Source organism: Eptesicus fuscus, chromosome 3 (assembly GCF_027574615.1).
Source record: "Eptesicus fuscus isolate TK198812 chromosome 3, DD_ASM_mEF_20220401, whole genome shotgun sequence".
NCBI lineage: Eukaryota > Metazoa > Chordata > Mammalia > Chiroptera > Vespertilionidae > Eptesicus > Eptesicus fuscus.
In genome coordinates this window covers 45,282,036-45,501,386 of record NC_072475.1, presented here as the reverse complement: position 1 = coordinate 45,501,386, position 219,351 = coordinate 45,282,036, and the positions used below count along the sequence as shown (strand labels likewise).

Sequence of the window (219,351 nt, the reverse complement as noted above, 5' to 3'; positions counted from 1 at the left end):
ACAGGATCTGTGCTATGACAACATTTACAAGAGCAGCCCTGTGCACACAGGTGTGAGCCATTGCATCAGCAGGGCGGAGCGGAAAAGAGGATTTTCAACTTCACTATAGAAGAGGAACACAATATCCACGGAAAAAGCAGCCTTTACTATAGGTGCCTCTCCTGCTAGCTTCCAATAAATTATTTTTCCTTTATAAAAGTCATACAGGTTTATTCTAGAAAAATTGGAAAATAAAGATAAAATAAGGCAAAAGTAAGACTCTTCCTAATACCCATATTCAAGATTATCACCATTAATATTATGATATATACACCTTGCCTGCCATTGTCTGTACATGTATGTGTGTATGCATGTATGTGTATATAATATATACACACATTCAACATACCACATACCACTCTGTGATCTATTTTTTAAATAACAATATATCATGAGTATTTTTCTAGGTCCTTAATAATATTCTATCTTGTAGGCTACCTAAGTTCTGTTATGTGATTCAGCATAACTTGTCTAGCCAGTCCTTTATTTGGGGGCATACATTATATTAATCTCTCACAATTACACTCTTGCTACCTATTTGCATAAAACTTACTGATGAAGCTCATGGACCTGCATTCCAGGCAGCAGAAACAATGCTTCCTGCAGCTGAAAAACACATCCCTTTACTCTCTGCAAAAGCTTTGTGTAGCTAGAAGAATCTGAGCAAGCTCTTCAAACAATATGACTATGGACAGCCCTTAGGTCCTGAAGTTTAGTGATGAAAAAAGGGTTTAATCTCCCATCTGGTACTGAAGATCATCTTCCAAGTGCTCGCCCTACCTTTGTATGAATGCTTGACTCCTTGATGTCCTCTATTTTAGCCTCAGCTTATTCATCTTAGCAATGGGTAATTATGAAGTGGTAACTATAGTGATTAAAGCAGGATCTCTGGAATCACTTGCCTGGGGGATTTTTTTTTTTTTTTGGAAGGGGGAGTTTTTTGTTGTGTTTTGTTTTGTTTTGTTTTGTTTGTAATTCCCTTATATCTTGCTAGGTAGATATGCTAATATATGTAATGTGTATTATTTCATTCTGGCAAACCATTTGTTGGTGTTTTAGGTGAATATACTTTAAGTCTGTATAGTAACAGCAACATAAAGTCCTTACTAGGTATCAATCATTGTCATGAGTGCATAATACATATTAATTTATCTTATTCCAGTAACCTCTATAGTTAGGTAATAATAAGAATTGCAGCTCCATTTTGCACATATGTAAGTTAAGCAGAGAGGTTAGATAACTTGCCAAAATTCCACAGCTAATAGTTAATGGAACTGGGATTTGAACCTACATGACTGTCTCCAAATCCCCAGCTTAATTACTGCACTGCCCACATGGAATCTTAAAAACATTCTCTGAATAAATGTCTTTCTACTTTCTCATCTGTTGAATATGGTCATTTTATACTATGAGAATTGAAATTCATATTTGTTCAGCAAATGGTTCACTAGGCCACACTGAGGCCACAGCCCCCAGGAAGAGGATGAGGTGTATTTGACCAGCCAGGCTCCCTGTTCCTACTACAGAGACCACCTCTGCTGCTGAACCTATGGAGCAACAGGTCCACAGATTCCTGATGTCCAGCGTAAATATTTTAGAGCTGAAAGAAAAATTCAATGTGAAATCTTACCAAAGAAAATATAGTGCATAAAGCCATCTCTACATACACCATTCTTACAAAGCCGTAATCATTTGATGTCAGGTGCCCTGGTTCAGAGGAAAGAGCAATGAACTGGAAGTCAGGAGACATCCTATATAATAGAAGGCTAATATGCAAATCAACCAAACAACGGAATGACCAGTCACTATGATGCACACTGACCACCAGGGGGGCAGATGTTCAATGCAGGAGCTGTCCCCTGGTGGTCAGTGTGCTCCCACAGGAGGAGCGCCACTCAGCCAGAAGCCGGACTCACTGCTGGTGAGCGCAGCAGCGATGGCGGGAGCCTCTCCCACCTATGTGGCAGTTGGATATCCTCCAAGGACTCCCAGACTGTGAGAGGGCACAGGCCAGGCTGAGGGACACCCCCCACTGCAAGTGCACAAATTTCGTGCACTGGGGCCTCTGGTAAATATATATTTCAGCATTGATACTGGCTGGCTCAATGACCTTCAGCAAGTCATTTCTCTTGGCCTCGGTTTGTCCATCAGTTCAATGAAAAATTAGAGTGGATGGTAACGCTGAGGTCCCCTCTGACTGTGGCCATATGTGGATTGAAGAACTTTATACTTAGAAACTGGAATCCTTGGAGAGCAGGAGGTAGGACGGAAGCCACTGGATGGAGGGCAGCTTCTAATGCAGCATTGTAGGCAGTGCCTGGAGTCAGGGTCTATCTCCTTGGGGGCTGCTACATAGTTAAAAAGTGGAGAAGTGTCACTTTACTAGCTTTATACTGGACACAGTAAGTTGGACAGATATTAAATCAGAACCACTGGCCTGGCTGATGTGTCTCAGTTGGTTGGGCATCATCACATGCACCAGGAGGTCTCCAATTCTATTCCTGGTCAGGACACATGCCCAGGTTTTGGGCTCAATCCCCAGTAGGGGGTGTGTAGGAGGCAGCCAATCAATGTTTCTTTCTCTTCCATATTTCTATCTCTCTCTCATCTCCCTTCCTCTCTCTGAAATCAATAAAACATATTTTTTTTAAAAAATCAGAGCCACTGAACGCTAACACTGGAAAGGATTTTAAGTTCATTAATTTTTTTAGTCTTCAAGTCAGTATTCTTGCCTCTGAAATAAAGCAAGAATACTGAGAAGTAAAGCCTAGAGAAGTAAAGTGACTTAATCAGCCTCAGAAGTATGATGGGAGAGTCTCAGGTTGCAGCATGGGCCATGGTGAGAATGGAAGCTGAGGACATTCCCAGAAAGTATGTGAAGCTGAGAGAAGCTTATCGAACTTGTCCTGAAGCCAAAGTGTATTACCCAGCACCAGGAACAAATTCTCTAGAAGTATTTTGCATCTGTTGCTACAATAAACATTATGATGAAAAACAAGAACACAGAAAGTAAGAATTGCCAGAGTTGTGTGTGTGCATGTGTGTGTGCAACCAGCTGATGCAATCCCCATTGGCACAAATTAAGCTTAAAGCCTGAGCTTGCTATGCAGAGGCCAATGTAAAGCATCCTTCTATATAGCAGAATGTTTTATCTAATAAAATAATATTTCTATCAAGACAAATAATCCTATGATATTGCAACTTGCTCTCTATCAAATGAACTCTGATGCCCTGAAATGTACACTTTTGAGATTGCCAGTTTAGATAGATATCAATGGCCTCACCTTGACCAATTTAAAGTGCATGCTGTGAATAGTTTAAATTCACAAAATGGTTTAAAACTAAATTCCAACTAGAAAATAGAGTGGTAAAAAAAAAAAAAAAAAAACTAAAGAAAGGAAACCATGTCTCTAATTTGTTGTTTGGCTCAATAAGAAATATTTTATAAAGCTTATTATTTTATTACTGTTTATCAAAATGCTATAAACATTTTAACATTGCCACTCTTGAAATAATGCACTAATGAAAAGTGATTCTCAATAGGTGCAATTCTAAAACCCTAAGGGACATTTGGGAAGGGAGAGGAGTATGTTTGGGGGCTGGGTCAATGACTAGAAGTTTCTACTGACACTCAGTGCCCAGAGAACCAAAAATATAAATGTGCCTAACAATTCCACAACAGAGGATTTTTCTTCTCAACATGTCCCACCCTTGCTGAGCCTGAGCAGCCAGCTCCTCCGTGATCGACTAGCTTAGGGGTCAAAGAGCCCAGGTAGTAGTTTCAACTTCCACTTTAATGGAACCATTGGTTTGTTCCCTGGTGGAAACATTCCTCCCTTGGGAACCAAGACCTCTAAACCAGCAGAGTCCAAAGTTGTGGGGATAGGAAGCAAAGAATAAAACAAAATACAAAAAAAAAAAATTACTAATGTATTTTAGAGGTAATTTTGAGAGAGTTTTTCTACCTCTTCATTCCTGGAGCTGGGAAAAGCAGCACCAAATCTTGGTTGCTAATTCAGAACATATGCTTATCCTAGAGAACATTAACATAACCCTGCAAAATGCCATCACCTAGATGGCTCTATACCACAGTCTTCCAAAGGCCATCCTATTCAATCAGGCCAGATGCTTCAGGATAATGGGGGATATGGTGAGACAAATGAGTTCCATGAGGATGAGCTCATTGCCAGATTTAATTTGCTTTAAAATTAGCTCCTGGCCTTAGCTGGTTTGACTCAGTGGATAGAGTGTCAGCCTATGGACTGAAGGGTCCCGGGTTCAATTCCAGTCAAGGGCACATGCCCGGGTTGCAGGCTCAATACCCAGTAGGGAATGTGTAGGAGGCAGATCAAGGATTCTCTCTCATCATTGATGTTTCTCTCTCTCTCTCCCTCTCCCTTCCTCTCTGAAATCAATAAAAATATATTAAAACTAGAGGCCTGGTGCACAAATTTGTGCACACGTGGAGTTCCTTGACCTGGCCAGTGATCGGGGCCCATTGAGGGGTCTGACTGGCCAGGGGGAGGGACTGCAGGAGGTTGGCCAGCTGCAGGAGTTTGGCTGTGGGATTGCACTGACCACCAGGGGGCAACTCCTGCATTAAGCATCTGCCCTCTGGTAGTCAGTGCGCATCGTTTGGTCATTTGGTCACTTAGGCTTATATATATATATATATATATATATATATATATATATATACATATATATATATATATATATATATATATAGAGAGAGAGAGAGAGAGAGAGAGAGAGAGAGAGAGAGAGAGAGAGAGAGAGAGAGAGAGAGAGAGAGAGAGAGATGAACTCCTGGTCCGAAGCAATGCTTCACAGAATATTACCATGGTAAATAGGGTATTTTCTAAGTCCACTGCTGAGTGTCCATCCAAATGTTGCTAGCAAAAATTAACACTAAACCCTTGATAGGGACTCAATTCAGTGGGTAGCAGAGCTTTGTTCTCACTGAAGTAGACAATTACTATGGATATAGGTTTGCCTTCCTCTTCACTATACTTCTGCCATTCATGGACTTTCAGAATGCCTTATTCACTATTATGGTATAGCTCCACTTGGGCCTCTCAACTTACCTGCTTAGGCTTCCTCACTGCATGGTGGTTGGTTTCAGAGTAACTTGCCAAGCGTAGCTCTTACCCTTTCTTAACCCACCTAGCCAATGGCTTTCTTTTCCCAGAATAGGACCTAGCATTCTACCTTTCTTTCTTCTTGCTGTTTCTTCCATTTGAAATGCATTGTTTCCATCTTCACAGTGCACCATTTTACCCAACCTGATATGCTCACTCCCCTATTCTGGGATGGGGTAGGGAGTTCCTATGTTCTCTGTAGCATCCCACATTTTCCATCCCATACTTATAAGAATTGTTAGCATTTAGTAAGCACTTACTATATGCCAAGCAGGCACCTTGTTAAAGGTTCACATTTTATCCTCACACCAACCCTATAAGGTAGATCTTGTTTTTCTGCCTTTCATTCGTAACTCAAATAAGCCTTGAAATGATTCAACAACTTGGCAGGTGGTAAAGGAGGGATCTGAACCTGGACAGTATGATGACAGTGCCCACTGTCTTAACCATTGTGCCAGGTAATGGCAGGATTATCTGTCTTCCCCCAAGAAAAGGTGAACTCTCAGAGGTGAGGTTCCTCCTCTGGCTTACTCACTGACACGTTGAGTACATCATCAAAGAAAGTTGGTGTTGAATGAATGAGGTACAATCCTGCCTACATTGAGAGAAGTCCCCCACTGTTCCTGATGAGAATGTTCCCTCTCTCTGCTTGGCCACTACAAACCCTTTCTGGTACCTCTAGTACACTTACCAAGTTATTTTGAGTATGAGTGACCTGTGATATGATAACAATTCTAATAGTTCACAAGCCTCTTAAGGGCAGGGCTGTGTTTGCCAGAACCGCAAGGGCTCAGTGCTCTTGTCTGGGAACCTAGGCTGATTTACAGGAGGAGAGAAGGGATCTCTGAGCCCAAGAAACAGGACTGAACTTCCTGCTTTCAGGAACCTCCACTCAGATAGGAAAACGACATCACATAATCTTGGTCCCCCTTAACCACAAAACAGAAGCAAAGAAACACATCTGAAAACTTACTCTCCACATGCTGAGTAATCTACCACTTAGAGATTGTCAAGGGCTTGATTATCTCACTCCCGCTCTGAGGTAAGAGGCAGCGATGTGTCCCTTGGGTAATAGTATCTGTAGACATTTTATAGATTACTAACTAAGTAACTCATCAAGTGGAGGGGGCATTTGCTAACACATTAGAGTCCATCACTGTTACTCCTGGGCTCTTCCTACTGACTGTCTCAGTGTCACACCTGCTGTGCACAGGTTCAGACACCCCAGTCCTATGAGAGATGAAGACTGGATTCTGGAGTCAGTCTGTCTGCATTCAAATCTTGGCTTCACCTCTTCCTAGCTGGGTGACAATGGGCTTGATGACCTAATCTTCCTAAGTCTCAAATTCCTATCTGTAAAGTGAACAAAATAAATGAGATAATATGTGTAGAGTACTTAGGATAGTATTTGGTACATAGTAAATGTTGAGTAAATCTAGTCATTATTATATCATCTCTGGGCTGGATCTTTGGGATTGGCAGATTCTAGATCAACTGCCAATCCCAAAGAAAGAACATTCTCTCTACCCTTGTTCACATTTCCAACTTTTTCTTGAATATCTCCTCCTATAGTCAACTCACTACTTCATAACCTGCCTGATTTTGACAAACACCGTCTTTTATCAAACTGTTTCAATGAGTTGAGTCATCTGTTTTCCTGTTTCATTCCCTGGGTTTGTCTTCTGGACCCATGTTAATTTTGTGTTATACCACCCGCACCCCTACCCCATTTTATAACACCCTTCAAATACTTAAAGGCAGCAGCTATTACAGTCTTTAGCGCTTTCCCATCCCTCATCTCAAGGCACAAGCCTCCAAAATGGCCTGTGACTAAACTTTAATTAAATACAGAATGTTGAAGTCGTGAGGTCTCCAGGGAACACCTGCACACCTGAAGCTCCCTACCATCTTTGAGGTATTAACACATGAAAACATCTCCAGGGTAAGATCCCTTGGACTTCTGTCCCACTCCATTCAATTCACTCTATACTTTATCCCAAGTCTTTAAAAGACATTTACTTTGGGAAATCAGGACTTCTTTTTTTTTTTAATATATTTTATTGATTTTTTTACAGAGAGGAAGAGAAAGGGATAGAGAGTTAGAAACATCGATGAGAGAGGACATCGATCAGCTGCCTCTTGCACACCCCCTACTGGGGATGTTCCTGCAACCAAGGTACATGCCCTTGACCAGAATCGAACCTGGGACCCTTGAGTCAGCAGGCCAACGCTCTATCCACTGAGCCAAACCGGTTTTGGCAGGACCTCTTTAATCTCAATGCTCTGGAGCTTGAAGACCTGAACAGACTTTAAAGTATTTCAAAATGTCTCCCACTTTCTATATTCTTGTTGCCCTGTCCCTCATCTCTACATATCAAAACTGGCCTTCATCTTATGACCAGTTCAAAGATACCTCCCAAGGAGCCTTCTTAGATTCTCTGCTGAGGATAACTCCCCTGCTTGATATTTTATTTATTCTTTTATTATTTGGGTCATTATCTCTTCATACTTTGTATGAAGGCCAAACCCACATCTGATTTCCCTCTATCTCATTCATCACTGTGGCTGCAGAATGGAGATGATTGTGTGGGTGAAGATAGAATACCCATATTGTGTACATCTCCTGATATCATGCCAGATCTCCACCCTGATTTCCTCCTGTCTGCAGATGCCTTCATTCCTTAGCTGGGAATACTAGGAGTGCTGATGGCTCACTGGGAATTGCCCTTCACAAGCAAATTGGAACAACTCTGATGGGCTATCTCTGTGAAGAACTCCTCACAGTATCAGCTGAGTCTTAGTTGAAACTACATTGCATGACAGTTTCTTGCCTGGCCGATTCTGCTATCTTCACCTCCCTGCAGGTGCAACCCTTGAGAGTGCTTTTCAGTAAATTCTGCATACAACTCTCCAGCTCAGAGCATGTTTCCAGGAAACTCACTCTAAAGGGCATTCTTAAACTACACAGGACATCACTGCTGCCACACACTTGGTGCATCTTGCCTTCCTTAACAATCTTCAACAAGTGAACATGGGACCAAGGGAATGGGATGTAAGACATAAAGTCAAAGGGAGGGAGCTGCAAGGAAGAGAAACTTCCCCAGGAGTCCCAGGGCCTGAGGGGATTTGGAACATTAGAACCTAACACACTCTCCATGACACGGAATAGAGAATGAGGGGAAGATTTAATTATGTCAACCATGTCATCCTTAGTAGGGACTATAAACTGAAAGGGACAAAGGGAAAATAGGGAAAGTAAGATGAAGAGGAAGGAAAAAAAGGGAGGGAGGGCAAGTAGAGGCGATGAAAGAGGATAGGAAGTGTGTGGGACAGTGAAAGACTCAGAGAGATAAAGGAGCCACAGAAAGGAAGAAACAGCTGGAGACAAAAGAAGGGAAGAAGATTCTTAACACATGATTTTAATTCCTATAGTGCCCTCTTTAAGTTTGTACTTCCTTTATACCTTTAGAGTAGTCCTATGCTTTTCTGTGGCTTGTTTTTATAGAATGCAGTTGGATTGGGTTTTTATTTTAACTTGGCTTGATTTGGTTTGGTTTGTGTGTTTTTTCTTATTTGCTCAAATTTGAAAGAAGATGCTCAATATTTTCCAGCAGACAGTGGCATGTGTTCCTCTCATTCAGATCACCCCGGAGCCTGGTGGTTGTCCTGTGGACACGTAGCAGGAATAGCTCACCCAGACTGGGAAGGAACCTTTCACTTCTCCCACTGCCCATTTGTGTGACTATGAAGAGGAGACAAGATTGGACCACCTTATGGTCGTTCATTACAGAGCCACAACAAAAAGAAGCAAAATCCAAAAAGGCATTGAAAAACAATTTATATTTTATTGGCATCTTTCAGAGAAGTGCTAGATGGGGAATTACATTATATAACACAAAACAAAGTGTCCTAAACTTAACTTTTCATCAATCCATTTCTCACCTCCCAAAGCAACTATCCCTCTAAAATCTTTTTTCTTTTTCTTTCTTCCAAACCACATAGAAACCCATTCCTTGCTGGCTCTCCTGAGTTCCTCAGTACCCCTGTCACACACACACACACACAGTTGTTGACTTACTAGTTCTCCGTTACTTCTGTGGGCACAACAGGCTTATGCTGGGAAGGAAGGGAAGGACAGAATTGTTTCAGAAACCTAAGCCCTTGAGTGCCCCTCCCCAGACTCCTTCTCTGCCTGGCTATTTTTATATCTTATGCCAGGAAGAAACTAACACAGACTCTTTCTCCCACCCAGGGAATTGCTGTGTCCAGTGGATATGGTGACTTAAAGAGGGGGGAGGGAGTTGACATAGCCTGGAGAGGGGACAGGAGGGAGGGGAATGTCAAATTTGCTTTCCAACATCCTCATGACTAGCTTTGTCATTCTGTTTCAAAGTGAAAGGTTTATTTTGAACCTCCCTACATCTCACTTAGTAGGACATTTCCCAGACGCTGGCAAATGGTCCACACCATCTTTATTTCCCCAGTGCTATGGTAATTGTGTCCTTGGTGTGTTTTTGCACATTTTGGTGGGAAGTAGGTCTGTAAGTTCCCCAAGCTACTGCAAATAGAACCTCTCTGGAGGAAAGAATCCTGAATTCAGGCCCAGGATTCAGCGATCAACTAAATAGAGATTACATCACCCGCAGGGAATGGGTTTCCAGTCAACCCTCAAGCCACCAGGGACCAAACCCAACAGACGCCTTTCCTAGGAGAGAATCCTGTGCAGAGTTAAAGTGGATGCTCCTCGGGCTTTGGCCAAGGGCAGCCCGACCTGTTTCTTTTCAGATGATGGCCACACTTGAAAAGTTTCTGTTTAGCCAATACCTTGGCTATTTGTAGAGTCAGCCTTTATTTTCTGTTTCTATTTTTTTTTTCTTTTTTAGAAATTTTGCCAGTGATTCATATAGTTTCATTCCGGAAGACCTGGATTTGAACATTAGGATGTAGTGGACATCTGGTATGACTCAGCCTTATCTTACAATTAGAAAGAGACATACTTACGTTGTAGGTACGTGGATGGGCTTCATTTAGTACCTAGGCTGGTACATATATATTAATTCATACATAACTGACTTCACACTGACAGCCGAATTAAATCTTAAACTAGCACTAACTGTAATGCATTAGGTGTTCACATTATGAAGTCTTGACGCTGTAGTCCACTCAGGTCCAACTCTACATGTGTTATGTTCCAGATGAATACGACAAGAGCCAAACAAATAATTAAGGGAAATTTATTCACTTGCTTTTCCTAGAGAAGAAAAAAGTTTCAAAGTCACAAGCTGCAGCAACATTTCTCATATTCCGGTTTCTCCCCTCTGCTTTCAACTCTGTGCCCTCTGGCTCCTCCCATTGGCTACCTCCATCTCTCCACCAGGTTGCCCACCTCCAGCCTCTGTGGCTTTGGTTTCCTCACTTCTCACCCTTCTACCTCGTCCCTAGGTCATTTTTTTCTGTTTTATTGTGTGAGGGATGGGGAAGTACCGGGGAGAGTCGGGGAAGGGTGACCTGGCATTATTGTGTTCACTTTGGCGGGCTGGAGTGAGAAGAAAGTATGTGGATAATTCCTGATTGATAAATTTTTACAACAGAATCTTATGCCTATAAATGATAAAGGTACAATCATAAATTTATTTTATTTGATGTCTCATAAAGCATTATCATAATAATAAAATAAATGTATTCCCAACTTTCTTGAAAAATAGTGTAAAGTAGCTTTCAAAGATATGTAAAATATAAAAATATGTGCTATCCTTTAAAACATCCAAAAAGATGTAATGAAATAATATAGCATTTCCATTCAATACAGCAATCTCATGTTTAAAAATATATTGCCCAAAATACACTGGCAACAATATAAATGGTATACACAAAAAGCTGTTCATTGCAATGCGATTTGCAGTAACCAAAGACTGAAAACAATCTAAATGCTGATCAGTAGGGTGCTAGAGGAATAAAATATGGAACATCCTCCCAGGGGAGAACTGTGTTGCTGAACAAAGGTATGGGGTCGTCTCTGTAAGCTGTTATAGAGTAATCACCAGTGTATACACCTAACTTAAAAAAAGAAAAAAAACAACTGAAGATCAGAAATGTATATACAGCTTGCTACCTTTTATCTAAGCATGGGAGATAAATATTTACATATATTTAAAATAAATGGAAGGATTTAAAAAAAAAAAAAAGAACATTTTTGCCTATTAGGAAAGGAGGAAACAGGATGGTTCAATCACGAAAAGAAAGACAGCTAGACATTCTGTGCCTCCTGATATAATGCCAGAGGCATGGTACAACACTAACCATGAAATACTCATGTCAAAAAATTAAGTCTGAATCAGACCAAGCCTCTAGAATAGATAATCCAGAGAAAATACATGGTATGGAGGAATGTCTCAAACAACACCACAGGATGCTATCAGCAAAGTCCAAAAAGTGGAAAATTCTATAAGAAATAGGAATTTTTGTCCTGATCGGCATGGCTCAGTGGTTAGAGTGTTGGCCTGTGCACTGAAGGGTTGAGGTTTTGATTCTGGTCAAGGGCACATACCTGGGTTTCATGTTCAATCCCCAACCCCAGTAGGGGCAAGTGTAGGAGGCAACCAATCGATGTGTCTCTCTGACATCAATGCGTCTCTCTTTTTCTCTCTCTCTTTCTCCCTCTCCTTCTCTCTCTCTTTCTTCCCTTCACTACCTCCTTTCCACGCCCTCTGAAAATCAATGGAAAAAAATATCTTCAGGTGAGGATTAAATAAATAAATAAATAAAAGAAACAGGATTTTGCCTCAAATAAATAAATAGCAAAGGAAAAATGAGGGAGAGGGGAACTATCTATCCTACCTAATAAAACAGTAATATGCAAATTGACTGCACCTTCACTACGCCTAAGCCCCACCCACCAGCCCCACCCACCAGCCAAGCCACGCCCACCATCCAATCAGAGCGAGTATGCAAATAAACCCGCCCAAGATGGCGGGTAATTTGCATACATAGGCGCCCAGAGCTGACCCCTGCCATCGGAGGAGGGGAGCTGGGTGTCCGCTCCGGCACCAGGCCAAAAGCCGGTGGTGGCGGCTTTTGGCCTGGTGCACGAGCGGATGCCCTGCCATTGGAGGTGGGGAGCTGGGTGTCCGCTAAGGCTCCAGGCCAAAAGCCGCCAGTGTGGCTTTTGGCCTGGTGCAAGAGCAGACCCCCTGCTATCGATTGCAGGGAGCTGGGGGTTTCTTCGGCCTGGTGCATGAGCAGACCCCCTGCAATCGATACCAAGGAGCTGGGCGTTGCTTCGGCCTGGTACACCAGCGGACCCCCTGCGATTGATCACCTGGGCAGGGAGCTGGGGGTCTTCTTTCAGCCTGGGCAGGAGCAGACCCCTTGCGATTGATTGTAGGGAGCTGGGGGTCTGCTCCTGTCCAAGAGGCTTTCAGTCTGGGCAGGCCTGGGCAGGCCTGGGCAGGGGCTGAGCCGGTGATCAGAAGGAGCTGGAGGTCCCCTTCCCAGGCCTAAAGCTTCAGCCAGAGGCTTTAGGCCTGGGCAGGGCCCAGCCCTCCATTGGTGTGAACTATAGAGGAAACATCTTTTCTGACTGCACATTGGCTAAGCTTCCTATATGCCACTGGTAATATTCTTAGTAACTTGGGTAATAAGAATCCAAAAAGGTGATCTAGGGTTTTTCCACCACACTTCTGGAGAAAAAAAACAAAGGTCTGCTGCTGGAGTGGCTAAGAAATATCATATCCTGCCCTAGCCGGTTTGACTCAGTGGATAGAGCCTCAGCCTGCAGACAGCAGGGTCTGGGTTTGATTCTGATCAAAGGTATGTACCTAGGTTGCAGGCTCCTCCCTGGCCGGGGCCCAGATCAGGGCTCATGCAGGAGGCAACCAATCAAAGTGTTTCTCTCTGTCTTTCCCTTTCTCTTCCACATTCTCTAAAAGTCATTGGAAACATACCCTCAGATGAGGATAAAAAACAAATAAAGAAATCCATATTCTATGAAAGACACATCTTGAAAATGCCTAAAGAAAGTTGTCATTTTTTCTTGGTGAAGGGACTGGAGTCCATGTTGATGAAAACACCTTGGTGGCTGCGGTGACTGACAGTGGCTGCAGCAGTGAGGTGATGGGGCTGGTACCTTCCCCTGACCAGCCCGGTTGCCTCCCACAAAGGGAGGCCAGACTGCGGCTTAGGTACGCTCCCTTTGGGACGCAGGCCTAAGCCGTCAGTAGGACATCCCCTGAGGGCTCCCAGTATGTGAGAGGGGGCAGGTTGGGCTGAGGGATCCCCGACCCCCAGTGCAAGAATTTTGTGCACTGGGCCCCTAGTATACATATAAGGCTAATATGCTAAGTGTCTGATCATCTGAGCAGTTGCTATGATGCACACTGACCACCAGGGGGGCAGACACTCAATGCAGGAGCAGCCGTGACACACCCTGGTCATTTACAGAGAAACAGCACCCTGGACCTGGCACCCACAAAGCAACACTCGGCTTCCCCCAAGTGGGACACAGGCCCTGCCACCACCCTGGAGCAACACCCCACCAAATCTCAGCCAATGCTGCCAAGACCCCAGGGCAGAAAAAGTGGCCCACAACCCAGCCCAGCCCAGAAACGGTCGCTGTGGGTGTGGGGGTAATGATGTCACATAGCAACGCCTGGCATCCTCTCCCTAGCAACTAGGCTTCTTGCAGTTTCTTCAGCCCAGGAACACAACTTGCTTTATAGCCAAGTGGAAACATTTTACACTTTAACCAAATGTCTGTGAAGTCTTTCTCCATGCCTCATCTCATTTGATCCTCACAGAAGTCCTGAAGTAGGTAGATAGGAGACTCAGTGGAATCCTATTTTCTTTTCACTGGCCAGAAAATGGATATTTAGAAAGCTTAGAAACTTGACCCGACTGAAAAGAAGTAAGAAATGGTGGACTTTGAAAATGACTTCAGGTTTTCTCACTGCACAGAATATAGTCAAACACTGTTGCAGTTAAATATTTCACAATGGTTTCCAGACTGAACCCTTTGTTCTCCCTGCATGATCTATAATAATAATCTGCTTCAAGTTGTTATTTACTGCTGTGTTGCTGACAATTACCTGAAAGAGAAGTTGGGGTGCTTCATTGGGCTGGAAAAAGTTTAACTATATCAAAAAGCATGTCTAATTAAGCAAGTTTACTCTATATATATAAAAAACTAAATTGATTCGCACATGCGTGATACATATAAAGCTCTTGCTGGCACCAATCGCATGTGTGTGTTTCCATCTGTCATTGTCAATCGTGAATTTGGTTGACACTTGTATTGTAGAGAAAGGGCGAATAGCAATATTAAAATATTTCTTTTAATTAATTTTCTTTCAATGTGCACAAATCTGTGCACCAGGCCACTAGTTATAAATTAAAAGAGAATTAAGATGTACAACCAAACGTGATGTATGCCCTTCTATGGATACTGATAAAATCAAATAGGCTATGAAAACATATTTGAGATAACATGTCTTTGATTTGATTATGGACTGAGTTAGATGAGTCTTGAGGAATTAAGAATTTTGTTAGGTGTGCTGAAACCAGTTTGGCTCAATGGATAGAGCGTCGGTCTGCGGACTGAAAGGTCCCAGGTTCGATTCCAGTCAAGGGCATGTACATTGGCTGTGGGCACATCCCTGGTAGGGGGTGTGCAGGAGGCAGCTGGCCGATGATTCTCTCTCATCGATGTTTCTATCTCTCTATCCCTCTCCCTTCCTCTCTGTAAAAAATCAATAAAATATTTTTTTAAAAGAATTTTGTTAGGTGTGATAATGTCATTGTGAATTTTTAAGTACTTGTCCAAAATTTTCAGAGATGCACACTGAAGTATATAAGGGTAAAAATAAAATGGCATGGTATTTAGGACTTGCTTCAAAATTCTCCAGCCATTAACAACAACATAAAAGGAATGAATGATACAAATATAGCAAAATCTTGATAATTTAAGTCTGGGGGATAGATATACTAGTATGGAGGCTTGTTGTATTATTCTCTTTACTTTTAAGTAGGTTTGAAAATTTTATGCAAAAAAATAATCAGTAAAAATAAGCAAAGGGTAAAAAAAAAAGAGTAGAACTCTAAATAATGAATCCAGGACTAAAGTTTGTTCACAAATGAATTTCACGTATTTCTATACAGGTGTTATAGGGCTGGCCACAAAACTGGCTCCATGTTTGTAGCCACCAAAGTGAAAAGGTAGATGGAAATATTGAGAAGGATCTTGGGGACTGTACAGCAAAAACAAACAAGACTTTCAGGTAGAGTACCCTTTCTGATGCTGAGTCCTAAGCAAAGCCTCTCCTATGGGTCTTCATTAGAGAGCCACTGAGTGGTGCCTCAAAAAGCATCGTCCTCAACAACACGTTCACAACAAACCCAGGAAGGCTTCCCTGGGGCTGTGACTGACCTCCTGGGCCCACACTTCACCATTTAGCTCTTTTTGTTCTTTGAGTCTGTGACCCTCAGAAATGCCCAGAGCTCAGCCAAGTGTTGTTGTTTTTGAATATATTTTTATTTATTTCAGAGAGAAAGGGAGAGGGAGAGAGATATGAAAACATTAATGATGAGAGAGAATCATTGATTGACTGCCTCCTGCATGCCCCCTACTGGGGATCGAGCCTGCAACCCTGGCATGCGCCTTGACCTGGAATTGAACCTGTGACTTCCTGGTTCATAGGTTGATGCTCAACCACTGAGCCACCTCAGCCATGCACATTTCCCTCCCTTTTATCTGAAGTGTTTTGGACTGGGATGGCTCTCTGTTCTTCGTCCGCTGGGGATCGAGCCCACAACCCAGGCATGTGCCCTTGACCAGAATCGAACCCAGGACCCTTCAGTTTGCAGGCCAACACTCTATCCACTGAGCCAAACCAGCTAGGGAAAGGACTGGATTATTAAGAGACCTCTTCAAGGACTCAAATGCTCTGTGCTCTCAATTTTACAATGGTTTCCAGACTGAACACTTTTTGAAACACGTTGAGCATGCTCTTTACCTAAATTACTTAGTCCAGCCATATTTGCTATTGTTAAAAATAAAATGAAGATTTTATCAGTCACTATGGAATTCAAATCAAGGTGGACAAATTTTTACATAACTCAGATGGTCTATTTGGAACAGTCTGATCTGAATAAGAGACTGGGTGGTATATATAAAAAAGAAGGTCCCTAAGTGACAAAGGGAAAGCATAATCATCTTTCAGGGTGGCTGAAACTGAAGTACAATGAACCGTCATGATGAATACTAATCTGGAGAAGTATGCCATGTATACAAACACTGCACAAAGAAAACAGTGATCTGGAAGCAAGGATATATTTACTTCAGGATGATTGATGACGTTTCCAAGAAATGCTAGAGAGGTAAGCCAGATCTAAACTCTTCACTTCCTAAACATGACCTCCAAGCCCACAGCATGTCTTTTATCATGCTCTTTCCTTCTCAGATCTTTCCTTAGGTGAAGAAACTGGCATCCTGACAGGTAAAGTGACTCCCAAGATCACAGAGCTACCACAAAGCAGAACTACTCTAAGCACAATGTTCTTTGCATGAAACCAAGACGGTTCAGCAAAGAGGGGACTTGAGGGAAAATGAAGAACAGGAAGATGAGAAATGTTGTACAACGTAGAAGAGGCTGAAGAGAGTTGAAGGGCATTCAGTATTTTGCCTAGTCTCAAGTTATTTTAAAGCCTCAGCAGCGCTTTCTTACAAGAGAAGGAAGAGGGTTGAAGAGAAGAGCAGCATAAGGCTACTCCAACTCCTTAAGTTAGCCCAGTAATGTTACCTACCTTGTCCACATTTTCCCATGTCAGTTCCTGGGTCCACCTGTCATTGGCATTGTGAACAACCTAATTTAGTTGTGGGCTTGTGATATATCTGCCTCCATCAAATCCACCCAGAGCTTTCTTATCCTTAATAGTAGGCTGAGGGCTATGGAGGGTGGAAAGGGGAGAAAGAGACCTAGGTAGACTCTATATCCCTATATGCTTTCCAAAGAGTACAGTCAGTCCCTTTCTGATGTCAGTCAGGCTTTCTAAGAACTCCTTCCCACTCCCTCCAAACCCTGGGAACCTCATCTTTCATGGTTCTCAGTCATGGCTCCTCTGCTATCGAGCATCTTGCTCAGCAAATTACAATCTGTATGTGTCCTATACCCAGTGATCTAAGTTCCATGATGTGTGAATTTCTTGTATAGCATTCAGTTAGCTATCTATTGATGCATAACACATTATCCTAAAAGTTCTTGGCTTAACAACAATAGATATCACTTCACACAGTTTATGTGAGATAATATAATTAGCAAAGAGCTCAGCTGACTCTTTCTGGCTCATTACCTCCCAAAGATTGCAATTAAGATATTGACCAGGGCTGCAGTCATCTGAAGGTTTGAGTGGGGTTGGAGGTTTCACTTCCAAGATGGCTTGTTCATGTTGCTGGCTCTTAGCAGGAAGCCTTAGTTTCTTGTCCAGAAGGCTACTGAGCATCCTTTTGACATGATGACTGGCTTCCCCCCAAAAAGAGTAATCCAAGTGAGAATGAGATAGAAGCCACAGTGTTTTTTATGGCCTAGGATCAGAAACCACACTGTCATTTCCACAATATTGTATTATTTGCATATGTCAGTGCTATTCATGTCCAAGGTCATTATGGAGGGCATGAATATCAGGAGGCAGGAATCATTGAGTGCCATCTCAGAGTCTGGAATATCCACCAAGAGGCCTCCCATCTCTGCCAGGTTGCTTCTAATAATGGGGGCACATTCCACAAGGCAACCTCCTCTACTCTTAGGACTGACAAAAACTCTCTTGCTTTGAATTGTTAATACTAACCCTGTCTTTTTAGTTTTTGTCTGGATGTGGAGGCTCATAAAAGAATTTTAATCCCTCTTTTTTTAGAAAAACAGTCCTTTAGATATTTGAAGACAGTAATTCTGTTCCTCTGAGTCATCCTAAACTACATTTCACTCGCATCCCTTAATTCCTTCAGCCGTGTGTGTGTGTGTGTGTGTGTGTGTGTGTGTGTGTAACTTTAGGACAAGATTGATTGTGTATCTTAAAATATTTCTTTAAAAAGAGGTGAGGGCTATTATCTCCTTCACCTACTGTCCCAGCCCTTGTCTCAAAGTCTACTCCTTTCCTTACCCAGGGCATCTGCCCCGTGGGTGATACCCAGGTGCCATCTCACCAGCTAACAAAGCCAGGCTTTTCTTGAAAACTTTACTTGGAATCTCTACATCTCTTCTTCCTGGTCTTAACTCAATCCTTCCCAACCAAGCTTCTATTTCATCACTCCCTATTAAGATCATTCTTGCCAAAGTCATCAATGATTTCCATCTTGGAAAAGTCATTGGTCAGTTCTCAAATCTCATCTTACTTGACCTCTTAATAGCATTTGGGGGGGCCGTTTATTACTTTTCTTTGTTAACTACTATTAAAAATTGGCTTCTGAAACACTAAACTCTCTTTGTTTCCCTTCCATCTCACAGGCCATACCTGCTCAGTCTCCTTGCTGGCCCCACCCCCTTTCCAGCTGTCTAAATGATGAGTGACCCAGTGTTCAGTCCTCAGCCTTCTTTTCTTCTACACCCACTCATATATAATCTCACTCAGTTCCATTTATTCCATGGTGACTCCCAAATGTATGCTTCTAGTTCTAATCTCTCTCTCCCAGACTTATGTAGCACCTGTTCACTGGACATGTTCACTCGGATGAGTAATAAACATCTCAAAGTTAATGTACCTTAATAGAATTTAAAAAATGTATCCCTCCCTCTGACTACTCTGACCTCCACCCCTCCACTACCAACTAAGCCCAAATCAGGAGTCATCCTGGACTCCCTATTTCCCTCATTCCACACATCCAATACATCAGCATGTCCTATGGACTTCATTTTCAAAATACACCCTGAATATGACCACTTCTCACAATCTCCACCATTTCATACACTATCCCATTTCTTGCTGGGGTTTTGTAGTAGTTTTCTATTTTACCACCCTGCCTCCACTACCCAACAGCCAGAGTGATCATTTCTAAATGTAAATTAGATCATGCCACTCTCCTGCTCAAACTCTCCAATGGATTTCCATCACTCTCAGAGTCAAATCCAAAATTCCTACCATACTTACAATGTCTTACCTATCCCTTCATTTCATCTCTTGCTACTCTCAGCCTCCCTCCTATGCTGTTATCATACTAAACTTCTTGCTGTTCTTTAAGCATACCAAAGGCTTTCCCACCTTAGCCCATTTACCCTTTCAGTTCCCTTTACCTACACTCTTCCCCTTCACTTTCACATGGCTTGCTCCTTTATTTCACTCACATTTCTGTATATCATCTTCTTTGAGTGGCTTTCCAGGGACCAACCCATTGCCCTCGGTTTCTTTACTATTAGTTTGTCTTCTTTTTAATACTTATCACTAACTACAACAACAATTATTTGCTTATTTGTCTACTGTATTTGTTTAGTTTTATATTCTAGTGCCCAGAACAATGTCTGGCACTCAAACGTCAGTTGGATAAAAGGATGGAATACGCATTGAAATAAATTTCCCGAGCTTACTTTCAGAGTGGGGCTTGGTATCTGAATTAATAATATTGTAAAAACTATGTTTTTTAAAAACAAAACATTCTTTTAGGTGCCTGAGCATCTCCCAACTGTATCTTGGCAATTCTATTTATGCCAAATTCCTTTCTGTTCTGATGACTCAAACCTCATCAGAGCTGATCTTGGAGCTATTAATTAAAGTCTCTCCCTCAGTTGAGTCCTTTACAACTGATAGGTGTGGTCTTCTCAGCCCCTACTCGTAATTTGAGAAAGCTGTTTTGGTGAAACTCTAGCTGGTTTTTGAAGCCTTTTGTTCGCTTGTAAAGAGTAAGAAAAATACATAAATCATGTTGCTATAGTTGTTGTAAAACACAAGGGGGCAGCAAATCCAACTCTTATTTTTTTTAAGTGAAACGGGTACCGTGCTCTGATCACTACAATTTGACGTTCAATAGATTGACTAATTTTCAGTATGTCCATACAATGAGAAGTAGGCAGCAATGGAAATGAATGAACTATAGCTACAAGCAGCAACATGGATTAATCTTACAAACAATGTTTAGTGAAAGAAGCAAGAAACAAAAGAATATTGGTATGATTCCATTCAGATACAGAGAAAACTAAGCTATATGGTTTAGGAGGCATACATAGGTGATCAAACATAAAGAAAAGCAAGGAAATAAAAGTCACAAAAGCGAGGTGTGTGAGGATTAAAGGGCTCATAGGGCGGCACACACTAAAAGCTACAGATCCTAGCAATAACCTATTTTTCATCTTGGCAGAAGTCACATAGGTTCCTAATTTATAACAATTTGCTAAAGTTTACATTAATGGTTTGTGCTCTTCTTTGTATACATGTTTCTATTTCACATTACAATGTTTTTTAAGGAAAAGAAAAGAGAAAGAAAGAGGTTAAGGAAGTGAGCAAGAAGAGAGAAGCACACAGAGACTGGTAGAGAGAAACAGAGATTAAGAAATACAGTAGCAAAGAGAATCTTGGAGTTAGAAAAGAAGAAAAGAGAGATACTAAGAGAGGGGATAAAAGGGAGAATATGGGGAAGAGATGGGAAGAAAGAGAAAAAAAACAGGAGAAGTCCATAAAGAAATTTTGAAAGGAAGATAGTGTGAGGGAGAATATATAAGTAGCAAAGGTCATTAAGGAAAGACGAAAATAAAGAGATCAAAGATGATAGGAGAAACAGACGGTGAAGAGGGTTGAAGACAGAAGAAGTCTAAATGATGAAGACACAGAGTTCCTGGGTGGGAGTATCAATCAGAAAATGCAGAAGGACAAGGGGTCAGGGCAGTCAACCCTGAGCCCTCAGGGTAGCTATGTTTTGCAGTGGGCCACAACTAGAATATGACAATGGCAAAGAAAGATGCCAAAGACCTTTGGTGTCAACAAAGAATTCTTTTTCTGCAGATCTATACAAGACAGACCGGGCTGAGAAAGTCAGGAGTGGGGCCCAAGCAGGGGTGATGATCCCCAACATACATCAAAGCATGAACACAAGACTTCACAACTCCCATCCCATTGGAGACTTTTTTTATGTAAACTCTACCAGTACTCTCTCTTTGCCTGACTACCTTCAGGTTTATAACTTTCCCTCCTCCTACCCACTCCCATCCCCGCATTCCTGGCTACTTGGCAGGAATCTTAGACATCAGGGAACATGCTGGACACACTGCTGATGCCCTGGAGATATCCACAGTGTCCATGAGGGGGAAAAGGTGGCACAGGCTAGGGCACGTTCCACCCCATTGCTCAGAGAAAGATGTTCACTCAAAATTATACCATGAGCCGGTAAATTAACCAGTTAAATGAGGGTTTTACTTATCCTCCTCAGCACCTTCTCACTACTCACTTTTCTCTGCAAACAAAGGTTTCTATGGCTTGGGAAAATTCCAGTATTATTAAGAGTTGATATCTAAATATTGTTATTTTTGCTTCTAATCAGAGTGAGATAAACTCTGCCTCTTCCTCCTGTCCAAGCTGTGCCCTTCCCACACAGAAACTTTATCTAAAAACACAACTCTGGTGACCTGAATCCAGATCTGATTTGTTGTGTAAGGCCTTTCTCCTCGAGGAATCCTATCTAATAAAGAGGGAATATGCAAATCGACCATCACACCATCACAAAGATGGTGGCGCCCACAGCAGAGGTGGGGTTTCTGTAACACAAGATGGCTATGCCCACAGCAGAGGTGGGGTTTCTGTAACACAAGATGGCTGCACCCACAGCGGAGGCTGAGTTCCTGTAATGAGCCTTAAGGAGCAATCAGCAGGGACCTGAGGCTGTGTGGCGCTGGGCCGGGGCAGGGGACCTGAGCCTGCGCCCCCCCTCCACCTGGTCTTGATGAGGAACCTCAAGGTAAACCACCCACCCCAGTGCTGGGCCAGGGAACCTCAGGCTGCTCCTTCCACCCTGGGCTGGGGGACCTCAGGCTGCAACCCCCACCCCGGGCTGGGGGACCTCAGGCCATGCCCCCTACCCCTGCACCAGGGGACCTGAGGCTGTGCCCCCCACCCAGTGCCAGGCTGGGGAACCTGAGGCTGCGCCCCTTGCCCAGTGGGGCTTAAAGGGGAAACTGAGGCTGTGCCCCTCACCAAGCAGGGTTTGACAGAGGCACTGAGGCTGCGCCCCCTACCCAGCAGGGCTTGATGGGGGACCTGAGGCCACATCCCCAACCCTGGCAGGGCTTGACGGGGGAGCTGAGGCTGCACCCCCCACCAGGCACCGGACCAGGGGACCTGAGGCTGTGCCCCCTGCCCAGCGGGGCTTGACAGGGGTGGGGCGGGCTGGGTCTGGGTCTCGCACAATTTTGAGGTGCCACAGGTGGGCGGGGACTTGACTCTGGGTGCAGACTCTGACAGGAGGAAGATTTTCATATACATTTTACTAATTTTCTTTCATCTCTTACACTTCTATTATAAAGGGCAAATAACAATATTAAAATATTTCCTCTAATTAATCCTCTTTTAATGTGCACGAATTTTGTGCACCGGGCCACTAGCCCTATATAATAAAGAAGTAATATGCAGGGGGTTAGGGGGAGAGATCAACCAAAGGACTTGTATGCATTCATATAAGCCTAACCAATGGACACAGACAACAGGGGGGTGAGGGCATGAGTGAAGGGGGGTTGAGGGGGTTAATGGGGGGATTAGGACACATATGTAATACCTTAATCAATAAAGAAATTTTTTAAAAAAGAGGTAATATGCAAATTGACCATCACACAAGATGGCCACCCCATGTGGTCACAAGATGGCCGGCAGGGGAGGGCAGTTGTGGACAATCAGGCAAGCAGGGGAGGGCAGTTGGGGGGCAACCAGGCCTGCAAGGGAGGGCAGTTGGGGGGGGGGGGGAAACCAGGCCTGCAGGGGAGGGTAGTTGGGGGCGATCGGGCCAGCAGGGTAGCAGTTAAGTGTTGATCAGGCTGGCAGAGGAGTCATTAGGGGGTGATTAGGCTGGCAGACAGAAGCGGTTAGGGGCAATCAGGCAGGCAGGCAGGCAGGCAGGCAAGCAGTTAGGAGCTAGCAGTCCCGGATTGTGAGAGGGATGTCTGACTGCTGGTTTAGGCCCGATCCTGTAGGATCGGGCCTAACCCAGCAGTCGGACATCCCCCGAGGGGTCCCAGATTGGAGAGGGTGCAGGCCGGGCTGAGGGACACCCCCTCCTCCAGTGCACGAATTTCGTGCACCGGGCCTCTAGTCTCTATATATAAAAGCTCAAACAACTGTTTCAACTGGACGGTGGCTATGACACACACTGACCACCAGGGGGCAGTCGCTCAGTGCAGGAGCTGCCCCCTGGTGGTCAGTGCACTCCCACAGCCAACCTCCCACAGTCGGCCAATCTCCCACAGTCCCTCCCCCCGCTGGCTGGCCAACCCTGATCAGCCCTCATTGCTGGCCAGGCCAAGGGACCCCACCCGTGCACGAATTCATGCACCAGGCCTCTAGTCTAATAATAATTCTAGTTAAAACTCAAACCTTGGCCCAAAACTTGCATACAAGTCCTTTGGTTGATCTCTCCCCCTAACCCCCTGCATATTACTTCTTTATTATATAGGACTAGTGGCCCGGTGCACAAAATTCGTACACATTAAAAGGGGATTAATTAGAGGAAATATTTTAATATTGTTATTTGCCCTTTATAATAGAAGTGTAAGAAGTCACATTGACCAAGAAGTGAGGGTGTAGGTGCTACCAGGGAGATAACCCATGTCCTCTCTCAGGCCATTAGGAGCTTTGTGAGGGGTGCAGCCAAAGGGGGATGTGCTTCCCTGAGCTGGGAGTGGAGCTTCTGTTGGAATCAGAACTATGAGAAGCTTAAACCAACTGCCACCCCATTGGGCCTATGGAGCTGGGGTTCTGCCAAGGTGTCCTTGCCACAATGCACTTTGGATTCCACACGCTTATCACCCCTTCCACCCAAACTTCATGAAAACACAGAAAAGTATATAATATGCAGTGATCATCTGCAACAGCCCTGGACAACAAGGAATAGTGTCATCAATAGACCAGAAATTTGGAATGTGTAGATGAAATGAGATTGAGAAACATCTTGACCAACCAGTCAGATGTAAAAAGAGGGCCTGAGAGAAGAGTAAGAGCCCTGCCATAACCTGAGAAATCTACCAAGTGGAGCAGGAGGGCTGAGGGTAAGGGCAGGCCCAGGGTCACTGTGGGTTCGGGCAAAGGAAAGACGGGATAGCAAAGAAGTTGTGATATGAAACAAAGTATTAACTGTAATAAGATACAAAACAATGTAAGGTAACAAAATAGTTCTTAAGAGATAAAGAGCACAATGCAAAAATATTAATAACCTGTATAAATTAATAATACTAGGTAAGCTTTATTTTTTAATATATTTTTATTGATTTCAGAGAAGAAGGAAGAGGGAAAGAAATAGAAACATCAATGATGAGAGAGAGAAGGACTGCTTGGCTGCCTCCTGCAAATACCCCACTGGGGATAGAGCCCACAACCCACACATGTGCCCTTGACCAAAATTGAACCTGGGACCCTTCAGTCCACAGACTGACACTCTGTCCACTGAACCAAACCAGCTAGGGTGTAGGTAAGCTTTATTGAGTCACTGTGTACAGATACTACAAGTATAATGCTTACTATGCATTATCTCATTTAATCCTAATACTGCCTATATAGTAGACCCCATCCACTTAAAGGATGAGGAAACCAAGGCTCAAAGAGAACTTGACCAGCCCCAGCCATTTCGATTCAGTGGTTAGACCGTCAGCCTGCAGACTGAAGGGTTGCGGGTTTGATTCCAGTCAAAGGGCACATACCTCAGTTGCATACTCCATCCCTGACCCATGCAGGAGGCAACCAAACAATGTGTCTCTCTCACATCGATGTTTCTCTCTGTCTCTCCCCCTCCTATTCTCTAAATAAAAATCAATTGAAAAATCCTTGGGTGAGGATTAACAAAGAGAAAGAAAGAGAGAGAACTTGACTGAAACCACACAGCACCAAAATGTTACCCAGGTTGGGACTCTGCAGCCCATGCTTTTAGTAACTGTGGAATGTTTTCTCTCATGTGATTCCAACAAAACTTAGAGTCCATGGGACAGGCAGAGAGTTAAGTGTTAGGAAATCTGTGCTTTAGAAACTCATAACACCATGTAACATTGTTCTCAGTTTTCCCACATGAAAGTGAAAACCTGGTGTAATTAGAGCTTATGGTGTTCCAGCTCAAACAATTGGTGAAGCTGACCCCCTGGAGATGCTTACAGGAGTGGCATTTCTGCTCTTTGGTTTGGTTTGGTTTTGTCTTTTTAAAGATTTATACTTGATGGATTGTGTTGAACGTGAAAGTCCTAACAGCTCCAGACCACAGGTAATTCGCCATTTGGTATTTTCCAATCTGGGCCTTTCAGGGCCAGGACTCAAGTACAATAGAAAATTGCCTTTAGAAAGGGTCACCCCTGATAAGGCTCCATCTTCTCCCATGGCACTTCCCTGGTGTCTCAAAGGGAAAATTCAAGGAAGTGATGCCTGCCCCTGCAAGCTGGGACCTCTCAACATTGCCCAAAGGGAGGAAGAGCCTCCAGGCCAGAAAAAAGGCCCAGCAGTACAAACCCACAGCCAGAAAGAGGGAGGGGCCAGCATCTTCTCCTGGACTAGGGCAACTGGGGCAGAAACAGGGCCATAGCTGGGAAGAGAGTAAGAAAAGAAAATGGAGACCAGAGGGTGGACAGCGAGGAAGAAAAAAAAAATGTAATAAATGTGATAAATGACAAAAGGATGGAGGGAGGAAGGGAGGAAGGGACAGAGAATGGATGGCAAAGAAAAGAGGAAAAAAAAAAGGGAATCTTTAGAAAGAGTGAAGCAGAGACTTGGGGATAGAAATAGAAGGAGAGTAATCTATAGATAAAAAGATAAAAGAGAGAAGCAAAGGGGCAGCGTCAAGAGAAAAGAACAACAGGAAAAACAGAGGATAGGAAGAACAAAAAGGAAAGGTATTGGGCAGAAAGATTAAAGAATAGAACAGCAGAGAGGGAGGAAAAACTAGGGGAAGTCAAGGTAGGAAGGTCAGAAAGGAGAAGAAAGAAGGAGACTAACAGAGAGACTGAGAGAGAGAAATAACAGGAAGGGGAGGGAGAATCCTGGATAGAATGGAATAAAGAAAGGAGAGAAAAAGGAAAGACAACATCAGAATGTCAGAAAGAACTGAAGGGAGACAGAGGAAGAGGTGGTAGTGAAATGAGAGAGGGAAATGAGAATGGGAGGCAAAAGGCCAAGAGAAACAACAAGCGCAGAGAGAAAGAATTTGAGAGGGCGGGAAAGTATAGATAACAGAGTGGTGCTAAGGAGAAGGAAGTAGAAAAGGGTAACATTAATAGAAAAAAGAGGAGAGCAAAAGAGAAAGGGTTGTGTCAGAAACAGGATACAGGAGCTTTGTCCACTAGTCTTCTAATTCTGATCACGTCTGGGTCTTAGTTTCCTTAAATGCAAAACAAAAATGCATACTAGTACTTCAGTGATTTTTGTGACAATTAAATACAATAACGTATGTAAAGAACTTGAAACACTGTAGTTCCCTAAAGATTTTTTTTTTAATTTTGCATATTTATAGGTCTGATGCCAACAATGAGTCTGATGTAGGGTAATCCATTGTCCTAAAAAGCAGCCAAAGGATTCTGTGGCACAGTAATCTCTTCAGGACCAGCAGTGGCAAGACTTTTCCTTCAAGTGTATTTGTATGGTTTCATTCCAGGTGTTTCCAGGAGGTAGGAAACATTGAAGTCCATTTTTGGGGGGAAGGCCTGGGGTGTATCAAGTTCATTTCTGATCGCAGGGAATTTTCAGGTGGCTCACAAATGAGATGGGAACTAAGGAGACAACAAAGACTGAGATAACATGAATGATGCAAGGGACCTGGGAAAATTATCCTTTATCTAGTTAGGCTATGAAGCAGGCTATGGCTAAAAGGGCTCATCTCTAGGCCCAATGTCAAGGAAAAGTCACCATACCAGATATTCAAAAGGAAATATTCAGTAAGATAAATATCCACCTTTGGAAATTCCTCATTGGCTACCTTTCCCCATCTACATCAACAAAAATCCCCAGCAAGTTCTCATGGCTGGAAGAGGAAAACTGCAATAGACTAAACCTCAGCAAGAGAAGAGTTTAGTTTGAGGATCTCTGGTTGGAAGATGGGCATAAGGTGTCCATGTCTTCCTTTTCTTGGAGATCAGCCTAAAGCAACCAGCAAAATCAGAAGCAGAAATGCAAATTCTTCCTTCAGAGAAACTAAGAGATTGATGAAACCTCTAGTCAAAAAACTAGAGGAAGCAGGAAGGGTTAGGGAGATTTTTTTTTTTCTGTTGGAGGAACTTTTTTTAATCTTAATTTTAGTGCAGGTCTGCTGATAATAAATTTTCTTGGTTTGTTTTTTTGTGGGGTTTTTTTTTTTTTTTTTTTTGGTCTGTCTCTTAAAGTTTATTTTTCCTTCATATCTGAAAGATATTTTTTCCTGGATATGGTATTCTGGATTAACATATTTTTTAAATATGTTTTTGTTGATTTCCGAGAGAGGAAGGGAGAGGGAGAGAGAGATAGAAATATCAATGATGAGAGAGAATCATGGATCAGCTGCCTCCTGCACACCCCTTACTGGGAATGGAGCTCACAACCGGGGAATGTGCCCTTACCCAAAATTGAACCATGACCTCAAAAGTATTTTTTTCAGTGTTGTAAAGATGACACTCCTTGCCCTGACCAGTTTGGCTCAGTGGGTAGAGCATCGGCCTGCGGACTGAAGGGTCCCAGGTTCGATTCCAGTCAAGGGCATGTACCTTGATTGAGGGCACATCCCCAGTAGGGGGTGTGCAGGAGGCAGCTGATTGATGTTTCTCTCTCATCGATGTTTCTAACTCTCTCTCTCTCTCTCTCCCTTCCTCTCTGTAAAAAAATCAATAAAACATATATTTTTTTAAAAAAAGATGACACTCCACTGTATTCTGGGTTGTGTAGTTTTTAAGTCTGCTGTAATTTTTAACTTTGTTTCTCTGTAATGTCTTTTTTTCTGTGGCTACCTTTAAGATTTTATCTTTGATTTTTCAGCAGTTAGAATATGATGTGTCAATGTGTGTTTTTGATATGTATCCTGCTTAGGAATCTATGACTTTTGGGTTGTTTAAAATTTTTTTTCAATTATAGCTGACATTTAATATTATTAGTTTCAGGAATACAGCATAGTGGTTAAACTTTTATATATCTTACAAAGCAATCAGTCAAGTACTCACCTGCCACCATACATAGTTATTACAATATTATTATGTTTTCTGTGCTGTTCTTTACATCCCCATGACTATTTTGTAACTGACAATCTGTGCTTCTTAATCCCTTCACCTTTCCACCCAGCCCTCAACCCCTTCCCATCTGGCAACCATCAATTTGTTCTCTGTATCTATCAGTGTGTTTCTGTTTGTTTGTTTATTTCACTTTTTTAAGATTCCATATATAAGTAAAATCATATAGTGTTTATCTTCCTCTGACTTATTTCACTTGCCATAATATCCTCTAGGTTCATCCATGTTGTATACAAGCTTTTTGGATCATGGTGTAGAGTATTTCATTATTTTTGGACTATTCAGCCATTCTTTCTTCAAATATTTCTTCTACTATTTCTCTCTTCTGAAATTTCAAATACACTTTTGTTATATTATTTAATATTATTTTACAACTTTTTAATTACTCTTTTTTGTTTTTTTTACACTTTTTCTCTTTGTATTTTACTTTGGGTAATGTCTGTTAACATGTCTTCTATTTCATTGACTCTTTTCTTAGCTGTATTGAGTATATTGATTAGCTGTTGAAGGCATTCTTCATCTATTACCATGTTTTCTATTTCTAGCATTTCCATTTGACATATATAATTTTTATCTCTGCCAAAATTTTGTATGTTTATTTATGTTATCCACTCTTTCCACTAGAACCATTACTATATATGATTAATATTAATGAAAATTATTTTAAATTCCCTCTCTTCTAGTTCCAACACTTAGGTTACTTCTGAGATTGCTTTTTATTTTGGCAGTGGGTTGGTTTTTCTTCCTTTTTTATGGTTCTCAATTTTTTTATTAAATGCCAGGCATCTTGTGTACAACAGTAGAAATTAAGATAAAGAGAATGGCCCTGGCCAAGTGGCTCAGTTGGTTGGAGATCATCCCATACACCAAAAGGTTGCAGTTTTGATTCCCAGTCAAGGCACATACCTAGGTTGCAGGTTCCATCCCCCAGTGGGAGAGCATATGGGAAGCAACTGACTGATGTTTCTCTCTCACATCAATGTTTCTCTCTCTCCCCCTTCCTCTCTCTCTCTCAAATCAATAAAGACATATTCTTGGATAAGAATTTTTAAAAAAGATAGAGAATGTATGCCTCAAAATAAGCATATTTCTTCTTCTTCTAGGTCAGTAATGTGGAGTAGTGAATTAGTCTAATCAGTAGTTACGCTGTGTCTGGGTTTTTGTTCCACCTCCAGTACACCACTACTTTCATTTTCCTCTAGTGTTACCTTGTGCTTAAGGTGTGGGCTGGAGGGATTTTCCCAATGTTCTCGTTCCACTGTCATCTTCTAGCCTGCCCTTGAACCTGCACCTCTCTCCATGCTTTTGCTCTTTCCCCTGCTTGTTGTTACCTGGTGCTTGCTGGCATGGTGTCTTAACTTTCAAAGCTTTTATTTTGCGAGCTAATTACACTAGGAACTAAAGTGAAGGAAGTTATGTCTTGGAACTTTACAAGCTTTTACACTTTTTACTTTGAAGGTTGATTATAAATGAGGGATGATGGTGGATAGGATTAGTACAATGCATCTGCCTTACATGATTGAACGGTAAAAGGACAACTGGTGATCTCATTATGCCTTAAAATACAACCATATAATTTAATGATTACACTTGTGTAATCACCACCAAGATTAAGTAATTGAAAATTGCCAGCATTACAGAAAATGTCTGCATGTTGCTTCCAAATTGTAGCCCTTCTCCTCCCCACAAGCGACCACAGGTCTGACCTGCATAGTCATTCCTTTTTTATACCAGTGTCTCTCTAAGTATGGTCTGGCATGAGCATCATCTGGAAACTTGTCAGAAATGCAAATTCTTGGGCCCTTCTCCAACCTAATACACTTTCACATTTTTCTGTGGGATGCATATTTATGTGATTAAACTACAAGGCAGTGATTCTCAAACTTTACCTCCTACCGACATGGCCCAGGTGACCTATTAAAAGAAAGATGCTGAGATCTACACTAGAATTTCTGATGACCTCCTGCTGTTGTCTGTTTTATTCACTGACTCTAAGTCTCTGGGTATACTTGACTGTGTGCTAGTCATTCTACTGGTATGTGAAATGTTATCTTACAGGAACAATTGTGAGACCTGGAATGAAACCACTTTGCTCCAAAGAGTATTTGCATTTGCTTCTGTCAGGTACCTGGGGGCACACCCAGTGTAGTGGTATTTCTCTCTTTTCCACGCCATTGCGGAAAAGGTTCTGGTCCGGTTGCTGAGTGGAGGAGCTGGGGACTAAGAAATTAAAGAAAGAAAGAGACCAAGAGGCAGAAATAGATTCATGAAGCTGGGAGCTGGGTGGGCCGCCATCCTCTCTGATGGAGAGGCAGCATGTCGCGCCCAAGCCACGCAGCACGTTTGTTTTAAAGGCCTAGATTTACATATCTAGTCCCACCCCTGCCTAAACCTGAGCTGCTATGATTGGGGAAGCATGTTCCCAGGGTGTGACTCGGCCTACGCCCTGAGTTCAGCTGACGATAATTAAGGAAATGCCCAGGTGCCTCCCAGGCGGCCCTCTACACCCAGTCTGTACCACCTGCTCAAAGTTTGACATTTCCTGGACAACCCCAGGGATCCTTGTATTTTTTTCATTCTCTTCAGATCATTCCAGTTCCTGTTCACCTTCACTCTGGTATCCTGGAACCCAGATTGTTGTAGTGTAAGATTTCCTCTCAGACTCCACAACTCTGCAGACCCAGGACTCTGTTTTCTGTTCCCTTCTGTGTCCTGAAAGGCCATGAAAATGGAGGTTCTAACTTTCTGAGATGAGCTAATGATATCGGGAAAAAGAGGGCTTCAGACCTTTTTACTTCTCTAGATTGACTCTACTTTTGGTCTGATCATCCCTTACTATTTTATCATCTCTTTGATGCTTTTAAGAGAGTTTTTAAAAATACTGTATTCAATATTTTAGTTGTTTTTAGCTATAGGACTGATATAAACAACCTGAGCCATCATTACCAGAAATGGGAAATCTTAAAAAATAAATTATTAATGCATAGAATTTCTTCAACATACTGTGGTTTTTCCCAAAACATTAAAAATCCATGGATGTCTATTATATCCTTGAAAAAAACTTCTGTTTGTACAGGAGGGTTTTGGTCAAAAAGCTCTCTTTGTGAAAAGATTCCTAGGGCTGCATATTTATGACCTTTAACCACTCCAGAGAGCTCTGCTATTTACTAGTGGGCTCCAGTGAATGCCTCCCACAACTTCAGAAAGCCTCACAGAAGGCAGGGATGTGCCCGGTACAGACTCTGTGGCACTTTCTATGAAATGTAAATTTTCCAAGACTTTAACCAGGGAACACCACATTTAGGAAGCATAGGTGGCTTGTGCTCGTATCCTTAGGAAGGTTTCTGTCTGGGATAGCATGTGGAATGCCCCAACTTTATTTACTGTCAAGTTCTAAACATTTGATGGATAATATTGTTATTGAAAAACTCAAGTTCAGCTGCTTACTGCTCCAAAACTAACACTTGAGAAACAGATGTTGGGTCGAAAGGAAAGGTTTCTTTGTTCAGGAAGCCAGCGGACTAATGGGAGGATAGCAGAGTAATGTCCAAAGACCACCTGTGAAGTTCCAGAGCAAGCAGAAGGGTTTTAAGGGTTTAAGGTAGAAATTGCAGGAGCTACACACTGGTCAGTGCTCAGCCAGCATGCAGTTCATTGTTTTGTTTTTCTTTTCTTAAATATATTTTTATTGATTTCAGAAAGGGAGAGGGAGAGAGATAGAAACATCAATGATGAGAGAGAATCATTGATTGGCTGCCTTCTGCACACCCCACACTGGGGATCAAGCCCGCAACCTAGGCATGTGCCCTGACTGGGAATTGAACCATGACCACGCTGGCTGCGCCAGTTCATAGTTTTCTTGATCATGAGAGTCACCAGGCTGCCAGCTTCCTGCTGTAATATTTGCTCACTATTGCCACCTTTGGGTTGGAAAAAAGACAATCCCTTTGTCACGATACACTGTATTGCTTGCATATCTAACATTGTTTGCAGTAGGACTATGCTGTCATAATTTAATTACTCTCAGCATCTCAATCTTAGACTTTTTTTTGCATCCAAATCCTTTTAAAAATAACAATTGTGCCTCTTTGCCTCAAGTTCAGGACTTGATATTTCTTATTAATAGAAGGTCTGAGATGGTGGAGTGGTGCCATCCAATTTGAAAGCAATTCAGTAGACAGCAAGTTGGCCATTTTTGACAATTAGGTTAAAAAAATTAATATCCAGAAATACTGGCTTTTAAAATAAGAGTAATCTGAATGTACCATTAGATGGTTTTTACAACATATAGCCTGTTTTAAATGTGTATTTTTATATTTTAAGTTTTTTGGAGATGAATTACTTTCTTTTTAGATTCCTATTTATTGTTGACCAGTTAGTCTAGCTTTGTATTATTTGTAATAGTGGAACATTGGAGGATTTAAGATCACAAATATAAAGGTTATTGCAACAACTTACAAAGTTCCAAGGTCGTCACATATTGCTTAGATGAATTGTGGTTACAAAATGGTATCTACAAATGTTTCACGTTATAGAAAGATAATTTCTGTGTGTACCTATATATTATCTGGAAGGCTGTTACATCAAGCTGTCATTTTTTCCTAGATAACTGGGATGATAGATTTTTTAGTGTTCTATTGCTTTTATTTAATCTTTCTGCAGTGAGCTATTAACTTTTTTATAAGAACAATTTTTTAAAAGATGAAAAAGTTCTTCTTGGTGGACATTTAACAAGAGAAGCAAGAGATTGTTTCTAAAAAATGAACAGCAGGCACTAAGGGACACTTGCTTTTGTCCCTGAGACACCAGCATAGCCAGAGGACTCAGACTGCTACGGCTCTGCTCCTGAGCTGCCTGTGGAGCCTGAATGACAAGCCCTGTCTGTGTTGCTGGGGTGCTTTCTTGCCTCCTTGTACTTCCTCATATTATCTAACCCCATCTCATGTCTCTCTGGTCCTTAAAAACTACTTTCACCCTGGCTGGCATGGCTCAGTGGTCAGAGCATTGGCCTGTGCACCAAAGGGTCATGGGTTTGATTCCTGTCAAGGGCACTTACCTGGGTTGCAGGTCCCATCATGGACCACACGGGGGAGACAACCAATCTATGTGTATCTCACATCCATCTTTCCCTTTCTCTCTCTCTCCCTCTTCCCCTCCCCCTTTCTTTCCGTTCTCTCTGAAAATCAATGAAAAAATATATATACTCAGGTGAGGATTAAAAAACAAAACAAACAGAAAAACCCCACTGTACTTTCATTTATTCAATAAACACTATCATCTGAATTATATGCGAAACCCCTGAGTAATAGCCGAGACTATACCAATGAACCAGACAGATCTTCATAGAATTACAATCTGTAGTGAGAGGGAGAGAGGCTAATCAGATCATACAGATGTATAGAATGGGACACAATGGGACAAGGACTAGGAAGGAGTAGGCTGCTGAGAGGTGGAGGTGGAGTTACTGGGCAAGTGGGGATATCCACATTACATTATGCATTCAATTTGCATTCAGAACTCAATTTAACTGAGAACTACACGAGGGGAAATAGTCAGGTATGTGATGATTGTGGTTGGGGGAGCAAGTAGTTAAGATAAAACAGCATGTGTGAAGGCCCTGAGCAGCAAAGAGCCTTGTAGAGTTAAGGACATGAAAGGGTGAAGGCAGAGAACAAAAAGCAGATAATGGCTCTAGATGAGCTTGCAGAGTTAGCAGAGGCTAAGTCACACAGGATTGTAAATTATGATAGGATTTTTGTCTTCTTTCCTAAGCAATGAAACTGTTGAAAGGTTTTGAGCTGAAAATGCCTTCATTAGGTTTGTTTGCATCCTGGTTGTTGTATGGGAAATGGATTATTATAGGAAGAGACAAGAATAGGATTGGAAAGAACAGGGATCAGTAGAGGGTCAGCCACAGTGTTAATCAATCATGTTGTTAATCTATCTAAATGAGACTGTATCCAGAAGCAAGTGTAGTTGTAACTTTGTCTAGTAGAGTGCTGGGGTTCTTGTTCCAGCATTAAGAAGGGTTCAGCAATCTGTAGAAAGGCTGTGTGTAACTTAAGTAAGAGTCCAGAGACGAAATATAATTTTGAAAGGCATTTGGGGGTCAGAGGAGCTTAGCTAAAAGGAGCTAAGATCTCCTTGTCTCAGGACCCCTTGCTTTTTATTAACACAAATTGTCCTAAGGCAAGGTGGAGATATACACTTCAAAGGGTAGGGTTTCCTACAGAAGCATTGTCAGAATGGGGAATTGCCTGCGGATATTCAGGTATTTGGCTAGTAGGAGGCAATAACATGTAGATTAAGATGCCCTGTGCTGTCTGGCAGTAAACAATAATCCTTTTCAGGTTTGGGGAAATGCCTTTAGCCATTCCCAACAGGTGATAACATATGTGACTCAGCCCTTGTTGAGCCCCCAAGTTCTATCAACCTTTCGATAAAACTCTTGCAATTATGACATGCTGGAAATGGCTTCCAGCAGTAGAGTTAGCAGTTTCTGCTTTTGAAATGGCCAGTCATCTTCACTCTTCTCTTTAGGAGTTCCCATAGATAAACTTTTGGACAGTAGTCACATCAGAGAGATATGAGGTACACCTTTTGCTCTTTCCCAAAGTATTGAAGCCATGGTTATGAAAAGACTTGAACAAATAATGAGAGCTTACTTACTATGTGCCAGGTACTGTAGTAGGCACTAGCAATTTACTCAGTGAATGAGTAAAAACAGAGTCCCTACCTTCATGGAACTTATTGGACTGGGAGCAAATATGAAATCTTGCAAATGTAATTACAAACTGTGAGATAAGCATGTTTACTTGTCAACCACTAAAAAAAAAAAAAAATCTTAAGGTAATAACTCTTCATGATCCAAGACCCAGGGCTACCTTGGGGGATTGTGCTTTTTGAGTGTTGCCCAAAGACATCTGGCCCAGCGTGTTAATGGGGACTGAAACTCTACTAGAATCCCCTTGCCAAACCACACCATTGTGCAAGACTACATCTGTGCAGAGGAAGAATATGTTTTTCTTTCTACCAATGTGTCAAATAGGTCAGCGCATCTCTTCCTCTGGTATTAGGAGGGAATTCCCTAGACTTCAAATAGAATGGGAGGCTCTACCTTATAGAAGTATCACTGCTCTGTGCACAGAAATGTATCTGAGGTGAATGTCAGAGGTATAAGCAAGTGTAATTGTATGTTTTTTTTTTTAAAAAAATGCTGCCTCTCAATAAATCTACCTGAAATCTGACCTCATCCATCGCATCAATGCTGTGTGGCACCCTAAAAAGCTGAAGTTGGTCACTCACCCTGCTTTTTTTTCTGTGAGGAGAGCTCTTTCTTGCTAGGAAGCACCCTCTTGGCACTGAGCAATGCCAGCTTATGAGATGGGAAGATGCAGGCAAAATGAAGCTGTCTTCCTTCTCTTCTTGTGCAGTTATGCTCAGGCTCTTTGTTCCACAGGGTTTCTTAAGTGGACTCCAGAGCTCTCTCGGAGCTGTTTGTGTTTGTGGCTAGCTGTCTAATTATTGACCTTTGTGTGGGTACAGAGGCAGGGTCTTCTATGTTGCATTTTGGTGATGTCACTCTAGTTGTCACTATTATTATTATTTTTGTAACTCTATCAAGTGACACCAGGATGGGGCACAGTGTATGTACACCAATATTTATCAGTTGGATGAACAAGTGATTGGGTGGATGGATAGATGGATGAAGAACACATTTAATATACTTTTTTAAAGTTTTCAAGAAGAGGATGCAAAGGCATAGCTGGCAGGATTAGTGGACATTAGATTCCAAGAGTATAAAATGAACTTCAGGGATGGCCTACAGAGTCTATCCTAAATAAAGGCTGCTTAGTTAGGCAAGAGCAGAAACTTCAACGTAAGGATCATTTTTAAAAGTGTTACCACTCTTGAGTTGTGGGCTGGCCGCGCTGGTATCCTTCCAGCTGGTAAACATGAAATACTGCTATGTGGCTTCTGATGGAATTTACCATGGTCTAATGAGAAATAACTCAGATGCGTGAAGCTGGAGGGGGAAAAGGCTGAGATTACGCACTGCTGGCCAAGTATAACAGACAGTGAGATCAGCATGGTCACCGCCCGCCAAACCACCAACTCCCTGCTCTTGGTAAGCACTGCCTGGGGCATTATAATCTTCTATGGGTGGATTGCTTTATTGTGAAAGAGGCTGCTCAGGGCTCCTCTGTGTTTTTACTTCCACCTAGAACTCTCCATTGAATACTTTATTACTAAGTGCTGCCCAGGGCCACACTTTCCCTGTGAGATATGTTCCAAGAAGGGGACGCTTCTTGTTTGGAAAAGAGGTTTTCATGTAGGAACACAGCAGGTATTTCCCTTTTGATCTCCTTCCATGGAGATTTGTGAAGGCTCAAGGCCTTTGTCTCAATCTGAGCTGCTGAGTGGAACAGACTCTCAGCCATTTTTGTGCCTGTGCCTATGACTGTTCCTTTTCCATTCACCTAATTGTGCCTTCAGACAGACCTTTGGCAAGTGGACTTTGGAGTGTGATGAACTTTATGTAGCTTTTTCTCACCTGCTCTAAGGTTCCCTCGATTTTTCTTTGGCAAGAGGTAAAGACAAACATCTGAAGAAGCACAGAGAGCACTTCGGGTGATGCCAGGACCTGAGCCTTCCAAGCTGGCACTGTTTGTTCAGCTGGGCCGGCCCACCTGTAGGCTGCCCTACAGCAGAGATGTCATTAGAGACAAGCACAGACTTCATCGCCACAAGAAAGATTTAGAGCCACTGTAATTTGGAAAGCACAGATCTCAGTTCCCAAACTCACTGAAATCTGTTTTTCTGTCATTTCTATTTTGAGCTTCCATTCTACTGGTATCCTGGCAGAAAAACAATCTCAGTCAATATGGCATTACATCTGAGTTCCGGGGAACATACAACACTAAGGAATTGGGTGCAGTGGTCGGGAGTAGTCTTTGGTGTTATCTGGCTACTCAGGTGTCCTTCATTCATGATCTTCATCAGGAAGGGAATCTCCTCAAGGCTGCCTCAGGTCTCATCTGCCTGGACTCTCATTCCTGTGAAGCCACATCCTCCAAGAAGGTCATTCCCAGAGCTTTGGCTGGGGAGCTGGACACAGGACCCCCTCTCTAGGCCCTTAGACAGCCACAACCCTTTCACTATCCTTTCCAGACCCAGGGGACTCTATTGTAGGTGGGGAGTTATAAGCTGGAGTACTTGCTAGGACTGCTGTAACAAAATACCACAAACTGGGTGGCTTCAACCCAGCAATTTATTTTCTTACAGTTCTGGAGGCTAGAAGTCTGAGATGGAGGTGTCATCAGGGTTGGTTCCTGCTGACGGCTCTGAGGGAGAATCTTCCATGCCCCTCTTCCCTAGTTTCTGGTGATTTGCTGGCAATCTTTGGCTTGTAGGAGAGGTATTGTCAAACCAGTCTTAAAAATTCCCTTTGAAAGGTCTATGTAATTCCAGCCCCTGTGTGGGTTGGAATGTGTGGGTTTTATCATTTATCATTGCCTTCTTGGTCTTTGAGATCAAATCTCTGATCTGATCTCTGCCTGTCTCCACATGGCGATCTTCCTACATGCATGTCTATCCCCAAATTTCCATAAGGACACCAGTCACATTGGATTAGGGGCTCACCCTACTCCAGTATGATGTCATTTTAACTAGTTACCTCTGCAATAATTCTACTTCCAAGTAAGTTCACATTCTGAGGCACAGGAGATTAGGACTTTAACGTATGAAATTAAAGGAACATATTCAACCCATAGGGAAAGGCATGGAATTCCTTCTCCCCTTATTCCTGCATCTCCTCGGGATCTTTATCCAAACATTTTGGCTATTCCCTTAGGACATCATTCCTTTAAAGGTTTTAGACTCTTGGAAACCAAGGTAAGTACCATCCTTTTATTTTGCTTTCTCCCAAGGTGCTGCACAAACAACAGCTTAGTCATGTGAATCCAAGCAAAAGCAAAAGCAAAAGAAAGACAAATCAATAAATCAGTCAGTATCTCACAGATGCTATCCTAACACATAAGTGACCATTTCTTTTCCTAGAGCACTGCAGAGGGGCTAGTGGGGGCAGATTTAGGGATTCAGGATTCCAGCCGTGTCCTCTTTGGAGATGAGAGGTGACAATCAGTTGTTCCCTTATCAAGTAAGAAGAGAGGGACAAACTTTAAAAAAAACAAAACATTTATTTAAAAATTTACATAAGCTTTGAATAATTCAAAATTAGCTTAGGCATTTTTCAGAAGATGCCTCAACTCCAAATCATGTCAACAGCTATTTGATTGGTGAAAGGATTAGAGGACCACATGATTACTGTGGGAGACTGAACCCCTTAGAGACAGGGGCGTTCCAATTTTTTAAACTATCTGTAATACATATTAAACATCTCACCAGATCAACAGTGTGTGCATTTTACAAGAGTTTCTATGTAGAGCACAGAATCACACTTAAATTAATTTGATCCCTTATATTAATAATAACTAAGAGCTAGCATCTACCCAGTGTAGTCTCAGTGTCCACACCAACATCTATCTCCTGAGGATGGAATGACACGTTCCTCTGCACTCAGTGTTCATGATTCAAAGGTTGTAATGCGTGAGTCAAATAAGAAAAGCAAGCCAAAAATTTATGGGCCCCGGGAGGCAGGCAAGACTAGTTCCACAGAAGTTAGCGGCCCAAGTGCTCCCTCCGCCCATTCTCAAGCAGAATCAGGCCTGGGCTGGGCTGCAGGCAGGAGTAGGAGCATGTTCTTCCCCCTCCACTGCCTCAGATAGTCTCATGGTTGTTCCAAACAGGGTAGTAGTTGTCTCCCGACAGGACAGTTAATTTTCTAAGGACAGGACCCCACCTCTGGCCTCCTTCAAAGCAGGGTGCTGTCCAGGTGTGAACACAGAGCAGGTCCTTAGTCAGGGAAGGAAGAAAACTCTCATGTACTGAGCACCTCTTAGGTGCCAGGAACAGAGTCAGGGCAGGCGTTTCATGTGACCCTCACAACAGCACTGTGAAATAGGTTCATCATGCCCATTTTACAGATATGGAAACAGAGGCTCAGACAGGAAAACTTGCCCAGGGTGGCATGGCTAGTAAATAGGAGACTGCCCCTGACCACTTGCTAGAGAGGCAGCAGGGGAGGCCATCTGCTCACCTTGTGAAAATCAGTTATGGTCTCTAAGGTTCTGACCTCAGAGAGCAACTTTAAGTTCTTGGGAACCATATCCCTACTCCCTGAGAGACCTTTCACAGAAAGCCCATGAAGGTCAAAGACATTGAGGTCAGGATACTTTTAAAGGAGAAAATGCTTAGAAGTATTCTGGAAGGGGGAGGGCCATTTTAAAGGGAAAAACAAGATGATAGATAGAGGGAAGTTTGGGGTGAGCATTAAAAAGGAAGAGGTGGATACAGTGTACAATACAAACCCAACTAGTAGGATAGGCTCAGGGCAGGCCAAGCTGAACCTAGAGAAATATGGGTTTTGGCAATGTTCTTGTATCGTCCATGGGGCTGCACTCGCTGCCTCCCACATGGATTGGGATTTTCCTCAAAAAATAATTTGAGCCTGAAAGTTCAGGCAGACCATAGAGAATAAATATGGGTAATAAAGGCAGAAAGGAAAACATAACTCAAATGACTCAGACAAAATCTGCTTGACATGTTTCCCTTCTTTCTCTAAAACCCATTCCTTGGCCCCCACTCTGTGAAGCCCTCTATGACCCACAGACACAGTGTGTGCTCCTCATCCTCAGGGTGCACAGACAGACAAACAGACAGACAGACAAACAGCAAGTCCACCTCTCTACAGGCCCCCAGGCCACTGAGCTCACTGCATCCTACTCGTCTGTCTTTCCCACTGAACTGTGAGCAACTTGAGGATGGAGACTATACATTCCTGTAGCTCCATCTCCATATGAAAAGAAATGTGGGTTCATCAAGACCCTTTGCACATAGGCACCCAGGCCGAGGGACCAGCCAAACAGCCTGAATGATAGGACACTGCCTCTCCCAAAGGCATGAACCTTGGGAGCAACTTCCTTCAGAGGAATCGAGCATGTTTCCTACACCCTGTAGCACTTACTTACCCCTCACCCCAACTCCCGTCCCCAGAGCCACCCTATAGACATAATCATAATTTGGGAGAATTTCTTTCAAACATGAAATCAATGTCTAAGTGCAGATTTCAAGCAACATGGAGTGCTGGTTTGTGAGAAAACCAGCCCAGTTTGGGCAGCCCTGGTAGAAAAGGTAGGTCTTACATTTACCCGTGTGGAAGGAGGGGAAGACTCTGTCTAGAAAGAGTGCTAGGTGTATGTGCCCATGTGTGGCAGGGGGCTTTGGGCTCACACACCTCTATGGCTATAGGGCAGGCTGGGCCTGGTTCCCTCGCCCTTGGTTTCCTGAAGCCCCAGGGCCCTTGCTGATGGAAGGCCTAGAGTGCAAGGAGCAGGCAGGAGCTGTTCGGGAAGATGGTCTTCCCAGGCCCAGGGTGGCCAAGAGATGGGCTATAAATGCCCAATGGAGAAGGGTGAGGGCACCCGGCCAGGGAGCCCATGCTCAGCAGTGAATGCTCCGGAAGCCAGGCAGTGTGGCTTTTCCAAGCAGGTAAATGTCCTCGTCCGCACCCTGGTTGAGGTACTTCACCATATTCTTCTCAAAGAGGAGCGGGTGGTAGGCGCCCATTGTGCAGGCACTGTCGAAGAACTTCTGGTAGTAGTGGCACACGTCGGTCTTGCGCTTGGATGGCAGGAACTCGTAAATATCCACCTGGTCACACAGCGTCATCATGATGATGATGCCTGCAGAGGGGAGCAAGAGGCTAAGTCCTGCCCGAAAACCCACCCTGCTCCTCGGAGCTCTGCCCAGTGAGTCCATAGCTCATGACCCCTAATTTGGGGAGACGTCTATCTGGATTTCCTAGTTATTCTTATGATTCCCATCATGAGTCCTTCTGGTAAGCCAATCTGGCAGGTTGTTCCTTGCGGGTCACTGAGCCTGATGCACGTTTGTATCCCTAGCATGCAGGCCAGAACGCAGTGCATGGCAGGTCCTCCCTAAACATTAGCAGATTGATGGACTCCATCCATCATCAATGCATTTATCTATGTAAATGAGCTATGTGAAGAGAGGACAGTACCATCACATGTACATAATACTTTCTAGTACTTTTATATCCCGAAGGAACCTCTTAGATGGTGCTATTTGGGAGAAGGTGTTTCTTATGGTACTTGCAGGAAACAGTGTGGAGTGGGAAGACTTTTCCTCCCTCAGCTGGGAAGAGGGAAATATGGAAGAGGAGCATGCCATGGTCTGTGTTGATGGGCTCTGCTCACTCAGGTAAGGATTAGAGCCGAGGAGGTGGGGCCACGTTGGTGCTCTCAGGGAGGCGGTGCAGAAACTGAGATGCAAACCCAACAAGAGGCAGGAGATTGCTGCTACCACCCACACCTGTCCCCACCTGGCTCAATCATCTCGTGCAGGACATGTCCTTCAGGTTCTTCATCTGCCTCAACATGGTTATCTACCTACCTCCTACCACCCAGATTATTATTGTTAGGATGCAATAAGATCATGACTCTAAGACCCCTTTTGTCAACATAAATATAGGGAAACTTTATGATGGAACAGTTCTCACTAACAGCAAAACTATAAACTGCTAGCAGCAACTTTGTTCCAAAAGAATCAGATATGGGGAAAGCCCTCTCTCTGCCCTCTGGCTGCCCGTGGTCCAATGGGGGAGAAAAGATACATCTGCAACTAAGGGATGTAGGCACAGCAGGAGTGCTAGAAATTATGGGATGGAGCACTTCCTATGAGAGAGGGCTCAAGTAAACCTCTCAGAGCACTGGTGTGGGGGCTGACAGGGGCCATAGCCATGAGGGATGACCAAGAGGGGAGGATTAGTGGTGGAGGGAACAGCATGGGCAAAGGCAGGGCAGTAGAGAAATATGTTCCCCATAATGCTTCCCCAACTATTCCTGCTCAAAGGGCTCCAGGATGAGCCCCAAATCCACCCATTCAAAGGTTGAAGAGAGATATGAAGATGTGAAACTGGAAGAGCCCTTGTCTATTTCTATAAGGAGTACCTCTGATATTAAAAACTTATTTGCTCATTTATTCAGGGAACATTTTCCACAGGGCTGTCCTGTGCCAGACTCACAAAGGATGAGTCAACCATAGTCCCCACCCTGAGGGAGTTTGCAATGTAACAGGGGAGGTCATAGTCCCCACCCTTGAGGGAGTTTGCAGTCTCATAGGGGAAGTAGAAAGGCAAATGACACAATGGTGAGTGGTTGGGGGGCTGTTGGTGGTAAGTAACCCACTCAGAGGCCCAGAGGAGGGAGCTTCCCTTCCCATGCACATACCAAGCCTAGAACCTTGTGGACATTGCCGATGGTCCAGCTAAACTAAAAGTGAAAGGGAGGGAAGGCAGATATTCCCTAAAGGCCAAGGGAACTGGAGAAAGTCCAAGAAGAAAGTCTATAGCCAGCATTCAGGGCCCCTCTGTACTCTGACCGCCACCCCCCCAACCCACTCCACATCAGCTCCCACAGCTCCGTTCATCGCTCCCAAACCCAGTCAAACTTCACTGCTCATTCTCTCAGGGCCACAATTAGCATGAACAATTTTTTAAATTTTAAATAAAGTATTATTGATTCTTCCTTTATCTTCAGATTTCACTATGGCTCAGCATATTATTATTCATCCTGTCTTTATTTAAAATTTTGATATTTCATTCATCATACAATTTTGCATTGTGATTTTTAAAAGATATTGTGTTAAGATACTACCTTGTTCCTGAATTTTTTGGCACATGTTTAAGTGGTATGGCTGATGTCAGCGTCTCGCTCTCCTCAACGGAGTCCCAGCCCTGTTCTCTCTGTGTTACCACCTCCCCTCTTGTCTCTGCTTCACTCCACATCCACCTGCCAAATCTGCCCCTCTCACAGGCCTGATGCAAAGCTACTCCTCCTCAAAGCTCTTGGACTGTCCACCTAGATAGTGTCCTCTCTCCTGTGGCACCAGGGTGGTCGCTCCCTCCTCGCACAAATTGAATGCTACCTCAGACACCTGACTGAACTCTCCCACTGAACATCCTAAAGAAAAAGGAAGTCTATCTTATTAATCTCTGTAACTTAGCTGGAAACTGGCATAGTGTACAAAGCCAGCAAAAACCCAGTAATTATTTGGTAAACAAATGAATGAACAAATGAATGAATGAATGAGACCCCAGGAGAAAGCTATTCTCCTCTATAAACAAACACAAGAGGTCTTTCCCAGACATAGACTCACCAAGCATCCCAGAGGACGGGGGGTTTGGCTGAATCTCCTCTGGGGAGATTTCTTGAATGATGTCCCACAGCTCCCAGGGCATCTGGGGTCTGAGGATGTAAAAGGGCTGATCAGGATGCAGTTTACGATAGCTCTTGTAGTTATCAAAGAATCTGTAGTCAGGATTCTTGTACCACTGAAAAAGAAGGAAATGATTTGTCTCAAGGGGAGAAGTATGCCAGTGCCACCAGTCATCCTCAACTGGGGACATGGGGAGGAGGGAGGAGAAAAGGAGCAAGGCAGAATACAGAGGCACGGCCCTCCATTAGAGAAAATTTCAGACTTCCCTCCATATCACAGCTCTCATTAGCAGGGGGAGCCAGCATGTAGCTTGTGCTCACAGGGGATTTTGAGCACGGTGACCCTGGAACAGCTTCAGATTTAAAGATCATAGAATCTGGGAATGATATCAGTGCTGCAAGGGGCCCCTGGCACCATCGAGTCCCACCCTCATTTTTATTTTTATGGGGGCAAAGATCAGTGCAAAACTGTGGAAACTGAGGCAGTGGGGGTGGGAAAGATCACCAGAGCTTGCCAACTATTGCTACGTCCAACTTGCAAATTCAGTGTCCCAAGAGCCGTGTTCTCTGTCCTTCCTAAAGCCATTCTCCTGTGGCCACTGCAGCCCACGCCAGAGAGAGGCCAACTGCCACGCATGACAGTGAGAGGGCCATTCTGGATAGGCCGAGTCCAGCAGGCCTGACACTCCCGTCTTCTTCCCTTGAATGAGCTGATGTTACAGATCTGGCCCTTTCCTTAGGAAATCAAGTCCTGAAAGAGGTGACTTTCCCTCTCCACATTCCAGTTTCCTCATCTGTAAATGGAAACAAACGACACTTCTGTCTACTTCCTCATGTTGTTATGAGAGTGAAATGAGGAGAATTCTGGAAATTGAAAGTGTGGGGCAAGGGTGGTGACACGATTTATAGGACTAATAGTAACCCATTATCTATTCCTGCTGATGTTCGTCAGGAGTAACCTCACCACACAGATAGCAAAAGAGCCACTGTTCCTCCTGCGACAAACCATCGTTAGGAGACCAATAGAAGGCAATGCGGACCAGAGCATGGGGAGCACTAGTGCAGGACAGAAATATGTCCGAACTGCTGTCCAAATAAAGTGGGGTGGCACAGCCAGTCCTCCCAGATGGCCCAGGTCAGCCAGGAGCTCGGGCAAAGCTATTGGCAAACAGGAGACTCAATCCCTGTTTCCAGGGGACACCCACTTACCTTGGGAATATCTGAATGGTAAACAGATGGGTCCCACACAATCAGGATTCCCTCGTTGTACAAACTGTCTTTGAGGAAGTTCTGTTCTGTGGTGATCAACTGCAGGAAGAAACAGACAAGCTGTCACCTGGACATGGACATGTAAATGTTCGATTTGTCCCACATCACAAGGACCACCTGAGACCTCCGAGCCCCACGAGGCTTCTAAGATTTCGTGCAGCACTTAACTTCAGTGAGAAGAAGGCAAAGATGCCAAACTATGTGGTCCTCAAAGGGCATTCTGTCATAATTAATCAACCATAGAGCAGAGAGGGTTGCACTCAGACTTGGAGATTACTGGGTGAGAGTATGGTGAAAAAGGCTTGTGGATAGTCCCTTGCAGTTATACCTCATAAGAGGGGCAAGGGGATGAGCTTTAAAGTCAGGATCTCATTTAATTAACATAGTCCCTAGAAATCCTTTTAATCACCTATAAAGTCCAGTATACAGTGTTTACAGATTGTGATGGAGATAGACTTAGCACCTCTCATGAGTCCCACACGGCCAATGATTTCTGCTGCGTTGGAACGGAGGGCTGTGTCTGTAGCTGAGCACCAAATGAAGTCATCAGTCTGTGTGTAGAGGCCATGGTATATACAAAAACATGCACCTCTAAACACGAGAATCTCACCATGCTAGTGAGATGCTCACACATAACCTGCTGGAGACCAGTCACAGCTCCTCTCCTCCCCCACGTTCCCGAGCTCCCAGACTGGCCTGCAAGCGATAGTTAAAGCCCACTGGGCAAAATGTGACTATCATAAGACTCCCCAACATCTGTGCTAGATCAATTTTACAAAATGCATTTAGTTCCTTAAAAAAATAATATGTATGCCCTTTGACTCAGTAATTTCACTTTTTTGGCATTTATCCTAAAATAATCTAAATTCAGGGAGAAAATTACGCACAAAAATGTTAATTAAATTACGTACCAACATAAGAAAAGTATGGTGGCAAGTGAAAGATAACAGAGTTGGATACAAAAAGACCTGAGCTCAATTCTTGGCTCTGGTGACCATGAGCAAGTGGGGTGATCTCCTTGGGCTTTCATACTCATCAGATGGAGTACAGGAGTAAATGAGAAAGACAGAAACGGGGCCCCAAAGGTTTACAGTGAAATAGTCAGGTCCCTCTTAAGAACTCCAAAACTGAGATACGAGATCAACTGTCAGACATAACCCTTAAAATGCAGGTGGAAGATGATGCTGCTCAGGTAGAAACTGAGAGGAACACATCACAGAAATCAAATCAAGAACTGACTGAAAATGAAAGCAAGAATCACAACAATAATCCCACCTGCCCTGGACCACTCACCATCATGAAGGTGGAGACCTAATCAACCTCACTGCAGTGACACTGATGAACAGCTATGGGAGGGCAGACGGTCTGTGTACAACCCAAAGAACAGCAATTTGCACAAGCCCCTTAGGTCGTTTGGCTACATCGCCTCCATACCTTCCCCCAAATGTAGGGAAGCCCTGGAAGCCTGGCGAATATAATCCTGTCCTCAGTATATCTTTCAGGCAAGAAATACGGGTGGTGGGCCCACCTTGGCCAGGGATTGTGCAGTTGTACAGGGTGCCAGGGCGAGGATGGCCACAAGGTGAGTGTTAAGGAATAAATATGAACAGGCCAAGCCAGGGGAGTGTGATGATGAGAGGGAGGCTGTCCAGGACAGAAGAAGCAACGTGTACAAATCTCCAGATGTGAGAGTGTGTGGCAGAGACTGCTAGGTGTGACCCAGTATCCATTCTCTCTTTCTTCCTTGGTAACAAACACTTCAGATGGTTACCTCAAAACATGGCTAACTAAAATAAAGACTAGAAAATACTGAATGTAGACTGTAATGGGGGAGGGGATTTAAATTTAAAATAAATAAAGAGAATAGAAAAAAATAAATAAAGGCTACCTGAAATAAAAATTCCCCTGCTTCCCTTAAAGCAAACATTCTGGCCAATGGTGTGTAAGCAAGTGTGACTTCCTGGAAGTGTCCTTAGAGGCAGGGTTATGCCCTTCCTTGTTCCTTCCCCCCCCCTTGCTGGCTGAAAGTGGGTGTGATGGCTGGGGCTGGAGCAGTCATGTTGGCTCATGAAGTAGAAGTCACATGGTAGGATAGCTGCACAAGGTAGTAGAAGCCTGGGTTCCTGACACTCTGGACACCACACCAGCTCTAGAATGTCTACCTCTGGACTTCTTCTTTTTTTTTACATGAGAAAGAAATACATTTTTCTCTTATTAAGCTAGTGTTAAGTGGTAGGCAGAGTGTTCCTGTCACGTGCAGCCCAACCTAATTCTCAGCGAGGAGCTTGTTAGGGAGTTTCAGGCTACCCAGTTGTGGTTAGGATACATTGGGAGAGCTGGAAGGGACCAGAGACATTTAAGCAGGGGTCATGTAAGGGAGCTCAGAATTTCTACTGTAGATTATGGCAACAATAAAGGCTTTCAAGTAGGACAGATCTGAATAGTCTAGTTTTCTGGAGTATAGCTTTTAGAGAAAAGGAGACCAGACATAAGCTGCAGCTGTAGCCTAAGTAGGAGAATAATGAAGAATAGTTACAACTGTCAGTTGTAGGCTTGCAGACTAACTGGATGCTAAAAGTGAAGGAAAAGGGGGAGGGGAGGTCAAAGGTGACTCCTGGACCTCGAGCCATTTCCTAAAATGAGAACATAGAAAGAAAAGCAATTGCTATGTGCCTGTAGGGGGTTTGAAGTTCACAGATGAGGCAACTGGCCTAAAGTCCCACAGCTGAGGCCATAGGAAATGGAAATGAAATTCACATCTTCCAATTTTAAGTGCTGTCCTCTTTCCATGGGGACATTGTACTCATAGCACAGGCATTCGGTGCTGCAGTCCAAAGGCAGAGCAAGCATCCTGGCACATGGGGCTTAGCAAGATTGAGCTGGTGACAGCGAGCCCAGGGGACAGCAGGCCTCCCTCCCATACATGTCTTCTAAGACAAAATTCTACAACTTCCTCTGTCCTCAGAAATCTTAAGAGAAAAGCACAAAGTTTCCTCCTTTACAATAAAGGATAACAGCAATGCTATGTGCCTGTAGGGGGTTTGAAGTTCAGACAAGACAACTGGCCTAGAGTCCAACAGCTGACAGGCCATTGGAAACAGGCATGGAACCCACATCTTCCAACTTTAAGCACTGTCCTCTTTCCATGGGGACATTGTATTCACAGCACAGATAACAACAGACACCATTCAATGATGCTTATTCCAAGCCAGATATTTTCATATATTATCTCAGTTCATTGTCATGATAGTTCTAAAGTCAATTATTAATATGCCAATATTTTAAAATATATTTTTATTGATTTCAGAGAGAGAGAGAGAGAGAGAGAGAGAGAGAGAGAGAGAGAGTGAGAGATAGAAACATCAATGATGTGAGAGAATCATTGATCCGTGGCCTCCTGCACATACCCTACTGGGGATCAAGCTCGCAACCCGGGCATGTGCCTTGACCTGGAATCGATCCATGACCTCCTGGTCCATGGGTCAATGCTTAAGCACTAAGCAACACCAGCTGGGCAGTATACCCATTTTTATAAACAAGGAAATATAGATACTAAGTAACTTGCCCAAGCCAGTTAGCAAGTTACTTAGGGGACTCTAAATTAGAGCCCTTTTGACTGGCCCCAGAATTCACACTTATAATCTACACGGTACACTGCCTCATACAAGGAGGGTAGCATGGGACACCCATAGCTCTTGCAAGGAAATTGCAGAGAAAGCACGTGATGAGGATTATGGAAGTGTTATAAGAATTTTGCCTTTTGTTTGAGTTGTTGTTTGTCACAGCAGGAAGATCTTTGAGGGACTAGATCCAAATCCTTTCTTTTCAGATGGGAAAACTAAGGTCCAGAGAGAAGAGAGACTTTCTGAGGCTTCAAGGTGAGTTTGAGGCAGAACCAGGACCAGAGGTCAGTTCCTTCTAAAGTATTCTTTCTATTCCCATAAGGCTATCTTCACAAACCACGAGATATTCAAACAAGCCAGCACACTATTAGGATCTGGGCCACCCTCAGTTCTCACAGCACCCAAAGGGGAAATGAGCTACTTGAGCTACTTAAGGCTAATGAAAAAGTAATTCATGAAACTAAGATGAGGTAGAGATAAATTCTATCTTTATCCAGGAGAAATAGAAAGTGGCAGTGGCTGGGATCTGGTGGACAGAAAAGGGTGAAGCCACAAGCCCCCCCTCAATCTTAAATAGACATGGCTCTGAACTTACCACATTAATGCTGGCAGCCCTCTGAGTGAGATTCAAAGAGTTCCATACAAAAAAAAAAAAAAAAAAAATCCTCCGAAATGCTCAGGGAATTGGGGAACTGCTTTGAGTCTAACACACTCTGTGGTCTTCGGTCACTTCCCCTCTACATACCTCAGATGCCTCATTTATAGGACACTACCATCCTCTAGGGTAGTGGTCACCAACATTTCGGACCTCACGGACCATCAGTGGTCTGCAGACCACCAGTTGGAGACCACTGCTCTAGGGTCCTTCCCAGGTGACCAGCAGTGCCTAGAGCACATTTCAGTCTGTCACTTTTTCAAGTGCAGCAGAAGGGACTTGGGAGAGAATATAGCTCCTCTCAAATGCGCCTGTACTCAGCCACATGCAGAGTCTGGCCTGAGTTCAGGGATCCTTGGGGACCTCTGGATGAGGAGAGAAAGTCATTGCCAGAGAAACAGGTCCCCAAGGAACACCTGCCAGGAAAATGCTACCCCAGGAAGATGGAGTGTTGCTATTTTAGCAACCTGTTTAAAGTGACTTTGCCAATCATAAAGTAATAAATGCTGCCTGCAGAAAGTTAGAAAATACAAGAATATACACACGTATGTATCTATCTATCTATCTATCTATCTATCTATATCTATATCTATATATATATATAAATAAATATATATCCTATCTAATAATCCTATCTAATAATAGACAAATATGCAAATTGATCATACCTCCAACACGCCCACAAGCCACACCCACCATCCAATCAGAGCGAGCATGCAAATTAACCCAAACCAAGATGGCTACAGCCACAGAGAGCAAGGTTTCATAGGTAACAGAGGAAGCCAAGCTTTCTGCCTGCCCTGGCCAGGCCTAAGCCTCCACTCAAGCTACAAAGTTTCAATTATAGAAGGTAAACAAATTCAAACAAATGGCGGCAGAATGGAGCTTGAGAGAGCAGGCCAGGGTTGCCGCCGGCAACAGGGGAAGCAAAGCTTTCCACACACCCTGGCCAGGCCCACCTGCTTAAGGCAACAAAGTTTCAATTATAACCCCAACACAAATGGCTGCCGGCCTCGGAGGGAGCACTAGGCTTGGCTCCGCTCCAGGCTACAAAGTTTCAATTGTAGAATGTAAATAAATTCCAGATACCAGGGCCTCTGCTTGGGTTGCCAGGGGGGCGTGGCCGGCCTGCAAACCACCACAGGCCCCTCTCTCAGGCCACCCCACACCCCAAGGGAACCCCCACCTGATCCGGGACACCCTTCAGGGCAAACCAGCTGGCCCCCACCCCTGTACCAGGCCTCTATCCTATCTAATAAAAGAGTAATCTGCAGATTGATCATCACTGCAACACACAATATAGCTGCCCCCATGTGGTCAAAGATCCTGCCCCCATGTGGACACAAGATGGCCACCACAAGATAGCCAGCAGGAGAGGGCAGTTGGGAGGCACCCGGCCTGCAAGGGAGGGCAGTTGAGAGGGACCAAGCCTGCAAGGGAGGGCAGTTGGAGGTGATCAACCCTGCAGGAGAGGGCAGTTAGGGGTGACCAGGCCAGTAGAGGAGGGAAGTTGGGGACAAACAGGCTGGCAGCAGAGTGGTTAGGGGGTGATCAGGCTGGCAGGCAGAAGCGGTTAGGGGCAATCAGGAAGGCAGGCAGGCAAGCAGTTGGGAGCCAGCAGTCCTGGATTGTGAGAGGGATGTCTGACTGCCCGTTTAGGCCCACCGGGATTGGGCTTAAACAGGCAGTCAGACATCCCTTGAGGGGTCCCATATTGGCGAGGGTACAGGCTGGGCTGAGGGACAACCCCCCTCCGTGCACGAATTTCGTGCACCAGGCCTCTAGTATATATATAAAGGAAAATGATAATCACCCATAATTGCATTCTTCAGATTTTACCACTGTGACTATGTTGTTTTGTTTTATTTTCCATTTTTGACTGGTTTGTGTCCCCAGCCCTCAAATTCTTATGCTGAAGCCCTAATCCCCATATGACTATATTGGAGACAGGGTTCTCAGTGAGGTAATTAGGGCTAAATGAGCTCATAAGGATGAGGCCCAAACTGATAAAACTGATGTCTTTTTAAGAAAAGGAAGAGACACCCAGGCATACAGAAGAAAGGCCATGGAAGACACTGAGAAAAGGCAGTCATCCACAAAGCAGAAAGAGATCTCAATTTTGATGGCACCTCAATCTTGTATTTCTGGTCCCCAGAACTGTGAAAAAATAAATCTCTGTTGTTTAAGCCACCCCATCTGTAGTATTTTGCTGCAGCAGCCTTAAGAAACTAATATGCTCTCTGGGCATGTGTGTATGCATAGACATTGATATATCTTAACTATAGAATCTAGACTTAGTGGTTACATTACTCAGACAACAGCCCAAGTCCATGTCTCTTCATTGATTCCTCATAGTTCCTAATCCCAAATAGGCATGAAAAGAAAGTTCTAAGAGGCTATATAACTGCCCAAGATCACAAAGCTAGGTAGGAATGGAGCTGGGATGCCCACCAAGGTCTGTCTGATCGTCTCTGACCATGCAAGGCAGCTTTCATTAAAAAATGGTAAGTGGGGGGTGAGGAAAAATGGCGACGGAATAGAGTCGGGTTTGGAGTCTGTTCCTGGGGCGGAGAGTCGGAGCAGCAGAGGCTCGCAGAGGGAGTGTAAGTGGGCAAGCCAAGGGACAGCTAAACTCCAGGAGAAGGCGGGGGAGTGCTGGGCAGTGTTCCTCTGACCGCGCAGCACCCACAGGGGCTGGGTCCCCTCCTGGAGCTGCGGGCTCGCCGGGCGCCTCGCCATCTTGCAAGGAAAGGAGGATTTTAGTGGAAACCTGACTTTCCGCGACAACTGCAAACACTGAACTGCTGGGAGCACCAGACCACCGGTCCCCTATCAGCGCAAACATTTGGATTCAAAGAAACTCTTCACTGCACCACGGAAAGGTCAGATTTTGTCTGAAATAAGCTGCGGTTTCTAATCCCCGCGGTGGGTGAGGGAAGCGCTGGGTGAGGGAAGTGCGGCAGCCGCAGGACCGGCAGGAGCCGGGAGGTCTGTGCCTAGAAAAATCAGCGGCAGTTGGAACTGCCGTGATCCGTGAATGAGGAGGGGGGTCTTCTGAGCTGCTAACAGAAGTGACCTCTTGAAAGCAACTCATTTTAATCTGACGAGGAGGGTCAGACTAAGAATTTTCAAAGGAGTGCAGGCTTCTTAGTCTGGGGCACAGACCCACGGTCCGCACACCTGGGCTCTTTCCGACTCTGATTGCTAAGCCCAATACAGAGGTAAACCCAGGTGGAAACCCTGAAAGACTGCAGGGGGAAGGAGTTTTTTCGGAACCTGGGGCCAGAGCTGCGTGTGACCATCAGAGAGGCAGCTCTGAGGCGCACACCTCTACAAACCAGTAGTGAGTGCCATAGAAGGGGGAAAAAAAAAGAAAAAAGAGCTAGAGAGGCCCGGAAGTCAATTCAGAAACACTGCCACCCAGGGGCTGAAACGCTAATTGTCTCTGGTGTAATCAAAAATAAATACGAGAAATTAAGACAGGGCTGGCTTAAAAAGCAGGACTGGCTTCCAACACTGAGGAGCCCTGGAATGAAGCTGAACTGAAATACCGCCCAGACTGGGAAAAAGGCGTACCAAACAGAATAATAGAGGAAGTGAATGACAGCCGCTACTGCACATTTTAGTCTTCCTATTTTTTAATTTTCAATTCTTTTTTCAATTTTTTAAATTTTTTATTCTCATATTTTTTTATTTTCATTTTTTGCATCTTATACTTAAGAAACTAATATTTTTTTCTTTTTCCTCAATTGATTTTCACCTTTTTAATTATTACATTTTTATTTTCAATCAGCAATATTATTACTATTATTTTACTTTTTTTTTTTTTAATGTCATTTGATTTTCTCTTTCTTTTATTTTTGGATTAGTGTCCTACATTTGATTTGCATCTTTCCCTTACAATCGCTTTACCCTATCTCAAAGCTAACATTATGCCATCACTCTCCTCCTAACCTTTCCCCCTTTGGTCCCCAGTTTATCTTAACCCTTTCTGGCTTTAGATTTTCCCTACTTTTTTAGTTTACTCCCTGCTAAAACTTCACCCTACTTATATATCTAATTCCCAACCCCCTGCTCCAAATCCATACAAACCACCCTCTACGCTACCTTTAAAAAATTATTTTTCTCTCGGGCCTTTTGTTGTTGTTTGCTTGAATGTTGATTAGATTGAATTTTTATGCTTTTTTATGAGATTGTTTTGATTATTCTTTTTGTTGGTTTGGTTGGTTCTTTTGTTTGCTTTGTTTTTGTTTGTTTTTTACTTTTGTTTTCCCTTGCCTCACTTGATATTAGCTGCTGTTGCAGTTTGTATTAATCTCCAGGCTCGTGTTGCTGGAATTTGCTGGGAATAGTGGTTGTTCTAGTGGAGTTTACTCCCCATATATATAGTTTGTTCCCCTTTTCTCTCTTAGTATCATTCTTGTCTCTCTTACTTTTTTTTCTTTTCTTTTTCTTTTCTGTTATTTCTTTTCTTTCTTTCTGCTCTTTTCCCAAGTTCAGATTCACACTCTTTGTTGTTGTTTTTTTCTTCGTTGTTGTTCTTTCTTTTTACTCTCCCTCTTCCACTCCTATTCCCTAATTTGTCTTTCTCTGGTGGTTACCTTTATTGGAGGTTATTAATATCGTGAATACAATTCTGTTCAGTGCCTTGTCTGTTGTGCCTGGTTGTGTTGTATTTTATACCTTTAAATCAACGCCAGAGAGAGAAATCTATATAACCAGACATCCAGAGAAGAGAGACCATGAGGAGACAAAGAAACAGCCCCCACAGGAAAGAGAAGCAGGCATCACCAGAAAAGGAAGTAAACGATTTAGAGGCAAACAACCTATCAGAGAAAGAATTCAGAGAAATGGTCATAAAGTGGCTGAAAAGGATGGAAGACAAATTCGACAATATGAGTAAGAACCAAGAAGAAATGAAGAAGAACCAAGAAGAAATGAAAAATGACATCGCTGCTGTAAAGAACTCAATAGAAAGCATCAAGAGTAGACTAGATGAAGCAGAGGACCGCATAAGTGAGCTAGAAGACAAGATGGAAAAAAATACCCAATTACAACAGCTTCTAGAAACAAAAATTAGAAAGATTGAGGAGAGCGTAAGGGAACTTCGGGACAATACAAAACAAAACAACATTAGGATAATAGGGGTGCCAGAAGGAAAGGAAACTGAGCAAGGAATAGAAAACCTGTTTGAAGAAATAATAACAGAAAACTTCCCTGATATAGGGAAGAAAAAACCCACACAAATCCAAGAAGCTCACAGAGTTCCAAGCAAAATGAACCCCAAAAGACCGACGCCAAGGCACATTATAGTTAAGTTGGCAAACACCAACGACAAAGTAAGAATCTTACAAGCGGCCAGAGAGAGACAGACAGTTACATACAAAGGAACCCCCATCAGACTAGCAACTGATTTCTCAACAGAAACTCATCAGGCCAGAAGGGAATGGAATGAAATATACCAAGTCATGCAAAGGAAGGGTCTAAATCCAAGAATACTGTACCCAGCAAGGCTATCAATCAAAATTGAAGGTGAAATCAGGAGCTTCAGAGACAAAAAAGGACTAAGGGAGTTTATCACCACCAAACCAGCAATGAAAGAAATGCTAAAGGGTCTGCTGTAAAAAAAAAAAAAGAAAGAAAGAAATAGGAAGCAAAAAAGGTACACAGGGGTATAGAATAAAAATGGCGTCAAATAAGTACCTATCAATAATAACTTTAAATGTAAATGGATTGAATGCCCCAATCAAAAGACACAGGGTAACAGACTGGATAAGAAAACAAAACCCAGATATCTGCTGTCTACAGGAAACCCACCTCAAAAAAAAGGATGCATACAGACTGAGAGTAAAGGGATGGAAAAAGGTTTTCCAGGCAAATGGAAATGAAAAAAAAGCTGGGGTTGCAATACTTATATCTGACAAATTAGATCTCAAAGTGAAGGACATAACAAGAGATAATGAAGGCCACTTCATAATACTAAAGGGAGAAATCCAACAAGAAGAAATAACTCTGGTAAACATATATGCACCCAATACAGGAGCACCAAGATACATTAAAAAACTCCTGGAAGATATCAAAGGAGAGATTGACAGTAATACAATCATAGTAGGAGACTTCAATACCCCACTATCACCATTGGACAAATCCTCTAAACAAAAAATCAGCAAAGAAACATCAATCCTAAATGACTCACTAGAACAGATGGAATTAATCGACATCTTCAGAACATTTCACCCCAAAGCCACAGAATATACATTCTTCTCAAGTGCACATGGGTCATTTTCAAAGATAGACCATATGTTAGGACATAGGCAAAGTCTCTCCAAATTCAAGAAGATAGAATTCATATCAAGTATCTTCTCAGATCACAGTGGCATAAAACTGGAAATCAACTACAATAAAAACAACCCAAAGAAATCAAACACTTGGAGACTAAACAGCATGTTATTAAACCATGACTGGGTTACCAAAGACATCAAGGAAGAAATAAAAAACATCATGGCAACAAACGACAATGAAAACACAACAATCCAAAATCTATGGGACACAATGAAAGCAGTCCTGAGAGGGAAGTTCATAGCTCTACAAGCCTACTTCAAAAAACAAGAAACAATGGTAATAAATTACCTAACCCAACAACTCAAAGAGTTAGAGAGAGAGCAACAAGATAAGCCCAGTGTAAGCAGAAGAAAGGAAATAACAAAGATCAGAGCGAAGATAAACGACATAGAGACCAAAGAAACAATACAAAAGATCAACAAAACCAAGAGCTGGTTCTTTGAAAGGATAAACAAGATTGATGGACCTCTAGCCAGGCTGACCAAGAAGCAAAGAGAGAGGACCCAAATAAACAAAATCAGAAATGAAAGAGGTGAAATAACAACAGACCCCAACGAAATACAAAGGATTGTTACAAAATACTACGAACAACTCTATTCCAACAAACTGGACAACCTAGAGGAAATCGACATATTCCTAGAAAAATACAACCTTCCAAAACTAAATCAGGAAGATTCTAAACAGCTCAACATGCTAGTAACTATGGAAGAAATTGAAGCAGTCATCAAAAAGCTTCCGGCAAACAAAAGCCCGGGGCCAGATGGCTTCACAGGAGAGTTTTACCAAACTTTCAAGGAAAAACTAAAACCTATCCTCCTCAGACTATTCCAAAAAATCCAAGAGGAAGGAACACTTCCAGGCTCCTTCTATGAAGCCAGCATCACCCTAATACCAAAACCAGATAAAGACAACTCAATGAAAGAGAATTACAGGCCAATATCCCTCATGAACATTGATGCCAAAATCCTCAACAAAATTCTAGCAAATCAGCTCCAGCAGTACATCAGAAAGATCATACACCATGACCAAGTAGGATTTATCCCAGGAATGCAAGGATGGTATAATATCCGCAAATCAATAAACGTGATACATCACACAAACAAATTGAGAGATAAAAATCACAGAGTCATATCAATAGATGCAGAAAAAGCATTTGACAAAATCCAACACCCTTTCTTGATAAAAACTCTCAACAAGGTGGGAATAGAAGGCTCATACCTCAACATAATAAAAGCTATTTATGATAAACCCACAGCAAACATCATACTCAATGGGCAAAAACTAAAACCATTTCCCCTAAGAACAGGAACAAGACAGGGATGCCCACTCTCACCACTCCTGTTTGACATAGTACTGGAAGTATTAGCTATCGCAATTAGGCAAGAAGAAGAAATAAGAGGCATCCAAATTGGAAAAGAAGAAGTGAAGCTATCCTTATTTGCAGATGACATGATATTGTACATAAAAAACCCAAAAGATTCCATCAAAAAACTAATAGACTTAATAAATGAATTCGGCAATGTAGCGGGATACAAAATTAACGCCAAGAAATCTATGGCTTTTCTATACACCAATAATGAACTTACAGAAAGAGAGACTAAAAAAGCAATCCCATTTACCATCGCACCAAAAAAATTAAGATACCTAGGAATAAACTTAACTAAGGAGGTAAAAGACCTATACGCAGAAAACTACAGGGCACTGAAAAAAGAGATAGAGGAAGACGTAAACAGATGGAAGAACATACCATGTTCCTGGATTGGTAGAATCAACATCATTAAAATGTCCATACTACCCAAAGCAATCTACAGATTCAATGCACTCACCATCAAAATACCAACAGCATATTTCACAGACCTAGAAAGAACTCTCCAAAAATTCATCTGGAATAAAAAAAGACCCCGACTAGCCTCAGCAATCCTCAGAAAGAAGAATAAAGTAGGTGGGATCTCAATACCAGATTTCAAGCTGTATTACAAAGCCACTGTTCTCAAAACAGCCTGGTACTGGCACAAGAACAGACATATTGATCAATGGAACAGAATAGAGAACCCAGATATCGACCCAAACCACTATGCTCAATTAATATTTGACAAAGGAGGCATGAACATACAATGGAGTCAAGACAGTCTCTTCAATAAATGGTGTTGGGAAAACTGGACAGATACATAAAAAAAATGAAACTAGATCACCAACTTACACCATACACAAAAATAAACTCAAAATGGATACAGGACTTAAACATAAGACGGGAAACCATAAAAATACTAGAGGAATCCACAGGCAACAAAATCTCAGACATATGCCACAAGAACTTCTTCACTGACACTGCCCCTAGGGCAATGGAAGCTAAAGAGAAAATTAACAAATGGGACTACATCAAAATAAAAAGCTTTTTTACAGCAAAAGAAACCATCAACAAAACAACAAGAAAGCCCACTGCATGGGAAAACATATTTGCAAATGCTATCACTGATAAAGGTTTAATCTCCAACATCTACAGGCAGCTTATGCAACTCAATAAGAGGAAGATAAATGATCCAATAAAAAAATGGGCAACAGACCTAAACAGAATATTTTCAAAAGAAGACAGAAGGAAGGCCAAGAGACACATGAAAACATGTTCAAAGTCACTTATTATCCGAGAGATGCAAATCAAAACAACAATGAGGTACCATCTCACACCTGTCAGAATGGCTATCATCAACAAATCAACAAACAACAAGTGTTGGCGAGGATGCGGAGAAAAAGGAACCCTCATGCACTGCTGGTGGGAATGCAGACTGGTGCAGCCACTGTGGAGAACAGTATGGAGTTTTCTCAAAAAACTGAAAATGGAACTCCCATTTGACCCAGTAATCCCACTCCTGGGAATATATCCGAAGAAACTAGAAACACCAATCAGAAAGGATATATGCACCTCTATGTTCATAGCAGCACAATTTACAATAGCTAAGATTTGGAAACAGCCTAGGTGCCCATCAGCAGATGACTGGATCGGAAAACTGTGGTACATCTACACAATGGAATACTATGCTGCCATAAAAAAGAAGGAATTCTCATCATTTGCAGCAACCTGGATGGAATTGGAGAACATTATGCTAAGTGAAATAAGCCAGTCAATGAAAGAAAAATACCACATGATCTCACTCATTTAGGGATAGTAAAGAACATTATAAAGTGGTGAACAAAAAGATAGATACAGAGACAGTAAAGCATCAAACAGACTTTCAAAGTACAGGGGGAAAGTTTGGGAAAGGTGGGGGAGTTATGAAATCAAACGAAGGACTTGTATGCATGCATATATAAGCAATGGACGCAAAACTCTGGGGGGGAGGGCATGTGTGGGTGTGGGGTGGGGGGGTAATAGTAAGATATGTACACATATAATACCTCAATAAAAATATTAAAAAAAAAAAAATGGTAAGTGGGGAGGAACCATGATGGCAGCATAGGTAAACGCCTGTACTTGCTGCCTCCCACAACCACATCAAAATTACAACTAAAATAAAGAACAGCTGTCATCCAGAACCACAGGAAAACTGACTGAGTAAAAGTACTACAACTAGAGAGGTAAAGAAGAAAGCACACTGAGACTGGTAGGAGGTGTGGAGGTGCAGAATGGGCTGGTTTGGCACCCGGGCATGCCGCTTTTTTAATTGGGAGGGAGATCGCCTCTTTGGAGGCCACCTGGAGGAGCAAGGAGTCCCAGACCCACACCAGACCCCTAGCCCAGGGTTCCAGAGCTGGGGAAAGAGGTCCCTATGAGCAGAAGAACTACAGGCTGTAAAAACCAGTGCAGATTGGGGCGGAGTGACACACAGGCTGCTGCCTAGAGAACCAGCTGCTCCTCTTAAAAGGCCAGCACAGTGAAATGAATTTACAAGCTCCTGCTTGCTCTGAGCTCAGTGCTGGGCAAGGCTCTGGGAGACTCAGACAGGTATGGGGAGAAACTGGATTGTCTGGCACCAGGGCAGGAACGCAGGGGTGGCTTTCTTCCAGCTGGAGGTACTCACAGCCATCAGCGGTCATTGTGCTCTTGCTGGGAACTCCCCGGTGCAGGGCTGACTGGCAGACATTTCTGTTCACTCCACCTTGGAGATCCCCTGAGACCCCACTCCACCCAAATTTACAACCCTACCCCAGCTGTGTGCAGCAGCTTTTGCATATGAATAGCCTGTCCTTTCTCAGCCTAAATAAAACCTGTCGAACAAGCTGCAGCTGGGTCAGGAGCCCCAAAGCTATCAATAAAAGGCTCAAGGCTGGCACCAGCACCAGCCTGCCTTGCTTCACAGTTGGGCCTCATCTGGGCACTTCCAAACCTGATACAAAGAGGAGGAATCTGCAGATCTCTCTGTAGCTCCTGCTGGGTGGTCCCAGGCAGTAGCTGACTTTGCACCTCCTTGGAGATCCAAGAGCCAGTGTACCCAGTGGTCAGTGTGAGATCATACCAGATTATAACTCTTCACATCCATAAGTGATACACTCAAGGGGCAGACTCAGTGAGCACCAAATCCCCACTGTAGCAAGTCTTGCCCCATTAAGGTGTCTTCTGTACAGCAGCTCTCTCACTGAAGTTGCAGGCAGTCCCTATAGCCAATTGGCCTGAAGGTCAATTCCTCCCAGTGATACCAACAGCAATCAAGGCTCAACTACAACAAGACTGTGCACACAGCCCACAAAGGTTTGCACCAAGAGTGTCCACCTCAGATAATTGGAGAGGCTGAGCTGCTGGGCCTTATAGGACACCTACCACACAAGGCCACTCTATCAACTCAAGGAGACTTAGTAGCGACCCAATACATAGAAACAAGCACAGGGAAGCAGCCAAAATGTGGAGACAAAGAAACATGTCACAAATGAAAGAAATGGAGGAAAGCAAACTATTGGATATAGAGTTCAAAACCACAGTTATAAGGTTACTCAAGAATCTTCTAGAAACCTCCAAGGAACTTAGTGATATCTTCAAGAATTTTAGTGAGAATGCCAAAAAATAGAAAAGGACCAGTCAGAAATTACTGACTAAAATAAAGAATAATATACAGGGATTCAACAGTACAGTAGAGGATCCCAAGAATCAATTCATTGATTTGAAATACGAGGAAGCAAAAAACACCCAACCAGAAGAGCAAAAAGAAAAAAAAAAATCCAAAAATAAGAAGATAGTGCAAGGAGCCTCTGGGACAATTTCAAGTGTACCAACATCCAAATTATGGGGGTGCCAGAAGAAGAGAGCAAGATATGGAAAACCTATTTGAAGAAATAATGACAGAAAACTTCCCCTGTCTGGTGAAAGAAATAGACTTACAAGCCTAGGAAGCACAGAGAACCCCAAACAAAAGAAATCCAAAGAGGACAACACCAAGACATATCATAATTAAAATGCCAAGAGCAAAGGACAAAGAGAGAATATTAAAAGTAGCAAGAGAAAAACAGTTAGTTACCTACAAGGGAGTACCCATATGACTGTCAGCTGATTTCTCAACAGAAACTATGCAGGCCAGAAGGGACTGGCAAGAAATATTCAAAGTGATGAATAGCAAGAACCTACAACCAAGAATACTCTACCTAGCAAAGCTATCATTTAGAATTGAAGGTCAGATGAAGAGCTTCACAGACAAGAAAAAGCTAAAGAAGTTCATTACCACCAAACCAGTATTATATGAAATGCTGAAGGGTATTCTTTAAGAAGAGGAAGAAGAAAAAAAATGTAAAGATAAAAAATTATGAACAACAAAGTGACAACAAATAAATATCTATCAACAAGTGAATCTAAAAATCAAATGAATAAAAAATCTGATGAACAGAATAAACTGGTGAATGGAATAGAATCAGGGGCATGGAAATGGAACAGACTGACGATTCTCAGAGGGAAGGGCATGGGGGGATGCGGGAAGAGATTAGACAAGATCTTATATGCATGTATGCAGTACCTATGGACATAGACAATAGGGTGGCAAGGGCCTGGGGTGGGGTGGGAACCAGGTGGTGAGGAGCTATGGGAGAAAAAAAGAGGGACATCTGTAATAATCTCAACAATAAAAATTAAAAACATTAAAAAAAAGGTAAGTGATAAGGAAACAAAGTGTGTGTTCTGGCTTCCAGATGTGCAAATTTGCCAGAGTTGCAAATTGAGTCAGTGCTATAGGAAGACGAACAAAGAAGTGGTCAGGCTTTGAATCTTAAAGGAAGGCCTGACACAGTAAACTGGACCTGGACAAGAGGTGCTCTAACAGGGAGAAGGGCACCACAAATTGAAAGCCCCCACAAACTCCAAATCAGAGGTGCCTGTAATTATACCCTGCATCACAGGAAGTCATCAAAAGCAACTATAAAGTATTAAAGGAAGCAAATGTTGGAAAGTACTTAATGGCCAAGCAAAAGAAATTGATAGAATAAGCTATGAAACTTATCCATAAAGAAGTACTATTCAGCTATAATTAAGAATGAGAAAGAGTTCTATGAACTGATAGGATTTCCAGAATATATTGGGAAAAAACAGAATGTAAAGAATAGAGGCCACTATATTTTGTGTAAGAAATAAGAGGAATTTAAAAAATGTATAATATCAATTTGTTTTTACAAATAGAAACACAAAATAATAAATCAGAAAACAGTACAAAGTGGTGGTGGTACAGGGTGGGAGGAATTTGGGAGGAGGTGATCCTTCTCTGAGTATACCTTTTAGAATAGTTTTGAATTTTGGTAGCATGTTATATTCTGCATATATTAAAAAGACAGATGAAAAGAAAAATCTAAAACTGAAACAAAATGAATACAATTGAATTTCAAATGAATTCATTAATTTTGGTGAAGAGAAATAGGACTAATCCAGGTAACTTAGGTACATATAATTTGGCCATGTTACTTCAGTCTTGGGTGGGATGAGAGGAGAACTCCAAACAAATCCTGAACTCTCTTTAGCAGGTATGTTTTATGTAGAGATGTGTGAAGCAATTTACAAAACATTTTAGATGTATTATAGGTATGAGCAAATAAATAAATGTGCTGAGGTTGTTAGAAGCAGGATTCTCACTGTGAAAGGAGGGACTGTTAGGCAGTGAAGTATTTAATAAGTAGTAACAGCTATTATCTCAAGAAAAGCCCCATTAAGTGATCTGTGAATGTCTGGTTAAAGTCCAGTCAGCACACACTATGGCTACACACAGGACCTAGGTCTTCTCTCCCCAATCTAGGGAAGCCACTGAGCCTTGTCCCATGGAGCCACTGGGCACAGCAGGGACTCAACTGAGTCTCAAGAAACACTTTTACACTTAAAGTCAGAATCTAATTTATTTAAATACACATGGTGAGCTATATATGGTTTTCCTGTTCACTCTCCTAATGATGCCTGGCACATGCACGCCTGAGTAGATCTGCTGAAACTTCACAGCATGAGCCCATTCTCTATAAAAAGCTATCTACTCAATAAGAAAACCACCTTTTGTTTTCCATTGCCCAGTCTCAGCCCAGGTGCACAAAAGGCTGCCCTGTGCCATGAGAGGGAGGTGGGAGCTGCTTTCAGGAGGAGCTCCCCACGTAGGGAGAGAATGAGCTGCTCCCAGGCAGCATTTACCAAAGCAACAGCTATTCCCCCAGTGACTTCTGGGTGCCAGCTGCCCTCTGTGTGCAGTGGTGGGACTCACTTTGCTCATTCATAGAAACAGACACAAAATAGCGGGAGAGCAACCAATCAAGACACAAGGTAGAGAAGGTAAACAATGAGGAAGGACAATGAAAGAAAGGTGTCAGCCACAGATCAGTATCACAAGAAGCACTGTCATGGAGCTGCCTGGGACAAAAGTGTTAAAGGAGCAGCCAGAGGTGTAGGCCACCTATGGAAGGAGAGGAAGGAGGGTGGGTGTGCCTGAGGAGGACTGGAAAAGGCTTTCTTGAGTGTGGTCACCTCCTCTCAGCCTTGGCAGAGGGGACACAACGATCTGAAGGTGTAGGGAAAGAATGCCGTGCTCAGTGAAAGATGATGCATTGTCTAAAGCACACCCCTGTCTTCATCAGAGTCCGACTCTCCAGAAGCTGTTTTACAACTCTGTAAACTGCAGTTAACCAGAGACATGCTCACTCAATGTTGCCCAGGAGTTTTGACTGACTGCCCCCCTCCTCCTTCCCATCTCACAGAAAAAAGTTTCATTCCTTTGAGCTATTTTGACTTTTCCTCTGAATTGGTTACATCTGCCTGGTTCTCTCATATGAATAAAATAGACTGCTTAACCTATTTTCATGTTTATATCTATACTAGAGGTCTGGTGCATGATTTCGTGCATGGGGGGTTGTCCTTCAGCCCAGACTGCACCCTCTTTAATCTGGGACCCCTCGAGGGATGTCCGACTGCTCGTTTAGGCCCAATTCTGGGCAGTCAAACATCCCTCTCACAATCCAGGACTGCTGGTTCCCACTGCTCGCCTGCCTGCCTTCCTGATTGTCCCTAACCGCTTCTGCCTGCCAGCCTTATCACCCCCTAACCACTCCCCTGCCAACCTGATGGATGCCTAACTGCTCACCTGCCAGCCTGTTTGCACCTAACTACCCTCCCCTGCAGGCCTGGTTACCCCTAACTGCCCTCCCCTGCAGGCCTGGTTACCCCTAACTGCCCTCCCCTGCAGGCCTGGTCCCCCCCAACTTCCCTCCTCTGCCAGCCTGGTCACCCCTAACTGCCCTCTCCTACAGGCTTGATCGCCCCCAACTGCCCTCCCTTGCAGGCCTAGTCCCTCCCAACTGCCCTCCCATGCTGGCCATCTTGTGATGTCCATCTTGTGTCCACATGGGGACAGGATCTTTGACCACATGGGGGCAGCAATCTTGTGTGTTGAAGTGATGGTCAATTTGCGTATTACTCTTTTATTAGATAGGATAGAGGCCTGTTGCATGGGTGGGGGCCAGATGGTTTGCCCTGAAGGGGGTTCCCTTGGGGTGTGGGGCAGCCTGGGCAAGGGGCCTGTGGTGGTTTGCAGGCTGGCCACACCCCCCAGTGACCCAAGCAGAGGCCTTGGTATCTGGGATTTACTTATCTTCTATAATTAAAACTTTGTAGCCTTAAGCAGAGCCAAGGCAGGCCAGGGCTGCAGAAGTTTGGCTTCCTCCATCACCGGGGGCAACTCTAGCCTCCTGCTTTCTCTAGCTCTGTGGCTGCCGCCATTTTTGTTGGGATTTATTTATCTCCTATCATTGAAACTTTGTAGCATTGAGTGGAGGCCTGGGCCGGCAAAGGCAGGCAGACAGTTTGGCTTCCTCCATCGCCGGGGAAACCCAAGCCTCCCTCCTGCCCTCTCTGTGGCCGCAGCCATCTTGGTTGGGTTAATTTGCATATTCACTCCTGATTGGCTGGTGAGTGTGGCTTGTGGGTGTGGCAGAGGTATGGTCAATTTGCATATTACTCTTTTATTAGATAGGATGAGAATCATGATCTTACTTTTTTCTTAAAAATTATTCTTTTAGCAGAAGTCTTATCTCCCTTCTTCTGTATGGTCCCCAAGTGATCCTAAGCCTGGAGCTCATCTCTGCTGGGAGACAAGAGGCTCATTTGCCTGGGAGGTGGGAAGGCATGATGATTTCCCAACAGACACAGGCGAGCTTCACACCATTTTCGGAGCACTTGCAGCTGCGCACCAGCCTCTGAGTGAAATGCTCCATGTTTAGTAACCTCATTTGCTACTACAAAGACCCTGCATGGTAACATCTCTTTTTCTCCTTTTCAAATAGGGGAACTGAGGCTTAGAAAGATAAGGCAATTTACTGCAGTCTCTCACCTAGAATGTGCTGAAGGAGGAATTTGATCAAAGTCTGTCTCTTACTTCCCAGGAAGCCTTACTTTGGCTTTAAATAAAGTTCCAGAATCTTTTTAGGATGGAAATTTAGTTTCTCACTGAACACTGTGGAGAAATGCCAAAGAAGCAGGCAGCCTCCCCAATCCGGGAGAATTTTCAGAGCTCCTCAACGCTCCCTCTCTTTATTGCTGCTGCCTACTAATCACATCACCCATGATCAAACAGGGCTTGATTTCTCTCTGAATTCATGCTCTCCAACTTCAGTGTAGCCTGCATGGCTGGGAAATTCTACTAGTTTACTCCTTCCACTCTCCCCAAAGATAATTTCAAACCTTCTTGGCTTAAGCCTCCTCTGCTGAAACCTCTTTCCCCCTCAGTCTCCCTCCAACATGGCCTAACATCTTACTTTACAGAGAAAACAGAAGCCCTTTCATGCTTCCACTACAAGCTGCCTACCCATTCTTTTTCCTTCAGACTCCCTCCTGCTGGGGTTAATCCTGGGCTGGGCTTTGGATCAACCCCCTCTAACCCTTCACTTTCTTCTCTCCTCTTTTTAGTATAATCAGTTTCGCACTCTACTGAGTAGTTTCTCCTTATTGAGTTAATTTTTTTATTGTGGTAAAATATACATAAAATTTACAGTCACACTGTTGTATAACCAGCACCACCAGCCATCTCTAAAATGTTTTCATCTTTCCAAACTGAAACTGTGCCCATTAAACAATAATTCCTCCCTCCCCCCAAGCCCTGGAAACCATCATCCTACTTTCTATCTCTATGAATAGACTGCTCTAGGTACTTCATATAAGTGGTATCATACAATATTTGTCCTTTTGTGACTATCTTCCCATTGACTGTTAAACATATTCAATTCTCTCCAATATAAAAAATTAAAATAACAAAATCTGGTCCTGGGTCCCTCAACTCTCCAGTGATTGCCCTTTTTCTCTGCCTCTCAGAGCCAAATGACCTTCCCTATGCTATTGCCTCTCCTTAATAAGTTCTTGAGTGTCTTCTCCTTCTCTTCCTCCTCACTTTTCCTGACTTCCTTGACTAGGGAAAATTTACCTCTTATGGACTCTGCTAGCATCTTGACACTCTCCTTTATGGTTCTCAATTACAACTTTAAATTTCTTTGTATGATTATTTGATTGTATCAGTTAGTAGATTAAAACAGATCCAAATCTGTTTGCTCACCATTCTATCCTCCATACCCATCTCACACATAAATATTAGAGTAGCTAACATTTACTGACATATGTGCCAGATACTTCTTGCTTGGCATGGATTGTCTCATTTATTCATCAAAACAACTCAACCTACATGAAGAAATTTTACCTGAGAGTTCATCAGGCGAATGGTGGTTTTCATGCCCACATCCTGTTGAAAGTTGGCTGTAGGTGCCCCATTAAACCTCAGGACTGCATCGTGATCATCTGTAAACCACAAGGAAATAAGAAGTGATGAGTACCAGCAATATGCAGAAAGAGAAAAGTTGTGGGGGAGAGAGGGCAGAAGGAAGGGGAGAGGCAAGAGAATAATATTTCCCAATCTTTATCTCACTGTGGTACACAGGAGACATTATCATTTTCTTATGGTGCAATTGGGTAAAGTTCATAGACAGAGATGACCACCTGTCTGCCTAGACACTACAAGAACTAAAGAAGTCCACATTATGGCATTCCTGAAATCCATTCAATAATACCAGTATGTTTGAGCACAGTGGAAAAGTGAATGGGTCCAGTGAAATCACTATTCTAGTTACCAAAGGAGCAAAACCAAATACTCTTTTAGCATTGCCACTTCTATCACTGTCAGACAAATGAAGACACTACCATAAGTTTGGTCTAACCTACTAGTACAAGTGCCCAGCAAATGGGAAGGATTCACTATGGCATCCAAGACTACATCCTAAGTGTTCCATTTAGGGATCTGAAGCCCAGGAAAAGTCACAAACCTGGTGGTGGCAGAGAAGGGACAGAAGAACTAAATTAAATCCCACATTTCCTCTTTTTATTCCCTCACAAAAAGCTCTTTTTAAGAAACAATGTCTCAAATCTAGCCAAGATCAAACAGACCATCTTTAAAAAATTTACTCATTCCCTGGCTCTCATCTATGCAGCTGTTAAAGCAGAGTTTGCAAGACTTGAAAAAAGTTGACTGACACTGACCAATTCCATGGGAGAGAGAACTAATGACTTTTAAAATTCATCCCAACCCTAAGCCTCTGTGATCCTATGAGTGTTCATTTCAGCTGTTCTTGATCAAGCAAGTTTGGGTTCACCACTGAAATCTGCACAGATTTGGAGGTCAGCCCAGTCCTCCATGGTTCTATTTCTCTGCATGTGGGTTTATTTTGGGTGTTTATCTACAAAGGTGGCATCAGGAGGAAGGGAGTACATGTGGGCATGTAACTCAAAACAAGATGATCTGAAAGAATACCCACAGAATTAAGGGATGAAAACCTCATCCTTAATTTCAATTCTAACATTCTTGCAAAACCTCAGGAATCTAGACCTCTCTTTCACAACAACCCTATCATCCATTCTTGGACAAAATCTTATCAGAAGCACTTGAAAGTTGCATGACAGGTACATAGTCCAAACTTTCTTTATCAGTTTACAGAGCAGGCACACTGAACTACAAACAGAACAGGAGATACATCTTTATACAACTCCAATTGCAATAAGTTTTGTCAAAATCAATCCCTGGTTTCACAGGTGACTAGTAGTAATGATACTAGAAATGCAGATCCATCAGAAATTTCACTTAGTCAACTTTCCTGTTTCACAGGTGATAAATGAGTAAGTTGAGGGTCCCACTAGGAAAGAATTACTCAATGGAGTACTAATCGAGTGTTGAATAAAAGGACTATTTACAAAGTTGTAGAGTTTAAGGAAATCGGCAAGGAATGGAGCAATACCCCAGGGTTGACAACAGCAAGAAAACATTACTAACCCTACAGCTAATATGGCAAGAGAAGCAGTAGGCCACCTGTTGGGAACTGTGGACTTTAAAATACAGCTACTGTTAATGTCCTGCCAGCAAGAAAAGAATCAATACCCCAACCAATCTTTCCTTTTTCCTGCTGATTTCTAGACCCTGAAGGGGAAAGAGCAAAAGCAGGACCTAGAGACAGCGAGGGCTGTTTGAAAAGGGCTGAGGCTTTCAGTCAAGGGGAAGAAGCAGCCTGTGGTTACTCTACCACGAGAGACCCTCGGAGACAGATAGCCTAACCTCACTCACCTTCTTCTCAGTTTCATACCAGCACCTATATTGTCCAGCCCCAAATAAAAGTCAGAGTGTGAGGAAGCCCAGTTGACACAGTGCCAAATTTCAATTTCCCAGGCCACAGAGTCAGACACAAAGAGTAGAGTGGATTTAGAAGGGCAAAAGGAGTACAGGAGGCTGAGAATAGGTCCTTGGTGCTCACCATAACAAGGGAGAATTTGTGTTCCTTCAATAAATACATAGTCCTAGGTGCTGAAGACAATGGCTGTGAGCAAGAAAGATAAAGTCCTTGCCTGCAGAGATCTCGTGATCTACTGCAAGAAGAAAAACAGTAAAGAAGCACAACAACCAGTACTCAAGATAATTACCAATTGTAATTAATACTATAACACAAATAAACTGAGCTGTGTAACAGAAACCCTTTGAAATCTCCTTCAGATAGGGTGATGTTTCAGGGAATGCCTCTAGCTGAGACCCAAAGTTTGGCTGGGCCTGAGAAGGGCCCGGAGAAGTACATTTCAACCAGATGACACAGCAGTGTGAAGACCCAAAGAGAGCAAGGATTTGGCTGGTGACCATATTATGCACAGGACATAACTGCCTAGAAGATTTAACAGAATCAGATCATTAATAAATTCATAAATACATGAAAATTCACTGCCTTCAGGTATAGTAACTCCAAGTAGCTGGAAGTTGTAGTAAAAGAAATTTTATTACAATTTGGACCAAACATTTTTTATATTTTCAAATTAGCTTAATGAATTTTATAACTACTAGAGGCCCAGTGCACAGATTCATGCACTGGTGGAGTCCCTTGGCCTGGTGTGCGCCCTCTCACAATCCAGGACCTCTTGGGGGATGTTGGAGGCCTGGTGCACAGATTTGGCCTGATCCCCGTAGGCCAGGCTGAGGGACCCCAACAGAGCAAGAATCTGTGCACCAGGCCTCTAGCATGCATAAAAGATTTTTGGTTAATCTCTTCCCACCCTCCCCCTCTCCCTCCCCCTTCTCTCTGAGACTCATCAGTCTGTTCCATGTTTCCATGCCTGTGCATTGAGCGTCTGCCCCATGACGGTCAGTGCACATCATAGCTACTGGTTGAACGGTCAAACAGTCGCTTAGGCTTTTATATTATAGAAAGATTTGTGGAAGACTGCATTCAGACTCTGGTTAGGGAAATTAGATATGTAGGTCACAGTGGCCAACTATGGCCCATCAGCCAAATATGACCAGACCTCTGTTTCTGTAAAGTTTTACTGGAACCCAGTCAGGCTCATTCATTTACTATTGCCTATGGCTGCTTTTGCATTACTATAACAGAGGCAAGTAGTTGTGAAGAATACTGTATGGTTTGAAAACTAAAAATATATTGTCTCTGGTCATGTACAGAAAACATTTTCTGAGCCTTGACATAAATAATCATGCTCTCTGAGCTACTCAGTGTAAGGGCTCACTCTGCCAAAGAACTCATCTGCCCAAATGCCATACCCCTCTGCCTTCCATTGCATGTTCCATTCCTGGTTTTCCTCCAGTTCTTCTCACTGGCCTTTGGGGTGTTTTTCAGGGTGATGGGGGCGGGGGGTGGGTTAGAGAATGGGAGGGGGTGGCCTGGTCCTGTTCTTGCCCTGTCCTTTATATGTAAACTATTTTCTAGGTTTTCTCATCAGTCCTCTTTCCTGGACTACAACTATCACCTCAATACAAATGACCCCTAAATCTGACTCTTCTCAAAAGCATATATCCAATTGCACAGATTCTACCTAGAGAAATCCACTTGAGACTCAGCACATCCAAGACAGAACCTGTCCTCACCAGAAACATGCTGCCCTATGATGTGTTATAGCCAGCTCCCAGGCTGGAAACTCCAGCTCCTGTCTCTCAATCTAGGTCATTTCTAGTTAGACACCAAGTTCTATGTCTTCTCTCTTATGATGCCTCTCAAATCAGACCTGCTCTTTCCACTACCACTACCACTGTTCAAACAGGCCTGACCTATCTCACCTGGATGTGGCAATAGTCTCTGATAAGGGAGAGATGATACAGCATTGCCCATAGAGAAGGGGACTCAGAGAAGGGAGAAATCTCTCTAAATGCACATTATCCCATCTGTCACTTGTTCAAAAACTTTCTAGGTCTCTCCATGACTTTAGAAATGAACACACACACACACACACACACACACACACACACACACACACAAAAAAAAAAAAAAAGAAAGAAAGAAAGAAAGAAAGAAAGAAAAAAAGAAAGAAAGAAAGAAAGAAATGAAAACCAAAGTCCTTATTATGACATGAGCCCTGGCCATCATCCTGGCCTCATTCCTCAGTCCTCTATAGCCCATGAGAACCCCCATCCCAGCCAAACAGGATTATCTGTTATGCCCTAATACACTCTGTACTTTTCCCCCTGGAGTCTCTGCTTCTCTTGCTTTTGTCTCAGCTTGAATGCTCTTTTTTTTTTTTTTTTTCCTCTAGGAAAGCAAGTAAGCAAGAACATCAAGGGATTTTTCTTAACCTGACAAGGGATGCATCATACCCATGTTTATTATAAAGCTAAAGTCACTATGAGGCACAAGAGCAGAAGGACTAAGTATGAGGGCCTTTGAGTCAATGACTGGGTTTCAAGTCCCAGTCTGCTGCTAACCAACTGTATTACCTCTTTAGGCCTCAACACTTTAGCCCATCAGTAAAATGGGAACAATAATCACACCTACCTCCCAGGATGGCTGGGAAGATGAAAAGAGCAAGCAAGGCATGTTAGATACACAGCAGGTGCACAATAAGCATCACTCTTATTGGTTGTAACATTAAAAAATATGCTATTGTTTGAAATTAAAATTCAAACAAATCTACAATACTTTACATGTATACTTATCAAAAATGACTGAAATGACTGAGCCCCCCATTTGGCTGGTTTGTGGGACTGCTGGAGACACAGTACATTATTATAATCCCTCTGGTAAACAATTTTGCAATGGACAATAAAAAGAGCCATAAAACTTATCTTACTTTGGTCTTCTAGTCTCATTCCTGAGGTTATTTCCCCTTGGGAGGGCAGGCGTAGTTACATGTTATCTACTCCAAAACCGTGTCAGCAGTACTATTTGTAAGAGCAAGTCATTTGAAACCATCTGATATGTTCATTAATTAGGAATAAGCTAGGCAAATCCCAAGAATAGCGGAAAGGCTTTGGGCCTGGCATGCTGCCTGGTACTCACAGGCCTTCAACAAAAGGCCTTTCCTTTCCCTTTTCTCTTTATAGTCTATGTTCCTATTTAGTATTGTAGATAAATCCATGAATGAATTTAAAAAAAAAAAAATGAATGAACTCCTTAAAAAACTAAATGCCCAGAGGATATATCTTTAGAAGGCAGAACATTTAAAGACTACCATGCAATTTTTTTTATGTCTCAGGATCAAAGTGCTGGCATGTAATACATATTTAAAATTATAACTACAGGCTATAGAAACAGATTATTTTAATCAACATTAAATCACTCCAAACTTTTATGAGTGCATAAAAATAAATAGCACAGTTCCGATTCCTAAACATTATCAGACTCTGCCTTAAACTTCAAAACAATCCCAGCCAGGCTGACATTGATGACTTGCCATGAAGAAGAGGATCAACTAACACCTGGAATGTTCTAAATATTACCATGATAGAGCAAAAATGGGGACGAAAGAAAGTGATTGAGTTCCATTATTGATGAACAAAAACCAATCACATGTAGTTTCTAGAGAATGCAGTCCAAAAGAAACCAAAAAAGCAAAAGTCGAGGTGGGGCTGGTTATCTTGGCAGCTTTTATTAGTAAGTGCTGCCTATTTGGGGAGGTACAAAATGTGACCTCATCACTTCTTTCTGCTCTAGAGAATCCAATTTGGGTCTACTTTTCTTCGTTTTGAGAACCTGTGCTTGGTTTCAGACCATTTTTCCTGGCAGTCATATGCAAGAAATAAAAAAGGAGACATATGACCTCACCTGCTCCAGTACCTTCCAGAGGCTGAAAGAGAGCAACACTTCCTGTGCTTGTTTTCTTTAGCCTGATTCATTTCACAATAATGGAAAACACATTCTCTCAAAATAAGGGTACTACAAAGTCTTGAATAAACCTGTAGCTCTGTATTTTATACATTTACAAGGATGGTAGACTTTCTATCTTTATTAAATATGAAGGATTTCAAGAAAAGCAAATTTATATATTCCAACCAGTTATTTTCATATTTTTTGGGGATTGCATACCACTCTGAGAAGCAACTGAAAGCTATGGACTTTTTTCCTAGAAAATGCACAGATTGACTTACACACACACTATACATACCTTATCCACAGATATATTTGCAAGCATTTTAGGGATTCATAAACCCCCTGAAGGTAGTCCACAGTACTGGAATTTAAAATTCCTATCATTATTTGCAGATGACATAGAACTATATAAAGAGAAGCCTAAAGATTCTACTAAAAAACTATTGAAACTGATCAATGAATTCAGTAAAGTAGCAAGGTACAATATAAGTATTCAGAAATCGATTGCATTTTTATACACCAATAATGAATTATCATAAAGCAATCCATAGATTCAATGGAATCCCTAACAAAATGTCAATGGTGCCCTAACCGGTTTGGCTCAGTGGATAAAGCGTCGGCCTGCAGACTGAAGGGTTCCAGGTTTGATTCTGGTCAAGGGCATGTACCTTGGTTGCTGGCACATCCCCAGTAGGGGGTGTGTAGGAGGCAGCTGATCGACGTTTCTCTCTCATCGATGTTTCTAACTCTCTATCCCTCTCCCTTCCTCTCTGTAAAAAATCAAATATATCTATATATTTAAATGCCAATGGTATTTTTCACAGAACTAGAACAAATAATTATAAAATTTATATGGAACCACAAAAGGCCCTGAATAGCTACAGCAATCTTGAGAAAGAAGAACAAGTATTACACTACCTGATATCAAACTACATTTTCAAGGCTATAGCAATCAAAATGTCATGATACTGGAATAAAAACAGACACATTGATCAACAGAATAGAATAGAGTGCCCAGAAATGAACCCATACCTATATGGTCAATTAATCTATGACAAAGGAAGCAAAAATATACAATGGGGTAAAGACAGTCTATTCAATAAATGGTGTTGGGAAAACTGGACAAATACATGCAAAAAATAAAACAAGGCCACCTTCTTATACCATATATACTAGAGGCCCGGTGCACGAAATTCGTGCACTGGGGAGGGTGTCCCTCAGCCCAGCTTGCACCCTCTCTAATATGGGACCCCTCGGGGGATGTCCAACTGCAGGATTAATCGGGCCTAATCCTGCAGTTGGACATTCTTCTCACAATCCGGGACTGCTGGCTCCTAACCGCTCACCTACCTGCCTGATTGCCCCCTAACTGCTTCCTTGCTGGCCTGATTGACCCCTAACTGCTCCTCTGCGGGCCTGATTGCCCCCAAATACCCTCCCCTGCTGGCCTGATCACCACCAAGGCTTTTATTAGTATAGATAAGACCCTGCACAGAAAATTTTACTAACCATGCTTTACAATAAGGGCTTGACGATTGAATCATTAGGACCAGACACCAAGATTTCCTTTCTTTGAATAGTGGAGGGAATACTTATCTTGTCTTTAAGTTGCCCGGAAATTAAAATGAGATAATGACTTAGAAAAGTATAAAAGCATCACATAAAGACAACTGTCTTTTTAATGAAGTGGCAAAATGAAAAACACTTTTTATTCTCCCCTTCCTTCCTTTACAGCTTTTATTTAAACTTTGAAATTTATAAAAATTTCACTCCAATTTTCATTTCTTTATATTCAACATTATTTTGTATTGGTTTCAGGTTTTATATTAGTTACAGAATAGTGGTTAGACAATCATATACTTTACAAAGTGTTCCCCGATATTTCTAGTACCCACCTGGCATCATACCATCATTACAACACTACTGACTATATTCCCTATTTAAGTGACAATGGGTTTACAGGTTTCTTTCAATCTTTCTTTTGTGTTTTTTTGTCCTTACTTTTCTTTCTCACTTCTTCCCTCATTTTCTTTATATAGTATCTCAATTGGCCATCAAAGATCAGTGAAGGCACTGGGACACACTTCATCCATTTTACAGACCAGGAAACTGAGGCCAATTCCAGTTGGCTGTGGAACTTGACTCAGGAAGCCCTCAGAGCACACAGGAAGCCCTCAGAGCCATGCTCTTTGCGCTTCCTAAGGGGCAGCGGCCCAGCAAACAGAACAAACCTTCCAGTCAGGCTTCCCAGCCTCTTTCTCAAGCACCTCTTCATTGCGGATGCTCCACATTCTTTCCTCTCCCCCCATTCTTTACTGCCCCCCCTTCTCCGAAGCAGGTGGAAGGCTTCCCTCTCACTGCCTAGGCATGCTCTGCTATGGGGCAGGGTGTAGCGAGCTTGCTTTTGGGTGAAGGCAGGAGCAGTAGTCACTGCCTCTGAAGTGTGAAGGCCGCCTGAGCGAGGCCCATTAGCACTGGGAGCTTCTCTGAATCACGTCAGTCAGTCCAGTACCCTGCAGAGCAGCACCCCTTCACTGAGGTGGCTCCATCCCTCAACCCCCGCCTCAGGGGTGAGGGTCCTTGCCCCTCTGCCAGGAGTCCTTCCATGCCCCTTGACCCCTGGCTGGGCCCACCCACATCTTGGGGGCACTGCAGAACCTCCGTCTCTCTGCAGATGAAGCAGATCCCTGCCCTAGGTCTCCGCAAAGCTATGAATCTGTGGCCAGAGGCCTGGTCTGGGTCTCAGCAACCACATGCCTGCAATGTTCCCAGGGACCCTGGGAGGGGCTGGGCGAGTCCTGCCACGCCCCACCCAGGGTGGCGATGGGCCCCGGATCCCCCCGGAGCGCCTGGCTCGGCCGGACTCAACCCCCCAGGGTGGCGATGGCCACCCGGGACCCCCGGCAGCGCCTGGCTTGGACCGCACATGCCCCCCCCCCAGGGTGGCAATTGCCTGGCTCCGAACGCACACGCCCCCGCAGGGTGGCCATCGCCTGGCTCTGGACCTCCGTATGTGCCTGGCTCGGACTGCACACACCCCCGCAGGGTGGCGATCGCCTGGCTCCGGACCCCCAGAGGCGCCTGGCTGGGACCGCACACGCCCCCGCGGGCTGCCCCCGCGGGTGGCGATGGCCACCCCAGACCCCCGGCAGCGCCTGGCTCGGACCGGACACGCCCCCCCGGGTGGCGATCGCTGCTGGGGACCCCCGGCAGCGCCTGGCTCGGACCGGACACGCCCCCCCGGGTGGCAATCGCCTGGCTCGGACCCCGGCAGCGCCAGGCTCGGACCGGACACGCCCCCCAGGGTGGCGATCGCCGCTGGGGACCCTCGGCAGCGCCTGGCTCGGACCGGACAGGCTCCCCCGGGTGGCGATCGCCTTGCTCAGACCCCCGGCAGCGCCTGGCTCGGACCGGACACGCCCCCCAGGGTGGCGATCGATGCCCCAGACCCCCGGCAGCGCCTGGCTCGCACCGGGCACGCCCCCTCAGCGTGGCGATCGCCTGGCTCCGGACCCCCTGCAGTGCCTGGCTTGGACCGGACACGCCCCCCCGGGTGGCGATCGCCTGGCTCGGACCCCCGGCAGCGCCTGGCTTGGACCGGACACGACCATCCGGGTGGCGATTGCCGCCACACACCCCGGAACTAAGAGGATTGGGCGCCGCCATCTTGCTCTTCTCAACGGCCGGAAAGGCCACCCGGAGTCCCGCCCCCAGCCTCTCGCAGGCCCAATCATGGGCATAGCGGAGGTGCGGTCAATTTGCATATTTCTCTATTATAAGGTAGGACAAGAGTAAACTCAAAATGAATTAAAGACCTAAATGTAAGACTTGAAACCTTAAAACTCCTAGAAGAAAACATGAACAGTAAACTCTCTGACTTTGTTCTTCAAATATTTTTTATATATCTCCTCAGGCAAGGGAAACAAAAGAAAACATAAGCAAATGGATCTACATCAAACTAAAAAATTTTTGCACAGTAAAGGAAACCATAAAAAAATCACAGACACCTATCGATTGGGGGAAGATATTTGTAAATGATCCATCCAATAAGGGTTTAATATCCAAAATACATAACACCAAAAACAAATAAACAAACAAACAAACAAAACCAATCCAATTAGAAAATGGGCAGAGGACCTGAATAGACATTTCTCCAAAGAGAACATACAGATGATCAATAGATATATGAAAAGATGCTCAACATCAATAATCATCAGAGAAATACAAATTAAAACCAGGAGATATCATCTCACACCTGTCAGAATGTCAATCAATAAATCAACAAAGAGTAAGTGTTGACAAAGATGTGGAGAAAAGGGGACCCTTATGCACTGTTGGTGAGACTGCAAATTGGTGCAGCCACTATGAAAAACAGTATGGAGCGTCCTTATAAAATTAAAAACGACTCAGCAATTCTACTTCCGGGTATTTACATGAAGAAAATCAAAATACTAATGTGAAAAGATATATGCACTGCTACATTCATTGCAGCATTACTTACAGTAGCCAAGATATGAAAGCAGATGATGGATAAAGAAGATGTGGTACATATATACAATGGAATATTACTTGGTCATTAAAAAAATGAAATCTTAGCATTTGTGACAATATGGATCAACCTAGAGGGTGTTATGCTAAGTGAAATCAGACAGAGGAAGACAGATACTATATGATTTTAGTTATATGTGAAATCTAAAGAACAAAATAAACAAACAAACAAAACAGAAACAGACTCATAGATACAGAGAACAAACTGAGGGTTTCCAGATGAGATGAGATTAGGGAACTAGGTAAAAAAGATGAGGGTATTAGGAAGTGAAAATTGGTAGTTACAAAATAAACAAGGGGATGTAAAGTACATCATAGGGAATATAGTCAATAATGCTATAATAACCATGCTTGGTGACAGGCAGGTACTAGGAAAAATAATAATTCCTGCTCTAATTTATTCTTTTCAAACAGAAAAGCTTAAAATTACTCAGGTAGTTAGAGCCAAAAGAGACAACCTACACATTTCAAAACCTAAAGATAAAGTAGAGATCTGTCATTCAATTATTTTTAAATGTCAATTATAACATTTTGCTTCTTTGTATCAGTAGTACTCTCTTTTCAAATAAAATTTTCAGAACACCAATATTTAAAACAGATAAAAACAAAGCTATTCTAATTGATAAAGATGCAGGTGACTGGATCCCCATCCTTTTAACTGCCCCTGAGGCACCTCTGGCTCACCGGTAATTAAAAAAAACTGACCTGGGCCTGTTCTGCTAGTCCACAGAGACTTACCACAGTCTCCAGTCTTGTCTGTGCCCAGCTACTCCAAATGAGGTAACAATCTCATCTTCACATAACAATCTTAACACCAAAGAACCCACCTATTTCTTTGCCCAGTTGAGAGGACTTCAGAGATCCCGCTGATGAGACGACAGCACACCTGCCCCATGGCCCAGCCTTGGTCCTAATGTTCTCCTTGGGCAGGAAACCCTCCCATTCAGAAGTATTGAAGGGAAAATCTGTGGCCTCTACCATGGATACGTTCACTTGGTCCCGAAGGTGGCAGCGCAGGGCCTCTGCGCTGAGCTTGACACCAGGCCCTGGTCCCTTGTAGGACACATTGTACTTGTTCATGTTCAGATAATTCCTCCAGATCTTCCGCAGCCTGGGGATAATGTTTTTGGAAGAGCTGTCTTTGTTCCACACCTGAAAGACGGTCTCTAGCTTGGTCTTGACTGGATTCCTAGGACTGCCAAGGGCCTGGCTGCCCCTGTGGGGGTCCTGGGTTTTGCTTGAAAGTGCAGGCTGGGAACCAGACCACATGGCAAGTTTTTCCAGACCCCTCATCGGGAATTCCTTGGTTTTCAATTTAAGGGAATCATCGTAACTCCCTTTCTTCTTCTCCTTCCACATACAGATGACTGCAAACAGTAGAAAGACCAGCACACAGCAGCTGAATTTTTTCTTCAAGTTGGTGTGAATCATAATGAAGTATACATTCAAGGGAGCCACTCTGTTCTGAGCAGGAAAACAACCCTAAAAAAGTAAGACAAGGCCAAAAAAAAAAAAAAAATGAAGTAAAGAAAATCTACAAGTATCACTGGCAAGAGGCAGGGTGACAGGCCGAGCAATGGATTTAGAGTGACAAAATTTGAATTCCACCAGGTCTGCAGCTGTCAAAAAAGAAAAAAAATCCCTCTCAGTTTGGTTTTCAAATGTAGAGAACAGTCCTCAGACACTCCCTTCCTGTTTGTGTTCTCTGTGATTTCTTTTTACACTCTGAATCTTAGTTTCCTCTTGTCTTGGTCTAGCTCCTCAACTGCACTCTGCACTTCCTGAGGTCAGGGATCACATCTCAGGAATCATTAGGTTCCTAGGGCATTACACTACCTGTTAGATAAAGGCCTGCATGCTTGAAAAACTAGAAGAAAAGGAAGAGCAGGCTAACTGGTCTAAATCACAACAACCCAAATTCTCTAAAATCCTCAGGGGCTCAGAATCCTAAAATTACCAGAAAGAGATCTCTCACCACAGACAGTGCCTTAGCTTTGTGATGCATCTAAGTGGTGTTGGACTCCTGAGTGAGAAGAAGAGCTAGGGTTAGCTTCACAATAGAACACTCAGTTTTATGGAGTGCCTTGTGAGAGTGCTATCAAGTGTTGGGAAGCTGGCTGACCTCATGGTAAAGGATAGGAAATCTTGGTAAGATAGCAGATAAGTGACCAATTCAGGAAATGAAGCACATAAAGATTAATTAAACACACAAGATGTTATTTTATTTAAAGTCACCATAAACCAGGGCCACTGTGATATACAACTCCAGAAAGGAATATATATATATATATGACAGTCTAATAGGAAGACATCCCCTGAGCTGTGCAGAGGCCCTGACCATCACTAGCCACAGTATTCTCATCTCCATTTTACAGATTAGCCATCTGAGGCTCTGAGAGGTTAAGAGTGGTGCCTAGGATCACAAAGCTGAGTAAGATCCAAATCCAAGTGGACTTGATTCCACAATCCATGTCCTCTTTACTGCTTCCTGTACAGAATTGTTGAAAGTTCTGGGAAATTGATTTCACTAAGAAAATAGAGCCTGAATAGTCCCTTTTATATCTGGGTAAAGAACTACTTTGCTTACCCAGAATTTATTGTGTAACTGAATAGAAGATGAAAGCACTTTGACCTCAAACAATGTCTGTATCTTTTGAAAAACATTAAACTCATTCCTAACTAAATGGGCTTATTTACCATAATGAGCGTAAGGAATCACCCCCAGGCTTTGGCTAACCCTCTACAGATCTACAGTCCCTTCCCTACAAAGAGAGAGAATTCAAACTTGAAATCAAGAAATGATGGAGAGGGCTTGTCACATTATCAGAAAACTAAGAAACTCAATTTCCTCAGACCCCAACACAGCCAATCACATGACTTTGACAGCTGAAGAACCAGAGAAGGGAAAGTAGCATTTAAGAAGTGCCTGCAATCTCTCATTTAATTTTTATCATAACACGATGGGGTATATCAGTAGTTCCCAATGTGGGGCACATGCCCCACAGGGGGCAATTCGATTCTTAAGGGGGGCAATTTGAGAATGAGTTATTAACAGTGAATTTTTTGCATTTCTTATGGTTGTAGGGGCCTCATATACAGTATATAAATATATATTGTGACATATTTATGCATTTCAGTTCTCTATTATGTTTTGAAACTTTGTTTGCTATTTTTTCATATCACTTCATATTATTATTATTATTTTAACAATTTTCTTAATGATTTCTTCCTTAGTACTTCAATTGTCCTTTTGTTCTTTTATTTTTCTCTTTCATGGATGCCATGTTCTTTGGAAGCTTGTTTAGGCCAAGTTAATGGCCTTTTAGGCTTCCTCCAAGTGAATAGGGGTTAACATTTTAAATAATAAGAATTATATATCACAGGGAGGGGGCATCAGGATTTTAGAGATGCTTAGGTGGGACATGGCCAAAAAAAGGTTGGGTAGATATTAAATACCCCATTTGAGGAAATGAAGAAACTGAAGCTTAGCAGAGGGCTTCCCCAAAGTCAATAACTAATCAGTGCTTGAACCGGGATTCCAACCCAGGTGTCTCTGATTCTAAACATTTATTTGCACTAAAAGGACAGGCATCTATAATAATAAAAGTATAATATGCTAATTACACTGGACGACCTTCCAGACGAAGCTGGGGCTACGAGAGAAGCCTGGGTCCCGGATGCCTGCTGGTGGCTGGAGGGAAGCCCAGGTCCCAGAGGGAAGCCGGTGCTGGCAGCTGGGGGAAGGCCTACTCTTGCACGAATTTTGTGCATTGGGCCTCAAGTTTGTGATAAAGGACAGTGAAAAGACAGTGTTGACCAAACAGGGTCACTAGCGAGACAGCTCAATCTGCCAGACAATCACAGGAAACCACCCTTAGCATCAGCACCTCAGCAGTCATTACCTGTGTGCACAGTTTACCACTCAGGCAGCCCTTTCTCATAAGTAGTTATACTTATGAGACCCAGGATAGCCCTGTGAGATAAGGAGGGAAATTTTTATTAGCACAGCTGAAGAAACTGAGATTTTTTTAAAATGTAAATTATTTTCAATGTGGCATGAGTGATTTGGAAATAGTGGAGTTGGGAATTAACTTTTCTGTGGATGAGTGAAATGAAACACAAGGTAGGGAGGCGGGCCCTGATTCACCGTATGGAGAGTGGAGACTCAGAAAGGGCTAGTGGTCAGCTTCCTGCCAGCACCTACTCTCCAAAGTTGAGTTTCCCGAGAAAGAGGCATTCAGCCACACAGCCAGGCACAACACAGACCTGCAACTTTAAGACAGCCTTAGCCTTTAGGTACAACACAGACCTGCAACTTTAAGACAGCCTCAGCCTTTAGGATCTGTGCCCTATCATGGCCTCAAGAAATTCATCTGACACCTCCCAGCCCTCTTGAACAGCACCCTCTGTTGAGATCCCAAGTCCACCAGTTGCTGAAGCTTCTCGACATAGACACTTCGAGTTTCAAGACCTCCCTTTTGGCACCTTTCTTGCTCTGTCCTCTGGCATCCAGTGCTAGCTTTTCACACTGATCTCTGCCAGAGGGAAACTCTTCCTGGATCATTTCTGAAACCCAGTACCCAGCACAGTGTCTAGAAAAAAGGGGCACTCAAAAGGATTATTGAACAGATGGGACTGTATCAATGAATCCTTACAACTCCCATCAGACTTCTAGAAGAATACAATGACACTCATGTTATCACCTACAGAGAACAAGTCAACACTGAACCAACAGAAAGAAAATCCCAGCCAAACTGAGGTTCCGCCTCCTGCCCGGCTATCTATCACTGCACGCGTGGCATCAAATGCAGGATTGGGCACACAGGTAGATTTACAGAATAACTTCAAATCTTGTGTTTATAGAGTATAGATAGAGGCAAACCACCTATCTTCACCCCTCACTGAATAAAACAAAAACAAACACATGAAGGAAACAGCAAAGCTGTAGCTGAACATTGAGACCCTGTGACCCTTATCAGTACACTCTGCCACACCATTTTTTATTCAGGGATGTTCCCTTTTGCTGCCTTCTGGAGCCCACACCTCCGGGTGTTTCTTACCTGCTCTGGGTAATCCCTGGGGGCTGCAGGAGATCCAGGTCCTCAGGATCTAGCACTATTCTTCATGGGAGGGATATGTGCTTTATTAGGTCTGGAGGCCAAGGCTCATTTTTCTCAGAATGATGAACAAACATCTGCAAATACAAAAAAAAGGTGGGGGGGGGCGGTTCGAGCTGTTTTCCAACAGGGGCAGGGTTAAAAATTAACAAGATAGCAGGCACTTCTGCTAGTCTCCATTGGAGGCCCTGGTCCAGGCTATGGCTCAATCCAGGAAGCCCTGAGGACTCAGAAAAAAAGAGAGACAAGAGCCTATTACAGGTGCAGTGCCCTGGGTCTATGAACAGCACAGACAGCCTAGGAATAGACTGATATTAGATAAGAACATGCTAGAAAAGTAAAGCAGACACCACAGATAAATCTGAGAACAGATTGTTTAGTCATTGGTTTAGGGATATATAAATAGCTATTTGGGGGAGAGAGAATTTAGTTCATCTCAAAATAAACTCTAGACAGACTTTTAACAATTGTTTATTATCAAAGAATATTTAGTGAAATGTGAAAGTTTAATTATGTAATGTTAACATAAAAAAATAGGTCATAAGCAGTATATCATATACTATCCAAATAGAGAAAAATACAATTTTTAAAATGTGCATGTGAGAAAGAAAAAGGACAAAAAACAAACAAACAAACAAAAACCTGGATGGTAGAATAATGTGGTTTCATTTTTTACACATTTTTTGTATATTTCAAATTTCTAAAATGTAAATGCATTACTCTTAGAGTGAGGAAAATGTTATAAAAATACAATTTTTAAAGGCTAAAAACAATTTTATATTTGTCAGCTCTTTCTTCTTTCTGGTGGAATCTGAAAAAATAACAAGGAAAAGTCTAATAGAGTCAGTTGCATGAAAATCCCAACTTCTATGCAATGAGAAATACTGTAATAAAAAGGAAAACAAGAGTCAAGGTATGCACAGGGTTAATACAGTAAAACCCTCTCAAACAGGCAATCAACATGAGCAGGCAGACAAATCACAAAATAGAAAATGCAATTAGCAAGCATATGAAATTATGATTAATCTTAACCCAGAAGAGGCAACTGTAAATTTAAAATATATAACATACACAGAATGTACATTAGCCAGCCAGTTTCAAAATGATAATAATACTCATTTCTGGACAGATTGTAATGAAATCGGAATATTTCAAAGAAGTAGTAGAAATGAATTTAACCTTTTTAGAAAGTAATCAGGCCATAGAATTAAGAGCTTGTGACTATTGTCATACTTCTAGGAAATAAAACTGAATAAATAATTCAAAGAAAAAGATTATACATTTTGGTTTCTTCACATGAAATCATTTCCTTCCTAATTTTCAGTGTGTTGAGGACTGAAAGAGGATTAATGGCATAAAGAATGAGTTTTATAAGGCAATAGGAACATGTAAAAAAATAGTTTTCAATTTCAAAATTATTTATAGTGGTGAAAAATCTAAGGTTAGCAACTAAGCTCCCAGCAATAGGAAAATAATTAAATGATAGTACATCCACCATCTATAATAATAAAAGCATAATATGCTAATTAGACCGGACATCCTTCCAGATAAAGCTGGGGCTGCGAGGGAAGCTCGGGTCCCAGGTGCAGGGGGAAGCTGGTGCCAGCAGCTGGGAGAAGGAAGGCCTACTCTTGCATGAATTTCATGCATCGATCCTCTAGTCCATATATATATAAAAAGCCAGGGACCATCATGACCGAAACAACTGGACAGATGACCAAACAGGCTGTGTGGGGCGACCAGGCTGGCAGCAGGGGTAGTGAGAGGTGACCAAACGACTGAACAGCAGACTGCAAGGGGTGACAAGGCTGGCAGGCGGGGGCAGTGAGGGGTGACCAAATGACCAAACAGCAGGCTGTGTGGGGTTACCAAGCCAGAGGGGGGCAGTTGGGGGCAACCAGGCTGGTGGGGGGGCGAGCAGTGAGGAGTGACCAGGCCAGTAGGGGGGGGGGGTAGTTGGGGGTGATCAGGCCAGAAAGGAGGGCGGTTAGGGGCAACCAGGCAGGCAGAAGGGGCAGTTAGAGGCGACCAAGCCAGCAGGGGGTTAGTGAGAGATGACCAAATGACTGAACAGCAGGCTGCATGGGGTGACCAGGTCAGCGGGGGGGCAGTAAGGGATGACCAAACAACCGAACAGCAGGCTGAGTGAGGTGATCAGGCTGGCGAGGGGGGGGGGGCAGTTAGGGGCTATCAGGCAGACAGGCAGGTGAGCCATTAGGAGCCAGTGATCCAGGATTGTGAGAGGAATGTCCGACTGCTGGTGATCGGGCCTAAACCAGCAGTCAGACATCCCCTGAGGGTTCCTGCTTGGAGAGGGTGCAGGCTGGGCTGAGGGGACCCTCCACCCCCCACCATGCATGAATTTCGTGCACTGGGCCTCTAGTCTACATATAAAAGCCTAAGCAACTGAACCACAGAACCACCAGTTAACTGGTTGCTATGATGCGCACTGACCACCAAGGGGCAGATGCTCAATGCAGGAGCTGCCCCTTAGTAGTCAGTGCTCTCCCACAGACAACCTCTTGCAGTCCCTCTCCCAGCCAGCCCCAATCGACCCTCATCAGGACTAGGCGAGATGGCCCTGATTGGCCCAAATAGCTGGCCAGGCCAAGGGACTCCACCCTTGCACAAATCCGTGCATCAAGCCTCTAGTTATAGAATATGTATGTGTGTGTGTATAATTTTGTATGAATTTAAGTACCAATGAGAAAGAAAATGCTTAAATATTATAACAAAGAAAATGAAACAGAAAATGTTACCATTATGAATAAGTTATGCACATCCAAATACCTAGAAAAAATGTACATGGTTGAGACCAGGCAACTGTTGATGAGTAAACTGACAAGAGATAAATTCTCATCTTTCAGTTTGACTTCCTTTATTCTTATTATGTTATTTGAGTAATTAAAGTAAAACTATTGAGTAATTAAAGTAAAACTAAAGAAAAAATATTGAAAATACACTTCAACTTTGTGCATCAACTTGATAAACAATATTGAAATGGCCTTGAAACTTGTGCTGGGAGATGCAGCATTAACAGAACTAAGAGGAAGCTGTGGTGGCCACAAACTGGCTTCATCCCATGAAGTAGAAGGAAATCCTTCCTGGAAGCCTGGGGTTTAAGCTGGGGGAATTTCAGCTTTTCATAACCAGGGAACAGGCAGGCAGGCCCTAAGAATGACTCACAGGGCAAAAATTAGAGGTGCCATTCTGTTCTTTGTCAAAAATTTCAGGGGTTTTCCTTATGAATTCAGAGAACTGACTCCTTGGCAGCCTCCTGGCAGAATCAGTAAATATTTCTGATCATTATCCTTCTTTTTGTGTCATGTAAATTTCCTTTGTGGCATGGGAGTTTGTAATGATGAATGTATTCACATTATTATTTGGTTACCTTTGTCTCCTCCTACAAAAAAAGGTAATTCCATAAGCAGAAACTTCATCAGCTTTCTTCACTACTATCTTCAGTGCCCAAATGAGTGCTTGGCACATAGTAGACATTTAATAACAATTTGTTGAGTGAATGAATGAATGAATGAATGAATGAATGGTGGGAGGGAGGGAGAGAAAGTTGCCAGCTCTTAAGAGTTCTGTTTCCTCAGGCATCATTAATAGAAAAGATTCTTTCTCAGCAGCCTCCCAGGGAACACTGGGGCAGTCACCTGCCCTTTGGATGATGCCTCTTGCCAGTGAATACTGGTTCGCTGCCATCCCCTCAAGGTGTGAGCTGCTGGGGCATGAGACTTTTGTCTGGGTTCAGTGCACAGACATCAGAGGAGTACAGAAAACCCAGATCTTTCTCCCTCACATCAACTGCATCTGCTTGGAACAACTTGCCCTCTGAGAAGATAAGAATCACTCCCCACTCTTTATTTCCAAAAATCAACCAGTTGATACAAAAGTAGTGCAACTGTCAATCTAAATCTATTGTAGGTAATGAGGGCCTTCCAAAAATAGTCACTGCTGCTCATGAGATAGTAGGGGTGATCTTCAACCAGCTGCAGAAGTGATAACAGAATCCTCAACTCACGGGGTGAGAAACTTTAGTAACCATGATAATAATAGCTACCAAGTGCTAAGCACTAACTATGGCTTAGGGGTTGAGTAAGAGCCATAGAATTAGACTGATCTGACCAAGAGTCCACACTCTTGCCTCTCACCATTATATGACCTTGGGCAAGTTACTCAACCCCCTAACACTCAACTTCTTTATCTGTAAAATAGAACTAAAGAAAACAGAGCCTATCTCATAGGATTTTTTTTTTTAATAATCAAGTAAGAATATACCCAAAAGATTATACAATATGGCCTGTGACAAATATTATACACATCACTTCTTACCATCACCTACTCTGTGGATACCATTACTATCCCCATTTTACGAATGGGGAAACCGAGGAAGGGAAGATGAGTAATTTGCCCAGAGTAACTCAATTGTGACACTCCACATGTCGATGCTCTTTCATGCCTTTGTAGCCCTGCATGTAATGTTCCCTCTGTATAAAATGTCCTTTCCTACCTTTTTCACATGGGGGCACACCTACTCAGCCTCCACACCAGCTCAAGTGTCACCTGGACTCTGAAGCCGTTCTTGGCCCCACAGAGATTGACACAACTCCACTGTTGTGTCTAGCTTTCATCAAACTACATGACATTTATCTGTTTGCAGGTTTGAGAACTCCTTTAAAATTTATCTCTGGAGGAGAAACCAAGATGGTGGCATAAGGTAAACATCTAACTGTTGCCTACCACAAAAACAGAGCGCACACCATCCAGAACCACTGGAAAGCTGGCAGAGTGGAAAACCTACAACTAGAGGAAAAAAGAGAGGGGGACACTGAGCCTCAGGAGCTGTGGAGGTGCGGAGATCCACGAGCGCGGAAAGGGCGGGCAGCGGAATACACGGCAGGCTTGCTCGCAGCACGCGGAGAGGGAGGGCAGCAGACGCTGCGTGGCTAGCTTTCTCATTTGGGAGGAAAACAAAACCTCCCGACTGCACTGAAATCTAGCTGTGGTCGGGGAGAAACTGGTCTGTTTGGCAGCGGGCGAGGCTCAAAAGCTGCCTTCTCTCAGAGGCGCGCAGCCATTGATTAGGGCACGGAGGAACCAGCCCTCTTAGGCAGCACGGATGGAAACCAAGTTTGTCTGCGCCATTCTGAGACTCCGCCCCATCCAAGCTGAGCACAGCCCTCCCAGTGACTGGATTTCTTGTTCGGGAGAAAAACAAAACCTCCGGTCTGCACTGAAACCCAGCCCCAGATGGGGAGAAACTGGTCTGTTAGGCAGCAGGAGAGGCTCGAAAGCTGCCTTCTCTCAGAGGTGCGCAGCCATTAATTCAGGCACGGAGAAACCGCCACTCTTAGGGTGGAGAAGACGGGAAACCAAAGCTTGTCTGCACCACCCTGAGATTCCGCCCCATCCAAGCTGAGCACAGAAGCTATCCCAGCGGAGACACTGCTGATCCTCACAGCCAACTGGCTTAGAGATCAATTCCCGCCAGTGATACCAACAATCCCAACCACTCTGAACTCCAGTTTCTGGGGACACACAGGGGACCCAGACGCCTACGGGACTCTCAGCTGGTAGGAGAGTGAGAGTGACTTTTCTGTCGGTGTGGACGACACCAGATTTCAACCACTCTCATAAGGGACACATTCAAGAGGCAGACTCAGTGAGCACCAAAGCCCTACTGTGTCTCCAGCACAGCAATTCTTCCGTTATAGACACAGCAGGCCCTCACAACCAATTGGACCGGAGGTCAATTCCTCCCAGTGTACCAACAGCAATCAGGGCTTTTAACTACACCAAGACTTTCCACTCAGCCCACAAAGGCGAGTACCAAGAGCGACCACCTAGGGTGATTGGGGAAGCTGAGCTACCAGCCCCTATAGGTCACCGACCACACAAAGCCACTCCATCAACACAGGGAGGCAGCCAAAATGTGGAGACATCGAAGTATGTCACAAGTAGGAGAGATAGATGAAAGCAAACTAATGGACGACACAGTGTTCAGAACCATATTTATAAGGTTACTCAAGAACCTTCTAAAAACTGCTGAGAAACTTGAAGAGACCTTCAAGGACCTAAATGAGAATACCAAAAAAATGGAAAAGGACCAGTCAGAAATTATGCATACACTGTCTGAAATAAAGAATATACAGAGTAGGCCACCGCACCCGAAGAGTCAAACCAAAGATCTGGAATATGAGGAAGAAAAAAACACCCAACCAGAGAGGCAGAAAGAAAGAAGAATCCAAAAGTGTGAGGATAGCATAAGGAGCCTTCGGGATGGCTTTAAGCGTACCAATATCCAAATTTTTGGGGTGCCAGAAGAGAGAGAGCAAGATACTGAAAACCTATTTGAAGAAATAATGACAGAAAACTTCCCCCACCTGGTGAAAGAAATAGACTTACACGTTCAGGAAGCGCACAGAACCCTAAACAAGAGGAATCCAAAGAGGACCACACCAAGACACATCATAATTAAAATGCCAAGGGCAAAAGACAACGAGAGAATCTTACAAGCAGCAAGAGAAAAACAATTAGTTACCTACAAGGGAGCACCCATACGACTGTCAGCTGATTTCTCAACAGAAACTATGCAGGCCAGACGGGAATGGCAAGAAATATTCAAAGTGATGAATAGCAAGAACCTACAACCAAGACTACTCTACCCAGCAAAGTTATCATTCAGAATTGAAGGGCAGATAAAGAGCTTCACAGATAAGAAAGAGCTAAAGGAGTTCATCACCACCAAACCAGTATTATATGAAATGCTGAAAGGTATTCTTTAAAAAGAGGAAAAAGAAGAAAAAAGTAAAGATAAAAATTATGAACAACAAATACATATCTATCAACAAGTGATTCTAAAAATCAAGTGAATTAAAAATCTGATGAACAGAATAAACTGGTGAATATAATAGAACCAGGGGCATAGAATGGGAGTGGATTGATAATTCTCAGGGGGAAAGGGGTGTCTGTGTGGGGGGGTATGGGAAGAGACTGGAGAAAAATCATACACCTATGGATAAGGACAACAGGGGGCAGGGAACCAGGTGATGGGGAGATATGGGGGGAAAAAAGGAGAAACAATTGTAATAATCTGAACAATAAAGATTTATTTAAAAAAGAAATAAAGAAAGAAAAAAAAATAAAAATAAAATTTATCTCTGTTCTCCTGTGTCTAGCCAGGCTCTTCTCTACCCAGGTCCTTGAATATTTTAGGTCCTGCTTCACTATAATTCTCTCCAACCCTATTTCTGTCAGAATTTGTGGTGATATCAACATCCACTTGCATTATTATTCTAGTCCCCTGGTTTCTCAGTTCTTTGATCTCCTCTACTCCAATGATTGTGACCTTAGCCCCTCACTCCCAAGGCCATATCTCTGATCTTGTCATTTACAAAAAAAATATACTCCTTCTGTAGTCTTGATTTCAGGCATACCCTCTGTAATCACCACTCCTGTCTTTGCAGCTGAGTCCAATTAATACCCAACCCCAACAATGGAATGAGTAAACTGACCTTCTCATGCCTCTTACTTCCTTTATATCCTCTCTTATCTTCCCACCCAGCTTAAATTCCATGGTCAGTTGTTAAATTGAGCTCTCTCATCACATGGTTGAATAAACCCCAATCCTGGTTAAACCCAACTCTCTGTCCCACTCCACACCTGCAAACATGTAGCTGAACATGGCTGGAGAAAATCACACTGTGATGCTTACTGATTTCACTTCAAGTTCACAGTCACTAACTACAAGTAGCTACTTAATGCTTCCTAGAAATCATATGCTACTTTTTCAATCAATTCATCTGCCACTCTCCTAGGGGACTATGTGACCCAAACACACACACCATGAAAGCTCTCTTCATCCTCACCTTCCCCTTATTCATGGAGAAAAAGGAAGCTACCAGAATAGAACTTTCATACACATGCCTTTGTACTCAGCTACCCACCCTACCTGCATTTATGCCCAAATGATCTTTTGTTCCTAGGGATGAATTAGATGCATCCAACACTTATAATAGCCAACATTTGTACAGTATGTCCTATGTACTCTTATCTACTTTAGGACATTCTTGTTGAAAATTTTCCTTTTTTTCTTCTGCATCAATAGGTATTCCTCTCTCAAAGATCATGTCCATCAGCATATAGACATGCTATTATTTTTTCCTATCTTAGGAAAAAAAAAAAGAAACTCTCTTGACTGAGGCAGCCACCACTGATAGTGGGACACCTAAGACAGTGTGTGCTTTCAGATGTGAGGCAATAGGAAATACACAGCACTTTCTATGAAAAATTCTTGACCAAAATGTAGACTAAGTATATAGATCAAGCCTTTATAATCAATCCCAGTTTTCAGGAAATATAGCAGAAAAAGAGCAAGTTAAATGATACCATAAAGAGGTTTTCAGACAAATTCTGAAAGCAGGACATTCTACAGGACAACAAGTCAATGCACATGATAAACAATGGCTTGAGAGATACAACAATCATATGCAATATGTAGACCTTGCTTGAATTTCTAGTTGAACAAAACCCACTGGGAAAAATAGTAATATTTGTATATAGATTTGATAGTATATGATATTATAAAATCACTTTGCTACTTTTTTAGATATTATTATTATATTTGTAGTTATGTTTTCAAAACCCTATACATGTGAAGCATTTAGAGATTAAATCTATTTTCAAATACTTCAACCAAAAAATAGAGCAAATATAAGAAATGTCATTTTTTTAAAAAATGTATTCCAATTAAGCTATGTAAGAAACAAGAGTAATGCACAGACTCTTCTTAGACAACCTTTTTTGGGAGTGGGGAGAATTTGAAAGAGCTTGAAGGAAAAAGTTATGGTAGATAATTGTTTCTGTTTCACTGAAGGAATTAACTGAAAAAGATATATGACTTTATAAAAGTCGCATAATTAGCCACGCATGAGTTTTTAATACAGTCCATTTCTCCATTCCTCCTGCAAAACCTCTTGACCAGCTCCTGCCCTTTCTCTTCCCTTTACAGTAAAAGAGCTGTCTCTAGTCACTATTTCCCATTTCCCTCTTCCCATTCTCACATGAACCCACTCCTTCAGGCCTCCCCTTGCCCATGAAACTACTCTTGTCTATATCACCAAAGACCTCCATGGCCTCCACGCTCTCAGTCTTCATCTAATTCAGCCCATCAACAGTATTTTATTCAGTTGGTCACTTCCTCATCCTAGTTTCCAAAACCTACTCTCTCCTGGTTTTTCTCCATTTAACTGGTCACCCTTTCTCAGTGGTCTGTTGCTGGTTCCTCCACCTTTTCACACAGAAGTGCCCCTACATTCTCTACTTTGTCCCATCTATTCTCACTTTACTGATGGTGAGCAACCAGCCTGTAGTCTGCACTCAGTACACTTTTGTAGATGTGCACTAAAATGAGTTCAGAAAGAAGGTTTTCTCAGAAAGTTCTTAATTTTTAAAAAAAAAAACCAGTAGTGTGAGGGTGGGGCATAGAATAAAACACTGTACTCGTTCCACAATTCACTGTCATCCATGACCTGAGAGGGGTGGCAGCAGCCCAGAGAACAATGAGGATCAGACTTAGAGCACACCAGAATGATTAAAATGACTTATTAAACACAGATTCCTGAATTCTACTTCAGTCATTCTGATCCAAGTCCTTGGAGATGGGGCTCAGAAATCTGCATTTAGCAAACACCCCAGGGTGATTCTGAAGCAAGTGGCCCCAACTATACACCATTCTGTGAGAAATAGGTAGCTTAGAATAATATTTCTCAAAAGTGCTAGTCTGAGAAAGCTTTATCAAGATCCAGGATGAGAAAAGTACAAAAATTCAGTATAATCAACTTCCATAGAAATTTGAAAGAGTAATTTTATGCCTGCTGAATATAATAATAACTTTTAAAATAGGGGCTTGTTCTTTTTATTATTTCATTATTCTATTGATGTGTGAGAAAGTGGGGAAAGAAAACCCAGTTTTTCGCCACTGATAGGTGGAGAACCTTGGCTTTGATGAACAAGTTCAGGCTCTGTAATCTCCAAGCCCAGGTTCATATCCTGACTTTTCTACCTGTCAGTTCTATGTTTGTCAACTTCTGTAAAACCTGTGCTTCATCTGTACAGTATGGATAATAATACTTTAAAATATGTTTCTGCAGGTTTGTGGTGACAATTTAATGATGGACTTTATTGCTTTGTAGTTGGCAAATCTGAGAAGCAAGTGAAAGGAAGCCACCAGAGAGTTACAAAGTGCCTGCCTTGCTGTGTTTGCTAGTGTTTACCTGAGGATAAGCCCAGCTGCCTGGCTAACGGTGGGGAGGGGGAAATCCTGACTAGATCAAAGCCCTGAAGATAAAGGGGCTTTCATTCCTGCTTGTCCCAGCTGTTCCAGACCCAGGTGGCAAAAAGGGTATCTGAGTAGAGATTAGATCTTTTCCCAGCCAGACAGGCACTGATGGAGAAGATTATGAAGTCCTCAGACATGCCTGAGTACACTTCCCTGAGATTTGCTAAAACATGGAGAACAGGACTTTGTAGGGGTTATTGAGTTCCCACTGTAGATAGGGCAGCTACTCAGTGGTTTCTGACCAGAATCGACGACTTTGAATGGCTAAGGAGAGCTCCAAACTCACGATTAAGAGAGCCACTGCAGAGGGATATTACAAGCCACTTGCTAGTCTTCAACCTACACCTTCAACAGGTGCATATTTATAGAAATATTTGCCTTCCTATTCGGCAGGTGCCTGGCAAAAGTAGGCATTTCACAGCCCATCAGCTCCCTTTCTGTATGCTGCCCACCCCCAGCCCCAGCAGGCATCTGCCCAATCTTACCACACTAGAGACCACTCTGCACTCCACTTCTCAAGGGTATGCTGAGGAGGAAGAAGCAAACAGGAGGGTTGAATAAATACTGCACACACGCACACACACACACACACACACACACACACACACAGCCACTCCTCTTTCCTTCATACCAGAGAAAAGAAAATAGACCTCCCTCCTCCTCGGTAAGAGGAACTCTTTCACCTCCTCATCATTAAAAAAGAATTCAGGTAGTATTACAGAAGTTTTTACACATACAAAAAGGTATAGGGATGGGTAAAAAGGCTGTGGTACCTTTACACAAAAGACTACTACTCAACCATAAAGAAGAAGGAAATCTTATACTTTGGGACAGCATGGGTGGACCTGGAGAGTATTATGTCAAGTGAAATAAGCCAGTCAGAGAAATTCAAGTACCTTTTGACTTCACTCATATGTGGGATCTAATGAACAAAATAAACTAACAACAACAAACAGTACATAGAGAACAGACTGACAGTTGTCAGAGGGGAGGGGAGTTGTGGGGCTCGGTGGAAAAGGTGAAGGGTTAAACAAAACAAACAAACAAACAAACAAAAAACTCATAGACAGAGACAATAGCATAGTGATTACCAGAAGAGAAGAGGGTGGGGGTGGATAGAGAGGGTAAAGCAGGGGTAAATGCTGATGGAAACTTGACTTGGGGTAGTGAACACACAATATTTTAAAGTTTATTTCTATTAATTTCAGAGAGGAAGAGAGATAGAAACATCAATGAGAGAGAATCATTGATCTGCTGCCTCCTGCACGCCCCCTACTGGGGATTGAGCTGCAACCTGGGCATTTGTCCTGACCAGAATTGAACCATGACCTCCTGGTTCATAGGTCGAAGCTCAACCACTGAACCACACCAGCCAGGCTAATTTTTTTAAACATTTCAAAGGTATAGGGAATAACATCATGAGCCTCCCTATTTTCATAACTTAGCTCCAAAGATTAATACACACACACACACACACACACACACACACACACATCCACAATGCATTAGCACCTAATATCCAATTCACTTTCTTTTTTTCCTCTTTTTATTGAACCCCTTCACCCAATTCACTTTCAAACTGTTATCAATTCTATTAAAAATGTCTTTTACATCATATTCTTTGAATGATGATTCAAACAAGGTGGATACATTTTGTTTGCATGATATGCTGCTCTTAATGCTCTCTTAATTTATAACAGTTCCCCACTCCCTTAATTTTCTTTTTCATGACATATATTTGTTGAAGAAACTAAGTAATTTATTCTGAATCTGGCTGATGAAATCCTCTTAGTATTAACTTACTCCTCTTAGCTCTGTTTCCTCTAAGCTGAGTGTTAGATTTCAAGACTTGTTAAAATTCAGCAGTTTCAGGTTCATTGGTTCTCCCAATTTTTTTATACCTAAGAGGATCTAAGTCCTGGTTGTCTAAGGGAGTTGGAGTGGGGAAAATGCACAGAGAGGCCTGAGCTCCTCCACTTGCAGTGGTCCCTATAAAAACAACAAACACCACTACTCATAAATAAGTTCATTCGTTCAGCAAATGCTTATTGTCTACTGTGATCCAAATTGGAGACACAGCAGTGCAGAAAGCAGCTAGAATTTGCTTTCAATAGAGGAGGTAAATAAAGGGTAAAACAAAATAAATATGTGTGTAATCGTATAATTGCTCTGCAGAAAATTAAAGCAGGTAAGATGGAGAAGGCATTTGAGCAAAGATTGAAGAGATGTAAAAGAGGGGTCATGCAGATTTCTGAATGAATAGGGTTATAGGTGGAGGGAACAGCAAAATCCCTAGACTATGTCTGGCCTGTTTCAAGAACATCATGGAGGCTTGGAACAGAGTGGGCAAGGAGAAGGGCAATCTGAGGTGAGGTCAGGGAAGTACTAGGAGCAAGGATCTTGTAGGGCCTTAGGCTGGTATAAGGTCTCTAAGACTTAGCCTATGTATGTTTGAAAGGGATTATTCTGGCTGCTGCATTGAGAACCAACTGTGGTGTGCAGAAGGTTGGGGGAGGTTAGAAGGGAAAAATAGACCTTTCAAGAAGCTATTACAACTATCTAGGTGAAAAAGACCCATGAGCCCATTTACTGAGCTCTTACTGGGTGCTAGCATTTTATATATGTTACCAAATTGAATCCTTACCACCACCCTATGGGGTAGGGTATTAACAATTCTCTTTTATAAACCATAAAACTCCAAGGTTCCAAGAATTTAAGCCATTTGCTCAAGATGTCATTGAAAATGGTCAAACTAGAGAGTGAGCCAGATTATTCTAACTTGCAAGCTGCTCGTGCTATCCAACATATGTCCCTTACTCAGGGCCCTTATAAGGTCTCCTGAGAGCCTATCTGCTTGACCATGGCAACTATAGTTGCCAGACACCATCTTGGACCTTTTGGTGACTCCTCTTTACTCTGCCCTGATCCCCATCTTCTTAACCTCTCAGTGTGCAAACCTCATTCTCATCTATACCTTAGGATCCGAAGTTTCTGTCCCTAAAGACCTTGACACACGATAGCCCCCTGAGACTACCTCAGCTAACCATGTGCCTCCGAGAAATGGTCCATGTGTCCTGGATTCCAGAAATGCCCAAAATGATCATGAACTTTCTCTAAGATCGTGAACTCTTAATTTGTGTCACCTGAGCTGCCAGTTAATCCTGTAATAATTATTTCCTCATTTCAGGGATGGCTGGCTGCTCCACCAAAAATGTGCTCTTTATATGGTACATGCCATATAGAGTTTTGGTTGAAAGTGGCAACCCACCCAGGGATTACATTTTCCAGCAAGTGTGAACTCATACACACATACACACACACACATACACACACACACACACACACACACACACACACACACACACACACTATATCTGGGTGGACAATATGACTAGTTATCACCAATGAAATGTGAACAAAAATAATGTGTCACTTCTGGGCTTAGGTGATTAAGAAGTGAGACTATTTGTTATGGCAGCTGGCTTTACTCTAATTAATACTGCCACTTAGAAGGGACTTCTTAAATACTTGTTCTACTGGTCTAAGAACATGTGTAGAAAATTCTCAGCTATAGATTTTTTTTATCACCCACACAGTTCTCTGCTCATCCCAACATTTCACTAGCACAGTGAAAAAACAGATGCTTCCCTTAATTCAGCCACACCAAATACCTTTTGTATTTGTTTCCCCTGCTATAATACCCAGGTTCTAAAAGATGTTGTCAGCCATATTTAATTAAGAATTTCAGTTGTTATTTGTTATAAAAAAATATATAGTGCTGCCAATAAGAGCTTCAGACCAGTATTAGATTGTCATTGTCATCCCAGTCAGTTGATAAAAGTCCAGCATGATATAAAGAAACGATGATTTCCTCAGCCTGTGCAGGTTTGTGGGAATATACGTGCTTTTCCCATCTGGCTTTTTGAACAAATTGAAAGTGTCTGGTGGGTCACAGGAGGCTGGCCTTAACCAGAAAAGGAATTCTGGTTTGTATGGCCTGAAACTTACTCCAATATAATCATAACTTTCTGATCCCAACTGGCTTCCTAAAAATCACATTCTACTGGTAGGCTAGACACTGAGAAGTGCTTACAAAACTATTTCCAACTGCCCCCAACTAGGTAGAATTGAGGCATTTTAAGCTTATCTGGAAGAATCTGGCTCCCATTCTGGCTTAAAAATCAGAGCAGCAGCAATGTAAAATTGGAATTTTATCCGCTCATCATCTCAGCATGCAGCAAACAGCTGAAGACACAGCAGCAGTTACATCAGAAAGATACCCTACCCCTAGGATAGAACAGGAGAACTGTTATAGCTGGGTAGGGAAATTAGGCTGCTCAGAGTTCTCAAGGGCTGAAGGGCAAAGGAGGAACAAATGCAAACAACACAGGAGGGAAAGAGTTCTATGGAAAGACCAAAAATGAAGAATTTTCTCTTAAATCCTGATAACAAGGGTCTGATGACCTACATCTCTATCTTCAATCCCAGTTTAATTGTCTTTTGGGAGAACAATGATGTCTGCTAATATTGTTTTCAAAATAATTTCCTTCAGGAACTCCTGGGCTGAAAATGATGCCAGGGGCTGTTTATTCTACCCTTCCATCAGGAAGTCAGGGCCAGAGTTTCTTGACAGAATCATGGAAGTGAACTCCTCTTAAAATCACCAAAGTGACAACTATTTATCTCTCTCACCTTAGCAAATTGATCTCTTTCCTAGGACCAGCCCAAGGCCAACTGGGCCTCTATACAAAGAGAAAAGGGGGGAGAATGTAGAAGAGAAAAAGTTTGATCAAGTCTGTCCTCACAGAGGTGGACCCTACTCCTAGTCCTATAGCCATAAATGTCAGTGTAGGTAAAAGAAATCACTTAGAACACCACTTCTCTATCTTACCTTGGCATTAGCATCATCTAGAAAGCATTTTTAAAATGTAGGATGCTAAACATCACCCTTGGTATATTCTGATTTAATTAGTCAGAATCAATAAACATTAATAGAGACTTTACTGGAAGGAGAGCGGGCAATGCCAGTCCAGTCACCATGGCTGATGAGTCAACACATGGTCTAAGCATTCAATCCCTACTTAACACAGACTCTTCCACAACCCAGTGAGCTTGTTGCATCCTGATGGCCCAGATAAGATATTGAAGAGCTGGCAGGGCCTCAAATTCAATCCAGGTCTTTGAAAATTTCACGCCAAATTGTCATCAATTCTGAGCTCCTAACAAAGAGGAGATGTGAATAATTCACGTCTGTGATAAGACCAAGAGTAGTCAACACTATTAGAGAGAGAGCTAACAGCCCTTGCATCAAGGTGCACCTTTCACCTTTCTCTGCTCCTTAAGGTGATCTTGACTTTGATCACCAGGTGGCACAGGCAGCACGATTAACCTCTTTGGGGGAGTGTTCTGTACTCTGATCGATCCCAGATGAGGGCTCACACTCAATTTCCACTCTTGTTCTATGGTCATTCCCTTTTAGAAAGCATGGACTGGTTTTCTTGAATTTTTCCCTCCCCATGATGTATACACAAAGAACAACTAATATCTGTACCTATTTGGTACTCATTGGTGCATGTTGACCAGTAGAAGTTTTGGATATTCTTCATAAAAGGACAGATCTCAGCACTCACTATTTAATCTCACGCCCAAACCTCCCTACTTGCCACTACTCCCTTTCACTTCAGGGATCCAAGGGTGTACCCAAGATGCAAGCTTCCAGACTCTCCAGAGGTAGAGTCCTCTACCTGTGTGGATTTCCACCACACTCCTGGCCTGAGCAAACGCTCTCTCCCATGCTCCTCCAGGTGCTGTGTGTGAGAATATTATTCTTCCAATCAGACAGAACTCAGTGGGAATAGAGTTCATCAACATCTCTTCTCTGTTTCCTTCTCAGCACTGTCAAGCATAAGGTATACAGGTGGCACTCAATATCAAACTGGCGCCCACTGCCAGGGCTTGTGGTTGAGAGTGGGAGGTAGTTAGTTTGTAAATAAGAAAATGATTTTAGACTTGAACTGAAATCATCAATGAACATGGAGTACCTACTTGTCATGTAGCCATGTACAGAGGGAGAAGAGAGGGAAATCATCATGAGTGCTTTTTAGGGGCTTCCTGTGTCAGGCTCTATGTTAAAACTGCACATATAGTAGTTCATTCAATCCTAACCACCATCCTCAAAGGTTGGCATGGTTATCATTTCCATTTTGCATTATCTGCTGAATCTTAAAGAAGTTAAAGGATTTTTGCTAGTAAATGGCAGCACCAAGACTTGAACCAAACTGTCTGAATCCAAGGACCATGCTCTTAATGCCTGTACTCCCAAGGTCATCTTGTTAAACCTGTGACTCTCTTAGCCTCAATCATGCCCACCTATGCCCAGAAGCAAAGGTTTCAGTTAACAAGGAAACCAAGGGTTTTGAAATTCCAAGCCCAGGACACTCTTGGAATGCTAGACACGACATACCATCTCACTGAATCCTTCAGCAGCCTGCATGGCTGCTGTCATTTCAGTTGACCTTGGCATTTACAGAGTCAACATTCAGGATGTTGACTATTTTGGAAGAGTCCCAAAGGTCCTACACATAAAGCAGCCTGATTTTGCTCAGGAATGAAAATGATGTATGTATACTAGAAAGCCAGCCCCATAGAGCATGACAGCTCACCCGCCCCCACCCCAGGCTGCGACCCAGTATGCGGGGGTTCTATAACCTCCATGTGTCAGGAAGTGATGGAAATAACTGCTTATGAACTACAGCTCCCAAAGAAAACAGACTGCTAGTCCATGTCACCATAATACTCAGTGATGAATATCTTGTACTAGATTTACAAATGCCCATGGCCCTGTATATACAGAATCACTGAAGGACAGAAATCACTTAAATCGTCCAATTATGCATGACTGCATATTTGGGGAAATGGTGGCACGTGTATGAGTTTCTTGCCTGTCAAGAGAACAAATGCTTCACCTTAGGGCTGTTGTCAGTAAATGAGATCTTGGTCACAATGATGAAGAGGATGTTGAGAATTCTCAAAGATCCCAAGAGAACTTTCTCATGGGAGAACTTTGAATTTATTGTTTCAACATTCTATAGAAAAGGAAACTGAGGCTGGAGAAGGTGCTATGACCTGCCCAGGAATGTCTGGCTACCAAAGCCAGTGTGCACCCCTCCCTACAACCCAATAGTTAAGTCATCCAAAAAGTGCCAAATCCTGCATGCTGACTCAATCACATGCAGAGTTGGGAGGATGGAGGGGAAGATGGAAGGCTATAGAAGGGAAAGAGCTTGTCCTAGGCTCCCCACTGTCCCTCCAAACCTTCATCAGTGCTGGCCTGGAAATGGCAGAGCTGTGAACTTACCTTTTGACCACATCCATTTACCTCAACCAGTTCAAACCAGATGCTGGTTACTGTGGGCTCAGAACAGAGGCCCAGAAGTAACTGTCATCCCTTGCCCTCAAGATGCAAAGTCCTAAATACCACAAGAAATCGGACAAGACCCAAATACCTAATGCACTATTTATTTTGTCTGTTTCTCCCCATTAGACATTGAGTAACTGAATCATCTAGTTACTTCAATGTTCCCAGGGCCAAGATTAGCCACAGACGTGAATGTTTTTCTTTTCAAAGAAGGTCGAGAATCTTAGACCTTGGCCTGGCTAGCATGGCTCAGTGGTGGAACGTTGACCTGTGAACCAGGAGGTTGCAGTTCATTTCCCAGTCAGGGCATATGCCAGGGTTGCAGGCTCAATCCCCAGTGTGGAGCATGCAGGAGACAGCAAATCAATGATTCTCTCTCATTATTGATGTTTCTATCTCTCCCTCTCCCTCTCCCTTCCTCTCTGAAATCAATAAAAATATATTATATTTTTTTAAAATAATCTTGAACCCTTGTGCACTGCTGATGGGAATGCAGACTGGTGCAGCCACGGTGGAGAACAGTATAGACTTTCCTCCAAAACTAAAAATGGACCTCCCATTTGACCCAGTAATCCCACTTCTAGGAATATATCCCAAGAAACTAGAAACACCGATCAGAAAGGATATAGGCACCCCTATGTTCATAGCGGCACAATTTACCATAGCTAAGATTTAGAAACAGCCTAAGTGCCCATCAGCAGATGAGTGGATTAAAAAACTGTGGTACATCTACACAGTGGAATACTACGCTGCTGTAAAAAAAGAAGGAATTCTTACCATTTGCAACTGCATGAATGGAACTGGAGAGCATTATGCTAAGTGAAATAAGCCAGTCAGGGAAAGATAAATATCACATGATCTCACTCATTTGTGGAATATAATGAACAACATAAACTGATGAACAAAAAAACAGATCCAGAGACAGAGAAGCATCTATCAGACAGTCAAACCTCAGAGGGAAGGTAAGGGAGGGTGGGGGAAAAGGGGAGAGATCAACCAAGGACTTGTATGCATGCATATAAGCCTAACCAATAGACACAGACACCAGGGGGGGTGAGAGCATGAGGGGGGGGGGGGGAGATAAGGACACATATGTAATACTTTAATCAATAAAGGGGAAAAAAAGAAGCTTAGACCAGGAGGATGGGCCCACATCCAGCCTGGGATTTGAAATTTTCATGATGGGAACGACCTGGAAGATGGGAGGGAAATGGCATGGAGGTGGGTGAAGACAGGGCACTGGGGCACAGGGAGAGGTTCCAGTCAGTCCAAGCAGTTGTGCAAAGCTGACGCTGAAAGGAGACTCAGGTCTGGTGAACAGCAGGTGGAAGAGTCGAGTTTATTAGCTACATAGTGAAGAGCAGATAATAAGCTTCAGAGCAGGGCGGGGAAGTGCCAAGCCAGTGGGGGGGTGGGGGAGGTTGTGCAAGTTCAGCAGTAAGAGAGGAGGCACGCGCTTCTCTGAAGCTCACAGCACCCACTTCTCCACTCCCTGAAAACAAGTGCCCAATAAACAAATAATAGTCATTGCTTCTTAGGCACCTACTATGTGTCACACACTAAGGGACTGGCTCATGTACCTGTTTAATCTTTAAAATAACCCATAGGACATGTAACTGTCTAACCTATTTTACAAGTGAGGAAATTGAGGCTCAGAGAGGTTATAGGATTTGCCCCACTGTGAAGTGGCAGAGCCAGGATTTTAATTCAGATTTGACTTAAGACCCACAAGCCAAGAAAAGCTGGTGCAGCCCCCTGTGCTGATGAAGACCAAGACTGAGATGAGGAAGACAGTTCAAACAAGACCCGGTTTGGAAGACTGGTGCTGAATTTCACATGACCCCAGTCAGACAAATCTAGATTTGGATCACAGTTTCATTATTCATCACTGTCTAACCTTAGGCAAATGACATGAGCCCTCGGGGCCTCCGTTTCCTCATCAGGATTGCTGTGAGGATTAAAAGGATCAATCACGCAGTGTCCGGCATGAGTCAGGTGCTTAGGAAATTGTGACATGTAAACCTGGACCTGGTGGCTAGGGTAGGAGGGACAGGAGGTTGGGACCTGACTTAGCCACTGTGGGTGGAGGAAGTCTTCATTTCTGAGAGTAAGAGATGAACTTTCAGGAGTTTCACGGGTTATTAATTGCCTTTGGCTAAACATAGAACCTTGATGTTCATCTCAACAAAACCGATACCTGGTGCTTTCAGTGTTAACAATTTCACACGCTGCTCCACAGCAAAGAGAACCAGAATTTGGGACCCTCCAGGGAGTCAGAGACAAGGGGCTGTGACTGAGGAGGCTGAACTCCTGGAGAAGCCTGGAGCCAGGGCACAGGGATGAGGTCCCAAGATCTCCAGCCTAATCACTGTGTGTACTTGAAAGTCACTTATCCTCTCAGAGCCTTTTTCCTCCCGATGCAAGGGGCTTAATACTCCTTACTTCACAGGGTTGCAATGATTGGTAAGGAAAATAATAAATGAGAAGGAGCTTTTAAGCTATGCCATGAAACAACTATTTTACATTTCTTTAAGACAGTGCCTTAACTTCATCACCAGTTAAAGCCACCGGAAATAAAGCTGTAGATCCAAGTACCACCTCCCACCTCTGAAGGAGAAAAAAGAAACCCTGTTTGGCAAACACTTAAGACTAAGATTTCTTCTATTGAAGTGTCATTCAACAATGAATTGAGGAAAATTATAACTGTTAAAACAATTATTTCTCTATGATCATTAAGATGAAAACACAAAATTGTTCAATTTTCTCAGAGCTTGTACACCTCCGAGAGCCCAGGGAAGGTGCCGGGAAGTTGGGCTCTCGTTTCCAAAGCAGGGGCTCACTGCCTGAGACAGAAAAAGTCAGTAGACCCAAATCCTTACAATAAAGCCTGCTGTCTTTTCTCTGGATTTTCCCTCACTTTAGGAAATAGGCCAAACTCCCAGCCCCACCTTTATGTCTCCTGCACCTGGAATGTGCCCTGGGAAAAAACAGGCAATCAGTGAGGTGGTCCTAGAGCAAGACCAGGATAGGCTGACAGCAGAGTCCTGGGCACTCAATCTCAATTTCCAGAGAAATACTTCTTTTCCGGTCAGCTGTACCCGTTATCTGAGCTGAGAACGTGTTGGAGGGTTTCCTGGCCTCACCTGTGAGCCAGGGCCAAATAATGTTCTAATAACCTAAAGGATACCCACCCCCCTCAACCTTTCAACCCTCCTTCCCTACCAATCAAAAGTAGTGAAGAAAAAAAAAAAATACTGTGAGTTTTCACTTGGAATCCAAGCAGACAGGTTATTTAGAATCACAACCTCCTCCTCTGTTTTGGGCTCTGGTCCTGGACATAGAGTAAGAGTGGGAGGAAGATGGGGGGCCAGGGGAAGGGGCAATGAATAGGGCTGGGCTTCCCTGGAAAAGATCATGCTCCAGGTCTAAATTCTCCTCCAAAGAGTATGGTGAGACACTGCCCAACACCTCACCTGAAGTTCACCCTGATCCTCTGAGCCAAGCACTGTAAAGTGCATTTCCACTGAACCAGATGAATACTATTAGCAATCAGAATTTATCCCCCCAAAATCACCTAATTCCCCCCAAGATGGATTTCCTGACTTGTGTTAGCTGCCTCCATTGCCCAGCAGTGATTGAAAGACCGTGGAGCAGGGAGATAGCAAAGAATGAAAGGTGAAGAGGCAGTGACCCAGTGTGAGCAGTAATTGCTGCAGGTGGCCTTCCCTGTGCAGGGTGGAGGATCCCAGCTCTGAGCAACTTGCTGCCTCTGAGGCAGAGCAGTAGGTCCTTTAGTATCCTCAGCTTCTCAAGGCAAGAAAAGTCCCGCCATCAGATTGACCACTGTGGATCATGCTTTTTCCCTGTGAATCTCTACTGCCTCTCACTTGTGGAGAACAGTATGACTGCTCTATTTCTTCAATTAAAGTATCTGAGTCTCAGAGAGCTAAAGGTTGCACAAAGGCAGTAACTAGTAAGTGGTAGAGGCGGGATTGAACCCAGGGCTACCTGTATCTGCTTTCCCTCTCATCTCCAAAATGGGGAGTGAGAAGGAGGCAATAAATCTCTCTTCTTCTACTCTCCTCCCCTAGGTCTTCCCCAAAAGGGTGAGAACCAATTCAGTGGCAAGCTGGGGATTCAATGTCATTGGAAATCAAAGAAATACACACTAAAATAACAGGATATCACTTTCTCCCTCATAAAATTAACAGAGGTTAAAATATATATAATAAAGAGCTGACAAGGGCACTCTCATATACCTCTTGTGTGAAAATAACATGCAACATCTCTTCTGAAAGGCAATTTGGCAAACTGTGTCAAAACATTAAAAATGTCCATTCTCTGTTAGCTTAGTAATTCCATCTCCAAAAAAGGAAATAACCAAGAGAAGAGAAGCTGTAAAAGACATCTCAGCCCACACATACCCTAAAACAACCTTGATTCACAACAATAGAGGAATGGTTAAATGTTATGGGATGTCCACAGGATATAATATGATTAAGTGATTAAAAGTAACATTTATAAAGAGTTCTTAAAGCTTTTTTAATGATAAATTGCATACATTTAGAAAATAGTATAATGAATCATCATGTACCTATTACTAGCATCAACAATTATTAATTTATGGCCAATCTTATTTAACTGATATCCATCCAGCCCCCAACTTGGGTATTTTAAGCAAATCCCAGACATCATATCATTGCATCCATACATTGCATCATTGCCAATATGAATCTCTAAAAGGTACTTTTAAAAATACAACTAAAATACAATGATCAAACCTAAAATTTTAAAACATAATTTAGTTTTTCTTAACAAAAGAGGAAAGTGTTCATAATATAATATTAATTTATAAAGAATATTATATATCTACTAGTGACCCGGTGCACAAATTCGTGCACATTGAAAAGAAATTAATTAGAAGAACTATTTTAATATCGCCATTCGCCCTTTCTCCATAATAGAAGTGTCAACCAAATTCATGATCGACAATGACAGATCAAAATGCACACGTGCAATTGGTGCCAGGGAGAGCTTTATATGTATCACACATGCACATGTCAACTTAGCCTTTTATAGATTAATTGCTTAATTAGACCTGCTTTCTGATTTAGCTAAACTTTTTCCAGCCCAGTGAAGCACCCCAACTTCTCTTTCAGATAATTGTCAGCAACACATCAGTAAATATCAACTTGAAGCAGATTGTTATTGTAGATCATGCAGGGAGTACAAAGGGTGACATATTTAACTGCAGCAGTGTTTGACTATATTCTGCGTAATGAGAAAACCTGAAGTCATTTTCAAGGTCCACCATTTCTTACTTCTTTTCAGTGGGGTCAGGTTTCTAAGCTTTCTAAATCTCCATTTTTTGGCTAATGAAAAGAAAATAGGATTCCACCAAGTCTCCGATCTACCTACTCCAGAATTTCTGTGAGGATCAAATGAGATGAGGCATGGGAAAATGCTTCACAGACATTTGGTTAAAGTGTAAAATGTTTCCACCTGGCTATAAAGCAAGTCATGTTCCTGGGCTGAAGAAACTGCAAGGAGGCTAGTCACTAGGGAGAGGAAGCCGAGCATTGCTACATGACATCATTACCCAGTGCCTACAGCCACCGTTTCCAGGCTGGGCTGTGCTGTGGGCCACATTTTGTGCCATGGGGTTTCAGCAGCACCAGCTGTGATTTGGAGGAGTGTCACTCTGGGATGGTGGTGGGGCCTGTGTCCCACTTGGGGGAAGCCAAGTGTTGCTTTGTGGGCGCCAGGTCCACAGTGCCATTTCTCTGTAAATGGCTAGTGCACATCACGGCAGCTCCTGTGTTGAGCATCTGCCCCCTGGTAATCAGTGCATGTCATAGTTACCAGTCAGACACTTAACATATTAGTCTTTTATATATATAGATATGCTATATAATCTTAGGGGGTAAAAAGAAAAAGAGAGAGAAAGAGGGAATGAGGGAGAAAGGAAGAGAGGGAGAGAGAGGGAAAAAAATTTTAAAAAAGAAATGCTTATTCAGAGAAAAATGACTTGAAGGAAATATATACAAAATATTGCCAGTAGTCTGTTGTTAGCTCTGTGTTATGAAATTACATATAATTTGGGTCACTTTTGCTTTTTTGTGTGTATTTTTACTAATGTGAATCAACTATGTTAGATACTTATGTCGCTTATTCTTTTACTCTTCAAGTTCAAAGTTGTCCACTGGTATCATTTCCTTTCAGCCTGAAAAACTTCCTTTAGCACTTCTTTAAGAGCAGGTCTACTGTAAACAAATTTTTTGGTTTTTCTTCACCTGAGAATATCTTTATTTTGCCTTCACTCTTGATGGATATTTTTTTCTGGATATAAAATTTTGGGTTAATACTTTTTTTCTTTCATCATTGTAAAGATGTTGTTCCACCGTCTTTGGCCTACATTGGTATAGATGAGAAGTCTGCAGTTATTTGAATAGGATTCCCTAATGCCTAAGTGCCATATTTCCCTGGCTGCTCTCAATATATATATATATATATATATTATCTTTGTTTTTCAGCAATTTAACTATGAAGTGGCTATATAGTTATTGTCGAGTTGATCCTGTTTGAGATTCTTTAATATGTAAATTTATGTCTTCCACCAAATTTGGGACATTTTCAGCCATTCTATATTCAAATATTTTTCCTATACCAATCTCTTTCTTTTTACCTTCTGGAATGGCACTCTAACAACAGGAATTTTTCAATTTTTAATGTTGTCCTACAGTATCCTGAGACACTCTTCATTGTTTTTCCAATAAAAAGTACATTTACAACCTGAAACTAATATAATATTGAATATTAACTGTAATTGAAAAATTTTTAATTAAAATATCAAAAGTATATTGACAAATATTATAAATTTCTATTGATCTATCTTTAAATTCACAGACATTTTTCCCTGTCATCTCTTTCCTGTCACTGAGTCCATGCAGTAAATTTATTACTTCAGATGTTGTCTTTTCAGTTCTAACATGCCCATCTGGTTATTTGTATAGTTTCTATTTTCTGCTAAGAGCTTCTATCTTTTCATTCATTTCAAGAATGGAGAATGGTTATAATAGTTACTTTAAGTCTGTCTGATAATTGCACCATCTGACTCAGCTCAGGGTTGGAATATACTGTCTTTTCCTCTGAGTATTGTTCAGATTTTCCTGGTTCTTTTTATACAAGTAAACTTGGGTTGTATACTGGATTTTTTAATATTACATTGTGGGACTCTGGACCCTGCTAAAAATCTCTGAAAAATGTTGATTTTTTTGTTTGTTTGTTCATTTGTTTAGCAAATAATTAATCCACTTAGGTTCAAATTGAAAGTTCTGCCTTACCTTTTGTAACTACTAACTGATTTAAAAGCCTTTGATAGGCCATTTGGGTCTGCCTGTCACATAGGCAACTCATAGGTTTATCTGGAACTTGGATAGTATTCATATAACAACTAAGTTCTCAAAACCTTTGCTGTGCTTCTTTGGATCTGTTCCACATATGCACAACTTGTAGTATGCTCATGACTTACATCAGTCCATACACAGACTTAGTGGGTGTCTTTTTCCAACTGTCTGGCTTCCAGCTCCTTTTCCTGGTTCCTCTGGCTGAAAAGATGAGGTTATCTCAGAGTTTCAGCCTCCCACACAATTATGATATTCCATGTGACAAAAGCCACTATGGGTCATCATTCAAGTTTTGACTCCAGTATCCTATCTGCCTGCTATTACTTCTCAGGTTCTCGTCTAGTTGCTTTTTTAATTCTGTCCAAATTTTAGTTATAAACAGTGGTAGAGAGAGGTTGTAGTAAAATTACTTCTCTTGGCTGGTATTGCCATCCTTCCTTCTCAGTAATTTTTACTTCTCAAAATTTCACCCATTTGGAGTGTCATTCCATACACCAAAAGGTGGCAGGTCGATTTCCGGTCAGGGCACATATCCCAACTACATGTTCAGTCCCTGGTAGGAGCGTATATGGGAAGCAACCAGTTCATGTTTCTCCCTTGCATCAATGTCTCTCCCTCTCTCTCTCTCTCTAAAATCAATGGGAATATATCCTCAGCTGAGGATTTAATAAACAAACACCACTTCCTCCCAAGAAGCCATCCTTCTTCTCCCAGCTAGAAAAACTTTCTTTTTCCTCTGAACTACGGATGATTCAAATTTGACAATATTGAGACTCCAACTTAAAGCTAAATCTTTTCATGACTATTTTTGTTCAAACATCTGGGTTCAGAACATGGCTGGAATGATGTCAAACTCAACCAAGAAGCATCATGGTGATTAAGAGAGTGGACTTCGCCTAAATCCCAGCTTTGCTAACTGCTGGATATGTAACCCAATCCAACTCATTTACCTCTATAACCTCAATGTCTGCATCTATGCAATGAAAATAATAACACTTAAAACATAGAATTGTGGTGAAGATTAAATGAGTGAAAAGTTGTAAACTCCTAGAAAAATGCCATGTTGGAAATGTAAGCAATTATTATCAACCAAAATTATTACCATAATTTTACTCTGCAGATGAAGGAACCCTACAGAGGGAAGAAGAATAAGCAAATAGCTTGGCTCTCTGCCCACCTCTTACTACTAGGCTCTGAAAGTGACCGTGATTATTGTTTCAGTACATACTTAACCTTTTGCTCTCGGATGTCGAGTGTGACTCGACACGGTTAGCATTAGAATAAAGGAATCGAGAAAAAAGCAAGCGAGTGCAAAGGGTTAAAAGAGCCCAATTTGTGTGTCTGTGTGATCTGTTAAGAAACCATGTGGCAGAATGGGAGGATAATTGCTCTCCTTTGGGTTTGAGTTTTGTGTTCTAGATCATGACTATACAGAGTAGACAGGTCTGCCTGCACATAGCTGGCCTTTGTAAAAGGCAAATGGAATTGGGTCATTTTTAAGTTTACCCTCCAATGTCTTCCTGATACACACTGAATAAAATCCAATCAAGCTGTTGTGATTTTCACAGCTACTTTTGCTATCGGTAACCTCGTCTGCTGCTGCTGTCCCACAGTCCTCACATTCCTGCTGTACTAAACTAAGGTTCACCCACCCCACCTCACCATTTCCCACTTGCACCACTGCCCTCAACATTGAGCTGAAATTTCTCTCCCTATCATCTTGGCAAATATATAAATGCCTCAACTTCCATGCAAACTGCTCCAGAACTTCTATGAAGTTTTCCCAGACTCTCAGGTCCCTGTGTGCTTAGTCCTTCCCTCCCTGTGTCCCACCGCTCTCTGTAGGCACCCTAGTAGCACTTGACTAAATTAGTCAAGAAAATAGAAAAATTCATTGCATGTAATAAGGGTGGGTCATGTTTCATGAAACTTCTGTTTTAAATAATTAGAAAGATAGATACAGACAGATGACCGATAATGAATTCCTATGAACCCATGATTCAGATTCAATGATCATCAACTATGGCCAATCTTATTTTATTTATATTACTACCCATTCCTGTACCTCCTAGGTTATTTTGAAAGAAATTACAAATAGCATGTCATAAATATTTCAGTATGTATTTCTAAAAAAATAATAATACTTTTTAAAAGTAACTATAATATAAAATATACTAGAGGCCCGGTGCACGAAATTCGTGCACAGAGGGGGGTTGTCCCTTGGCCCAGCCTGTACCCTCTCCAATCTGGGACCCCTCAATGGATGTCTGACTGCCCGTTTAGGCCCGATCCCTGGGATCGGGCCTAAACGGGCAGTCGGACATCCCTCTCACAATCCAGGACTACTGGCTCCCAACTGCTTGCCTGCCTGCCTTCCTGATTGCCCCTAACCGCTTCTGCCTGCCAGCCTGCTCACCCCCTAACCACTCTGCTGCCAGCCTGTTTGTCCCCAACTTCCCTCCTCTGCTGGCCTGGTCACCCCTAACTGCCCTCTCCTGCAGGGTTGATCACCTCCAACTGCCCTCCCTTGCAGGCTTGGTCCCTCTCAACTGCCCTCCCTTGCAGGCCAGGTGCCTCCCAACTGCTGGCCATCTTGTGGTGGCCATCCTGTGTCCACATGGGGGCAGGATCTTTGACCACATGGGGGCAGCTATATTGTGTGTTGCAGTGATGATCAATCTGCATAGTACTCTTTTATTAGATAGGATAGAGGCCTGGTACAGGGTTGGGGGCCAGCTGGTTTGCCCTGAAAGGTGTCCCGGATCAGGGTGGGGTACCCTGGGGGCGTGGGGCGGCCTGAGCGAGGGGCCTGTGGTGGTTTGCAGGCTGGCCATGCCCCCTGGCAACGCAAGCGGAGGCCCTGGTATCTGGAATTTATTTTCCTTCTACAATTGAAACTTTGTAGCCTGGAGCAGAGCCAAGCCTGGGGCTCCTTCCGAGGCCCGAAGCCATTTGTGTTGGGGTTATAATTGAAACTTTGTTGCCTTAAGCGGGTGGGCCCAGCCAGGGTGTGCAGAAAGCTTTGCTTCCCCTGTTGCTGGCGGCAACCATGGCCTGCTCTCTCAAGCTCCATTCTGCCGCCATTTGTTTGAATTTGTTTACCTTCTATAATTGAAACTTTGTAGCTTGAGTGGAGGCTTAGGCCTGGCCAGGGCAGGCAGAAAGCTTGGCTTCCTCTGTTACCTAGGAAACCTTGCTCTCTGTGGCTGTAGCCATCTTGGTTTAGGTTAATTTGCATACTCGCTCTGATTGGATGGTGGGCGTGGCTTGTGGGCGTGGCTTGCGGGTGTGTCGGAGGTATGGTCAATTTGCATATTTGTCTATTATTAGATTAGATTACTTATTGGTGACAGTCAAAGAAGTCTGTAAGACTTACAAGCTCCCAGGGACAGGTGACACAGCATTTCTCTCTGCATTCTCAGGGCCTGGCACTCAGAAAGAGCTGAGTAATGGAAAGAGAAGAGAAAAGGAGAAAGGATAGAAGGTGGAAAGGTTGCAAACAGGAAGAAAAGAAAAACAATCTCTTCCCTGTAGCTTTGAATCACCATGAAAGTACTTTTGGTGAATTTCTCAAAAGGAAATAATATAAAATACTAATTGAGGTCCTTCATTCCTAATTCTTGAATAATGAAGGTTTTTGCATCTACTGTTTTTGCTCTGGGATGTCCCATGCAACTGTACAAGTTATTCATGGCATGCAGGCATTTGGCCCTGGCACGATGGCATCTTTCCAAATCAGGGCATCTATCCCTAATGGACTCAAATGTGCTCTACAAGCTAACAGTGACCCTGTTCTCCCTCCCCGCTTCTACTGTCTTATATATAGTCATCTCAGTCTACTTTTCTCCCTCTGCTGTCTACTTCCCTTCCTTTTACACTGTCTGCAGAGGCCAGAGGCAGGAGGTTCTCCATAAAGCCAGGCTCCTTTGAGATATGGTCTCAGTAATAGTTATAAAAGGCCACATTTATTCAGAATGACTTTGATATGAGAAGCAGGACCTTTCTCTTAGGCAAGTCTTGGGTTCTGGACCTGGTTCCACCACCTCAGTCATAGGACTTTTAGATAATATCATTGGAGCCAAACTTTCTTATATGAAAACAGAAAGTTTCCCTGCCTCTTTCTGAGAGCCCTTGCAAGGACCAAAGGAGGGAAATTGTTTGGCCGTGATAAGGGATATTCTAGTAATGGTTTATGGTTATGTCCAGAATGGTAGTTCCTAAACGTCACGGCTGTATGATGGATTGGGAATTATCCTTCTAGTAAAAGTTCTGTATTCTTTAAAAGTACAATTCACAAATAACTGGAAAATATATCTTAAATAGAACTTACAATAACAAATATCAAATACCAAGAAGCAATTTTTTTTAAATATATATTTATTGATTTCAGAGAGAAAGAAAGAAAGATCAATGATGAGAGAGAATCATTGATTGGCTGCCTTCTGCATGCCCCCTACTGGGGATATAGCCTGTAACCCGGGCATGTGTCCTTGACCGGAATTGAACCTGAGACCTTTCAGTCCACAGGCCGACACTCTATCCATTGAGCCAAACCAGCTAGGGCCCAAGAAGTAAATTTAATTAATTAAAGACAGGCAAGACTTTTTACTGAAAACTATAAAATCTTACTGAGAGAAATTAAAGACCTAACTATACTATACTATATGAATATATACTATATTCATGAATTAGAAGGTTCAATTTAGTGAAAATGTCAATTCTTGATTGTGATGGCAAAATGGATGTGTCAACTTGACTCTATCACAGGTGCCCAGATATTTGGTCAAACATTATTCTGGATATGTCTGTAAGGGTATTTTGAATAAGATTAACATTTGAATTGGTAGACTGAATAAAGCAATTTGCCTTCTGGAATGGGGGTGGGCCTTAACCAATCAGTTGAAGTCCTGAATAGAACAAAAACTCTCTTATGAGTAAGGGAGAACTCTTTCTACTTGATTGCCTTGAGCTGGGACATCAGTGGTTTTTTTTCCCTACCTTTGTACTTGAACTGAAACATCAGCTCTTCCTGGTCTTAAGCCTGCCAGCATTTGGACTATGACTATACCATTAGCTTTCCTGGTTCTCAGGCCTTTGGATTCAAACTGCAACTACACCACTGGCTCTCATGGATCTCCAACTTGCTGACTAAAGACCTCAAGACCTGTTAGCTTCTACTGTGTGAACCAATTCCTTATAATAAATCTCCGTCTGTCTGTCTGTCTGTCTCTCAACCTCTCTCTCCCCCTTCTTCCCTCCTTCCCTCTTTACCTCCTACCATACACGTATATACACAAACACACTCTATTGTCACACTGGTGTGTGTGTTTGTAAGTTGTGTTTCTCTGGAGAACCCTGACTACTACATTGATCTATAGCTTCAATGCATTCTCAATCAAACTCCCAATGGCTATTTTGTAGAAATTAATAAGTTAAATCTAAAGATTATAAGAAAATACAAAGAACCTAGAATAGCAAATACAATGTTAGAGGAACAAAATTAAAGGCCTTTTTTTATTTTTAAATTTAAAAAAAGATACCCAAAATAAAATAAAATAAATTAAAGGACTTAAATTGCCAAACTTATTATAAAAGCACAATAATCCAGACGATGTGTTATTGGTGTAAAAACAGACAAATAGACCAATGAAAAAGAACAGTATCCCTAAATAGGCCCACACATATATACTAACTTACTTTTTTATAGTAGTACCAATGAATCTCAGTAGAGAAAGGAAAGACTGTTTAATAACTTGTTCTACTGTCCCAATATCTATGAAAAAAAAGAAAAAGAAAACCTTGCCCTCAATTTCATGCTATACAATTAATTTGATGTGGATCCTAGACCTCTATGTGAAAGTTCAACTATAATGCTCCTAGAAAAAAAATATAAAGGAATATCTTCATAAATGTGCAATAAACAAAGATGTCTTTGGACACAAAAGGCACTAATAATAAAAAGGGAAATAATGAATGAGTAGAACACAATCACATTTAAAGTCCAAGTTATTTGCAAGTGGCCCTGACAACTAATCTCAGTTTTTAATATCAGGAAGATTGACAATCAAGGCTTGGAAATAACTGTCCCAGGATAAATACTTGCACCCAGGATGTTTCAGGATCTCACACATGGGAAACAGCCTTATGCTTCACCAAAATGGCAGGCCCAGATTTAGGAAGTATTTAAGTTGGGTAGGGAACCTTTTCTCTGCCAAGGGCCATTTGGTTATTTATAACATCATTCGAGAGCCATACAAAATGACCAACTTAAAAATTAGCCTGCTATATTTGGTCAAGCATTTATTTAACTCACCCCTAATGCGTTGGGGTGGCCAGACCAAATGATTTTGGGGACGTTATATGGCCCTCAGACCAGACGTTCCCCATCCTGATTTAAGAGAACAAGATATGGTCTTTGTCACTGGGAGATCAGAGTATCACTAAGAGATAAGACTCACTCAGAAACTACAGTGCTACTAAACTATATAATTCTGACCTGCAATCCAAAAGTAACTCAGGCAAAGAACAGAGCAGGTTGAATTGGAGTAGACCATTGAGGGTATGAAACAGAAGGGAATTTAGAAAGCACCTGATCAAACTCCCCCACCCCATTTTTATAGATGAGAAAACTGAGACTCGCTGGCATAGAGAAGGCCACATCACTGGTTTGCGATAGAGCCAAAGTGATACTCAGATTTCTTGGTGCCCTCTCAGATTCTCCTTCTATCAGATGTCACGCTGCTGACTTCAGTATGTGGCCAGGCTTCTTAGAAGATGTAGGGGACTCACACAGATCCTGAAAATAGTGAACTTGAGACAATATTTATAAAGCTCCCTGTACATTGTTCTGCATACAATAGGAGCTCAATAAGAATATAATTATTAGAGAGAAAATGGTGGCCAAATAGGCAGGCCTTTCTTGCACCTCCTTACAGGGCCAGAAAGCAAATAAAACTAAATTGAGGCCCAATCAGTGTGGCTCAGTGGTTGAACATAGAACCAGGAGGTCATGGTTAAAGATAGAAAAGAAACACAAGCATGTGATTTTGGGCTGTAGCATCAAATGTAATGTCAAGAAATTTTGAAACAACCTAAATATCTAGCCATGGGAACAAATAAATTCTGATACAGAATTCAGTGATATCCTCCGAAGTCATTAGCATATGCATGCACTATAAAAATAGGGAAATGGCCTAGCCTGTGTGGCTCATTGGTTAGGCATCGACCTATGAACCAGGAGATCACAGTTCAATTCCCAGTCAGGGCACATGCCTGGGTTGCAGGCTCTATCCCCAGTAGGAGGTGTGCAGGAGGCAGCTGATGGGAAAATGTTCGTGATAGGAGGAGAAACAAAATCAACTTCATCCACACTAAATTATATTAAAAATGATTATTTTCACAAATGGACAATAATTGCAAGGATACATTGTAAACTGAAGGCTACTGTGTCAGAATGCCAGAATTTTAAAAGTGTATCTTTATTGTTATTGCAATGCTTGAGAATAAAATAAAATTGTAGAACCAATTGTTTTTTAGAGTACTACCAGAGTCTTCCTGGAAAGGAATAAAACTGTCCTCCCCCAAAGGATCGCTTGCCTTCGCTTAGGGGAGGGGAAACATTTACTAAGCGCCTCACAACCTGGCCCTGGCTGGCTAGCTGACCTCTCTCTGTGTGTTACAACCTAAATCTTCACATAACTTCTAAAAGGAAGGCATTATTAATGGCCTCAAGTCCCATGAGAGGTTCTTGTCTTGTGAAAGAACTTCCTGAACTTTGGCATATGGGTTTGAAGACAATGGTTCCCTTTAATACACTCTGATCTCCCTGCTACCTCCCAGAAGGAACCATAACAATGGTTTGGAAATTGGCTACCCCTACTTTGCCCCAGAGCCTCCTTCCCCACCACACAGAACACTGTCAACACTGCAGCAGCTGAAACCTCCAGGAGTGTTAGCACATCATCAAGGCCACTGCTCACTTCCGCCTATTCAATTCAACCATCCTTCTAGGTCCAGATCAAGCACACTCCCTTCCTCGAGACTGGCAGTGCACCAGAGTGGGAAGACCAGGGACAGACGGGGGTCACAATCTAGCTTTGTCACTTTCCAGTTTTGTGACCCCAGGCAAGTTACCTAACTTCTCTGGGCTTCATTTCCTCAGCCATTAGGCAGTGCTATAAAGAATTCTTCATGTGATTGCTGAAATAAATGAAATATAAAACACTTAGAACTGTGCTGCCCAGTACAGTAACCACGAACCACATGTGGCCATCAAGTCTTAGAAATGTGGCTAATTCATACTGAGGTGTACTGTACATGTAAAATACACACCAGAGTTTGAACATTTCATGGGGGAAAATAGAATGTAAGATAATGTTTATATTGATTACATGATAAAGGAAATAATATTTTTGATACACTGAGTTAAACAAAACACTTAAAATTAATCTCATCTGCTTTTTTTGCTTTTTAATGTATTATAAAAATTTCAAATTACACATGCAGCCCACTTTTGTGGTTGGTGTTCTATTTCCATTGAACAGACTAACTGCTCAATGTTAGTTCTTTCTCTATTTTTTCCCTTACCATTCACAGGCCATCTAGAGTGTTCGGCATTGTCAACAGTGTCTGAAGTCTATAATTATACCTGCGATTCCAGGTGAGTCCCTTCCTCTTTCTGGGCCCCTAGTTATCAATCTGAGACATGTGACAAAGAGTAGAAAGGAAACTAGATTTAGAATCAGAAGATGGGCTCTAGTCCTGGCCCTACCATTACTAATTGGGAAGCCCCTAGCATGTCATTTCACTCCTCTGAGCCATAGTTTTGTCATTTACAAAACAGGGAATAATAATATCCTGTTTGTGGCATGAGTGAATGGGTATGAAAAGCTTAATAAACTATAAAGGACTATCCAGGCCAGGATTAAGTAATATATTTTGCTCAGTTAGGAGGTTGGGCAGTCCTGTTGTTAGGGGCAGACGTAGAATGTTGGGGACCAGCTACAATGATAAGAAATATTAATCATGTTCTGTTAACTGTGTTGGTTCTATTCTGATTAGAAAGCACATTCTAACATGGCTGAGAGTTGTATGACCTGGGACATGAGAGCTAACATCAGAATGCAGTCCATCCTCCTTCCCAAGAACTGCCTATCATTATGGAGAGATTTGCAACCTCTTGGCTGAAACAATCTAGTCCAGGAGGCATCTGCTCTCACCCTCTTGTGACACCCGCATCCCCCCACCACCCCATCAGCCCGCATGACTTGTAACCTGTAATGATTATCACGTACCTACTTTCCCTTGCCTATAATTCCTACTTCCCCACGTAATGTTTGTCCTTCTACCTAACATAAGCAGCTGGCTTATGGTGAAGTGCAGAGCAGATTTTTGTGGATGACCTGCTGCTCTCTCATATTGCCAGCATTACTGGAATAAACACTCATATGTGATTCAACCCTGTCTCTGCTTAATTGGCTCAAGTAGTGACAGGCAGCCTGGACTCCTTGGTTATCCAATTACACTGCCTGCCTCCTCTGATATTCTCTGTCTTTCATTTTGTACTGTTAACTGTTTTCCAGATCTCATGCCTCTAAAAACAAGTTTCCCCAAGAATACACCTCATCCTTCTCAAATACGCCCACCCCACCCCCAACATAGCCAAAGCAGAGTGCTGGCAGGCAAACCCCCTCAAACGACCTCACAGACTAAATGTGCCCTGTGTACCAGGCATTAAGCTTAGGGAGCTCCAGATGCAATAGTAGAGATGGTCTTGCAAAAAAATAAATAATGGAGGAATTGAGTAAGTGTAAATGCACCAGGGAGCAAGAGGGAGGGGGGCGCACCTTGCTTGGGAAAAGCAGAAAGGTGGTGGTGAGGGAGATGTATGAAATGGCCAACAGGAAGGGCTCTGGGAGGCCTTTGCAAAACAGATGGGAGAAAAGGTATGAACGAGCATGGAATGCTATAGCATTCAATCCAAAGTAAACATCAGCATATGATGTACAATGTGCCATCTAACACTATGAATCTTATCATGAGAGATCCCTGGTTGAGAGTTCTTCCTGCAGATGGAGCACCACTGCCTTCCTGCCTTTGCTACTTTAGGTTTCCCGGCTCACCCCAAAGTCCACTCAGGGATGTGTACAGTAAGCTCTTAGGAGTTTAAGTACCACCTGTGCCAACTGCATACACCTCAGCTATTTGCACAGAGCGGCTTATGAGAGCAGGAGCCCTGTCTCAAAACATCCTATTTCTATTTTTATCCAGGAATTACTGCCTTACCATCTACACTATATTTTCCTCCTCCCAAGGCCAATAAGCATGAAAAGCAAAAAGCTACACCATCCTGTGGTTGGCAGGGTGGGCTTCTCTACCTCACAGTGTGTTTCTTCTTACTTCCTAATTCCTAAATAGGCTCTGGGTTATTTCCAATTAATCTAAACTGCAAACTCTTCAGCAAAACACAATGTTCCACCTGCATGGCCCAGGAAAAGCACATACACAAAGCTTCTTGGGTGAAGATCTGAAGTTGAATTTCTGCAGCTAAACTTGTTTTTCAGATTGGTATTCAAATATTGAAAGACCAATCTCTACAGGTCACATTTTCATTTAAGAATGAAAAGACAAGAGATCAGAAAATAAGTGTTTCTGAGAGGGACGGTGAGCGATGGCAGTAGGTAAGTGCCTATGCAGAGATGGCATCTGTGGGCCTGTGGCCACTTCTGTGTGTGTACATGGCCAGCGGAGCCACACCTTACCCAATGGTTAGTTACAAAATCAGTGTCCAGGCCAAAATCCACCTCCCTTGGGAAACTATTGATTAAAAGCTTTTCAGAATTTTAAAAGTTATGCAAACTTATTGCAACGTAGGGACTTTATTTGAATCTTGATTTCAATAAACAAACTGTTTTTAGCCCCGCCGACATGGCTCAGTGATTGAGAATCAGGAGGTCACGGTTCAGTTTCCAGTCAGGGCATATACCCAGGTTGTGGCTTGATCCCCAGGAGGGGGCATGCAGGAGGCAGCCAAACAATTATTATCTCTCATCATTGATGTTTCTATCTCTCTCTCCCTCTCCCTTCCTCTCTGAAATCAATTAAAAATATATTTAAAATAACAAACTGTTTTTAAAAGTACATATATATATATATATATATATATGAGTGTGTGTATACATATACTCGTACATACATATATGTGTATATAGATACATATCTACATATACACATATATATTATAATAATTGGGGAAAATTTAATATTGACTTCGTATCTGATAAAATGAAGAAATTGTTCATTGTTTAAATGTGATAATAGCATATTGTAATTAAGTTTTATTTTTACAGAGTGCCTTTTAAACATACACTGAAATATCTACAGATAAAATTAAAAAACAAACAGCTGAATTAGAAGTCCACTAAAGTAAGATATTATTTTGCATGAATAATCATGTGCAGTGCATGAGAGAAAATTAAACAGTAGGGCCTCCTACCTCTAATCATTCATAAAATACAGAATATATCATCTGTTTATACAACCCTGATCACATACAAAAGTTCACTCAGTGAGTCCAACACAGCTGTGTTATCCTCCAGCCCTGGGGATTATGAGTTCTTCTGGGTACAAGAATTAATTACCTTGCATGCAGCATGAAAAAGACAAATAGTTCACATCCAGTCAAGAAGCTCACCCTGCAGAGATGGAAGGAACCCCTGATTCATATCTCCCCACCTGCACTGTGCAAGCCTTCAACTAAACTGAGTGCCTGTATTTCAATTACTCTCTTACTTGCTCAATCTCTCCCTTTTTAAAAAGGTGCTAAGTTGGTAGAGTTGAATTAACATTCCACTCTGTGCCCATTTGCTGCTTCTCTGGGGTGAAGCTACACAAGGCTTCTAGTAGTGGAGGTAATATCTAGGGGAAGAAGATAATCACATCTTAAACTATAGAAATACATGGCTGATACAGAGCATGCAGGGTAGTTCAGGTCACAAAGACACTCTTTGATGAGGAAGCATAGCCATGTCTACCTATATGCAGTAACACGGAGCACAGAGAGCCTCATATTCAGTTGTTAGTGTCTTATCCTCACCATTATTGTAAGTATAGCTTACTGAGCCCCGATTCTGTGCCAGGTGCCTTCTATTTTACCTTATGTCTTCTGAATAACTCCGTGGGTTGATTATTTTTCAAGTGAGAAAGCTGAAGTCAGAGTAATTGAGTGACTTGGCAAAGGCCACACAGCTAGAAAGGAACAGAACCAAGATTCAAATCTCACTCCCCAAGCCTAGCACTTCTTAGTATGCTGCTAACCCTGCATGCAAATGAGTCCTTGAAGGCAGTTATTTAAGAAGATCCTTGCCATACTAGCAGTCAGCAGATGTGCGTCACTGCAGATTGCCCAGGACCAAACCGGAGAGGGTCGGACCTGCAATACCGCCGTTTGTCCACCATCCAGAACTGAAGTATCATTGCTGTTATGAACACATTAACAACTGTTGGACATAGAAACCGGGACTCAAAAGAACTGTTGGCCCAGAAAGAAACTCACTACAGACTGATTCATTTGCCTCTCAGCATAACCATTATTGCTTGTCTCATTTTCAGTTCCTATAAGTGTATTCCTAGTATCACATGAGCTCACTCATCTAGGGGAAAAGATGAACAACATAGACTGAAGAACAAGAACAGCATCCATCAGACTGTCAGACCTCAGAGGGAAAGTAGGGGAGGGTGGGGACAAGGGAGATAGATCAACCAAAGGACTTGTGTGCTTGCATATGAGCCTAACCAATGATCACGGACAACAGGGGGAGGGGGGCTTGTGTGTGGGGGGGATTGGGAAGGGAACGGGGGGGAGGGGGTTGAGGACAAATATTTGATACCTTAATCAATAAAGTAATTAAAAAAAAAAAAAAAAAAAAAAAAAAAAAGAAGATCCCTTTACTTCCTTAAAAATAAAAATAAAAAATCCTATAAGACCATTTTTTTTCTTTAAATCTCAAGTCCATTGTTTTATTATGGCAACTTAATAATTGAGTCAGACTGGGTGTTCATGAAAGTGAGATGATAAAGAATGTGCTCTGCCAAAGGCCAGCCTAGCAGTGACCACAAGGAATTTGGCCTTAGAGTAATTCCTTTATGAACTAGCTACTTCGATTTCTTGGGCAGGTATTCATTAAGTGCCTGCAAAGGGCCTCCCACCCCAGGCTAGGTGTGGTGGGAGATGCAGACACTTGGGTCAGAATCCCAGCCCATGATAGCTTCAGGCATCATGAGGAGCAGGTATGGGGGAACAGCCATGCTCTGTCCCAGGAGCGTATGCTCTACCATATCCAGAAGGGATTAGAGGGGATGGGTGGTGTTGGAGGGGGGTTAGCAAAGGATTCACCTTCTAAGTGCTGACCAGCAGAGGGAACCATCTGACCTAGATAGATAATAGACTCTGAGCACTTTAAGGGCAAAGGCCATGTTTAATTTGCCTTTGTATTCCTGAAAAAGTGGGCCTCAAGTATTTGTTGTGGATGCTTTTGATCATGGTCATGTACCATGTTTACAATGCTGAAAGATATTTATGGTTAAATACTGAAACTGTTCTCAGTATATCAACACCCACAGTCTAAACATGAACTGTGCATCCGGCTGCACCAGGCAGTTTATCTCTACCCAATTACCACAACAACACTGCAAGGTAGATGAAAGTCACCTGCACTTTGTAGGTAAAAATGAGTATCTTTCCATGAAGAGTTAAGCCCCTTCCCCAAGGTCATGTAGAGCTAGGATTTAAATACAACCTGTCTAACTCTAGAGCCTATGCCTGCTGCACACAGAGACAAGACCATGCCCACAGATAAGAATAGGTAAGAAAAGGCTTCCTATGAAGAAATAGGGTTGGACCCGGACCCAGACCTGGTAGGATTTGAATGGCTGGAACAGTGCTGGAAGGACATCAGTAGATTCCAAAGATTCCTGAGATCCTGTGGGAGAAGATACTCAAATTCAAGTGCCCTGTAGTTATGCTATTTTAATAAGTGATACCTGGTGGGCACTTTGGGATTCTAACTTTTTTTGATTGCAGAGAAAATCAAATACAACTGGTTCTCAAATAACATCATTTCATTATAACGTTGCTGAGATGCCATAGGAACTTAACTCTTGTTTACATCAATTAGCGTATGATAAAATTGGTTTCATTATGTATCATTTCTCTTAAAGTCGCAGAACCTATCAACGATGTTAAAGTAAGGACAAGAAGATTTCAATCATTAGTTCTCCGTCCAAAGCCCAAATCTTCTACACTGCCCCATCCCATCAGACCACCAACATTGTTATCCGGGTTCCCTTGTCTGCAATGTGTGGGGTCTAAGCATTCTCTGAGGCCTAGCAGCACACCATCAGTTAGAAAAGACCTTAGTGGACAGTCAGGTGGCCAACCTGCCACCTAATGAATGAATTCTTCACTCAATAGTAACAGAAAATGGCCAGCCAACATCTCTTCCCACACCTGTAATAATGATCATTTCTTCTTCCAAGGCAGCCCATATTCATGATGAAAAACTGTTTACTTACATCAGACTTAACTCCTCCTCAGGCCCCTTAGCTTCCACCTGCTGGTTCTAACTCTACTCTCTAGAAGAAAACAAATGTTCCCTTTACTGTGTCACTTCCGCACCCCAACACACACACACACACACACACACACACACCTAAAATATGATTTTTTTAACAGCTAAAAAAAACCTCAAAACAAATAACTTCCTCAAACAACAACTTAATGTCTTCTTCCTTATGACAGTATCCCTTGAATTCCCCATTTTCTATTTGTTCCTCAAACAAGTGAAGTCAGCCCACATCATTTCACTGCAATTACATTTCTACTTTAAAAATCTCCCTAAAACCTGAGAGGCACCCTTCCAGATCCCTCCCCTCTCCCATCAGCCTCCTCTGTGACCAGCTTCCTGCCAGCCCTGAAATGCCCACGCCTAAGGGGTTCAGCCTCAGCAGAGGTTCTACTCACTCTGTACTCCATAAAACACAGAATGCATCCAGCCCCCTCCTGCATCTCCCCCAGACTCCACACCCTATCTTTTTTAACTGTCCATCTATATAGAAACTTTACAGGCACTCCTTTTAATGTAACATTACATAAATCTTAGTATTTAGGATACAACACGAATAAACTAAATGAAGATCACTGCCCTTAGAGTGTTACATTCTAGCAGAGGAAGACCAAGAAACACATATAAAATCAGTAAATTATTTAGTATCTCAGATGATGCTAAATGATAAGGGAAACAAGCAGAGAAGCAGAGAATGGGAAGAGGAGGATCTGAAGGACTGGCTTAAGGCAGGTTTCCTTTTTATTTTTTCCTTGATATTTTTTCTATTGATTTTTTGAGAGAGTGGAAGGGGTGGAGGGAGAGGGAGGAGAGGAAATGAGAGAAAGGAAGAGAGAGAGAGAAACATCGATGTGAGAGAGACACATTGATTGGTTGCCTCCCATGCACATGCCCCAACCAGGGCTGGGAATCGAACCTGCAACCAGCAATTCCATAGGGTTCCTTCAGCTTTTAGCAAAGCCTTATAGATTGCTCTTAGTCTATAAGAAAGCTTGCTGTGTTTTTTCATAAGGCTGAAGCTGCAAACAGAAGGTCAATGAACCAAGGTAAGGGTCAAGTCTTTCTCTAAGCTCTGATAGGACAATATTCCCTGACTATGTTCTATAATTTATATGCTCACAGGATATTAAGGAAAAAGGAAGAAGACCCAGAAATATGCATAAGAAATAGAAAGATATCTGCCCACCATCATTCCCTTCCTTACTTTGATAGTGGCTCAACTCCACTTCCACTGGAACCTTAATATACCGAAGTCCTCCTCAAGTCATGCATGCATGCATAGCCAGGCACTGGGCCTTTAAAGAACTGACCCCTGGACCAAAACAACCCATATGTGGTGTCACTGACTGCCTGATCACAAGCGACAGAGAGCTTTGAAGGCAACTCACTCCATTTGCAGATAGTTTTGAATTTAGTTTTAGAATGTAGATTTACTAGTCCAGAATCTACTTCCCCTGACTTCTACCTTTAAGATCTAGTTCAAGACTAATGTACCTTTAAAAGATAAAAATCTTGCATGATAAAATATCCTTTCAATAAAATTATATTACATAATCACTGCTAATATTTACTGAGGGCCAAACAGGAGCCACAACTTAGAGGCAAGAAAAGCAGAATATAGTGTTTTCTGAACTTGTCAGATTTTACTATTATTCTAGGTAGTCTTTACATCTTCTGCTCCCCGGGCCCTACCCCAACCAGGCTGAATCAGAACCTAAGACTGAGCCTGGCAATTGCTCTTTCAAGAAGCCTCAGGTGATTCTTAGGATCAGGCAAATTGGAGAACTGGTGGCATATAGTGGACCCAATGTAGCATACTTGGGTCCATCATTTATTCACTATGTGACCTTGGGCAACTTATTTAACTTCTATTAAATTCATAATAACAGCATCTACCTATAGAGGAATAAATACGATGCCATAAGCTACATAGCACAAGTCCTGTCAAATTGGTCATCATCACTGATCCTAATGACCCTAGAAAAATAGCATCCCTATTATTTTTGCTCAGTGCTACACAATTAGCAATTAAAGTGCTTGAGACCAGGATTTAAACTCAGATCTGACTATCTCCAAGGCCTGAGTGCTGATACCAGGGGAAGGAATAATTAAGTGGGCAGGAGGCCCAGTAGTACAGAATGACCTACATATCCAGGTCCTGGCTCCAAATTCATGCTTGGACCCAGCTCATATTGCATCCTCAGGAGCAGCCATCAGGCAGCAGCTCTGGCCAGCAAGGTGCCCCCAGCACTACAGTAAGGAAAGAAAGCTGGCCCTGGACTTTCTCCTGTTTCTGCTTCTACTTCTCTTGCATGCCACCCTTCTCCCCTTCCTTTTGGGATCATCCACAATTCCCACTCTTTCTACAGGTGTGCACCAGCTATGCCCTAAGGAGCTCCTCTCCTGGGAGGCAGGGCAGGAACAAAGTTTGAGAGCCTGGCTTAGAAGGTAGGGCAGGCCATGCTTCATTCCCCAGCTTTAAGGCATTGCGTTACTACTTCAGTCATTCTCTCTCTCTCTCTCTCTCTCTCTCTCTCTCTCTCTCTCTCTCTCTCTTCATTTGCAATAATGCCATCAGCACAGTGCTGTCAAACAATCAATACCACCACAGTCCTAGCCTATCACCTCTCCTTCTCTGAAGTCCCTCAACATTGCAATTCATTTAAAATGGGATCACCTGTGATTCATACCGTAGTGCATAGTTTTATTAATTATCCCCCATTCATTTGTTCGCACAAATATGCCCCAAGTACAGGTGTTACAGAAATAAATAGTGCCCAATCCCTGCTCCTGAGGCCTTAGAAGAAGAGAAAGACCCATAAATTGGTGGGTGCAAATCCACATAAGGCATTAAGACCTAAGGGCTAGGTGGCATCAACTCTGCTAGAAGAAGTCAGAAACATTGTTCTTCCTGGATTTGGAAGAATAAACAAAAGTCTGCCAGGCAGAAAAAAGGCATGTGCAACAGAAAGTAGTTCAAAGGCTCAGTCATGAAAGTGGGCCTATTGTACTCAGGGCATGGTGAGAAGCTTTAAGGGGTGAGGGTGTAAGAGCTGCAGTGATGGGAAATGGGGTTCAGCAGAATTGTCTGGTCCAGGTATAAGTGTTTGTAGTCCAAGTTTATCCTGCAAGAAATTGAGACTGGTAGAAGTTTACTACACAAACCAGTGACATTATTAGATAATTTTCTCTAAACTCACTGTTGAGCTAAAAAGGAGCTTTGATGCATGAAGAGGTGAAGTGGAGCCAGAGATAGAGGAGAAGGTGTGAGAGACCATCTTTCCTCATCCCTGGGTTGGCCTGTAGCACCACCATCCACCTCACCATCTAGCCTGGTGGATTTTGAACTCTAGTCAAGTCCTCACTGGAATACCAGGCTCCAGAGCAGGTTTGCAGAGTATTGGGAAGAAGTAAAGATGAGAGACAAATGAGTTAGGACAGTTGCAGGGATAACCTGAAGGTGAGCTGGGAAAATATTATTCTGTGTCTGGTGGCTTACAATGTCCTGAAAGGAGCATGCAATTGACCTGGGTTCAAAGCCCACCTCCACCCTTTTTCTACCTTCATAACCTTGGGTAATTCACTTAATCTCTCAGAGGCTGTTTACTCATCCATTAAGTCAAAGTAACAAGCCTTGTTTACCTTGTTCTGAGAATTAAACTATAGACATTCCTCATTTTATTGCTCTTTGTTTTATTGGGAGACTCACTTTATTGCCGTGGTCTAGAACGGAACCTGAAATATCTCTGAGGTATGCCTGTCATGTATTTCAAGTGGCATAGCACCCAGTGTAAGGAGTAGTGGATCTCTAAATATTACTAAACTTATTATTATCTTTGGGGGAGGGGGGCGGCAGATTAGAAAGACCTTCGAAAATTGCAGGACCCCCTGAAGCACCAGGATGGAATCAGCCTCCCAGATGCTCACTTTGCTGTTGCGAATTCCTGGTGAGACCCTGATCAACCCCTCCCAAGCTGCCTTCAGTCCTCCTGAGCTGTGTGCAGTTTCTGTCAGATAGGATCACATTTCCCACCTGAGCCAGTGAGCCCGGGAGCGTGTGGGCCTTGCAGCTCAGGGCTTTTCAGAGGGCTCATATGACAACCTGGCAAGGCGCAGCTGTTCCCGGCAAGAGCATTAATAATCCAGGCCTTTTTCCGCAAACTCTGGCAAACAGTCTAAAGTGACAAGTGAAAACACTGGGTCCAAATTCTCACTGGGGCTAGAGGCAGAGGAGGCCAAAATACTTGACTTTATCAGGGCTAAATCGTGGAACTGAATCAGACCAGCTTGAGGGGATGTGGGGGCATGCGTCTTGCATCATAAACTTCTGTATTGCCTACGGGAGATTTCAGTGAAATGGTTCAGAGCCGGGGCAGAGAGAAAGAAGTCCATGTGACTTGATGGTTGAGGAGTGAATTGGGCTGTGGGTTTCATCTCAGCAACAACCAAAAAAAAACAAAAACACAGCAGCCACCACAGGCAGCCCAGAGACCTATGAAGAGCAAGCCCAGCCCCCTCACAGACATGGGGACAAGTGGGGTAGGTCTCAGGAGGATTTTAGTCTCCTTTGCTTATATTGTATCAGCACAAAATATAGTGCCTGGCACGATGGCACCCAGTCAATATGAAAGATTGAGCAAACATGGGGTATAGAGGAAGAAAACGCATTTCAGATCCAGCAGCTTGTTTAGGTTTGCCCAGTTAGTAAGTGGGCAAACCTAAACAAGTCACATGTTCTCTCTGATCCTCAGTCTCTTCATCAGAAAAATGGGATCATGGCATGTACTTTGAAAGGTTCTTATAAAAAATAACTGAAATAATCTATGTAAAATCCCCTAAAGCAGTGGTCGGCAAACTCATTAGTCAACAGAGCCAAATAGCAACAGTACAACGATTGAAGTTTCTTTTGAGAGCCAAATTTTTTAAACTTAATCTTCTTCTAACGCCACTTCTTCAAAATAGACTCGCCCAGGCAGTGGTATTTTGTGGAAGAGCAACACTCAAGGGGCCAAAGAGCCGCATGTGGCTCGCGAGCCGCAGTTTGCCGGCCACGGCCCTAAAGTAATGTAGGCAGCATTCAGTAAATGGACTTCTCAGAATTCGAGAATTGGTCTTCGAATACAGATACGACTTTAAGTATCAACTCTGTTTCTAATTCTTACAGTGAAGGGGGAAAAAGATGTGGAGAGACAAAAAAAAAGAACGTAAAACAATTGAAGATAATACATCAAAGGAAAGGAAAGACCTCTAAAGTCAGACCTTCCTGTGTGACCTTGAACAAGTCACATTCTTCTCTGGGTCTCAAAATTCTCTGTGGTAAGCTGGGGGGTTGAATTGGATCAGTGGTCTTCTAACTGTGCTCCAAAAACCCTAGATAGTCTGTGGAAATCCTAAGAGGCTATCTCAGGGTAAGGAGAGAGACAAGTGTGCCCCCATGCAGCTTCAGGAAGCTTCCCTGGGGAGGCTTTCTACTGAAGAAACAGTTCCAGAGTCATCATTCCTTAGCCCTTTGCAATTTAATGCTTTCCCCAAGGTCACCAGCATCCCCTCCCAATTACCAGTTCTCTCCAGACACAGAACCCAAGACTAGTAAGGCAAGGAAGGTACCTAGGGTGCAAAATTAAGGAGGCCCTCACTCTCAGGTTTGTGCAAGTACAGGTTGGCACTCGTACTGTGAGGGCCTCCTTAAATGTTGCACCCAAGACACCTGGCCTCATGCTAGTACCAGCCCTGAGTCCCTAGCCCCATGGTCGGCAAACTGCGGCTCGCGAGCCACATGCAGCTCTTTGGCCCCTTGAGTGTGGCTCTTCCACAAAATACCATGGCCTGGGCGAGTCTATTTTAAAGAAGTGGTGTTAGAAGAAGTTTAAGTTTAAAAAATTTGGCTCTCAAAAGAAATTTCAATCGTTATACTGTTGATATTTGGCTCTGTTGACTAATGAGTTTGCCGACCACTGCCCTAGCCCTTCTTCAGTGCCCATCCTCACTCACCTCTTCGGCATTTGGCACCACCTGCCACCCTCTCTGGAAATTTCTCACCAGCCTCCCATGGCTCTGCCTTCCATGGGGACAGTGTTCAGTGCTCGGCTTCTTTCTGGCTCCTCTTTCCTCCTGGCAAGAGGAGTGGGATAAAGAGAGAAATGGAGGGGAGAGAAAAAAGCATGCCAGGCAAAGGGAAAAGCATGAGGGAGGGGAGCCGTTGAGTCTGGCTTTTGACAGGCTGAGTTTGAGGAGTTGGTTGAAGTGCAACAGACAGGTGGGCAAGGCAGGTATGAACCCCAGGAGAAGTGGTCAGAACAGAGGGATTTTCTCCTCTGACCTGGCAGAATCTTCTCTACCACACACTTCTTTCTTTTCCCCACGGCTCCTGCCCAAGTCAGGTCCATGTCACTTAATATTAGCACCCTCATGGTACCCTCTTAACCCGTACCTACTTCTCTCTTTCTCTTCACTGCAAAATTCCTCTCCCAAGTCCAGCTCTGAATAATCATGCCCTTCCTGGGAGACTTAAAATGGTGTCTTCCATGTTTGCTCCGCTAAGTCCAAATTTCTCAGTCTAGCACACAAGACTGCGCTCCCTCCTCACCCCCACGCCTCCAAGCAACACCCACCACATGCAAATGTGCCCCTAAGCTGTATGCCACCTACTGCACCACCACTCCCTGCATCTGCCCTGGCCTGCTGTCCTGCTTTTGCTCGAGCTCTTTCCTCCCTCAGTGCACCCTCACTCCAATTGAACCTGTTGAATCTTTGTACCTTTAACAGCATACCCACTTTCTTCTCTTCCCTAATCTGCATCCAGGCTTGCCAAAGCCTAGAGCTGTTTGCAGATGTTGGAGAGTACACTTCCCTTTCTACTCAGCCAATAACGTCAGTGCAATACCAATTTAGGCATACCTCAGTGATATTGAAGGTTCAGTTCCAGACCACAACAAGAAAGAGAATGTTTCAATTTGTAAAAAACACATCTGTGACATGCAATAAAGCAAAGTACACTAAAACGAAGTATGCCTATATTGCAAAAGCAAGGCCCTTGCCAGGGACTCAGTTAAGAGCCACAGAGTAAAAAACAAATACCTACACAGCAGCTGCCAGGAGACCCAGACACCCAAGTACATTACATTAGGAAGTTTGTCAGCTGCAGGGAAGCAGCCATCTCCACCAGGTTATCTCTTTATTCCCTTTTGCACCTAGCCCAGCTGTGGGCTCCAGCAGGCTCCCAGTAAATACTAAGTGAATTAAATTAATGAGATCCTGCTGCTGGTAGCAGATAACTAATTCCAGAAAAAATAATTATGGAACTATTTTTATAAAAAGTAATTTTTTCTTGCCTTTTCCATGTAAGGATGACCCAACCAATAATGGAAATGTTCTAAAACCGAGTTGTGCTGATAGTTGCACAAGTCAGTAAATTTACTTTAAAAAAAAAAAAAAACCTAAAAAAACACCTTAATTTACACTTAAAACAAGTTAATGTCATGGAGTATAAAATTGTTTTTTAAAATCTGTATAATGAGCTCTGGCCAGGTGGTTCAGCTGGTTGGAGCATCATCCCATACACCAAAAGGTTTCAGGTTTGATTCCGGTCAGGGCACATACCTAGGTTGAAGGTTCAATCCCATCAGGGCACATACAGGAGGCAACCAATCCATATCTCTCTCTCTCTCTTCTGTTCTCTCTAAAAATCAATAAAAGCATATCCTCAAAGCAGAATGGTGACTGTAAGGACCAGAGGGAAGTGGCAAAATGGAAACTGCTAGTGAAAACAGTTTCCATTTTGCAAGATGAAAAATATTCAGATCAATCAGAAACCAAGATGGCAGCATAGGTAAACACATGAAATTGCTGCCTCGCACAACCACTTCAAAACTACAACTAAAAGACAAAACGGACATCATCCAGAACCATGGGAAGGCTGAGTGAAAATTCTACAACTAGAAGGAAAGAGAAAAGCACACTGAGACTCAGAGGAGATGCGGAAGTAAAGTGCGGAGGTACAGAGCCACGCTCGCAGAAAGGGCTGGCAACTGAGTACACGGTTGTCTTTTCAATCAGGAGGGAGACACAAGCTCCCAATTGCTCTGAACTCCAGTTCTGGGCGAGACTCTGGGGACCCAGACTCATACAGGGAGAAACTGGACTGTGGACTGTCTGGCATCGGGCGGAACTCAAGGGCGGCTTTCTCTTAGAGGTGCTTGCAGCAATTACCAAGGGACACTGAGACCTGGGGGCCTCTTAGGGCAGGGATGAGGATCAGCCATTGCTGTTTGCTCTGCCCTGTTGATTCCCTGAGACCCCGCCCCACCGAAGCTGTGCACAGAGGCTTTTGCATATGAATGGCCTGGCCCTTTGCAATCTAACATTACCTAACAAACTGCAGCTGGGTCAGAGAGCCCCAAAACTTCCAAAAAAAGGCCCAAGGCCCCACTGCAGCTTCCACTGCTTCACAGCTGGGCCTCATCTGGGTACCTCCACCCCAAACAAATTAGAGGAATCTGCAGATCTCTCTGTAACTCCTGCTGGGTGGCCTCAGGCAGAGGCTAAATTAGCACCTCCTTGGAGATCCAAGAACCAGTGTACCCAGTGGTCAGAGTGGGACCATCCAGATTACAACTCCACAGATTCATAAGGAACACACTCGGGGGCAGACTCAGTGAGCATCAAAGCCCCACTGAAGCAAGTCTTGCCCCATAAGGGTGTCTCCAGCACAGAAGTTCTCCCATAGTAGACACAGCTGATCCTCACAGCCAATTGGCCTGGAGGTCAATTCCTCCCAGTGATACCAACAACAATCAAGGCTTCACTACAACAATACTGTGCACACAGCCCACAAAAGGGTGCACCCAGAGTGTCCACCTCAGGTAATTGGGGAGATAGAGCCACTGGGCCCTATAGGACACCTAGCACACAAAGCCACTCTATCAACTCAGGGAAGCAGCCAAAATGTGGAGACAAAGAAACAGGTCACAAATGATAGAAATGGAGGAAAGCAAATGACTGGATATAGAGTTCAAAACCAAGGTTATAAGGTTTTTCAAGAATCTTCTAGAAACCACTGATAAATTTAGTGAGACCCTCAAGGATATGAAAAAGGATCAACTAGAAATTAATCATACACTGACTGAAATAAAGAATAATATACAGAGATCCAATAGCAGACTAGAGGATCTCAAGAATCAAGTCAAAGATTTGGAATACAAAGAACAAAAAAAAACACCCAACTGGAAAAGAAAAAAGAAAAAAGAATCCAAAAATATGAAGAATGTGTAAGGAACCTCTAGGACAGTGATGGGCAACCTTTTGAGCTTGGTGTGTCAAACTTCGCCAAAAAACTGAGCATAACTAGGGTAGTGTGTCACTTTGAGGAAAAAACTAACTCCAAGACTCTAGTCACAAATGTTTCATCCTCAGGAGCAATAAATGTTTCATCCTCAGCATGCGGCCGCGTGTCATCAGAAATGGCTACACGTGTCAGTGCTGACAGGCGTGTCATAGGTTCGCCATCACTGCTCTAGGACAACTTCAAGCGTACCAACATCCAAATTATGAGGGCACCAGAAGAAGAGAGGGAGCAAGATATTGAAAACCTATTTGAAGAAATAATGACTGAAAACTTCCCCCACCTGGTAAAAGAAATAGACTTGCAAGTCCAGGAAGCTCAGAGAACCCCAAACAAAAGGAATCCAAAGAGGACCACACCAAGACATATCATAATTAAAATACCAAGAGCAAAAGACAAAGAGAGGGAGCTCCAATGGCACAATCAGTTAGCGTGCGGTACTTATAAAAGACAAAGAGTGAATATTAAAAGCAGCAAGAAAAAAACAGTTAGTTACCTACAAGGGAGCACCCATACGATTGTCAGCAGATTTCTCAACAGAAACTATGCAGGCCAGATGGGAGTGGCAAGAAATATTCAAAGTGATGAATAGCAAGAACCTACAACCAAGATTACTCTACCCAGCAAAGCTATCATTCAGAATTGAAGGCCAGATAAAAAGTTTCACAGATAAGAAAGAGCTAAAGGAGTTCATCACTGCCAAACCAGTATTATATGAAACTAGCGTTCCCATTGCAGGAAAAATCCTGCAATAGGATTTCCTGCTGCACTCTACCCCGCCTCCGCTCCTCCCTTGTCACCCGCCCCGCCTTCTCCGCCAGCCCGCCTGCTTTTCCCTTCTCCCCCGGCCCCGCCTCCGCTCCGCCCTTTTCACCCGCCCCACCTTCTCCGCCAGCCTGCCTGCTTTTCCCTTCACCCCCGACCCTGACTTCGCTCCCCCACCCCCCGCTTGCTTCGAAGCTTTACTCCCTTCTGCAGCTCTTGGCTTCTTTCGACGCTGTCTTGATATGCAAATTAGCCGCCATCTTTGTTAGGGTAATTTGCATACTCATACTGATTGGTTGGTAGGTATGGCTTGGCCGGTGGGCGTGGCTTGGGTGTAGCGAAGGTGCGGTCAATTTGCATATTTGTCTATTATTAGATAGGATGCTGAAAGGTATTCTTTAAGAAGAGGAAGAAGAAGAAAAAGGTAAAGATAAAAATTATGAACAACAAATACATATCTATCAACAAGTGAATCTAAAAATCAAGTGAATAAAAAATCTGATGAACAGAATAAACTGGTGAATATAATAGAATCAGGGCATAGAAAGGGAGTGGACTGACAATTCTTGGGGGGAAAGGGGTGTGGGGGGTGCGGGAAGAGACTGGACAAAAACCGTACACTTATGGATGAGGACAGTGGGGAAGGGGGGAAGTAAGAGCAGAGGGTGGGGTGGGAATCAGGTGGAGGGGAACTATTGGGGGGAAAAAGAGGAACAACTGTAATAATCTGAACAATAAAGATTTATTTTAAAAATATAAATAAATAAAAAACTAAAAGAAAAATGTTCCGATCATTGGAGAAAATATATTTTAACACTACTAAACAGTACACTTAAAAATGGTTAAGATGGGCCCTAGCTGGTTTGGCTCAGTGGATAGAGCATCAGCCTGTGGACTGAAGGGTCCCAGGTTCAATTCTAGTCAAGGGCACATGCCCAGGTTGTGGGCTCAATTGATTCTCTCTCTTCATTGATGTTTCTCTCTCTATCCCTCTCCCTTCTTCTCTGAAATAAATAAAATTATATATTTTTAAAAATGGTTAACATGGTAAATTTTATGCTAGGTGTATTTTACCACAATAAAAACTTTTTAAAGATAATATATAGAATAGAATAGAATAGAATAGAATAGAATAGAATGGAATGGAATGGAATGGAATGGAATGGAATGGAATGGCATGGCATGGCATGGCATGGCATGGCATGGCATGGAATGGAATAGAATAGAATAGAATAGAATAGAATAGAATAGAATAGAATAGAATAGAATAGAATACAGTACAATACAGAGGAAAAATCTGTATAATGATCAAAACCAGCATGATGGCGCACTGTGTTTGGTTGAATAATAAGCTGACTAAATCATGTGCACACTCAAAAATAAGCAATACAAAAGAAGGCACAGCTTTGTAAGGCCTGGCTCTGAGCTTATTCTCAGTCCCCCTGGGATCATGCAAGGTGAAGGTCACTAGTGCTGCTGCACAGGCAGGTGATTGAGAGTCTGGGGACCAGTGTGGTCATGTGCTGTCCTCCAAGGTCAAGGCTACTACATCCTCCTCCTCGTCTCTTCCCACAGTGTGTGTAAGCCCGTCCTGAGTGCACACCAGGCTCAGAGAACAGAACTGTGTCTTCAGAGCCAGAGCCCCACTCATACCGGGACAGCCCATGCCCAGTGCAGGCCTCCAAGGAGCAGCCCATTTCCCTGGGAAAGCACTTCCCACCTATTCTGGTTCCAGTCTCAACATCACAACATGCTGATGCCCCAGAGAACCCATGGTGAGCCCTCCCCTTCCCCCCACATGCTCCTAAGAGGGGAGTCTGAGGCCCTTCCTGTTCTCACAGCAGGGTGCACGCCACATGAGGTTCCATCCACCCTAGCACAGAGGTATCACAGCATAAGGACTAAAAGGGTAGATTTGAGTGTCAGACCGTCTGGTTTCAAATCCCAACTTACTCAGCAATTACTAGCTATGAGACCTCTCTGTGCCTCGGTTTTCTCCCTTTTTTCACAAATTGGAGATAATAGTACTTAACTCGGGATTTTGGGGGGAATTAAATGAGTTACTATGTAGAAAGCACTTTGTACCTGGCACATAAGTGTAATTGCTAGCTATCATTGTTATTTTTTCCAGCATTAGAGGGGCCTCTCCATCTATAAGTGGAGATAACAGGAGATGCTAAGTGTAGAAAGGGCCTGCAGTCATGGCAGTTTCCCTCGGCACTTCAGACACTTCCCTTGACCTTGAGAAAATAATCATCCTGGGTCAACTCTAGCAGTTTCTTCTATAAGGTTGTGATGTTGAAACACTGGAATCAGGAAGGGCCTGGGTGGAGAGAACTTACCCCACAGCACATTACAAAATCAGCACAGGTTGTTGGCTCATCTATTGGGAAATATATATATATATATATATATATATATATACACATTTCTATAAAATATCACTTTCCTGGGGCCACCCAAACAATGAAGAAGAAAGAATTTCCTCTTGCTTCTCACATTTAAAAAGTACAGACTGAGGTTAGAGTCACACAGCCAGACCTGAGTGACAAGAAAAGTAAGAGTCACACAACTAGTCATTAGAGAAATGCAAATTAAGACCATAATGAGATACCACTGCCCACCTATTAGAACAACTAAAATAAAAATATGACAACACATCAGCCTGGCTGGCATTGCTCAGTGATTAGAGTGTCGGCCTGCACCCTGGAGAGTCTTGGGTTTGATTCCGGTCAAGGGCATGTACCTGGGTTGCAGGTTCAAACCCTGTCCCAGTTGGGGCACATGCAACCAATCAATGTGTCTCTCTTACAACAATATTTCTCTCTTTTCTCTCTCTCCCCATTCCCCGCCCTTCCACTCTCTAAAAATTAATGCAAAAAATATCCTCATTCCTTGGGTGAGGATGAATATATATATATATATATATATATATATATATATATATATACCAACACCAAATGCTGGCAAGGAAGAGGAGAGAGTAAATCTCTCTTACATTGCTGGTGGGAATGTGAAGTGGTACAGCCACTGTAGAAAGAGTTTGGCAGTGTCTTAAAAATTAGCAATATACTTATCATACAACTTAGCGATTACATTCCTGGGTTTTTATGCTGGAAAAACAAAAATTTATGTCTACACAAAAACATGCACATGATTGTTCATAGCAGCTTGATTGGTAATAGCCAAAAACTGAAAACAACCAAAATGTCTTTCAGTGGGTCAATAGTGGAATGGTGGTCCATCTGTACCATGAAATACCTCTCAGCAATGAAAGGAGCAAACTTGATATTCTCAGTTACCTGGATGGGCCTGAATGAAGTGCATTATGATAAGTGAAAACAAGCTAGTCTCAGAAGATTGCATAGTGTATGATTCTATTTATAGAACATTCTCAAAATGACAAAATCATACAAATGAAAAATAGGGGTGGGGGGTAGGCCAGTGTGACAATGAAGGGGTGGCATGAGGAAGTTGTTTGAGGTGATGGAACAGTCTGTATTGATTGCAGTGATAGCACCACTCATCTACCCACTAGAGAAAATGATATAGAGGACCATACACACATTTTACCAATTTCAGATTCCTGGTTTTGATATTGTACTATAATTATGTAAGATGATATCACAGGAAGAAATGAAATAAAGGATGTACCAGAAACCTCTGTAGTATCTTTGCAACTTTCTGTAAATCTGTAACGTTTGCAAATAAAATAAAAACATTTTAAGGAGGTGCACAGCCAATAAGTAGGGCAACTGAGATTCTAGTCCACACCCTTCTACTCCCAAACCCAGTGCTCCAATCATATTATTTACAATTTTGCATGCACCTGACATTCTGTATCTCCATGCCTTTGCACATACAAACTTCTACCTAGACTGTCCTTCCCCCATCTAGCTAATTTATAATTTCCTTTAGGACCCAATTCACACACCTTCTTCTCTAAGACGCTTCCCTGGCTTCACTCAAGATTCCTGACCTTCCTTCGTACTTCCTGTGCATAGCACTTATTCAACTGAATTGTGATCCTAACCTTAACCCACCACATGCAAGCTACAGAACTGGAAAATATATTTGCAAGCATCTCCCAATAAAGCACTAGTCTGTAGAATATATAAAGTACTCATAACTCAATTATAAGAAAACAACCCAATTTTTTTTAATGGACAGAAGATCTGAGCAGACATTTTACCAAAGGAACTATGCAGATGGCAAATAAAAATATGATATGAAAATATGATAAACATCATTAATATGTGGGGAAATGCAAATAAAACCACAATAAGAGAACCACACACCTATTAAATAGCTAAACTTAAAAAGACTGACTATATCAAGTGTTGGCAAGAAAGTTGGCAGCTTCTTAAAAAGTTAAACATACTCTACTATATGATCCAGCCATTCTACTCATAGGTACTTACCCAAGAGAGCAGAATGCATATGTTCTCACAAAAAATTTTTCACACATGCTTATAGTAGCTTTATAAGCCAAAAAACTGTGAGCAACCCATTCACCTATGTCTGTGAATAGGTGAATGGATAAACAAATTGTGGTATTTCCATGCAATAGGATACAATTCAGCAACAAAGGAATGAACTATTGATATACAAAACATGAGTGAATACCAGTAGAATTATACTGATGTAAGAAGAGTGCATACTATATTATGCTATTTACAGAAAGTTCTAGAAAATGCAAAGTAACCAATAGTAATAGAAAGCAAATTAGTGATAGCCTGGGCATGGGAGGCAAGGACATAGAGAGGGGCAGGAGGCAAGGATAAGGTGATGGAGAATACTTTGGGGGTTAATGGTTATATTCATTAATTTGATTGGGGGAGAATTTCATGAGTATATACAAATGTCAAAACTCATCAAGTTGTACAATTTAAACACCCATAGGTTTTTGTCGATTATACTTCAGTAGAGATATATAAAAAAAATAATAATAATAATGAGTACCATTTAATGGTCATCTAATTTGTGGTAAAACATTATATAAGTAACTAGAGGCTCGGTGCATGAAATTTGTGCACTGGGGGGGGGGGTGTCCCTCAGCCCAGCCTGCACCCTCTCCAATCTGGGACCACTCAGGGGATGTCTGACCGCCGGCTTAGGCCCGGTCCCTAAACTGGCAGTCAGACATCCCTCTTACAATCCTGGACTGCTGGCTCCTAATCACTCGCCTGCCTGCCAGCCTGATCACCCCCTAATTGCTCCCCTGCCAGCCTGATTAACACCTAACTGCTCCCCTGCCGGCCTGATCTCGCCCCCAACTGACCTCTTTGTCAGCCAATTTGGTTCTGATTGGTTGGTTTCTATGCCAGTCAGCGTCAAAAGCTCCGCCTCCTAGGCAGCCATTGGCTCCCTTCAGTTCACCCAGATTTGGTTCTGATTGGTCAGTTTCTATGCCAGTTAATGTCTCTGGGCCTATCAATGGGGCCTGATCAGAAAGGTGGGGCTGATCAGCACCCCAGTTGGAGGCCTGGAGAGAAATGGAGGCGTGGCTGCTGGCCCGGCACAGAGAGAAAGAGAGAGGCAAGTACTGATCAACAGCTGCCACACAGGCTACAGATCAGACCCTGCTTCTCTCTTCAGGCCTCTCTCCGGGCCTGATTCGCAGCCCCCTCAGCAGTCAGTGCTGGGTCACTGTGCCTGCAGCCGTAGCAGTCAGTGCTGGGTCACCACGGCAACCCAGCGCTGACTGCAGGACTGACTTCTGGTTGGTCAAGTCTCCGGTTGTTGTAGAAGTGATGGACCCAGGGTTTTTATATATTAGGATGATTAATCTTCACTCTAGGTAGTTATTGTTCAGCCCATTGTACAGATCAGGTAAGAAAGGCCAGGAAGTCTTGCAGCTATGGTCAAGCCAGCTCAAAACCAATCAAAGGTCTCCAATGCTGGGGCACTGTTCTCTGTATTGTGATGCCTTCCCACAGGGGTGAATTCCCAGCATGAAGCCATAGGTGATAGTCCCCTAGCCTAAGCAAGTCCTAGTTTAGGAAGGATCTGAAAGAAGGAGGGTGAAGGGCTGGCTCGCTGAGAAGCCAAGGATCCCTGGCATTATTGAGAGGACATCTTCTCCATACTGGGTTGCTACTGCCACAAATTCCTCTAACAACCAAACCCAACCCATCACAGGGACTGGGCCAGACAAGCTAAAGCAGAAAGCAGGCTATAGCTGCTCCCTAGAACATTCCTCCCTATGCAGCCAGAGGGTTTGGTGTGAAGTACCCTGACCAGGCATTCAGAAGAGTAGACTCCAGTTTCACTTGTGTCATAGACAAGACCATTCCCCTTTCTGGGCCTCCATTTCCTCAGATGTAAGATGTGGAGGCCAACCAACAAGCTTTCCAAAGAACCCTTTCAAGCCTGATTCACATTCTGAGTGCCCTACTGATTGGAGATTTTTCTCCTGAAGTTGATCAGGTGCCACTGATGGAAAAGATTCCTGATTGCCTACAAAACCGTACACTCAGCTCCCCGACCCACCCCAGTTCTGCTGGAAAAGAGACCTACCTGACTTATCAGTGCCTACCCATTCACTCCTTCTACTATGCTGCCTCCTCCCTTGGCCCTACCTCTCTGCAAGAGTCTTCCAAAGACCCCGATCCACCTTTTGCTGCTCTATTCCCCAGTTAGCAGACTGAGCTATTTTCAGAAGTCTGGGAACCCTGGGACACACAGAGCAATTTGAGACATAATTTCCCCCTTTAGAATTCTTAAAAAAGATTGGAGCTGAGTAGCTACAGGATGGTATATGTCATATACAATATTGATGTAGGGAGCTCCTCCCTTTGTCACACCTGTATACCCAAGGATGAGCCAGAATTTCTTGCGCAAACAGGCTGGGATATTTGGATGGGCACAGAGTACGCTTTCAGTAAATATCTATGAATTGAATTAAATCCCTCTTGCCAAAGGAATAATCTCTTACCCAAATACAGAGGAAAACCAAACAGATCCACCTCAGTATGTTCCCCTGGAAAGAGTACTGAGAGTCCAGAGGCTGAGAAAGCTCCTGCTTCTAACTGGCTGAGGGATGTGAGGCCACCAGCATGCCACCTCACTCCTGGGGCATCACAAGAATAAGGAAACGCTGGATGCTCCCAGCTCTGATGCTATCTTACTGTACAAGGAAGAGCCACTGAGACGGAAAGGAACAGTGTGGCCCTTTGTAAAGCTCCAAGCACTTTAAGCTACAACTGTTTGAGTAGCTTCAAAGATGGAATGATGTTCCTCAGGGAAAGGGGCCCTACTTGGTTGAAACTTGGCCTGGGAACTCCAATCCATGTGGGCCAGTGCTTGCTGTAAAAAGTGCTCACTGACTTTGAGGAGCCGGGAGGTCACAGACAGGCTTAGTCTACAGCTCTGTTGCTTACCAGCTGTGAAATCTTGGGCAGGCTCTTCACCTCTGCAAGACTCAATGTAAACTTGTGCCGCATAGTGATAGAAATGCCTACCTTGCTAGGTCATTGCAGAATTAAATGAGATCATGCAGGCAGAACACAAAGCACAGTGCCTGGAGCCGTCATGACCTTAAACACTCTTCCCTTCCCCATACACATACCTAAAGGTCCTCAGAATAAGATCATCTCAGCTGATTTCACTGGCCTGGAAAACCAGGCCCCTGTTGAGGAAAGGGGCTTAATTCCTAGCACTCCAGGGGGATACCTCGTGATGTGCATTGGGGCTGTGGAAGCAGGTGCAGGAGAGGGACTGAGAAGGATAGAGGCACCCAGAGACCATCCACCATTCCCCCTTACCAGTCCTATGTGAGGGCTCAGTGAACAAGTGGCCTCCGGAGTGGTGTCCCATCCCATCCTCCCAGCCTGGTTCCCTGCCTCCCAGGAGCACAGACCTTCACCTCAAGCAGGAAAATCACCTGCTGTGGGGCCTGGCTTCTTAAAATGAGAGTGTAGGACCAGATAGCCTCTATGGTCCTTTATCATTTTCTGAACTACAACTCTACAGAGTCAACTGATGCTTAACTGATGCCTTACCTTCTCTCATCCCCTCCTTCAGGACGGAGGAAAGACATGAAGAGAAGGAACCAAGAGGTAAAGTAGAGGGAGAGGGCAGAAGCTGGGGCTCCATTATGCTAATTTAATTAGCTCTAATCTGCTGACAGCAGGGCCTTGAAGAAAGAGGCTTTTGTTTAAATTTCACATTTGGCAGGAAGTGCCCCTTCTCCTCCTCCCTCCTCTAACCCCCACCTCTCCGCCCTCGCCCTCCCCCCTTTAGAGCTTATGAGTCAAAAGCTCTGATTTCAGTCCTGGCTTTCACAACTGGTAGCGCTGGGGCTTCCTGTTCACACTTCTCTGACCAACTTCTTGATTTTTCCAGCAAGAAAATTTGCCCCAGATGTTGGTCAGTAAATGGAGAGTTTTCATCTGCCCTTATGAAAGGATGTCAGTAATTCACAGATTCCCCCAAGTAGCAAGAGCCAAACAGGGGAAATGCCAGTGACTTCTCTCCATTCAATAAACCAGCCCTAGCCAGTTTGGCTCAGTAGATAGAGCATCCACCTGAGGACCAAAGGGTCCCCGGGTTCAATTCTGGTCAAGGGCATGTACCTTGGCTGCAAGCTTCTCTGCAGCCCAGGCCCTGGTCGGGGCTCATACAGGAGGCAACTAATCAATGTGTTTCCCTCACATTGATGTTTCTCTCTGTCTTCCCCTCTCTCTTCCACTGTCCCTAAAAATCAATGGAAAAATATCCTCGAGTGAGGATTAACAAAAAAATTAAAATAAAAATAAACCAAAGGTTTACCAATCAACTAAACCCCCTGTCCATAAGCAGGAAGCCTCACAGAATGCAATGCGTTTTATTTCCACTCTCTTATAGAACCCTCACAACTGTCTTATGGGACCCGCACAACTGTCTTATGGGATAACAAGAACAGAAATCTCACTCTCATTCATTCATTTAACAAATGCTTATGGTGCACCTACTGTTCACAGGAGGGGAAGTGGAGGGAGGCACTGGTGACGTGACTTGCCCATGCCACCCAGCCTGTTGGTGGTAGAGCAAGCTCTGGTACCAGAGATGTGCTGGTAACCTGAATCTCCAGAACAAAACAGCCCTGGTTTGCAGCACTGGCTCAGGTCCGCAGTGTAAATTTTCCCACCAAGGCCAATTTCAAGCGGCCAACAATCTTTTAACAACCAGTTTGCCAAATTCCTGAATATTTAAAAATCTGCTCTCAAGAGCCTCCAGACTAGAAACAAGTTCTCCTGCTCCTGAGTGTTCTTTCTGCCTCACCTCTCTACCTCCATGTGAGAGGCGTCAACATGCTATAGAGGCTTAACAAGTAACCTTAATAAAAACCACCTGGAGGACTGTTCACAGCAATAGGATTTCAGGCATGTTATTTCTTCCACATCAGTAGTTTTCCAAATGTCCTATGAGCACATGTTACCTTTATAATCAGAAAATATACAGGTAATTAAAGACATTTTTTAGTGAGCTTAGTGGAACGTTTTGCAATAACCTCACACACACAATTTCTGTTACTCTGTTTCCCTTTGGTTGGAGAGAGAGAGAAAGGAGAGAGAGAGAGAGAGAGAGAGAGAGAGAGAGAGAGAGAGAGAGAGAGAGAGAGAGAGAGAATGAATTTCCTAAGAGTTCAACTTCCCTTGCAGAACAGAACAGGTGCACTTAAGTTAAGCATTCACCTGAATCAGGTGCAGTTTTACCTAGAGAATAAATTTACTACCTTTGGAGTTCACATTTCACCAGCAATTGGGTCAATTCAACTCCCTGTCAAGATTCTAAAAGATCTGCTCTGAAAAATCACAGCCTCTTTGGCCACCAAATGACCTTTCCTCCCAATGGGCTGGGGTGAAAGCAGATGGTTTGACTGAACCCGGAACAACTGCTCCTTTCCTGAGCCTTTGAGGAGGAGGTTTTCACACACTCCCCACCACCACCCCAACTGTAAGCATTCTGCCCTCTCCGTCCCCAAGGGGTCTTACCTCAGCGCTGGGACAGAGATGTGGCACCAGGGCTGGGTCAGGGTCAAGGAGGCCAGCTCACTTCAGCTGGGACCCATAGCTGCTTTCCACTGGGCTGCTGGTTGAGGAGGTGGCACAATGGGCTCTACCTTGCCTGCAGAGAAGAAACAAACAAAGTTGCCTAGGGAGCACCAGAAGCACATATGCTAATACTTGCAGGAGGGTAAGCACCCTTGCCCCCCTACTCCCAGCCCTGGTCACTCCTCCCAGGTCAGAGGCCCTTCCAGAACAGCCTCACCTGAAGGGGCCAATCTCCTTCCCAGGGTTCAAACTGGCCATCTATTCACCCAGACCTCCCCCTTCTGGAGCTGAGTAATTTCACAGTGAACTGAAGATTAAGCAAAGCAAACTACTCCAGTCACTGAATCCTAATGCTACTTACTCGCTATTATTGGAAAGAAAAATAATGGTAAGCCCCAAGTTTTGTGTTTAGATAAGGTGTGGTGGACAACTGATTTTAATCAACAAATACATCAAAGTTGCTCAAGTCTCCCTGTGAGCTATCGTATATTGTTTATAATGTTACAAATGTAAATTCCATTTCTAATTTATTTTGGGAGCATTTTCAACCCATATATTATTATAGCTGTCTGAGTGGATAACATTTGTTTTTAAAGCCATTGTTCTTCTTAGTGCCAAGAAGTTTATGTTCATTCTAGAAATTTTAAAAAATATAATTTAGACAAGAGGAGAAAAGTTATCCATTCTTTCTCCACCCACCCAAGATAACTACAGATAACACACCCTTCCTGGTTTTATTTTATTATCCAGATTTTTTATAAAGATGCAATAAAACCAGACAATTTATGTGGCTGTACCGTAAATTTACCCCAACGCCCAAAAGACTGGACATTTAAGTCATTTCCAACATTTTTTTGGTAATTACAAATAGTGCTTTGTAAAACTTAGTCTCTGGGGGAAAGTCGTGGTTATATTCATAAGACACAGTCTTAGAAGTCAAATTGCTGAATCAAAGAGTTTCCAAATTTCTCATGTGTAACATTTCTAGTGGAAATGAGTGTGGGCTTCAAGGAGTCTGGGTTTTTATATTTCCTGCTCACACTCAGTCCAGCCCAAGTCTAAGAAAAGATCCATGATGATAACATGGGCTCCCCAAATCAAGCTTGGGGAGGAGGGTACATGAGTAAGAATTGGTAAGGAGGGAAAAAGTGAGAAATCCACTGAGGAACAGAGAAGGAATGTTAATACACAAGGGCGGTGTCCAGGAACAAGAGATCCTGAGACAGAGAAACAAGTGTCATCCTGGTGCTCGTAGGCACTGGGCTGACGTAAAATAAAACAGAAGCTGAAGTGAGCCATTTAAGGGCATGGAAATGTCAAGGTCTTACAAAGATTCAGGGCAGATCAGAGCAAACTACAAAGGCATCGGGTGAGATGGAAAAATAAAGAGTTGCTTGCAGCATTTGAGCATTTTGCTCCTGTTTATAATCGATGCTAACAAAACACCAGGAGCCAGAGTCACTATGGGGAGAGTGAGCCAGGCCAGGAAGAGACCTCTACCTGCAAACACAGCTGAGCTGGTGGCCACCTGGGAGCCTGCCAGCAAAGAGCCTTACCCAGGGAAGAGGAGCAAGGTGCTCTGGGAGTGTGGGGACTACTGGCTGCTGACCCACCAGCATCCTTAACAGGAAGGAGGCCCCCACTCCCCACCCCTCTCTAGCCAGCCTCTCACCTCCCTCCTTTTACTCCATCCAGGCCAAACCTTCAGTGAGAGATGGATCATTCACCAAGTAACCTGTCTAAACAGACTGAATGGATTTCTGTGGCCCTGTAATCCAGGCAAAGACCCTGGGGACAAGTCTCATGCTCCTTCCTAGCTGACCAGCCCCCTTACCACTCCACCCTATGTACCCAGCACTCCAGACTAATGAGGGAATGGGGGAGGGGTGGGAAGTTTCCATTAATGCTTTTTAAATTCTTTGAAAGATGGCTTGGCCCACCCCAGGCGCCCTCCGGGACGGCGGGGGGGGGGGGGGGGGGGGGGCCGGGGGGGCGGGGAGGGTTCCTGGCACTGGCCTGTAGAGACGCCCAGAGTGGCTCCTGCTGTCTGCAGGCCCTGAAGCTACTACACCCTGGAGGAGATCCAGAAGCACAATCACAGCAAGAGCACCTGGCTGATCCTGCACCACAAGGTGTATGATGTGACCAAATTTTTGGAGGAGCATCCTGGTGGGGAAGAAGTCTTACGGGAACAAGCCGGAGGGGATGCTACTGAGAACTTTGAGGATGTTGGGCACTCGATGGATGCTAGAGAATTGTCCAAAACATACATCATTGGGGAGCTGCATCCAGATGACAGACCAAAGATAACCAAGCCCACGGTGTCGGCCCTTTGGCGGCAGCGTCAACGCACCTGCTGTGTGGAGCTTCGCCTCAATGCAGACCTGCACACCACTGTTTGTGTTGCTAATGGTTTTTTGTTCTGCGCTTTGAGACCCTGCAGAGATGAAATGCTGCTGCCGCCTTATTTATGGCTCCCTTCCTCTGCGATTCTAATGCTTTTGCTGGTGTGGATTTCAAAAGAATGCTTCTTAACACGTTTGCAAGCCTGGAAAAGTTTCTGAGTCACGAGGCCTTAGTCATTCAGTTGTTTGGGGAAGTGTGCATTTTCCAGAGCCATCTCAGTTCACTTTCCCTGTCTGATAAGAACTCTCGGAAGCTGCTGGGAGGTAGACAGGCTGGAACTGTGACAGACCCCAGCACACAGGGCGTCCTGTTCTGGAGGTTCTGGGATGACAGTGTGAGGAAACTCTCATTACTACGGTTGACTCAGATTCTAGCTGGTGGACCAACTGGGTGATCCCAGCCATCTCCGCACTGGCTGTGGCCCTGATTTATCACCTCTACGTGGCGGAAGACTAAATACCTCCACAGAAGCCGATGGAAGAAAAGGCTGCCTTGGATCAGGAAGAAAGAAGCCAGCGTTAGCTGCTTCGACGAACAGAAACCTTCACCTGAAAAGTAATTTTAATACACCTGTTTCCCTCTCCTCCTACGTTAGAAACAAGCCAAGCCAAAAGAACTGTTCTGTTCTGTCTACCCTTGAACTTTCTCATTGTGCCTTCTTCTTCATCAACTTCCTTTCAACGTCCCACGACTACATGATTTACTCACTGTAGGCATGATCTTTCAAAAATGCACCTGGCTTTTCAAATATACCACCCTGTGTGCCTGTCGATGTGGGATGTAATTGTCTTTAATATTTCAAATCTCTGATTGTCTAGTGGAGTCATTTAATGTATTAATTAAATGAAGGTCATATGACGTGAAGGTTTGTATGATTTGAGGAAGGGAATATCTAGTTGAAAACTTGGTATTGCATGTTCCCCATTTAATTTATTTCTCAAGGAAATTAAGAAAGGTCCTGGATATGATAGCCTAACGATTTCTAAAAATTATTCTACCTGAAATAGATGATCAAAAGAGAAAGTGGAGACTTCTCTGTTTTGATTAAAAAATACCAGCAACAAAAAACAAACTTGAGACCCATGAGAGGACATTACAGCTGTCCCTTCTCTCAGCTCCAAAATATCAGTCCAAAGTTTTCGGTTATATAGTTTTTCAAGGCAAAAACTGTTTATGTATTCTTGTAAGGAAATGCTGATTTTCTAATCGATAAAAACACACATTTGAAAGAGATTATGGGGCATTTAGAATCTGATGTTTAAAGGCATTGAGCTGTTGGAGATGAGCCTTGGGGAATCTAGCAGGGCTCTGAGGACTGAGGGGCTCATCTTTGATTATTTTCTCCGCCCCATGCCTTTTGTCTTTCAAAGTGGAAGCTGGGGGATGAATCTGTAGACACTCAGTACTCTAGTTAGCTGTGACTGTGAAAGTTTACATGGGCAAGCTAGCTGACTACAGAGGTGGGGGTTCTTCAGAAACCACTGACATATTGAAAGGAATTTTCTTTTTTTACTACAGAGCATACATTTTTATAACCATTGACATGTATCACCCTTTGCCTCTTCTGTCACTGAAAGTTAAAGTTGGAGCAAATCTACGGGGTGGGGAAGGATGCTGTATCATGTGGGAATCTTTTACTCAAATTTCAATAAACGCATGCCTGGAAATAAAATAAATAAATAAATAAATAAATAAATAAATAAATAAATAAGGCTTGCAGACTTCCAATGTTACTAAAATAGGCAAGTCTTTACCTGTCCAACCTACCACTACCCCACCCACTTATACTTTGGGCCTCTCCTGATGGTCAAAGGGTGGAATTTTCATTTAAAAGCAACTCACCCATAAATAAGGACGCTGGACCAATCAGAGGCTTTCAAAATTGCAACTATGAAAAAAGACTACAGTGAGCTGGGGGCAGACCCTAAAGCTTAAAGGAAAGGTAGTGAGGGCTCTAGAAAAGCAAATGCCATGCACAAGATCAAGCTATGGGGCTGTGGGGACCTGCAGAAGAAGAGGAAGTTGGCCTATGAAGAGAACAGGCCAGAGGCCTGGGGTGAAGCAGACAGGAAACCTTGCAGCCACAGAGAAACCAGATGCATGGTGACTTTCTAGTGGCTGCGAGGCTTATCTGTACTTCCTACGTTTTATTTGTGTAAGTTTGCCCTGAATCACTTCAATAAAAATCTGAAAAGCTTGGTTTAGACCAGCTCTGGGGTCCCAGCTAGCTCCGGCTCACTGAAGGCTAACGGGACTGTGCGTGAGAACAGGGCACTCGCCCATGAGCCACTGCTTGGTTTTGTGGTAGGGCTTTGCCCATCCATTGTATCTACTCAAAGCCCTTTTTCTTAACCTTCCTTCCAAAGGTTGTGCCTGGGCTTTGATAGATGAGGCAACTGGAAGGGATAGTTCTGGACTGCAGGTGTAACTTTGCAAAACCATGAGAAATAAACAATAACAGACCTTTAGAGACTAGATTCTTCTATTAAAATATTTTTCTGTTAAGTGGTTGATATTAACTCCTCCTGATTACAGGGTCCCCTTGCATCCCCTTTGTCCCTGAGGCACCCTGGGTGTCTTGGCAGTTTCAAGTGTCTATTTCATGCACGACCCCACTGTATCCTGTGTGTCTTCTGCTTCCTGACCTCCCTCCTGTTACACAAGGGTTACTGGCTTGACATCTAGATCTGGTTTCACTCCTATTTTCCCAAGGCCTAACCAGCCAAGTTTTACTTTCCTCTTTTCTCATGTTCAGGGCCTGTCTTCTGCTTTATCCCTGCTGCCCTCACTCCTGCCGGCGTTGTCACCCCACCTTCCGGACCCTGACAGCTCCTCTGCTAATCTCCTTTCTCCTCCACCCTGTCAGACCCAGAAGCATCAGAAGATAATTCTAAGGAGTAAGAGAGCTGATAAGGGAGAGGCTGTCTTGGCCTCATTAACTCCCTAGAGCTTCCCGCAGGTGTTTCCTTCAGGGGTACAGAGTGTGAGGCACTGACCACAGACCAGAACTAGGATTTACCGAGACCTCCAAGAACCAAACAAGTTCATAAAATGAACCAAGAACATACACCCCAATGATTTCACGATCTAGCGTTCCCTGATGTAAGAATCCTCCAAGCAGGCCATTGCTAAAGGGCTAGGTTTTGAGTCAGAGAATGGGTTAGCTTGTCACAGGAGCAGGGCTCTGGCCCCAAGTTCATGGCTTAAATGAGTGATCACCAAAAGGCATACAGGAGCCTTGGAGTAAAAGATAACCTGTTAACACTAGGACTATTATTCCACATTATCTGGGAGGTGAGCAGTTGTTCTGATTGTGTTTAGAGATGGAAGCTAAATTAGCTAAGAGCTTTTTATTGATTCTTGTGCATGAAACATTCCAAGATCTGGGTTTCTGCAAATTTGCTGAGCTCTGCAGTGAGATCAGAAGACACTATACCCAAAGTACAGTCAGAACTTCTGCTAAAATCAGAAAACTTCCTGCCCTCCCCTTCCTAAACTCTTGCCCCATGTGAATGGTTCATCTGTGGAGCCCAAACCCAACATCATAGGACTCCTATCCTAGTCCAAGGGGTAACCACAGTGTTCCTTTATATTTTTAATTTTATTTTTTTATTTTTATTTTATTTTTTTTAAATATATATATTTTATTGATTTTTTTTTTTTTTACAGAGAGGAAGGGAGAGGGAGAGAGAGCTAGAAACATCGATGAGAGAGAAACATCCATCAGCTGCCTCCTGCACGCCCCCTACTGGGGATGTGCCCGCAACCAAGGTACATGCCCTTGACCGGAATCGAACCCGGGACCCTCCAGTCTGCAGGCCGACGCTCTATCCACTGAGCCACACCGGTGAGGGCTATATTTTTAATTTTAAAATTGGGGGCGGGGAGAGAGCATTCTATGTACTAAATTATTCACTTATTCTTTACACAATCCTGAGGCAAAAAGAATTCTCTATTTTCAGGTGAGGAAAGAGGGCTTAAGTAAGGACTCCACACATAAAACTGATAAGTGACTAAGCCAGAATCCCACACTAGCCTTCCTCCCCAAGGCCTTTCTTCCTGCCAGTGTTAGCAGCCAAGCTCTTTCAATAGAGCTGAAATTAAAGATGAGCTGAACACTGAATACATAGGTTCTGACAAAAAGAGAAATAATACAAGAATTTATTTTCAGAGAACCAGAAAAAGGAAGTGCTTCTGCCACAGCCTTACACAAAATATGGGAGGGGCACTACCCTACTGTTTCTTTGTATTGTTACTATGTTTTCTACAGCAAACAATCAATCAATTTCTATTGTGCCTACTTGTGGTGCCCATCTGGATATATGAAGAGGCACTAAGCCCCTTTTTCAGTCAAAGCAGTACACCTACATGATTTCAGGCCCTGCCCCACCCATTCACGCCCCTAATTTCTGTTGCTCAAATGCAATAACTGTCAACTCTTATCTATGTCTAGAGTTGCCTCAGTGTACCTAAATAGCATGCTTATATGACTCTTTTTTTCAATGTTAAGTATTATTCATTAACTTCCTACACCAGAAAATGAGGACTTAGCTCTTTTACCTCCATTCCACATACCTCTTCTACTTGCACATCTTTTAATATAGCTGTACTGTGGCAGATAGTAAGAAGCTAGGAAAATTCCTGGGTGAATGGAAAGGGGAAACTAAGATAAGAAAACTAAACAAGGACAAACAGTTTGGGCAGCTTGCAACCAGCTTGTGAATCCAAAGACCTTATCTTCCCCAACCAAGGACATTTGAGAGCAACTGGTTTATACCTCCCTCCCTAACCAGAGAATACATAGCTTAAATCACCCTGGCCTGGGAAAATAGAGAACAAAGACCCAATTAATGCCACTTGTGCCAGCTAAACCCAAGGACAGATATCACTTGATGGGGGAAATGTTAGGTAGACTAGATAACTGTTTGGGCAGGAAAGGGGGGATGGGAGAAAAAGAGGAGTTAACCTCACCCACTAAATAAAGAAGCTAGCAAGCCAACTTAGGACTTTCCAAACAAGATGAGCAGATGTATGTACAAACATTCTGAGATCAGCCACAACAAGGTAGAAGGGGACTTTGAATCCTAGTCTGCTACTCAAGATATTGGGCAGGGGGATTTTGAAACCTTTAGGGGAAAGTGAATAAAACCCCCTTGAAACCCTGCCAGGCAGAGCACTCAGACTCGCTGAGTTGCCTGTTTTTGCTTTATGCCAAGTGTATTTTTAATAAATTTGCTTGCTTTGCTTCCTTAATAAATTTGCTTGCTTTGCTTCAACGCTGCTATCACTTGTCTGAAATCACGTGATTGACAAGAGTCAAGCAGGGGACAGCCCTACCCCTCCAACTCAATGGGCTGTCCAGTAACAATAACATTTTTTTTAATTGAGTCAACACTATAAGTTACATTATTATGACCAGATAAATTATTGTTTGCAGCTCAGCCATGTGGTATGTTATGATAATTCCTCTCTTGTACATTCTTTAGTTGTCAGTACTTCTCACTAATTCAGCCAACTTTCCAACAGTTCTTTTTTTTTCTTTTCTTTTAGGATTTATTTCTTTATTTTATATTTTTCCATCACCATTTATCCCCTCTATACCCACTTCCACCTCCACCCCCCCCACCTTTCACAATCATCACACTGTTGTCCGTGTCCATGAGTTCTTTCTTTTTTCTTTTTTGCTCAATCCCTCTACCTTCCCCCAACAGCCTGACCCCCACCTCCCGCCACCAGAACTGTCTGCCTGCTCTCTATGAGTCTGTCTCTATTTTGTTTATTAGTTCAGTTTGTTCATTAAATTCTACATATGAGTAAAATCAAACATGGTACTTGTCTTTCTCTGACTGGGTTACTTCACTTAGCATAATCTTCTCCATTCTGGAACCTTCTGTCCACCTACTCCAGCCCAAGCTAATTAGTGGCTCTCTATTAAAGAGAATATCCATTTCTACTGGCTTATTCCCTAACATTGGAGGAATATGCCTACAGAAACTTCCTCAGAAAGATGTATAGAGAGGGAGGGGGGGTAAAATAGTTAAGACTCTTCATGTCTGAAAATGCCAGTATTCCACCCTTACATTTAATTAATAATTTGTCCAGATATAAATTCTCAGTTGGAAATAATTTTATCTCAGAATTGTAAAGGTATGGCTTCATTGTCTTCTTGATTCTAATGTTAGTGTAGAATCAGATTTCTATTCTTATATGTAACTAGAGGTCCAGTGCAAGAAATTTGTGCATGGGTGGGGTTCCTAGCGGCTGCCGGTCACTGGCCGGGGCCTTCCTTCAGTCCACACTGCCCCCCTGGTGGTCAGTGCATGTCATAGCAAGCAATTGAACTCCCAAGGGGACATTTTTGCTTATTAGGCTTTTATATATATATATATACTAGAGGCCCGGTGCATGAAATTCGTACATGGGGGTGTGTGTCCCTCAGGCCAGCCTGCACCCTCTCCAATCTGGGACCCCTAGAGGGATGTCCGACTGCCCGTTTAGGCCCGATCCCGTTTAGGCCCGATCCCATTAGGATCGGGCCTAAACGGGCAGTCGGACATCCCTCTCACAATCCAGAACTGCTGGCTCCCAACTGCTCTCCTGCCTGCCTTCCTGATTGCCCCTAACTGCTTCTGCCTGCCAGCCTGATCACCCCCTAACCACTCCCCTGCCAGTCTGATTAATGCCTAACTGCTCCTCTGCTGGCCTGATTGCCCCTAACTACCCTCCCCTGCAGGCCTGGTCACCCCTAACTGCCCTCCCCTGCAGGCCTGGGTCCCCCACAACTGCCCTTCCCTGCAGGCCCGGTCGCCACCAACTTCTGTCCTCTGCCGGCCTGGTCACCCCTAACTGCCCTCCCCTGCAGGCTTGATCGCCCCCAATTGCCCTCCCTTGCAGACCTGGTCCCTCCCAACTGCCCTCCCCTACAGGCCTGGTCACACCTAACTGTCCTCCCCTGCAGACCTGGGTCCCCCCCAGCTGCCCTTCCCTGCAGGCCTGGTCCCCCGCAACTGCCCTCCCCTGCAGGCCTGGGTCCCCCCCCAGCTGCCCTCCTCTGCTGGCCTGATTGCCCACAACTGCCCTTCCTTGCAGGCCTGGTCCCTCCCAACTGTCTTCCTCTGCTGGCCATCTTGTGGTGGCCATTTGTGTCCACATGGGGGCAGCCATCTTTGACCACATGGGGAAAGCCATCTTGTGTGTTGGAGTGACAGTCAATTTGCATATTACTCTTTTATTAGATAGGAGTAGTGGCCCACTGCATGAAATTCATACACTTGGGGGGGGCGTGTCCCTCAGCCCGGCCTGCACCCTCTCCAATCTGGAACCCCTCGGGAAATGTCCGGACATCCCTCTCGCAACCCGGGATTGCTGGCTCCTAACCACTCACCTGCCTGCCTGATCCCCCTAACCATTCTGCCTGCCAGCCTTCTCGCCCCCAACTGCCCCCCCCTTCCAGCCTGCTCGTCCCCAAATGCCCCGCCTACCAGCCTGCTCACCCCCAACTGTCCTCCCCTTCTGGCCTGATCGCCCCTAACTGCTTATGCCTCAGCCCCGCCACCATGGCTTTGTCTGGAAGGATGTCCAGAAGGTCTCCCAGAAGGTCTCCCAGTCTATTTAGCATATTGTACTTTTACAGATAGAGGCCTGGTGCACAGTTGTGGGCCAGCTGGTCTTCCCTAAAGGGGGTTCTGGATCAGGGTGGGAGGTCCCTTTGGGGGATGGGGCCAGCCTGGGTGAGAGGCTGGGGCAGTTTGCAGGCCAACCACGCCCCCATCGGGGTGGGGATCCCCACTGGGGGCGGTGCCAGCCTGTTTGTAGGCCTGCCACACCCCCATTGGGGTAGGGGTCTCTGCTGGGAGGCATGGCCAGCCTGGATGAGGGGCTGATGGCCCTTTGCAGGCTGGCCACGCCCCCATCGAGATGAAGGTCCCCGCTGGGGGGGCGTGGCCAGCCTGAGTGAGGGGCTGAGGGCTGTTTGGGGGCAGTTTTCAGGCTGGCCAAGCTCCTGGCTTTGTCCGGAAGGACATGCGGAAGGTCTCTGGAAGGTCTCCCAGTCTAATTAGCATATTACTCTTTTATTAGTATGGATAGATAGTTTGAGGGTTGTTTTTTCCCCCCCTCGGTCTATAAACTTTCCCTCACTACCCAGACATGCTGCATACTTTCACTCCTCTGGGCTTTGAAAGTCTGCAGACTATCCTGAGCCAAACTGGGTGAGCTCCAATACCACCAGAGGGCATAAGCCATGTGGGCTCACCTGCTGGGGGAGCCCTTACTGTCAGCTCCTGTCTCCTCCCACAACGGGTGGATCTAATGTCAAATCCTTGTGTGAACCTCCTTCTGTCTGGTCCTGCTGCTCTCCCCACCTCCCACCCTAACTGCCTACAAACCCCTCCTGTGGAGGTCTCACCTCTTCTCCGACCCCACCCTGCCCCTGCCTCTTGCTCCAGCAGCAATGTGTGCAGCTCCCTTGCATCTGTGCCCCGATCACACAAGCTCATCTCTCCTAGATGGGGGCCCCTCCAGGGAGAGGCTGGACCTGTGTATCTCTATATCCACAGTGCCTAGCAGAGTGTCTGGCCCATTAGGTGACCAATAACTGAGAATAACCATCGACAAGTGCTATGACATTAAAAATTACTACCACTTGCCCTGACCGGTTTGGCTCAGTGGATAGAGCATCAGCCTGCGGACTGAAAGGTCCCAGGTTCGATTCCGGTCAAGGGCATGTACCCTGGTTGCGGCACATCCCCAGTAGGGGGTGTGCAGGAGGCAGCTGACCGATGTTTCTAACTCTCTATCCCTCTCCTTTCCTCTCTGTAAAAAATTTAAAAAGAAAATTACTACCACTTATTAAAAATTGCTAACTACATGCCGGTTAAGCACTAGCTAGCACTCACACAATGCTATGGGGTAGGAATGATCCACACAGATTACAGATGAGAAACCAAGGGTCAGAGAAGTTCCCAAGTTCACCCAGCTGACAAGTGCCACATCCGAAATTAAACCCAAGTCTATTGGTGGCAAAGCATATGTTTTTTTTCCTCAATATGACAAGGGCTCTCTCAGAAAGTTGCCCCTGAAGATGGTGATGGCAAAGTCAGAGTTGCCCCCCAGCCTTCCCTCTGGGAGTCACCTGAACTGTCAGGGAGACAAGGGTAGAACTCTCCAAGAGTGAAAGCATTTCCGGGAGGGGGAGGGGAGCGGTGACTTTCGCCATCTCTTCCCTACCCATTCTTTCCTTTCCTCCAAATTTACAGGCCAGAACAAGATGTTTATTGTGTAGAGCAAAAAAGGAACCAGCACAAGCCCTCTAGCAAGAAGCATCTTCTGGGGATTTCTTACTAATGCTGTCAAGAACCACCCCCAGCTCAGGCCCTGGGCCAGCCTCCTCCCAACACGTACAATTGACAAAAGCAATCCCTGCGGTCTGCTTAGATGTATGATGATTCAGCCTAACTGCCTTTGTCAGAGCTCCTTCACTGCCTTCCTCCCTCTCTCACCTGGGATACACTCCCATGACCCTGGCTCCCAATAGGATAAGAAAAACAAGAGCAAGGTCCCAAACCTGACTCCCCATCAGGGCTCAGCTCCATGGATCAGCCCAGAGAACATTCCCTATTGCATCTTGCTGTTTGTCTCTCACTCAAGGCCAGAGATGACAGGTAGAAGAAGGACTGTCCTGTGGGCCAGGAGGACTCACCAGAGCCCCAGGTGTTCCCCACCATGGGCTCCTGCAGCCCCACCTTACCTAGAGAGCATCAGCTCATGGCCAGTGGTGGCTGAGTGCATCCTGGTCTCAGTGGGCAGACAGTGTGGATCGGGAGAGCTGAGCTCACTCCACGAGGCCTCCTAAGGGCTGGGCACAGTGCTGGGCCCAGGACGATCAGAGAGCCCAGTCAGTGTCCTGACGATCAGGAGGCCATCGTCTAACATAGCTACCCTCATATAGCATAGTAAGTGCAGTACAAGAGATAAAGGTCTTCTCTTCCTTTTGTATGTCATGGAGTCATGGAGTTGAGGGGTTTATCCTGAGCTGTGAATGAGCTAGAAGGCCAGTCTAGGCATAGTAGAGAGACCATTGAGATGAGGAAGGAACCAATCATTGCAGAAGTAAGAAGTTGGCTCTCTCAAAAACCACCGCCCCCAACACCTCAACACACAACAGGACTTTTGGAACCCCAGCAGCATGTGAGGCCCCATCCCAGACCCTAGAACAATCCTGATCCTTCCTGGAGCAAAAGTAAATTGCCTCAGGCCACACTAGCTCAGTGCTGAGGTCTGGATGCTGGTCCACCCCATATGATGTGGTGTCAGAGCCCAGTGTCATTGAGGCTAGGGCCTGCCTTGTCCTCATCAGTACTCCTGGAGAAGAAACACTACTCCAGAGCCCCCTGACACCTTTGTTTCACCGCCCCCCCCCCCCATCCCTTTTCTAGACCATGAGCCTCTACCAGACAGACATAGCAGGGCCTGCTTGCCTGGCAGCTCTGACATTCCTCCCTGTAGCCTGGCATGTCTGGAACACCCTGCTCTGCCCTGTATAACTCACCAAGCTGTTGACAGCCATCCCAACTCAACTCTCTGGCCCAGACTTTCCCAGCAAGCCGGAAGGCAGGCCAGCAGGCCAACTGCTTGCCTCCTCCCTCCCTTATATCTCCCACCACAGCCCCTAGCTGGTTATCTGAGTCAGGAGAGCACAGCTTCTTGCCTGTTAACTGCCTGTTAACCAGTTGTTTGTTGCAAGCCTACAGGGACCCAGTCAATGACTGTGGGAGTTTTTATAGACACCTGTGGGCACTTTAATAGATGTCTGTGAGTTCACAGAAGAGCAAGGAGTGCTGGTGCGTCAGCAATAACAAACCCTTCTGTGTAGCTCTTTCAGACTTTCTCAACTTTTCACATCTATGATCTAATTTGAACACAAAAACAAATCTGGGGTAGACAGCCCTACCATTATTATTCCCTTTAGAGATAAGGAAATTAGGGTTCAGATCAAGTAACTTGGGGTCACTGGATAGCAGAGTCTGAACCACAATTTAATCTTTTATATTTACCTATAAAATCTACATGTAAAATATATTTATATTTCATAGGTCCACATGTATGTAAGTATATAAAATAGATTTATCTATAAAGAATTAACCTATACAATAGTTTTTTACATTTATTTGTATGTTTATACTTTGTGTTCACATTGTCTAATTCAGGTCTCCCATGCACTACAACTCATAGCACAGAAGAAGAACTGTGGGCTTGGGGGTATAGGCAGGTCAGAGGTTCAAATCACAATCTTCTCACTGTGCACTTTGGGCAGATAAATCTCTCTCTCTTAATTTCAGTTTCTCATCTGTATCATAGGGCTAATAATACCCATTCTGTAAGCTGTTGGGCAGCCTAGAGATATCTGTGTGTCATACCTGGTACCTGTGGGCACTTAATGAACAGTAGCTATTCTTTCATTCTCTTGTGCTCCTACCATAATGAATTACTCCCCACTACCTAGACATGCTGCATACTTTCATTCCTCCGGGCTTTGGGTGTGGATCCAGTGCCCTTTCTTCATTCTCAACTTATCAGAACTCTTCTCATCCTCCAACTTTCAGTTCAACTCTGTCTCCTTTGTGAAACCTGCCCCATTGTCCTCTGGCCCCAACACCCAATTGTTCATCTGGTTCATAAAGTGTTTTGTTCTGCCTACACTTTGATGTTCACATAACTGACTTGCCAACTTCCCCATGAAAGTTCCACCCAGCTCTTCACACTCTGAGTATTAGAATTTAACAGTGCATTTTAGAATAGCTTTAGTGGTCTTATTCAAATAAGACCAGCTCATTATTTGTTTAAAAATCGCACAAAATTATACACAGCTAAATGTCAACTAAGATCCTTCCATCCACAAAAAATAGGTTAATAGGTTAATATCATTCTTCCCATGTTCCTACATTTTCACCTGGATAGAAGTGTGAAGGATAGAAGAATGCATGAAAGAAGAATGAACAGCCTAAGTGCCCATCAGCAGATGAGTGGATTAAAAAACTGTGGTACATCTACACAATGGAACACTATGCTGCTGTAAAAAAGAAAGAACTCTTACCATTCGCAACAGCATAGATGGACCTGGAGAGCATTATGTTAAGTGAAATAAGCCAGTCAGAGGAAGATAAATATCACATGATCTCACTCATTTGTGGAATATAATAAACAACATAAACTGATGAACAAAAATAGATCCAGAGACACAGAAGCATCAAACAGACTGTCAAACCTCAGAGAGAAGGCAGAAAGGGGTGGGAGGGAGGGAGGTAAGAGACCAACCAAAGGACTTGTATGCATGCATATAAGCATAATCAATGAACACAGACAGTAGGGGGGTGAGGGCACGTACTGGGGGGTGGGAGTAACCAGGGAGAGATCAATGGGGAGAAAAGGAGACATATGTAATACTTTAAAAACAATAAAGAATTTAAATAAATAAATAAATTTTTTAAAAGAAGAATGGATAGAATTGCTTTATAAAATAACTATTTTTAAAGTTATTTTGTTTATTTTGAGAAAGAGAGAGAGGGGAAGAGAGAAAGAGAGAGAGAGAGAGAGAGAGAGAGAGAGAGAGAGAGAGAGAGAGAGACATTGATATGAGAGGGAAACATCAATCAACTGCCTCCTGCACTCACCCTAACAGGGATCGAGCCCACGACCCAGGCATGTGCCCTGACTGGGAAGCAAACTGGCAACCTTTCGGTGCATGGGATGATGCTCAACCACCTGAGCCACACTGACCAGGGTTAAAATACCTATTTTTTTTGTCTTTAAACTTTATTTTATGTTAATTCTACAGGAAAGAAAAATAATGGAAAAGCTGCACTTCTAAAACATTTCTCCACCAAAAGATAATACTTCCTTAGGATGCTTCTAAGTTAAATAATAATAATAATAATAATAATAATAATAATAATAATAATAAAAGGCTGGAGTCATGACTTTAACACCCTATTTAGTCAAGATGAGAGGGAAAGTTAGCACTTACGTGTTCTCCCACTTCCTCCCCAGCTCTCCATTTCTGTTACATTCTTTTTATTTTGTCATATTCTATTTCTACTGCCCAACTTGGCTTAGCTTTGCTCTGTTTGAGCAGATGAAGGGCTCACCAAATCACCTTTAACCAAGCCTTCCTAAGTTTGCTTTTGATTAATTTTTTTCATCATCAAGTAGGTTTTCCCAAGAAGGGCTCATATGTGCTATAATTCTAGAGTTCTTACATGTATGAGAATGGCTGGCTGCCTTATCCTTGAGGAGTGACTTAATTAAGTAAAAATCTTCAGTCACACTGCCTTTCCCTCAGAACTCTAAATATTTCTTCTCTGTGTTCTCAAGTTTTTCTTCTGCTGCAGATCAAGTCTGAGGTCAACATTACTTTTTCCTTGTGGCAGAGATGAATTGCTTCCAATATCCATTTGCTCATTTCCCTTTCGGTAATGGAAAAACCCTGAGTTTTAAGAGGGCACAAGGCCACCCAGCTGGAGATGTTTCCCAGCCTCCTTTGCAGCCAAGTAGGTCCATGTGACCATGTTTTGGTCAATGGAACATAAGCAGAAGTGGCCTGTGTTTCCACAGATGCCCCAGTTACCCTTCTGAGGGATCATCCTGGTACAACCTTTAAATCTCTGATTTTTTCTGATGAATTTTTTTCTCAGCATATGCTGCAATTTTCTTCAAGCCTTCCCACTCTATTAGTAATTTACTTTTTAGTTGATTCTACACTGTTCCTTTATTAACTTTTTCTCTAAAGAGGTTGTTTGTATCATCAATTTATCTCTTAGCTCTGTAATTGCCCTTTTTATTTCATCATCTTGTCTTTGTCCTCTCAATTGATTAGTTTTCAATAAACCTTATTTTGAATGAATGGATACCCTTATTACCTCTCCCACACAAGAGCCAACTCCAATGCAGAAATTATCCTGGGGGGTGGGGAGAATGAGCCAGAGGCATCCCATTTATCATTGGGTCAGACAGAATAACTTTTACTCATTGTCAGGCCTTCCATCTTTCTTATCCTACTCATCCTTAAAGGGACAGCTCAAGGCCTACCTGCTCCAGACTCTTCCAACCCACATTGATTGCTTCCTCTCCAGTCCCTAAAGGGCTTCTCTGAACTAAGGGATCTACAGGTAATGCCTGGGTTACTAAATGAACCTTGAACTTTTAAGAAAATGGATGAACCTTCTCCCTCTCCCATCATACATGGTTAGGCACATAAAGGCTTGGAGTTTTATTTCTTTTTTTTTTTTTAAGATTTCTAGACTACTGGTTTTCTGAATTAAAAGGAGTGTAAATGCTAAAACCAAGACTCAGAAGAGGCTTCAACACCAGACTCACTCATTCCAATTTAAATGTAAGTTGGAAAACACTATGAGCCAGGTAGAAGAAAGAGGATTCAACAAGAGTATTACCCTTAATAGATTAATACAGAGGGAACAAGCACCTTAGCCAGCAAACCAAACCTTCTCAACCTGCCTCTGCAGGCATTGCTGGGGCGCTAAGCAAGCATACATTCAAGTCCGTGCACCTCAACTCACTCACTCAACTCACTCACTGTCTAAATGAACAAATCTCCGAACCTCCCTCAGCCTTTGTTTCCTCATCTATTAAGTGGAGATGATAATAGTAAATGCCACATAGGGAAGTTATGAAAATTATATTAGATAATGTATGCAATAGTTCCAGTCTCATCCCTCACCACTTCCTGCCTTGTGTATTTCTCTCCAGGAACATCAGCCTTTAGTGATCTCCGCACACATACAAGCCATTCTTCACCCCACATCTTTGCTCCTGCACCCACTTCTCCTTCAAAGCCCTTTGCTACTGCTCTGTAAGACTCAGCTTAGGTATCACCTCCTCCAGGAAGCTTTCCCAAACTCCTTGTACCTTCTTCCCAATCTCTACATAGACCCAAATCATAATTTAACACACTATATTATAATTAATATCTGTATGTCCACCTTCAACTAAGCTCTTAAAAGAGCAGAGCTGTGCTCGCTTCGGCAGCACATATACTAAAAAAAGAGCAGAGCTGTGAGAATATTTGGGTCTATGTTCTAAAAATGAGCATTGTGCTACGCACGCACTCTACATTTGTTGAATAAATAAACAAAGCAAGGACTCAGAAGAGAGGAAGAGGGTGAGAGAGGAAATTTATCTGCCACTAACTTGCAAGGCCCCACTAAACACACTGAGTATGTGTGTGCATATCTATGATGTGTATGTGTTTATGTAAATATTCCCAATGCCTAGCACATAATAGGCACTTGATAAATATTTGATAAACAAAATAATATTAAATAAACTTTACAAAAGAAGAAATTGTTTAAGAGCCTAGGAGCACAACTGCCAGATAAACCCTTAACAATGTTGATGTTGAGTTCCATTGACAAACCAAAGGCATTTAAAGGTAGCTGAGCAGTGATACCCACCAATCTGTGGCCATGCTCACTACCAGGGTTAATTCCCAGTCATAACCAAATAATGAGGACAAGTGAGTATCAGAGCTTTAAAGGCCACGCAAAAAAAAAAGGGGGGGGGGGGGGCAAACCAAACTTGATGCAAATAACCCTTAGCAAAAAAGGAAATGAGCAAATGTATGCTGGATTCAAATGTCCTGCTATTCCTGTGACTGTGACTGTCCATTGAGTTCTTCCCATTCATATGTTCTTAGGGAAATGATAGAAAGTTTCCATAATCCCTATAAGAATTCAGCCAAGCCCCCAGTGAAACTCAAGGACAAAGCTCTTCTCAGACGCAAAGTACTGAGTACTATTAGCAGTGAGAAAACCTATATAACATGATACAGGAAAGAACTACACTCAATACCAGCTTCACTCCTTAGCAACAGTGAATCTTCGGGTAGTTCTCTAAATTTGCATCCATATTCTGGTTTCCCTACCACAGTGCTGAGACGTCATTCAGCTTTAATTAAGACATCACACTTCTCCGAAACTTAGTTTTCTCAACTGCAAATGAAGCTATGACATCAGTTCACCGAATATTGCCGTGGGAAATGGATGAGAGAACACACACAGTGCCTTCTCAGGCCCAGGCGCACAGCAAAAGCCAGAAGATGGTAAACTTGCCATGTTTCCCTCACCAAGACTTGGTCCAAGAGGCTCTTCCTCATCCGCAGAAAAACAAGGGACAAGCATTCAACATGGTGGGTGCTATCAACTCCAGCTCAGAGACCCTCCCAGAGGCTGCAAAGGGTAGAGAAATCCTAAAATTAAAGCTGAGTGGCATCTCAGCACTGTGCTAGGGAAACCAGGAGATGGATGCAAATTTAGAAAGACTGTAATGAGAGGGGAAAAAATGTACAATTATCCTCCTGGGACATGTAGTTCTTTTCTGGTTGCCAGATTTCCTGGTCATCTAAAGTGTATGTGATATATTTATTCCTGTGGAAATAATTTATGAATATAGAGTCCAGAAGAGTTGAAGCCAAGGACAGACAGGAGGAGGCTTGCCAAGACCCAGGGGAAACAATGTTTGAGCCTCCTTTGAAGGTTTCCATTTTGTTTTACCCTTCCAGAGCAGGTGAAAGCACTCCAGTTACATGGGGCATAACTTGTCCCACCCACTCAGGCTGATTTTTGCATCTTTCTGCTTCTTGCCCTATAGAGAGTCCTACACTCTCAAAGTTGGAAGGGACATTTTAGGTCAATCTTTCTGCAAAGCAGGAATCCTCTGGAGGGCAAAGACATTCACTTGCAACTTTGGTTGGATACTCCCATGACAGGAAGCCCTTTGCCTTGTGACATAGCTTGTTCCATGGTCGGACAGTTCAGCTGAGCAAGTTCTCCCTTATCTGCCATTCTGCAACTTCTCCCACATCCTGGACTGGTTCTCCCTTCACAGCAGCCACTCTGATGTGACTTGAATCTTTCTTCCACATGAAGTGACTCTTACTTTATCTCCTGCAGGCTAGAAACTCCCGGTTTCCACATTTATTCCACCTCCAATATGGTGTCTGAAACTTCAGCTTCTAAGTAGCCCATTTTTGGGATGCTTCATTTTATCATGATCTCTATGGGACCCCGGGACACATAACACTCCAAATGGGTATGCACCACCTGACAGAGTAGAGCAGAACTGGCACAGTCCTTTCTCCAGAGCCTGAGATCAAATACTCCTGTTCTTGGCTTCTCTCTCCTCCCTCACTCAAGTTCCAGTCCTCCCAGTAGGTCCCCAGTGACCCTGAGAATAGAAACAAATTTGGAAGTGCCAGAGACAGTGGAAAGTGGAGGAAGTGATGACGCAGCTCGATTCCTTGCCCTGGCAGCCGAGGGCACCCAACCAGGCAGGCTGTCTCCAAAAATAGTCTTCCATCCAAACAGTCAGCCTCTTAGTAACTTCCTGGGAGCCCTTTATTCCAGATTTCCAGGGTGTGGTCTTCAGTGTGCATGCACCCATTCTCTTGCCACCCTTTCCAGACCTTGATAGACTGGCTTCATTTTGCCACTGATACTTAAAACCATTGTTCTGTAGGGCCAACGTCTAAGTACACTTAGAAATATATTTTTATGAAAATAGACTAATGTCCATCAACAGAAGACTGGTGAAGCAAACACATCCATAATATAGAATGTGATGCAGCTGTGAAAAAAAATAATATGTATACACTGATATGTAAATATCTCTGATAAAGTGAAAAGGGCAAGTTTGTAAAGTGGCGGTCATAATGTAATCCATTTACTGAGTTTTTAAAATGTATCTGCTCATAACCATGAATACAACATAAATACTTGCCAAAGGGGCTAAAGGACCCACAACTAACTGTAAACAGCAGTCACTTCAGAGAGAAGTGGGATTGGGGGGAATGAAGGCAAAAGGTGGGGGGGGGGTGATTTTTTACCCGATTTGAAGATTCTGAAAGCAAACAGATTTCATTTATTACGTGTGTGAAGAAGCTCCCTGACCTATATCTTTCACCCTTTGCCTTTTGATGATCTCAGAGCTGGAAAGGCCTAAAGAGCTGAGAGTTGAGTCCCAGGGTAGCATGCATCCTGCCCAAGGCCACACAGCCAGCGAGCGACAGCAGGAGAACACAAGTCACATTGCAGGCCCTCACATAATGAGAGTCCTGGTGGATTAAAGAGAGGGCTTTGATTTCATTACTAAATCAAATCAACATTTTTCTGTTCTTTGAGTCAAAAAATCCTACTTGGGTGCAACAGTGAGTTAGGCAAGACCAAGACTCATCCAAATTGGAGTGGGCCAGGAGAGCCTGTCTCTTTCCATGGATGAAAGACACAGTTGACAGGGCCCTACCTTCTCTGGGCTTCCTTGCCCTCAGCCATAAATCAGAGGTAAGGGGCAGAGTGAGAGGGAATGAGAGAGATTTGCAAATCTGGGGTGCTTGGCATGCTAGGCACTCATCTGAGCCATGACCACATCTTCGGATGGAGAGACCTGTGATAACGCTACCCGAATGCATCCTGGTGAGGAGGGGCCATCAGCCTGTGAGTTCAGTTCCATGTGGACAGTCTGCTTCTGAGGGAGAGGAGGCTGGTTCCAAGTCCGATTCATGCCCAACTAATGCGGAGCTGCTGGGCTATCACATGGATTACCTCATTCAATACTCACCAAATTTTTATAAATGTGCTCAAAGTTCAGAAGTCACTTGCCAAAAGCCTACAACTAGAGTGGAGCCCTTTTGCAAATCAGGTCTCCTGACTAAATTCAGTGTTCCCTCTACCCTGTCTCTTTGGGACACGGGACCTGGCAGAGAAACTCACTTGAGCAGTAAAACTTAAGACAGTGATGGGCAACCTTTTTAGCTTGGTGTGTCAAACTTCGCCAAAAAACTGAGCATAACTCAGGTAGTGTGTCACTTTGAGGAAAAAACATTATTTCGCAAATGTTTCATCCTCAGGAGCAGCAAATGTTTCATCCTCGGCATGCAGCCGCCTCAGCGGCCGCGTGTCATCAGAAATGGCTACGTGTGTCAGTGCTGACACGTGTGTCATAGGTTCGCCATCACTGACTTAAGAAGATCTCAGGTTGGGTCCAGCTAGTGTGGCTCTGTGGTTGAGCGTCGACCTTTAAACCAGGAGATTGCTGTTGGATTCCAGGTCAGGGCACATACCTGGGTTTCAGACTCAATCCCCAGTTAGGAGATCCCCAGCAGGAGGCAGCCACTCTCTTATCATTAATGTTTCTCTCTCTCTCTCTCTCTCTCTCTCTCTCTCTCTCTCTCTCTCTCTCTCTGAAGTCAATAAAAATATGTTTTTTAAAAAGAAGTTCTCAGGTTGGCTGGCTCTCTCTCTCTCTCTCTCTCTCACACACACTCACACACACACACACACACACACACACACACACACACACAGGGTCCCATATGGGAGCAGAGACAGGCTCCAGGAGCTGTACAATACCTCAAATATACATCAAGCGACTCAGTAAAATATTTATGACTGAGCTGATATCACAATGTGCTTCAAAGTAATCTGGGTGGAGTATAGGTAGGATCTCCTTGAACACTGGGCTTACCCTCCGGGGCTATTTTGCCCCCCATCATTCTCTGCCACTTAAAAAGCTGGGGAGTACCCAAGCCTGCCAAGAGGTCTGAAGAGTCCTAAACATGAGTCCCATGACTTAATACTCCCAACAACCACAGGAGCTACATGCGTTTTCTTCCCCTCACATTATGCAATGTGGATGCAGCCTGCTGGTTTTCAAGGCACTTGGGGAGAGAAGGGATGACCCAAGCCTACTCCTCAGACTCTAAGGCCTGAGCATCTTCCACTTCACTAGAACCTGGGCAGAAGGTACCCCCACTGCACAAAGAAGGAAACTAGGGCCCAAGACGTTCAGTAGCACAGGGCTAAGTGGGGTCTCTCTCTTCTGAGTCTTTGCTGCCTTTTGTTTTATGATTATACTCAAAGCAGCTTCCTACTGGGAAAAGGAGTCTGTGGGAGCCCAGAGCAAGAGTAAAGTGAACCATTTAGTAAACACTAAAGAAAACTGATCCCCAATGATAACCTCACCAGATCTACCATTGGGATCTATGGCTTTGTTTAATAACCAAAGCCTATTCGAATCCTTAAGGAATTCATTATCTTACTTAAAGGTTGTTGTTATAACAACCATCATAACTTTGACTTTACTGTGACATACCACCAAAACTCCTTTGATGCAACAGTTTCCTTTATGCAAAGAGAGGCACTAGCCCAGGCCAGGTGGCTCAGTTGGTTGGCGCATCGCCCCATACAACAAAAGCCTGTGGGTTCCATTCCCGGTCAGGGCACAACCTAGGTTGTGGGTTTGATCCCCCTTCTGGGGTAAGGGGGGTTGTACAAACAATTGATGTTTCTCTCTCTCTTCCTCTCTCTCTAAAATAGATAAACACATCCTCGGGTAAGGATTTTAAAAAAGAGTCAGTAAAAACAGACACCTTGCTGATTGTCTTTAGGCAAGTAATTTCTCCTCTCTGGGCCTCAGTTTTTCTATCTAAAAAATAAAAGGGTCTGACCAGCTGATTCCTGAAGTTCCTTATGTCCAGTGGAATCACCATGAAAATGAGACACCCTGAAAACCCTAAGAAAATAAACAAATATAGCCAGGAGACAACAGGGACAGGGCAAAACAGCATGTTAGCTTTAGGGAAACCCAGATTCCCAAGTTTTTTGGGTTTTCCAATTTCTTCTCTGCCAAAGACAAAAATAAGCAGTTATGAAACATGGAACTTTCATAAAAATTTTAAATTAAATAAAATCAATGAAAACAATGTTTTGTTCTCCCACAAAACATTGGAGAAGCATTCTAAGAGATACTTTCTTCCCAGCCGGGCTGGTGTCAACAGCCCATGCTTATGCCCAAACAAAGGCCTTCTGGCACAGGGATGAGAGGCAAAACATCTAAGTCTCCACAGTTGGCCCTATTCCAATTTGAAGGGAGGGGCAGCCAGGAGAGAAAAATAACTAAGCTTATGAAAGGCCAGATGAAGAATAAGGAATTACTAAATCTATCCTTTTCTCCAATGAATAAAGAACTCTTGAAAGAGATAATGGAAGGGTGCACCTTTCAATCTGAATTACTTTCTTTGTTTAACTCTGTTTTGCCTAAAGCCATTGCCTTTTAAGCCAAACACAGGATCCTAGTTTTGCATTTAGTTGTCAGCCTGGCCTTGTGCATTGTGGGAGCTGGGAGACCCACACTCAAGTCCCGTCTCTGTCCAGATTTCTGTTCAATCTTGGACAAGTGGCTGAACTCAACAGGTCTCCGTTTTCCACCTATAAAATAAGAGGGCTCACTGGATGCTCTCCAGACTCTCAATGAAAGTGGTGTGTGTGGGGCTGAAGGATCCCCAGTTCTCCCCAGAGACAGGTCCGTCTCCAGCAGCACTAGCCCAGGTGAAGCCACAACCCGATGGCTCAGCAAGCACACTGAAGCAGTGGTGCCTACATTCCCACTCCCACCATCTTCAGGGTTTACTCCTGCACCAACACCGACACCTAAAAGGCCAAGTCACCCTCCCAAACATCTTGCTGCTGCCTGAACACCTCTGATTAACCAAAATCTGCAAAGCTGAGCTGAGCATATGTAAGCGAAACAAACCAGAGAGGCCTCTCTTTCCGACCTCGGAATTCCTCTCAAACTCTAATCGAACTGAAAATAATAGCGCCCCCACCTCGTACAGGAGGCCACGGCTGGCCTTGCTAGTAAAAAATGCATAACAAGTCAAAAGGGGCCAATGACACCCGGGCAGGCTAGACACATGGACCTACAAAGCAAAGCGCAAATGAAACCACGCTGGGCGCTGTTTAAATTGGACCGTTCTTCCCGCAGGCTGCAGAGGTGCTCGCGACCTCCCACCAGAGCGCAGGGACAAGGGTGTACCAGGCACGGTCTTTTTTTGGGAGGGGACCCATAGACCCTTAATTCAACCCCATCTCTAAGAAACCTCCGTGAGGTGGAAGCGAGGGGTTGTCCGGATCACGTCAAGTAATACACCACCGCCGGGACAGACTCAGCCTGCAGTAATCTTTTCGCAGCTGCTTTCTTGTTTCGTTTTTCCCTTTTAAGTCTGGCAGTTTGTGCTGATGCCCAGGTGGTACCTCTTAAACGTCTTTGTCGACCTCCTCCAGCAAGTGGCGCCCCCAGAGCTGCTCTCTATGCTGTAGCTGAGACAATGGCCGGGTTCCGCGGGGCGGCTCCTCAAGGTTGGCAGCCCAGGGTTGGGCGCACGTGCGTTTGTTATGGTGCCCGTGTCCCCACCCCCGCCGGGAGTCTCAGTTTCCTGGTCTTTGAACCTACCAGGCGGGATCTGAAGGAACCCAGCCGCTGCAGGGCGTCCCACCCTTCCTTACAGACAGTGCAGTGGAGAAAGCAGGGTTCCGGGTGGCCGAGCGCACGTGGGTTTGTTGTGGGTCCCCAGATCATGGAGCGGGGGAGAAACCAGGGCGGTCCCTCTCCCGGGACAAAAACACAGGCACCCCCGGCCCAAAGGTGGCCGGCCCGCAGCGAAGGTGGCTGAGGCGGCGCTGGACACCGATTCCTTGAGCCCTGGGCGCGCCTGGCGGCCTCGGCTCCCCTTCCCTCCTTAAACCCTACGCATCCCTCCTCCCGGGGGTGCCCCCCGCCCCGGGCCGCGCAGTGGCCCGCGGCACCCCTACTCACTCTGCGTGCTGGCGGCGTGGAAGCTGCGGCTGCTCCGCCTGCACACACCCCAGCCGGCCGGCGGCTGGCTCCCTTTGTTAGCGCTGGGCAGTGCCCCAGGCGTCTTCCCCGGCCGGCCCAACCCAGGACTCCCCTCCCCCAGGTGCTCAGGACTCTGTCTAGGGCCGGGGGCGGAGAGCCCGAGGCTGGGAGCCCCACGCCGAGTCCCCAAAGGGAGGAGGGTCTTCGGGGGGAGGGGAGCGGGAGGCAGGGGATGAGGGGTGGAGGGGACTGGAGAGGAAGGGAAGAGGAGCGTGGTGGAGGGGCGGGGAAGCGAACGGTCTCCGTTATGCAAATAGTCAGGAAGACTGGGTTTCCCCGCCACTCGGAGCCCCGGACCGATCTGGCCCTCCGGAGGTCGCCAAAGAGCAAAGATTCAGGATTAGGGGTGCCTGGTTAGGGTACCGCGTGATGCTGGGACCCTGCCTCCTCCAGAGGAGGGCAGGAGGGCAGGCCTGAACAAGGGGGAGGGGCAACGCGGCGGGGCTAGGATCCCCAAATGCTGGCTCCACCCCAGGTCCTGAGGGTTGAATCCAGCACTCTCCCTCTTTTCATCCTAATAAACGGGACTATAATCCTGGCTGGGCTACCGATTGACTGCTTGACCCTGAGCAAGTCACTTAACTTCTCTACCCCTCGATTTCTTCTTATGTAGAATATGAAGCAACAAAACCTCTTTCACGGGGTTAGGCAAGAACCTCCCAACTTCCAGCGTCTCGCGTTCTCGGTGCTCTAGACAGAAAGGAAGGGGTGCGCGCGAATCCCCGCGCACAGTGAGACTTCCACTCCAAGGTATCTGCAGGCCCGTGGGCCAGCGGCCTCAGGTACGGGGGTCCGGAAGGAAGGGAGCAGTTTCCTTCCCTTCACTGGGGCTGCTAGAGGAAGGCGAGAGGAAACTGCATGCTGAGCAAGCTAAGGCAGAAAGGGTGTGACCACCTGAGGCCGTAATCATCTCCCAGATGCCTCTCTAGAGCGCCCTCTTGACTCAGCTTGGAGGGAAGGTGGTGTGGCAGGGGAGGAGGGACGGGAGAGTGGAAAGTAGTGTAGGTCCTCTGGACGCACGAAGTGGGGTACACACTCTGCCGATGCTTGAAGCCCAGGCCCAGAACTCTCTGTCCAAATCAAGGTGGCCACTCCCCACCACCAGTAGCATCCTCATCTCATCCCAATACCCTCTTCCAAACACTGCTTCCTCCCTCCCCAGATCCTGGACCCCTTCAGTTGTCTCTGCTGGCCCCTCCCAGCTGCAATGGAAACATTATTGCTCTGTACTAAGAGCTCCAGTTGGAGAGAGTGACAAGCAGACTGAATTCAAATCTCTGTGTGTTGGTGTGAGTTTCTTAGCCTCTCTGAGCCTCCCGTTCCTCGTCTGTAACATGGAGATATTAATGACAGTACTGTTTCCAGAATTATGTGAAATCGTCTCTGAAGCACTTAGCTGAGTATCTGGCATACAGAAAGTGCTCCCAACAGTAAAATGTAGGTGTGATTGAGTGGAAGCAGACAAACTCATAAGACTATTTGGGGAGGTTTTAGACTTTATTCTGAAAAAAAAAAATTGGAAGCTATTAAAAGATTTTGTGTAGGGGCATGACATGCATCTTTGTGTTTCACGCTAATTTCTCCGGCAGCATACTGAAAAATGAATGGCAGAAGCAGAGACTGCAAGCATGGAGTGCAGAGACCAACTTGGAGCGCCCATTGGCGGAAATATAATAGGAGGGATGGCAATGACAGAGGGAATGAAAAAGGGGACACCCAAATAATACCTACCATTTGCAGAGCAACAGCACTCTGCTGATTATGTTGTCTCTCCTCATCATAAGATAGGTGGTGGCCTTAGCCCCACTGTATAGTTGAAAAAACTGAAGTCACCTCGGAAATGGAAGAGTCGGAATTCAAACCCCCTTCGACATTCATTGAAAGCCTTCATCGTTTTCTTCTTCTGTATCACTTTTGTGTCAAGAACCAGAAACAGAGAGTTTTTTGTAGAATGTTGTGAAGTCCTAACTCCATAGTTGTCTTTATCAGCACTCTAACCAAATTATGGGGGAAACAAAGAACACGCTTATTGTGTATTCTTGACTTGCAGATTTGAAATGAACACAGATGACATGATAACTCCAAGAAGTTCCTGGGACTCTGAGGAAGAAGAGCAGGCTAGTAGGAGTACTCCCGGCAAGCTTCCGGGATGGGAGCAGCTGTGGGCTATTCCATTTAGGGGCTGCTCCCTCAAGCTTGCTGTCTGGTCAGTTGGGGCTGTTTGACCTAGACGTGAGAGGCAGGAGGCTGAACCATTCTCTGGGGGACAGTTCTGTCCTCCCTAGCCTATTTATGAGGCTTCCATACCTATTGTCTCTGGGGCTCCTGCCTTGACAAGTTTTTTTTCCCCTTAAGAAGTACAGATGCCTACTTTCCCTCTGGACACTATCTCAGCCCCTCACAACCTCAGTCTTTGCCCATAAATAATATTTTTGGTAATGCGTTTCTCCATCATCATTTTAGACACTGTACTGGCTAATACAAATAATGCCCTACTCTATAATGTACATGTACAACAACCTACCCACAAACAACATTTTCATAGCACTCTTTAATTGGAGGTGTTATTGAAGTCTTGGGGAGGGGGAGTGAGGTGCAGACAATTGAAAGTGTCCTCTCAGACCCTTCTTCTCACTACACTATAGATGCTCATCAAAACCCTTAGATCACCTTCCCAGTTCTCCTCTGCATGCTTTCAGCACCTATTGTCCAAACTTGGGCCTCAGTGCTATCCGCTTCAAGAATAAAGATACCTAGAGACAGCTAAGTCTATAGAACCTAAGTCAGAAAATAAAAATATAGTAACAGCATCTCTAATTTAAGCACCCAGGGACTGCTCCTACTGTCCCTGCCCAGATGGGCCAGTGGAGCATGGAGTGGGAGCAGGAGAGGATACTAGAAGGCAGAGGCTTAACACTAGACACAGACCTCACGGTAGGACCACATGGCAGCCACATAGCCCCTAGTAGAGCAAGCAGTGGCCTGGTGGCTCCAAGACCTCAGAGTAAGGTATGAGCAACGGTGTGATCAGGATAGGTCAAAGAACTGGACCTATTGTGTGGGCACAGGTGTGGTTGGACTGCCCTTCACCCAATCAGCTTCAGTGTCCAGCCCTGTCCTAGGAAATACAAGGAAAAACCAAGTTTCCATTATCAAATCACTTGTGTATTAGCAAAATTTCTCCAGTTCATAATAATAATAATCACCATGTACTGAATATCTACTAGTACTGTGTACAAGGCAGTCTATGTGCATGTTCTCATTCAATCCTCACTTGGGGGAGGATGGATCATTCTAGAACCCTAGTGCACTTAAGTCATCTTGAGCTCTTCCTGTTCTGGCCTTAAGGCCAATCTTAGCATGAGATTAATGCATGGGGGCAAGGGGATGATTACAAACCTCACTCCAAGAAAAAATGAGAGAAGCTTTACTGATGGTTTCTTAAGGAGGCAAAATGGTGTTACACCAAACATCATGAGCAAGACTTACAGCACCCACCTACAGCATCCTTTTCTGCAAAGTTCTACTCCTGGCAGTCACCCTCTCACTTTCCTACCCCTGTCTCCTCAACATCCCTCAATCCCCCACAATATTCCTCCAGCTCCCTTCCCATCAAGGTTCTTCCCTCTAGACAGTCTCCTTGATTTTAATGTTAATTAAGTTCATTTCAATTCATTTTAATTAGCCTTTCTCAGTGACTCCAGAGGGTGTGAAAAAGTGGGAAGCTACAAATAAATAAAGAGAATTCACAAGAATATAAATCCATTTACAAATGGCTTGCATATACATTATTTCACTTGAGTCCTCTTCAGACTCACAATAACCTGTGAGGTAGGTAAATTTCTTTTTTTTTTTTTTTAATATATTTTTTATTGATTCAGAGAGGAAGGGAGAGAGATAGAAATATGACCAGGAATCGAACTGTGACCACCTGGAATTGAACAGTGACCACCTGGCTCATAGGTCGAAGCTCAACCATTGAGCCATGCAGGTAAGGTTCTTTATCATCCCCATTTACAGCTAAAAATCCTGAGGCTTAGGGGTAAAGTGAATTGCTTAAACTCTATTAGTGAGTGTTGCACTGTGCTGTGTGTTGAAACCAAGGCCTCCTTTTGTTTAATGCCATTTCTGGCCCCAGGGCTGCAAAAGGCTAGATAAGCCTATCAAATGTCACTGACTGCAGCTGCCAAAACTGCTGCCCTGCTGCCTGGGGGCACAACTCATAAGCTATGCCCAGGAGACCAGATGCACCAGGAATGGCAGGAAATAGAGGGGTAAATGGACTCTGAGGAATCAAAGATGCTTATAATAAATTATCTCAAAAAGATCCAAAAAATTGGTTTCTCTCAAGGGACACCTATCAGAACAAAAGTGGAAGCTGCCTACTGTGTGTCCATGACCTGAGAATGACTATCTGATAACCTGCAGTAATGGTCAGGCTTTGCATAAGAGAAGATGTTGGTCAATGAAACTTCTTTGTAATTAATAGATTTTTCTTAGTGCAGCAGGGAGAACCAGTGTTTGATACCAGTTGGTATTTGTTCTAAACTTGCTTCTATACAGTCTCATGTTTTTTTAAAAATCTATGTTTAGTAGTTTTCCCCACTGATTTTACTGATAAAGTTTACTTTAGGGAATTTAGAAAAGTCAGACAAGTATAAAGAAACAAGGTGGCAAATTTGGCCACAAGCAGAATTTACTTTTTGGCCTATTTTCTTTCTCATTTCCTGTGTATTTTTCTAGAACTTTTCATAGTTGAGATAATAATGTATATATGTTATATCCTGCTTTTCTCCCCTATTTAGAGTATATTATAAGCATTTTCTCTATATTTGTATTCATTCACTTCAGCCCTTATTAGAGGCAAAAGAAATACTACTCTGAGACAAGTTACTATTGGTTGATTACACCATTTATTTTCTCTCTGGGAGACAGTTTAGTTCAGTGGCTGAGAAAACAGATTCTGGAATCAAGCTGTTGGAGTTTGAATACTGACTACTACCTTCAAGCTGTGTGACATTGGACAAATTAATTAGCCTCTCTGGCTCTTTTTTCTTACCTGAAAAATGAGGATAGTAGTATCTACTTCACAACATGGTTCTAAAGATTAAACGAGTTAATCACATTAAAATTGCTTAGAACAAATATATGGTATAGTGTAAGTGATAGCTATTAGCAATATATGAGTGCATCATTAATTATTCAACCATTCTCCTGTAGCTGGACATTAAGGTTGTTTTCAATTTTTCCACTAGCATAAATAGTCCTTCAATAAACTATCCATTGCACTCATGAGGGGAGGAAAGGATAAATAACCAGGGAGGAGGCATCTGATCAACTTGAAGAGATGATCTCTAATTCTATTTGACAAACATTAACTGAACATTATGGGTGAAGAAAGGATCTAGACTATGTCAGGGATCATGAAGATGAATAGAAGACACCAAGATGCACAAGGGACAGGCTTCAATCTCAAGAAGCTTTAATAAGATTTTCAAAAATTCCAAAATGTTGCCTCCAGAAAGATAATTTCACCATCACATATTTCTACATATCACCTATGTGCACAGAGGTTACAAAATGCCTAATTTCAAATGACCAATACAGCAAGTGGTACAAACTCAGTCAGTCCTCCTTTCTCTCCTTATCGGGAAGACTTGATCAAGAATGCCTGCTTGCCCAACTGGCGTGGCTCAATGGTTGAGCGTCGACTTATGAACCAGGAGGTCACAGTTTGATTCCTGGTCAGGGCACATGCCCGGGTTGCGGGCTCGATCTCCAGTGGGGTGCAATGCTAGAGGCAGCAGATCAATGATTCTCATTACTGATGTTTCTCTCCCTCTCCCTTCCTCTCTGAAATCAATAAAAACACATTAAAAAAAAAAAAAAGAATGCCTGCTTCACAGAAGTGTTGTGCATATTAGGGGTGGCATCTATGAAGCTCTTAGTATAATGTCTGGCACATAGTTAATGCTCAACAAATAATAGCTAACAGTTACTGAACACTTGTCCCAGGTCAGGCACTACATCAAGCAAGTACTTTTCAAATATTCTGTCATTGATCCCTTGCAATGACTCTATTAGGTAGATACTATTAATTTTATTAGTCAGATTTTATAGATAGGAAACTAAGAGGTAAATGACTCAACCAGAGTCACACAAGTAGTAAGTAGTAAAGCTGGATTATTAACCAAGGCATTTGATTAATTACAGTAAGCTAAGGGCTAGTATTAAGATTCTGGTGACTTACGCATTTGAAGGATCATGCCACTCTTTATTGTCCTTCACCCGTATGTATTTTACACATCTCTCCCCCAAAGAGAGCTAATGTTTCATGAAAAAAAGCCACATAACACACAGTGCCCTAATCTAGGAGTCAACAGGCCTGAATTCTATGCCCAACTCTCACGGTCCAGCTTGCAGACCTCAGCCAAGGCAATTCCTCTTTACTACTTCATGAAATGAAGTCAATTGGACTAAATAAGTTTTTTGCAAATATGGCTCACCTTTGGAATCACCTGCAGAATTTATATAAAGTATAAATTCTATTCCCCCTTGTGGTTCCAGGCTCCAACCTTGGCTCTCTGTAATTGTTGTGTGTTTTTTTAAATATATTTTTATTGACTTCAGAGAGAAAGGGAGAGGGAAGAGAGATAGAAACATCAATTATGAGAGAGAATCATTGATCGGTTGCCTCCTGCACACCCCCTACTGGGGATCAAGCCCACAACCCAGGCATGTGCCCTTGACCAGAATTGAATCCGGGACCCTTCAGTCCACAGGCCAACACTCTATCTGCTGAGCTAACCAGCTAGGGCTATCTGTAATTGTTAACACACTCCCCAAGCAATGTTGATGATCAGCAGGATTTGTACATAAATCACTAGGTTACTTCTAAGGCTGTTTCTAGGTTGACCCAGAGAAGTTCATCCACAGGGTAAAAAGCCACCAACCATGCCTGAGCATGTGGTACTCCATGACCAGGGGAGCCTTCTCTCCTGGGACTGCCCTTAGTGAGGGACCCTTTGCCTAAGGATTACGAGCTGTAGATAGCTGAAATATGGCTGCTATCTTAGCCATTTTCTTGTTAGCTAACATCGCCAATAGTTAATTGACCACAAGGAGCTGGGCAATAGCATTTGGAAAAGGCCACTTTTCCCCAACACTAGACTAGTTCCTAAGGTTCAAATGTCTCCTAGGAAGCTACTTCAGTTTTCCAACCCCTCTCTGTATAAGGTACAATACAAAACCTTGGTAGTTTCCCATAAGAAACCTGCATTTCTCTACCAGGAGCTGGTGAGGAAACTGGTGATTTGAATTAACCAGTCACCAGCTCTGCTGAAGTCTAAGTATGTGTGCAATAAGATAGGCATTTGGGGAGCACTAGCAAGGTTTTGTGCAGGGTATAGGCCCTGAATGATGCAGCATTATCTAGTACAGCCTTCCTTGGTGAGATCATAAAGCACTCAACCATCCAGTTCAGTTGGCAAATAGGTGGCTTATGATAACAGCCTGCACCTCCCTAACCAAAAAGGCCTCAGAACATCACAAGGCCACAACCTGGAGGCCTCAGAATGACTCCATCCAGAAGGTAGAAACACAGGCTGGCTGAAGCAGAAGTCTGATGTGTGATTGTGTGAGGATTTGGGGATGGAGAGTACAGGCACTTGTGTGAAATATATGCCATTGCATTAAAAGGGTTGCATCAAATCAGCTTGGGCGCCATCAAGTGGTCTGTAATTCCAGGAAGCAAAGGGATGCCATCTATCACATTTCTTTGACCAGTTTCTCTGGGAGGCCCTTCTCAAACTTACAGGAAGGGTGGGTACTAGGAAACTCATTTCCTTGCCCAAAATAAGAACTTCTGAAAAGTTCTTAAGTTCACATTCAGAGTGAACTTCACAGGATGGATTTGTATTTGCAGAATCTGGGACTCTTCTGATGGTGGGGTTAAGAAAAAAGGTCACAGTGCACCTGCTTGATTTTAATCTACCCACTTTAATATACGTTACTCATTTAGAAGACTTCCAAGGCACTTTCCTATACATCTTTTAATTGATCTCTCTTTCATAGATAAATAAACTAAGGCTTAGACACTCAAATACCCTGTCAACCCTTGCTAATAAGTGACAGAGTTTGAACTAAGGCCCACATCTTCTGACTCAGATGTTAATGCTGATAAAGGGACCACAGGGCAGCCGGAAAATATAGAGACGAAGACTTGATTTAAAAAAAAAACAACACACACACACACACAAAAAAAAAAAAAAAAAAAAAAAAAAAAAAACAGAAACTGCTGTGGGCCAGCCTCACCTAATGAGGCCCCTGAGAGGAATCAGGACCTGCTCATTATTTTCTGACTTTCCATAGTGGTCAGGGATTATTAGTCTGGCTTTTCAGCCTGTCTCTTCAAAGGGCTAAGAAAAATATATAAAGCGATAAGGGGAGATTGTGGGGAATGACCAGAAGCCCGGTGGAATGCTATTGTTGTTGCTGTGAAGAAGGAAGTCACCCATCTGAGATAGCTTTGTGTGAGGCTGGACCTCTGATAAGGCATTTCCTTCACTCCAGCATTTTTGGCACAAAGAGTGAAGTTCTTGCAGCCTTACTGCTTCTTAGATCTCATGAACTAGAAGAAATCGTAATTCTCAGTTATTGATTACTGAGGCGAAATAGAGTGTGTTAAGATTATGATCTGAATATTCCAGAATGATGTGAGAGATAATAATGACTTGCTCAAATTACTGAACCAGGAACTGAACTATACTATAGCTAATCCTCACAAAGGCCCAGTGAAGTGTCCATCATTAATTGTATTTGGAACATAAATAACTGAGGCTTAAGAAGTTTAAATAACTGGTCAAAGGCCGGGTGTCTTGTAATTGGCAGAGCTGGGGACTGAACTAACATGTGTATGACTTCAAAGGCACTCTTTAACCGCTATGCTCATCAGTTTGTACTTGGAGACAAAGTAATGTGAGGATCACCTGATGCATCTCCCCATTATTTCTGTCACTAGGACATGCTTCTGCTTTTTTATTCTTCTCAAATGACCCCTTTCTTCTCACTCTGCCTATATGAACATACTCCTCCTCTAAGGTCTAGTTCAACCCTAAGCTTCTCCAGGAAGCTGTGAGTCCAAAATGATCTCTTCCTTCTCTAAAGTTTTAAAGATACTTGCAGAAACTGGTACAACCATTATGGAAAACAATATGGAGTTTCCTCAAAAAATTAAATATGGAACTGCCATTTGACCCAGTGATCCCACTTTTGGGATTATATCCTAAGAAAACCAAAACACCAATCAGAAAGAGTGTATGAACCCCTATGTTCATAGCAGCGTAATTTACAATAGCTAAGATCTGGAAACAGCCCAAGTGCCCATCAGTAGATGAGTGAATAAAAAGCTGTGGTACATTTATACCATGGAATACTACGCTGCAATAAAAAAGAAGAATCTCTTACCCTTTGAGACAGCATGGAGGGACCTGGAGAATATCATGCTAAGTAAAATAAGTCAGTCAGAGAAAGACAAGTATCGCATGATTGCACCCACATGTGGAATCTAAGTAACAAAATAAACTGATAAATGGAGTGGATCCAGAGACATGGAAGCATGGAACAGAGTGTGGAATCTCAAAGGGAATGTAGGGGAGAGTGGTGTGTGGGAGGTAATCAACCAAAGACCTTGTATGCATATATGCATAACCCATGGACAAAGAAAATAGGGTGCTGAAGGTCTGGAGTGGGGACCTGCTCATTATTTTCATGCAATACTTTCAACAATATAGAATGATTAAATAAATAAATAAAGATACTTGCAGAATTTCTGAGACCTTAATTTTTTCATTCATTAAGTATATAACTAAATGAGATTTGATTTGTTTGTTTTAATATATTTTTATTGATTTTATGGAAGAAAGAAGGAGAGAATTAGAAAATCAACAATGAGAGAGAATCATTGATTGACTGCCTCCTGCATTCCCCACACTGGGGATCAAGCCCACAATCCAGGCATGTGACCAGGAATCGAACAGTGACCTCCTGGTTCATAGGTCAACACTCAACCACTGAGCCACACCGGCCAGGAGAGGTTTGGTGTTTATGCTCTTTTAAATAAATATATTAGGCATTTAATAGAAACACCCTTTGTTTTATGTAAATAAATCCACAAATAGGGACAAATTTTCTTTAATAGATTAAGAGATTTTAATTGAATCAGTTCAGAACCTTTTCGCCTCACTTAGCCATTCCACAAATTTGAACCCAGGGTCACATTGGTAGGGAAGTGTGCATTTTTCCTGGTTCATCCATGTCCTGGAAATAGACTTACTCCTATTAGTTGACATTTTCCTTTTGGATCCCCTCCAAGGTCTTTAATAAAACTACAAGGCCAGGCCTCTATGATGGGCCTCTTCATTCCCTAAATAACTAATGAGAGTAGCTAACTCGATGTGGTAAGGGTGCTTCAGCAGGCTTTGGGGCAAAGAAAAACAGACTTTGATCACTGCCTTGCTTTTTACTAGCCAGGTGGCTTTGAGCAAGGCTCTTAACTCTTTTAAGTCTATGAAATGGGGTTACTATAGTGCTTGAAGGATCACAATAAAGATCAGCTCTAAGCTATTAAGTGCAGTACCAGGCATCATGTAAATACTTCCCCAGCATTGTTTGGGATGTGCAGGTTCTTGACTCATGCAGGGAAGATTTTAAGACGCAAGTCCAGGTGAAAGTGAGAGTAAGTTTATTAACATTTTGGACAAAGGGCTTTGGATAGAGAGAGCAAAATCTTAGGAACAGGATTGAGCCAAGGCAGGGCTGCTCTGGCTCCAAGAAAAGCTCCATAGTCCAGTAGGTGTACTTGCTGTGTTTAATGATCCATTGCCAGTCCCTAGAGCAGTTAAGCTGGGGCAACCTGTATAACTGTTAATACAATCAATGGACTCTGAATCCCAGATCACCCAGGGAATAGCTGGGCAACGTTGGCCAAGTAACCTACTCTCTCTGTGCCTCAGCTTTCCCATAGGTGAATCATAGATAGTACTGAAATGAGATAATCTATGTAACATACTTAGAAAGTGTGAGCACAGCCCTAGCCTGTTTGGCTCAGTGGATAGAGCATCAGCCTGTGGATTGAAGGGTCTCTAAACCTTTCTTAATTTTTCAAATTGTCTACAATGGGCGTGTATTATTTATTACTTTTATTTTTAATCATGGTAAATTTTGCCATTTTAACAATTTTTAGGTCTACAGTTTAATTAATAATATTTTTTTAAAATCTTCTTGTGTTTTTCTCAAGTGAAGAAGAACCCCAGGCCTAGGACCTCATCCACACTGTTGACCTCTCAGAGTGACTGACAGACACCATGAGTGGAAGGAAGCATGGCCACTGCTGATGCCTGCACACCCAACCCCTTTGCCCTGGTAAACACTGTTATGATTTTGGAACATGTACCTGCCAGTTGAGGGTTGGCAATTTGGCCCCCAGTGTAAGGAATAATTCCTCCCTAAAGTCAAGGCATTAACATGCTTGTCATGTCTAGACAATGAAGGGCCTCCTTCATTTCCAAGCCTCTTCGTTTGGTCTCTGATACTGCTCCAAACACATGCAGTTTCCAGGCATTTCCTCCAATGCTCACAATTCAGGGGAGTGCCCCTCAGGCTTCAGAATCCCCCAAAATTACCTTGGGCTTCCTGAAAAGTATAAAAAGGAAGATGTGGGGAGTCTTCACCTAGTTCTGAAGGCTTGGTCTCATTCTGCAGCTTGTGTAATGAATCACCACAAGTTAGAGAGAACACCTTGTGTAATAGAAGCCTGGCTGGAGGGAAGAGCCACCTGGTTGCAGGCCTGAGTTTTTGTTACGAACCCAGGTCCAAGGAGGAAATGCCAACCTTGATGTACCTCCTCGGTTTTTCTGTAATTCCATTATTTCTTATTTTCATTCTCTTCCTTCTCCATATTCATGCATCTAATTCCTTTATTCACCAATCATTATTTACCTCCTACTATATATCAGGCTCTGTGTTAGGGATGCAATACTGACACTAAAGATAACGGTAATAATCTTATTAAATGCCAAATACTATGCTAAAAAGCTTTGCCTGCACTTTCCCATTCAACTCTTACAACAACTCTACAAAGAAGGGACTATTTATACCCCATTTTACAGAATATAAATCTGAAGCTCAAAGAATAAGACATTTGCACAAGAGAACTTCTGGATGAGGTGGCAAAATGACACTTAGATTAAAGGATCTCCAACATATTACATCCCATTAATATGTCATCCTACCTAATAAAAGTGTAATATGCAAATTGACCCTAACTTCACTACACCCACAAGCCACGCCCACAAGCCAATCAGGAGCAAATATGCAAATAAACCCAACCAAGATGGCTACAGCCACAGAGAGCGGGAGGGAGGTTTGGGTTTCCCGGGCAACAGAGGAAGCCAAGCTTTCTGCCTGCCTTTGCTGGCCTAAGCCTCCACTCAAGGCTACAAAGTTTCAATTATAGAAGGTAAACAAATCCAAACAGAAATGGCGGCAGCTACGGAGCTGGAAAGAGCAGGAGGCAAAGGTTTTCCCCAGCAATGGAAGAAGCAAAGCTTTCCACACACCCTGGCCAGCCGAGGCCTCTGCTTAAGGCTACAAAGTTTCAATTATAGAAGGTACACAAACCCCAAAAGAAATGGCTGCTGGCCACGGAGCAAGTAGGAGGCTTGGCTCCGCTCCAGGCTACAAAGTTTCAATTGTAGAAGGTACATAAATTCTAGATACCAGGGCCTCTGCTTGGGTCACCAGGGGGCATGGCTGGCCTGCAAACCACCACAGGCCCCTCGCTCAGGCCACCCCACACCCCAAGGGAACCCCCACCCTGATCCGGGACACCCTTCAGGGCAAACCAGCTGGCCCCCACCCATGCACCAGGCCTCTATCCTATCTAATAAAAGAGTAATATGCAGATTGACCATCACTCCAACACACAAGATGGCTGCCCCCATGTGGTCAAAGATCCTGCCCGCATGTGGACACAAGATGGCCACCAAAAGATGGCCAGCAGGAGAGGGCAGTTGGGAGGCACCAGGCCTGCAAGGGAGGGCAGTTGAGAGGGACCAGGCCTGCAAGGGAGGGCAGTTGGAGGCGATCAACCCTGCAGGGGAGGGCAGTTAGGGGTGACCAGGCCAGCAGAGGAGGGAAGTTGGGAGCAAACAGGCTGGCAGGGGAGCAGTTAGGCATCAATCAGGCTGGCAGCAGAGTGGTTAAGTGGTGATCAGGCTGGCAGGGGCAATCAGGAAGGCAGGCAGGCGAGCGGTTGGGAGCCAGCAGTTCTGGATTGTGAGAGGGATGTCCGACTGCCCGTTTAGGGGTCCCTCAAGGGGTCCCAGATTGGAGAGGGTGCATGCTGGGCTGAGGGACACCCCCCCCTCCGTGCATGAATTTCGTGCACCGGGCCTCTAGTTCAAGTATAAATGCAAAAGGCAGACATTCTCAAATATGTAAGAACTCAAGAAATGCAGCATGCATGCATGAGCCCTTCTTGAAAACATAAGCTCCACCTGATCAAGAGTTGAATCAGAATAAAAAAGCTCAGAAATGCTAGTGAGAAAAAAAAACAAAAAAAACCCACAGTAGTGAGCATCAAATCCATGTAGATATCAAAGCAAAGTTAAATAAAAGGAGAAGTGATAGGAGAAGAATGAGTGATCTTTACAAAGAAATAATACTGACCAACAACATCAACAACAAAAAATGGTAGGAGGGGAGAAGGAGTTGGAAGAAGTATAATAGTGCTAGTCTCATGTTTTCTAGTAAGCCATCAATTGGTGGTATCTAAAAATAAAATATGATGTTTTTGGAAACATAGTAACTCCAACTCTTAATGGTTTTTATAATTCATTTTTTCCATAACCTTACACAGGAGCCAGATAGCAAGTACTAAAAGCAAATATTACTGTGTGTTTGCCATACACTTACTGCTTTAACCCTTTGCACTCGCTTGCTTTTTTCTCGATTCCTTTATTCTAATGCTAACCGTGTCAAGTCACACTCGACATCCGAGTGCAAAAGGTTAAGTTCTTTACACATATGAATTTATTTAACCCCATCAATAGTCCCATGAAGTAGAGTTTATTACTAACCCCATTTTATGAAAGAGGAAATAAAACACAGAAACTTTAAACTAAAACTAGCAAGTTAAGGAATCAGAATTCAAAACCAAACATCCAGTCTCCCCAGCTCATGTACTTCACCCCCTCTTTTTCATGGCTCAGTGAGAATGAGAAATGGCCAGAAGTAAACAATAAGGAAGGGCAGATATCCTGTAAATTAGAGTGTGTGCACCCCTGCCCCCATCAAGGCATTCAGCTTCTATTTCTTTAAATAAACTGTGTGCAGCCAAGCAAAGTACCTCCTTGGGTGAATATGCAGCCTGCTGGTCTCAGGCTTTAGAAGGATTTAAAGGAACTGCTAATATCTCAATATCCCTTGTGGTAAAGAAACATTTGAATGTCAGCGATCCCTTGAATTTCACTGGGTACTAATTGTTGTTGTTATATATTTTTTTTATTTTTAAACAACATAATATGGAATAATCCTCTGATTATAATTTTTTTATATTTTCATGTATCATTCTAACATACTACTTGGAAAAATCTATAATCATGCTCACCAATACTTTTATTTCTGAACTAGAGGCCCAGCGCACGAAATCATGTGTGGTTAGGGTCCCTAGGCCTAGCCTGCAATCAGGACCATTTTCTGCCCGTTTGCCAGTCCCTGGCCACCGCTGCCGCCGCCAGCCAGCTGGTTTCCCTCATAGGCCCCCCACCTCATAGCGACTGGTCGAGTGATCATTCTGGTCATTATGCTTATGATCTGGCCTTTTATTATATAGGATGGTGAGATTTGAAGGTCACTTGTTGCTTTCTTCCTTGTACTTTTCTAAATAATGTCTACCACTTTAGTAAAAAACAAAGATTTTTGAGAAAAGAAAATGAGAAACTTGCTTAAGTTTATATACCTTGAAGCAGAGATGCAAACTCATATCTTCTAGTCCAGTGGTTCTCAACCTTTCTAATGCCGCGACCCTTTAATACAGTACCTCATGTTGTGGTGACCCCCAACCATAAAATTATTTTTGTTGCTACTTCATAACTGTAATTTCGCTACTGTTAATGAATCGTAATGTAAATATCTGTGTTTTCCAATGGTCTTGGGCTCTACAGCAGCGGGTCTCAACCTGTGGGTTGCGACCCACTGGTTGAGAACCGCTAGCAGGGTTGCCTAAGGGCATGCAGGAAGCATCCAGTCAATGATTCTCTCTCATCATTGATGTTTCTCTCTCTCTCTCTCTCTCTCTCTCTCTCTCTCTCTCTCTCTCTCTCTCTCTCCCCCTCTCCTTCTCCCTCTCCCTTCCTCTATTTCTAAAATCAGTAAAAACGTATCCTCGGGTAAGGATTTAAAAAAGAGAGAGAGAGATTTGGGTAAACAGACACAGACACATACATGAAAGGAGGCCATATGAAGGTAGAGGTAGAGATTAAAGTGATGCAGCTACAAACTAAGAAATGTCAAGGATTGGTGCAACCACCAAATGCTGGGAGACAGGCATGGAACACATTCTCCCTCAGTGCCTCAAGAAGGAACCAACCCTGCCAACACCTTCATTTTTTTACATCTAGCCTTAAAATATGTGAGAGAATAAATTTCTGTTTTTTTAAGCCATCCCATTTGTACTGCTTTGTTTCAGAAGCCCTATCACAGTGGTGATGACAACAAATGTGATTATTTGATTCTGAAAGGAAATGCATCAACATTTGAAAAATGTACATAACTCAGTGAACCAATATTTCAAAAAATCCAGTGTATAATTTTACAAAATAATGTATGTGTAAAAGATCCATTCAAATTGTAAAATAGACCAATATATCTATATATATAAAAGGCTAATGTGCAGTGTCCCCTTGGGAATTTGACCAGGAGACTGGGAATGCAATCACTCACTATGATGTGCACTGACCACCAGGGAGTGGCGCAGAGCAAAGGAAGGCCCTGGCCAGCAGCCGTGGAAGGAAGGCCCCAGCTGGCAGCCGGAAGGCCCCGATTGGCCTCGATCACTGGACAGGCCTATGGACCCTACCCGTGCATGATTTTCATGCACTGGGCCTCTAGTTTTAATATAAGAGAGTATAAAAAGTTCACTATAAGGTTTCAGTTGCCACTAACCTTTAAGAAACTAATACTTGTTGTACGTTGGAGTAGTATCAAAAAAAGCAATATACAATTATTTGAAAAGGCTGTTAAAAAAAAACACCCTCCCTTTTCTAACTATTATCAGTGTGAAGTTGGATTTTCTCCAAATACTTCAACCAAAATAACATTTTGGAAGAGATTGAATGCAGAGGCAGATATGATCATCCAGCTGTCTTATATTAAGCTGACATTTAAAAGGTTTGCAAAAATGTAAAACAATGCAATTCTTCTCATTAATTTGTTTTGTTTTGAAAATGGAGTTGTTTCATAAAAATATCTTATTTGTGTTAATATGTGATTGATCTACTGTTATTTTAAGTAAATATTTCAAAATTTCTGTTTTAATTTTTAATAAATAAATATTTCTAACTACACATAGCTACAGCAATTGAAGGCCCAAGAAAGCATAGTATCACAAAGGGAGATAACTGCCCTGAGAAGAGTGCTCAGGATGGAGTTCAAGGTTACACCAACATTAAGGTATAACAAGAAAGCCAGCTAGAAACTAATCTATGAATAAGAAAAAGAGTGTCCATGGAGAAGAGAAACCTTGCAGAAAGGGATGTCACAAAAATGAAGCAAGGCAGAATTTTTAAGAAGGGAAGGATCAATAGCAGCAAATACTATAAGCTATCATTGGAGTCATTATAATATCATTGTAATTAGCTAGTTATTAATAATAGGAAAGGAGCAAAGGGGTAAGCCAGACATTACAGGCATGTCATTTGGGCAGCTTCACCAGGAAGCTGCAACTTTGCACTCCCCAGGGAACCACCCGCATATTCCCTGAAAGACACTGGGGGAAGGAATCCAACAAAGGGAAGACAGACGCATCATGGGGTGACATAGGGAAGGTACTTACTTGCCTGTCAGTCAAACCTGGGGACACAAATGATTGGCCAGAATGGGCATGGCAACTGCAAGTGCACAAAAATTTGGGAATACATAATCTCCTAAACAAAGGAGGTCTCTCTCTTGTGACTGTTGGTTCTCTTGTGCTCTTGTCTCTCTCTTGGCTTCCTTACTTTCGCCCATGTTTCCTCCATAGCCATGTGGCCCTGCAGACCTGACATGCAATGAACTGATAGACTGTATCAGGGAATACAAACTATGCTAGTCTAATGCTGAATTGGATTCTGCTCCAACATAGAAAGAAATTCTGGGCACTGACTCTGATTTTAGCTCTGCTAAAGCCCCAGCTACACTTCTATGACTGGACAAAGGGAAATGGGACCTTGGAAACTCAGGGATGTAATCCCATGGAAATAAAACTTTCTACTATATTGTATCCTCCCATCTGAGTCTCAGAAAATTCTGATAGATAAATCCACCCCTACTAACAACTGAGGGAGACAATTATTGACCAACTAAAGCCGTCTAGAGAAAGAAGAAAAGTCATGGAGGCAGCAGGCATGAGCTGCTCGACAGTAACCAGCCTAAGATCTGGTGGAAGTTAGAAGAGTCATATTTACATGATGAGTGAGAAGAAGGCCAGAGAACAGAAATTCAAAATCAGAAAAGGGAGGTAGAAACAACAGGACAAGACCCTCCAAGAGGGCTAGAGGATCAGAAGATAGGACTTTCAAGTGCCCAGTAGACAGTGGGGTGTAGAAGGCAAGCCGATAATGACTTTGGAACTAAACTATCTGGTCCAGACTGAAAGTTTGTATCCTCTTAGTATTCTTATGTTGAAACTCTAATCCCCTCTTAACCCCCAATGTGATAGTTCAGAAGTGGGGCTTTGGGGAGATAATGAGATCATGAATGAGGGTAGGGCCCCTATGATTAGTGCCCTTTTAAGAGACAAGAGAACTTTTGCCCATCCCCTTCCCTCATCTCTGTCCCATTCCTGATAGATCCTCCCTCTCCCCAACTGGTGGGCGGAGTATGACGTAACTTGCGTCTGCCATTGGGACATCCCTGAGACATTGAACCACCAATCAGCGTGTGTCAAGTGCCCTGAGGCCCACCCCTTCCCATTCTGCCCTGGGCCCAACCCCTTCCTATTCCTCCCCTCAAAAGGCGTCTCCACAGCTCCACATGTTGCTGTACTCTCTCCATCTAGGAGTCAGCCCGGTTGGGTCCCTTCTTCTTCTCCTCCCCCTCCTCTAATCCTGGTTTCTCTACCACCTCCATAATGAATGTTGCTCGTTAGTGCGGAATAAACCTCCTCTTTAACATGTCTTGGTCTCTGACTCCCATTTCCTGCCCCTCAAACCTTAAAATTCCCTTATTTCTGGGTTTATTAAAAGGTAGTTTAAAACTTCAAACTCAGGGAGGAACCAACATGGCGGCAAAGGTAAACAACTAAACTGCCGCCTCGAACAACAAGTTCAAAACTACAACTAAAAGACAAAACGTCTACCACCCAGAACCACGGGAAAGCTGGCTGAGTGGAAGTTTTACAACTAAGAAGGAAAGAGAAAGGAGCACAAATGCTGAAAAGCTGAAGTACGGAGGCGTGAATTGGGCTGGTGGCGGGCGACTGGGCGCATGGCTTTTTTTCAACCCGAAGGGAGACAAGCTCCCAATCACTCTGAAATCCAATTTCTGGGGACATGTGGGGGACCCAGACACCTACGGGGAGAAGCTGGACTCTCAGCCATCGGGTCGGAAAGTGAGAGTGACTTTTTTGCAGAGGTGCGCCCAGCAATCATTGTTTACTGCGCTGGAGCACAGGACGCAGGGACTTGGAAACACGGAGAGGGAGAGACAGCTGATTGCCATTTGCCATGCCCTAGTCTAGTGACGCCCTCAGATCCCGCCCCGCCCTGAGACCCCGCCCTGCACATTCTACAAACCCGCCCAGGCTCCACACAGCGGCTTTTGCATATAAATGGCCTGTTCTGTGGAAGCTTAACCAAATAAACTGCAGCTCCAGTCAGACTGCTCCAAAACTGCCAAACTCCAAGCAAAGAGGAGAAAACTGTAGTTCTTGCTGTAGCTCCTGCTGGGTGGCCTCAGACAGTAGCTGACCTGCACCCCATTAGAGATCCAGAACTAGTGTATCTAGTGGTTGGTGTGAGACGACACCAGATTTCAACTACTCTCATAAGGGTCACATTCAAAAGGCAGACTCAGTGAGCACCAAAGCCCTACTGTAACAAGTCCTGCCCCATAAACGTGTCTCCAACACAGCAATTCTTCCATTATAGACACAGCGGGTCCTCACAGTCAATTGGCCTGGAGGTCAATTCCTCCCAGTGACACCAACAACAATCAAGACTTAACTACAACAAGGCTGTACACACAGTCCACAAAGGGGTGCACCAAGAGTGTCCACCTCAGGTAACTGGGAGGCTGACCCGTTGAATCAATAGGACACCTAGTAACACAAAGCTACCCTACCAACTCAGGGAAGCAGCGAAAATGAGGAGACAAGGAAACAGATCACAAACGAAAGAAATGGGAGAGAACAAATGACTGGACATAGAGTTCAAAATCACGGTTATAAGGTTTTTCAAGAATTTCCTGGGAAAGGCCGATAAATTTAATGAGACCCTCGAGGATATAAAAAAGGACCAACTAGAAATTAAACATACACTGACTGAAATAAAAAATATTATACAGAGACCCAACAGCACACTAGAGGAACGCAAGAATCAAGTCAAAGATTTGGAATACAAAGAGGCAAAGGACACTCCTCCAGAGAAGCAAGAAGAGAAGAGAATTCAGAAAGTTGAAGATAGTGTAAGAAGCCTCTAGGACAACTTCAAGCATACCAACATCAGAATTATGGGGGTGCCAGAAGAAGAGAGAGAGCAAGACACTGAAAACCTATTTGAAGAAATAATAACAGAAAACTTCCCCCACCTGGTGAAAGAAATAGACTTACAAGTCCAGGAAGCACACAGGACCCCAAACAAAAGGAATCCAAAAAGGACCACACCAAGGCACATCATAATTAAAATGCCAAGGGCAAAAGACAACGAGAGAATCATACAAGCAGCAAGAGAAAAACAGTTAGTTACCTACAAGGGAGCACCCATAGGATTATCAGCTGATTTCTCAACAGAAACTATGCAGGTCAGACGGGAGTGGCAAGAAATAGTCAAAGTGATGAATAGCAAGAACCTACACCCAAGATTATTCTACCCAGCAAAGTTATCATTCAGAATTGAAGGGCAGATAAAGAGCTTCACAGATAAGAAAAAGCTAAAGGAGTTCATCACCACCAAACCAGTATTATATGAAATGCTGAAAGGTATTCTTTAAAAAGAGGAAAAAGAAGAAAAAAGTAAAGATAAAAATTATGAACAATAAATACATATCTATCAACAAGTGAATCTAAAAGTCAAGTGAATTAAAAATCTGAGGAACAGAATAAACTGGTGAATATAATAGAATCAGGGGCATAGAATGGGAGTGGATTGATAATTCTCAGGGGGAAAGGGGTGTCTGTGTGGGGGGTATGGGAAGAGACTGGACAAAAATTATACACCTATGGATGAGGACAGCGGGGGGGGGGAGGTAAGGGCAAAGGGGGGGTGGGAACAGGGTGGAGGGGAGATATGGGGGGAAAAAGGAGAAACAATTGTAATAATCTGAACAATAAAGATTTATTAAATTTAAAAAATAAATAAATAAATAATAAAATAAAACTTCAAACTCACTTATACAGATTGGAGCTGGGTTTCTGATGATGAGCACCACTTCCAGTGAGATATGGCCAGAAGGGAGGGGAGAGGGGACAATGTCACTCTCCCTACCCAGCCCTTGTGTGATTTGGTCTGCTGTTACTGCTGCTTCTCTGACTAATGCTGGCTGGCCCACTTGTCCCCTGTGTGGTAGATGTCCAAGTGCTGAGTCGGTTGTGCACTCATCTGAGAACTATTCTGAGGGCCCCCATATGGGAGATCCAGGTTGGCTCAACTGCCTCCACCCCACTGCCGCTTGCCCCCATCAGTCTGCCACTCTGCTGGGTGAGGGGCACAACACACATCCTTCCCAAGGGGAGGAGCCAGCAAGGCACCTTCACTTGACCTTCATCATCATCAGCAGGATACTCTGCTATTTGCCTTTGACAATCCCCTATTTCTCCAGTCTTGGAGTGAGGGGTGGGGGTTGTGGTGGTTGCTAAGGGCAACAGGGCTGGTTCTGCCACATCTTAATAAGCCCCAGGAAGGCAGCTGTACCTAAATTGGCAGCTGTCTTTAGAAGGAAGGGGAGGAGTACTACCACCTGTTATTTTCAATTGTAGGCCCTGGTGCCTAAAGCCACAAACAGGAAAACCCCTTCTCAGCCTGTCAGATAGCTGGTGAGAAGTAGGTAGGTGCTGGCTTAGCTCAGAGCTGCAAAGACGTGAGCTTAGAAAATCATACCTGGCCAGATCTCAAGGCACTGATAGATAATTTAGGTGAACTAATTTAGCCTGATCTTGAATTTCATGGTGTCTTTGAAGGGTTTCACTTGAAAAGAATGGCACGATCATATAAGGTTTTCAGAAGAATCAGTCTGGTGGGAGGTTGTTAGGTCTGATCAAATAATTGAATCGATACCCCCTCCCCTGGGAAACTGACCTTCAGACCATTTTGCAGCCGACATTCTTTTTCACTTAGACCACATTCCATTTGCTAACATCATTACATTTCCTCTCCAGACTTGTCCAGGATCTGGACCTGCCCACAGAATTCCCATCGAAAAAGCCCACCTACAGTCCTTTCAAATCTCAGACTCCCAGTCCCTGGATGCTGACGCCATTTTGGGCAGCCCATCTGGTTTGCAGATGATCTAATAAATTTATGATCCCTTACCACTTTTGGCCTCCTGCGTTCCTTCTTCAGCGACCCTAACAGAGGTCAAGACTAGAAAATGGTAAGGATCTGCACCAGGAGTGATGGTGAAGAGTCCTCCCATAGTAAGGATGCAGGTCTGCCTCTGGATAGACCTTCTTGGGCTCAGGGCACTGCTGGCACATCTGTGTGCCATTGCAGTGCTCTGCCTGAGGCAGATTAGTAAGAAGCTAGGAAAATCCCTTGGCAAGTGGAATAGGGAAACTGAGACAGATAGCTGCAAAATAAACTAGCTGAGCAATTTACAGTCAGATACAGAAGGTCACCAGGATGAAAAGCTCCAGGTGCCTAACAAGGGACAAAACTGGGAAAACAAGGACCTCGCCCCCAGGGTAACCTTGCCTCCCCTGGCTTTTCCACCCTGGAGATAACATCTAGGTCTCAGTTGTATTTCAGCTCCAGGCCCAGAAAAGCAGCAAAACCCCATGGCTGACATCTAGACCAGCTGCAGTGAATAATGACACTCTGCCCTTGTGCCAACCAATCTATCAGTGGAGACCAAGACCCTGAAAGGACCCACCTAGAAAGCTGATGAATATTCTATTGAGATCCTCCCCTGGGACCTCTCCTAAGCTCTCCACCCTTAAAAGCTTTTAGGAAGGAGGACCCAGCATGCTCTCCGTCCTGGGGCCTTCTCCTTCCTCCTCTTTTTCCTCCACATGCATGCATCTCCTAAACTCTAAGGGGCCCCACCGAGGCTTGCAATCAGGGAGCACTGGGCAGTGGCAGCTTGTCCTGGGCTAGCCCCTGTCAATGTAAGGAACGTTCAAACCTGAGGAGGATTTTTATGAGTTTATTTGAGCCAAACTGATGACAATTGCCAGGAAGCAAAATCTCTACGCATTGCGAAAATGCTCCTGACAGTGGCAGTTTTGCACCTTGTTTCACACATTACAATAAAAAAGAGGAGACATAAGTGGGTAACATGAAATCCACTGATGATAGATTAGAGGGGTGAGAGAAAGCAAAGCAGAGGTGGGGAAACGTCTGGGATTGGATAAAAAGTAAAACGATAGACTTATACTGTACATGTTTTATAGAAGTGGGTATAAGATAGTTAACAGTCAACAATTAGCATGGTAACAATAACAGTGAGGAGTTTTGTGGTCTCTGCTCTGGTGCGGTGGTTGTGTCTGGAAAAAGGGAAGTTACCTTGACATTCCAAAGGTATGTTACCATAAATGCAGAAGACAATTGACAGGCTAAATTAAGGTAAAGATTGAGTTTTGTCAGGGAAGATTCTAGCCTAGGACCGAATCTGACTACCCACCATAAAGTTTTAGTTAAAAAGGTTTAATTTCAGACCAATCTATGTAGTTGCTTTAGATCTCTGAGTTTATAAGGTTGCCACGCAGGCCTTCCCTGAGCTTATAAAGTTTAGTATGTTGCCCCTTTTTGTCCACACACCCTGACCCTGTCTCCAAGGCCCCCTTTTCTCTGACTTCTCAGTGAGCCAAAGCAACCCAGCCTTGGCTCATTTCCCCGCTTAATCCATCCTGTTGCTTCTTCTATCCTAGGCACTTCCTGGTTCGCTGTCCCCAGCTTTGATAAACATCCTCTAAAATTGCTATCGGTGGAAGTGGAATATCCCTTTCCCCACTGAGTGCTGGGGGTGGTGTCCTTAAAATATCTCAAGAAAAAGAATTTTCTGAGACTCAAATGGGAGCATGAGTGATTTTTATTCGTGTAGAATTACATCCCTAGGTTTCTAAAGTTTCATTTCCTTTAATCCAGTCCTGGAAAAAGTATAACTGGGGCTTCAGCAGGGCTAGAAGCAAAGCCAGTGTCCAGAGTTTCCTTTCCATCTTGGAATTGGGTCTGGTACAGCATCAGGCTAGTTGCAGTCCATTTGTCCAGTGTGTCGGGGGTCCACATGGCTGTGGGCCATGTGGGCAAATGCAGGGGCGTGAGAGCCAAGAGAGCATGAACCAAGAGCACCAGGAGCCAAGAGAACAAACTCCTTTGCTTAGGGATTAGATATTCCAAATCTTCCTGTGCTTGCAGTAGCCACACCTACACTGGCCAGTGACCTGTTCCCAGGTGCGACTGACAAGCAAGTACCTTTCCTGTTTCACTCAGACTTTACTGGGCATGCGTCTGTTCTCTCCCCCTGTCCAGCCCCTTCCCCCAGCGATCTGTGGGGAGTAGACTAGAGGCTTCCTGGGAGTGTTAAACTCCAGCTTCCTGGCAAAGCTGCACAAATAGCATGCCCACAATATTTGGCCTTCCCCTTGCTCCTTTCCTGTTATTAATAAGTAGGTTAATTACAAGAGTATCAAAATCACCTGGACTCATATTGTAAAATCTTTCCTACACAAAGTCAAGAAACCACATACTACCGCCCCACCCTAGGCAGACCCATTCAGGGGCAGGTCCCCTTTCCAGTAACATGACCACCACTTAGAACATCCCATACTCAAGCCCGAGGGCCAACTGTGGGCTAACCTTGGCTATGGAGACCCTCTTCTATAGGATCCACTGTGGGTCCTACTCCCCATCTCCTGACCCATTATCTGAGCTTGGATTTTTCTGAAGCAGACACTGAAGTAGAGTTTGGGATGCACTATGTGTATTAGGGATCAACATCTATAAAAGGAAGAGGGAGGAAGCAGGATCAGGCCCAGGAACAACTTGAACTGTGATGCAGGCCTGATAAATCATGAGCGTGATGGGGAGCTCTGAAGCCAGGGCTGTCTGTCAGTGTCTCAGACCAGGCACAGCAGTCCAGGGCTTTGTGCCTCCACTTCCCTCAGTTCCAGGATGCAGGATGCTCCAGAAAGGGCATGGCCACCTGTGAGGATACTCTGCAGCTGAGGCAGAATTTGATAGAGCTGAGCACTGAAGCCTGTCTGCTGATTGGTCCCACAGCTGGGTAGCAAGCCTCCTTAGAAGGGGGTCTAGACAAGGCATCTCCGTGGCTGCCATCCTGCATTCCCCTCCAGCTTCAGGTCTTCATAGTTAAGCCTGTACCTTCCAGCCTGCCTTGCCCACCTCTGCAGAATTTGATAATCCAGGAAACACTTTAGACTTTGGAAATGCTCTTTATCTGTAACTGTAGCCCCAGGCATTCATAATTAGGAAGGTGAGTTTACCTCTAAAGAAGTTGCATAACAGCATTACTGGCAAGAGGTATGTTGGAGATTTTTCTGCTGTCTATATCTGTATCTGTCAACTGTATCTGACTTTTCACCCTCATCTGAAGTAACCTAAAACTAAGAGCACTGACCATTAACAAGATGGGGCCTTCTTGAGCCTTGGACACCTTCTTTCTAACTCAGATTTGGGGCTAACACTAACCAGATTTGCTCTTGCCCAGGAAAACTTGAATTAAACTAGAAGTGGGGGTTGAGGTGTTATTTTTATGTTTATCTATAAGTCTCCTTGAGTGTCATCTTAAGAATGTAGAGACAACATGTTGCCAGGGGCCCAGCAGGAATATGATTCTATCATGAAATTGATCTGAGATGAGCACAGCTCGAAGTCAACCATCAGACCCTCACTCATTGAATTCCTGTTCAAAGGCAAAGCAGACTTTATTTTCAGGAAGGTGATGGGCAGGTTAGTGACTGAGAGAGAAGATTAGGGAAGGACAGAGGCACTTCCAGAAAAGTCTCAATTTATGCCAGAAAGTCTGTGTAAAACCCTGTGACTCTTCCTAAATTGGTAACCCTGAGCTAACTGCTTATTATTTATAAGGTTTATTGGTAAAATGAGCATATTTTTAATATATACATCACAAGGCGTTAGAAGGATTAAAGCGACAATAGGTCAAGTGCCTAGCAGGAGGCCTGACGCTTGAGGTGAGGTTACTCTTGTGCTTGTTCATCATAATAAATAACGGCTTGTGTTTCACTGAAGAGGGGGAGAATGGGAGAGAAGGGGCAATGAGGCATGGGTCACAGAGGTTCTGATGGGGAACTCAAGAAGTTAAAAAAATTTAGCTTTAGTTATATTGTCAGTAGGCTTGGTAATTATTGCAGGTAAAACACTATGGTTACCAGGAACTGCGATCTGATTTACCTTTACCCTAAATTCCAAACCCCTTACCTACTTTTTCCTGAATTTCAAACCCTTTACCTACAAAAAGGTTGGCTTGAGATGAGATATAAGAGGTCTCTAGCCATCTTCTCTGAATAAAGTGCCCATAAAGATTCAATCCTTGTCTCTACTTATTGGTTCCAGTAGTGACAGGCAACATGAACACTGACTTTTCCAGTTTCGATTCTTTTCTCAGGCACAAAGAAAGGTACACTGTTACTCATCATTTATTTATTCATTCATTCAAGATACTTATTGAGTACCTGCTATGTGACAGATATCATGTAAATAAGACAGGCAGAGATTCTTACCTTTTTAAAGCTCACATTCTAGTGGAGAAGACAGACAATAAAAATATACAGCATATTAGGAGATGGTGAATGCTGCAGAAAATAACGTAGGAGTTGAGCCTTAAGGGGGATCAGAACTGAGGGGGTAAGCAGGGTGGAGGAAGGGAAGCAGGTTACAAATGTAAATACAATGGCCAAGGTTAGTAAGTGTCCTTGAGGAAGTGGCATGGAGCAAAATCTTAAAGGTAAAGATTGCTGGACATCTAGGAGCCAGCATTCCCACAGCTGCAGCAGAGCTCTGGCAGGAGCAGCCCCACAGCTGCAGCACAGAGCTCAGGCAGGCGTTTCTGGAGCCGTCTCTTCAGGGGCAGCAGGAGCCAGGGTGTCTGGGCCAGTGCGCAAGGGGCAGAGAGCACAGAGGGGTCACATTGAACAAGGAGCAGAACACATTGGCTGTGTGGCTTTGTAGCAGAGTTTGCTTCTGCTCTCAGTGAAACCGGAGTCTTTGCAGGGTTTTAAACAGGGAAGTGATAGGATCTGACTTTAAAGGGCTTATACTATCTAAGATAGGGGATCTTTGAGAGGAATTTCTACCACCCTTCTATATGGTGGATGTAAAGGAATATGTTCAAAGATAGATTATATAGTTTATGTGGGACAAGTCTCAGCAGGTTGTTGCTGGGGATTACAGAGAACAAAAGCTTTCTTAGGCAAGAGAAATACAAAAGGATGCAGATCTTTCAGGCTTTTATGCATAAACCATTCATCTTCTGCAAAGAAAAAAAAAAGAATGTTTAAAATGCAGACAAAAATGAAAGATTGTGAGACTCCAATTTTTCCCCTTATTTTTACCTAGTTACATTTTTATTTATTTTTATTTTTTTATTTTTTAAATATATTTTATTGATTTTTTACAGAGAGGAAGAGAGAGGGATAGAGAGCTAGAAACATCGATGAGAGAGAAACATCGATCAGCTGCCTCTTGCACACCCTCCACTGGGGATGTGCCCGCAACCAAGGTACATGCCCTTGACCGGAATCGAACCTGGGACCCTCGAGTCCGAAGGCCGACGCTCTATCCACTGAGCCAAACCGGTTTCGGCCACATTTTTAAATAGGTATTACCTGCATAGGATACTTCACAAGGTACAAAAGGATGCAAAATATGTCTTTTTCCTTACCTCTTTCCTGGTCCAACAGTCCTCCCCTCCCCAAGCCAGGCCTCATAGAATCAAAGATGGTCACCATTGGCTATATAGCCTACTAGAGGCATAGAAAATAGTACATGTGTACCTTATTGTTGTGGACTGAATTGTGTCATTCCCCCACTTCCTCACCCCACCCCTGCCAAATTTATATATTGAAGCCCTAACCCCAGTACCTCAGAATGTGATTGCATTTGGAGATAGGACCTTTAACAGGTAATTAAGGTTAAATGAGGTCATTGGGGTGGGTCCTAATCCAATATGACTGGTGTCATAAAAAGAGGTGATTGGGACACAGACAGACACAAAAGAAAAACCAGGTGAAGACATCAAGAAAAGATGGCCATCTACAAACCAAGAAGAGTGACCTCAGAATAAACCAAACCTGTGACAGCTTGATCTCAGACTTCTAGCTCCCAAAACTCTGACAAATAGCCCTGGTCAGTTTTTCTCAGTGGTTGGAGCATTGCCCAGTGCACCAAAGGGTCTCAAGTTCAATTCCTGGTCAAGGGCAAGTACCTGGGTTTCAGGTTCAACCACCCTTGGGGCGTGTGCCAGAGGCAACCACTTGATGTGTGTCTCTCTCACACTGATGTTTCTCCTCTCTCTCCCCTCATTCCCTCCCTTCCACTCTCTCTAAGGATCAATGGAAAGAATATCCCTGGGTGAGGATTAACAACAATAAAAAAACAGACACAGATCAATGGAACAAAATAGAGAGTCCAGAAGTACACTGGACTTTACTTTATATATACTTTATATATATAAAGAATATATAAATTCATTATATATAAGAATAAACTCAAAATGGATTAAAGACCTAAATATAAGACTGGAAACCATACAACTTCTAAAAGAAAACATAGACAGTCAATTCTCTGACATTGCTCTTAGTAGTACTTTTTCTGATATATCTCCTTGGGCAAGGGAAACAAAAGAAAAAATAAACAAATGGGAGTACACTAAACTAAAAAGTTTTTACACAGCAAAGGAAACCATCAACAAAATGCAGACAACCTACCGATTGGTAGAAGATATTTACTAATGATACATCCAATCACCAGAGAAATGCAAATTAAAACCACAGTAAGATATCACCTCACACCTGTCAGAATGACTATTATCAATAAACTAGAGGCCCAATGCACAAAGATTTGTGCAAGAATGGACCTTCCTTCCCCTGGCTGCCGGCAGTGCCTTTCCACTCCGGCCTGGAGCAACGCAAGCATCCCACCCCACCCCCAGCCGCTCAGCGCCTGTGTATGCAAATTAACCTGACATACTTGTCGGGTTAATTTGCATACTCACTCCTGATTGGCTGGTGGGCGTCTCAAAGGTACAGTCAATTAGCATGTTGCTCTTTTATTAGGTAGAATTAACAACAAATGTTGATGAGAATGTGAAGAAAAGGGAACCCTCATGCACTGCTGGTGGGATTGCAAATTGGTGCAGCCACTATGGAAAACAGTATGGAGAGTCCTCAAAAAATTAGTCTGACTTACAAGAAACAAAAGTTTATTCCTGCCAGGATTTGATTTCCCTGTTTCCTTGACCCTTTCAGTCACTTTTTTTTTTCACATTTGCAATTAGATTGTTTTAAATTCTTTATTGTTTAAAGTATTACATATGTCTCCTTTTTTCCCCCATTGACCTCTCCCTGGCCATTTCCACCCCCCAGCACATGCCCTCACCACCCTTTTGTCTGTGTCCATGAGGTTATGCTTATATGCATGCACTCAAGTTCTTTGATTGATCTCTTATCTCCCTGCTCCCATCCACTGCCTTACCTCTGAGGTTGGACGGTCTATTCAATGCTTCTATGTCTCTGGATCTATTTTTGTTCATCAGTTTATGTTGTTCATTATATTCCACAAATGTCAATTTATCTTCCTCTGACTGGTTTATTTCACTTAGCATAATGCTCTCCAGGTCCATCCATGCTGTTGCAAATAGTAACAGTCCCTTCTTTTTTATAGCAGCACTAGAGGCCCAGTGCACAAAATTTGTGCACAGGTAGGGTCCCTAGCAGCTGCCGTCTGCCAGCCAGGGCACCTCCCTTCCCCCAGCTGCCTGCCATCACTGCCAGCCCCGCCCCCTGGTCAAACTCCCCGTTGAACTCCCGGTCAAGGGGAAAATTTGCATATTAGGCTTTTATTATATAGGATAGTATTCCATTGTGTAGATGTAACACTGTTTTTTCTGTGTGTGTGTGCATTTTTTAAAATATATTTCCTTATTGATTTCAGAGAGGAAGGGAGAGGGAGAGAGTGATAGAAACATCAATGAGAGAGAATCATTGATCAGCTGTCTCCTGCACGGCCCCCACCAGGGATTGAGCCTGCAACCTGGGCATGTGCCCTTGGCTGGAATCGAACCCAGGACCCTTCAGTCTGCAGGCTCTATACACTGAACTAAATTGGCTAGGGCATGTACCACTGTTTTTTTAACCCACTCAGCTGCTGATGGGCACTTGGGCTGTTTCCAAATCTTAGCAATTGTAAATTGTGTGCTATGAACATAGGGGTGCATATATCCTTTCTGATTGTGTTTCTGATTCCTTGGTATATATTCCTAGAAGTGGGGTTACTGGGTCAAATGGGAGTTCAATTTTTAATTTTTTGAGGAAACTCCATACTGTCTTCCACAATGGCTGTACCAGTCTGCATTCCCACCAGTAGTGCACAAGGGTTCCTTTTTCTCCACATCCTCACCAGCACTTGTCATTTGTTGATTTGGTGATGACAGCCATTCTGACAGGTGTGAGATGGTACCTCATTGTCATTTTGATTTGCATCTCTCAAATGATTAGTGACTTTGAGCATGTTTTCATATTGCTCTTGGCCTTCTTTATCTCCTCTTTTGAAAAGTGTCTATTTGGGTCCTTTGCCCATTTATTTTTGTTTGGATTATTTATCTTCCTTTTGTTAAGTTGTATGAGTTCCCTATAGTTTTGGAGATTAAACCCTTGTCGGATATAACATTGGCAAATATGTTCTCCCATGCAGTGGGCTTTCTTGTTTTGTTGATGGTTTCTTTTGCTGTGCAGAAGCCTTTTATTTTGATGTAGTCCCATTTGTTTATTTTCTCCTTTGTTTCCATTGTCCTAGGAGCCAGTCTTGGTAAAGATATTGCTACAACATATGTCTGATATTTTGCTGCCTATAGATTCTTCTAAGATTTTTATGGTTTTCCATCTTATGTTTAAGTCCTTTATCCATTTTGAGCTTATTTTTGTGTATGGTGTAAGTTGATGGTCATTTTTTTTTTTTTTTTGCATGTATCCGTCCAATTTTCCCAACACCATTTATTGAAGAGACTGTCTTGATTCCATCGTTAATTGTGTATAATGGCTTGAGTCCATCTCTGGGTTCTCTGTTCTGTCCCTTTGGTCTATATGTCTGTTTTTGTGCCAGTACCAGGCAGTTTTGAGAACAGTGGCTTTGTAATTCATTCACTTTCAGTAACTGCCTCTCCCATTGGACCTGGTCTCCATTGGATTTGCTTGTAGTCCTGCCCTGGAACCTTGGCTTTAGTTTGTTAGGGGGTTGTATCAAGGCCCTGACAAGCCTAATAGCTAATGCTCCATAACATCCCACTCCAAAAGGTGGTGGCATAAAACATTTTTTTGTGGTGGTTACATGGGAGTATACACTTCTGTAAAATCATTTCATTATATACTTAATGTGTACATTTTTGCCCATTTGGAGTGGCTCAGTTGGTTGAGTGTAGTCCTGGGCACCAAAGGGTTACCAGTTGATTTCCAGTCAGGGCACATATTTGGGTTGAGGATTCCATCCCTAGTTGGGGCACATGAGGAGGGCAGCCAATCTATGTTTCTCTCTCTCTCGCTCCCTCTCTCTCTCCTTTTCCCTTGCTTTCTCTAAGCATGTCCTCAGATGAGGACTAAAAAATAAATTTTTTTAAATGTGTGCATTTTTATATGTAAATTACACCTCAGCAAACTCTATTAAAAGCACAATGAGGACCTGGCCGGTTTGGGTCAGTGGTTAAGCACTGACCTATGAACCAGGAGGTCATGGTTCGATTCCTGGTCAGGGCACATGCCCAGATTGCAGGCTCGATTCCCTGTAGGGGGCATACAGGAGGCAGCCAGTGGATGATTCTCTCTCATTATTGATGTTTCTATCTCTTTCCCTCTCCTTTACTCTTTCTAAAAATAAATAAAAACATATATTTTTTAAAAAACACACACAATGAGATACATAACACTGTCAATGTACTTAATGCTACTTAACCATGCACTTAAAAACAGTTAAAATGGCCCTGACTGGTTTTGCTCAGTGGATAGAGCATCTGCCTGTGGACTCAAGGGTCCCAGGTTCGATTCCAGTCAACGGCATGTACCTTGGTTGCAGGCACATCCCCAGTGGGGGGTGTGCAGGAGGTAGCTGATCGATGTTTCTCTCTCATCTCATCGATGTTTCTAACTCTCTATCCCTCTTCCTTCCTCTCTGTAAAAATCAATAAAATATTTTTTAAATGGTTAAAATGGTAAATTTTATGTTATGCCTATTTTACCACCATAAAAAATGCAATGAGGTACATTTTTTCCAAAATTATAACACTTAATTAGAATTCTAAAAAACAAGCATAAATGGAAAGAATAGTACAATTATTTTCCCTGTATTCTCCATATATTATCTAGATTTACTGATTTATCCATATATTTTATTGTTTTCAGCATGGAGGTTTAAAGTTAGATATTGTTACACATTATATTTTTAAAATATCTCATTGTGATTTTAGTTTTAATTTTCTAGATACTAATAAGAGTAACCATATTTTCATATATTTGTAGTCAATTATGTATTTTCATAATTTTATAGGACCATTTTTTAGTTTTTTATATTTCCTGAATACTAATTTTTTATCATTAGTAATATGTGATGCAAATAATTTCTTCCAATTTATGGCTTAAGTCTTAAAAATCCTTTTTAAAGTCTTATAAAATTTGTTCTTATTCTTATATTTCTAAATTTTTTAAGTTTTCTCATTCATGTTTAAGTTTTTAACTGTCTTGGAATTAACATATGTGTAATACAAAGAAAGTACCTAATGTCATGGCTTTTTAAATCTATATTAGAGGCCCAGTGCACAAAATTCATGCATTGGGCGGGGGTGTCCCTCAGCCCAGGCCTGCACCCTCTCCAATCTGGGACCCTTCAGGGGATGTCCGACTGCCTAAACCGGCAGTCACACATCCCTCTCACAATCCGGGACTGCTGGCTCCTAACCACTCACCTGGCTGGCTGCCTGATTGCCCCTAACCACTCTGCATGCCAGCCTGATAGCCCCCTAACTGCTCCCCTGCAGCCTGATTGACACCTAACTGCTCCCCTGCCAGCCCAATCACTCCCAACTGCCCTCCCCTGCAGACCTGGTCGCCCCCAACTGCCCTCCCCTGCAGGCCTGGTCGCCCCCAACTGCCCTCCTGGCCATCATGTGACAATGTGGGGGTGGCCATCTTGAGACAATGTGGGGGCGGCCATCTTGTGATGTGAGGGCATGAGGGTCAATTTGCATATTACCTCTTTATTATATAGGATACCCAATTATTCCAGCATTATTTATTAAATGATCTATTATTTTCCCACTGATCTGTGAGGTAGCCTTCATTATGAATAAAATGTTCATATATCACATATCCGTGTTCATATATGAGTCTAAGTATTTCTTCATAAACCACATTGTCTTAATTACCAATAGCTTTATAATAAGTCTCATTATCTGGAAGGACAGATTCTCTAACCATGTTCTTCTCTCAGAGAATCTTGGCTCTTCCCAGCCCTTTGCTCTTCCACATACATGTCCAAATCAGCTTGTCAAGTTCTGTGAAAACCTTGTTGGGATTTGACTGGAATAGCGTTGATTCTATAGATCAATTTGGGAAGAATTGACCTTTAGAATACTGATTCTTTCTGTCCATGAACCATGTCTTATTTTCAATCTCATCTCTTAATCTTCATCAAGCAACCCAATGTCAGGCCTAGAGGAAAAATTCAACATATTCTATTGAAAGAATTGATTAATTAATCAGGAAAGGTTAGTTTATGATTATATTCTAACTATATAATTCCAATATAGGAATTAATACATTTTTCAAATGTATCTAGGAGCACCTGGAAGTCATAGTACTCATTTCAGAACACAATGAAATTGAGTGTGGTAAGCCTACCTAAAATCTTGGGGGGACTCCTTACCTCTGCATTGCTACCAGGTAATCTTGTGTGCAATGAAATACCTTCAAGATTTCCTACCAAGGGTATAGAACTCAGAAAACTGATCAGGGCAGGAAGAAAGGCAAGGGGAAGGGTTTCCAGATGGTGCCCACAGAAGTTTCCTGCAACATAGCATTTATGTTGTCTGTTACCCGCTTGACTATGTAGCAGAACCAGTCTCAACAAGCACAACCACTTCAGCCATTGTGTGTTTAATATGAAAGAGGAAAGGATGATTTGGGGGGCTGTCAAAACAAATTTAAACAAAGCAAAGTTTTTCCATGTGTTTAATATTCAGGAAAACTGTCAGAATCACTTTTGTTTCTACTGCTATAAGGTGACCAAGTAGTATTCCTCTTAACCCCATGACAAAATGAACTTTTAACAGGCTTTAATACAATGCAGCTTTAAGAAAGGATTAGTAAACTTACTACTTAACATTTTATATCAATAAATACAGTTTGAATTTATCATGAGTTTTCCTATTAGACACTGATATGTGACAATAATATGAACAATGTAACAAATCATTCAAATAAACAAAAAAATATCTCTATATAAGGAAAATAAACTGACATTTCTGAACACTTAGATATTCCCCTAATAAAATTGTTAGTAGTGCAGGAAAAAATTACAATGGCATAAAGGAGGTAACAAAAATGTATTTATTTTGAAGCAATTTTTAGCCTTCAGTCTGGAAGACAATCACTGTTCTAATTAGAAGCTGCCTGACATTCTTTTTTTTTAATTCTTTTTTTAATAATTCTTTATTGTTGAAAGTATTACATATGTCCCCTTTTCTCCCCCATTTACCCCCTCCAGCCCGCCCCTATTTTGTTACTTAGGCCCCCTTTGTTACTTAGTTACTTTGTTACTTAGAATCTATTTTGTTACTTATATTCCACATGTGAGTGAGATCACGTGATACTTGTCTTTCTCTGACTGACTTATTTCACTTAGCATGATACTCTCCAGGTTCCTTCATGCTGTGTCAAAGGGTAAGAGATTCTTCCTTTTCACTGCTGCATAGTATTCCATAGTAAATGTACCACAGCTTTTTTATTCACTCATCTACTGATGGGCACTTGGGCTGTTTCCAGATCTTAGCTATTATAAATTGTGCTGCTATGAACATAGAGGTGCATACATTCTTTCTGATTGGTGCTTCGGTTTTCTTAGGATATATTCCTAGAAGTAGGCTCACTGGGTCATTTAATATTTTGAGAAAACTCCATACTGTTTTCCATAATGACTGCACCAGTCTGCATTCCCACCAGCAATATACTAGGGTTCCTTTTTCTCCACATCCTCGCCAGCACTTGTCATTTGTTAATTTGTTGATGGTAGCCATCTGACAGATGTGAAGTAATACCTCATTGTCATTTTAATTTGCATCTCTCCGATGATCAGTGACTTTGAGCATTTTTTCATATGTCTCTTGGCCATCGGTATGGGCACTTTGAAGAAGTGTCTATTTGGGTCCTTTGCCCATTTTTTAATTGGATTGTTTGTCTTCCTTTTGTTAAGTTGTATTAATTCCTTATATATTTTGGATATTAACCCCTTATCAGATGTATCATTGCCAAATATGTTCTCCCATGCAGTGGGCTCCCTTTTCATCTTATTGATGGTTTCTTTTGCTGTGCAGAAGCTTTTTTATTTTGATGTAGTCCCATTTGTTTGTTTTCTCCTTTGATTCCTTTGCTCTAGGAGATGTATTTGTAAACATATTGCTATGAGAGATATCTGAGACTTTGCTGCCTATGGTTTCGTCTAGGATTTTTATGGTTTCCTGACTTACATTTAAGTCTTTTATCCATTTTGAGTTTATTGTTGTGTATGGTGTAAGTTGATGGTCTAGTTTAATTTTTTTGCATGTATCTGTCCCATTTTCCCAACACCATTTATTTATTTTATTTTTTAATATTTTTAATTGATTTCAGAGAGGAAGAGAGAGATAGAAACTTTAATGATGAGAGAGAATCATCAATCAGCTGCCTCCTGCATGGCCCCTACTAGGGATCGAGCCCACAACCCAGGCATGTGCCCTTGACTGGAATCGAACCTGGGACCCTTCAGTCCGGAGGCCAGCGCTCTATCCACTGAGCCAAATCAGCCAGGGCCCCAACACCATTTATTGAAGAAACTCTCTTGACTCCATTGCATGCTCTTGCCTCCACTATCAAATGTTAATTGAGTATAATGGCTTGGATCTATTTTTGGGGTCTCTGTTCTGTTCCATTGATCTATATGCCTGTTCTTGTGCCAGTACCAGAGAAGCTGCCTGACATCCTTTTTTTTTTTTTTTTTTAATATATTTTTATTGATTTCAGAGAGAGGAAGGGAGAGGGAGAGAAATAGAAACATCAACAATGAGAGAATCATTGACTGGCTGCCTCCTGCACACCCTGCACTGGGGATCGAGCCTGCCACCTGGGCATGTGTCCTTGACCAGAATCAAACCTGAGACTCTTCAGTCCGCAGGCCAGCACTCTATCCACTGAGCCAAACCAGCTAGGGGCCTGCCTGACATTCTTAAATAAGATATGTTTATTTCTAATCTTAATCCTTTTGCTTAAGAAGAGGGGCTTAAATGCTGTTTTTCTGCAGGTCTGTATGTAGAAATTTTAATTAAGCACATGGGGTCCTTCAGTGTCTGCCATCACTACAGACAGTCCTGTGGGGAGAGAATGAGTAGCAGGCTGAGAGCCCTGAATATCCAACCTTCTTCTAATTCTTGAACTTCCCATAACCCAGACTGTAGAGGGCCGCCTGGGAGGCACCTGGGCATTTCCTTAATTATCGTCAGCCGAACTCAGGGCTTAGGCCGAGTCAAGCCCTGGGAACATGCTTCCCCAATGAGGCTGGACATGTTAATCAGTTCTGACTTCATAGCAGCCCAGGTGTCAGCAAGGGCGGGTCTAGATATGTAAATCCAGTAATGCTGGGGCCTAGTTAAGAATGCAAATAAGCTCCTTTGATCCTAAGTTTTGGTGTTACTTCCTGGATTTTGGGGATATAAAATAAACCTGCTGCGTGGCTCAGGGTCGTCGTCGTCATGCAGCCTCTCCATCAGAGAGGAAAGATGGCGTCCCACCCAGCCCCAGCTTCATGAATCTATTTTTGCGTCTTGTTTTCTTTATTTCTATTATTTCTCAATCCCTGGCCACCTCCACTTAGAACCGGTTCGTTCATCTCTCTTTCCGTGCGGGACGCGGAAAAGGGAGATCCCCGCCATGTTTGGCCCCCGCCGCTTCAGGCCCCCGCACCAGACATATTGCAGGACTTCAAATTCCCTCACCATGGCAGGCCTCATTAATTTCTCCGGCTTGGTTTCATGTTTGATCTCAGGAAGACTTTGTTCAGAAACAGGAAATCATTAGGAAAGTGCTGAGTTTCAGGGAAAACTGGGATAAGAAAAGGATGTTTACCCAACAGGGGAGTAAACCAGGCTCAGCACTTAACTGACAAAGGGAAGTTGTACCTCTGGTTAATCAGGTCAACTGACTCTATGTAAACACTTCCTGCCCCTTTCTGAGAAGCCATAATTGACCTAGAAATTTACTTGGATAGGCCGAAAAGTGAATTAGAAATCTCATCTTCATTGAGGACCCAGGCTCTTCTCAACTGTGATTAACTCCTGAAAGCTCTACACCAACAGGCACTCCTCAGCCTTAGAAGACATTTATAAAAGGCTCATACTTACATAAATTCCAAATATCTCACCCCCTGTTATGCATGCATAACACCATTCCTCAACATATAGATAGCCCTGTGGAAATATAAGATGAGAAAATAAATGCATTAAAAGGAGATAGTTCTCAATACAGAGGTAACATTTTAAGAGTTCCTTTAATAAAACAGACTTCCTAGGAAGAAGTGGCCTTCTTGTAACTTCAAGTGTCCAAATGTTAGGGAGGTTACAGAGGATTTTCCTGAATGAACTGATATACACACCACTTTCTAGCACTGCCTGAGTATGATAGGACAGAGGTGGTGCTAAACCCTATGTCTTTATTCTCTGTGGGTAGAAGCTGAGACACCTGCCTTCACCTAATATACACTCATGTTTCTTCTTTCATCTGGCTCATACCAACACTTTAATTGAATTAAGCAGGAAAAATTAGTCTACAATTATATCCCAGTTTTATAATCCCAATATAGGAATATGGCTAGAATTGAGTCTTTCCTCTTCAACTCAATTACTACTGTTTTTGTCTTCACTTGCTGGGACTCAGAAGAAATACCCTCCAATCTGGTCTTTCAAAATCAATAAGGCCAGCAAATTACCTTAATACAATGCCTGCCTAATTATATCATGCTCTTGATTAAAAAGATTTTTGTTGAGAGGGGAAAAAAGGGACATCTGTAATACTTTCCACAATAAAGATACATTTTTTAAAAACGATTTTGATTGGCTTTCCATCACCAAAAGATTAAATTTAAACACTCTACCCTACCAGTCTCTTCTTTGCCTGCTCTTGACACAAATGTCTGTGGTCTTTTATCTTGCATATTTTTCCTCTCAGTCACATTAAACTTCTCACCTTGCCTTATCAACCTATTTATCCTTTTAAAACTCTGTATCTGCTTTTCACTGGAATGTCCTCCCTTGCACCTTCTCAGTTTAGCAAATCCCTTCTTATATTCTAAGACCAAGTTCAAATATGATCTCCAATGCACAGACTTCTTGACCTCTCTGACAGCCTAAAGCATATCCCCATCTTAACTCCTAACCATATTTTATTAGTTTTTATGGAAATAGTTATGAAGTTAAAGGGAAATTATGAGTTTATATGTCTATCTTCCTTCTAGAAGTGCAAGTCAGTAGAACTTTCTGGATGATTGTAATGTTTTTCTGTGTTGCCAAATAAATATTTACATGTTGCTATTGAGCACTTGAAACGTGGCTAATGTGACCAATAAATATTTACATGTTGCTATTGAACATTTGAAATGTGGTTAGTGTGACTAAAGAACTGAATTTTTAAATTTTTATTTGCATTAATTTCAAAAATTTCAAAAGCCACATGTAGTTAGTGTCTAACAAGTTGTACAGCACAGTTCTATTCTGTGCCCAGCACAGATCCTGCCTAATAATAGGTAGCTAATACCTTTTTGTTGAATGGATAAATTGATAGATGAAAACAATATCACTATTTTAGCTTTAAAGGCCATCTACTTATTATGTATACCTCTAGTCCTAAGAAGAACACAAGGTTTTTCAAATGTATCTAGGAGCTCCTGAAAGTCATAGTACTCATTTCAGAACACAATGAAATTGATATATTTATTTAATTATATAAATAAAAAATGTTATTATATTCCCAAAATATACATAAAGTTTTTTAAAGATCACTTTTTAGCAGGATAAATCCTCTTACCAAAGTTATGAGTAAGTTGAAACTGATAGCTTGAACAAAAAGCTTGATACCAAGTGTATTCTTTGACAATTAAATGTTTCTTTCCAGGACTGTATTCAGGAACATGCTGTGCTTTGTTTGAGGAGACGTGGATGGAGTATTGAGTTTATCTGAGTGTTCACAGTAGAGGTGGGAAGTTGTGTTCTAAAGGAATAAGAAATGCTAGCAGCAATAATAAACGACCACAAAAATTTCATAATGCAGCAAATCATAACAAAACGAGGGTTTATTTCTTGCTCAATCATAGTCTGACGGAATTTGGGAAGCTCTCTAGGGAGGCTCTCCTCCAAAGGTTGGCTCAGGGATACAAGCTCCTTTCACCCAATGACTGTACCATCATCCATCATTAACATTTAGCCTCCACTCTCACTGTGGAAGGAGAGCGCAGTGTGTGGGAAGGCACATCAGACACCTTATCACTTTAGCTTGGAAACGACACCCATCACTACTCACATTCCATTGACCAGACCTAACTGCAGGGCAAGAAAATTTAGAGGAACATGCAAATATCAATGAGTTCCAATGCTGAAGGCCCTAGCCAAATCCATTAAAATTACACTTGACGATTTGATTTACCCTTAAGAATTTTTGTTGTTGCTGTTAATCCTCACCCGAGGATATCTTTCCATTGATTTTTGGAGAGAATGGAAGGGAAAGGGAGAGACACACAGAGAGAAACATCAATGTGAGAGAGAAAACATTGATTGGTTGTCTCCCACACCTGAACCAGGGACAGGGATAGAGCCTGCAACCGAGGTACATGCCCTTGACTGGAATCAAACCCAGGACCCTTCAGTCCACAAATCAGTGCTCTCAGCTAGGGCTACCCTTAAGAATTTTAAATATACACAAAGTATTTGGCTTATGTCAGTGGCTATATAAGATGATAAATATTCATTTCTATATAACGGATAATTCTCAACCAGGTAAGAAGCTCATGTCCAAGAAAGATAACTAAAGAACAGTAAAGGAAACCGTAGGTTCACATCTCAGTTCTCATTTTACTGTGAGGGCTGTAATTTCCTCCACATTTTAAAGACAGCTCTCTCTCAAAATTCATTTTTATGAGACTGCACTACAATAGGAAAAGATGGAGTGAAACGGTAGCTTCTTTTGTTATATCTGGGAAATCATGGCATATTTTATCTCAAATTTTATAAGGTCACTACTACTTGGAAATATTTTAAATCTCTATTACACCTGAGTTCCACTCAGCGCTCCTCCGTTCATTACTGGAGACAGGGAATGTGCTATTGCATGGACTGTGTCAGAGTTTCCAGTTTTCAGAGAAAACACTCACTTGTGCAAGTAACTTGGCTTACAGACATTTACAGCATTGTACCACTCCTCACAGACTCATCGTCATGAAATCATTCTCTGAAAGTTTTCCAGGGTAGGAAAGCAACTCAATAGAACTTTTCCTTCATTCCAACACCAGAATTCCTTCCTCCTCCTCCTCCTCCTCCTCCTCCTCCTCCTCCTCCTTCTCCTCCTCTTCCTCTTCCTCTTCCTCTTCCTCTTCTTCTTCTTCTTCTTCTTCTTCTTCTTCTTCTTCTTCTTCTTCTTCTTCTTCTTCTTTGTGTGTGTGTGTTGTGCGTGTGTGTGTGTGTGTGTGTGTGTGTGTAATTTACTGAAATAAATGTGTCTGCCAAGTAAGCAAGACTATGAAACAGATAATATCTTGCTTCCAATAAGTCAAAAGGATGGTGTGAATTTGAGAAACAGCTGCTATTTCAACTCTTAACTGAATACTGACTCGTGTTTTGCCAGACCTCAGCCAGTCAACAGCTGTGTGTGTGCACCAGTGGAATATTAAGGAAGTTTTCTACAAGCTCAAATTATAGAAAACAGCTAAGCTTTCATAAGCCTGGATTTTCTAAGTTTTGCTTTGTTAATAATATTATTCAAGCACATCCATGTGTCTGTAAGACATTTCCTCATCTCCATTTTTATTTTTATTTTTTTTGCTGTAATCAATACTGAGCCAACTGGCTCAGAGTGGAAATTTTCAAGTTATTTCGGCTGTGTCATATTCTCCAAAATAATCAGGCATTTTGCCCCCTCTATATGCACATCTGCCAACATGTGTCACTTCTAGGTATTCACATTATCCAAATAAGTCTCTGTGACATCCTGCTATGGACTGAATGTTTGTTTCCCCCTCCAAAAAAAAAAAATTCATATGTTGAAATCCTATGTGATATATATTTGGAGGTGGAGCCTTTAGAAGGTAATTAGGTCATGAGGGTGGAGCCCTCATGAATGGGATCAGTGCCCTTATACAAAGAGACACAAGTGAGGCCACCTCTCTCTCTCTCTCTCTCTCTCTCTCTCTCTCTCTCTCTCCCTCTCTCCCCCCCCCCCCATGTACCAACAAGAAAATAGCCATCTGCAAATCAGGACGAGGGACCTCCTATACTTGACTACGGTATCAGATTTCCCAGCCTCCAGACTGTGAGAAATCAATTTCTATTGTTTTTATCACCTAATCTACAGTTTTCAGTTACAGCAGCCCAGACTGACTGAGAAACATCTATATATGGAACATTATGCACCCATACAAAAATCACACTTACAAACTATATTGTATGACATAGAAAAATATTTAAGATATTTGAAAAGTCAGGGCAAACAGTTCAATGTGATCTCAATTTTTAAACAAATATATTGTGTAACCCAAGTTTCCTATTTCTCTTATCCCTTTTTTTTAAAAAATATATTTTATTGATTTTTTACAGAGAGGAAGAGAGAGGGATAGAGAGTTAGAAACATCGATGAGAGAGAATCATCGATCAGCTGCCTCTTGCACACCCCCTACTGGGGATGTGCCCGCAACCAAGGTACATGCCCTTGACCGGAATCGAACCTGGGACCCTTGAGTCCGCAGGCCAACGCTCTATCCACTGAGCTAAACCGGTTTCGGCCTCTTATCCCTTTTAAATGGTCTGTTTTCTCTAGAAAAAAAGATATTGGAAAAGCAAAGTTTGTGTCTTAGGTCACTCCATGTGGCCCTCTTGTGAGTGGAGGGGCCCTGCAGCTTTGCCACAGGCCACATCTTCCCTGTCAAACACTTCTGAACCCAAGCCACACAATGTACTGTTTCCTCTCCATGAACACTAGAGATTAATATAAGACAAGTCTCACCTTATTTGATTGTCTTGTTCCTTTTTTGTCCAAAATACCACCACTAAAAACTGTACTCAGTGGCTGACGAAATTTAAGGAAATATTACATGTGGGAAAAGCAAACCTAAAGAAATGCTCAAAATATGACTTTTTTTTTTAAATATATTTTATTGATTTTTCACAGAGAGGAAGGGAGAGGGATAGAGAGCTAGAAACATCGATGAGAGAGAGACATCGACCAGCCGCCTCCTGCACACCCCCCACCGGGGGATGTGCCCGCAACCAATGCACATGCCCTTGACCGGAATCGAACCTGGGACCCCCCAGTCCGCAGACCGACGCTCTATCCACCGAGCCAAACCGGCTTCGGCAAAATATGACTTTTACCAAAGAGCAAAAGAAAGCTCCCAAAAAGTTAATCCCAGTGTAGGAATCCTCTTGTAGGAATAATCCCATCTTTTTTGTAAAAAATATTATTAATTATTTTAGAGAAATAAAGGAAAGGAGAGAGAAAGAGAGAGAGAGAGAGAGAGAGAGAGAGAGAGAGAGAGAGAGAGAGAGAGACATCAATCTGTTGTTGCACTTATTTATGTATTCATTGGTTGCTTCTTTTATGTGCTCTGACTGGAGATAGAGCCCACATCCTAGGCATATTGGGACAATGTTCTAACCAACTGAGCTACCCAGACAGGGCTAACCTTTTTATTTTTAATTCATAAAATATTTTAATAACAAGTGATTGAACATTGACTCAACCTATTTCAGCTAGAATAAACAAGCTATTTTGCAAGTTCCATTTTTTTTCTTACATCACACAAAGAACCTCAGTGCAGTCCTCAGAACTTGTCCCCATGAATGATGAGTGAGACATTTCATCATATTTCCTTTTAACAACCAGACTTTCCCTCATGTGGCAAATTTAATGACTCATTTACAAAGGCAAGTTTTTCCACTACTAGTATTTATAGGATTGCTACAGGTTGTGTAAGTACCCCATCCTCCAAATGTCTTGAAACTAAGAGAAAAAGGCTAGTGGGGTTGTGGTTCATTCTTTAAACAAGCATGAGCTTCAGAGTTAGGCCCATCTGAGTATGAATCCTTGCTCTACAATTTATTAGTAATGGCTTTAGGCCATAACTTAGCTTCTCTAATCACCAGTTTCTTATCTGACAATAAGATTTATGGTATTTAATTTATAGGGTTTTGTAAGGATTAAATAAAGGAATATATTTTAAGCAGGTATTTAAAAATGATTATTTATATTATTACTAGAGGCCCAGTGCACAAATTTGTGCACCAGTGGGGTCCCTCGGCCTGGCCTGCGGGATTGGGCTGAAACTGGCTCTCTAACATCCCCAGAGGGGTCCCAGATTGCAAGAGGGCACAGGCCAGGCTGAGGGACCCCACCAGTGCATGATCAGGGCCAGGGAGGGATGCAGGAGGTTGGCCAGCTGGGGAGGGACCGTGGGAGGACTCCAGAGCGTGTCTGGCCCATCTCGCTCAGTCCCGATGGGCCAAACTCCAGCAGCAAGCTAATCTACTGGTCAGAGCGTCTGCCCCCTGGTAGTCAGTGTACGTCATAGAGACTGGTCAACCAGTCAACTATCTGCCCCATCGTGGTCAGTGCACATCATAGCGACTAGTCAACTGGTCAACTGTCATAGCGAGTGGTTGAGCAGCCTTAGCATATCATTAGCATATTATTCTTTGATTGGTTGAATGGCCGACCAGATGACCAGACACTTAGCATATTAAGCTTTTATTATATAGGATTAGTGCTACTTTTTTTAAAAAGAGGAGACTATGTAGTCTTCTCTGTTTCTTCTTTTTTTTTCCTTACATACATTTTTATTGATTTCAGAGAGAGGAAGAGAAAGGGAGAGAGATAGAAACATTGATGAGAGAGACACCATTGATTGGCTGCCTCCTGCATGCCCCCTACCAAGGATTGAGCCTGCAACCAAGGCACATGCCCTGACTGGGAATGGAACTGGTGACCTCTCAGTGGATGCTCAACCACTGAGCCCCACCAGCCAGGCGCTACTATTTTTTTAAATTATTATATGCTTGGCACATAGATAATAAATATTTACTGAATGAATGAATGAATGATATCTATAAAGAATTTTAAAATGAAAAAGGAAGTTCTGCTCACAAGAAATTTCCTAGCTAGGAAGTTGGTTGCTAATAAAATAATTATAAATGAAACTAGAGTTCTAGGTTTGATTTCATGGGGCCTAATGAATTAATTTTATTACCCCATTACCAAGTATTCTCAGTAACTAGACCTCAGCATGGTCCCTGAGCATAGACACAGACTAATTCCTGACCCCTTGTATTCTTTGAATGTGAGTAACAAAAATCAACTCAAGGTAGTTTAAGTTAAAAGGAGAAATGGTACAAAAATCTAGGAACTGATGTCTCATGGGAGCCATGAGCAGGGATACACTGAGTGTTAAGGACTGGAATCAGAAAGTGGAAAGCCTGTAGGAACCAGAGCTCTGGTATTTTCTCTCTCTCTCTCTCTCTCTCTCTCTCTCTCTGAATTTGGTGATAAATACTTCTGCTTTGATATCTGTTGGTGTGGCTATGCTGACTACTTTATTCTCTTCACAGCATGGGATGTATTACTATAATTTACTCCAGGCATAGGACAAATCAGAAGCTAGGGTGATAAGCAAGATCCATACTTGGCCTCAGCCTCCCTTGGTCAAGGAGTTTTGAGTACCCCCCGAATTCTCGCTTCAACAATGGAATAATGGTTTATCTCATGATTAGATGATTGGACTTATTTTATTTATTTATTTATTTATTTATTATTTATTTATTTATTTTGAGAGAGAGAGGAAGGGGGACAGAGAGAGATATCAGTGAGAGAAACATCAATCAGCTGCCTCCTGCATGCTCCCTACTGGGGATGGAGCCTGAAACAGTAGCGTTCACCCTGACCAGGAACCGAACCGGCAACCTATTGGTGCACAGGTTGACACTCAACCACTGAGCCACACCAGCGAGGCTAGACATTTTCTTTTACTTCCATCAATTTTGGGGTACATTTTATGCCTTCTTAGGGGTCCTGCCATTCCTTAATCCTTCCTCTTTTTTTTCTCCCTCCAGGAGTATTGTGGAACGTGGGATGTTCAGTACCAACCAAGATGAAATAATTTACATTTTCCACTTATTACAACCCAAAACTGGATAATATTAAAAAACAAACAAACACCACAACCATCTAAATACATGAAAAAATCTGAAAGTAAACACTAGCAGGCTGATTGAGGACTAAAGTAAAAATTTGAGTAATATCCCATAGTCTGCCCTACCGGTTTGGCTCAGTGGATAGAGCATCGGCCTGCGGACTGAAGGGTCCAACGGTCCAAGATTCCAGTCAGGGGCACATGCTTGGGTTGTGGGCTTGATCCCCAGTAGGGGGTGTGCAGGAGGCAGCCAATCGATGATTTCTCTCTCATCATTGATGTTTCTATCTCTCTTTCCCTTTCCCTTCCTCTCTGAAATCAACATATATATCCTATATAATAAAAGGCTAATATGCATATCAACTGAACAGCCAAACAACCGGAAGCTATGACGCGCATTGACCACCAGGGGGCAGGCGCTCAATGCAGGAGCTGCTCCCTGGTGGTCAGTGCACTCCTACAGAAGCTGGGCTCATTGGTGGCGAACACAGTGGCGGTGGTAGGAGCCTCTCCCGCCTCTGGAGCAGTGCTAAGGACCCTTCGGGGGATGTCTGATTTAGGCGGGGAGTGGACCTAAGCTGTCAGACATCCCTTGAGGGGTCCCAGACTGAGAGAGGGTGCAGGCTGGGCTGAGGGACACGTTCCCCGCCCCCCAGTACACAAATGTTGTGCACCAGGCCTCTAGTATATATATATTTTTTAAACCCGTAATCTGAGTGAGTTTTATGGAGTTGTGTTTTTTTATTTTTTGTCTCGTGGATCGGACCTGAGGGCAGGCCAAGTCCTGGAATTGTTTACCAGGCACTGTTGGAAAAACTCCAGAAGAAATCACCTCTTGGTGACCAGAATACCAGGAAAAGCAACTCCTGTGTGACAGAGAGCATAAGGGGGATCATAGGTACTATTTTTACATGCTTTATTTTCTCTTTTCTCTCCCAGCTCTGCCCTGAGACCAGCCCCAGACATTAGGCTGCATTGCCATAGCAGCAGAGGCAACATGGGATCTAAAATTCCCAAATAAAATCCACCTCTCTATGTAAAAGGGCTGTGCTGATCAAAGAATGTGAGATACTCCTTGTTATTATTTTTTTTCTTTCTTTTCTCTTGCTGCTTTATCCCCAAAGGCAACCCCAATACACAGAACAAGAGAATAGTGCAGGAAACTAAAACTCAGAGAGGTCCCTTGCTTCCTGAGTGTAAGAATCAGTAAAAGGGGGTGGGGGAGGAGGGGAGAGCGTTTCTTGGGAATAGAGAATATAGGGAAATGTCAGAGAGGAAAGAGCTGGAAAAGGACATCTTTTAATTCTGAATGGAATCCTGCAAAAAGTCCCAGACTCGGTGCCTACTTGTACACATGCAGAGCAAACTCAAAGAAGAATTAGCAAAGGCTTCAGGAACTGAATCACTGAAGTTCCAGACTGAACTCTGGGTGTAACATTCTGCAGATAAATTCAAGTAGCATAACAAAGGCTTGAAAACAAAATTGACATTGGTATCACAGAAGGTGAGACACAATTTGTACTCTGAACCTAAGCCAGTTAATTAGCTGCTAGACAAGCAAACAAACAAACAAAAAAATCAATATGCTCTAGGGGATTTTAACAGAAACTGGAATCTCATAGCATAATGTTCAAAATATTCTGGATACAACACAAAATTACCTAATGCAGAAAGAATGAGGAAAGTCTGACCAATACTCAGGAGAAGAGAAATTCAACAGATGCCAACTTCAATATTACTCCAATTGGAATTTCAAGACACAGAATATAAAACACCTACTATAACTATGAGGTAAAGATGAACAATCTTGAAATAAATGGAAAGGTAAAAGTTCTCAGCAGAGGAAGATAATTTTTTTTAAAAAAAAGTAAAATGGAAATTTTTAATTCGTAAGATACCATATCTGAAATTAACAGTTCACCAGATGAGCTCAATAGCAGAATGGAAATGACAGAGGAAAGAGAACTTCAAGATAGATCAATTACACAATAAAAATAACAGAAAGAAAACAATTAACACAACTGTAGGGGCTTGCTAACTTAATATTCATATCATTGGAATCTCAGGAGGAGAAAAGAAAGAGGTAGATTCAGAAAATATATTTGATGTAAAAAAGAAGGAATGCTTACCATTTGCAACAGCATGGATGGACTTGGAGAGCATTATGCTAAGTGAAATAAGCCAGTGGGAGAAAGATAAACATCACATGATCTCACTCAGTTGTGGAATATAATGAACAACATAAACTGATGAATAAAAACAGAGCCAGAGGAAAAAAATATTTTAGAATATAATAGAAGTAATCCTGTTATTTGTAGATTTTTAATATTTCCTACAACTTTTGTGATATTATACTATACTAGAGGCCCAGTGTGATTGAAATAGCGCGAGGAGGCGCCCCGCCTCCTGCTGTGCGAGGAAGTACCCTGCAGCCGCCCCAGGAGTCAGGCTGGACCTGCACCACAGGTTGGAACCCGGCCTGACTCATGCAGGGCTGGGCCGCCACCCCCACAGGAGTCAGGCTGGACTGGGGCCATGGGCGGCCAGGACCTGCGCCTGACTTCCGCCCCAGGCCCTCCCGGCCCCCCTGCCTGTGTCCACTCCAGGCTGCCGGAGCCGCCACGCTGGCTTGGACAGGCCCCCCTGTCTCTGCCTCTGTCTCCACTCTGGGCCTCACCTGCGCGAACAACCTCCTCCTGTCTGGTCGTGAGCTGTTACAGCATCCAGGCCTAATTTGCACATTACTTTATATAGATTAGTACAGTTCTGGTAATATTATTATATTTTAAATCTTTTTTTCTTAAAATATTAGTGTTTATTGCATGTAACATTATTATAGTTAAAATCGTTTTTATTTAAATATTAATGTTTATTGCATGTAACATAAATTTTAAAAAAGAGTTAAAAAAAACAACAGAAAATATATTTGAAGAAGAAATGTCAGAAAACTTTCCAAATTTGGTAGAAGACATATATTTACAGATTCAAGAAATTCAATAAATCCCAATCAGATTAAGCTAAAACAAAACAAAACAAAAAAACACAAAAAAAACCATACCCAGACATATCATAATCACACCAAAGGTAAATAAAACATCTTGAAAGTAGTCAGAAGAAAAATAAATTACACATAAGGGAAATGACTGCAGACTTCTTGTCAAAAACCATGAAACCATGGAGACCAGAAGACAGTGAAACAATATCTTCAAAGTGTGAGAAAATAGAAGATAGATAGATAGATAGATAGATAGATGATAGATAGATAGATAGATAGATAACTGAAAGAAAAGAACTGTCAACTCAGAATTCTATATCTAGCAAAAATATCATTCAGGAATATAGGGAAAATAAAAACATTTTCAGATGAAAGGAAGCTAAGAAAAAGTATCACCAGCAACTTAAAAAAAAAAAGAAAGAAAGTAAGTTTTTCAAGATGAGATGAAATTATACCAGAGGGAAATGTAGAACTTAAGGAATAAAGAAAGAACAAGAGCCCAACTGGTGTGGCTCAGTTGTTGTGTTGACCCATGCAATGGTTTGATTCTGGTCAGGGTACATGCAGGTTGCAGTCTCAATCCCCATCAAGTGGACATGCAGGAGACAGCTGATGGATGTTTCCTCTAATTGATGTTTCTATCTCTCTCCCTTCTTCTTTCTCTAAAAATCAATAAAAAATATATTTTTTAAAAAAACAAGAAAAATGATGACTATCTGAATAAACAGAATATTTTGTATTCTTAAATTCTTTAAAATATGTATGACTGTTGGAAGCCAAAATTATAACATTGTTTGTAATGCTTCAATGTATCGAGATATAATCCTATATAATAAAAGGATAATATGCAAATTGACCCTAACTGCTGAACAACCAGGAATGACTGTTCGCTATGATGCACACTTACCATCAGGGGGCAGACGCTCAACACAGGAGCTGCCCCCTGGTGGTCAGTGCATTTCCACAGGGGGAGCACTGCTCAGCTAGAAGCCAGCTCATGGCTGGCCAATGCAGTGGCGGTGGCAGGAAACTTTCCTGCCTCCACAGCAGCACTAAGGATGTCCAACTAACGGCTTAGGCTCTGCTTCCATAATGTAAAAGAAGTAGATAAAGAACCTATGTGGTTATAGACATCTATATTTTACCTGAAGTGATAAAATATTAGTGCTATGTAGACTATGAAAAGTTAGGTATACATTATTATCCTGAGAGCAACTACTAAAAAATACAGCTAAAAAGCAAACAACTACATTAAGATGAAATACTGTGAAATATTCAAATAATCCTAAAGAAGCCAGGAAAAAAGTGAAACACGGGGAATAAATAGAAAACATATAAAGTAATATAAATTAAGTGAAAGAGATTAAGTGAAAGAGATTTTCAGATGGAATAAAAAAATAAGGCCTAATCACATGCAGTCTATAAGAAAACTTATTTTAAATATAATAATACTAGAGGCCCAGCGCATGATTGAATCATGCACATGTAGGGTCCCCTACACGCTTTCGCTTTTCGCGGTGGAGCTGGGTGCCTGTCCGCTGGTGCACCAGGCCTTTCAGAAGCCTCCGGCTCGGCGGAGCCTTCTGAAAGGCCTGGTGCCGGACCAGACAGGCACCCAGCTCCCCCACTTTTGATGGTCTGCGGCCGCTGAGGGGGGCTACCCTGCTGTTGAGAGGCGCAGGGGGCGGGAGTCCCACCCCCTGCGCCTCTCAATGGCCGCTGAGGGGGGCTGCTGCAGACACCTGGCTACCCTGCCGTTGAGAGGCGCAGCTGGGTGTCCGTGGCAGGCCCCCTCAGCGGCCACGGATCTGGCCGTTGAGAGGCGCAGGGGGCGGGACTCCGCCCCCTGCGCCTCTCAACAGCAGGGTAGCCCCCGTCAGTGGCAGCAGATCCGTGCCTCTCAATGGCCGGATAGGCCACCCCGAGTCCCACCCCCCAGCCTCCCGCCGCCCAATCGTGGGCATAGCGGAATGATGGTAATTTAAATGTTACTCTATTATTAGATAGGATAAATAGATTTAAACTAATGTGATGGAAAAAGACATGCTATGCAAATAATAATTAAAAGAAAGCTTGAGTGCCTATATTAATTTCAAATAAAGTAGACTTCAGAAAAGGGAAAATTACCAGAGATAAAGACAGACATCCTATCTAATAAAAGAGTAATATACAGATTGATCATCACTGCAACACACAATATAGCTGCCCCCATGTGGTCAAAGATCCTTCCCCCATGTGGATACAAGATGGCCACTACAAGATGGCCAGCAGGAGAGGGCAGTTGGGAGGGACCAGGCCTGCAAGGGAGGGCAGTTGAGAGGGACCAGGCTTGCAAGGGAGGGCAGTTGGAGGTGATCAACCCTGCAGGAGAGGGCAGTTAAGGGTGACCAGGCTGGCAGAGGAGGGAAGTTGGGGGCAAACAGGCTGGCAGGGGAGAAGTTAAGCATCAACCAGGCTGGCAGCAGAGTGGTTAGGGGATGATCAGGCTGGCAGGCAGAAGCGGTTAGGGGCAATCAGGAAGGCAGGCAGGCAAGTAGTTGGGAGCCAGCAGTCCTGGATTGTGAGAGGGATGTCCGACTTCCCGTTTAGGCCCGATCCCACCAGGATCGGGCCTAAACGGGAAGTCGGACATCCCTCCAGGAGTCCCAGATTGGAGAGGGTACAGGCTGGGCTGAAGGACAACCCCCCGCCGTGCACGAATTTTGTGCACCGGGCTTCTAGTTATATAATGACAAGGGGTAAATTCACCAAGATGTAAGACTAAATGTGTATGTATCTAACAAGACAGTTCCAAAATACATAAAGCAAAAGCTGACAGAACTGAAGAGAAATAGAAAAATCCACAATTAGACTTGAACATCATGGGACCATTAATCCAAAATTCTTGGCCACAGTTTCTCTCAGAAGGTGTTATGAAATTTGACCCTCTCTGTTTCCACACACACAAAAAAATTATCCTCCTCCAGGGAGTTTAGAGTGAGTGTGACATTGTGTCCAGTGCTGTGAGAATCCCACCCTAGCCAGGTGCAGAACTGTTAGCATTGTCAGACATTAGTTACTTGATGAAATTTTAGAGAAAATCAATAGTAATTTTCCAGCAACATCTCTCTGAGAAACCTGAGAAAACTCAAACATAACATTAACAGCTTGTTGTAAACAAATGTTGTTTTTATATTCATCATCTGTTCTC

General features: G+C 43.2%; 2 protein-coding genes and 1 long non-coding RNA gene across 4 annotated transcripts; 2 read left to right on the top strand and 1 right to left on the bottom strand.

Annotated features, from left to right (window-relative positions):
• Positions 1–38,755: 38,755 nt before the first annotated feature.
• ST6GAL1 (ST6 beta-galactoside alpha-2,6-sialyltransferase 1) lies at positions 38,756–167,779 on the bottom strand. 2 transcript variants are annotated; one of them, XM_054713820.1, is made up of 8 exons: positions 167,526–167,779; positions 142,398–142,530; positions 82,470–82,603; positions 78,237–78,891; positions 66,942–67,039; positions 45,142–45,240; positions 43,874–44,048; positions 38,756–41,379 (listed from the first exon to the last, which is right to left on the bottom strand). In XM_054713820.1, exons 4-8 carry the CDS (start codon positions 78,838–78,840, stop codon positions 41,138–41,140), a joined length of 1,218 nt encoding a protein of 405 aa, XP_054569795.1. In that variant the 5' UTR covers positions 78,841–78,891; positions 82,470–82,603; positions 142,398–142,530; positions 167,526–167,779; the 3' UTR covers positions 38,756–41,137. The 2 variants fall into 2 exon arrangements, with proteins under 2 accessions (XP_054569795.1, XP_054569796.1); XM_054713821.1 differs by lacking the exon at positions 78,237–78,891.
• Positions 144,172–145,633, top strand: LOC103295198 (cytochrome b5-like). The gene is made up of 3 exons (XM_054713158.1): positions 144,172–144,227; positions 144,520–144,778; positions 145,203–145,633. The coding sequence occupies exons 1-3, from the start codon at positions 144,172–144,174 to the stop codon at positions 145,317–145,319; spliced, it is 432 nt and encodes a 143-aa protein (XP_054569133.1). The 3' UTR covers positions 145,320–145,633.
• A 7,354-nt stretch (positions 167,780–175,133) lies between the features above and the next one.
• On the top strand, positions 175,134–189,518 carry LOC129147873 (uncharacterized). The gene is made up of 3 exons (XR_008555090.1): positions 175,134–175,197; positions 178,908–179,027; positions 189,457–189,518. It is a non-coding gene; the product is annotated as an uncharacterized LOC129147873 (long non-coding RNA).
• The last annotated feature ends 29,833 nt before the right edge of the window (positions 189,519–219,351 follow it).

Coding starts and splice junctions, on each gene's coding strand:
- LOC103295198 (XM_054713158.1), top strand. CDS start 144,172: ATGGATCATTCACCAAGTAACCTGTCTAAACAGACTGAATGGATTTCT. Junction 144,228..144,519: donor GAATGGATTTCTGTGGCCCT/GTAATCCAGGCA, acceptor CAGGCCCTGAAG/CTACTACACCCTGGAGGAGA. Junction 144,779..145,202: donor CAAAGATAACCAAGCCCACG/GTGTCGGCCCTT, acceptor TGACAGTGTGAG/GAAACTCTCATTACTACGGT.
- ST6GAL1 (XM_054713820.1), bottom strand. CDS start 78,840: ATGATTCACACCAACTTGAAGAAAAAATTCAGCTGCTGTGTGCTGGTC. Junction 67,040..78,236: donor TCAACTGGGCAAAGAAATAG/GTGGGTTCTTTG, acceptor TGTGGTTTACAG/ATGATCACGATGCAGTCCTG. Junction 44,049..45,141: donor ACCATTCAGATATTCCCAAG/GTAAGTGGGTGT, acceptor CTTCTTTTTCAG/TGGTACAAGAATCCTGACTA.